Source organism: Populus trichocarpa, chromosome 2 (assembly GCF_000002775.5).
Source record: "Populus trichocarpa isolate Nisqually-1 chromosome 2, P.trichocarpa_v4.1, whole genome shotgun sequence".
NCBI lineage: Eukaryota > Viridiplantae > Streptophyta > Magnoliopsida > Malpighiales > Salicaceae > Populus > Populus trichocarpa.
Window position 1 is genome coordinate 7693308 of NC_037286.2, and position 288358 is coordinate 7981665.

The 288358-nt window shown below is 33.4% G+C and overlaps 21 protein-coding genes, 1 long non-coding RNA gene and 1 pseudogene across 53 annotated transcripts in view; 12 read left to right on the plus strand and 11 right to left on the minus strand.

Moving 5' to 3' along the window:
- Window positions 1-12348: 12348 nt before the first annotated feature.
- Window positions 12349-13739, minus strand: LOC7461818 (AT-hook motif nuclear-localized protein 17). Its single transcript, XM_002302303.4, has one exon. The coding sequence runs from the start codon at window positions 13455-13457 to the stop codon at window positions 12540-12542; it is 918 nt and encodes a 305-aa protein (XP_002302339.2). The 5' UTR covers window positions 13458-13739; the 3' UTR covers window positions 12349-12539.
- Window positions 13740-28424: 14685 nt separating this feature from the next.
- On the minus strand, window positions 28425-50218 carry LOC7461819 (AP-4 complex subunit mu). Of its 18 annotated transcripts, none has more exons than XM_052450517.1 (13): window positions 50052-50218; window positions 49595-49689; window positions 32682-32885; window positions 31944-32060; window positions 31714-31842; window positions 31247-31358; window positions 30713-30816; window positions 30497-30601; window positions 30140-30234; window positions 29432-29519; window positions 29270-29330; window positions 29113-29186; window positions 28425-28682 (listed from the first exon to the last, which is right to left on the minus strand). In XM_052450517.1, the coding sequence occupies exons 1-13, from the start codon at window positions 50107-50109 to the stop codon at window positions 28584-28586; spliced, it is 1341 nt and encodes a 446-aa protein (XP_052306477.1). In that variant the 5' UTR covers window positions 50110-50218; the 3' UTR covers window positions 28425-28583. The 18 variants fall into 18 exon arrangements, with proteins under 18 accessions (XP_052306477.1, XP_052306482.1, XP_052306491.1 ...); XM_052450522.1 differs by lacking the exon at window positions 32682-32885 and adding an exon at window positions 49218-49421; XM_052450531.1 differs by lacking the exons at window positions 31944-32060; window positions 32682-32885 and adding exons at window positions 48480-48596; window positions 49218-49421 and having other exon boundaries at window positions 31250-31358.
- An 11208-nt stretch (window positions 50219-61426) lies between these two features.
- LOC7461821 (transcription factor bHLH30) lies at window positions 61427-62851 on the minus strand. The gene is made up of 2 exons (XM_024595074.2): window positions 62346-62851; window positions 61427-62183 (listed from the first exon to the last, which is right to left on the minus strand). Exons 1-2 carry the CDS (start codon window positions 62577-62579, stop codon window positions 61689-61691), a joined length of 729 nt encoding a protein of 242 aa, XP_024450842.2. The 5' UTR covers window positions 62580-62851; the 3' UTR covers window positions 61427-61688.
- Window positions 62852-75437: 12586 nt separating this feature from the next.
- On the plus strand, window positions 75438-76444 carry LOC7461822 (uncharacterized protein At5g64816). Of its 3 annotated transcripts, none has more exons than XM_024595607.2 (2): window positions 75438-75596; window positions 75897-76444. In XM_024595607.2, the coding sequence occupies exon 2, from the start codon at window positions 75952-75954 to the stop codon at window positions 76333-76335; it is 384 nt and encodes a 127-aa protein (XP_024451375.1). In that variant the 5' UTR covers window positions 75438-75596; window positions 75897-75951; the 3' UTR covers window positions 76336-76444. The 3 variants fall into 3 exon arrangements, with proteins under 3 accessions (XP_024451375.1, XP_024451376.1, XP_024451377.1); XM_024595608.2 differs by having other exon boundaries at window positions 75443-75596; window positions 75884-76444; XM_024595609.2 differs by lacking the exon at window positions 75438-75596 and adding an exon at window positions 75632-75772.
- A 1007-nt stretch (window positions 76445-77451) lies between these two features.
- LOC7467198 (uncharacterized) lies at window positions 77452-80126 on the minus strand. 2 transcript variants are annotated; one of them, XM_024595606.2, is made up of 2 exons: window positions 78704-80126; window positions 77452-77623 (listed from the first exon to the last, which is right to left on the minus strand). In XM_024595606.2, the coding sequence occupies exon 1, from the start codon at window positions 79905-79907 to the stop codon at window positions 78825-78827; it is 1083 nt and encodes a 360-aa protein (XP_024451374.1). In that variant the 5' UTR covers window positions 79908-80126; the 3' UTR covers window positions 77452-77623; window positions 78704-78824. The 2 variants fall into 2 exon arrangements, with proteins under 2 accessions (XP_024451374.1, XP_024451373.1); XM_024595605.2 differs by lacking the exon at window positions 77452-77623 and adding an exon at window positions 78391-78530.
- Window positions 80127-94434: 14308 nt separating this feature from the next.
- Window positions 94435-105785, plus strand: LOC7461823 (MADS-box protein JOINTLESS). The gene is made up of 9 exons (XM_024596256.2): window positions 94435-94603; window positions 94856-95047; window positions 104057-104135; window positions 104303-104364; window positions 104459-104558; window positions 104638-104679; window positions 104920-104961; window positions 105046-105203; window positions 105462-105785. The coding sequence occupies exons 2-9, from the start codon at window positions 94866-94868 to the stop codon at window positions 105472-105474; spliced, it is 678 nt and encodes a 225-aa protein (XP_024452024.1). The 5' UTR covers window positions 94435-94603; window positions 94856-94865; the 3' UTR covers window positions 105475-105785.
- Window positions 105786-108594: 2809 nt separating this feature from the next.
- On the plus strand, window positions 108595-117027 carry LOC7467199 (probable ubiquitin-like-specific protease 2B). 3 transcript variants are annotated; one of them, XM_052450533.1, is made up of 17 exons: window positions 108596-108850; window positions 109154-109479; window positions 109572-109662; window positions 109781-109830; window positions 110457-110642; window positions 110722-110797; window positions 111112-111220; window positions 111635-111694; window positions 112459-112590; window positions 112848-113048; window positions 113137-113192; window positions 113266-113359; window positions 113845-113935; window positions 114617-114736; window positions 115115-115540; window positions 115695-116207; window positions 116442-117027. In XM_052450533.1, exons 1-17 carry the CDS (start codon window positions 108775-108777, stop codon window positions 116778-116780), a joined length of 2946 nt encoding a protein of 981 aa, XP_052306493.1. In that variant the 5' UTR covers window positions 108596-108774; the 3' UTR covers window positions 116781-117027. The 3 variants fall into 3 exon arrangements, with proteins under 3 accessions (XP_024452018.2, XP_052306493.1, XP_024452017.2); XM_024596250.2 differs by having other exon boundaries at window positions 108595-108850; window positions 115698-117027; XM_024596249.2 differs by having other exon boundaries at window positions 108597-108850; window positions 115695-117027.
- Window positions 117028-121040: 4013 nt separating this feature from the next.
- Window positions 121041-124842, plus strand: LOC7467200 (O-fucosyltransferase 31). 2 transcript variants are annotated; one of them, XM_024596255.2, is made up of 10 exons: window positions 121041-121334; window positions 121414-121476; window positions 121585-121666; window positions 121782-121852; window positions 121968-122067; window positions 122216-122354; window positions 122912-123182; window positions 123543-123770; window positions 123927-124124; window positions 124427-124842. In XM_024596255.2, the coding sequence occupies exons 1-10, from the start codon at window positions 121209-121211 to the stop codon at window positions 124634-124636; spliced, it is 1488 nt and encodes a 495-aa protein (XP_024452023.1). In that variant the 5' UTR covers window positions 121041-121208; the 3' UTR covers window positions 124637-124842. The 2 variants fall into 2 exon arrangements, with proteins under 2 accessions (XP_024452023.1, XP_002301095.3); XM_002301059.4 differs by having other exon boundaries at window positions 121042-121334; window positions 121968-122056; window positions 122151-122354.
- Window positions 124843-125023: 181 nt separating this feature from the next.
- Window positions 125024-131496, minus strand: LOC7467201 (mechanosensitive ion channel protein 2, chloroplastic). 2 transcript variants are annotated; one of them, XM_024596253.2, is made up of 13 exons: window positions 130880-131496; window positions 130715-130765; window positions 130344-130501; window positions 129898-130021; window positions 129676-129773; window positions 129484-129597; window positions 129078-129138; window positions 128273-128422; window positions 128014-128124; window positions 127614-127781; window positions 127383-127496; window positions 126710-126766; window positions 125024-126225 (listed from the first exon to the last, which is right to left on the minus strand). In XM_024596253.2, the coding sequence occupies exons 1-13, from the start codon at window positions 130955-130957 to the stop codon at window positions 125374-125376; spliced, it is 2136 nt and encodes a 711-aa protein (XP_024452021.2). In that variant the 5' UTR covers window positions 130958-131496; the 3' UTR covers window positions 125024-125373. The 2 variants fall into 2 exon arrangements, with proteins under 2 accessions (XP_024452021.2, XP_024452022.2); XM_024596254.2 differs by lacking the exon at window positions 130880-131496 and having other exon boundaries at window positions 129923-130021; window positions 130617-130737.
- On the plus strand, window positions 128006-128750 carry LOC127904998 (uncharacterized). Its single transcript, XR_008058540.1, has 3 exons — window positions 128006-128145; window positions 128233-128484; window positions 128606-128750. It is a non-coding gene; the product is annotated as an uncharacterized LOC127904998 (long non-coding RNA).
- A 12734-nt stretch (window positions 131497-144230) lies between the features above and the next one.
- Window positions 144231-152840, plus strand: LOC7461824 (kinesin-like protein KIN-4C). The gene is made up of 28 exons (XM_002301060.4): window positions 144231-144391; window positions 144537-144683; window positions 144812-144958; window positions 145054-145206; window positions 145285-145538; window positions 145791-145969; window positions 146113-146237; window positions 146539-146575; window positions 146673-146764; window positions 146853-146969; window positions 147052-147165; window positions 147250-147333; window positions 147419-147626; window positions 148033-148133; window positions 148515-148613; window positions 148705-148818; window positions 148889-149005; window positions 149096-149176; window positions 149465-149536; window positions 149611-149686; window positions 149770-149801; window positions 149928-150013; window positions 150257-150328; window positions 150436-150663; window positions 150830-150974; window positions 151309-151383; window positions 151501-152043; window positions 152153-152840. The coding sequence occupies exons 2-28, from the start codon at window positions 144573-144575 to the stop codon at window positions 152561-152563; spliced, it is 3873 nt and encodes a 1290-aa protein (XP_002301096.1). The 5' UTR covers window positions 144231-144391; window positions 144537-144572; the 3' UTR covers window positions 152564-152840.
- Window positions 152841-157002: 4162 nt separating this feature from the next.
- Window positions 157003-161213, plus strand: LOC7467202 (kinesin-like protein KIN-4C). Its single transcript, XM_024595504.2, has 12 exons — window positions 157003-157289; window positions 157600-157722; window positions 157790-157900; window positions 158015-158095; window positions 158222-158293; window positions 158466-158559; window positions 158651-158682; window positions 159246-159319; window positions 159547-159609; window positions 159723-159864; window positions 160040-160444; window positions 160695-161213. The coding sequence occupies exons 1-12, from the start codon at window positions 157146-157148 to the stop codon at window positions 160881-160883; spliced, it is 1530 nt and encodes a 509-aa protein (XP_024451272.2). The 5' UTR covers window positions 157003-157145; the 3' UTR covers window positions 160884-161213.
- Window positions 161214-161453: 240 nt separating this feature from the next.
- LOC7467203 (argininosuccinate lyase, chloroplastic) lies at window positions 161454-165473 on the minus strand. Its single transcript, XM_006386364.3, has 6 exons — window positions 165072-165473; window positions 164595-164975; window positions 164071-164219; window positions 163253-163544; window positions 162794-162958; window positions 161454-162035 (listed from the first exon to the last, which is right to left on the minus strand). Exons 1-6 carry the CDS (start codon window positions 165366-165368, stop codon window positions 161781-161783), a joined length of 1539 nt encoding a protein of 512 aa, XP_006386426.1. The 5' UTR covers window positions 165369-165473; the 3' UTR covers window positions 161454-161780.
- A 2555-nt stretch (window positions 165474-168028) lies between these two features.
- LOC7461825 (uncharacterized) lies at window positions 168029-171510 on the plus strand. Its single transcript, XM_002301062.4, has 3 exons — window positions 168029-168283; window positions 169025-169593; window positions 170909-171510. Exons 2-3 carry the CDS (start codon window positions 169143-169145, stop codon window positions 170956-170958), a joined length of 501 nt encoding a protein of 166 aa, XP_002301098.1. The 5' UTR covers window positions 168029-168283; window positions 169025-169142; the 3' UTR covers window positions 170959-171510.
- A 745-nt stretch (window positions 171511-172255) lies between these two features.
- LOC7467204 (protein NETWORKED 2A) lies at window positions 172256-176400 on the plus strand. Its single transcript, XM_024595697.2, has 2 exons — window positions 172256-172808; window positions 173381-176400. The coding sequence occupies exons 1-2, from the start codon at window positions 172715-172717 to the stop codon at window positions 176215-176217; spliced, it is 2931 nt and encodes a 976-aa protein (XP_024451465.1). The 5' UTR covers window positions 172256-172714; the 3' UTR covers window positions 176218-176400.
- Window positions 176401-177112: 712 nt separating this feature from the next.
- On the minus strand, window positions 177113-181827 carry LOC7467205 (uncharacterized). Of its 2 annotated transcripts, none has more exons than XM_024595527.2 (6): window positions 181442-181827; window positions 181171-181363; window positions 180990-181079; window positions 180101-180493; window positions 178610-178763; window positions 177113-178322 (listed from the first exon to the last, which is right to left on the minus strand). In XM_024595527.2, exons 1-6 carry the CDS (start codon window positions 181510-181512, stop codon window positions 177247-177249), a joined length of 1977 nt encoding a protein of 658 aa, XP_024451295.1. In that variant the 5' UTR covers window positions 181513-181827; the 3' UTR covers window positions 177113-177246. The 2 variants fall into 2 exon arrangements, with proteins under 2 accessions (XP_024451295.1, XP_002302346.1); XM_002302310.4 differs by having other exon boundaries at window positions 177113-178379; window positions 181442-181825.
- A 2429-nt stretch (window positions 181828-184256) lies between these two features.
- Window positions 184257-190741, minus strand: LOC18096245 (NADPH--cytochrome P450 reductase-like; annotated as a pseudogene).
- Window positions 190742-197483: 6742 nt separating this feature from the next.
- LOC18096247 (receptor-like protein kinase 7) lies at window positions 197484-201011 on the minus strand. The gene is made up of 2 exons (XM_006386367.3): window positions 198321-201011; window positions 197484-198131 (listed from the first exon to the last, which is right to left on the minus strand). The coding sequence occupies exons 1-2, from the start codon at window positions 200875-200877 to the stop codon at window positions 197728-197730; spliced, it is 2961 nt and encodes a 986-aa protein (XP_006386429.1). The 5' UTR covers window positions 200878-201011; the 3' UTR covers window positions 197484-197727.
- Window positions 201012-223425: 22414 nt separating this feature from the next.
- Window positions 223426-236354, plus strand: LOC18096251 (sucrose transport protein SUC4). Of its 2 annotated transcripts, none has more exons than XR_002980498.2 (6): window positions 223426-224365; window positions 226520-227265; window positions 227785-227848; window positions 227940-227983; window positions 232406-232805; window positions 234477-234637. XR_002980498.2 is itself a non-coding variant. In XM_024595682.2 (6 exons), the coding sequence occupies exons 1-5, from the start codon at window positions 223846-223848 to the stop codon at window positions 234633-234635; spliced, it is 1533 nt and encodes a 510-aa protein (XP_024451450.1). In that variant the 5' UTR covers window positions 223452-223845; the 3' UTR covers window position 234636; window positions 235583-236354. The 2 variants fall into 2 exon arrangements, 1 of the variants encoding a protein (XP_024451450.1); XM_024595682.2 differs by lacking the exon at window positions 232406-232805 and adding an exon at window positions 235583-236354 and having other exon boundaries at window positions 223452-224365; window positions 234477-234636.
- Window positions 236355-238412: 2058 nt separating this feature from the next.
- LOC7467206 (protein DETOXIFICATION 48) lies at window positions 238413-240575 on the plus strand. The gene is made up of 2 exons (XM_002301065.4): window positions 238413-238698; window positions 238839-240575. The coding sequence occupies exons 1-2, from the start codon at window positions 238555-238557 to the stop codon at window positions 240360-240362; spliced, it is 1668 nt and encodes a 555-aa protein (XP_002301101.2). The 5' UTR covers window positions 238413-238554; the 3' UTR covers window positions 240363-240575.
- An 18106-nt stretch (window positions 240576-258681) lies between these two features.
- Window positions 258682-261607, minus strand: LOC127905030 (protein DEHYDRATION-INDUCED 19 homolog 4-like). Its single transcript, XM_052450917.1, has 3 exons — window positions 261544-261607; window positions 259548-259681; window positions 258682-258873 (listed from the first exon to the last, which is right to left on the minus strand). Exons 1-3 carry the CDS (start codon window positions 261605-261607, stop codon window positions 258682-258684), a joined length of 390 nt encoding a protein of 129 aa, XP_052306877.1.
- A 5776-nt stretch (window positions 261608-267383) lies between these two features.
- LOC7467207 (probable beta-1,4-xylosyltransferase IRX9H) lies at window positions 267384-270816 on the plus strand. Of its 3 annotated transcripts, none has more exons than XR_008058541.1 (4): window positions 267384-268556; window positions 269507-269756; window positions 269861-270084; window positions 270433-270816. XR_008058541.1 is itself a non-coding variant. In XM_002301066.4 (4 exons), exons 1-3 carry the CDS (start codon window positions 267790-267792, stop codon window positions 270040-270042), a joined length of 1188 nt encoding a protein of 395 aa, XP_002301102.3. In that variant the 5' UTR covers window positions 267403-267789; the 3' UTR covers window positions 270043-270084; window positions 270417-270816. The 3 variants fall into 3 exon arrangements, 2 of the variants coding, with proteins under 2 accessions (XP_002301102.3, XP_006386437.2); XM_002301066.4 differs by having other exon boundaries at window positions 267403-268556; window positions 269872-270084; window positions 270417-270816; XM_006386375.3 differs by having other exon boundaries at window positions 267405-268556; window positions 269872-270084.
- Window positions 270817-272050: 1234 nt separating this feature from the next.
- Window positions 272051-288358, minus strand: part of LOC7467209 (uncharacterized) — a 19289-nt gene continuing 2981 nt past the window's right edge. For 2 of the 4 annotated variants that reach the window (XM_024595283.2, XM_052450535.1), the window contains 22 exons: window positions 284426-284594; window positions 283610-283738; window positions 282919-283500; window positions 282164-282793; window positions 281945-282013; window positions 281388-281501; window positions 281071-281316; window positions 280248-280295; window positions 279950-280093; window positions 279301-279465; window positions 279134-279196; window positions 278787-278897; window positions 278583-278666; window positions 278450-278497; window positions 277446-277520; window positions 276735-276830; window positions 276104-276184; window positions 275949-276020; window positions 273782-273826; window positions 273605-273688; window positions 273401-273504; window positions 272051-272715 (listed from right to left, as the gene is read on the minus strand). In XM_024595283.2, coding sequence (XP_024451051.2) covers window positions 272601-272715; window positions 273401-273504; window positions 273605-273688; window positions 273782-273826; window positions 275949-276020; window positions 276104-276184; window positions 276735-276830; window positions 277446-277520; window positions 278450-278497; window positions 278583-278666; window positions 278787-278897; window positions 279134-279196; window positions 279301-279465; window positions 279950-280093; window positions 280248-280295; window positions 281071-281316; window positions 281388-281501; window positions 281945-282013; window positions 282164-282793; window positions 282919-283500; window positions 283610-283738; window positions 284426-284594 — 3274 coding nt within the window. In that variant the 3' untranslated portion in view covers window positions 272051-272600. Of the gene's footprint in view, window positions 272716-273400; window positions 273505-273604; window positions 273689-273781; window positions 273827-275948; window positions 276021-276103; window positions 276185-276734; window positions 276831-277445; window positions 277521-278449; window positions 278498-278582; window positions 278667-278786; window positions 278898-279133; window positions 279197-279300; window positions 279466-279949; window positions 280094-280247; window positions 280296-281070; window positions 281317-281387; window positions 281502-281944; window positions 282014-282163; window positions 282794-282918; window positions 283501-283609; window positions 283739-284425; window positions 284595-287663; window positions 288053-288358 lie in introns of those variants that run through there. The other 2 variants (XM_024595284.2, XM_002302312.4) reach the window with 2 other exon arrangements.

The following is a 288358-nucleotide window of genomic DNA, read 5'->3' on the forward strand; positions in this document are numbered from 1 at the left end:
GAGTCAAGACAAAAGAAGTCAAGAACCTCTTAGAAAAACGATCCGATATCTCAAAACAAACTGATCGGTAAACGCTACTTTTTTATCATAAAGTCTCCCTTCCAATCCCGTCGCCGTATAGGGATTGAGTTCATAATGCCTTTTTCCTGAGTTACTGATATTCCGTGTATAAGCGGAAGCAATGACGTGTGCTGTATGCAATTTTCTTTGCAGTTCCAGGAAAAGCCATCCCTTTCTCTCTCCCTTTCCTCACCCTCTTTTCTCCAACGAAATAGTAAATGAAGTCTACAAAACCAATAAGAGGCATCATCATCATCCCATGCCCCATTCCCATCAGCACCAAACACGACGTATGGAGGAAGTCTAAAGACAGGAAAAGTATCCAACTTGCATGACAAGTGGCAGAAGGAAAGGACAACCACGTGGGGGTAAGAACACTGGTTCAACCACCGCTCACCAAACTCCTGCACCAGACGAACCCGTCCCTTGCGAGAACCCCGTAGAACTGGAGTAGAGGACCCATACACCTCTTCGGTCTCCAGTTTTCTCCTCCATGTATTTTTATGGCCCATCATACCGATAATGACTGGTATAAAAACGAAAGAAATGTTGATAGGTTATTTGATTGACTTCGCCCACTTGCCAGGCCACTGCATGTCGTTTGCAAGTTCTTACAAAAATAGCACAGTTGATTAAAAAAAAAATATCTAAATTAGCATAGCTTGAAAACTTATTTTTTCAAAATAGCTCAGTTTCATGAGACAAGCAGGTCTCCCCTCCGCGATCCATCTAGACACGCAAGTGCAACCTGCAGGACCCGTCCAATTCATTTTTCTTTTCCGGAGATCCATGCATGATTCCCATGCAAAATGATTCCCACATCCCAAAATCAACCTCCTTGTTTTACGAAGATCTAATGGCTACGAAAGAAACACAAAACAATCAAATGGCAGGACAAAAAAGTAAAGGGAGGATAGGAAAAAGAGAAAACCAGAAAAGAAAAGAAAAGAAAAGAAAAATTAAAAATCAAATACATGCCGGAGCTCAGATGACGATATCTTTAAAATATTAGAAATATCTAAATAAAATAAATTCATAAATACCAAATAAAATTAAATTTAAAGTTGGTGATATGAGTCACATGTACAACGATATACTTATTTATTGACATATATATAACTCGCACCTAACAATAAAATTTAAACTCGTTGGCATGTGTGTATAGCATGTCGTCAACAAAAATAAATAAATTAGGTAAATCATTTGAAATTTGCAAGTCTACACATGTGCTACCTATGCATACTCACGAAATTCTATTTTTAAAAATAAATTTTAAGCTGTGTTATATATCTTTAGTCATCGTGCTATTTCTGAAACAAAAAAACACTTTGTAGTTTGCTACGTCACCGAAGTTTCAACTTCAAGATCGAAGGGCTGTATATCATGGGCGGACACGGAAACCTTCTCTCAAGTGGAGTCTGCGTTGTCAATTTGCATCCCAGCCCTGCATGTAGACCCATGCTGTCTGAATTTGTAATTTTTCCCATTGCATGAAGAGGATGTGGAGTGACATTTTTTGTTTTCTTCTTCGTTTGGTTTTTTCAACTTCAAAAGGATGCATCGCTAGTGGACAGAAGAAATACTCAAGTCATGGGCTATAGAGGAGCTTTAAAAATTGAATTTCTTTTAACATAATCTCGACAACCACTTGTTGGACTATATTTTATTTTTTTGTCTCAAAGTCCTTGGATATAGACGGGATCATTTGACGTTTCAAAATCATTTTATGAGTCCAATTCATATGTAGGGCAACTGTTCATACCATTGACGTTTCAAAATTATATGAGCTTCATTGTTCATACCTTTTTTTTTTTCAATTTTTTTCCCTTTCAATTGAATCTTTCTATGCCATAATTAGATGAAATTAAGCTTGAAATTATGATAAACACACCAAATTAAAAGATAGAGAATTGTGATAAAACATGGAGAGAAAACTCATGCCTAGTCTCAAAATAATTACAGTTATTATTTTAGTTCAAAAATTTATTTTGTTTATTTTTCAGTTTATAACTTTGAAAGAGAAAAAAAAATCATCTGAAATGACGAGGAGAGAAAAAAATTATTGATTTGCTCACTTTTCGATGACAAGACTGTCTGTTTTTAGTGTCAAAAGGATTACATTTGATTAGAAGAGTTTGATGGTAACTATTTTTTTCACAGATTATCCCTCAAAAAGTTTGATTTTTTTAGATTGATTTGTTTTTTAGATGCTTTGAGGTTTAGAGGTGATTTAGGGAGATTTTTATAGTGTTTTAATTTAGAGGTGTTTGTAAGGTGAAAATGAGTTCTGCAACACCCTGCATTTTTAATGCAATTTTAATATTTTCATCCCTTCTCGACTCTTAGAGATGTTAAGGTATTTTACTTAATTACATGTAATAATATTATTTACATGACTTTGATAATCTTACAATCTCTTTTCGATAATAAAGTTAAAGTTACCATGAAAGTTTGAACTACGATATCAATTAGTCATTTTTCAGGCATATTAAATCTATATTAAATTTTCAATTCTTTGAATTCTCTCCAACAACTGATAAACTACCATTTGTTTTTTCATTATATACACATTAAACTATCCCCACCTTAGGTTTCTCATAATCTCATCCCCATGTGTCCAACAACTCCTTTTCAAATAGTTAAAACATGTGCTTAAATTCAATCACATCCCTTGATTTTTATATATAAAAAAGACATATAAGAGAAAATGTGAATATAAAGATGAAGAAGTTTAAAAGATTGTTTTTTTTTTAATTTTTTTTCATTAGATATTTGAATTGCTAACCAAGATTTATTTTTGCTTTTCCTTAAAGAAAAACTAATTGTACCAAACATACCTAATATATATGTGCAACCAAATTAATAATTAAGATGCATTCAAAATTTTAATTAATTATAATTATTTTTCCAAAAATAATGTTAAAATATAATAACCAACATATTCATCACATGAAATGCATTAGCCAAAGACTATTAAGACATCTTTTAATTAATTTTTACACTATCTTGACTAATTAAATAGTTTCAAGTAAATACAACAATTAAATTATAAATAATTCTTAATTCCATATTATTTAATAAATAATTAATTTAATTTTTTCCCATGCACGCTTGGGTTGTTTTTTTTTTCCGTCTCAATATTGGATTTTTTTTTTGTTTTTTTTAAATTCTATTCTTCTATACTTGTTTGATTTTAAATTGGTTTTAATATTTGTTCTATCATATAACTAATTTTTTTAAAAACAATTACTTAACCCAATAAAATCTGAATAATGAGTTCCACACAATAATGTGAGTTAATTTAGATTATTTTAATATATTATTATCTTAATATTTTTTTTAAAAATCATATTAAATCCTTTTATGTTTAAAAGTTTTTCATGTAATTGTGGCGCAGCATGGCTAGTCATCTAGAAAGACACTTGTAAATAAACAACAAACGTAAAATTCCAACATTTTCCCACATGGGATGTCCAGGTCCCTGCAATTGACTTCTGGCAGCGGTTTTACTTGAGTGAAAAGCAAAGGAAATGAAAAGGAAAACGGTGCATGGATAGCGTATCTCCTTTGCCGACAATATGCAGTCAGCTGTGACTGTATTCTGTCCACGAGAAAGTAGGTTTTGCAGATGCAATGCATTTGCCTGGCTTTTGTGACGTTTCTAACCTGCTTGGTAAGACTCCCGGAAGAATTTGATGATGTTCATCTCTAGGATTATTTGTCTTTTTTTACAACTATTCCACAAGAGGACAAAATTAATTGGCTTGCCTTATTATTATTATTTTTTTATTTAAATTATTTTTTATTTAGAAATATATTAAAATAATACCTTTTATTTTAAAAAAATTAAAAAAAAAATTAATTTTTAACTAGAAACACCTTTTAAATTATTAAAAAACACCGTTTTCAAACTGATCTCACACGTTTCCTTGATAATGAAACAAACTCTATTAATTAGCTAGGAGTCTAGCGATAGCTAGCTCTTTGGAATAGAAAAAAGTTTGCAAATGATGAAGTGACAATGAAATCCCCCACTGACAGGTAGAAATCTTGCTAATTTCTTCCCCCCATTTAATTAATTTTTAAAATATTTTTTTATAAAATATTAAAATAATATTTTTTATTTTTTAAAATTAAATTTTGATGACACTAAAATAAATTAATTTTTAAAAAATTCAAATCTTAATAAATAAATAAAAAAAACTCACTCACAAAGTGGTTTTGCATTGGGTAGCTTTGCCTGAGCCGTGAGACGGTAATAACACAAGCATGCATGAAAATAAGAAATCCACCGCCGCACCAAAGAATCCCTTACGTACCGGAGATGTCGAACAAAGCAGCAACAGACATGGCGTGGTGTTTACAAGTCATCCGTCCATGTCAAGAGGTTTAGTGTTGTTCTATTTGAAAAGTGAAGCACTCCCTCTTTTGACAAAGATTGAAGCTATTTTTTGAATTTTTTTGTATGGTTTGAATTAGTAGATGTTGCAGCTAATCAATAACTATATCTCAATGATAAGATATTAAAACAAAAGCGATAACTGGGCTAATTGTATACATCAATAATTGCTCACCAACAACAATTCTTCGCAGTATGTCGTGCTATTTTATGAAGGGATAAATTAACTGTCAACACTTCCCAGTACGTGACCACATAAATACATAATATCCGCCCACTGCAACTGATATGGAACGAAAGTTTAAAATCCATAAAGAGAACAAAAGAGATAAAAATTTTATTCACTCGATTGAGCGCTTGTGTTCTTATTTTAATCGATATTTAGGTATGCTTTGTCTAAATTAAGAAGAAGACTGCTCGATGAGAAAACGAAGTGGTTGGAAAATAGTGAAGAAGAGCAGTGGTTGAGATAAATTCTCAATTTTGAAGAAACTACTTTCCGCCCCTTCTACTACAATTCGTCGCTTAATGTTATGAAATAATTTGGATTTTCAATATATATATAGATGGTTGAAATTGGAAAGGGAATTGATTTAATTGACCCAAAGGGATTTTTATGCAAGCTGATTTAGCTTGTCCAAAGCTGACTAGGTCCTAAATATCAGGCAAGATTTTCTGGTTCAAACACATCCGTTCTCAGCATGGATAGGTCTCTGCGTACTTTAAGAGAGAGAAGAAAAGAGGAGCGAAGGTGCCCATTTGCAGCGAATGGTGGACAATATATAAAATTATCAAGGCGCCCATTTTCTTGACCTCAAACATTTCACAAGCGTTCAATTCTAACACGGCGACGAAAATCATCATATCCGGCACCATGTTAATTATTCAGCTTGCCATCTAAACAGAGAGCGATCTTAAACGCGGTTCGCCGCCGAGTCACGACTGGATTTTGGCTGGCCTGCTTTGAGAAATAGTTCTCTTCTTTCTTTGCAATGTGGCAGTTAATTAAACCTAATAATTTATATCTCGTGCTGTCCCTTCCTTGCCTTCCTGTCGGCTTTTTGTTTGTGTATCAACACATTTGACAATCCATGTATTGTCGACTTTACGTCTGTTTTATATATATATATATATATATATATATATATATATATATATATATATATATTCTCTGAGCACATTGGGTTTGGTCAATACCAAATATCTAATCCAATAAACAATAAGATTTAATCTAAGTTGATACACAAATTATTCTAATCAACAATACCTTTTATCATCAAATCCAAGAAGATTATATAATATAGTCATTCTTACGCATCCTAGAACTCAAGCCTCCCTTTTGCAACCCTAAGCATTTCAAGCGAGATCGAAGAAAAACGTGCATTTAATAAAAGAATGTGGAGGATTTCGATGCCAGACATGAAATAGATTCAAGGGGAGACCAATTAAAAGTGTCATACATTATGCATGTGCATGTTCTCACATAATCCTTTTCTGCTACACTATATTATAAAAATGAATAAAAATATTATGATCTAACTTCTGAACCATATAATATTACCTCTGATTTGTCATGAAAAGAGACTTAGTTCCATCCAAAATTAAAAATCAGTACATTAGCATATTATAATTTGAATCTTGATGAATAAGTTTTTATCAATATATCTTAAAAAAAAAACACCGGATCAAGAAATATTTACAGGTATAAATTTTCTGGAACACAAGCACGCCCTAATGGAGGCGAGCTGGGTCTCGCACTAGCCAGACCTAACCACGATTGTGCTTGACAGTCTATCAAGCCCCGAGCATGTTAGGCTTGCAATGTACCAAGCTCTAAGCACGCCCAAGAAAATAAGCATCCTTCCTGGTCGAATTGGAAGATGATAATGCTTTTACTAAAAGATGTGAACATATTTGTTTTGAATTCAATTATAGTGTTTAATTTGAATTCAAATGATAAATAAATTGAATTCACTTATTTACAAGTGAAAAAATTCAATTCATTTTGTTTTCAATATTGATTTCATTATCTTTATTCTATTTTTTTAAAAGTCTATTTTTTTTAAAAAAAAAGTCGAATGTGTATTTTTTTAAAAATTAGTTTTAATATTAATTTATTTTTAATTGTAAATTAGAGAAGTTTACCTTTGTAGTAATTTTAGAGGGTTCCAAAATATTTTTTTTTTAGAATTAAAGATATCCTCCTACCATCTTTTAGTTATGTACCTTTCATGTTTTTTATTACCACTTCAACACTTAGTGTATTAAATCACCATAAGGTAGTCACATAGAATTAAAAATATAGATAAAATTAATATGAGAAACTTAAATAAAAAACGAAGAAAAGATTTTATATTTGTAGTTTTCCAAATTTTTTATGCCATGAACTAAAAAAAAATTGTATAATTCATGGAAAATCATATACAAGTTGAAGATATCAGTTTGCTACGATATAAATCTCCTTGTTTTTACAAAGATAACCAGCGTAAATAATCTTTCAAGTGAAGTAATCAAGATATTCGAAGCAAATATCTTAATATCATCTTCAAGACATATTTACTCCTAAGAACCTCTCTTATACATATCACTTGGATCACATCAAGATGTATAATCCTTGATAAAAATATAAATTTCTTGAATATGAATGACTTATTCAAAATGACTATTTATTCTCTTTAAATGATATTTGAAGGCTCGCCAAAACGTCTCCTAAGTAAGGGATAAATGTAATCTCCTCGGTGCTATATGCTGTAATCTTCAAGGAATGGATGTGATTGGTCTTCCTAGTACAAATAAGTAAATAACAATATCATGTAATCACCACTTTTAGTGGGGGACTCTCATGCCCCGTAAAAAAGAAAGATTATAATGGCTACTCTTTAGTGGAGGGCTTTTAAGTCTCATGACAATGTTAGGAAAGCTACAGGTTCCCACTCACGAAGAACCTATAATCACTTAGAAGTTTCTAAGTAAAGATTCACCCTCATTGGGTTCCACATAACCACTTAGAAATTTGTATAGATGATAGGTATGATACCCTCAATCTTTTAGAAATTTTCTAAGTACAAATTCTTAGTGTTTTGTATATGAAATAATTTATTTTAGTCCAGATGTATATTTATCTATATTTTTTCCAAGCAAAACTCACTACTCTATCTGAACTGGAGGATTAATTAAAGCCTTTGCATATTATTATATTGCAAAGACTGGGGGCTATTGACGAACACTTAGAAGTTTCTAAGTAAAGATTCACCCTCATTGGGTTCCACATAATCACTTAGAAATTTGTATAGATGATAGGTATGATACCCTCAATTTTTTAGAAATTTTCTAAGTACAAATTCTTAGTGTTTTGTATATGAAATAATTTATTTTAGTCCAGATGCATATTTATCTATATTTTTCCCGAGCAAAACTCACTACTCTATCTGAACTGGAAGATTAATTAAAGCCTTTGTATATTATTATATTGCAAAGATAGGGGGCTATTGACGAACCAAGTTTTTATTAGTATATCTTTACAAAAGAAAATTCTGATCAAGAACGATTTACAGGTACATATTTTCTGGAACACAAGCACGCCCCAATGAAGGTGCGTTGGATCTAGCGCTAGCCATGATTGGGCTTAATAGTGTGTCAAGCTCCGGGTATGCCCAAAGGAACGAGCATCCTCCCTGGGTCGAATTGGGAGATAATGATGCTTTTACTAAAAGACGTGAACAATTTTATTTTGAATTCAATTATAGTATTTGATTTGAATTCAAATAATAAATAAATTGAATTTATTTATTTAGAGAAGAGATAAAATTCAATTCATTTTGTTTTTTATATTACATTTATCACCTTTATTCTATTTTTTAAGTCTTTTTTTTTAAAAAAAGAACCAAATGTGAATTATAAAAAAATTAATTTTAATATTATTTTTTTTATTGTAAATCAAAGGAGTTGAACTTTGTAGCAATTTTAAAGGGTTGATTTCATTTTAGAGCGTTCCAAAATGTTTGGTTTTTTTAGGATTAAGGATATCCTCCAACTATCTTTTAGTTATGCACCTTTCATGTTTTTTATTACCACATCAACTTAGGATTAAGGATATCCTCCAAATAATTTTTTTTAAATATAGATAAAACTAAATATGAGATACTTAAATAAAAAAAGAAGAAAAGATTGTATATTTGTAGTTTTCCAAAAAACATTTATCCACTGACTAAGTAAACCTGCTAATTGCGGGAATCAACTTGAGCATGTGCACGCGTTTGACCTATTGTCGCAGCTAGCCTTCAGTTTTTTACCTCCATTAGCTAGTGTGTACAAATTTAATTTTCGTCCATTCAAAGCACTTTCTGAAATGGGCATGTCAAAACAGAAGTGCTCACATCTTTCAGTAAAAGCATCACTTACATCCTGCGGTATGTAACCATCAGAATAATAAGTGGACAAAAAATTCGGACCAGAGACCCGCTGATAGTTGAAAAAAATAAATGTTTACCTCAAATGGGAATTAATTTTTCCAAGGAATTGGATCTTCATAATTTAAATGAAAAGGTGTCTCTCAATGAACGAGATGATGCCAATAAAAAACTAATAAAATAAGGATTCATCCATATAATTTCACCGATACATAAAAGGCATGCTTTACTTCACACAAACAAGCTAGACTCGTTTAATTATGCTTTCTTTATGGTTTTAGGTTTGAGCAATAACCACTAATATGATAACCATTTAAAGCTTATAAGATCGTTAATTTTATAATTCATAGAATTAGTCGAGATATACGCAAACTCGTTTGAACACCCATATTAATAATAATAAAAAAAAAATCATTCAGTTAAAACATGCTAGACAAGAAAGGCTATGCCTAAACTCATTTGTTTTCATTTATAGAAAGGAGAATATTTAAGAAAAGAGTTTAGAAGGATCAAGTGAAGTCCCTTCTAAATAAAACGGTGGTATATAAGGATTTTGCAATAACTTTGTTGGATCTTAAAGATAACACATCTCTCACATCAGTTAATTAAGAGCATCAGCTACGTTTTTTAATCAGGATTTGTACTCACTGTTGAGCGCTGATCATGAGTTTAATCCTTTGTTCTTAACTCTCAAGTCTCAAATAGCTGTTAAATATCCCATCTATCATCTCTCCAAGATAAAAGCAAGGGTAAGTTTTTAATATTTTTTATAAGCGCATAAATAATTAACAGTCTGCTATGCATTAATTACAAAACTCTCAATTTTCTCGAGATCGAAATTCAGAATCTTCAAATAAAGATTCCAGATTTTAAACCCTAAAATATTTCCCTACAACAATTTCCATCATATTTAAATAGTCTCCCTGTTTTCATCGGGAAGGGAGACGAACCGAAAATCCGAGCAGATTAACATTTGTAGTTTCACTAGACCTTGCTAGAGTTTTTGTTAAAGCTATGATTTGTATTTGAGAATCGAGGAAACTAACTTAATAGTTAAGCGCTCTCCTGTCCTGGTTATTGAAATTTAAATTTCAAATTAGGCTATTCTTCCACATAAATTTATATGTGAACGTCATTTCTGTAGAGTGTAATGTTAAATAACAAGTGGAGAAACCCCCAGCCCCCACAACGTAGTGTAATTCAGAAGCGTTTGATACCATTTCCTGTGTTTTTAAAACCAAAAACTATCTATTGTTTAGTTTTTTTAAAAATTGTTTACTTTTAAGAAGGCCATGCAGATTTTTTTTAATTCAAGAAAAATAAATAAATAAAATTAATTAAAATATAAAACTAATAATATCACATAGTAAAATGATATAATTAACAACGATTTAATAACTGTGATCGTGATAATGATTGATACGATGTTATTATCAAATTAATTTTTTTTATTAATAAATAATAATAATTATAGTAAGTGATTATAATATGATAGAGGCAATCACAATTTAACATTAATGACATAAATTTTAATAGTTGTGGTGGTGATATTAATGATGATAGTAAAAAGATTAAAATAAGAGGATGATTAGTGGTTAAGTTAATAATTACGGTGATAAGATTAAAATAAAAGGGTAATTAAGAAGTGATGATGAAAATTATATTTATAATGGTCATTATAGTGATAATAATAATAGTATTATGATGAAAACAATAGTCATTATTATGATATTACAATTATATTAATATTGATAAAGAGGTTAATGTGATAATATAGTTGTGATACTATTGATAGCTTAATATCCTACACATAAAAAATAAAAAAACAAGAAATAAAAAACTATTCTTTCTTATTTTTTTTAAAAACTGTTTTAAGAAAAATAACAACTAAATTTGTTTTTTTTTTAAAAAAAAAAACAAACAAAAAACTACAGTAAAAACAAACGCTAACGTATCAATTTGGGATTTTTTTTTCCATTTAGAATTTCTTAAATGGTTAAGATTTTCCTTTGTTTATAAGCTCAAGGGTGCAACAAAAGAAAATCATTCAAGTGACAAAATTATATCATAGCAAAACTGACAATAGGAGAAGAACTTAGAAACCACTGACATTTGCATTTCGAGCATGCAAATCCAACGGGTACAAGTCATTGTGCCGAAGGCATTGATTCCGAAAGAATCCATCGAGGTGTTTTCCAACTCAGGGAGCAATCTCTTCCCAGAAAAAACCTATTAACCCAAATTGTTTCAGGACCTCCAATTATTTCTCAATACCAGCCACAAAAGGTTGATCGCATGAGTCAAGACAGTCGCTGACATGTAATGATTTTACTGCCAGCATATTGATTTGCAGATCCCAGGCTATAACATCTCCTTTCTAACGTGATTTTAATCCCAATTGATTTATCAGAGCACAAATGGTCATAGAATTGAATTTAATCACGATAAATGACATGTTTTGAGTTAAAATCCCAATACAACAACGAACTGAACTGTGATGATGATCGCCTTCCTCGTGAAAAAAGTGAAGTTCCAAGCTAGATACCCCCCTTCTCTCTCTCCATATAACACGGCCATGACTTACTACTCTTGCAAACGACTGGTAATAATGATGCTATCCTCAATGTTTATCGCTATTCAATTAAAATACAACCATTCTGGGCTAAAAGTTGAAGCACAATTGTCTTTTATGGTGAGAAACAGCTAAAGGATCAAATATATAGGGCATCAAAATGGGAGAAAGATTGGATAGACCCGGGAGAGAGAGGGGCAACCCTTATCTTTGCTTTCATTACGTGTTTGTTCCTTTTTCCCGTCAAAGAAAGCCAGCGAAAGGAAAGAGACAAAACAAAGTACAGATGGATCAGACTTCAGAGGATGAATGGAAAAGAAAGAAATTAAAGTGGGTCATGGAAGAGAGCTTTCAAGAAGGTATTGAATAAAAGCATATGTCCCTTCTCTCACCACCCTCTCTCTATATCTGTGTCTTGTGTATGTGTGACTGCACTGAAAAGAAAACTGGCAAAACATAACACCAGCCACGTTCTCTACTGGCATACGCTTTATCCCAATCAAGAAGCTAAGCTAAGCATAGCAAAGCAAAGATACCCATCAAGAATCCAGAGCAGAGCCCTTATCTTTTACCCAGTGGTGCAGTTTCTTCAGAGCAGAAATCAATCAGCTCGCCCATATCCACTGCAGTAGATCGCAGAGATAAATGGCTTCACTATCTCAAACATGCCATCACTCCCTTCAATTTAAATCCTACCACTTAAAAATCCAACAAGATTACAGACGGAAATTACTGTTTTTGACATGTAAGACGCTTTTACAGTCGCATCCTACATTAAAAAAACTCCACCACCCCAGTCAAGTGTTTTCTATGCACTTTCCAGTCATCTAAGAAAAACAAATAAAATACTAACAAATTAATTGAATTAAAATCTAAATCTAGTATAGAAAAGAAAGAAAGAAAAAAGCTAAGAAAACTGAGAGCACTGCGCTCCTCTTTCATCTCCATGAAACTAAAATTTCTAATTAACAACATGATTAAACATAGATAAAGAAAAACTCGAAAATTAAAAGAGAACAAAAGGTGAATCTTCAAAAGCAAACTTCCTAAAAGCTAAAATAAAATTTTGATTGGTTGGTCTTCTCTACGATAATTCAACTTAATAGGGCGGTGGTGGTGGTGGCCTCGCAGCGGGCGCCCAAATGACATCATTAGGCATATGACAACTATACATAGCGATCCCGCAAGACTCTCCTCCTCCTCCACCACTCGCCGCGTGTCCACTTTCTCCACCACCTGCACCAGACACAGCCGGTGACTGCCCTTCCCCGCCACCGTCAGACCCAGAAGTCCTCCCTTCTTCCTCAAGCGGTAACCGGTGATAACTCGGATTATTAAACGACGCCGCTACAACAAAAACAGTACCAGCCGCCACCAAACTTCCCGCTACAATCCCTCCAACGATCTGCCCTTGCGGACCCGCAAGCGAAATGGTGAAACTATTAGGCACCGGATAGGATGCCGTTTGAGGCAAAAACGTCGCCGAAATTGACAAAATATCGAATCTTCCATGAAACGTAATGGTAGCTCCTGGTGTTGCCGATGGCTGACGCAGAGTGACGTTAGCTACCGTGCCGGATCCCGTTAGGACGCAGATTCCCATGTTTTTTCGGCGACAAAAACGGGATAGAGCCTCAACGACGTCGTTCCCACCTGGGACTTCTAGAATGTAAGGACTCATGGAGGGTTCAGATTCCCGGGTAATAATAACGGGTGGTTTGGGTTTGTTCTTAGAACCAGGTGGTCTGCCTCTGGGTCGACGAACCACTTCAATAGTGGCACCATCAGTGCCACCACTGCTGTTTGGCTCGTTGAGTTTCTGTTTTTGTGTGGTGGGTGTGAGATTGGGTGTGGCGGCTGCTCCAGTACTACGAGTATCTTCCTCCTCTGACTCCCGAGAAAATTGATATTGTTGAGAGAAGGGAAGGTGCTGATGATGACGAGGGTGGAGTTTGGAGAACATGTTTGGAGTATTTTCATGCTTCGACTGATGATGTTCTACATATTCACCTTTCATGTTTGTTTATCACTTCTAATTTGGGTTTTTTTTTGGACTAGTATGGCTTGTGATTGGCGGGGATTGGATTTGGATGTTTGCTTTGGCGATCAGAATATAATATAAGAGCAGATGGAAACAAGTTGGGACAGAAGACAAGGGAGAAGCAACAGAGTGGAGCGATGGAGAAAGAGCAAGAAGTGAATTGCTTGTTGCTTTGATTTGTTTATACCGTGATTAATACTGGAGGGAGGGAGAGAGAGAGAAGTGGGTGGTGCTTGGAAACCAAGTGAAGACCAATGGCGCCGCTGGTTGGGAGGTAAAAGTAGGGTCCATTAACAAATACACGCATGAGTTACGTAAGTGTCCGTTCCATGTTGTGATAGTTTTTATTTTTAGAAAATACTCTTAATAAAAATATATTAAAATACCTTTTTGTTTTTATATTTTCATACCAAACTAATGACAAATATTAAGAACTTATTAATTTTTCAAAAAAAAATCAATATTAATGCCATTTTATTTTTTATATAAGAAAAATTGAAATAATATCTTTCTTATTAATTAGATTAATCAGGATTAATTCATTCAAACTGTAAATGGGTTTTATAACTACACTACAGTGCTCGCAGGTGTTTAGGGTAGTGATGTTGTTTTTTATTGTTTAGCTCATTAGTTAAACCCTACATACGAAGGTTAGACAACACGCAACACCATGAAATGTTTGGTTTGGGTTTTTTCTTTGAACTCGAAGCTTTGCTTAGCTTCGAGCTTGCTAACGGAGCGGACTTTTGGAGCCTCCCGACCTTGGGGTTGATAATGACACCTTGATGTTCTACCTTTCTGGCCATGGGGGCATCGACTTTATGTATCTGGTGTTACTGTTCATAACTGATCTCTCTCTCTCTCTCTCTCTCTCATCATGGGCTTACGAATCTCTCTCCCTCTCTCTCTAGGATAGGTAATTGAGAGGGCATGTGATCTCTCGCAAGTTGGCCCTGGGCGGGGCAGATGTGCTCACTCCATTAAAGCTCAAACTCCTCGGCCAACTTACCTAGACAACGAGGGTTAATTTCAAGGATGACTTTTTTGAAGCTTCATTGGAAGAGAATTCAAGGTTATCATTTTTGCTTGGTGAGCACATTTTCGCTTGTGTTTGCCCTCATAAAAGACAAAGTCAGACACAAATTGCTACCACCTTCCCGGTTTGAACCAATCAAAATGTCTAAGGGTAAGTAAATATCTTGGTGGCCCCTCGTCCTTTTTCTACCTGCAATTAAAGACTATTTAATTTCTCAGTCTATCTCTCTTGTACTCTTGTTATATGATAAAATTGAGTACTCACCGTGGAACGTTGTTACATTATTTTGAAGTTGCTTTTTTTGTTTTAATTATGCTCTCCGTCTTTGGCTCTTTTTTTTTTTTTGGATATTTATAACATAAGCTAAAACACGGCCGTTTACAACTATAAATTTTAGATTGCATTTTGATCCTAAATTATTTTTTTGAAAATTTTCAATCCCTAAATAAGAAAGAAATATAGACTCGTCAAAAAAAAGGTTAAAGAAAGAAAATATTTAGTTGTCAACTAAAATTATGAAGTTCGGTGTTAAAATATTTTATTTAACAAGGAAAATTTGATAATGATGATTTTGGATTAAAAAAATTGTTATTACAGGTCGTCTTCGAGGTTCCTTTTGAATCAATGTGCTTGATTTTTTATTTTTTATTTTTTATTTATTTGTGTTAAAAAAAGTTAGTTTGACCCGGATAATAACCTATTTTTTTTTTTTTTTTTTTTTGGATTTACGTGGGGTGTCCGGGCCAGCTTACGCGCACCACGACTATTCCCCACGGCCCACTGGACATCCTGCAAGCCCAGGAGCAGGTAAGGCACCGCGGGGGTGACAGGCGTGCACATAGAGGGTCGAACCCGGGACGGGGGCGGAACAAGTCACACGATTGACCACAGCAGCTAGACCCTCAAGTGCACCTATTTTTATTTATACCACTACGTGCAGACATGGTTTTTAATAGCAGTTACTAATAGAGGTTGAGGTCACAGCATAGCATAACATGGTAGGTAACTAGGTATATATTAAGTAATGAGCACGTGTCGCATGCAATTTTTTTACAACCCAAATAATCATAACTGTATATGAAATTTAAAAAAAAATTATTAATAATGATATTTGTATTCAATTAATATAGAAACTACTATATATGAAAACATAGCCTGAATTAAAAAATTGCGAATAATATATAAAAATATATATAATAGATAAAAAAAATTTAAAATGAAATGACGCTAACGACCGTGGCAACTGCGAAATTTTCTGTCGTGCTTTAATATGAATCACAATACAATAAAAGGTCCAAACTCCATTGTATAACATCTATTATGCCACATGACAATTGTTTTTCAAAACCATGTCCATAGGGGATTTTTATTTCTTTGCCTGGAATACAAGAAAAACTTTATATATTATAACAGATCTTAAGTTGTGATTAATTCTTCTTACTTCCAATTTTTTTATATATATATATACTTAAAACACTACCAGAAAATCGATAAATACAAACAGAAATACCGAGAGAATATTTCTGTCGGTAAATTTTCAAGGGATTTTACCGACAAAAATATTTCCTCGGTATATACCGAGGGAATTACAGTGAGAAAAAAAATTAAAACAAAGCAAAAAAAAAAACGATGACGTGTCATTTTTACCAACGGAATTTATTCCGTCGGTAAAATCTTTGGTAAACTATGAACACTGTTCATCATGTCAATTATAAAGGGAATCACCGACGAAAAATTCCGTCGGTATTTTCCAGAGAGCTCCAGAACTGTCCACTTTCCAATTGCACTATTGATTGTTGTTCTTTACGGACAAAATCACCGACGGATTGAAAATTCATCGGTGCTATTTGGCGGTTTTCTAAAAATTTTTAATTAATTTAAAATTTTCATTTAAATATTACAGACGGAATCACCGACAGATTGAAAAATCGTCGGTGATTGTTGGCGGTTTCTGAAAACTTTTTATAAAATTAAAAATTTAAATTAAATATTACAAACATAATTACCGACAGAATAATTAAAAAATATTAATATTCAATTATCCGTCGGTAAAACCGTCGCTAACGCACCACAGTAAAAAGCCTGAATCCCTTTATTTCACAAGAGATAGACTCATTTCTTCTTCTTCTTTTTCCTTATATGTAAAAAACATTAATATCTATTTCTTTCTCTTCTCTTCTCTCCTCATCTCCTTCTCTTCTCCTCCATGCTTGGGTACGTCTTCTTCTTCTTTTTTATTTTATCCTCTTAGTTTTTTTTTTTTAATTAATATGCTTTACTTTCCATTGGTGATTTCGTTGGTAAATTAATTACCGGCGGAATATGTGTCTTAGACTGATAAAAAAATTTCATAAACAAAACTGTTAAATGTTGCAGTAAAACAAATATTTGTCAACAAAATAATTATGAGTAACTGGGACTAATTGTCAAAATTGTCAACAAAATAATTATGAGTAATTGGGACTAACTGCCAAAATTGTCATCAAAGACTAAATTGGATGCTTTAAAGACATTAGGGACCAAGTCAAGATGAAGACTAGCCAAACTTCAATCAACTGTAATGTTTTTTGAGACATTAAAGATTGTTCACACACAAAAAAAAAAAAAATTTCTTTTCTATTTTCAGTTTTTTTTAGTTTTATTTTTTCAATAAAAAATTATAAACATGTTCATTTGTTGAGGATGAAAACGTATGGATTTTTTCATAAAAAAAGGAAATATTTTAAGATTACAATTATTTTTCATAAACAAAATCAAAATCAAAATTTATAATATTATTTTTCTAGTAGAATATTAATTGTATTTCATTCAAAATAAAAAAATATCGTGAAAAAATTATAAACAAAAAATACTCATATTATATTTATAATAAAAAACACATTTATAATAAAAAAAACACATTTATAACATTAACTAAACGTAAAAATGTAAGAAAATAATAATTTAAATTTTCTAAATTGATAAAATTGTGTGTGTGTGTGTGTGTGTGTAACTGTATTGTTCATGTCTTTTTTTATATATATTTGAAAAATAATGAAAAGCTTATAAAGAAAAACTATGGAGAACCTTTCAAATATATTTTTCAAACTCCATATAAATTTGAAAAACTATAAAACTAGTTTTTTGAATGGATTAATATTGCATTTGATTAGAAAGTTCTATTTTTCTTCTTTTTTGACTCCAATTTTATAGAAAATTAGAGTATTACTCTATTTTTGAACACCTCTTAAGATGTTTTGGTATCCATTAAAAAATGTTACACGTGCACAATTCCTTAATTATCTTCAACATGATTATTATTTATCTTAAGAGTAATATTCTAATGAGATTTACATCCTAAATAATTTTGTTTATATTTTAAGTATGTTTAGAAATGGAGTCTATTTTTCTTCATAAATAGATAATCATGTTATTGTATTTGGCGTTACATGTGATTTTCACAAGTTTTTTTCATATTTTTTTCTATAAATTTTATTATTCTCTTATCACTTTTCTTAGCCTTTTGACTTCCAATATTTATCTTTATTCCTCTTGGTTTATTAGATTTTCTTGATCTAAGATCTTTAAATAATTTATTTTGATCTAATATCTTAATTAACGATCTGTTTTGATTCATTGAGTTGTCTTAAAACTCTAACATCTAAATGTTTTTAATTATAGATTTATTATTCTATTTCTGAAATCTGCATCTATCTCGATCACGAAGGAGCCATCATCTCTACATAGAATTTATCCTACGAGAAAAACACTTAATTGGCTACAATTTCTTACAACGTCGATGACATATTTTTTTATTTTTGAATATGAGGAAACTCCACCTTTCGGAAAGCACACTTTGTAGGCTCAGGTAAGCGAGTAAAATCCCGGCTGTCCCAGACTCTTACAAGAGGTGCACGTCCTGAGTTGAATTCGAGACCTGCTGTGCAGATCTCAAACCCTTTACCATCACGCTACGCCCTTGAAAACAAGATGACGCGTTGTGCTTGCCACTATAACAAAGATCTCACATGAAGAAAAATATGCCTTGCTCGTTTGAAAGAGCAACCTTTTTCTCTGTATCACGCCAGAAGGGCACCCAAATGATTCTATCGTGTCGGCTCCTGATTAAATTGCTCTAGGAGAGAAAGGGATTCACCAAAAAACATGCCTCAAAATAAGTCTCTCAATCTTCTCTTTAGCGCTTGTCTAGCATTAAAGGGAAAATGTACAGTACTGGAAGTGCCTTGGGCGACCGATTGGAGTAAAAATAGTATTGAACACTATTTTCTGTTGGGTTTAAAACAAAGCTCTACCGAAATAGGTAACTGAAAGGTTTTTCTAAAAAAAACAAAGGAGGAAGAAAAAAGATACGAACCTTAGGGCAACAGAAGCCCAAAGTGAGATCCTGCATGAAAGGGGAACTACTTAGATGTTATCCGCCCTTTTTCCACAGCTATAATATTAGACTTGGATGCGACGTCAAGTAAAGGTCAACATGCAAACAGTAGGTTCGAGGAGGGCACTTTGGTACCTCATCAATTCTCCCTCAATTTTTTTTGTTTTTTGAGAAATTAGCACATTTTAAAAAAGAGTATTGGCAAACTAGCATCGGTCAAAGTAAAAGTCACGGTTGAAAATAGTGATATTTAAAGTATTGTCATTAAAACTTTGATATATCTATAAGATTTTATTCTTTATTTTTTTCATTTTCTTTTCTCTTCTTTCCTTGAAATTTGTGAAAACCTATTTTGACTATTTATTTAAATATTGTTATTTCCTCCAAGAAAATTTGGTCCATGCTAGCATGCTAAAACATGTCTTGATGTGACTGAAATAAAAATCTAGAAACTTGTAATTAAATCAACTCTTCTTAAAGAAAACTAAGATCAAATTTGAAATTGAGTTTGACATAATTATAATATGTACCAAGACACCAAGAATATAAGTAACAACCCCCACCTAACGTTTATAATTGAGACACAGAATAAGAATTATAGAAAACACCACGAAACTTGATTTATTCTTTAATAAGTTAGAGTATTTTTATGAGGAACCAAGAAATATGAACAAAATCTCTCACACACAATAATAATTACTCAAATCAAAGTCTATCTCTAAAAAAACTAAATACAAGATAAATAATTATATTTAAAATAATTAAAAACATCATAAATAATGTTGAAAAATAATAAAAGTACTTTAAATAAAAAAAAATCTTAGATCAACCAGAAAACTAATACAATTCTCGCATAATAGCTTCTGGACCTTATCATAAGGCCTTTTTGATATATGATTTCCATGAAATTTTAACTCAATATAGAACAAGACCTATGAAAACTTCTAGTCAACTTTTAGCTTGATCCAATGGTTGGATAAAAATTATGCTTGTTAGAGTAAAACAGTGCATTAGAAAAAACAATCCTCTAATCACCAAAATTAATTAGCCCATGAAATATATGAATTAGACCCCTCTCGTGCGTGAATTAATCTTAACTAAGGTCCAATGTTCACTTGTTGATGTTGCGTTCTTGAAATCCATCTTGATTCAGATATTTTGAATAAGTCCATTGAATGCATATTTAGATACTTTGCCCTTGATCTTTTAATTTGCCCAATTGAAACTTGCAGTGGATCTTTTGGTGTGGTCTTGATCGTATCATCTCTTTTTTTCTTAAAAGGATTCATCCACAAATCATCACCTATATCAAACAAAGAGAGATAAAAATATATATATATATATATATATATATATATATATTAAAAGTAGCATTAACACCATACTTATTTGGTAAATCTCTCTAAAGAATAAATCTGTTATATTAGTTGCATCATCGATTTTATGACAAGATATGAAATGTATCAATTTAGAAAACATATTCATAATTATAAAAATATAATCCCTATCCCTTTCTGACCTAGAAAAACCTAACACGAAATCCATAGATATACCAACCCAAGTGATGCAAACCCCGTAATCACATGGTCATGTAAACCACACGTAAACGAAACAACTCCCAAAAAGCAAAAAAATCAGGTTTTAAAGTGTGACACAAATATTACCTTGAATCTAAGCACCAACACTATTGGAATTTGAAACCCCCACCCAATAAAAAAAAATCATGAATGAAAAGTATAAGATGATGCCATAAAGACAATTGTTCTTTGATAAGTCGAATTTGTTGTTTGTCCTAGCAAAGAAAACGCATTGCATCACACAAAACACAAGTTAATTTCATGAATCCATGGCTGTTGACAATCTCATTATACAAAATGTTATATAATAGTTCAACTATTAACCCTAATAGACCCAAAACTTGTGAGCAAATATTTATCCACCTAGAATAAACCTAAAGTATGTTAACTAAGTCCAAACATGAAAAAAATAATAAAAACAACAAATATAACACATAAACTAAAATTGTTGCACCTAATTAAAAAAATATCCTAAGATAGATAAATTTCATAGTTTAAATAATGTCATAAATGAAATTTTTATCCTAAAAACACTAAGATCTATGTTGCCACCTTTAAACTTTCAAAATAAGCTAGTAAATTGATTGGTGAAGTTGCCTCCCCTTTAGTTTCCTTATTTGTCTAGGATAATTAGTTGCAACTTTAAAGAATCATCTCAAAGTATGAAAATCCTTGTCGCAATTCTTTTACCTTCCTTGTAGAATTAGAAAACTCTCTAAAATAAGTTAACTAATTTGTCATTAAATATCACAAACCTTTATTTCGTTGTGTAGTTAGAGTGGATAGGTATCCTTACAAGAAAAGGATTTTGGAACATTAATGAATCCTTACCACTTGAAAATTTTAGAAAAAAAATGAATAGAGTCATGTTGGGTCAATTTGTCAAACCCGTAATCCGAGTTATGAGATTGAGATAACACCATAGAAAGCAAATAAAAAAAATTACGAGCTCAATTTCCAACGAACTCAATATTGAAGGGTAAAATTTAGATAAAAAAACACAAAACAAAACACTATTCTAATTAAATAATATATTATAAGTGTTGCTATAATGGTTTAGTATTTTGTGAGTGTGATTACAATGATTTAGTCACACCCTTTAATGTTTCGTTAAATATATTTATGCTTCCTAAGAGTCTTCTCGAGTTTCTGTCTTTCAATGCAATCTATAAATTCATCGGTTAGACATGTTCTATTGTAAATATCAAGATATTGAAAACAAAGGTTTATTCATTGGTTAAACTTTGAAGGTTAAAGCAGAATCGATTGATCAAAAACCAAAAGTTTCACGCCATGAAAAAAAAAATTCAGTCTCCATCTGGGATTGCAGCCTAAACAGAGGCCAGTTAAAATTCAAATGTTTTTTTATTTAAAATTATTTTTATTTTATATTTTCGGATCTTTTTGATATACTGATGCTAAAAAAAAAAAAAAAAATTAATATATATATTATTTTGATGTGTTTCTAAATAATTGTTTTTTTTTAAAAAAATCACTACTATACTTTGAAGCACCCTTCTATGCATTTCAAAAGAAAAAGTAAAAGCAAAAATTAATTTGTAAGGATCACATTTCCTTGGCTGCTACCACGATTAAAGAACTCTAAATTCTAGGCTATTACTTGTCATTAAGAAAGCTTTTGGATCAATTGTTGTAAAATGTATTAATTGAGTAAGCGACATTGAAAATGGCGCATTACAACACGCAACAATAAGAATGACAGACAAACCCTAAAATATATAATTTAATTGGTCAGTTCTAGATTTGTTTTTTAAAAATTACCAGTTTGAGTTGTTCAAACTTCAGGGTCATTGGAGGTTTATATAGTCATTAATTTTAGAACCTGTAAAATTAATCGAGATATGTGCAAACTAGCCGGAACATCCATATTAATAATAATAATAAAATAATGACAGACATGGCAGCACCTCGAGTTGGCTTTCACACCGTAAAGAGACGGCTAACTAGTTGCAACTTGAAAGTCACTGAACAAGAAATGCCTTGCCATTTAATTATTACGTGATAATGGATTTGGTCTTTCAGATACAAATGTTTTGGAATCAGGTCAACATTGTTATTTTTTTTTGTCTTCAATTGAATCCCTTCATTCTGACCAGTCATCGGATAATTCATACTCTTTCATGAAAACGACACCTTTTTGTAGGGAATATGATGGTTTCGGCTAAAAACGTGAGAAGGATTATGACAAAACTCTCATATTTAAGATTTTTTAATACTTAGGAAACCCAATTAATTTGGTGTTCATCCTTTTGGCAATTGGTATATATATTGGCCTTATGACCAAGTTTTCATTGATTTGCACTTTTCACTCTTCTTACGAGACACATAAAGAGAAGAGATAGCAACATGAATCTTGTATTAAGAAGACATTGATACCATGCTTGGTTTGTTTAGTGATGGATGAACATTCTTGGCACTTCTTGAAAAATAAATTTTCAGTCCAAGTCTTTATTTAAAAGGTTCAAAGATAGAATAATAATCCAATAATAGATAGGTTGTGCTTATATTTATAAGCTTGACAAAATATCAAACCTAAGTGATATGAATCTAACTCATTTCCAGGCCTAATGTTTTTAGACATGGCTACGAGCCAAGCCTAAGAGTGTGTTTGGTATTGCGGTTGCTGTTGTGGTTGTGGTTTGAAAAAAGTTATTTTATAAAAAGTACTTTTAGTTGAGGTTGGTTTGAAAAAATAGGTGTTTGGTTAAAACTGTGGTTGAAATTGAGGTTGAACAAAAAGTAATTTAATGTGTTTGGTTAAAAAAATGCTTTTCAAATTGAGGTTATAAAATAATTAAAAAATATTTTTAATTTAAATATTGAAGATTTAACTACTATTATTACATCATGAAATAAATAATATTGATATCAAATATTTTTTATTATTCCATTAAACTATATGCAATGTCATCACATACAAAATCTATCCAACAATGACTATATTTTTCATGGTTTCTTAAGCATGCAACAACAAAAACTGAATTTTTTGTTACGTCATCAAACGATATCCTTCTAATTTTTTGAATAAAACACAATTAAAATAAAAATAAAAACTGAATTTTTTTAACTGGGTCAGACCCGGCAAGAACATAATTGGAATTGCGATCAAATTTCACAAATGCTACGTCATCATGCGATATCCTTCTAATTTATGTAGTGTTATAAATAATATTAAATACTAGTTTTTCGAGTAAAACTCAATTTTTTTTAAAAAAATTTACAATTTCATTACGTACAAAATTCATTCAACAAGAATGATAGTTTTCATGATTTTTTGAGCGTGCAATAAATTTAGGTAAAATATTATCAGGAATAAAATTGAGATTACAATACGAATAAATTTAATTCACCTTAAACTATTTTTTTAACAAACAAAAAAAAAATATTGTTCACGTTCACGTGAATAGTGCGAGTGAAATCAATTAATTGCACTGATTTTTTTTTAAAAAAAAATTTCATGTGAACAGTGCGAGTGAATTAATTTAATTCACTTGCATTGTTTTTCAAAATTAAAAAAAAAATATTGTTCACGTTAGTACGTGAACAGTGCTGCAGTGGAGCATGGCTCCACTGTTCACTGAACAGTGGAGCCATGCTCCACTGTTGGTGTTAATGTCTAGACGAGAAGCAGCAAAATGCTGCTTCTCAAAAACCTGTGGCACACCACAGTTATCAGTGGGTCCCATGACAAAAAAACTGCTCTTTTAATTTTACCAAACACTAAAAGTTGTGGTTGCGGGTGAATCTCACCCGCAACCACAATAACAAACACCCATTAAGTGAGCATAGATTTGACAAGCTGTCAGATCCAACGCTTTTATACTTGACTACATACTGAGTCTAAGCGAATATAAATCTAACGTCGAATCCATTATCCTTAAACTTGTTAAAGTACCAAGCCCAAATAGGTATGTGTTTGAAACATTATCATTTAGAAATCTGGATCGAAAATATTTTCTTATTTAATTTTAGAATCACAGATGAAAGTTATTTAAACTTAGTACCTATAGCAATACCCTAATTATACTGATATAAGGAGATGTCCATGTGTTTTCTTCCTTTCTTTCTTGCTTTTCCCCCTAATTTTTAAGCTAAGGCAGGTTTTGCAGAGGCAAAAGCTGGTATCGAAAGCAATGCGTGTTTTCTTATAATCACAGTACTTTAAAATTAAGAGATTATTGACTTGTAAAAATATACCACAAGATAATGCAGTTTAACTCATTGCTCCGTGATTATAGTACAAAAATTACTTCAGTATCTAAAAAAAGAGGGGAGGGAATAGCAATATGCACTTCCGAATAAGTAACTGACCTAAGACATTAAAAGTAAAAACACTACGAACTAGAAATTATATAAATAAGTTCTTCACAATTGTGTTAGTCATAGATAATAAAATTATTCATAAAGAACTTCATCTCATTCCTCTGCGCAGCTTGAAGGTAAATTACTGTAAATTACAGCGACTGTACGGAAAGATTCATCGCCACAGGCCCGAGTTTATATCATAACTTTGTAAAATAGCATTACTAACTTAAAAAAGGGACAAAGCAGATTCAAGAGGCAAGTTGTTGCCTTTTCTCGATAGCGAAAGGGAAGCCCTCGGGACCAATTCTTGAGATCTTTTCATGCAGTATATCCATGGCTGGTGGACAATTGAATTCAATAATTCAGATCTTCAAGAAGATGACTCCTTTCAATTAATGTCATTGTCAGAATTTCGAGTTAAGCCCAAATCAACACGAGCAATTTAGAAATAATAAATCAACCATACAAAAGTTGTACACGTGTAAAGTTCCTGTAGATTGCTTCACTAGGTAGCTGACATGCAATGCAAGATACAAACTACAAAGCAACTTGGCAAGATCACAAATCGTTTTCGACTAGCCCATTGCCACCCGCAAAAAATATTAAGCACAAAAAAAAAAAGTCCGGGTGTTAATACCGGTGATAGGCATGTGTGGTCAAGATAACAAAGATAGATTATTGACAATAAAAAGTGAAATTACATTTTTTTTGTTTGAGTTAAATAAAAAAAAATAGATCATCAATGAAATTGTATTTTTTAAAAAAATTGGGAGACAAGAAAAACATTAAACAAAAAAATAAATGCTAAGAAATAACTTGTTAAATTTGCTCCACGGATAATAAATTTAATTGAATTCAATGATTTGTTTTATTAATTTTTTTAAAATCAAATATAAAATAGTAATATTAAAAAAAAAAAAAAGAACCCAGCCATGTATGCTGGGTATTTTAAAAAGAAACAGCCCAGCTCGCATGCCTGGCTTGTTCTATTTTTTTTTCCAGCAAAAAAAATGGTATTTAAAAGATGGCGGCGGCTGCAAGGACAGAGGCACTCATGAATTAATTTGACGATCTTAAAAAAAAAAAAAATTGTTGATTTGAAAACTCCACTCTCAAAAAATCAAAAAGGTTTACAGCATAACCTAAGATTTTTTGCCTCTGGAATTGAAAAACTCAAATGGGTCTTCTTCACCTCATGATTGATATCCATAAAAAATAAAATTTGATGCTGCCGTAGAGCTCGAAACCAAGAGTTGAACAATACTAAAGCAGACTAAACTACGAAACCATATGGCATAAGAATTCCTGTTTTGAATGGGCATCGACACATAAGAGAGGAGGGCAAGCACCAAGGACAGGGCATGAGAACAGTTTGGTGTTTGAGGGAGATAAACCTCAAGCCTAATTTTAATTTTTGTTTAACAAATTATTTAAAAAACATTAAGATGTTCTGTAGAAATCAACACGTGAACACTTCATGAAGAAAGCAACAGTCATAGAAATGCGAGCATCATTATGGACTGATGGTCTTCCGAGTAATAAAATGGGATGGTCGGGTGGTCGGAGCATTTGAAGGGGGGGGGGGTGATTGAAGCGGTAGGAGAAAATTTGGGAATTTAGGGTTAAGGTTAGTATGTATAAATTGAGTATGAGAGTTCGTGTTATATTGTGTTATATTATGTATGATGATAAATTTATTTTTTAGTTCAATTTAAATTTAAAAATTGTGTTGACTGAGAATAAAAATTATAATTAAAAAAATTGTGTTATCATTCTTTAGCTTTTTTTTTTTGTTTTGGATAATATTTTTTTTGTTTCAATTATATTAATGTTGTTGTTTTTGTTCTTTGTATTTTTCTTGATGAGTCTTGGGATGATTGCAAAACAAACGTCTAATTTATTAAGAAATTGTTGTGTAAAACCTTAATTGTTTACGCGAGGACACACCGTAATATGATTTATTTATTTATTTATTTTGTGAATGAACGGTGAGAATCTTTAGCTACGAACAATAAAATCAAGTATTCACGTCATGCATAAACGCCAAGGTTTTTTTACCATACATAAGAAACCCACATGAAATATTTGCTTAGATGGGTCCCGTGGCAATGATTTTGAGCTTTGATTGTTTGCATCACTCCATGAAAAATCATTGTGATTTTCATGGTACAAACAAAAACTGCTCGAGTTAAGAGATAGAATTGGTTTGGTTATGACTTGCATTAATTGTTTAATACTAGATTGAAAGAAGATGAGAGAGCAACGGTTGTCTCAAGTAATTAATTGAAAATCACATTGCTGATGATGCCTTAATATCTTAACATAAATTCAAATTCATCTCACTCATCTTATATGATGCATACAATCCTTATGATCAATTATTAAAAATGTATGATGTTTTGATTTCAAGTTAAACCATAACAAAACACAATAGAAATTGATTTTTTTTTGAAAAAAAATATCAATAACTCATAACTTATTAAACTAAATTCAATGTGTAATATTAAATAAATGATCTCCCCATAAAAAAAAATTAAGTAATAGTTGAACATTACTATCGAGTTAATATATTTACAGTTATCGTTGATCAACGATTACAAAAGCTAAATAATATATCTAATAAGCAGGTGACCAAGTTTCTTCTTATATTGAGCGCAACTTTAAATTATAAAAATACCTATAAATTATTTAGTATTGAAAATATCCTTTGAAAATATCCTAGCTCCGATTGTGGTGGACACCCTATATGTTTTGGTTTGTAGTATAATGTTCACAGGAAGTACGAAGTGGCATCTCTAAACGGAATAACTACTACAGTGGCCATAAAACATGACACGTATCGTCTACAGACCACAGAACGAATAAATTTTGAAAGCTATTGCCGGACATAATAGCTCAACTGCTTGAGGACTGATTGAGGGGGGAGGGGAAAGGAAGGCAGAGTTGTGTCCATGGACCATGATAGGCAATGCAGGCTCTGGTGGATGCTGGAAAGATGGCAGATCGTGCTGTTTTGGGTCTTTAGGCTTTTCGGGTTTTGCAATAGCTGGCACATGAGGATCAAATGGCAACTCAGGCTGGCTTCGGTAAAGGAGGCAATTCAGGTTTTGGCAACTCTGGTAACTGAGGGAGAGGGAATTCAAGCTCAGGAACAGGTGGTAATTCTTGTTTTGGAAAAGTTGGGATGGTGGGTGCTATTCTGGTTTGGGAAGTCAAGGGGACTTTGGCACATCTAAAAGGGCGAGAGGCGATTACATTGCTCCCACTAAAATGGTGACAAAGCAACGATGAATACAGGAAATATAACCGATGAGTGATGGTGATTAGCATACTTGGCAATTCAGAATTGATAGCTCTGAGAGCTGATAGCATCAATGGTTAGATATGAGAGGCTCATTATAATTGTGAGAACGGTTTGCATGAGGCCTGTTTCGAGTGTTTATAGCAGGGGGACGATCCACCTGGGGAAGTGGCAGTCAGAAAACCATGGCGGAGGATGCAAGCAAGGATGTATGCTGTTAGTTTTAACTGTTTCATCTATCACTTTTCACAAACATCAGACAGGTGGGTGTTTGTCCTTGAATGGAGTTCATCTACAGGAGGGCAAATTAAACACAGGACGACGTCCGTTGAGAATCGATCTAGATGGTCAATAAAACTCGCAAGTGCAAAGATCATCATCTAAAAGAGTTACAACAATACAAGGATCAATGGGCAAAAAAAGTTACACAAAAATACAGATGATAACATTAACAAAATGTGCAAGGAACAAAGGGGAGATTAGAGCATCATATACGGGCAACATAGGAATTGGCCTGTGTAACGTATCTCACCCATCGATATGGATTATATGTACTTGATTTCTTTGCTATCTGCAAGTATTTCACCTGCACCAGGTAACATGGTAGACTTGGCTGTAAGGAATAAAGGGAAAAACTGGCACACAATAAAAACTAAAAATCTTAAAATGGTAAAACTGTTCTTAAATGAGTAAAAGATAAGAGACGCATCACAGGTGTGCAAGCCTTTTACCTTGACATGAGAATATAGAAGGGGAGAGAAACAGGATCAAGATATATAGCACATCTACCCCTCTTAGTGATATTCTCACCCACTTCATATACAAATATCATTATATTCATATTTTTTATACAAGCAGCCTGGGCTAACCCATAAAACAATGCTGAGCAATTCTTCTACCACTACTATAGTAAGTATTATGGGTCATCTTACCTTCCACCAATTTGTTGCAGTTGTTTGGGTAATAAATTTGATAAACAAAAAATATTGTTGTAATGGCAACCAGTAATGGCTTACCTGAAGACGTGAAGCATTATACATCGGAATTGTGAATGTCATGCTAACTGGTCCAGCTTCCTTTGTGATATTCCCTGTATAAAGCAGCAAATATTTCATGAAACAACACATGAAAACATTGTAAATTTTCATGACCATTATGATTTATAATTCATACCATGCAACTCCTGTGAAAATGTCAGCTTTGCACGTAAGGTATGCTCTGATCCCCCAACAATCTGTTACGACACATTATTGACTTGTTTTATTTGCTAGTGCATGATCATTGCTTTGAAAGGAAAGAGGTTATGAAATCAAAGAGAAATTTAAGAAATGTTGCCTTCTTTAATCCCCATTCAAGCCTCCTATTTGCTTCCTTGAAATCTGTTGTTTGCCCAAGTGCTCCAGGTTCCAACTCAAAATTAACTCTGTCATAGAAAACTCATTATAAAAATGTTTGTGCTATAAAAATTGATATAATTTATAAATTATGTATAAACAGTATGATCTACCTTTGTGACTTGAAAAATCACTTATGAAGAGCAACTTTCTCAAACCCCATCTCTTAACTACATAATCACTATGCCTGATTTTATAAGGTCTATTGACCTGCTGCAAAGACAACTTTATAGCCTACCATGCTCTTGATAATTCCTCAGAAACTAGATTATTTTCTCAGTAAAATGCACTAAAGCATCAAAATACAAACAAGAGACTTCTATCCCCTTAAGATGAAATTCATAGCAAATATGCCTTTTACATCTTCAATCACAGTTTCTAATAATCATGATATTCTGGACTGCCATTCTATTTCTATCGGTGATCTTTTATTATTATTATTATTTTGACATGACAATCAAACTTGTCAATAGTTTCTATTTTCAGGATCCAGACACATAAGCTTGTTGAAATAGTGAAAGGGGGATCACAGCTGATAGGCTCATTTAAGCAACATGCTTAATTTATGAAAATCATGACATAATTTGCTGAGAACCTGGGATAACTCATTTGTTCCAAAAGACAAAATGTATTCTACATGAAAGAATACCTGGTGGTATATTTTGGCAGTGGCATCTGTACAATGATTGTGTTTGCGGTAATGCTTGAGGGAAATTCAGCAGATACTTTAAGAATCACTTCAGCCTATCAACATCAAACATAAAGAAAAGTGGAATGGTTATAAACTGTACATTAGAAGCAATAGTGAATGACTTTCTCCTGAATAAAATTTTCCATTTATTTAGTCAAAATTTGGTTCAAGTAACGTAGAGTCAAAACCGAAACTACAGAAATGGAAAACACGTCTCTTGACCAGTGCACAAGTTGTTATATCACTATGATTGGTTCTTTCAAGCCAAGTTATTTTCATTGTCAAGTAGAGTTCAGTATGGAAGATAATAATCACCTTAAGTGCACCTGCTTCTTCTATCAAAGTATTAATGCGAAAAGGAGGTTTAAATTCCTGAGTCATCCGATAATTCATGACAGGAAATTCACCATCTGGCGGTACCTGATATGTATTGGCAGGATAAAATGCTTATTAAGAAACTGGAAACATGTATATTGAACCTCTTCAATCTACATACACCTTTCAAGCTCATGTTGCTTTAGTTTCACTTACCAGAGTCAAAGTTCTATCCAGATCAAAATTATCTAGACGTACAGACTCATGGAAATTACAATCATCAAGTATCACTGAGCCTGACCCAAATGAACTTCTATAATCTGAAACAGCAAGCAGCAATATTGTAAGCGTGAGAGAGTTTTTTTTTTAAAACCATATTTAAAAGACAGCAGAAAGACACCTAGTAGATAATCATGGCTGACTATCACAAGGCACACAAGCATGCAAAAAGGATTGAATAGAAATAGAAAAAAAAAAATCCTCTCATTACGAACTTCAAAAACTAATTCAGCAAGGACCAAAAAAAAATATAAAAGCACAAACATATCGAATTATTAGCTGAAATTTATTACTAAAAGTAAACATGGCATCAAGAATATAAACCTAGATAAATGCACCATACTTGTTCATGCAAACATTCAACAAAGGAGCAACTCAGCTGTGAAATGTTAATGTTTAAGGCAATCATATGTAGGTATTATGCGGTCCAATAGCCAGTATTTCCTGAGGGTATATGAATTGATCTCTCACCACCTCTTCCTATGCTCAAGTCCTCGTTAAGGGCTAATCGGATTTCTGGATTTCCAGAAAGATAGCTCTTCATTTGAATGGTGCCATCAATTTCAGAAGTCAATATATATCCCTGTACAAAGAAATTTGCATAGATTAAAGAAAGATCGTGCATTGAGGAAACAAATAAAGCAGCTAATCAAGCAAAGATCATGAATGATTTTAGAGGAATAAGCACCATAAAAATTTAAAACAACATGAAGACAGTTCAGAGTGACTTCATGTATCCTCATCTAGTAAACCAATTCATTTACTTCATTCATTCCAAAAGAGGACAATAAAACATGCCAAGAACAGCGGCATGAGAAGGAGAAACCATTCTTAACAGACATCTGTTGCTCGTGCAGTTGGCTGTCAAATCATTACACCACATACACAGAAGCAATAAAATAATCCAAACTACAGATAATGAATGCATAAATGCTTACACTAGAGCTGAATGTCACACTGATTTTCTCAATTATATCCACAAAGATTTCCTCCCTCTTCCTACCCCCTGGCTCATTTGCAACAACAGACTTTGTGACAGCTGTACCTGGCATCCTTTTTGTCCCTTGCTGCATTCATCCAAATTCTTTAAGTTATTTGCATGGCATATGCAAACAAAATATTAAGCAATCCAAGTAATTTGAGCATGATCAGACAGATGATACCATACCATGAAAATGGCAGCAGGACTCAGAGGTTGCAAACGTGCAGCATCGACCACAAGTGGCTCATTGAATACATAGGACTTCAACAGTTCAGTGGACGTGGTTTGTACATAACCAAAATCCTGGTAGAAGAAGGCAACAAGTCACATGTTAAACTTTTTGGAAGAGCAATCAATAAACAATCAAACAATAGTTTAGCTTCGGCTAAGTAACATAACTTGTGCATGGACATGACATGTCTAATATTTCATGCAAAGCAAATGGTCAATGTACATTCTGCCAAAAATTCAGATGAACTGATGTTGTGTGCCCCATGATGCAAGAAATAAATACAAATCCACTCATGAGTCATTTTGAACTTTAAGGAACAAATGGATATGCTAGACAATACAAATGTCATTTGATAAAAAAAATTTGGTAACAAAGCGTCTTCTATACAATTTTGATCGTTTAGGATGTCTGATCATCCTATTTGCACAGCATTATTCTTTCTTTAAGTTTCTTTTGTACCAAAGAGAAAAGCAGGAAAGAAATAAAGGGCCTTCAACTCTTATGTCAGAGGTTCAAAATGTTGAAACCAAAGCACAATAAAATATAAAATTGAATAGCAAAGGATGAAGAAAGCAAACAAACAAGCGAGGGACCAGCAAAAATAAATAGCACACACGCCAACAAATAGAGCACCGGACATGAAGTCAAGAGCTATTGATAAAACAAAAAAGACAGCATGATAGAAAGCTTACAATGACTTCATCAAGCAACTCATACACGAGCACAAAGTTTTTCCGAAGAGAATCTTCATTGAGAACCCCAAGATAATCTTTGATAACACGAGCAATCCTTTGTAAAAGTTCCAAGACCAGAGAAGGTGACACATTTACTCTCGTGGTTGCAACAAATAATAATCCAACTACTTTCACATGAAAGTAGTTTACACCATCCACATTCTATTCATAGAAAAAAAAAGGAATCACAAAAAGAAGGGAAAGAAATCAGCACATTACTCTAAATATCTATTCACTAACCTAACGAAAAGAAAGACTCAGCAAATGTTCCAAATAATAAAAAAAAAAAAAAATAACGCCTGATATTATTATCATACAGAAAATAAGATACCTACAAAGACAGGGGGGGCCTCTTCTTCTCCGTCTTCCTTCCAAAACTTGACTTTGCGGAAAAATATTTCTGCACTTCCTTTTGGAACTTCACCGCGATCTTCAATTGACGAAATCATAATCAATCAATAGAATCCTATACTCTCTCTCTCTCTCTCTCATTCAGTAAAATAAAACAGATTTTATCATTACAAATAACAATTCAAACACTAAAAACCCTAGTAGGTCTGTTCGATAATTATATTAACACCACTAATTATACCTATTGAACAATTGAATTCAATTTAAATCAAATGGAATAGAAACACATGGCACTAGAAGACTGAATGCAGGGAGATTTTGAGCTGTCTTAGATTAGATTAGATCAATTGATTACCAGAAATAATTGAGATCTGTCAACAAAATAATTATGAGTAACTGGGACTAATTGTCAAAATTGTCAACAAAATAATTATGAGTAATTGGGACTAACTGCCAAAATTGTCATCAAAGACTAAATTGGATGCTTTAAAGACATTAGGGACCAAGTCAAGATGAAGACTAGCCAAACTTCAATCAACTGTAATGTTTTTTGAGACATTAAAGATTGTTCACACACAAAAAAAAAAAAAATTTCTTTTCTATTTTCAGTTTTTTTTAGTTTTATTTTTTCAATAAAAAATTATAAACATGTTCATTTGTTGAGGATGAAAACGTATGGATTTTTTCATAAAAAAAGGAAATATTTTAAGATTACAATTATTTTTCATAAACAAAATCAAAATCAAAATTTATAATATTATTTTTCTAGTAGAATATTAATTGTATTTCATTCAAAATAAAAAAATATCGTGAAAAAATTATAAACAAAAAATACTCATATTATATTTATAATAAAAAACACATTTATAATAAAAAAAACACATTTATAACATTAACTAAACGTAAAAATGTAAGAAAATAATAATTTAAATTTTCTAAATTGATAAAATTGTGTGTGTGTGTGTGTGTGTGTAACTGTATTGTTCATGTCTTTTTTTATATATATTTGAAAAATAATGAAAAGCTTATAAAGAAAAACTATGGAGAACCTTTCAAATATATTTTTCAAACTCCATATAAATTTGAAAAACTATAAAACTAGTTTTTTGAATGGATTAATATTGCATTTGATTAGAAAGTTCTATTTTTCTTCTTTTTTGACTCCAATTTTATAGAAAATTAGAGTATTACTCTATTTTTGAACACCTCTTAAGATGTTTTGGTATCCATTAAAAAATGTTACACGTGCACAATTCCTTAATTATCTTCAACATGATTATTATTTATCTTAAGAGTAATATTCTAATGAGATTTACATCCTAAATAATTTTGTTTATATTTTAAGTATGTTTAGAAATGGAGTCTATTTTTCTTCATAAATAGATAATCATGTTATTGTATTTGGCGTTACATGTGATTTTCACAAGTTTTTTTCATATTTTTTTCTATAAATTTTATTATTCTCTTATCACTTTTCTTAGCCTTTTGACTTCCAATATTTATCTTTATTCCTCTTGGTTTATTAGATTTTCTTGATCTAAGATCTTTAAATAATTTATTTTGATCTAATATCTTAATTAACGATCTGTTTTGATTCATTGAGTTGTCTTAAAACTCTAACATCTAAATGTTTTTAATTATAGATTTATTATTCTATTTCTGAAATCTGCATCTATCTCGATCACGAAGGAGCCATCATCTCTACATAGAATTTATCCTACGAGAAAAACACTTAATTGGCTACAATTTCTTACAACGTCGATGACATATTTTTTTATTTTTGAATATGAGGAAACTCCACCTTTCGGAAAGCACACTTTGTAGGCTCAGGTAAGCGAGTAAAATCCCGGCTGTCCCAGACTCTTACAAGAGGTGCACGTCCTGAGTTGAATTCGAGACCTGCTGTGCAGATCTCAAACCCTTTACCATCACGCTACGCCCTTGAAAACAAGATGACGCGTTGTGCTTGCCACTATAACAAAGATCTCACATGAAGAAAAATATGCCTTGCTCGTTTGAAAGAGCAACCTTTTTCTCTGTATCACGCCAGAAGGGCACCCAAATGATTCTATCGTGTCGGCTCCTGATTAAATTGCTCTAGGAGAGAAAGGGATTCACCAAAAAACATGCCTCAAAATAAGTCTCTCAATCTTCTCTTTAGCGCTTGTCTAGCATTAAAGGGAAAATGTACAGTACTGGAAGTGCCTTGGGCGACCGATTGGAGTAAAAATAGTATTGAACACTATTTTCTGTTGGGTTTAAAACAAAGCTCTACCGAAATAGGTAACTGAAAGGTTTTTCTAAAAAAAACAAAGGAGGAAGAAAAAAGATACGAACCTTAGGGCAACAGAAGCCCAAAGTGAGATCCTGCATGAAAGGGGAACTACTTAGATGTTATCCGCCCTTTTTCCACAGCTATAATATTAGACTTGGATGCGACGTCAAGTAAAGGTCAACATGCAAACAGTAGGTTCGAGGAGGGCACTTTGGTACCTCATCAATTCTCCCTCAATTTTTTTTGTTTTTTGAGAAATTAGCACATTTTAAAAAAGAGTATTGGCAAACTAGCATCGGTCAAAGTAAAAGTCACGGTTGAAAATAGTGATATTTAAAGTATTGTCATTAAAACTTTGATATATCTATAAGATTTTATTCTTTATTTTTTTCATTTTCTTTTCTCTTCTTTCCTTGAAATTTGTGAAAACCTATTTTGACTATTTATTTAAATATTGTTATTTCCTCCAAGAAAATTTGGTCCATGCTAGCATGCTAAAACATGTCTTGATGTGACTGAAATAAAAATCTAGAAACTTGTAATTAAATCAACTCTTCTTAAAGAAAACTAAGATCAAATTTGAAATTGAGTTTGACATAATTATAATATGTACCAAGACACCAAGAATATAAGTAACAACCCCCACCTAACGTTTATAATTGAGACACAGAATAAGAATTATAGAAAACACCACGAAACTTGATTTATTCTTTAATAAGTTAGAGTATTTTTATGAGGAACCAAGAAATATGAACAAAATCTCTCACACACAATAATAATTACTCAAATCAAAGTCTATCTCTAAAAAAACTAAATACAAGATAAATAATTATATTTAAAATAATTAAAAACATCATAAATAATGTTGAAAAATAATAAAAGTACTTTAAATAAAAAAAAATCTTAGATCAACCAGAAAACTAATACAATTCTCGCATAATAGCTTCTGGACCTTATCATAAGGCCTTTTTGATATATGATTTCCATGAAATTTTAACTCAATATAGAACAAGACCTATGAAAACTTCTAGTCAACTTTTAGCTTGATCCAATGGTTGGATAAAAATTATGCTTGTTAGAGTAAAACAGTGCATTAGAAAAAACAATCCTCTAATCACCAAAATTAATTAGCCCATGAAATATATGAATTAGACCCCTCTCGTGCGTGAATTAATCTTAACTAAGGTCCAATGTTCACTTGTTGATGTTGCGTTCTTGAAATCCATCTTGATTCAGATATTTTGAATAAGTCCATTGAATGCATATTTAGATACTTTGCCCTTGATCTTTTAATTTGCCCAATTGAAACTTGCAGTGGATCTTTTGGTGTGGTCTTGATCGTATCATCTCTTTTTTTCTTAAAAGGATTCATCCACAAATCATCACCTATATCAAACAAAGAGAGATAAAAATATATATATATATATATATATATATATATATTAAAAGTAGCATTAACACCATACTTATTTGGTAAATCTCTCTAAAGAATAAATCTGTTATATTAGTTGCATCATCGATTTTATGACAAGATATGAAATGTATCAATTTAGAAAACATATTCATAATTATAAAAATATAATCCCTATCCCTTTCTGACCTAGAAAAACCTAACACGAAATCCATAGATATACCAACCCAAGTGATGCAAACCCCGTAATCACATGGTCATGTAAACCACACGTAAACGAAACAACTCCCAAAAAGCAAAAAAATCAGGTTTTAAAGTGTGACACAAATATTACCTTGAATCTAAGCACCAACACTATTGGAATTTGAAACCCCCACCCAATAAAAAAAAATCATGAATGAAAAGTATAAGATGATGCCATAAAGACAATTGTTCTTTGATAAGTCGAATTTGTTGTTTGTCCTAGCAAAGAAAACGCATTGCATCACACAAAACACAAGTTAATTTCATGAATCCATGGCTGTTGACAATCTCATTATACAAAATGTTATATAATAGTTCAACTATTAACCCTAATAGACCCAAAACTTGTGAGCAAATATTTATCCACCTAGAATAAACCTAAAGTATGTTAACTAAGTCCAAACATGAAAAAAATAATAAAAACAACAAATATAACACATAAACTAAAATTGTTGCACCTAATTAAAAAAATATCCTAAGATAGATAAATTTCATAGTTTAAATAATGTCATAAATGAAATTTTTATCCTAAAAACACTAAGATCTATGTTGCCACCTTTAAACTTTCAAAATAAGCTAGTAAATTGATTGGTGAAGTTGCCTCCCCTTTAGTTTCCTTATTTGTCTAGGATAATTAGTTGCAACTTTAAAGAATCATCTCAAAGTATGAAAATCCTTGTCGCAATTCTTTTACCTTCCTTGTAGAATTAGAAAACTCTCTAAAATAAGTTAACTAATTTGTCATTAAATATCACAAACCTTTATTTCGTTGTGTAGTTAGAGTGGATAGGTATCCTTACAAGAAAAGGATTTTGGAACATTAATGAATCCTTACCACTTGAAAATTTTAGAAAAAAAATGAATAGAGTCATGTTGGGTCAATTTGTCAAACCCGTAATCCGAGTTATGAGATTGAGATAACACCATAGAAAGCAAATAAAAAAAATTACGAGCTCAATTTCCAACGAACTCAATATTGAAGGGTAAAATTTAGATAAAAAAACACAAAACAAAACACTATTCTAATTAAATAATATATTATAAGTGTTGCTATAATGGTTTAGTATTTTGTGAGTGTGATTACAATGATTTAGTCACACCCTTTAATGTTTCGTTAAATATATTTATGCTTCCTAAGAGTCTTCTCGAGTTTCTGTCTTTCAATGCAATCTATAAATTCATCGGTTAGACATGTTCTATTGTAAATATCAAGATATTGAAAACAAAGGTTTATTCATTGGTTAAACTTTGAAGGTTAAAGCAGAATCGATTGATCAAAAACCAAAAGTTTCACGCCATGAAAAAAAAAATTCAGTCTCCATCTGGGATTGCAGCCTAAACAGAGGCCAGTTAAAATTCAAATGTTTTTTTATTTAAAATTATTTTTATTTTATATTTTCGGATCTTTTTGATATACTGATGCTAAAAAAAAAAAAAAAAATTAATATATATATTATTTTGATGTGTTTCTAAATAATTGTTTTTTTTTAAAAAAATCACTACTATACTTTGAAGCACCCTTCTATGCATTTCAAAAGAAAAAGTAAAAGCAAAAATTAATTTGTAAGGATCACATTTCCTTGGCTGCTACCACGATTAAAGAACTCTAAATTCTAGGCTATTACTTGTCATTAAGAAAGCTTTTGGATCAATTGTTGTAAAATGTATTAATTGAGTAAGCGACATTGAAAATGGCGCATTACAACACGCAACAATAAGAATGACAGACAAACCCTAAAATATATAATTTAATTGGTCAGTTCTAGATTTGTTTTTTAAAAATTACCAGTTTGAGTTGTTCAAACTTCAGGGTCATTGGAGGTTTATATAGTCATTAATTTTAGAACCTGTAAAATTAATCGAGATATGTGCAAACTAGCCGGAACATCCATATTAATAATAATAATAAAATAATGACAGACATGGCAGCACCTCGAGTTGGCTTTCACACCGTAAAGAGACGGCTAACTAGTTGCAACTTGAAAGTCACTGAACAAGAAATGCCTTGCCATTTAATTATTACGTGATAATGGATTTGGTCTTTCAGATACAAATGTTTTGGAATCAGGTCAACATTGTTATTTTTTTTTGTCTTCAATTGAATCCCTTCATTCTGACCAGTCATCGGATAATTCATACTCTTTCATGAAAACGACACCTTTTTGTAGGGAATATGATGGTTTCGGCTAAAAACGTGAGAAGGATTATGACAAAACTCTCATATTTAAGATTTTTTAATACTTAGGAAACCCAATTAATTTGGTGTTCATCCTTTTGGCAATTGGTATATATATTGGCCTTATGACCAAGTTTTCATTGATTTGCACTTTTCACTCTTCTTACGAGACACATAAAGAGAAGAGATAGCAACATGAATCTTGTATTAAGAAGACATTGATACCATGCTTGGTTTGTTTAGTGATGGATGAACATTCTTGGCACTTCTTGAAAAATAAATTTTCAGTCCAAGTCTTTATTTAAAAGGTTCAAAGATAGAATAATAATCCAATAATAGATAGGTTGTGCTTATATTTATAAGCTTGACAAAATATCAAACCTAAGTGATATGAATCTAACTCATTTCCAGGCCTAATGTTTTTAGACATGGCTACGAGCCAAGCCTAAGAGTGTGTTTGGTATTGCGGTTGCTGTTGTGGTTGTGGTTTGAAAAAAGTTATTTTATAAAAAGTACTTTTAGTTGAGGTTGGTTTGAAAAAATAGGTGTTTGGTTAAAACTGTGGTTGAAATTGAGGTTGAACAAAAAGTAATTTAATGTGTTTGGTTAAAAAAATGCTTTTCAAATTGAGGTTATAAAATAATTAAAAAATATTTTTAATTTAAATATTGAAGATTTAACTACTATTATTACATCATGAAATAAATAATATTGATATCAAATATTTTTTATTATTCCATTAAACTATATGCAATGTCATCACATACAAAATCTATCCAACAATGACTATATTTTTCATGGTTTCTTAAGCATGCAACAACAAAAACTGAATTTTTTGTTACGTCATCAAACGATATCCTTCTAATTTTTTGAATAAAACACAATTAAAATAAAAATAAAAACTGAATTTTTTTAACTGGGTCAGACCCGGCAAGAACATAATTGGAATTGCGATCAAATTTCACAAATGCTACGTCATCATGCGATATCCTTCTAATTTATGTAGTGTTATAAATAATATTAAATACTAGTTTTTCGAGTAAAACTCAATTTTTTTAAAAAAATTTACAATTTCATTACGTACAAAATTCATTCAACAAGAATGATAGTTTTCATGATTTTTTGAGCGTGCAATAAATTTAGGTAAAATATTATCAGGAATAAAATTGAGATTACAATACGAATAAATTTAATTCACCTTAAACTATTTTTTTAACAAACAAAAAAAAAATATTGTTCACGTTCACGTGAATAGTGCGAGTGAAATCAATTAATTGCACTGATTTTTTTTTAAAAAAAAATTTCATGTGAACAGTGCGAGTGAATTAATTTAATTCACTTGCATTGTTTTTCAAAATTAAAAAAAAAATATTGTTCACGTTAGTACGTGAACAGTGCTGCAGTGGAGCATGGCTCCACTGTTCACTGAACAGTGGAGCCATGCTCCACTGTTGGTGTTAATGTCTAGACGAGAAGCAGCAAAATGCTGCTTCTCAAAAACCTGTGGCACACCACAGTTATCAGTGGGTCCCATGACAAAAAAACTGCTCTTTTAATTTTACCAAACACTAAAAGTTGTGGTTGCGGGTGAATCTCACCCGCAACCACAATAACAAACACCCATTAAGTGAGCATAGATTTGACAAGCTGTCAGATCCAACGCTTTTATACTTGACTACATACTGAGTCTAAGCGAATATAAATCTAACGTCGAATCCATTATCCTTAAACTTGTTAAAGTACCAAGCCCAAATAGGTATGTGTTTGAAACATTATCATTTAGAAATCTGGATCGAAAATATTTTCTTATTTAATTTTAGAATCACAGATGAAAGTTATTTAAACTTAGTACCTATAGCAATACCCTAATTATACTGATATAAGGAGATGTCCATGTGTTTTCTTCCTTTCTTTCTTGCTTTTCCCCCTAATTTTTAAGCTAAGGCAGGTTTTGCAGAGGCAAAAGCTGGTATCGAAAGCAATGCGTGTTTTCTTATAATCACAGTACTTTAAAATTAAGAGATTATTGACTTGTAAAAATATACCACAAGATAATGCAGTTTAACTCATTGCTCCGTGATTATAGTACAAAAATTACTTCAGTATCTAAAAAAAGAGGGGAGGGAATAGCAATATGCACTTCCGAATAAGTAACTGACCTAAGACATTAAAAGTAAAAACACTACGAACTAGAAATTATATAAATAAGTTCTTCACAATTGTGTTAGTCATAGATAATAAAATTATTCATAAAGAACTTCATCTCATTCCTCTGCGCAGCTTGAAGGTAAATTACTGTAAATTACAGCGACTGTACGGAAAGATTCATCGCCACAGGCCCGAGTTTATATCATAACTTTGTAAAATAGCATTACTAACTTAAAAAAGGGACAAAGCAGATTCAAGAGGCAAGTTGTTGCCTTTTCTCGATAGCGAAAGGGAAGCCCTCGGGACCAATTCTTGAGATCTTTTCATGCAGTATATCCATGGCTGGTGGACAATTGAATTCAATAATTCAGATCTTCAAGAAGATGACTCCTTTCAATTAATGTCATTGTCAGAATTTCGAGTTAAGCCCAAATCAACACGAGCAATTTAGAAATAATAAATCAACCATACAAAAGTTGTACACGTGTAAAGTTCCTGTAGATTGCTTCACTAGGTAGCTGACATGCAATGCAAGATACAAACTACAAAGCAACTTGGCAAGATCACAAATCGTTTTCGACTAGCCCATTGCCACCCGCAAAAAATATTAAGCACAAAAAAAAAAAGTCCGGGTGTTAATACCGGTGATAGGCATGTGTGGTCAAGATAACAAAGATAGATTATTGACAATAAAAAGTGAAATTACATTTTTTTTGTTTGAGTTAAATAAAAAAAAATAGATCATCAATGAAATTGTATTTTTTAAAAAAATTGGGAGACAAGAAAAACATTAAACAAAAAAATAAATGCTAAGAAATAACTTGTTAAATTTGCTCCACGGATAATAAATTTAATTGAATTCAATGATTTGTTTTATTAATTTTTTTAAAATCAAATATAAAATAGTAATATTAAAAAAAAAAAAAAGAACCCAGCCATGTATGCTGGGTATTTTAAAAAGAAACAGCCCAGCTCGCATGCCTGGCTTGTTCTATTTTTTTTTCCAGCAAAAAAAATGGTATTTAAAAGATGGCGGCGGCTGCAAGGACAGAGGCACTCATGAATTAATTTGACGATCTTAAAAAAAAAAAAAATTGTTGATTTGAAAACTCCACTCTCAAAAAATCAAAAAGGTTTACAGCATAACCTAAGATTTTTTGCCTCTGGAATTGAAAAACTCAAATGGGTCTTCTTCACCTCATGATTGATATCCATAAAAAATAAAATTTGATGCTGCCGTAGAGCTCGAAACCAAGAGTTGAACAATACTAAAGCAGACTAAACTACGAAACCATATGGCATAAGAATTCCTGTTTTGAATGGGCATCGACACATAAGAGAGGAGGGCAAGCACCAAGGACAGGGCATGAGAACAGTTTGGTGTTTGAGGGAGATAAACCTCAAGCCTAATTTTAATTTTTGTTTAACAAATTATTTAAAAAACATTAAGATGTTCTGTAGAAATCAACACGTGAACACTTCATGAAGAAAGCAACAGTCATAGAAATGCGAGCATCATTATGGACTGATGGTCTTCCGAGTAATAAAATGGGATGGTCGGGTGGTCGGAGCATTTGAAGGGGGGGGGGGTGATTGAAGCGGTAGGAGAAAATTTGGGAATTTAGGGTTAAGGTTAGTATGTATAAATTGAGTATGAGAGTTCGTGTTATATTGTGTTATATTATGTATGATGATAAATTTATTTTTTAGTTCAATTTAAATTTAAAAATTGTGTTGACTGAGAATAAAAATTATAATTAAAAAAATTGTGTTATCATTCTTTAGCTTTTTTTTTTTGTTTTGGATAATATTTTTTTTGTTTCAATTATATTAATGTTGTTGTTTTTGTTCTTTGTATTTTTCTTGATGAGTCTTGGGATGATTGCAAAACAAACGTCTAATTTATTAAGAAATTGTTGTGTAAAACCTTAATTGTTTACGCGAGGACACACCGTAATATGATTTATTTATTTATTTATTTTGTGAATGAACGGTGAGAATCTTTAGCTACGAACAATAAAATCAAGTATTCACGTCATGCATAAACGCCAAGGTTTTTTTACCATACATAAGAAACCCACATGAAATATTTGCTTAGATGGGTCCCGTGGCAATGATTTTGAGCTTTGATTGTTTGCATCACTCCATGAAAAATCATTGTGATTTTCATGGTACAAACAAAAACTGCTCGAGTTAAGAGATAGAATTGGTTTGGTTATGACTTGCATTAATTGTTTAATACTAGATTGAAAGAAGATGAGAGAGCAACGGTTGTCTCAAGTAATTAATTGAAAATCACATTGCTGATGATGCCTTAATATCTTAACATAAATTCAAATTCATCTCACTCATCTTATATGATGCATACAATCCTTATGATCAATTATTAAAAATGTATGATGTTTTGATTTCAAGTTAAACCATAACAAAACACAATAGAAATTGATTTTTTTTTGAAAAAAAATATCAATAACTCATAACTTATTAAACTAAATTCAATGTGTAATATTAAATAAATGATCTCCCCATAAAAAAAAATTAAGTAATAGTTGAACATTACTATCGAGTTAATATATTTACAGTTATCGTTGATCAACGATTACAAAAGCTAAATAATATATCTAATAAGCAGGTGACCAAGTTTCTTCTTATATTGAGCGCAACTTTAAATTATAAAAATACCTATAAATTATTTAGTATTGAAAATATCCTTTGAAAATATCCTAGCTCCGATTGTGGTGGACACCCTATATGTTTTGGTTTGTAGTATAATGTTCACAGGAAGTACGAAGTGGCATCTCTAAACGGAATAACTACTACAGTGGCCATAAAACATGACACGTATCGTCTACAGACCACAGAACGAATAAATTTTGAAAGCTATTGCCGGACATAATAGCTCAACTGCTTGAGGACTGATTGAGGGGGGAGGGGAAAGGAAGGCAGAGTTGTGTCCATGGACCATGATAGGCAATGCAGGCTCTGGTGGATGCTGGAAAGATGGCAGATCGTGCTGTTTTGGGTCTTTAGGCTTTTCGGGTTTTGCAATAGCTGGCACATGAGGATCAAATGGCAACTCAGGCTGGCTTCGGTAAAGGAGGCAATTCAGGTTTTGGCAACTCTGGTAACTGAGGGAGAGGGAATTCAAGCTCAGGAACAGGTGGTAATTCTTGTTTTGGAAAAGTTGGGATGGTGGGTGCTATTCTGGTTTGGGAAGTCAAGGGGACTTTGGCACATCTAAAAGGGCGAGAGGCGATTACATTGCTCCCACTAAAATGGTGACAAAGCAACGATGAATACAGGAAATATAACCGATGAGTGATGGTGATTAGCATACTTGGCAATTCAGAATTGATAGCTCTGAGAGCTGATAGCATCAATGGTTAGATATGAGAGGCTCATTATAATTGTGAGAACGGTTTGCATGAGGCCTGTTTCGAGTGTTTATAGCAGGGGGACGATCCACCTGGGGAAGTGGCAGTCAGAAAACCATGGCGGAGGATGCAAGCAAGGATGTATGCTGTTAGTTTTAACTGTTTCATCTATCACTTTTCACAAACATCAGACAGGTGGGTGTTTGTCCTTGAATGGAGTTCATCTACAGGAGGGCAAATTAAACACAGGACGACGTCCGTTGAGAATCGATCTAGATGGTCAATAAAACTCGCAAGTGCAAAGATCATCATCTAAAAGAGTTACAACAATACAAGGATCAATGGGCAAAAAAAGTTACACAAAAATACAGATGATAACATTAACAAAATGTGCAAGGAACAAAGGGGAGATTAGAGCATCATATACGGGCAACATAGGAATTGGCCTGTGTAACGTATCTCACCCATCGATATGGATTATATGTACTTGATTTCTTTGCTATCTGCAAGTATTTCACCTGCACCAGGTAACATGGTAGACTTGGCTGTAAGGAATAAAGGGAAAAACTGGCACACAATAAAAACTAAAAATCTTAAAATGGTAAAACTGTTCTTAAATGAGTAAAAGATAAGAGACGCATCACAGGTGTGCAAGCCTTTTACCTTGACATGAGAATATAGAAGGGGAGAGAAACAGGATCAAGATATATAGCACATCTACCCCTCTTAGTGATATTCTCACCCACTTCATATACAAATATCATTATATTCATATTTTTTATACAAGCAGCCTGGGCTAACCCATAAAACAATGCTGAGCAATTCTTCTACCACTACTATAGTAAGTATTATGGGTCATCTTACCTTCCACCAATTTGTTGCAGTTGTTTGGGTAATAAATTTGATAAACAAAAAATATTGTTGTAATGGCAACCAGTAATGGCTTACCTGAAGACGTGAAGCATTATACATCGGAATTGTGAATGTCATGCTAACTGGTCCAGCTTCCTTTGTGATATTCCCTGTATAAAGCAGCAAATATTTCATGAAACAACACATGAAAACATTGTAAATTTTCATGACCATTATGATTTATAATTCATACCATGCAACTCCTGTGAAAATGTCAGCTTTGCACGTAAGGTATGCTCTGATCCCCCAACAATCTGTTACGACACATTATTGACTTGTTTTATTTGCTAGTGCATGATCATTGCTTTGAAAGGAAAGAGGTTATGAAATCAAAGAGAAATTTAAGAAATGTTGCCTTCTTTAATCCCCATTCAAGCCTCCTATTTGCTTCCTTGAAATCTGTTGTTTGCCCAAGTGCTCCAGGTTCCAACTCAAAATTAACTCTGTCATAGAAAACTCATTATAAAAATGTTTGTGCTATAAAAATTGATATAATTTATAAATTATGTATAAACAGTATGATCTACCTTTGTGACTTGAAAAATCACTTATGAAGAGCAACTTTCTCAAACCCCATCTCTTAACTACATAATCACTATGCCTGATTTTATAAGGTCTATTGACCTGCTGCAAAGACAACTTTATAGCCTACCATGCTCTTGATAATTCCTCAGAAACTAGATTATTTTCTCAGTAAAATGCACTAAAGCATCAAAATACAAACAAGAGACTTCTATCCCCTTAAGATGAAATTCATAGCAAATATGCCTTTTACATCTTCAATCACAGTTTCTAATAATCATGATATTCTGGACTGCCATTCTATTTCTATCGGTGATCTTTTATTATTATTATTATTTTGACATGACAATCAAACTTGTCAATAGTTTCTATTTTCAGGATCCAGACACATAAGCTTGTTGAAATAGTGAAAGGGGGATCACAGCTGATAGGCTCATTTAAGCAACATGCTTAATTTATGAAAATCATGACATAATTTGCTGAGAACCTGGGATAACTCATTTGTTCCAAAAGACAAAATGTATTCTACATGAAAGAATACCTGGTGGTATATTTTGGCAGTGGCATCTGTACAATGATTGTGTTTGCGGTAATGCTTGAGGGAAATTCAGCAGATACTTTAAGAATCACTTCAGCCTATCAACATCAAACATAAAGAAAAGTGGAATGGTTATAAACTGTACATTAGAAGCAATAGTGAATGACTTTCTCCTGAATAAAATTTTCCATTTATTTAGTCAAAATTTGGTTCAAGTAACGTAGAGTCAAAACCGAAACTACAGAAATGGAAAACACGTCTCTTGACCAGTGCACAAGTTGTTATATCACTATGATTGGTTCTTTCAAGCCAAGTTATTTTCATTGTCAAGTAGAGTTCAGTATGGAAGATAATAATCACCTTAAGTGCACCTGCTTCTTCTATCAAAGTATTAATGCGAAAAGGAGGTTTAAATTCCTGAGTCATCCGATAATTCATGACAGGAAATTCACCATCTGGCGGTACCTGATATGTATTGGCAGGATAAAATGCTTATTAAGAAACTGGAAACATGTATATTGAACCTCTTCAATCTACATACACCTTTCAAGCTCATGTTGCTTTAGTTTCACTTACCAGAGTCAAAGTTCTATCCAGATCAAAATTATCTAGACGTACAGACTCATGGAAATTACAATCATCAAGTATCACTGAGCCTGACCCAAATGAACTTCTATAATCTGAAACAGCAAGCAGCAATATTGTAAGCGTGAGAGAGTTTTTTTTTTAAAACCATATTTAAAAGACAGCAGAAAGACACCTAGTAGATAATCATGGCTGACTATCACAAGGCACACAAGCATGCAAAAAGGATTGAATAGAAATAGAAAAAAAAAATCCTCTCATTACGAACTTCAAAAACTAATTCAGCAAGGACCAAAAAAAAATATAAAAGCACAAACATATCGAATTATTAGCTGAAATTTATTACTAAAAGTAAACATGGCATCAAGAATATAAACCTAGATAAATGCACCATACTTGTTCATGCAAACATTCAACAAAGGAGCAACTCAGCTGTGAAATGTTAATGTTTAAGGCAATCATATGTAGGTATTATGCGGTCCAATAGCCAGTATTTCCTGAGGGTATATGAATTGATCTCTCACCACCTCTTCCTATGCTCAAGTCCTCGTTAAGGGCTAATCGGATTTCTGGATTTCCAGAAAGATAGCTCTTCATTTGAATGGTGCCATCAATTTCAGAAGTCAATATATATCCCTGTACAAAGAAATTTGCATAGATTAAAGAAAGATCGTGCATTGAGGAAACAAATAAAGCAGCTAATCAAGCAAAGATCATGAATGATTTTAGAGGAATAAGCACCATAAAAATTTAAAACAACATGAAGACAGTTCAGAGTGACTTCATGTATCCTCATCTAGTAAACCAATTCATTTACTTCATTCATTCCAAAAGAGGACAATAAAACATGCCAAGAACAGCGGCATGAGAAGGAGAAACCATTCTTAACAGACATCTGTTGCTCGTGCAGTTGGCTGTCAAATCATTACACCACATACACAGAAGCAATAAAATAATCCAAACTACAGATAATGAATGCATAAATGCTTACACTAGAGCTGAATGTCACACTGATTTTCTCAATTATATCCACAAAGATTTCCTCCCTCTTCCTACCCCCTGGCTCATTTGCAACAACAGACTTTGTGACAGCTGTACCTGGCATCCTTTTTGTCCCTTGCTGCATTCATCCAAATTCTTTAAGTTATTTGCATGGCATATGCAAACAAAATATTAAGCAATCCAAGTAATTTGAGCATGATCAGACAGATGATACCATACCATGAAAATGGCAGCAGGACTCAGAGGTTGCAAACGTGCAGCATCGACCACAAGTGGCTCATTGAATACATAGGACTTCAACAGTTCAGTGGACGTGGTTTGTACATAACCAAAATCCTGGTAGAAGAAGGCAACAAGTCACATGTTAAACTTTTTGGAAGAGCAATCAATAAACAATCAAACAATAGTTTAGCTTCGGCTAAGTAACATAACTTGTGCATGGACATGACATGTCTAATATTTCATGCAAAGCAAATGGTCAATGTACATTCTGCCAAAAATTCAGATGAACTGATGTTGTGTGCCCCATGATGCAAGAAATAAATACAAATCCACTCATGAGTCATTTTGAACTTTAAGGAACAAATGGATATGCTAGACAATACAAATGTCATTTGATAAAAAAAATTTGGTAACAAAGCGTCTTCTATACAATTTTGATCGTTTAGGATGTCTGATCATCCTATTTGCACAGCATTATTCTTTCTTTAAGTTTCTTTTGTACCAAAGAGAAAAGCAGGAAAGAAATAAAGGGCCTTCAACTCTTATGTCAGAGGTTCAAAATGTTGAAACCAAAGCACAATAAAATATAAAATTGAATAGCAAAGGATGAAGAAAGCAAACAAACAAGCGAGGGACCAGCAAAAATAAATAGCACACACGCCAACAAATAGAGCACCGGACATGAAGTCAAGAGCTATTGATAAAACAAAAAAGACAGCATGATAGAAAGCTTACAATGACTTCATCAAGCAACTCATACACGAGCACAAAGTTTTTCCGAAGAGAATCTTCATTGAGAACCCCAAGATAATCTTTGATAACACGAGCAATCCTTTGTAAAAGTTCCAAGACCAGAGAAGGTGACACATTTACTCTCGTGGTTGCAACAAATAATAATCCAACTACTTTCACATGAAAGTAGTTTACACCATCCACATTCTATTCATAGAAAAAAAAAGGAATCACAAAAAGAAGGGAAAGAAATCAGCACATTACTCTAAATATCTATTCACTAACCTAACGAAAAGAAAGACTCAGCAAATGTTCCAAATAATAAAAAAAAAAAAAAATAACGCCTGATATTATTATCATACAGAAAATAAGATACCTACAAAGACAGGGGGGGCCTCTTCTTCTCCGTCTTCCTTCCAAAACTTGACTTTGCGGAAAAATATTTCTGCACTTCCTTTTGGAACTTCACCGCGATCTTCAATTGACGAAATCATAATCAATCAATAGAATCCTATACTCTCTCTCTCTCTCTCTCATTCAGTAAAATAAAACAGATTTTATCATTACAAATAACAATTCAAACACTAAAAACCCTAGTAGGTCTGTTCGATAATTATATTAACACCACTAATTATACCTATTGAACAATTGAATTCAATTTAAATCAAATGGAATAGAAACACATGGCACTAGAAGACTGAATGCAGGGAGATTTTGAGCTGTCTTAGATTAGATTAGATCAATTGATTACCAGAAATAATTGAGATCTGCCTGTCAAGTAAAAGGATCAGATCGGTAAACAATATCAGGGATAACAGAGAGATAGAGAGGACTTACAATCGCGAAAGACAATATTGTCGCCTCGCTGCGAGAGCACGAAGAATTGAGAGATCATGATTTCTTTCTTTTTTTTAGCTCGATCGATTTGTTTCTGCAGTCTTGCAAGCTAGTTCAAGTTGAGGCACCAATTTGCTTTTGTTGGCTTCGAGTGCTTGCGTCACATATTTCACTGCACGTTTTTCTTTGCCGTTCCACCTTTGTTATTACACTTTGGCCCCTACAGAATTTATGTAATGCCCGTTTGAACCAATGCACCTTCTGTAACTGGAACTGTTAAGAAATATACTAGGCTTCGATTTTATAAAAACCATATTTATTTAGAAAAAGAAAAACCCTAACTTTATTTTCAAATATAATATTTCTCCATTTTTTTCATTTTTTTAAATTTATACTGAGCTTATAAAATATATTTTTAGAGGTTATCTATAATTTTTCAATATAAATGTTTTATTTTTTCAAAATAAAAAAAATGAACAATACAATTTTTTTTCTTTTATATACAAGTGCTTTTAGCAATGTAAAATATTAAAAAAAATTATATATTTTTATATTTAATTATTTTCATAATTTTTTTATTATAAATTTAACATAAATATATTTTTTGTTAATAATATAACTTTTTATGATAATTATTAATTTAAATTAAACCATCATAAGTAAAAGAAAAATATTAAGATGACTATTATAAATTATGATTTTAATTTTTTTTATAAAAAATAGGTATAATCTTAATATATTTATTATTTTTCGGTGAAAATTTTTGTTTTCCAACAAATAAACTCGTTTTCGAACTTTTCATTAAACAATGAAAAGTACAAAAGAAAAGGAAGAAAAAAGAAAAATTGTTTTCAATTACTAAATAAACTCTTTCACTTAATCCAAACGCACTTCTTCTCATTCAAAAAACTTTTTTTTTCAAAAAAGAAAAAACGAGAACAAAAGCACTATTACATAGAAAAAACATAAATTCATCTTATTTGAATCTCCATGAAAAATATGTCGCATTAAGATTAAATTATAATTTTTTTATGAATTAGAGACTTTTCATAATATATTATAGTTCTCTGACAATTTTCTTGTACGTACTATAATTTTACTGCTTAAGAACCTTAATTTTTTCTCTATAATATGCATTTAAATTCAATCTTATACCATCGTGGAAGTGTCAACAAAACGAGCACTCATTCTCACACTGCATTGTTTTTTTTATATATATATATATATATATATATATAGATATCCGGACCTATAATAATATTTGTATTGTTGATCAAAACTAAAAAAATAATATTTTTTTTATTCTTAATTTTCCAACTTTTGCATTACCAACCTACCTCTCGATAAAACTACATGACACAAAAGTTGAACATTTGAAGAAAAATTCTCAAGATATATTAAAAAAAATGTTATAAACAATATAATTTGAGAAGTTATTTCAAAAAATTTCTTCTTGAAAAAACAATTTTTTTAAATTAAAATATTTTAATTTAATAATATTGAAATTTTACATTGAAACAACAAGATTTTCTTCTAGCATATTTATACAATAAACTATAATATAAGCAAGTACTCAACTAGTAAAGATTGTAGGCTCTCGCGTATAAGAGTTGGGTTGAGCAAGAGTAAAACCTTCATTTTTATCTTGCGTGCGATGTAATGTCTATATTTTTTAAACCTTTTATCTCCAATAATAATTTATTTTTTAACTCTTTTTTTAAAACTTCTGTAATTTATTTTCATAATAACTATATTTTTTCTTAATAGCTATTTATTTTCACTAACAACTATTTTTTTAGTAGCTATATCTTAAAGGCTGACAGTTTTCTTTTAATTCTCCATTTAATTTATTTATGGATTTTACATATTCTAATCCTATATATAAACAACTGCACTATCTTAAGAATATAAAGATTTCTGTACTTTTTTATTAAGCTAGAGATTAGCCGGGGATTTGAGTACCATGTTGGCATTTTGTGGAGGGAAGTGACCCCTCTGGAGCTGGACGTTGGCTGGAGTAGTTCTTGCCTGTTATGCCTCCTTAAGATGGTGCCTCCATCAGAGATAAGAATCTTTGACCGAAGATATTTTAAAGCGAGCTTTGGACTGTGGTTTTGTGAGGACGTCCGTAAGCTTATTGGATGTGGAGACATGTGCGACTCGGAGAGAGCCAATAAACTCCTTTTCCCATACAAAATGGAAATCAAGATCCAGATGTTTCATTCTTGAATGAAAAGTAGGAATTACGCATAGGTAAGTATCACCGATGATATCACAAAGTGGACGAGGTGGCTATAAAGGGGGAAGATGTAACTATTGGAGGAGATTGGTTAGCCATATGATTTCAACGGCGGCTGAGACAACAAAGTGATACTCTTCTTCTATAGAAGAACGAGTAAAAAAACATAAGCATATATGCATGGAGGTGAGTGAAATCATCGTGATTGCCTGCCCACTTAGCATCAGAGTAAGTTATCAATGTCAAGGGCTGTGAACGACAAAGAAGCAGAACATGGTTAAGTGTGTGCCAAGGTATCGAATCATAAGATGTTTCGCTGCAGTCCAGCTGTCCAGCGAGTTTGATTTGGAGATTACATGTATTGAGTTGATCTGTTCACGGCATGTGCAACATCTAGTCGTGAGAGACAAAGATATTGCATGCTACCAATCAAACTACATTACTGAGAGGCATCAACCTGTTGAGAGCATCGATGAGAGTGAGTCAAGTAGAGCAACTTAGAGGAGTTACTGATTCCTTGATTCCCTTCATATTAAAACGAACCAGGATATCACGAATGTGTTGCTGTTGAGAGATAAACATGCTTCAGGTGTGGAAATCACCTCAACACCAAGGAAACAGTGAAGGTGACTGAGGTTTTCGATGGAGAATCAATGGGAGAGTGCTGCAATACATGATGAATGAATATGGGAGAGTTGCCTAAGTAATAAGTCATCCACATCAATAAGAATAAATCAGAACAGTCTTGTTAGTGTAGATGAATAATGAATAATCAAATTGAGCTTTGTCCTTTGTTTGAATTGTTTTAGTTGCTTCATTTAATTGCTCATGAATTTGAATTTCGTTTCTTTGATGTACCTGTGTGTTTGTCAAATAAGAAATTGATGCTAGTATGTCTGATGTTGACTGTGGGAAGCTTGACAACAAAGTGAAGGAATCAAGAAAGGAAAGAAAAAGAAGATGGTGGTTGAAGCTCGACTATTACCATCCATGAACCAAGATGAGGTGGAGACAGATTCGCAACATTTCGAACCATAAAAGCTTCTCTCCAGGTTGAAATCCCAGGATGTTAGCTGGGCATTCTCTAGAGTCTACGCAAGCAATCACCAGGCTGATAGAAACAATTTTGTTTAAACCTTGGTGATTGAGCTTCAGAAAGAGTTTTGAAATGCTCCACTTCTCCCCTGTTCAACAGCGCAGGATGACAGAAGGATGAAGAAGCAAACGGAGTTTCTCAAAGCCATAATATTACTCTTTTGCTTGCTATCTGATACTAACAAGTACCTGTGCTTCTTGAAAATCAGAAACCTCTGCTTCGTTAATTTGATCAAAGAAGTCCGCCCCGCCATCTGTTTTGGACATTCAGTACTTCAAAGCTTGTGAGTTCTTGAGCAAGTCCTGTAGAAATGCTCGAAGCATTTAATCTCAGAGCTGAGTTCTCCCAGAAAATGAAGATAAGTGATCATTGAAATAGTGAAGTACGCGCCTCACATGTTACACTCCCAGTTTATCCTAGGAACTTGGAAGCATCACTAACTTTAGCATCACCAGCAAAAGTTACACTTGCTTGATCTGCTATCTGTAAACTGAAAGTGTCTTTACTCTCAAGTAGTAGATATTTTTTTTAAATGTCATAAAATTACTCTGGCCATGAATACCGTCAACATTGCATTATTGTTCCATAAAAAAAATCCATTTCAAAGCAGAAAAAAGGGAATCTATGACCTTGCGTGATCATAACCTCCGAGAATCAATGACGTCAACAGCCAGGGGGGGTTAATCCTACCGTTTGGTGGGGTAGAAGAGAAGCAAAAATGGAAAAAGAATTGTTTCGATATGTGATAGTGTGAAGCAGGACAAGAGGGTTTAAACCCTGGTTAAAGTTAACAAGTGAAACATGTAACAAAATAATTAGGATTCTGTACTGGCATTTGTAGAAAGCTGACAAGTTTTTTTTTTCCCTTTTTGGGTAAATGAAAACTGACAAGTTGTCTGCCAAAATCTAAACGCAAATAATTGAAGTAAAAAAAATAGAAAAGTCTTATTTAACCCCCATGTGAAACTTCAGAAGCTTGGTTTCTTTGCTAACAAGTTCATTAACAGGCCTGGTCATTGTTATGTTCCTTAACAGGAACAAGTTCATTCGAATTTCAGCAAATTTCCTGGTACACGCTGATAGGTATAGGTAAAACCAATATAGTAAACCCTTAATTAAACAGTGGATAATCAAAACATTAAATCAATAATACGTAAAAAAATAAAAAATAAAAAATCCTTGGTTTCTATCAATTACAATCCTGGATTATAAGTGCATGCATGAACTAACTTGAGTAAAGGTGATTACCGCAACAAAGTATCATCAACTCTCCCCAGTTTCTCCTGATGAAGGAGAAGTCAGAGAACAAGAAAGCTAGTATCCTTGGTCATCAAAGATTAGCGTATAAACAATCAGAATACAAGTAGAGGCTGAGAGAAAAGAGCTTGCTGTTTTCAAACTAGGCCAATTCCCGTGAAAGCCCGTGAATGAATTGATGATGACTGAAAAGGGTGAGCTGAAAGGGTTCCCCTTTGACTGAAAAAGGCCTAAAAGCAGCGAATGTTGCAATAATGGAACGAGTTTTTTAGCCTGTAATTTGAGAGCAGAGGACTTGCAAAGATTAGACATTTGGAAATCAGCATAGTAGTTTGGAAAACGCTACATGAATATGAATCTGTGCTTACGGATTCGCCAGACCATCTCGCTTCCCGCCCTTGTCCTAGGCAAGTCTCAACTTGCATGCTTATTATTTTTGTCTCTTAGACTTCGGTTGTCAACATTGGATTTTGATTCATGAATAAATAAATTATTTAGAGGTAAGGAAGGCACACAAGGCATTAAAACAAAAAGCCTAAAGGGGAAGGCAATTTCACCATAACTACAGACACTTTTTTCTATTCACCACATTAGTTAAATGACAATTTTGTTCATTCCAAAAAAATTCATATGCCTTTGTTTTAAGAGTATTTTTGTTTTTTAATACGGCGCATTGATTATTAAAATTTTGTTCGGATATAATTATATTTTACTTGTTTTTGTATAGTAAAATAATTTAATTATCTCCAAAATAAATAAAAAATTATAAACATGTTAGGGAGGGATAAATAAGTTTTTTTGTTTTTTAATATACACTAAATTGACAAGTATATCCTTAATACCAAAAAACTTTAACCATTGGGTCATGGGCCTTTAGATCTTTTTATGTTGGTATTTTGGTAATTATTGGGGTAATCAAGAGCATAAATATTTTTTTGTATTAATTAAATATTATTTAATTTTCAAAAATTGTTGGCATGTGTTGTGTAAGCGCCAGTGTGTGAGAGGAGCGCGCACAATTTAGACGATGTATGCAGCGCTTTCTAGTGACAAAAATGATATTTTACAATGTTGTTGGATGCGCCGCCGCATTCTCTTCCTCCTAGTGTGATACATGTCAATGACTGTTGGGCGGTTTCTCGTAGGCTGACCTTTTTTTCTTCTTCTTCTTTTTCTCTTAACCGAAAAATAAAGGTTGGTCCTTTTTGTTCTTGATATTTCAACTTTAGTCTTTATTCTTTTGATTTTTAACTTTTGTCATTGACTTTTTTGTTAAAGTTTTATTTATTTTCAATTTAATCCTCAATTCTAATTTAACATATATAATGTTTTTCAATATGGTCATTCTTTTTTTAATTTCTATTTTTTTTCTTTGCCACTTTCTCAAAGTTTTAGTGGTTTTCGATTTTATTATTTAATCTAAGTTTGTAGTGTTTTTTTTCTAATTAAGTTCTCATTCTTTTAATCTTTATTTTTCTTCATTATGTTAATATTTTTTCAATTAACCAACCAATCAAAAAAATATTTTCAATTTAATATAGCCCTCAAATTTATTTTTAATTTTTATTTTTACCCTCATTCTTTTAATTGCTATTTTTTTATTTGAGATCCTTTCATATAATTGATTTTTTTTCTCAATTTTATTTTTCAGCATTTAATTTGTTGAGGATTGAACTTCTCAGTTTTTTCATCCATGGTGCTTCCGGTCTAATCACATGTCTCAAGTCATGGTCGAGTAAGTTGACCCGATTAATCCAGGTCAACTCTTATTTTATAAAAATATAAAAAATATTATTTTGAATAAAAAAATAGAAAAAAGAAAAATATCAACGAGTTTTAACCGGGTTTTCCCAGAGATAACAAGGTTATAGGTTAACCCTGTTTTTTTATCGGAATATATCGGGTCAATTCTTCTTTATCTTTATGGAGACTCAACCCGACTTAAGCCCCAAATCACCTAGGTCACGGGTCAAACCACAGGGACGGGTTTTAAAAAAGTGATTTTTCATATTATTTCAATCTCATTATCTGGGTCATGGATTCTGCAGGTTAACCTGAGTTCGCTCACCTTTTATTACCTAAATTACATGTTTATCACGCAACCCCAAGTTTACTCGAGCATGTTTTTGTCTCTTTTTTATCCAATTACATACTTCTAGAGGTTTTTTCCTAAGTTATCGTGGTCATTTAAAAAAATTTATTTATTACCAATTTGTTTATCGTCTCGTTAAAATAAAATTGACTTATTTAACCCGATTGAGACTATAATCCATGTCATTTTATTTTTTTATTTCTTTAAAATGTACAGGTGACAGCTTAACATCGTTTTTATGCACACAAAAAAAAGTGCAACCATAGGTAGTTTTTATCCAAGTTGAATTGTTATTTAGCTATGCAACTTTAATGGTATATTGAAAAGCAAGCTAGGTTCCCTTTAGATGGGCCACAGAAAAGGCTTGGAAATTACTAAGGATGATCTATAAATTTATGTGCATCCATATCCATTATTTATTAAGAAAACTAAATGAGATTAATATTTTACTGTGAAGATACTCGCATTTCAGGATTTGCATAGTAAAATGATTGTTTTGTCCTTCATAATAAAACTCATAAAACTTTCTTCAAAGGGAAAAATAATTTTTTTTACAAGACTTATTTGTCATTACTAAATTGAATGAGAGTAGAATGGTCTTTTAACATTTTTTTTGCACAATGTAATCTATAAAATACTCTTAAAAGTATAATTTGATTAACTATTGACTAGGGGCTTTTTCATATTTTTCACATTAAAAAAACATTAGAATGACTAAATTACTCTTAGAAGCAAAAAAAAACTATAACTTGCATCAATGGGCTTTTGGGTCTTTTCATCCTAATCTTTTTGCTATTTGAAGTGGGGTAATGGCAATCTAGTCTTTTAATAAAAAAAATAAAAGATAAATTGTTGACACGTGCAGCGCACACGCTAGTGAGTGGGAAGAGCCTGCACCCTTCAAGCGACATGTGCAGGCTCCTCCAACATCAAAACACCATCTTCTGCAAAGGCGTTGGGAGAGGTGAATCAAGATCTTCACGGTGGCAGAGTGCATGTTAGCAGCGTGGTTCCGATAGACTTTTTTCTTCTACCCCCTTTCTTCTCTTTTTTTTTGTTGGCAAAATACAAAAGTGTCTTATCATTTTATTTTTATATTCAATTTTGTTTTCATTCTTTTGTTTGCTATTTGTTTTGTTTTTATTTTATCTTTTTTTGATTAATTTTTTTCTTCAATTTAATCCCTCATCATTTAGTTTCATTTAATTTTTTTATCAAATTTTATCATCATTCTTTTAAATGCTATTTATTTCTTTTTTTATCCTTTTTTTATTGAATTTCATTTTCAATTTCATCCCTTAGCATTTGATTTTAATTTATTTTTATGTCAAATTTAGTTCCCTTTCTTTTTATTGCTATTTGTTTTGTTTGAAAAAAAAATTTGATTGATTTTTTTCTCGATTTCATCACTCAATATTTTGTGATTGAAAATTTTATTTCGTTATTTTTTAGGATTTATCTTCCATGGTGTTAGTCTCGGGCTTATGGCAAGGGTCACAAGTTTCAGATATTAACACGAGTTGACTTCTGTCTTTTTTTTAGTTTCTTTTAAATTTGATTTTTTTTAATCTCATCCTTCATCATTGGATTTATGGAGAATCGATCTTCACTTTTTTTTTCACTTTTCTATCTACAGGGTTATCTCAATCCTATGTCTATGGTTGTGGGGCTAACAAGTTATCTCGGGTTGACTCAGGTTTTTTTTCATTGCTTTTTTAGAATTTATTTTTTACAGTTCTGCCCTTCAACATTGGATTGTTTAATAATTGAATTTTATTATTTTATTTATTTTTTTTGATGAGTTTACCCTAGTATTACGACCAGGTTGCATATTTGGTATGCTAAACCAAATGGACTCGGGTCGGGTTTTTTTATTGTCAATTTTTTTATCAGCTTATTTATTATTGTTGTATTTTTTAATTTATATTATTATAATTATACGAGATTATTAATCTTAGTCAATTAAATGATCATTGTCTCAGTTTTTTTCTCTTCTTTGAAAACACTTACATCATTGTAGCTTAACAAAAATATCATCGAAGACAAAAATACAATGATATATTATTAATACTATGGTTCCCCATGGAAAATCAACATGACTTAACAAAGAAATTTATTAAAGACAATAATATAAGAATATGTTATTAATGCTAAAAATCCATGAAAATCATAACGAGAGGTATTAAAATACAAAACATTCTTACTAAATTTTCCTTTTTAGGCATTAAAATGTAAAAACAATCTTACTAAATTTCTCATGTATTATTTCTCCACAATCTCTTCTATCTTACTAAAATCATTAACTTCATAATTAATGTCGAGATTTCAACCATCTTTTTTGAGCAATAGCATGAATAGTTTAGGTTAAATTTCTTGGTTATGTTCATCATTGGTGACAAAGTCTGAAACAAACTTAAAAGAATTATGGGTCTTTTCATAGTTGATTAATAGGCTTCCAAGATTAAAAACAAAAAAACTTAGACAACAACCCACAACTTTCTACAAACAAGTTTTATGTATAATATATGGAATCTTCCAATGCTAGAATTAGCTCAAATGCAGGGAGAATGTTGCCTTAAAAGTTATGCATAGCAAACAATAAATGAAAATGATAAATGCAAGAGAATGTTCATCTTCTTGTGTGTTTGTGATTAAATAAGCTTTTAAGAAACTTACCTAATGATTCATGGATGCTTATATATCCATAATCACGTAAACTTATATGAAATGGGGTCAATAGATTGTGTAAACTTATATATTCATAATCTATTTTGCGTAATAAATTATGTAAAATAATAGTCGTTGTTATAGCGGATGGTTATACCTTCACACTGTTATGTAGGTCTCGTTAGCATTAAATACAAGCACGAGTTGACACCATAATTGGATTTGAGCATGTCACCATGAGATTAACTATGACACCATAATTGGATTTGAGCATGTCACCATGAGATTAACTATGTAATTAAAGGAGGATAAGTTCTATGAAACCTAATCCTAGCCCCTAGTGGGCCAGGGTTAACCCAAACACACCATTCTGGTTTGGGTTCGAGTTAGGGGGACTCGGGCTCAGACCCCCAATTGGCTCTAAGTGGTGGGTCCCCTATAGCCAACCCAAGCCCAAACCACTAGGGTGTGAGTTCGGTATAGCCTAATCCAAACCCACTACTTTGTTGGTTTGGGTTCGGGTTGGTGAGTTCTACAGGGTCAGCCCAAACCACTAATATGGTGGGCTCAGTCTAACTTAACCCAAACTCATCAATTTAGTGGTTTGAATTCGAGTTAATAGGTTTCAGGCTTAGGATAGTAGATTACCCAGAATTATCCTAAGTTCAAATCACCAATATAACGGGCTTAAACTACCCTAACTTGAACTTACTAGTAAAAATGATTTAGATTTAAGCTTTCACATGCCATGTTTATCATTCGCATCTAGATTGGTGAATTCAAAATAGTTCACATCTCAAGTGCAATCTTTACTTCTCTTTAAATTTCATGGATAATTTTTTCTTGCAAGCTGAAGGACATGGATTATGTTTTTAAGAAAAAACAGCTACTTAAAAGCAAATATTACCTACAACATGACATATAAAACTAGCATTTTATCTCTAACAACACATTAACAAAATAACTAAAGGCATGAGGTTAGTTTAACTGTTTATATGATCAATAAACCAAGCTAATATATTATATTTGCTATTTATTAACAAATTTGTTTTATGGCTCACTTGGCTAACGTAACACCACAATATTTTTTCTTATGCGACGAAAGTCATGTCGCTATCACATAACTTTTTTTAAAAAACAAAAAAAGTAGATCAAGATAAAAAATAAAGGCATGACACATGAGCCTAAATACGGGTCATGTGCCTGGGTTGTTTTGTAACAATCCCATGACTTTTTTTAATTGGGTTTTTTTTTAATTACATTATTTAATGCTGAGTTTTTATTGAATTTTATCATTTATTATTGGTTTGATTGTGAATCAATTTTTTTCTTTTTTTTCAATTACATCATTTAATGCTGGGTTTTTATTGAATCTTATTATTCATTATTGGTTTGATTGTGAATCAGTATTCGTATTTTTTATCATATAATAAATTTTAAAAAATAATTTAACCCGGTAGATTCAGAAACCTAAATCACGAGTTTGACGAGTTGATTATGGTGAAACTTGCATGTTTTTTCCTTTGATTTTTATTTCTTTAGACATACCCAAACAACAAGGTCATGTCAGGAAAATTCCCACGCGATTTAACTTAAAACCTAGGGCAAGTAAGGAGTCGGATCAATATTTGTTTTGCTATTTGTTTTTGAAATTTTTATTTTTTTTTTCAATTTAATCTTTTAATATTGGGGTTTTATCATCCAGTATTGAGTTAATTATAAATCGGTATTCGTATTTTTTATGATAAAATGAAATAAAAAATTAATTTAACCCAATAGATTTTATAACCCGGGTCACGGGTTTGATGGGTTGACTAGAGTGAACCTGTCATGTTTTTTTTTTCTTTAATTTTTTTTTCTTTTGACCTACCCAGTCGATAAAATCATGTCAAGACGATTTAATTTAAAATTAGGGTTAAATAAAGAATTAGGTTGAAATTTTGTAAATTTAAACTGTTATACCAATGTCCAGAAATTTTTGATAATTTAAATATTATTTCCTATGTTCTAAAATAAATGATTCATGCCGCAACAACCTAGTTCATTACTTAATGATACTTGTAGACGAGGGGAAACAAATTAAATCAGGGAGGACGACTGCCCCTCATCCTGTCATCCACCCTGTAGCCCCGCCACTGCTAAAAAGACTAATTTAAACGAAAAAAACAAATGCATAAACAGAGTCCTTCATACGTAATCATCTAACTTATTTTTGGAGATATAAACATTTGACTGTATCCAAACTCACCGCTTCCATTTTTTTACTCGATTATGAAAATTCAACGGTCAATTTCTATCTCTATCAACATCACTAACCAGACCGAAGACTCTCGCCCTTTTATTCCCCTGGACCACTTGGCCGAACCCAGAACCCGAGGCCCGGTTCTCCACAACAGCGTTCAAAGCCCGTTTCAAAATCCCAACATCCTCCTCTCCACCACTGCCATTATCCCACCTCATCACTACCACACTCTTGGTCCGGCCAGCCACCGTCATCATCTCGGCCCGCACCGCCCTGGCCCTCACAGACTTAATCGCTCGAGTCAAATCCATATGCAGACCCGGTCTATCTTCACAACAAACACTCACTTTTATCATCTTCTCTTCATGACCACAGCAACTCAGCGTAGCCTCGTCTACTTCTCCAGGATATGGCCAGTTCTCTTCGGGCTCTAATCCGCTGCTACAGTTATTACTATACTGCCGTGCCGACCCAGCTGCCTTCATTTTTAGGTCTCTCACGTGATGCACTACTTGAGCCAGCAACGAGGCCTTGTCTGTCTGCGTTTATACACGAGAAACAAATTAACGTAGTTATTATCATATCACAACAACGTCCTACAAATTTGTTTAAATTTAGGTCTTAAAGTATTAGAAAGAGGATTTTATACATATACATACATACATATATATGTGCATGTATATGTATGTATGTAATATAACCTTGGTGGGGTTGGGAAGGAGAGTACGGAGGGTGGAGAGGTGGGCGTTGATACGTTGTCTGCGTCTCCTTTCTGTTTCTTTGTGGCTCTTGCATGATGACTCAGTTGATATTTTAGCTTCTGTTTTTGAAGCTGAGCTCAGGATTGATTCCCCACCGTCCATCATGTTGACTAAGCTTGGCTCTGGTATATGCCCATCTTGATTTAAATAGTAAAAGCTTTGAAAAGGATGCATCTCTTACGTTTTAGCTAGTATGTGTGAGTTAAACTGCTTGACGATACAAAAAGTAAGGTAAAGTAGTGTTTTTGCTGTGAAAATGAGGTTTGGTTTTTGGGTACGGGTAGAGCAGAGAGAGAGAGAGAGAGAGAGAGAGAGAGAAGTGTTTTATGGGTGCATAAAAGGAAGAGAAGAAGAGTGAAAGATAAATGAAAGTTGAAAGTTGAACTTTAGAAGGAGACTCGACTTTGGAGACTAAAAGAAGGAGAGAGAGAAGAGAAGACGGTACGTTTTTACAGCTGACTGTGAAGGAAGCGTTTAGAGGTGAATCGTCGTCATAGGAGGGTAGAAGTGTGTGACCGCATGCCTTACATGGCTCTCTGGGTTTGAGCGCGACCTTTTCATTTTACTTCAACTTTTAATTAGTGAGCGAGGGAAATGAAGTTTTATATTAAAATTGGATTTTCGATGATCAAGGGACCAATCATATATTAATTAAAAAAATTAAAATGAAAATTTTATTTGAAATTAAAAGTTGTTATATATTTTAACTGCCTTTTTTTTTTACTTTGGTTATTTGTATTTCAATTCAAACCTTTCCTTTTAAAAAAAAAAATTAATTGGATATTAATTTTAGGCAATTAAATAGAAGAAAAGTTGAGGATGAAAGTTAATTATTTTAAAATATATATATATATATATATGAGAGGGTGAATAAACAATGTTGAATAATAAAAATGTCACCCACCGTAACTTGTGTTTGTTTTCATGGTTAGCTGTGTGTTTTCAAAAAACTTATTATTTTTGTTTAATATTAATTTTTTTATGTTTTTTAATAATTTTAATGTGCTAATATTAAAAGTAAATAAAAAATAATATATTTTAAATAAAAGAATATTTTAAAAAATAATGGATACTTCACTAACAAACAATACTTTACTATTTTGGTTATCAATTGGATATATTAGAAATCGCGCTCTTTTACTCTTTCATGGAAGTAGAATTCATGGTGAATTTTATGTTTAAAATACAATAATGAATACACTCTATAATTTCTTATCGATATTATTGGAAATATTAAAGTTATAATAATCCATTTCTCGATTCTTTTTTTTTTTCTCTCGTTCTTTGGTCAATACCATTGGATCAAAGCTTAAACCTCAATGTAACCGTACTCGGAACTTGGAATTTTCCACCTACCAAACTTTACGAAGTTCTTAGTTCTTCGTCGTGTTCTTTAAATTAACCTTTTCCACCTAAGCCCACCCAAATTGTACTTGACCTAGCATGCATACCTAACAATGCCCATATGAGAAAGTGGTCCACCGTTGCTAGTCACTAGCACAGTGATCATTCTTTCGTTTTCGCCTTTCTTTTCTTTACCTAAATAGCATCTTTCTTATCATAGGGTTGTATAAATTATTATTTTAAATATTTTTTATTTTAAAAATTTATTATTAATATTAGCACATCAAAACAACATAAAAAAATTAAAGAAAAAAAATTCTTGATTTTTTTGCAAAAACACTTTGCAACCACAAAAAATAGAACCTAAAACTTCGTTTATTTGCTGAATCATGAAAAATAAGTTGGAAAATAAATTTTTTATTTCTTATTTTTTTTTCAATTTTAGTAAAAGAATAAGAACTAAATTTAATAGAAAAAAATTAAAAGATGATGAAATTAAAGAAAAAAATTGTAATTTCATAAATGATATCAAATAATAAATAATAATCAAAAGAATAGAAACTAAATCTAACATATAATAAAGTTAAAAGAGGATGAGATTGAAAAAGAATTTGAATTTCATAAATTATTTTAAATAAAATAAATAACAATAAAAATACATGGATCAAATCTGATAGATAAAAAACTTCAATTAAGAAAATGAGAAGAAAAAAAATAACAATTATAAGAATGAGGATCGAAGTTGATATAAAAATCAAATTCTAGAGAATGAAATTGAAAACAAATCAAAAAATCAAAACAAAATATATAATCAAAAGATTAATGATCAAATTTGATATAATCAACGAACAATAATATATTTTTAATGTTTTTGCAAATTTTAGAAAGCTTTTTTTTTGTCAAAATAAAAGAAAAACACTTTCATGAAAACCAAGTAAGTTTTTATTTGACCAAAAAATGTTTTTCATTGACGAACTTTTTCAATAATAAACAAATACATAAAAATTTCAAAATTAATTTATAAAAAATCATTTTCCATGTAACAAATACAATCTAAATGAAATTATGAAAATCTAATTTAAAAAAATATTTAGATAATTAAATATCGAATCAACACCATGAATTACTAAGTTAACAAAGATGAATTATTTTTATTAAAATAATATTTTGTATTTTAAAAAAAAAACTAATTTGATCTAGTCAAGTATAACCAGATAAAATAAATTATTAAGAACTTCGATGGAAGCAATCTAAGTTTGGTTAGATAATATATTTTTTATGTTGATTTAAAACTCAGTTGTTTCATTTTTCGAATAAACTAACCAAGCTGGACTAAATTTAACACTGTAGACCAAAGCATTCAAGGCTGGCGGGTTATGAGGGCGAAACGTGGCACATTCAAGGCCCAAGCATCTGCTGTATATACGTTAATCAATTTCAAGGCCCAAGCATCTGCTGTATATACGGCGGCGTCGACAGGCTTTTTTTTTTTTGAGCTTAAATTTGTAAGTGAATGAAAAGCGACAGTAGCGATAATGACCCGACAGCCTCTCTGGCACTTAAAAACTTTTCGTTCTCTTTCACACCCCCTCTGCATCAGCTCCTACCGGAGCTAACAACTCTGTTCACATTACCACGCTTTTGTGTAAATCTACATATTCCTCTACTGGTGCGCATCACTGTCATCATTGACTGTTTATTATACGTTTCCATTCCTATGATGTTTCTCTGTAAATACAACAACGAAAAAAACAATTATTAATTTGTAGGAAGATATTCACGATGGACTGTAATTTTGTGGCTGTGATTTTATTGAAAGTTTTTTAATTTCTTTTTTATTTTCGTATTCGACCACATGCAGAACCACCTTTAAAGAGGCAATTTATCTCCATGCACCATCCTTTGAGTTGCGTTTGCATGGTATTTTAATATATATATATATATATATATATATATATATATATATATACAGAAAAATACAATGTCTTTGATTCCAAGAAATAAATATAAAAATATAAAATAAATTTATATTTTAAATAGTTTTAGAGTGAATTTATGTATTTTTAAAGTTGAAATTACAATAAGATATGCACCTATTATTTACTTTTGTTTTGTTTGGAGAAAATAACAAAATAATACTATCTTGTTGATTAAATTATCATACATTTGTTTTATGCTATTATTGAATTATCATATTTTATAAGGATTTGAATGATGTTGAAAATTTATTAAAAGAACATGATTAATTGACATATTTGTGTCAAATTAAAATTGAGATCCACTTACCTTTTGGATTAAAACTTTGTTGGAATTTAATCTTCAACATATGCCTTTTAACATAGAACATTAACATAATTTAAATAAATTATGGGTGAATGATAAATTGATCTCAAAAAACCTTTGATTGATATGTTTCAATTAAACCTAAAACTCTTTAAAAGTTTCTATCATATTTGAAAAAAATACAAAACTTTCTTGTTGTTTACAAAGTGAAAAGTTAAAAGGTTAAGATTGGGCTCAAATGACACCAGAATTTTAGAGGGGAGAGATCATAAGCAAAGTGGATTGTGGGTTTAAAGCCACACACACACTGATTGACATAGCTTGGCTCGAGCTTTGGATCGGGATCTAGATTTGATTGTATTGTAAAATAATATTTTGGATCACAAAAGATTATTTTTTGTCAACTAAGATTTGAACTTAAGTCTGGTTCATGATACATTATTTTTTCTAGCCTGTTGTTTTGTCAAGTCCAACCCATAAATGTTAACAGTCTCTTTCATAAGCATTTTATGCAAATCTAAATAGTTTTTTTCAACTCAAAAAATTCAGATTTATAGTCATTATGTTCAGATTTTAATTATTGATTTACGGTGAAAATTAATTATGAATTGGTTCTTTAACCTTTTAGCTCCCAAAATTCACTATAAAAAAAGAATTGAAGAAAGAGTTTCAGATAATGTTTTTCAGATTTTCAAACACCCTTCCTCACCTTATTTTTAGTGTTTTTCTTCTCTTTTTTTATACCTTGGTTTTCCTCTCATATATAGAGTTTAGGTCCATCTTATTATGAGATATTTGAGTTATATAATATTTTTTTTGTTCAAATATCTTGTTTAGAAGTGCATTATATTATTATTTTATATATAAAGCTAAAACGTGTGATGTTTTTACTGTTCACCCTATCATATTTTACTATGGATTACAATAGTGCAATTTTTAAAAAATTTCAATTTGATTCTCAATTATTATTTTTTTGCACAATTAGGCCATTTCGAGACCCAATCAGAGTTCAATTGCATTATTTTGGTAAGGGATGGTTTAATTGAAAGAAAGATAATTGAAGTAACACAAGTAGCGGATTGGAAATTTAAGTCAAAATTTAATTTGAGTCCCCTATCTTTTTTATCTATTAGGTGATTCGTCTCTTGAATTTTACAAAATTCAATTCTAGTACCAAACTTCATTTTACTTATTTTTTGGTTGTAGGAGAGAGAGGAGGTCATTGGATTCATGTATAAGAGAGAAAATGTCTATTGGTGAGGAATCCTGCCACTAAAACGGTCATTTTTGTGTAAAATGGTTTCATATGATGAGAGAAGTTAACAAGGTCTCTAATGGTATTTCCTAGGTGTTTTGGGCCAAAAATAGGTTGAAAATGAGTTTTTTGAAAAAAAAAAAAAAAAGGGTCTTGTTTTTTCTGCCACCACAATAGCTGGATTTTAGAGATTAACAGACGATGCGTCAATTAAACTTAAAAAAATATATAGGCCTGTGCGCAGGCCATTGCTTGATTGGGTCAAACGCCAGGCCTGTTTTTTTTTTTAAATGATTTTTTTTTAAGTAATGCATTAGTTGATATTTGTTTTGAGATAAAAAAAAAAGCAAAGAAGGTTACTTTGTAATTTTTGGAGAAGAAAAGAGAAAAGAAGAAAAGAAGAAAGGCCCACAAGGACAAACCGTCCTATTGTCGCTGACATGTGCTATATCGAAAGAAAAAGGATGTGACGACGCTTCCAATAACATGGTGGAAAGGGTAGGTTTGACCATTGAAAGGCTCTACACGTGACGTCCAAAAGGCGCGGGCGCCTCCTATGCGTTGGCGCGTGGACTGCACGCTATATTAGCTTTTTAAATTTAAATAATAATTAATCATTATAAAAAGCCTTGATTTACATAGAATTAACAGGATAATTTTTAAAATTAGTTTTACTTAGTTATGTTATAATAAAAATAGATATCTATAAGAAAGATAATGATTTAAAATTTAAAAAATAAATGTTTTTTAGTAGATGGATTTTTTTTATTAATGCATTTTTTTATGAAAACAAATCTTTTTATTAATAATATTTTTTAAAATAAAAAACTAAAGCCCATTAAAATAAGTATTCATAAAACTCTCAACCATTTAAATTAAAAAGGGAAGAACAACCAAAACTCCCTCACTTGTTTGTTTATTTATTTCATTTTTCTTATGAAAATATATTATTTTACGATAATCATTGTTTTTAAATAGAAACTTACCATGAATTAAAAAGAAAAACTCAATAAAAAAAATCATGACTATAATTTATGCATGATAAAATAAAAAAATAAAAGAATAATTGATATAAAACATCATGTAAGAATTTTAAAACAAAAAAATAACAAAACTAATATTTTATTCTCCATCAATATTCATGAGCATATTTTGTTTTTATATATTTTGCATACTATATTCATAAATAATAATTTACAAATTAATTTTTAATATTACTATAAAAAAATATGATTTCATTTGAAAATTATAAAAAACTGGATAATATTTAATTAATATTTAATTATTTTATTCATACAATTTCTGATTAGGAAAAAAAATGGTAATATAAGAAGAAAAGGACATGCATACCGGTGCTTTCTTTGTTTTTTTTTTTAATTGTTTTATCACTTGCTTATTTATTTTTAAATAAAATGGATGATGCATTATCATTTAGAAACAAAATACCAAACACATACCATAAATTTGGTTCAAAAACAAAAAATTAGACCAGTTAAAAAAAACCATTATCTTGAATCTTCACTATTTAAGATGAAACCTCACATAAAAAATAATTTTTTTTATTGCTTGAATGTGAATGTTCAAATATTTTCTCTCTCCCCTTCCTGCTTTTTATGATTGTCTCTCCTCCCTCTCAATATACAATGATCAAAATACAAATAAAATAAAATTTAGGATCTAAATATAAAATACTCAACGATGGGTACCAAATATATACAAACTTGAAACTTTATGAATCAAACTATAATTTTCCACGTGTTTTTTTCTTGTCCTTTCAATTTTGTCCCAACAACAAATTATACTTTTTTTTCTTCAGAAAATAACATTTAATTCACAGACAGAACACTTCCAGAGACATTGTACACGTGATAAAATACAATTTTTTTTTTTTATATGGTCTCTCGCCATTAAATAGCTTACATGAACTAATGATGAGCCCGCGTTGAGTGTCTCTCGATCGAGTTGTTTTTAACTATTTTAATTTAAACATTCTCATTGCACGTTATCACGTGTGTTGAAATCTAGGGGAAAAGATACGAGAAAAACATTGAAAAAAGATGGGGAAATGGGAACTCTGTTAGATTTAATTAGATCTTTAAATATCGATGGGTCACATTGAAGCTTTTTAGAAACATCAAAGCAGTCAGTGACAAATTTTAAATGACAAGAGCCAAAATGAAATATTGCTTGCTGGATGTTCACCCATCAGCATTTCATGCATGTCGTGGCCGGACAAGTATCACTTGATCAAGGATTTTTTTGAAAAATAATATAGTTTGGTAAAGATTTTCCTAGAATGATATAGGTTGGAAAAATATTTGAAAAATAACACAATTTAAATATAACTATGTTTTTCAATATTACTTTTGTATACAGCTGTTATTGGAAATAATGGTTGAACACAACTGTATTTTTTAATATCAATTATATATACAATTGTGTGGTGATGTTTATTCTTTTGAAAAATAATTAACACTATCAAAAATCAACTCAAAATTTTTAAAAGATTCAATGGCTAAAAAGTAAGATTTAAGATCAAATGATTGAAGAGATAAAGTGTTACAACAAAAGAGAGAAACAAAGAAAAAAACATTAGAAAGAAAAAACAAGTTACCGATGATACACCGGAGATCCATTTTTGATATACTCGATACCGTTAAAAAAATCTCGACGAGACGATTATAACTGCACCTTAAAAAACTGAGGTCATAATTAACCTCAAACAAAATCCTAACAAATTATGATCATGATTGGTGGTCTTTTAAGGTGTGGTTAAAATCATTTCGTCGAGATCTTCCTTACTATGCTGTTTGTGTTGAAAACAGAGCTTCAATATGCCCCCGGTGACCTATTCTTTCTTAGCCATTAATCTTGAATTTTATTTTTTTGGCCATTGAATCTTTATGAAAATTTAAATTGAATTATATAAATATTAATTCATTTAATTAAAAAATAACTTTTAAAATAACTGTTATTTTTTAATAATAGTTGTTTTTAATCTCTAATTGAAAATTACAGTTATGTTTAAACTTTTAAATATTTTTCTGCAGAGGTTATTTTTTCAAAACTTTTATTAAGCTTTGTCAGGATTACAAAAGAGTGAAAGACACATTGATCAAATGGAAGATATCAAAGGTCAGACCGTCTGTAAAATGTGCATGTGAGTGTGTTGGGTGGACCCCCACAACAATCTGATAGCTATAGAAAGCTAAAGATCAACATCTGATGGCAGTACTCGATCTCCGGACAATAAAGGCAAGGGAATTCCTATTTCTTGGACTTTGAAGGTGACAGTGCGTCACAGCAATAAGCATGTTCGTCACTGCAATCAGCGTGTTTCCAGGCTCACACAATCGAGATATCCACAGTGCAATTGCATGCCTCCACATGGGCCCTCAAGTAGACGCTTGCTTTAACTCCATAGTCACAGACAGGCCATTGCGTTCACCTGTTGAGAGCCTCTTCTGTGAGTTTGGGAGATCTTCATGCTTCGACGAGAGTGCAGACTCTTATACGATTCAAGGCTCGAAATGAATGTATTATCAACGTGAAAAGAGAAACAGCGCTCTTGTTAAAACCTGGATTCCAACATCACAGTAGGAAAAAAACACTCAAACTTCGTATGGGAAGAGTGACAGATCTTAATTTATGCTTGAATAAATACTTTATTCGTGCAGTGATTGAATTTTGAATATTGCCTAAAATTAATGTCACCCTGGTCTCTATTTGCAGCCATGGTCTCGCAAGCCTTGACTGGTTTTGTTTGCTGGCCACTCCTAATCATCATGGCCTTTTTTCGTTTCAATATTTTTCCGTCTGATATATCCAATTCTCCGTCTGCACTCTTTTGTCCAACGGTGATCTAATGAACTTATTCTGTCTTGTATTTGTGAAAAAAAACTAAAGCACAAACAGCCGGTAATGAATAATCTACATGGCATGCATTATTGTTGGGTAGCAAATTATAAGCCATCACTTATGTCTGCAGGACACAACAGCTTAATCAGCATGAGAATGTAATAAAATTATTCTATAGCTCAATCTAACACCTCAGAATATTTGGAAGACTAGGTTTTTTTTATCTTCCACCATCAAAATTCGTGACCCAAGTAGCTAGCAGGATAGTAGTGTGTCACGAATTTCTAGTGTCAAGATAGTACGTATAATGTCACGAATTTTGATTTGCCATTCAGTTCTTATAATTAATTAAATTAGAATCCCATTTGTACAAGATAGTAGCACGCCATTTTGACTAATGATCGTTTACGGGAGATGGGGTGCGTGCTTATTTGACGAAAATATAACAATGATGATGATTAACTAATATAATATGTGTATATTATACTATTCACATAATATTTAACTTTAATAATTTTATTATTTAGTGCGTATATACATAGACCTTAAATATATATTATTATTTTTATTTTACGTTAAAGAATAAATATTATTTTGACAATAAATACTCAAAACATAAATATTTAAATATATTATTTAACAAATAAGAGAAAGTTGTCTAACAATAAAAACCTCGGTCTTTTGAAATCCATTACCAATACTTAAATTGATGAGATGAACGAAGACCTTGTATGTTTACGCGGGATGCTGATTTTTTTTAAAAAAAATTGAATTTATTTTTTAAATTTAAATTATTTTTTTATTTTTTAGATTGTTTTGATGTAATAATATTAAAAATAAATTTTAAAAAATATTATTTTAATATAATTACCGAAACCGCAAATGAGTGGAGTTCTCGCGGAACTGTTCAAAAGAATGCAATGTTTTACACACAAGAAAAAACCAAGGAAACCAAGACCATTTGGCACCGGATGGCTGATGTCATTTGTTCCATCGGAACGCAACTATGCAAGTGGTACCCACCTCAACAAATGGCCTGAGTCATGGATCACCCAGCCAGCACTCCCTGCTCTGTGCCGTGGAAGGCAAAAGGGCAAGGCAAACAGAGAAAGCGAAGAGACGGACAAGTCTTTGAGTTAGCAGCAAAATAGAGGATTACTCAAGAAGGGGGTTCTAATAGCAACAAACCACCCTTGCGGATGGTCCCAGCTGGTCTATGACCTAAAAAAAGCTGCCCCCACTGGCAAGTGTCAAGTATAATGTAATGCAAGGTAAGAAATTTTCTGAGTCAGTTACTGTGTGGGCACATTATTCACCGGTCAAGATATGTAAATAATCAAAATCACCTGTCGATCTCTGGCACAAAAGAAGCAAGCAGGAATGATCGAAAGGTACGCCATATATTACGATTACTGATTTGCAAATATACTACAAGGAATTAGAAGTTTATCAAAATTAGAAGAAATAGAACTAAAATGTAAAATACAATATGGCTACTTTCAAATATATGGTTTTTATTTTTGTCTAAAAGTTTATTTTTCTTTTTTATATTTGAAAAATAAAAAAAAATCATCAGAAAATGACTAAAAAGAGAGAAAGCTTTTGATTATCATGATTTTGGTAATCAAAACGATCAAACTTTGTGTGAAATGATTTCATTTAATAAGAGAAGTTCGATGATAATGATTTTTAGTCTTTTTAATCGATTATCATAAAAAGTAAATCGAACTTATAATTTTTATTATTATATCAGGTTGTTTTTGCCTTTTTAATCGATTTTTAGTTATTTTAAGGCCTCAAATGGGATTATTGAAATTTATAGGATATTTCTTATGTTTTCACGTGAAAAATTAGTTCAAACGAATTTTTTAGATTAAAAAATAAAAAAAACTTGATTTTCCGGCCACATGAGGTGCCTCGAAACTTGACAATAGGTGACGCGTTATCTAATGTTTTTAATAAAAAGAGGTGTACCCTTTATTACACAAAAAAATATACAAGCCCAAGCGCATGGCCCTAGGTTTCTAGACCCAAATATACCTACGCTCGAGTGTTGCCAGGCACGTGAGCCTCACCTCTCTTTCTCTTTGTTTTTTTTTCAAAATCATTAATTAATACCCTCACTTTTTTACATGTAATTTTTAATTTACATTTCATTTTAAATTAATATCCTTTGTCTTTTTTTAAAAAAAATTATTTATAATATAGCCAATTTTTATGTGAATGGATTTCATTTAACAAAAGGAGTTTGATGTTGATGATTTTAACTTTCATGGTTGTTTGACGTTGCGTTTCAACATGCGTTTGGCATGAAAAAATATTAAACTGATGTTTTTAGTGCTTTTTGATATTTTAATATGTTAATATAAAAAAATATTTTAATATATTTTCAAATAAAAATTATTTTTAACATTTTAAAAAATACTTTCCACCACAATATCAAATGGACGGTTCATCTTATCATAAAAACTTAAACTTGCGTCTGAGTTTTTTCCTTTTTGTAGTATGATCTAAATTTTGTTGAAAAAGTTTAATTAGCAGCATGATATACCATGTTAGGTGAATCTAAATAATTAATTTTTAAAATAATAATTTGAATTTTCTTATAAAAAAACTAACTATAAAATCTAACGAACTACTACTAATTAGATGAAATGAAATTTTAATCATTGAGATTCGCAATGGGTCGAAATGCTTCCTCCGCCTTCAGTTGGGTGCTTGTGGGTCCACAGAGCTCAACACAAGATGGGCCTCGTCAGGTCTTTCTGACTGTAGGGAGGCAGATCTGCTGGTAGTGGGCTTGGTGACAATCTTGTTCATGATTGACGTCCGCTGCTATTACTGAGGCTGTTAGATTGGGGTTCCAAGCCTTCGGCTAACTCTTCTCGGACTCCTCCCGTGCGTGTCACCTTTTGCCTGAACGACAAAGCAGCCGATATGGATAGTGGATCTTCGGAGTCAATTGCTGGTGGAATCTTCCATGAAACAAAAACAACCAGAGAAGGCAGTCCCTGATCAATAAAATAATTAACAATATTTTATGCGTAGGAGTTATTATTTTTCCATGAATATGCCTGCATGGATTTTCCCCGCACCAGGATTTTTCACGTAGAAATTTATATATTGTATCATGTATTTATTTAATTTTATAATTTAATTTTATTGATTGATTGATACTACTTTAATTGGATAAAGAGAGAAAAAAATTGAAATTTGTGAATTGTGAATTTGGTTATATTGGTCACTTTTTTCAACACATTCATTCTAATGCTTGACTTTAGGATTAAATTAATGTAATATTATGATTAATACAATAATAATAATATTTATAATATCATGTAATTATATTCTAGAATTTTACGTGTGTATTTCATTAACTAACCGCCAGCACATTTGAGATTTAACTAACATGTTTCGTGCAAATTTGTTACTTGGGCTACGTATATGAGTAGATAGAGAAATTACCACCTGCTATAACCACCCAACCTAGAACTAATAATAATAATTAAAAAAAACTCAATGTTTCGTGGAAAACTTATATAATATTATTATATAAGTTTATATCACTTCGTTTATCTCGTGGATTTTTTTTTTATAAATTCTGTTTGTTTTTGTATTTTAAAAATTTTTAAAAAAATTGAAAATTTTTTATCACTATATTCTATTCTATGTCATAAAAAATATTTTACAAAATGATATGCAAATTTTTCTTTCTTATAGTTTTTTTCTCACAAGTTCGTAAATGAGCTCACTTGTTTTTTAAAAAAAACTAGTTTTTTTTTTTTTGAAAAACAATGTTCTAGCTCATGAACATAATTAAAGAAGCTCATGAGCCATGGAAACTCGTTTGAAAATGAATTTTAAAAAAGTAGTTTTGTTAAAATGAGCTTGAGTAATGACTCGATTCATCTACTGCTATGACAAGCAGCAACCCTCACGAGACATGTTTTTGTTTAAAACAATATTAGAAATTAGTTTTTAAAATGTTTTTTAATTGAAAATGTATTAAAATAATTTTTTATATTTTTAGATTATTTTTTAAATCAAAACAATAAAAAAATTAATTTAAAATAATAAAAAAAGAATTAATTTTTTTAAAAAGCCGACTCTAAACATCCTAAAAAATGTTATGATTGATGGATTTTGAAGAGTTTAGTAACTCAGAATAAGAAAAAAGTAAACTAAAATAGAAACTTTTAGAAAAGTTCAGGTACTGAAATTATGATTATATCCGCCAAAATACATTCGCGTGACAAACACTGATCTAAAACCATGGTCCCACAAAACTAGAACAATCCTAAGCCGTTGGATGTAAAAACACGTGCCCGAGTCCGCGCATTGCCTTCTTTCCGAATTTTTCTCTTCCTCTCTCTCGAAACCCGTCTCTCTCTCTTTCTCCATCTAAAACTAAACCCTCTGTCCCTCGAGGATCCACCACCATTTCCAGCTCAGTAAGCTCTCCATCTCTCTCTTTATTGTACTTAAGTAACTGTTCTTTACTGGGCAGACAATTTCTGTTTGGTTGATCTTTATTAACTAATGTTTCATCCATAAAAAAAGGGGATAAAACTCTTTCAAGGGAAATTAGGTCAAATAAATCAACCAACTTATATCTTCTGAAAAGCACGCAAGAACCCTTTGGAAATTTCATTCCTGTTCGAATTTCTTTTAATTGGGATTTTTTTTTTCAATTTTATCTTATACCGATGTTACTTATTTTTGAATTTGATATCTCAAGTGTTTGTGCACAGGAGGAAATCTTCCTGGTGACAAATTCCAAGAGCTTGTGTGTTGAAGAGAAGAGCAATGGTGGACCCATGGTGGTCTCTATTAGGGGCAGCAATTCCAGCTATAATTGCAGGGCAAGCATTAAGGATGAAGAAAAGAAGAGCTGATGAGCAGAGGTTAAAGAGCGCCAGAGGCCGTGAAAAGAGCTCCGATGAAATATTTGTTTGCGAGAGGGTATGCACTTCGAAGAGGATGCTAAAGAAGGTTGGTGCATTATCTAAAGACCCAACTATTGATACTTGTGTTACCGTTTGCGGTGTTTCTGAGCTTGATGCTTGTGCTGATGCATGTGCGAGAACTGTTTGTGTCAATCAACACCAGGTGCCAAACTGGAATGATATTTGCCTTAGGAGGTGCCAAAGTGAGTGTCTTAGGCTATCCAACTCCTCTGCAACTTCCTGAGAGGCTCTTTTGCCGTGTCTGTTATTAGTCTTGGATTGTGTTTTTACATTTCCTTGAGAAATTTCATGGTATACTTTGTTCAAAATGGATTTCATATTTTCTTTGGTTTTGGACATGCTCATAAACTGTTCGACCAATGTCCACCTAGTTTTGCCTTTCCCATTCTGTTTCATGCGAGGAAAAATTAGGTCCATTCTTTTACCGTCTAGTGCTTCTCTTCTTTCTATCTTCTGTTAGTTTTCAAGCAACCCGTGTACTTTTAAAGGACCTTGCCTGTAAATGATATGCTCACTCGCATTGGGTCTATTCTGGAAGCTCAACATGGATAAAAAAACCAATCAACGACTCTTTCATCTACAGGCAAGGGTTTTGCCACCAGGCATGTTTGATGTGATGACCAACCGAACTTATCATCCTACCATGGTTGAACCACCAGACTCTTGTGCTTCAGTGAGCATCTCGGGTGGATTATAGGCAGTTTCTATGCATGCTTATTTGATGCTAGTTCCAATCAAAGAGGCATTGAGACTGAGATTTGGAGGCCTAGCTGGTTTTCCTTGCCTCCTGTGGTATGCAACAATTGGCTGGGAAATTGGCATTTGCGCCAATGGGAAAATAGCATGCAGCTGAATGGCGAATTATTGAAGTTAAAAGCATCACAATAAGCGTGTGTACTTAACCTGAAGACTATTTCGAGCTGATTGTGCCTATTGCAAATGTTCAGAAGTCTTCAAAAGATTTTGTTTAGATACCTTAAACCCCCACCATCAGGTCACTCTGAAATGTGGAAAGCTCGTATGAACATTGTCCAAAAGAAATCTAGGCCCGAGTGGAGAAATGGATTAGATTCGATTTCCATAAAGTCGCAAGCTCGGACTGATTGATGTTTTGCAAACTATAAATCGACATATATTGTAGAGGTCAATGGGGAGAAAGTGGAGACAGCTGCAGTCGAATTCAGTTACTTAGAATTGCCTGGGATGCTTTGCGTCACCCGTGGTCAAGTTTCACCATCCCCGTACTAAACTTGGTATCAAAGGCCCACGCTCGAGCAGAGCTCCAAGACTAGAGAATCGGTAGATTTCGGGGTCCTGTGGCTGTTTGGAAGAATACGTATGAACTCTAAGCCGATGTAAATCAATTAAGCCTATTACAATTAAATCAGAGGTATTTCCAGTTAATTATGCCTGCCACAATTGAATCGAAGCTAAAAGACCGCTCAATCCTCCACTGCCAAATTGCTCAATCAACCAAAGAACGCTCACCTGCAGAATTTCTTTACCTTACCCTACCAGAACAAAGCTATTTATATTAGATGCCTGTTGACAATAATTTTTTCAACTTTCTTCTTCTATTCAGCTTTGATCCAGCAACAAGAGATGACTATGAAGATAATAAAAACTTGCTTCAGCCAGAAAAGAAAATAAGGAAAAAACTAAAAGCTGGCCAAGTGGCTTAAGCCTATATTTCCACTTGAACTAAAAACAACTTTTTTTTTGTATGCAGATTTGGGTTTTTTACCAACAAATCAACCATCATGTTTGAAAAACACAGAATCGTGCATTTTAGTAGATTGACCTAAAAAACACGCCTTGCCCGGTTATGTGGACACGTATGCAATTCCCAGTGAACAGGTGAAGAGAATAGAGGAACTTATCCAACATAAACGGAAACAAGTTTAGAAACAAAACCTGGAATGGACTTCCCATTGCAGAGCCAGGACATCACAGGAATGACTACGAAACAAGGACAACACTACTTCTATTAATTGAATTAAACGACATTCCATTGAGCTGTCTGATGAAAGGAACTAGAAACGACTTCTAATGATATACATGCATTTGAACCAAAATTATGCTGAGGACCTTTCGAACTTCAAGAATCTAGCATATCATACCCCTAAAACTCCATTGACATAATGTTCAACAAAACAGATCATCTAATTTCTGCAGGGTGACTGAGATCACAATTTTTTAATTAACTTTCAGTAGTAAGGCTACTATGGAACTTGTCTAGCTAACAGGGAAAGTACTTACGCAGACATGGAGAGCAATATGTCAGAAAAAAACTATTACCTTGAACTTTCAAGTAACATTTACTCGCACATTTTAACATTGCAAATCAACAAGCTCGTTTACAATGCCTGCATTTCTTTTTGGTACTAAATGCCTAAAGTGTTCAACATAGGACTGATCCTACAAAATGAATATTTAATTAAAAGCAGAACAACTTGTACAAATCCGTAAACTATTGAAATGACATTGCTACGCATCATAAAATGTTACATATCAACCAACCCTGTCAGTTGCATTATAACATTTGAACTCTACAAAAAAAACTAAAAGCAAAAAGGTTACATCAACAATACCTGTGAAATCCCAGAACCAAGCCAGATGCAAAAAGACTCCCATCCTTCAGCCACCAACACCTTCACATCCCATTCCATTCCATCACACTGCACTTCCTGACTACACATCGGCCTTCAAAAACTACGCCTGCACAGGGTACTTCCTAGGCCTTCCTCTCTTCCTTGGCCCTGGCATCCCCATTGCATTCCCAGCCACGCCCGTTGCACTCCCACCAGAAACCTTCACCACTCTATCCCTGCTCTCCACACCAACCCTCACTGGTGTGGCAGCTGCACCATTACCACTAACACCACCACCACTACGGCCGCCACCGCTACCATTCTTATCATCCACATTTGCCGCTACATAGCCACCACCCTTATCACCTCCTTGCTGCTGCTCTGTCCCAAACATTGGCGGCATCCAATTAGGAAACCCTGAACCCACCCCACCACTTTTCCCTCCACTCCCTACGGTACCAGGTGTAAATCCCAAAGGGAAGAACCCCCAGCAGCAATAATAACACTCCTGCCCGGGAACCAAAGGAGGCAAAGAGGGTATTAAAACAGCATGAAACCCTCTTTGGCAATTTTGGCACCTCAAACAACAATTTTCATAAACCCTAGGATACTCGTACAAAATATAACAATACGGACACGCAGTCCAAAAGGAAGACAATTTCGCTTTCTGGGACCCTTCTTGTTGATTACTCACATTATTAACATTAATTTTCACACTTTCAGCCTTTTTATCATCAACCGATCTCTGGCTTCTCCTGACTGGTAATTTACCAGAAGCAGACAAATCAATCTTCGAAAACAAACTCAATTCATTATCGTACAAAGTTTTTTTAGCAGTATCAGACAAAACAGCCCCAGCATCAGCGACGAGCTTGAAGGCTTGGTCGGCGAAAGGGTACTTGTTCTTGTCTGGATGGAGGAGTAATGCAAGGCGACGATACTGCTTTTTTATGAGGAAGGAATCGTCAGTTTTCTGACTGATTTGCAAGATCGAGTACCAGTCGTGTTGATTGTTGACGCGTTTTTCAGCTGATAAAAGAACATCAGCAACGGCTAAGATCTGATCTGGGCCTTCCAAAAGGGGCTCCGTTTCCTGAGCTAAAACTGCGAAGTCTTTTGTGCCGCTGAGATCTCGTGATTGTAAGAGTTTCTCAGCGATTCCGAGGAGGCGTTCGGCTTCGGCCCTGTTGGGATCTTCGTTCATTTTGGTAGTTTTGGCTGTCGGGATTAATGGTGTTTTTGGTTTTTTCTGTTGTTTTGGGAGGTGAGGAAATTGTTTCCAGGGAGGAAATTGAAAAGCAGCTTGCTTGGATTCTTTTTTTCTGATGGACTGGATTGGGCTTCAGTTTGTGGAAAATGGTCTGGAGATGATGGTGCCCTTGGAAATGAGAAGTGGGTATTTTGATCTTTTGAAGCAGCAAAAAAAAAAATCAGGATGGATATATTTCTCATCCCATGATTTTATAAATTGACTAGATTAACCCTATTTTAATTTTTATGTTATCTCTTAGAAAAATACCTGAATCTTGAATTTTAATTAAATTATTAGATTTTAATCGGGTCATATCCCAGATCGACTCCATTCTCTTTTATAAAGTAAATTAATATTGTTTTTTTGTTAAAAAATAATTAATTAATAGATTGTAATTAAATTTTTTATTGAATTTTTCCAGATTAATATGAGGTTTTAATTGGTTTACACATGTTTTTATTTTTTTTTTAAATCTCATCCAATTCCAGCTCTAAATTAATCCATTAGGCTGACTGAATTATAAAACTATAGTCAATATAACTTTAAATAAGAAAAATTTATAAACTTGATCAAAAGAAAAATAAAGTTAGCATTAAGAAAATAAATTTAAATATAAAGAAGATTGGCTTTGTCACTCCACATAATAATTTAGCCACGCAAACAATTAATATCAGTCAACCAATCTAATATAATAAACACATTCGGGTCAGTTAGTCATGTCATAACGTTGGACTAACCAACAACGGCTAAATTTTTCTAAAGGTTTGATTGATCAATGTTTATCTTTTTACATTATTTAAAATTGTGGAGATGTTGTTTTTTTTAAAAAAAAAATTATTAAAAATATGTATTAAAATAATATTTTTTATATTTTAAAATTTATTTTTGATATTAAAATATTAAAATAATTTAAAAAATAAAAAAGATATTTTTAAATAAAAATTATTTTTTAACCCTCCTTAATTTGGATATGTTTGGGAACGTTGTTTGCACCGTGTTCTCTTCAATTTTGAATGTTTTTTTATTTAAAAAATATATATATATTTTTATATTGTTTTGATGTGTTAATATTAAAAATAATTTTAAAAATATTTAAAAAAAATTATTTTAATATATTTTTAAATAAAAAATATTTTAAACTACTATCACTATTATAACTTCAGTGACGCCATTAAACTGCAAAGTGCAAACCCAAACAGCGGCTTAATATAATGCGAGTAAAATCGACCCTCTATTTTCCCGTAAAAAATTATCTTGCTGTCTTGCCTTTGTAAATATATATGTTCATTGGTGCCAGCCGAGTACAATAAAATTTGGTTTGAGACTAGTCTTGAATACATGTTATGTTACAGTGCTTTTTTTAATTAAAAACAATGTTCAGTTAACGCAAATATATTTAAAAAAGAAAAACAATATACGAGTTAAAAACCCGACTGAATAAATTAAGTTTGTTTACTTCAATCAAATGATAAAAAAAAAAGTAATGATAGAAAATATACTAAATTAGAAAAATATGATAACTATGACCTAGAAAAGCATTTTTGTAAAAAGAGATAAACGATTTAACTTAATTTTCAATCCATTAAATATAAAAAAAAAAGAAATGGTTTAAAAAATAACAAAAAAAACCAATTCACGTCAATACGAGTTAGCATGACAAACTTGTAAATCGAGGAATAAGAAGTGAGTCAAACCAAGTTAACATGTCAAACTCGTAATCAATATCATAAAATCATGATAACCATGTAGAAAAAAAAAAGTAAAAAATCACAAAACTAAAAAGAAAATAAGTTAAAAAAACAATGTCAAACTGTATTAACTTTTCAAGCTCGTGACTCGGTGCATTAAACTGGAAGCACCCTATCTAAAAAAACTAGTAAACTCAATTCCCCACCAATTAAATATTGAATGATGAACTTGAAAAAAAAATATCAATTACATAAAATGATCCAAAATTAAAAATAAAAAATAGGGATCAAAATTGAAATACAAAAAAAAATGATTGAATGGTGAAATTGAAAAAAAAAAGATTAAAAAAAACAATAAAAGAATGAGGATCAAAATTGAAATAAAAAATAAAAACAATTTTTTGATTGAATGGTGAAATTGAAAATAACAACCAATTTAACAAAGTGTTCCAAAAAAACCATTTAAAAGAATGAGGATCAAGTTTGACAAAATAGTATATCACAAATTGAGATTGAATGATGTGATTGAAAAAAACTCAAAATTTTACAAAAGAACCAAGAATAAAAATTAGAAATAAAAAAAAAGGAATCGACGTTGACATCTCTGTAAATAAGAGGACAATTCTAGAACTTTTCATAGGTAGTGCATTTTTCAAGATAATGAGAGAGAAAAGTGGGAGGGGAAGAAATAAAGGCAACTAGCATCGCTCTACAAACCCAACACCACCACATGTCGCTCCAACAAGAAAAGGATAGCGCGACGCTTCTAATGACACGGTGAAAATTGATTTTTTGCTACTAGAAGACATTGCACACTCTGCTCAAAGAGCACGAGCACCAACTATTTTTTAGCGCATGTATTGCATGCGCCAACCATTTTTATTTTTTAAAAAATACATTTTACATTTATTTAAAGACCAAATTACCCTTTACCCAATCTAACTTCTACAAAAGAAAATGTGTGAAAGGATGAAAGTGTCATTGGACTCCATCTTTGAAAATCTTACATCAAAGGGTAAGTCATTTCACTGTGCAAGGAGCATCATGCCTCTAATAACCAGTTCAAGTTTTATTTTTACGGGAAGGACAAATCAACCATTCCACTATTAGAATGGATAGTGCTTACGAGTTTGCATGAACAATATTTTTTCAAGACTTATTAGTTTTTGTTAATTATCAAAAGTTACCCAAACAAGTTTTATGTAATGGTTATATGAATTTTGGTGAGGTTCATGACTTAGTTAAAGGCTCGAATTATGGATTGAGTGAATCCATTTGAACCAACCCGGGTTAATCTAAAATCACGTCGTTTAAAAAAAAATAAAGTTAAAGCCATGTTGTTTTGAAAAAAAAATTTAAGTCACGTTGGGTCTCATTCGAGATTTGATTTGGTCGAATGGGTCATTGACTAACTCACCAGGTCAACCAGGTTTGATTGAGTCAACTCTCATCTATTTAACATAAAAACTAGCCCAAACAAGATTTGGATCGACCTGTCAAGCCAAGATGGGTTTAATAACACTGGTTTATAACAATAAATCTTAGTCTTTTTTCCTTCTAATAATCATAGTTTTGAAACCTGACCTGACGGGTTGACCTGGGGCTAGAACCGGGCTGGGTTTAAGAAAAAATAAAGAAAGTCAAAATCAAGGGTGACCCGCGACCCAGCAAGACCCGGTCAAAAACCTGGTTGTAACCCGTTGACTTTTTTTTTTACTAAAACGATATTTTTTTGATTTTTTAAAAAAGATTGAAATTGACTTGGATGACCCGGTGACCAGGTCAAAACCTGGTGATCCGGTCAAAACCCGAACTCCGGGCCTTAAGCTGGGTCAACCACTGGACCAGGTTTAAAAACTCTGCTAATAACTTCACATGTATGTACTTCGAGACTCCTATCTAGGTTAGGTTTCCAATAACTTGTCCTCGTCCATATATAGAAGGATAAACTAGATATGCGGTTATTGCCACGCCACAAGAATGATTATCTTTTTATTTTAGAATTTCATTGTCATTAACAACTTTTTATCAATTTATTGGTTTATACATTTTAAGATTTGTTTTGTTTTGTTTAAATAACATCTTTAAATTTCTCAATTAAAAGAATTATAATATAATAAAATGAAATGCATTTGCAATATTGTCCTGTTTTTCTATCACGTTAAAAAATAATTTGAGATTTTACATGTTTTTATTATTGCATAGAATTCTCATTTTATTTTATTAAATGCAAGTATCGACTTTTCAATTTTCAGCTATATTTTTACTTAATGTCAGCAAATATGTAACAACACCTATATACTTATTTTGTTGTATTGGAAAAAAATTAGCTGACCTGCAAACGAGTGAAATAAATACAACAATATTTTTTTTTGTATTTATTAACACACATAGTCATCAATTTATTTAACTAAATAAAGACATAAGCTTTTCAATTACTGATTAATTTTTATAGTAAAAAAACATTAAAAAAGCCTATATATTATTTGTTTTACCAAAAACAATTGTCGAAGCATAAGTTATCTGGGATGGAATCTGTTTTGAGGATGCTTTACTTGAGAGCTGCACCATGGGCCCTCCCTCCATAGTCAGGTAAACAGTTCGAAACTAGACTCTTGGTCGCAGGAAGCAGAGAACCACTCGAAGTGCCTTGGATTTCTTCCAAGACCACCACTCTGGGTTGCATGGCCCCTTATGCTCCGACACCCTGCACCTTCAAGTTTTCTTTTCAAGGACGAGCAGGCTTTTTTCTTGGAGGTCTCGGATTTAACATTTTCGGTTATATTTTAATTTTACAGTACATGATTTAATCGAGTCTCTCAACAAAGAGAGAGACAGAGGAAATCTAATTGTATCCCGAAATATAATAATTAAATTGGAAAAATAAATTATTGCAAAAATAGGTGAATTACACTCGCGCGCGCGCGTATTCCACTAATGGTCCTTCTTTCTTATTATTTTATCATTTAGCCAATCCATCATAAAAATAAAAATAAAAAGGTATGATAATGCTGTCTTGAATGTTTTTGAAATGCAATTTTCTTCTTCTGCATGCAGAGAAGAGATAAAGAACCTAAATGTACACACAATACTGCTATATAAAAATAAATAAAAACTTTTCAGCGGACCAAGGAAGGAAAATTCTCTTGGAGACAGAAAATCACTACCCTCGAATTATTTTAAGAGAGTTGGCTCCCACGCATGCGCATGTGATGCTGACAGGTGGCCACTTAGTGATGGGAAATAGCCATCTTGGGATTTTGAGTCTGGAGACCGCTCCTGTTGATGATTGGGTGTTTCGATCTGCAAAAAGACTCCGGGAGAAAAATAAAAATGTTGCCGTACTAAAGCAGAGAGTAGAAAACTAATTATACTCTTTGTATCCACCTGGAGTGCCTTGGTCCGCTAAGAGATCGCTTGGGTGATGTAGACGCTTAGCACGAACTTCCTGCTTCCTAGTGTCTTGTGTGCTGATAGTTTATGAGCTGAGCTCCCTGCTCCCTGATTGATTCCTGAGAAACTTGAAGAGATATCGTGGATCGTAGTATCAGATTAATTGACCCAGCAAGAGATTTAGTAGGAAACGACGTGTACCACATGATTATTTAATCAATACTCACTGCCTGAACAGCAAGTGCAAGTGATGCTGGCCTAGGGTATGGCCATTGGCACCTCTCTCTTACCAAGGAAAATAGAGAGATGTGAAAGGAGAAGAAGGTGGTAGAATTTGATGGCAAAATGCTGGAAAGAAATCTCGATCATGACACGGAAAAGCTGAGGGTCAAACTAGTGTGTTCCACTTGCATCTTGGTTATAGAGCGTACTAACTGTGTTATTAATTTTCTTTTAAAAAAAAAAAGAAATAGAGGCATATAATTAATTAACCACGTGCAAAAGCCAAAATTAAAGCTGAAGCTGCATAAGTATTTGGTATGGTATGAAGTACTCGACATGGTTTTCAACTTTGGAATATGGATTTTTAGCGGTTATTGTGAGTGATTTCTCTCGGTTGCTCGTGTCTAAAACGTCATGTATTGTCACCATGGTTTCGAATAAAATATACTGTGGCAATTAAAAACTTACTAAGGTGTTTTTTTGCATAAGAAAAATATATATTTTTATGATTATTTTTTATAAAATATCTTACACAAAAAACATATACGCCACACATTAAAATTTATCTTATTGCATTGTGATTTTTTCAAATTTACCATGATGTAATTAACCTTTTCGATCCCTTAAAAGTTTTTCTCTTGGAATATTTTTCATAAAATAATTAGTTCTCAATTTTTTAAAAACATTTTTTATCAATTAAAAGTATTGATCACGTATTAATTATGAACTTTCCCCGCCGAGCATTAACCACAAGCCTTCATTCTGGGTGATCTTTAAATTGAATTCATTAAGAAAAAGGCGGCTTCAGTGATGTTTTAATTATCGATGTTATTGTTCTCGTATTTTTCTAGTTTATGAACCTAAAAATGAAATAATTAACTCCAAGTTGTATAAACATGTTAATATTAATTTAATGTTATGTTTAAACAGAATAAGATTATGGGGTTGATTTAGGGCAATTGTGTAAACTTTCATTTGTTTTCAATTTCATCATTTAATTAAAAATTTAATTTGTTATTTTTTTAATTTGGTGATCATTCTTTAAGTTCTTTTGCGGGGTCAATTTTTTTAAAAAACAATTAGTCCTCAAACCCAAAATTATTCATCCTCTCATTTATTTATTTTTTTAAGTTTGATTCATCATTCTAGTATTTGCTATTTTTTCTCCTGGATCTTTTTTTATTTATTTTGTTTTAATTTTATCATTTGACATTTGATTTATTAAAATTTGGGTTTTGTTGTTTTTTCAAGTTTGGTGCTTCCAATCAAATGGCCTAGGTCATAGATTTTATAAGCTAACACGAGTTCACATTAATTTTGTTTTACTTATTTTCTTTCTTGATTTCATTACTTGCCGTTGATTTTTAAAAATAATTAAAATTCATGGTTTTCTTTGTTTTTATTTTTATAAGGTTATTTCAATCTTATGATCTAGCCCATGTGTTTCGGGGGTTAGCCTAGGTGGGCTCATACCTTTTTTTTTTTTAACTATTATTTTCTTTTGGATCCTTTTATGTGATTGATCTTTTAAAAGACTTATCCTTCAATGTTTGATTTGTTAATAATTGATCTTTGTGGATTTTTCTTGTATTTAGTGCTTTCGATCAAATGACCCAGGACAAAATTTGAAAGTGTAAAAACGGTTATTTTTTAAATTATATTTTGCTCGGAAATGCATCAAAATAATAATTTTTTTATATTTTAAAAATTATTTTTCATATCAGCACATCAAAATGATCTAAAAATAAAAAATATTAATTTAAAGTAAAGAAAAAAATAAAAAAAATCTCAATTTTTTTCAGAAATACTTTTAAAACATAAAAACAAATACTATCTTAATCCTATTTTCTCATGATGCTTTCGAATCTTGGAACTGAGAACAGTATGAAAAGTCGAAACAAAAGTGAGAAAAGAATAGCGTGACAAGGAAAGAAGAGGTAATGTATTCTTTCTTCCATGTCACGATCAGAAACTGTAGCTAGAATATGGTTTCCAACATGTAATGAACATTTATTTTTTCAGATGAAGTTGTAATTATTTGGATGAATCTTGCTAAGCCCTTGTTGAACAGCAACAAGAAGAAAGTCCAGTTGGATTTGGGCTGGGATTCGGACGTTCCGAATTCAATATTTTCCACTTCTTAACGAAATCCATCAGAGTATATGTGTAACTGGAACGAAAAGGCAGCCATTTGGTAACTTTCTACTGTTATGTATGCAATATTCATCGTCTTCTATCACTTTCTTTTGTTTTCCTCGGAATATTACATTTGTGGCCCATCATCTACCTTCACGTGCGGAGGAATCCATTTTGTGGTTTAAAAATAGTCTGCAAGACCCAAGCGGGAAACGTGCAATATGCGCCATTGTTCCTGCTTTGTTACCTAGCTAGCTACTGGTCAGTTTCCTAGTGACATGTAACCTTAATGATTTATCAGTTCCTGGTTCTTTTATCGAGGAGCAACTCGTGGGTAAATTTAAATGGTGAATGTTTCTTGTGAGGATATTTGTTTTTATATTTTAAAAAGTTTTTAAAAAGAAATTATTTTTTTATTTTTTTTAATTAATTTTTTATATTTGTAGATCATTTTAATGTGTTGATATTAAAAATAATTTTTTTTTTAATTTTGATACATTTTCAAACAAAAATTTTTAAATTATTTTTTTATATTTTTAGATCATTTTAATGTGTTGATATTAAAAATAATTTTTTTTATTTTAATTTTGATACATTTTCAAACAAAAAAATACTTTAAAAAACAATCACCACCACACCCTAACAAGTAATAATTATACTACAAACTAAAATAATTGGGTATGACTCAATTACTTTTGTAACAGCCCGGTCCAACCTGCTGTGTATTGTCCATTTTGGGTATTCCGTCCTCACGATTTTGTTCGTGGTGACGCAAGCCCGTCACTGAGCCTGACGCCCCAAAATGCGTACAATAGATCAGCGACCAGCACTACTAATAAGGTCAGCAACTAACTCATCACCCGCCGACGTGAGATCTTACAACTTTATTATTTATATAAACATTGAATTAGGTGATCTTTTTTATTTTCTAACCTTTTTCTTTCCTTCAAACTATTTTATAGTCTAATCAAAAGAAATTAGGTTGCAAATTATAGTAAACATAAATAATTTAAATGTAGAAGATTAAAATGTAAAACACAGAGAATATTTAGCTACCTCATATTAACAATAATTTTTATTTTGCTCCAAATTTTTTTTATTATTATTTGCAGTCACTAAATTAGAAAGAGGAAAGAGAAACTCGCATGAAAACGATAATGAGAAAAGAAGTGGTTTGTTGACACCAATTTTGACCATAAAAAACGAACCATTAAGATGTTTTTTGGTCTTCATCTTACTTGAAATGGTAGATATGGATCCAAAAATCATCTCCCTTGATTTTTCATCCATCTATGTAGCAGCTAAATTATGGGAAGCAAACAAAATGTTATTCGTCGAAGCAGACGACCTATCATCTGCTTATTATTTAAAAAAAAATAAAATAAAAAGGGAAGATGACCTTATAAAAATAAAATAAAATAAAACAAGGCCTATGAGAGTGGGCTTGGCTGGGGAAGACTACACACTCGGGCTTTGTTTTTTTAGAGGCCCGGTCACACTAGACTAATAATGAAAATGGTCGATCTTAGTGTTTACAAGTTTCATTTTATGATAAGGAATGTTTTATGGTGTTCTTTGATCTTCATCTTGCTCAAGAAGGTGGACTTGGACTCAAAAGGTCTTTTGAATTTGGGTTGATTTTTTGTTTTTTAATCGATTTTGGATAATTTAAGACCATAAACGGGTTCATTTAGGTCTTTAAGGTAATTTTTAGGTGTTCTTAAGTTAAAATGGTTATAATTATTTTTTTTAAAAGCCAGATAATTGGAGACCCAACTTTTCAGACACCTAAGGTGGCTAGAAATAGAATAGGAAACAACATGTTTGTTTGGTTGTTTTGAAAGAAGTAGTTGGGTAAAGGATGCGCTATACGCCTAACTTGGCAAAAAAAATTAAATGAACCAGGTGCAAGGCCTGCTCTTTTAGGGTGGCATGCGCCTGCCTTTATTTTTTTGGCTTTGGAGCAGGTCAATCATGCCATTATTTTTTGAGCTCTTTTTTAAAGCTCCTTATTTTTAAAATATTTTTATTAAAATTCATTTAAATATAATAACTAAAATTATTATTTTGGAAGATTATTCCATTAAATGCCATTCAGCTCTAAATTTGTTTTAAAATAAAATTATGTTTATAACACATACACACATTAGTGAGAGCTCTTTTAATGCAACATTTCATAATTGAATAATGTTTACAGTTTTTCTTAATGGTGTAAAATGCATTGAACAAAAATGTTATACATAAGAAATTATAAAATTATTGTAAATATGAGATTCACATTGCACAAAAACATTGTTTTTAAATGTTTCTGGTTAATGTTTTATTAAGATTATATATTAATCAGAGCTATTAAAATTGATGCATATTATGTTTATTATTTTATTAAATGAAGCAGTTGCTCTAAAAAATTAAGGTATGAGAGATATCTGAAACTAATATGTAAGTGTTTGTTAGATGACATGTACACTGAACTGACCCGCAAAAGAATTCCATATTGAGAGATCATATATGTTTATAAAAAGACTTGTGTGCTAATTGTGTAAGTGATCCTTGGACTTAAGATCACTAAGTTATCTTATATGGAGAATTATATTTTGATTATGGTAATACGTTATCATAATAAATGGTAAAAAATAAGAAGATATTGGGTATAAAATAAACTATATAAAGATATTTAAGTAACTAAGAGATGATTCATCTATTTAGAAAAATGTAGAAAAGAGTATTGGTTATGAAATCTTTGGCCATAGTGGAATGAGTTTTGAAAAAAGTTTTAAAATCTTATTCAAATAATCAGTGATTATAATATTGAGAACTAATATGATTTAACAAAACAGACATACTCCGTGCTATAATGTCTAAATCGAAAGATTATTGATGAAGGGATAATAATTATACTAAAAAATTGGTAACTAAAAAGTTAAGTCAAATCACTTATTACTTATTTAATATTTAAGGGATCATGAGAGATTGCTAAATAGTGTACTTGATATATAAATATAAAATCAATCAATTATTGAATTAATAATAAATTATTAAAAAAATTATTTTATTATACTTTATTTAGGATTATGAATTTTATTTGGGCTAATTTATCAGGGAACCTAATGGTTCACGTATGTAAGAACCATTGATTATAAATTAAAATAGGATCATTAATCAGGTATGATTTGTTTGTAAATAAATTTTAAAAATTAAGGGTTAGAATGTAAATAATACAAATGATTGCAATTATAAATCTAGAAAAATCAAATTGGAACTTGATTGAATAAATTTTTTAAAAATTATCATTAAATAATATATGTGATATTATTTACGAGGAAATCGAAATTTAGACATTTATAGGGTATTTAGGTTTCCCTGTAAATAAAATGTCATGCCTCTTATTTTTTTAAGAAAAGTAGAGTACGATATAGAAACATCAAAACACAAAATAAAAAAGCCAGCACTCAAAGGTATAACAATCCCTATCTTATAAAATGATTTAGGAGATTTCTAACTGGTGGTTTGTATGGATTACCGTTAGAGTTAAGACACTTTGACGACTTGTGGTATGTGATAACTCAACCTTAAAGAAAGTATTCAAAGCCAAAATAAACATCTGATCTTCAGGCAATCTTCATATAAACCCTAACAACTATAGATCTATCTAACAGGACTATGGAGACTCCTAAAAAATTTTAAATTTATCGTTTTCGCTGCGTGTATATGTTTCGAGAAACCAATGATGGTATCAGAGCATTTGTTAGACAATTAGGGTTGTTGATTGTATATTTTAATTACTATCTGTGTTAATTACAAATTAATTTTATGTGAATAAACTATTTTTGTTATAAGTAATTTTTTCTCTCGTGATTTTTTTTTATAAAAGTTTTGGCTAGATTTTTCAGATTTGGTCGAAATCCACCATTGAAATTAAAAAAATGGTTTTAGGTGGTTGTAACAGCCACCATCGACAGTGTCAGTTTTGCTGGTACGCCTAACAGTGTTTCGCGGACAATCAGACGATTTGCGCGCATCACTATTTGGCGTACTGTGAAGGTTGCTGCCCTACGCTGCCACCAGGTGCAGTGACAACACTGCTTTCACTCCTAAAGGCTACCGTCGACATGGGCAGCCTATACTAGGGGTGAGTTAAAAAACAAAAAAACCGATTAAACCAAGAAAACCAGAAAAAAATAATCGAAAAAATCAAACCGCGAAAAAAACCTGATTAAACTGATTAGAATTTTAAAAAAACTGTCCGGTTCGGTTTTATAACCCAAACCGGAAAAAACCAAGCCAAACCAATTTTTTCCTCAAAATAATCGAACAAAAACCGGTCGGTTTGAACCGGTTTCGGTTCGGTTTCTACTTTTTTTTAAAAAACCTGTTTTGATTATTTTTTTTTATAAAAACCGAATCGAATCGAAAATGATTACCCCTAGCCCATACTTGCTATTACAACAAAGGATAAAGATAGGGGCATAATTACATTTTTTCCCCTGAGCTTAGTTTAAGGTTTTGAAGGGAAGAATTATGTTTGTACCCCTGCAATTAAAACCTAATGACATCTAGGGTATAATTGGGGTAGAATTATGATTTTGTCCCTCTATGTATAAAATACTAATTTTACATTTTAAAATTAAAACCAATAATTGTAAAATTATTTTTTCTAATTAGATTATGATTGAATTAAAATATTTAATTTAAAATTTTTGAGTTTTGCAACATCTTAACAGGATTAAATTTAATTAAAATGTTTAATTAAATAGTTTTTAGAAAAATAGTTTTTCTTTTAAGTAAATAGAGTTTTTAATTCAAAATATTTTTATTTAGAGGATAGTAAAATAGTTTAGGATATTAATAAGAATTTTAATATGATTAATTTTCTTATTAAATTTTTAAAATAGTTTGTCAATAAAAATGTTTATATTAAATAAATTTTATTAAGTTTGGGAAATATCAAATTGGATTTGATTTAATATTTATAATTGTTGAAAATTTTATTTTAAAAATTACATATAAAACCTACAATTAAAATTGAAGCATGCAATATATTAATTTATACATATTAATCTTTTATCATGCATAATGGATTGTTAAAGGCATTAAAGACCAATGTGATTGTGTTTTTATAGTTGAATGCTGTAATATTAAATAGTACATTTGTGTCCTGTCTTTTCTCTTTTTTTTTAATTGCTTTATATATATATATATATATATAATTTCATCCATGGGTTAATTTCTTATCAAATTTAATCTTTAATCTTTTTATTGTTGTTTTTTTTTTGTTTGACAAGTTTTTTAAATTAATATATTTTTTAGGGATTTCATCATTAAAAATTAAATTGGTTAAAATTAAATTGGTTAGGGATTAATCTTTTTTATTGGACCCGGATCAAAGATTTCACAGGTCATGAGTTTTAGAGATTAGACCAGGTTTTATCCCCTTTTAATTGATTTGTTTCAATTTTATCATTTACCATTTGATTTTTCAGAAATTCATCTTCAAGTTTTTTTTTCTTTTCTTTCTATTGGGTTATCCAAATTTTTTTAAATCAATTTTTTTTTTAGCTTTCTTCCTTCAACATTGGGTTGTTTAGTAATTATGCTTCATGATTTTATTTAATTTACTTCATACACGGTTACCTTGGTATCATAATTGGGTTTGAGATTTTGTATCTTGATCTTGGTGGGCTTAAATTGATTTTTTTTAATTATATTTTTTTCTTATTTTTCATCATTCAATATTTTATTTGTTTAAAATTGAGTTTAAGATTTTTTCTTTTTCTTTTTCTTTTTGTAAAGTTACGACGTTCTCATTTTATTTACTAGGAACTACTCTTTAGACATTTTTTTCATTTGTTTTCTACGAGATCATCTCAATCTTATATTTATGATCGCAAAGTTTGAGAGTTCTCTCATTTTAACCATTGTTTTTTTTATTGTTTTTTTTTTAATTTTACCTTTTAGTATTAGGTTGTTTAATAACCCAAATGGGTTCAGGTAGAGTTCTTTTTATTTTTTTCTTTGTTAATTATTTTTTTATTTTGTATTTATATTAGTTAAATTACTAATTAAACCAATAATTTGAATTTTGATTATTTTTCTTACATTCCTGTTTTACATGGAAAAAAATTCAACAACAACATCATACCGCGTGCCACAAATAACGTAGAAAAGGGGAAAGATTTCAAATGACGTTAGTCCCGTCCAAAAATCACAGCTGCTTGTATTTCGAAGAAACTGTGGCATCCCGTCTGAGAACAGTCAGCGTTTGCACTGTTACAACTAAACCTACTTGGATTAGAACAAGCTCAACATTTAAAACCTTACAACGGAAAAAAACCCCCCCCTAAAAGTAGATGCTTATGAGTTAATGAAGAACACTGTTGATCGATAATTAGCCCAATTTATCGCGATAAAATAAGAGGAATTTCGCAATACATGAAGGGAAAAAAGTAGAGTAATTAATTACACTAGCATTGATGTGATGGCAGTCTGGCCATATTTGTACGGAATGCGATTTGTCCACACAAAAAACCTGATTTTATATTACCTTAAATTTCGAGAAAGTAATTACCAGAAAAAATCTCATCTTCTTGTTTTCATTTTTAGATATTATTTTAGATATTATTTTTTAAAGTAATTTTTATTTAAAAATATATTAAAATAATATTTTTTTTTATTTTTAAAATTTGTTTTTAATAACAGTATATTAAAACAATAAAAAAATATTATAAAAATTAATTTAGAGATAAAAAACTAAATTTTTTTAAAAAACATAACTTTAGACTTCAAATTATTATATTATTGATAAAAAAATTATTTATTAAGCACTTAGAAACAAATCCAAGAGAAATTATCCAGGGTTTATACTCTAATTTTTTTAAAGGGAAATTGGGACAAAAAGGAATAGGATGGAGGGTTTTTTTTTTTTTTTTTTTAAGAAAAATCGATCTTTCTGTAAACATTTATAATTTAGTTTTATTTTGCCTCGTACAAGGATTATTTTATTTTAAAAGTAAATGCCACAAACCACAGATAAGAAAATGAGGATCCCTGTTTCGCTATAAAAGGGAAGACAACCTTTCCTTTCTTGAACACACAACACCCAAAGTTTTCCTTTTCCTTCTCTCTCTCTCTCTCCGGTGTTTGTTTTACTTTCGGTAACAGGAAGCTTTTGATTCCTCTGATCAGACCTAACTCAAGCCAGCTCCCAATAAGGTAAACAAGGGAAAGCTCATCAATTCATATCTCCTACTTCAGTTCTTTTGCATGTTCACGAGCCAAGATTGGCGTTTTCTTGGGGTGTTTTCTGCTTGGATCTGAACTGGGTCTTTCTAGCTAGGGTTTCTGCTAAATTTTTGTCTTAAATTAACAGAACCCCACTTTTCTGAGCTCCGTCTCCATGTCATTTCATGTGTCTGTTCTTTTTTGTACGGACAATGTAAACGTTGTGTGTTTTTTCTTTTTAAGGGAAAGTATAATGGCTAGAGAGAAGATCAAGATCAAGAAGATTGACAACGTGACTGCAAGACAAGTAACCTTCTCCAAGAGGAGGCGAGGGCTTTTCAAGAAAGCTGAAGAGCTTTCTGTTCTTTGTGATGCTGAGGTTGCTGTCATCATCTTCTCTGCTACCGGCAAGCTCTTTGAGTATTCCAGCTCCAGGTACTGCAGTTTTTTTTTTACCTTTAGTGCTGAAGATCTCTTTTATTCGATTAATGTATATGACTTCTCCTCGCGGACTCTCTATCCCTTATTTACTGTGTCTGTCTATATGCTGATGTGAGTATAATTATCAGTGAGTACTGTGTGTGTGTGAGTGAGTGAGTGAGTGAGAGAGAGATCACAGAGATAGAGGCATGGAGTTTTAGATTTCTACTCTTGTTTTAGGACTGTATGATCTTAGTGGAATATTTGTTAAAATTACAATCATGTCAATTTCCTATGGGTTTGAAGCCTCGTATCCAAACATAAATTTATATCCATGTACTTAATTTTATGGACTTTTAAAAGTCCAATAATTAGATAGAGGAAGAATCCAGATCCCTTGCAGTAAGTTTCATATAGTTTCTTATATCACTGATAATTAGGTAAGCTTACCTCCTTCAACGATTAAGCACATCCAACTTTTCATGTTTTAACCCAAATTCTATACTTCACTGCTCTTTGGAAAAGAGAGAGAGAGAAAGAAGAGAGAAGCACTTCATTTTTGGGATATTCTTTTCTTCTACATGAAATCCTCTTTCCTAAGTTGGGTTTTTGCTCTTTTCAGGATTTAGTTTCATTGTTGTAATCTAGCTGGGTTTATGTTCAAAGGTCTGGGTCGTTTTAGTAATTTATTGTCCTGCCTTATTCTTGTTTCGGAGGTGTGTAGCATGATGAAAAGGTTCTAAACTATTTAACTCCAAGTCTCTAATCTTGTTTTCTTAAAGATTTAACAACTGCATATGATAAGCTGATAAGCTAAAAAATCATGAACAACAAACAATTATTATTATTATTTGGGGTTGTTGAATGTGATCTGTGGTTAGCATGGGAGTTAATATTGTTTCCTTTTCAGACTAAAATATATATAGCTGAACTGATCCTCAACATATCTTGTAGTAGTTCCCTTTGAATTATGTCAGTATAAGTTTCAAACAACATTTAAGTGCTTCTATATGATATGCTAATTAAGTGACAACCACGGATGCATAGGACTAAAAAGTTACCTCGGTTTTTTTGGAAATGTGAAGATAGTTAATTTGGTAACATAGCTAGGCTTCGAGAATTTCGGAGGAAGATATTTTGTAGGGATTGGTTCCAAGCGAGATAATGGCTGGGGAGCTGTTACCATAAAATATTGATGATCTACAAGGTCTCTGACTGTGATTACTGATGATTACAAGGGCCTTCAGCAGCAGCAGGGCTAACAACGACACTGTGGATTGTACCAAAATGCAAATGCGAATTTCGTTCGAATAGTTGTTGTTTAATCGATCACTTTAATAGAAAACGAGCAGTTTTTATTCCCTTTTTTTTTTTTTGAAAAGTTTTCAGCAGTCATGGAGAGGTTCTTTGAATCTCGGATCACATAAGGAGGGCAAGCCTTACTTCTGTCCTGAATTCTCACTTCAATTACCTGTCTTAAAAAGTGAACTTGAGACTTTCAGGTTGGAAGTCCACAGACTCTTAAATAATATCCTCTTGGAGAGGAATAATAGGTTGGTTCCTGCATTCACGAAGACAACGTTGGAAAGAAATGTTTGAGCATAAGTGCCGGGATTCTTGGATACTTGAGTTGATAAGATCTGAGGAACTGCGTTAGTGGAGTGAAACAAAGATTGTTAAGATTCTCAGTGTGTGTCCAAAGAGTGTTTTATTGTTATTGAAGCAATACGAGCTCATATACAACCTGATTTTGGAAAATACTTATGGCATATCTTGTTTTCATATATGTTTCAAGAATGAAAAATGATTTGCAACCAAACTATTTATACAAAAAATTTTGAGACTCCCTGCAAACTAATTGATATTATGACAGATAATTGAAAATAGTTAAGCGATTGGTCTTTGCAAAAAAAATATCCGTCTTGTATTTTTATATGCATCTTCATCTTGTATGATTTGTTTGTTTGTACAGCATTGTTCCACAATGAAAAAACAGTCTCATATTATACTCTAAACGTAAAACTAAAGGGATTTTCATTTGAGTTTGGTTGGTTATTTTTTCAGTAGTAAAGTTGAGATAGAGTGGACGTACCCCTTTATATTTTTAGACGTATTTGTATTTTTAGTTATTTTTATTAAGTTTAGAAAAATAATTTTTCTTTATGGAGCTTTTATTTTTTCATATTTAGTTTAGAAAATCAAATGCTAAGCTTGATCATTTTACTTTTTTTTATTTAGTTTAGGAATCTTTATAACTCCTCCATAATTATTTATTAGAATTTTTTCTTTTCAAGTTAGATTTGAGAATAATATAAATAAGGTTGCTTGTCTTGGATTGCAAGAGAGTATTTAGTGATAAAATTTTGAATCAGGGTTTTTATGTGGTGACCCTATTCGACATTATTTTGTGTTTCTTGTGTTCCCTTTTGTGTTGGTATATACGAGTCCAATAATTTCTGATGGTTAGTTAGTGTGTTGTTGAATAATCATAGCTAGAAAAGATTTCCAAACAGGACGTGTAGGGGATTGGGAGGTTCCCCTTGGAAAACAGACATTTAGGAACTAGTGATAGAGAAATGTAGAGACATGTTACAAAATTATATCTTTAGTTGGTGGCGATGATCATTGATCTATGGTTAGCTTTGAAAACCTGTTTCAGTGGCAAGAGTATAGGTGGCAACCTCTTGATTGGTATTATCAAGCTAAGATTTTTTATGATTCTAGTTTTTTTGTGGGCTAGAATTAATCACCAATTTGTATTAGTTATTTTGATGATGATTATGATGTTAATTGTGACATAAACAAAGATAGTAATGGAAGCAATAATGTCAATAATGGTTTCCTCAGTATCAAGCTAGAGGTTGAGTAAGAGAGAATATGGAAGGTCTTCAACAAAATAAAGTTATTGATTTATTTATATTTGATTTCGAGATTTAACATCAAAAGACTAAATTGAAACCTAGAACTATAATGCGCTTGAAACAAAGAAAGAAGGGATTGGAGAGCCTTGATTGGACATCAGTGACATTGAGGCAATAATAATTTGATTTTGAGAATGAATTCTTTTCAACTCAGAAAACTGATGCAGGAGGATTAGTAAAAGAGATTTATGTTCTTAGTTATCTTTATTCTTACTTAATTTAGGAAAATATTTTTCCTTTTGCGGTGTTTTTATTTTTTCTATCAAGTCTAGGAAATCAAATATTGTGCTTCATAATTTTATTTTCTCTTTAGTGTAGGAATCCTTGTAATAATTTCATAAATATTCATTAGAATTTTTATTTTCTTTTCAAGATAAATTGAGGATTAAAATAAATAAGGTTGTTTAACTTGTATTTTAGGAGACTAATCGAAAATAAAATATTTAGCAATAAAATTTTGAATTGGGATTTTTGTATGGTAACTCTATATATTTAATAGAAATTCATGTTGTGTTGTCATATGTTTCTGCAAAGATAAAAATTTATTTTAAAATTATTTCAAAGATAAATTAAATTTATTTATTGGTTTGTATCAAAAACCAATGAAATAAGTGGATTTTGGGAGGTTGTCCTAATTTTTCGTGGCCGTCCAGTAACCGTTAAGTAAGAAATTGGGGACTGCCTCTCCTTCTCTCGTTTTTTCCCTACTTAATGATGCCCTGTCGTACTGGGGTTAGGAGTGTGCTTGACTTGCTGCTCAGGCACGTGGAACATAGCTTGCCCCTTCTTTTCTTTTTGTCTTGTCATTTTCGTTCTCTCAAATTCATTACAAAAAGAAGCAAAAAAACAGTTTATTTATTTATATTTTATTAAGTAATATTATTAAAAAAATTATGATATAAATGTTTATTTACAAAAATTTGAACCTATATAATTGTTAACAAACTAAAATCAAATCAAATGCATAAATTAAACTATTTTTTTAAAGAAATTGATAACCTTCTTGAACTAGTTTTTCAACAATACTTGAAAATACCATAATCAAAAATAGATTTTTACTTAGTAATAATAAAGATATAATGATATTTGCATTTGACCGTATAATGGTGTGTATTATTTAAAAATTATTGCACTAAAAATATTTGAAAATTATAAAATTCGAACGTCACTATCTTTGATGAATGAAGACAAAATAAATGCATGTGATATGTTCTCGAGGAAAAAAGATTGTCTTCTATAAAATAATGATTATGTCTTTTTAGGCTTGTAAATCACAAACTTTTGGTGAGATAATGGTTACAAATTTATAATTTAAAAATTATTCGACTCCTACAAAGTTGGCGTGGGAGTTCAGAAATATCAACAAAAGAAATTGTGAACACTTATGGCTGGACTCGATAATCTAATAGAGATTGATTCATGTGGAGGTTGCTGACAGGATTGTCGTCTCTGGCCTCCCCAATAAGAACCAACGTCGACTGTCAATTTGTGATTTAGTGAGAAACATCTATTATGGCATCTTCCGAGGTGTTATTGCCGGCGTCAGTTGACTGCCAATTGTCTTAAGAACTTTTTAAGTCGTTGAAATAACAAGGTGCAAGTGTGGTCTTGGTCTCTTTTTTTGTCTCTGCAAGTGGAAATGGAAAGTGATTGCTGTTTTTCTAGGGAAAGAAGAGTTGAAATCACAATGGCCCCATAAATTGGATAGAAGGAAGCTGGTCTATCTTTTCCCATCCGTGAATCATAAATTGGATAGAAGGAAGCTGGTCTATCATAACCCTAGCTTCAAGTAATATATTCAAGTAGAAAAAAAAAACTAGTACAAAATATAGGAACAAGAAAGGCTTTTAACCAAAAAAAATAATATGTTCTTAATAAATTTTAACACCTAACAAAATCATGTCGGGTTGTGGTTTCTTGTTCCTATGGAAAGAGCAATGGAAACAATTCTAATGAGATATTGAGATGAAATCACTGCTTAAATTTCAAGTATTATTACTAACCAAACTATATGAATTTCATGTCATAATGCTAATTGATATAATAAATTGTCAAGCATTTTTCTTCTTGTGCATGAACAATAAAATAATTTTAAGGATTGGATTAATAATAATAAATGACATAAAAATTAGTTCCATATACTTTATATATAGAAAGTTAGTTTGTTTCACCAAAAATATATTCAAATATAGCTTTATCTAGATTAGCTTAAACTTTTAGGTGAAGTTTCGAGTTATAATTTATATTATTTTCTAATTATGATATGATTTATATTATTTTCTAACAAAACGATATATATTTATCTTTTGCTTTTATGTACTAACAATTGTTTAAGCCATAAATAGAACAAGATCAAACAAAGCCTTGGTTGCATTATCGAATGAGGATGCTTAAAAGATCATTATTTTAATGTGGATTAGAAAAAACTTGTAATTATCTATTGATACATATTACTACAATTTATGTTATATATTATTAGAACTTCATTCATCTCGATAAGGGAGTGATGTGATTCACTTGTGAAGAATGTGATATCCCTGCTAGTAAATTTAAATATCAAAATCTTCATAAATATATTATATTAGGAATGAAATTAGGTATGGGATTAAGGGCACCATGCATGACAACCCCAAACTTTGAGAGTTTATTGGTTTTTAATTATATTTTTAAAGTTAAGATTTATTTACTAGAAAATATGTATTTGCATCCTAAAAAACTTATTTACTATCTCTATAGCATTTCATTAGCTAATTTATTTTCAAGTTTATCCCAAGTTTTCTCATACCTCCATTCTTTTAAGTTCTAGCTCCTCACTTGGTTCTCGATAATCACTCCTATCAAATAATTGTAACTAACTCATTTCAAATATGATTTCTTAGTTTGAGGTTGTTTGTTATTCAAATTTAGACTTTATCACTCCTATCAAATAATTGTAACTAACTCATTTCAAATATGATTTCTTAGTTTGAGGTTGTTTGTTATTCAAATTTAGACTTTATCACTCCTATCAAATAATTGTAACTAACTCATTTCAAATATGATTTCTTAGTTTGAGGTTGTTTGTTATTCAAATTTTAACTTTATTACAAATCTAGGATTTCTAGAAGTGTCACCTTGCTGAAAACTAATAAGAAAATTTTTGAAAACAAATACTAAAAGCATTGCTATAATTTCTCTCATTAATATCGGAAAATGATCCCTCTTTTTTGAGGAAAAGTTGTCTTTCGGAAATCTTAGGTAATTTATTTGTGAAATGTTTTTAGTTTATTAAAAAATAAAAAATAATTAACAACGCTTTTATTCATTTAAAACAATTACTTTTTTTATTTCTCTAATTATCTAGAAAAGTGGAAAACATCAAAAACTGTTTTCAAAGTTATTCAATATTATAATAAGGATAGATATATTTTTTTTTTCTTAAAAATTCAGATGTAAGCCAAATAAAACATCTGTTTTTTTTTAATTTTTTTAATAAAGAAGTATTTTGAGAATAAATAAAAATTCCAGAGAGGTAAACTACAAAACTAATTTTTGAATATGAACACGAGTTAGGAATACAAAAAAAAAAGATGTGAGGGAAAAGGAGGGGGAAATAATTTTTTTACTTTTCAAAACAATGGATTTTCGTCCAATTTGAGAGGAAATCAAAGGAAATAAAAAAAAAATGACAGAATCTTGGTCATAATATGCTCTAAAACGTCTTCCTTTTTTTTTTTGCCTGTCAATATATCCAAACAAATAAAAATTTATTTCCATCCCTTCTCTTAAATCAAACAACCAAAGAAAATTTTATTTTATTATTTTCCTTCTCGTAATCAGTTTAGTTTTCTCTTTATCCAAGTACCTTTTAGCTGTCACAAGACTCCAAATAAGGCCAGCATCTTAACGGTTTTGTGTTATAGGATAAAGAAACATTCCCGGACAACGAACACATTAGATCCATCTCTAGAGCGAGAAAGTTCTCACTTATATTTTTTACACGTTAGGAAACTTGGTACCACAGAGTGCAAAGAGCAAAAGCATACAGAACTACCAAATTTTACAAGTTCGGCTAGATCTGCTATGGGCAAAGATGCGAGGAGATTTCTCTGCCTATAGGAAATAGTACTGTGTAGAGATTTTGGAGAAACTCTCAACTCGGTAAACTCAACTTTAAGACGCCCAATGTTCTGACAGCTAGAGAAAACTAGGTACAACACATGAATATAATGCCCCTATCGGTAACGTATCGAAACAGCACAACTGTTGCTTGTGTGAGAAGGTATAGTAGCATTGAAGGCCTTGTTGTCAGATTCTTAAATTATATATTTGTTTAACCAAAAAATAAAATAAAATTATTTGAGTGTTTGAGGCGGATGGCTGAAAGGGAAGGGGGAACTAACACTCTAATTTTGATTGGGATTTATACCCAACGGAAAGGAAGGGACTGGAGGTTTGCATACCCGATCCTTTCTGTAGAAACAAAGTTAAAAAAATAATATTTGTTTTCTCTATGTGAGGCTCATTTTATTTTCATTAATTAAATTCTAATGTGTTAGAGAACAGTGTTTGAAAAAGAAACACAACTTCTGCTGGTTAATGGTTCCTTATTCTATATTTTTTTTAAGCAGCAGTTTTTCCAATTTCCTATTCAATGTTTCATTATGAATCTCAATTAGAAAAATGGGAAGAAAAGAAAATTCCACTATGATAAATACTACTAAAATCCAGTTTCCTCTTTGATGTATCCTTCCATTTCCACCTAAAACAGGTTCCCAGTAGTGTGTGTATATATAATATCATCACCTTGTTAATGTAAACAATGTCCTATTGGATGATTTTCAAAATTTACAAACTAGCTAATCTCAAGGTATTAATACGGTGCTTAAGGAGTTGTGTTTTATTTCTTGACTTTCTAGGTAAATCTTTGGGTCATTACTCATAAAATTGTATTGAATTCATTTGAATGCTCCGGATTGATGGGGATACATGTGTTTCTAATATCATTCAAAAAGAAGACTTAGATTCAGATTCAGCTGGCATGTAAATTGGTTTGAGAATATCCCTTACCATCATAACCAAAAAAAAAAAAAAAACTTGCTAGTCTGAGGTTTTTGTGAATGTGTTCTTGAATATTGATTATTATTCAATCATTCAACTGTACACACACGGACATGAATGAATCCAGTGCAAAGAAATTTGCGTAATCAATCATTCAACTCTTTTCACCACCTTTTGTTACCTCTATAATGCTGCAGAGAACACAAATGTCACATCAAATGATAATATTTAAATTTGAGGATTGGCTATCCAGATTAAAGTACAAACTCGCTATCAAATCTATTATGTTTTATGTCCATCATATTCAATTTGTTGAGGCATAGCTAGCTGGAAAAACAAAATTTAATCCATGACCTAGTATAATTATGTTTTTTAGGACATAATTTTTTTTTATTTGACAAATTTGAACCAGAAAGTTTCAAGTTATTATCTGTTTTAATTGTTACTGCAAGTAATAAGATATATTTCACCATAGAAGATAATATTTCATGGAGCATAGGCCCTGGGGGACTTGCAAAACGTTAAAGGGTCGAAACTCCCACTGATGATCTGCAGCATGTGTGTGATTTTTGCTGAAATCATCTTTCTTTGTTTTGAATTTCAGTTAGCAAGAGAAGAAATATACCAGGTATAACTCGGTTTCTGTGAGTAGAATTAGTGGGATCGATTTTTCAAGTCTAGCTGAATAAGTTTTTTGGACCATTCATAATGCCCCCCCCCCCCCCCCCCCCCCCCATGCCCCACTGTATCAAGGATGCTATCTGGTTTTACAATGGAAGCAGCTATGTATACTCGACCTTATGATCCAGTTGAATTTCAGCTTGGACTTTCTATAATGCTAGGGTTTTTTTTTTCTCTTCTTCTTTCTCATTTTAAATTTTGTGTCTATTTAGATAGCTCTCGACTTGGTGGATAACTTTTAGTCATTAAGATGCTTCGATGAATATCTAATTTATTAAAGAAAAAGAAAAAACAAAAAGCTCGTGTGGCAATGATCTCTATCGTTCATTTTCTCTGTCACAAGCTTTCAATATGATTTACTAACTGTATCATATCTGTGTAGTATGAAGGATGTGCTTGCAAGGTATAATCTGCACTCCAATAACCTCGACAAAATAAATCCGCCGTCTCTTGAGTTGCAGGTAATTCGTTTTACTATAATAATAGTTTTGCATGATGATTATCACCTCGACAGTAAGGAAAATATGTTTTCCTGTTTATTCATTTTGAGTGCATGGTCAAGGTGTTTTTCAAGCTCTGCGGGTTATAACTTCCTTAACCTGCAATTTCATTTTTGGCTATTTTATAGCTAGAAAACAGCAATCACATGCGATTGAGCAAGGAAGTTTCCGAGAAGAGTCATCAGCTAAGGTAAAACCTTTAGTAAGGAACTTGACAAGGTGTTAACTGCTCCATGACTGTAGTTCTAACTTCTAATGGGATGTATCCCTTCAATGGATGGCAGGCGGATGAGAGGTGAAGATCTTCACGGACTAAATATAGAAGAATTGCAGCAATTGGAAAAGGCGCTTGAAGTAGGACTTAGCCGCGTGCTTGAAACCAAGGTTGGTCTCCATTTACTACCTAACATAACCATGTATAGATGCTTATTTTGCAGTAACTTTTTTTTTTTATTATTTTCAGGGAGAACGAATTATGAATGAGATATCTACCCTTGAAAGGAAGGTTAGAATGTTACAGATTTCATGGTATACGAGACCTGCTGGTCATGACTTCGTCAAGATATGTCCTTGCATAAATAGAATTATGCAAGAGTCGTTCTTTGATAAGAAGAAAAAAAAAAGAAATATTCTGTGGAGTCGCCATCAATCATTAGTCTTGTTTTCATATTTCAATCATTGTTAAGATAAGCAAAGTCAATATGTCATCGATTCTTTGATTTCTTGGTTTAATCCAATAATGCAGGGAGTACAGCTTTTGGAAGAGAATAAGCAACTAAAACAGAAGGTAAGAATATGTAGCAAAGTTGCTTATAATTTTGTTTGTCAAGACTTGAATAGTGAGATAAAGCGAGATTGAATTTGAAAGCAGATCGCAACCATTTACAAGGGAAAAGGACCCGCCCTTGTCGATTTAGACACAGCAGTTCAGGAAGAAGGGATGTCATCGGAGTCTACAACCAATGTTTGCAGCTGCAGCAGTGGCCCTCCTGTGGAGGATGATAGCTCCGATACCTCTCTCAAATTAGGGTGAGCTTAATTATCTATAATATATTGATTAAATTGCATGCAATTGTCTTCTCCGTATCTCTTCTCATGTACCTTTTCTTCTTTCAGCCATTTAAGGATCCATGGATCATAAAATGAATGATTAAATCACTCATTAGTTCTCTATAACGCTCCATTGGGTGAAACTTTCTTTATATAAATGAGGCAACTATAGATAGTGTGTTATGTGCTCAAAGATTGAGTAATTGCTCAATTGCATCAACTTAAAACTGCTTTCAGGTTGGCCATCTGATGCTGAAAGCTGGAGGAAAATGAACTGATCCAGTAGAATCTTGCGAGGAACAGATCTGCTATCGCTGGAAGATCGACTTATCCCATGAGATACTGGTATTTATATATGTTTGAGTTGATGTGACAATGAAGCTGGATTCGCTTTCTTCACCTGAAGAACTACTGTATCATGCTATTTGTGATGTGTGTATGAAATTTAGAACTGAAAATATGTTCCCGGGACTTCAACATGGTCCTAAATAAATCAACTGTGAATTGATCAAGAACTGAAAGGCAGGAGAACCATTAATTAAGTATTATGACATTCAGACATGACAATGATATAGGGCCAAAAAAATCCTATGAATTATTGCACTCACCCTATGTTCATACGGAAAAACGAATGAAAAAAAAAAAAAAGATTGGGTGATTTTAGATTGTTGTAGTTTGTATTTTTGTGAAAAATAAATTTAAAAAATATTATTTTAATGCATAACTAAATAAAAATATTTTAAAAATCAATTATAATATTAAATACCATCCAAGTGTTTTGTTTTACAAGTTAATAGTGTGATTATTCACATCAATGTATAGTTTTACAGGTTGGTTGTATGGTCTCATGATGAAAGTAATTATTTTATATAATTGCCTCTATGAGTAAGGTACACATTATTATGTACGCAATTCTACTTTATATTGTTCAAGTTCATTTTATGTAGATGCATATTTTTACTCGCAACTACACAGAAAGGAACATTTTCCCATCATTTCATCCTATTTACGTTCTTTTTATATCATCCTTAACTTAAGCATTAAAGGGGGTTTTTTTAATCATGTTTAAGAGATTTATATGCAAGATATCATGAACCATAGCCTAAGCCATTTTTTGTTTTTATTCTTCAAAATCTGTTAAACTACTACAAAAATTCCACAACCCTTCAAGGTTTTCTCTAGCTTTGTCATCAAGTAACCCCAACAGAGTATTGATACAAACGATCATCAATCCCTGATGGACAGCAAAAGGAATTCATTCTTAAATGAAGCACATGATGACCCTATTTAGCCATCCAGTCCACTCGCTTGCTTCCCTCTTCAAGATTACATAAAACACATCACCATTCCTAGACCCGTCCCTACTAATATTGATGGAAAGCGATATTATCCTTTCTATTCACGTACTTGGACGAGAATCTATGGTTGGTTGAAGTCCCTGCATGATTAAATCAAAGGTTTCATAAAAAATAAATTATTTGTAGTACGGTTCAATTTATCTAATCTTACATAACGAGACAAGTAATCCTGGCTACACTAGGTTGGAGACTGACGTTTCACAACGGGTATTTTGGTGCACAAGATGACAGGAATCACGACAATTTTTCAAGGAAAATCTTGATGATAGGGGATTTCAGTGAGACGTTGCATGATTATGATCGAAGCAGTGGTTTTCTTAGGATTAATGAGGTATTGGAGATTGTGTAGTGTTTGTGTTTGCAGAATTGTGATGAAAAGGATGAAGAGAAGATGTTTGAACTGATCACCTCGTGGTTCATCAACATTTATAAAATCATATACCACACTAACTTGCATGGAAATAAAGTAGAGTGAGAAATCATTCGAGGTAATGTTGAGAGAAAAAGAACGTTGACCCGCGGGTCATCTGCTAATCAGGGACATCCTTGACTTGCGTTGTTTTATGGGCTCAGTTTATAACAAGAAGCATGAACGGTAATTGAAATATTTAGGGTCAGACATCTATTGCCTAGCCTTGGGTGCTCTTGCTATATGTATGTGTACAGGGTTATGTCTTTGCCCGGATGCATGACGTCACCCTGTTAGGTTTCGTGGAGACCCTTTACCCATTACAAAGACTAATTGTTTGTGTTCTAGCTGGGTCAATTGACATTCTTGAAAGTTGTGTAACTCAGTTGGATCCAGTTAAGCATAGGATCATGTAACATGCCCGAGGCAAAAGAACATTGGTTTGTATTTGAGCTTCCGAGTTTTTGGACTCGTTATCTAACCTATTAGTTTTTAGACTCGAGCGGAATCTTATGTTCAATATCTCAACCTTGATATTTCAAGTATAAATCTTGGATTCATAAATAAAATAAAAGGTTTCATGCTATAGTTTCTAAATTATGGTTTTCAAGACAATTTTTAAAACTATACTGAACAAGTTTTTCAAAAGTAAAAACTAAAAACAAAGCGAGAAGCATTGATTTGCTAAACATATTCTACTAAAGTCTAAAGCAGATCGTTTGTGTTTGGTGCCGAGTGCTCATGAAATTTTGAATTATTATTTTTATTTTAAATTAATTTTTTTATATTTTTATATTGTTTTGATATATATTAATTTTAAAAATAAATTTTAAAAAATTATATATATTTTTTTAAAAACACTTTGATAATCAAAATTTATTACCTTTGAAAACACCTTATTATTAGCTGAACCATCGTGTCATCATCGATTCTATGACCTGCGTCATCCTAGTTTTTTTTCCGGCCAGCCAGTTATAAAAGACAACAAACAATTTTTGGACATATAATTTGAATATTTGCAACATTAAACCATTTGTACAATCAAAGACTTTTAAAAATAAAAAAAAAACACTAGGCTTGTGGCTCAGTAGCATAAGCAAGGTTTCTTGCCTCTATCATTTGGGTTCGAGTCTCAGCGTGCACGCTTATCATCCTTGTGGTATCTTATCTGTCTACTGGGCTTGCAAGGTGTTCATTAAGTTCGGGGATTAGTTATGATGCGCGTAAGCTGGTTCAAACACCCCGGGTTACCAAAATAAAATTACTTGAAAAATAAAATAAAATTTAGGAATCGAACTGAACTGTATGCAGAAGAGCGAGCATTCCCCCCTTCTTTTCTTCTTTCTTCTTCTGACCAGTGTGTGCCAAATTATTTATTACTTCTTTATTACTTTTCAACAGAAAATCATTTTTTCACTTACCTAACACAACTCTCAAACAACACGCGCTATCAATAGCGTGGACCCCTTTGCCATCAGGATCCAGACATCAGATCCCAAAAAAAACAGAGCTCCCACGATCAACGCGTGCCTTTCATCCGCTGAATTGGAGCGTGAACTGCCAATCCAAATTCTAACAAATGACCTTTTATATTTTCTCCCAGCAAGTCGGTTGACGTTTCCCTTTAATTGGCTTTGCAAAATTTAGGTCTCTCTTTGTTACAATAAATTAAAAATCCGTAATAACGCCTCATAAGCGACTGGGTCTCGGAAAAATCTCTCTGATTAGCTGACTCCGGTATTGACTCACTCGCTATTGATAGCGATCTCTCCCGGCAGCGACGATGAAGAACGGACTCGAAGTCTTCGATTTCAAAGAAGAAAACGAGATAGCTGAATTAGCAGCTGGTAAAGTCTTAGGCAAGTTCAAAAACCCTAGTCTCGACAATCCCTTCATTTCCGAGTACCAGTTTCTCGAATGCTGTACTTGCAGCCACTTTTTATTTCCTTTTATGGAAAATTATAGTAAAAATCATGTAATTGAAGAAGAAATTAGTTATGCCGTAGTACTAATATTCTAAATTGGGAGTTCGAATTATTTTGATTATTTAGGGATATTTTTCTTTTCTGATTGAAGTAAAAGTAGAATTTGCGCGTGTTTATTGTTTTAGGAGATTAATTTTAGGTTTGATATTACTGATTTTTGTTAACCGTGTGTTCCAGTTGCCCAGGAATGTGATGTTCCTGGAAAGGAATCCGGCAGTTTAGTTTGTGTAGATGCTGATGCTATTGGCTGTGATAATGCTGATACTTGTGTTCAGCCCGGAACTGTTAGAGACGACTTAATCACTGAAGAAGGAAATTCTGGTTCTGATGCTGTTCCCCTACTCACTTCTTTAAGTCATGATCAAGGCTTTTGTTTTCGGGTCGATGATTTTGAGTCGAAAAGGCTTTTCAGTGAAGACGAGAGGATAATTTCATGCCATGAAGCACCTTTGCCTGGGGAAAGCCAATTAAACCGTGGTCATAGAGACTCTCCACCGTCCAGTGTATGTTGGCTTCTCCTATGGCTGACGAGTTATGTTTTCAATCATGAAATTGATTATGAAGTCTTGCTTTGCTTTGTTTGAAAATTCTACAGAGTGAGGCTGATGATGGGCAATTAGATGTTGATGACCACATGGAGGATTGTTCTCCATCAAGCCCCACTCCTGATATTACAGAGGCTAGCGGTATTTTCTCATGATATCATTTACTGGATATTGTGCTATCTGTGGGGGTTTTCTTTTTCTTTCTTTCTTTTCCTTCTCTTCTTTTTCTAACTTACTGTGGTTTTCTGCGTGATTACAGTTATTTTAAATGGCCCCACACCAACCAATTGTTTCAGCTACGCAGAAGTGGTACAAAATTTTCTCTGTCATGAATTAATTAAGTTTATATTGAATCAGGAACGAGACAGGTTTCTATTAAGTTTATCCTGTATTTGATATCCTGTATCATACTTGCTTTAAGGTGTTCGGTGACTTCAGTCACTTAGCAATTGCAGGTTTTCTGATTTTAGTCTGGCTTTCTAGGTTGTTATTCCTGTGTTATTTTCTTGAATTAGCTTATATGTTCTCCAACCTCATACCAAGACTCCTATTTGAGTGTTATTTGTTGCTTGAGTGTCTTGGACACTACAGGCTAATGCGTTTAGCTGCTGAAGGTTAACATTACAAAGCTTTTTCCATGGCAATTCCACCTTTTTGGTATTGCATCCAAGTTTTGTTTCTTCTTCTACTTGTTAAGCTATGCTAATTGCATTTTGTAAAAATGAATAACCAGTTAGTATTGAACCTCAGACATGTGCTTCATGTTTTAAAATCAATCAATCAATCCATTTCATATTTGGTTTGGTGGGGATTTTTTTCCCCACTCATTTTATGTATGCTGTTCAATGAGCAAATGGCTACTGGCTCAGTTTTATACATCTTTTCAGAAAGAATTTTCAAGATTAGTAATTATATGTTTTTTGTGTGATTTGCAGGGGGGGATTAATCTTCTTGTTGATTATGTTGTATACCGGGGTAAACATTGTTCTGGGTGTGTGATGACGTTTTCTTATGGTGGTGTTAAAATAAATGGTGCAACTGCACATGGAGACGAAGGAACCTTTGGCTTTGAAGCGGGAATTGAAGACATTGTTAGTATTGAGTCTCAGAATCTTCAAAGAGTAAGTTTTAGCTACCTTATGGGAATATAACTTGTGCTATTTTAGCATGCCTAATAAGTTGTATTTATTACGTGTTCAGTTTGGAACTGTAACAATTAAGCTCAACATACTTTCAAAGGATGCAGTACAAGCTGATACCACACATGGCATGTCAGGTTAGTAGCCTTGTAGTGGTTTGGTGCTTCATATTTTGTTTTCATGTATTCATGAGCTCAATATTGAGGCAATTCACGTGAGCAGCCAAAAGTATTTTAAAGTTCCCCAGCTAATTGCTATTCTAGCATTTCAGACACAATATATATGAACACAATATTGCAAATTTGTGAAATTGGTGACACATGTACAGTGGATTTGCCTCAATATTGAGTTCATTGATCTGATGAGTTGCAATTTTTTTTTTTGGTATGATTATATCATGCACAACTAAAGTTCCTTGCTCTTAATTTGCTAATTTTATTTGTCGGTGTAGGTGTGGAGGAGTTGGAGGTTGCAGTTGTTGAGCCAAATTGGTCCAGGAAATGGGAAGAGATTTCATCTTTAAACTTGAAGTACTCAGCTCTACTGAGCGTTATACATGAGTAAGTTTGCTGAATTGCTGCCATCTGAAGTTATTTGTTACAATTTAGCTTTCATCTAATTTTCTATGCTTCATGCTTAAATTACACTTGGAGGCTTGTGCCAATGCCTCCAATGAAGGTACTATTTTACCCATTAAATAACTTCTTTTGCTTTCCATGTAGTGCCAGTTTATACTGGCTAAAAACTTGCTTGTTGCTTGGCCACAACTTTTGAGTACTTATCCATCCTGTTGATATACTAAAAATTACTTAGCTCAAGGATAGAAAGATTTGTGTTTGCTAAATGTTGAGGAAGGCTGGCTTGGCAGTCTCTTCTCTCTCTCCGTGTTTTTTTTTTTTGGTGAATTTTTATTGCTGCCCTGTTATTATATCATTTTACTTTTCTTGCCTTTTCTTTTCTCCATTTGCTTGCAGTATGGATAGTGCAATGGATGGAGGAGTGGACTTACTTCAACAGAGGCGTTATTTCCCGAGGTGAGTAATAGCCCCCTTAGTGTTGGGCAATGAAATGTATTTCTTGGTTCTCTTGCCACCCTGCTTCAATTCATCTGTTGGTTCCAGATTCCTTTGTGGTTTCATGTCTCTATATTCTCCACTTTACTTATGGATCAAACTGCATTAAAATTATGCAAATTCAATCAATTACATCCTGGGGCTGTTTTTATTGTTTATAAAGGTAAATTAGGTATCATAGTTCTTGATCTTTCCTACCATCTTAAGATTCAGTCAAAACAAATTCATCTTTGGTTGTGTGGGATAGATTTTCTATCTATTGCTGATGAACATATTAGTGTTAATCATTAAAGCAGTAGGTGAGTGGCCCTTGGGCTCAAGTGTTCTTTCTTCCTTTCTTCCACCATGTAAACATTTATTATTGTCCCAGAAGATTTACATGCAAGCTCCCCCCTTAACCTCCAAATGAAGTGTGCTTTGAGATATATGTTAATATGAAAACTGTATAAGAAAAATTTGACAGAATTTTCCATCTGAGTTTCATCCGCTTTGCAGAATGTGCTTTTAGATGAAGGTTCTGGACTTCTATAATTTTGAAACCGATAATATTAGTTTTTATTCGTGTGCTTGTGCGCTGTGTGCATATTCCTTGATTTCTAATCCTCAGAGAAGATATTCTTTGTCTCCTTTGCACCAGTGGGATATGTAAATCTTTTGCTGTTAGTACAAACACATATGCTGTAGTTGTTATAGTAAGTTACTGAATAATCTTGGCACTTTCACAGTTTTGATGTGGAGTTTGAAGATGTTATCTATCCAAAAGGGGATTCAGATGCAGTTTCCATTAGCAAGAGAGATGTTGATCTATTACAACCAGAGACTTTCATCAATGATACAATTATTGACTTTTACATTAAGTAAGTCTATGTTATGCAACGTTTTCATTTAGTTGCAACCAATCCATTTCTAGTCCTTAGGATGTTAAGGTTGTGTCACATAACTTGTTTCTGGTGAGATAATTTTGAAAAGAACTGAGGATCGAGTTTTTACGTGCTTTTTTTAATTTATATATGCAACTCCATTACTATTTCATACTCCTACATCTGTTAGAATTTGCTATGGTTTTACAGTAATGTGCTTTTTTTATGAAAAAAAAAATATGATTGGGTCGCAGGTATTTGAAGAATCAGATTCCTCCTGAGGAAAAGCACAGATACCATTTTTTCAATAGTTTTTTCTTTAGGAAGCTTGCTGATCTAGACAAAGATCCATCCAGTGTGAAAGATGGCAGAGCTGCTTTTTTACGCGTTCATAAATGGACCAGAAAAGTGGATATATTTGGAAAAGATTACATTTTCATCCCTGTAAATTTCAAGTAAGAAAATAGTTAAAATAACACCTTTCTTTTACAATGTGATTTTATTCCTTTGCTAGTGTAATTTGTATGCATGTTTTAATTACAGTCTTCACTGGAGTTTATTAGTCATATGCCATCCTGGTGAAGTAGCTGGTGTGAAAGGTGAGTTCTTGGTGGAATGCATGATGTTGAGTGGTGATCAGCCTTGTGTTTATATGTTTGCATCAAATTTCAGATGAAGATACATCAAAATCTGTCATAGTACCATGTATTTTGCACTTGGATTCTATCAAAGGAACTCATGCAGGTCTCAAAAATCTAGTTCAAAGGTATTACCTTTTATACTTGTTTGTACCTTTTTGTTTGTCAACATATCTGTGCATGCATATTTCTGGACACACTAATGGGAAATGAAGAGGAACAACAATGGGAATTAGTATTTGATTATTTTGGAATTTCAATATAGTATGACTGCTAAAAAAATAGAGTAATCATACTATATTGAAACTCCTAACAATCAAATAGTGATTCCCATTGTTGTCCATCTTCACCCCCCATCACACTGAAGGTGACATGTCGCTTCAATTTGTCAATTTGCCTGTCACACATGGATAAACCATCATGTTTCCATGTTGATTATTTTTTCAACTGTCATCTTGCTCATGTATAACAATGCAAGTTTTATGGCACACACATCTCTCTCTCCCATTCGTTCTTTTTTATCCTTTTCCTTGAAAACCTTCATTTTATTGTATAATTTTCTGAAAGCAACCCCTTGTTATTTATATGTCACTTTCATTCACTGAAATGACAGTTATTTATGGGAAGAGTGGAAAGTGAGGCAGAAGGACACATCAGAAGACATGTCTTCAAAATTCTTGAATTTGCGGTTTGTCCCTCTTGAGGTATTTGCCTAGTCTTGGTTAATAAATTTAACTACTTCAGAGTGTATTACTGCAGAACAGTTCCAATAGAAGCTATCTTTTGTTATCTGGGCATATAGAGAAGGAAAAATGTGAAGGGAGTTTCAGGTCCTCTTTGCACATACATTATGGATCATGATCTCCCTTTAGTATGAATAGCTAAATCAGATGACCAACACTTTAAGCTTATGGAACTGTTTGTGTTATCTTAAATGGGATATGATATCTAGTAAATAGAGGAAAGTATTTTCATGGATTAAGTTTCATTCAGTTGAAGTTCTTTTCTAGCATTATATAAGGTGGCTTTTTTATGTTTAGAATCCACAATTCATATATAAATGAAAATATCATTATGTGCAAATATAATCTGACTGCAACATGTTTTGGGATTTGTTTGCTTGCTCCTCATTTTCAAGTAAATCAGATCTCGTTGAAAGTTGTTGCCTAACGATATATTATTACTATGATGCTTAAAAATTCATGAAGAAAAGGCAATTTTGTATTGCTTTTTGTGATAAGATAGTGTGTATTTGTGCAGTAATTTGCCGCATTGTTATGTTATAAGCTTCGGCCTGTATGTTTTTGTCTGATGCATGGTTTTATGATCTGTTTGGGGTTTGTGTACTGTGATTGTTCTTACATTTTGTTCATGTGTCTTATCAGCTGCCACAGCAAGAAAATTCATTTGATTGTGGCTTGTTCCTGCTTCACTATCTGGAACTGTTTTTGGTAGAGGCCCCTGTGAATTTTAGCCCATTCAGAATAAACGAGTTCAATAAGTTTGTAAGTTCACCCCATCAGATGTTTCTCTGAAAGATATTGCATTTCTATTTTTCCAAAGCCAAGGGTCTGAACATGGTAGAAAGTTGCATTTTGAATTCTGCAAGATAGTGAACAGAAATCATGGCAATACATGGGAGTGAATCCTGGCAATACATGGGAGTTATATTGCCCCTAATCCTTGAACTATGTTGATAATTAACCCTTTTTTTTGTTAATTTATGTAGCAAAGCACCCTGAAGGCCTGAACATTTTTATTTTAGACACAGACTGTTTTACTTGAATATTGATACTGTAATTGATTATTTGTTTGTTCAGCCTTTCATATGTTTAGTCGTACACAGTTACTCTACTTTTCTTGATTTTTCCTTGAATGAACAGCTTAATGGGGACTGGTTTCCTCCTGCTGAAGCTTCTCTCAAGCGTACTCTTATCCAGAGGCTAATTTCGGAGCTTCTTCAAAATCGTTCTCGGGAAGTTTCTTCTGGTGGTTGCAGCAATGAACCTCAGTCTGATTTTTCAGAAATGAATGGGAAAGAATCTGGATTGGGGCTTGTTTCAGAGAGATGCACACCTGCTGGAGCTTGTCATGTTAATTTATCAAGTTCTGATCCTGGCCAGGGCATTGAAATTACTCTATTGGAAGCATCTTCTGTGAGGAATTCTCATTGTGTTGATGATTCTGGCTTAGTTCTCAGGGAATTTTTTGAGCCAGGAGTTGCTGCTGGATCATTACTTACACACTGTCCATCCTTTGACCAGTCATCGTCTTATTACCACCTTAATGATACTATGTCACAGATAGAGGTATTGACCTTATCTATTATTCTAGCTAAATGGTTTCGTAGGCATGCAATTTACAGTGCTTTCTTTTTGTTAGTTGAAACTTGAAAGTGGTAAAAGAGGTCCGCCAACGGTCTCTTTTGAATTTTTATGCTTGACACTTTTTTTGGTTTTGCAGCAGGATGATACAGAAACTGGCGAGCAGTTTGTGTATTTCTCTTCTGGAGAGGCTGTTTTTCAGCAAATTGCAGGAATACCTCCTCAGGATGGTTCTATATCATGTTCTTTTAGAGGCTTTGGGGCTGATGATTCCTGGAATCCAGGGATTTCTTTGCAAGCAGATGACAATGGTTCATCTTCAGAAACATCAGACTGTGCCTCTGATGATTCAGATGTAGGAATCATTGAAAATTGTCCAGTTAAGGAAGATGTAGGTCTATGTCAGAAAGAGAAATCTGATCAACAAACATCTTCTTTGATGGAAAACATAGAGTGTTTGACAACAAGCCTTGCTGCTGCCTCTAGTGAGATGCTTGAGAATCCTGCCTTTGGAGATATACAAAACCTTGAAGGTAGTGAGGACACTCACAGGATTGACGATGGCAATGAGAATGTCAGTCTCGCCTCTTGTCAGGGAAATTTCTCAGCACCGCTGCAAGAGGACAACAACTTGGTAGAGAATGTGGCAGAGGTCACTCAGGATGATATGCAAACAATTGAAGGTATACATAACCTTGAAGGTATTGATGACACTGACAGGATTGGTCATGGCAATGAGAACAACAACTTGGTAGAGAATGTGGCAGAGGTCACTCAGGATGATATGCAAACAATTGAAGGTATACATAACCTTGAAGGTATTGATGACACTGACAGGATTGGTCATGGCAATGAGAACAACAACTTGGTAGAGAATGTGGCAGAGGTCACTCAGGATGATATGCAAACAATTGAAGGTATACATAACCTTGAAGGTATTGATGACACTGACAGGATTGGTCATGGCAATGAGAACGGTAACCTTGCCTCGTGTCAGGAAAATTTATCTGCATCATTGCAAGAAGACCATGCTTTGTTAGGGAATGGATTACATCAAGATTTGCAAAAGACGGAGGCCACAGAGAATGATATGCAAATGTTTGGTGATCATGTGATATTAGTAGAATCAGATGAACAGCAAGCTGCAAAGAGGCCCAGGCTTTTCCCTCCGCATGAAGTTGATGGAGAAATCACCAGAAGCCTGTCAAAGGATCTGAATTTGTAATTTAGACTGGAGATGGGAATTTCCCACTTATTTTGTTTACATATAATTGTTTCCCGGGATCTCACTAGATGTTGATGAATCAATCTGTGAATAGCGTGTCACGTCTCTGTATTGACAATAACTGGTGGACGGCTGTAGGAAAATTGTTTAGGTGCAGTTGCTGTCATGGTGATTAGTGATTGGTTGAAGTTCTATATTGAGGCCTGCCAAGCAAATATATAATCGAGCATATCTATATTTGCCGGCATTTGATTTGTTCTGCAATTTGTCTGGTATGCGTGGAATATTTGATTACTTAATTGCTTTGTCGTTTCGTTTCACTTCGCTCATAGAGCAAGTTTAAACCATATACAACTGGAAACTCTCTATGGAAAAGGGCTGCTTTTGTTACTAATTCTTGTAGCTTACGTGTTCTTGTAGCTTACCAGCAAGAGCAGTGATTGCATCGGAGGCATTTAGTTGCAGCAGGTTGCATCGGCAATGCTCAAAGCTTGAGGATTGAGGTCGCTGTTATCATGTCTCAAAAGTAATGCAGATCTCCACTCGAATGGGCCTAGCTAAATTAAGTAAATGGGCCGGATCGCATTAGGTTCAATGAAATGAGAACATATATATATATTCCTTATGTAAATAAATACATAGGTGTCTTGATTAAAAAACAATAGGGTTTCCTTTCCACGTTACCAGTCGTGTTTGAACCTAAATGTAGATTTTGAAAAACAAATTCCTCAGGATAATATGCTTTTAGTTGTTCTATGAGGGGAAAAAAACAAATCTTGATTAAACCCATGTTTGTAAAACGGATATAATCTGCTAAATGCCACCATAGAAATAATAATTCATTGTTTTTAACAATGGAGTCATATTCTTACATGGTATGTAAGCTCTCCATAACATTATAATTATAATTATAAGAAAAACTAAAAGGGGAATGTTGTTTTTCTATTCGTTTCACTTCATTGTAGCGCAGATTCAAGTGCAATGTAGATTGTTTCAGTGTATGGTTCCTTTTTTTTTTTTTCTTGAGCAAATATCCATTTCAATCACTTAACTTCTTTTTAATTTTATCATTTTATAGTATGTTCACATGGTTTTAAGTGAAATAATTCATTTTGGTTAACGTGTTTTTTCATATTCGTAGTATCAAAAAAATATCTTACTATTAAATTAATACTTGATTTTGATAAATAAAATTTGATTTTATCAATTAAAAAATTAAAAAGAAAAGGACCAAATTTAACAAAGAAACAAAAAAGTAACCTTTTTTTCATTTTTACTGTTCATTTGTTCATTTATGCAGAAAAGTATAGTTTACTTTCTAAAATATTATTTTTTTATTTTGGCCCTTGATTTTTAAGATTTCACATTTCATACTTGCCCAAGCTCATTCGTGTTTGTCCTTGTTTTAGATATTTTTTTTCTTTTTTCTTTTTATTTTTTATTAAAAAAATTCTCTTCAAATCAGTTTATTACAATAATATACAAGTTATTATTTAAATATGCAATTGTTTTTAAGAAGATCGGTTTTTTATAAGATGATATTATTGATTTTTATGAATAATTATGTGTTAGCCTAATATGTCAAAATTTTAAAATAATTTGTTCATTGGTATTTAAGGAGCATAAAATAATTATTTTTATATTTATTAATCAAGTTTCAAATCTAATTTTTTTAAAAAAAAATAGATTTGAAACTTGATTTTTTTTCATGTAGATGCATGAAAATGATCAATTCATGATTTTTTAGATTTTTATTTGAAGCTTGTTTTTGTGATCATAATAAGTTCTTGTTTAAAAAATAAAAATTTTGATAAAGAAATTATTTTGTCAGAATAAAAAATAAATGTGAGTAAGAAAACTAGGTTTTGATTAAAAGTATACTTTTTTTCTTTTTAAGTTCAAATAATTATAGTTTTTATGAATATTTTTTTTCTTATTACTGTTGTTTTTTATTCAATGAATTATGCTACTAACAAAAAAATAGTTTAATCATAAAAAAAATACATTAAACATAAGAGACGATTTCACGAGAGAGAAAAAAATATATTTTTCCTTCACAATTTTATTCATTGTTTTTTTTTCCCTGTGAATGTTTATTTTTACTATCGTATAATTAAATAAAAAATAGATTCTAAAGGGAAAAGTTATTAAATCTAACTAGAGTGATTGGTTAGGTGAGTTGATCTGTGTCTATCCAAAACATCACCATTTAAATATTAAAAAACATTAAAACTAGGTCAACCAGATCAACTCCTACATGATTTTATTTGGAACTAAGCTTGATCTCGGGGCCTGGTCAGCAGGTTGCCATGGTAACCAATTGGGTCAAGCTAAATTTAATAACATAACCAAAAAATTCCCTACAGGAATGCACATACAATCATGCTAATAAAAAAAAAAAACTGCTTAGTGTCTGCACTATGAAATGTGAGTAGTTTCATTATGGATTACGATAGTGAAGTGATGATTCTGTCTTTCACAAAAAAGAATAAATGAACTAGTCATCTGGGACAGTATGATCTTTTATAGGAGTTAGTTTGTCATTATAAAATTGATTGGGGTCATAAAGGTCTTTCTAAAATTACTTAATTACCCATAAAAACAAAAAATATTGACCTGGTGTCAAGAGACTATTTCATCATTTCGCTTTAATTTTACAAAGTAAAATGACTTAATTTCATATAAAATCAAAATTTTGTGAAGCTGGCTTTTAGGGGCATTCGTACATTCATCATTCTTTTTTTTTTGTTACAATGAGGGTGGTTAAGGGGTAGTTTGGTATTTTCATAGATATAGATTATTATTAAAAAAAACAAATTGGTTGGCGCGTGCAACGCGTGGCGTTGTCCAACAACCAAATGGTGGCATCCAGGGAGGCGTTCGAATCGTCTTAACATCCCCTCCATCACAACGCGACGCATGTGACCAACCTCCTTCTAGTTTGGCATCAACAACCTTTTTTTTTTCTCCTTTTTTTTTTCCTCGATTTTCATGTATGACCCTCTAAATTTTAAAAGGAACCCTTCAATTTGTTTTTCATTCGTATTTAATCCATGTTTTTTTATTACTATTTCTTTTATTTAAAATGATTTATAAAATTGTATTTTTTAAATTTCTTTATCCATAAGATTTGATCCTCATTCTTTTGATTGATATTTATTTTATTTGAGATTATTTTTAAAAATTATTTCTTTTGCAATTTCATTATTCTTAAGTTTTTTCCCTACCAGATTTGATTTTCTTTATTTTAACTGCTATTTTTATTGCCTTGAAGATTTTTTAAATTGATATATATAATTTTATACTTCAACATTGAATTAGTTGGAAATTGAATTTATTGATTGAGCTCAAGTCTAGAATTTTATGAATTGTGAGTTATTGAGATTAGTCGAGCTTTCTTTTGTTAGGGAAGGAATCGCTGCGCACCTGTCTTAATATCTAATAAAAGTACAGAGATTAGCCTATGTTCAAAAGATTTGCATGGTTTAGCTTGGTATTTTTTTCTTTTTCTTAAGTTTATTTTTTAAAAAATTTTACCCCTCAATATTTATTTAATAAAAAATTTCTCTGTTATTTTTTTTTTCTATAGGATTTTCATTAATTTTGAAAATAATCTGGGTTATCTCAGATCTTTTATTTGTCATTCTCTATTAAATTTAGTTTTTTTTTTATATAAATTTTATTTTGAATTAAATTAAATTATTTAATTAAATATAAACATAAAATGAAATTATATTTTATTTTTTATGGTTAATTACTGTTATTGTTTTTGCTTTGTTTACCATCGTTATTTTTTTAATCTTATTATTGAATTAATCAGGCTTGTTGAACTCAGTTAATAACCTAGGTTTTAAATTTTTCTTACTTTTCTTAAAGTACTAATTTTATGCGAATATCATTTTTTAACACTAGAAAAAATTTAATTCGGTATATCATAAAAGTAATAATTTGTGTTTCGAATTCACATAGCAATTATGGTCAATGACTTGTTAAGAATTATTCGAGACTCGTAAATTAATCTCTACTTTTATAATCTTAATATAATTCATTATAAATAATTAAAAATTACCATAAAATTGACACGTTTAACTAATATATTTTACTTTTATTTGCATACTGGATTTTTGTTAATTCGACTAAAAAAATATATTTGGGCCGAGAAATTCGTTAGCTAATCTATCATGATCAATGATGGGCCGTGGACGTGAATCTGAATCGTGGATTCACAATGAAGAAGACATGTCATTAAGTTCATAGACGACGCATCACTTGCAGCATCAATCCAGAACAAAAAACCAACCGCTTTCCCGTTTTCCCGCAAGCAAACAAAGAGTTACCAGTTGAGCATTCACCTGTGAAATCGAATCGGAGAATGAAATTAGCTTCAGATTTCCGAAACCGAATTTAGAAACTGGAATCGGGTAACTCATGAAGTACCATCACCAGAATCTGTCACAGCGAATGGCTTTTGCTGGGCTTTTCGTCCTTCTTCTACCCATTTTATCTCCTCATCTCTTCAGCCCGTTGAGCCGATCCTATCCTTCTCTCTTCTCCGTACGCTCTGCTTTCTATTCTCAACATTTTTCATATCTATCTGTGCCTGTACTAATCTGTAAATTAGTTGCATTTGCAGGAGTGGAATGCACCAAAACCCAGGCATTTGCCTCTACTGAAAGCTGCTTTAGATCGCCGTATTGTAAGTGTGTGCCCCCCTTTTCTTCTTTCTTAAAATTGGTCAAGAAATTCCAAGTTTGCAGTTTTCTACCTTTTCATTCAATCATTTTTTATTTCTTTATTTTGTTAGCCTGTTAGACAAAAGAATGAGCTGTGGTCTCCTTTGCCTTACCAAGGATGGAAGCCTTGCATTGAACCCACCACGATTCACAGTAAGCATTAACTGTTTAGCTAAAATAATAAACCAGATTCGTTGTCAATTAAATTAGGAAATAAATGAGAAAATACAATTTCTAACAAGGGTTCTTATATTTAATGTTATTCAAGCGTTGCCAACAAAGTCCCAAGGATATATCCAAGTGTTTCTTGATGGAGGGTTGAACCAACAAAGAATGGGAGTAAGTAACTGAATTGCCAAAATACATGTCTGTTTTTTCTTCTTTTCTTTTTTTAAATCCATTCTGTGAGAATTTGACTGATCCTTACAGTGATTTCTTGTTCTTGTTACTAAAGATATGTGATGCGGTCGCCGTTGCCAAAATACTGAATGCAACACTTGTGATCCCACACCTTGAAGTGAATGCTGTTTGGCAAGATACAAGGTACTTTGCGAGTAAGCTACCTTTGCAACCTCTCTTGCATTCTAGATTGCTGTAGAAACTCGAGACCTTAAAGTGAACATGTTCTTGCATGCAGTTCATTTGCGGATATATTTGATGTGGAACACTTTATTGATACCCTAAGTCATGATGTTGCAATAGTTAAAGAGCCACCCAGTGAGTACTGGTGGAGCACAAGAGAGTATTATGCTACAGGCATACGAGCTATGAGAATCAAAACAGCACCTGTCCATGGTTCAGCTGACTGGTATCTGGAAAATGTATTGCCTGTGTTGCAGAGGTTAGTAATTTTTTTATTAAATTGTTTTGAGGACCCCAATGATTTTATTGTCAGAGTTAAAAGAAAGCCATTCCTCGTGATTTATTGGATCTGTTGGGTAATTATTTCAAATTCTGCTATTTTTCTTTTATTAATTTATTTTCCTTTTATGGATTTTCTTTGGTATGTCCTCCTTGCACGTTGATAAGTCTACTTTCAGGCATTCTTTATTCGACTTGTATTCATTAAGGAAAATAATTGAAGAATAGCTAGGTTGGTGACCAAGGTGTGCTGTCAAAATGAAAAACAAATGGAGCAGTGTGGCTTGCTTTATGCATTGATTACTTGGCATCATTTGGTTTGAAGAGCCACATGACAATTAAAGCTATTGTGCTTTATTATAAGCTACCTCTGCTTTCAATTTCATCGTTGCATTTTAAGCTATTCTGCCAAAATTCACTTGAATTATCTTAGTTCATGATTTGAGCTGGAAAATATGTAAGGACCCCAATCAATATATCTTCAATTTACTGCACTGTGTTGATTCTTGCACTCATAATTGAACTTTAATGTTGCAGTTATGGAATTGCTGCCATTGCCCCATTTTCTCACCGCCTGGCTTTTGACAAATTGCCCCCAAATATCCAACGCCTACGTTGTAAAGTCAATTTTCACGCACTAACTTTCGTTCCTCATATCAGAGTGCTAGGAGATGCACTCGTAAATCGTCTCCGCCATCCGTTTGAGAAGTTTCATACCTCTGGAACTGGGTTCCTAAAGGAGAGGATGAATGATACCGAATCAGAGGGGTCTGGAAAGTTTGTCGTGTTACATCTTCGCTTTGATAAAGTATGTTCTTCAAATCTTTCAAATGATGGACAGAAACTTTTCATATTTGGATTTGGGAACTTTTTTGGACTATATTAAAGGAGTTAGTTGCAGAATTGGACACCTTTTTTTGGAAAGTATGAACTTTCTTGCACTTCATCGTTTGTAAATGTGCGTACCTCGATAGTCTTTAAGAAATCTAAAAATTGTTTGTTGATCATGCATTGTCAATTAAAACCTGCTTCTACAAATGCATTATAATCACCCATCTTGATGATTGCCTTTGATTACTATCACATACTATTTGTTTATCACTCTAGAGTTTCCTTTTAAAGCAAGCATGTTTTTCAATAGCTCTTACCCTAACCTGACCCCATTCAGGACATGGCTGCTCATTCATCATGTGATTTTGGTGGGGGTAAAGCTGAAAGACTTGCTCTAGCAAAATACCGTCAATTGCTTTGGCAGGGAAGAGTCTTAAACTCTCAGTTCACTGATGAGGCATTGAGAAAACAAGGGCGTTGTCCATTGACTCCTGAAGAGATTGGATTGCTGCTAGCAGCTTTGGGCTTCAGCAATAGCACCCGCCTCTACCTTGCATCACACAAGGTTAGTATCGTACCTTCTCTCTTGAAACTTGGGAAGCTTTACATTTATTTCAGGATTCACAATTTAGTATTGTATGTTGTTTGTCAATTGCCTTGCTGAAACAATAGACTTTGCTCTCCTGTGAGAATTTAACAGTTGGAGGGATGCCATTTTCAGGTTTATGGTGGAGAAGCAAGGATCTCTGCTTTAAAGAAATTATTCCCCCTTGTGGATCATAAAAAGAGCCTTGCCTCTGCAGAGGAACTGGCAAAGGTTGATGGCAAGGCTTCCTTGTTGGCTGCAGTTGACTATTATGTGAGTTTGCAGAGTGACATCTTTATCTCTGCTTCTCCTGGAAATATGCATAATGCTTTGGTAAGAAGAAAAGATCTCTGTTGATTTATATTTCTAAGCATTTGCTATTTGAATAAAACCAAAGTATTTCTTGAAGATCATAGATGGCATTAAGTACTATCCATATCATGAATTTTCATGGGCTATGTGAAAGGGTTGGATCCAATGCTCTCAGTCATATCTAATGTCTCTGGCGAAAGGAACTTTTGCAATACCACAAGTCGCATTTAACCATGATGCATAACTTTGGATTTTATGTGTGAATATTGTGGTGCAATATGAATTTTGTCGACCATAAGGTGACAGGGTACTTCTATTATCAGGTTGGACATAGAGCGTACCTAAACCTGAAGACCATAAGACCAAACATGGTGATGCTGGGCCCGCTTTTCCTGAACAAGAGCATGGAATGGCCAGAATTTCAGTATGCAGTTCTCAGTGGGCATAAAAGTAGACAAGGGCAGATCAGGCTGAGAAAGGAGAGGCAGTCGATATATACATATCCTATCCCTGACTGCTCGTGTCAGTCGTAACTGGGATGGGGACTAAATTTTGAGATTGCATTTTTGTAAGCATTGATGTCCTAGTAGTAAACTCTGTTTGTGGCTTGTACATTCTGATGTTTAGATGTAATTTAACTTCAGCTTCCGATAATGTTGCATTTAATAGTCACATTGTAAAAGAATGAGTGGTGATTTCAATTTAGCCACTTGGAAAAGCATCTTCTATTGTTGTTCCATTATGAAAGCCATTTTTTGAAATTCTGAAAATCAGGACAAATAATACAAATGCCAGGCGGCCATGTCCGAATGACATTGAACTCGAAATCTTGAGTCATTGTGGTAGATAGATGATATTTGTTTACCTTTAGAAACTGTGATTTGCTTGAGATAATTGGTCTGCAAGATACATCAATCCGATTTCCTAACTCAATCATCCATTATGAATATGATATCTCAGAAATTTAAATATAATTCCTTCAACTGAAACATCCGGCGAGTATCCACTGTAAACAGATTCTGTAGACCCTAATACATATTCCCTCCCTCGCCTCAATCCCCCCCCCCCCCCCCCAACCTTCTGATTAGCCCTAACTTTCAATTTGACAACAATTATTTACACATATAGGCTACTAATAATGACAATGAACTGCATGCAGCAAGGTTTAAAAACACAGCTGCCGTGTTCTTGCATAAATTTAATGGTTAAAGAGGCATAAACTACAACAAGCTTCTGATCACCTTCATCCTGCTAATCGCTTTGTGAGGTGCTAGGAACTGTCACGACTGTCTTTCTTATCCTTGCCAGAAGGAGATTGTCCTGCATTCTGGCTGGCAGCCAATTCCTTCGATTCTAAAGGGAAAGGAGATGAATCCATTTCTTCCTCAATTTCCTCAATTGGAAGAGTTCGTTTTGAGCCCTCCAAAGCAACACCAAGAACAATGTTCTCCTCCAATAAAGGTCTGGTCATTAATGGTGATGCAACAGATCTCTCAATATCCTGCTTACTCTGTGAAATGTCAGGACTCTCAGTTCTTTCACCGACAGATTCTGTGTTAGAAACTGAGGACCCCTCAGGCGTTGCTCCATTAGAGGTTATGCATTCAGAATTCGGTCCCAATGTCTCCTGCCATCTATCCCCCATATTTCCATTAGACTGCTGTGCTCCAGGACTGTTCTTAACTGAATTGTCAGGCGTTGAACTGATAAGTTGAGGATCAGATGCCGACACATCTGAGACCTTAGAATTTGTGCTGGAGTTGGAGGTAGATTTTGCAACGACCTTATCTCGTTTTGAATCAACAACTGGCATTGATCCAGCCTTGGCATCTGCTTTCAACTCAGATACCAGGGCTGCTTCAACCTTTGCATCTTTTTCCTCATTAGCACGAAGTGAACGATTTGAAGCTTTAACTTTATCTTCACTGTTAATTTTATAAGAGGGCTCGATCAGCAATAATGGATGGTTAGCAGTGGCTCCAGAACGTGTGAAAATGGAGTCAGAAAATGGCACATTCTCCAAATCAGCCTCACTGTATATTTTCTGTACTGTACGAATGGGCGTGGCAAGCCGAGCACAATGATGGCTGATAACTCTAAGAAGATCCAAGAGGACTGCTTCCTGTACCATTCCATTAACAATAACAGGTCAGTTTTGCTTCAAGTACTAAGATAGAGCAGATCAGCAGTCGCCCTATCCGATAAGGTTGATCTCTCTTCCATCAGATAAAACAATACATTGTCATTCCAAATGTTATTACATCAAGTAGATGACCAATAACTGATGGCTTATAGGAACCAAGTGGCTCTGCCATTATTTACTATTAATGGTCTCTCAGCATCCCAAACAATGCTGTCAGAATGCTTGGTTGGTGAGCAAAAGCTTTCTGGACAACAGTGAAATCTCTTTGCGAGTTTTGTTTCAGGTTTCTTTCATATATCCTTCAGTAATAGATGCATAATCACAGCATGGCTAGACTCTAACAGTTGCAACTCAGATACAATAGAGAAAATATTAACAACAGCAACGGAAATAAACTATTTGTCATCATAGCCTATAATATCTGGACAATCACATTTAAGTATTAATAAAAAATTAGTCTTACCTTTACGCACAGGTACTCTTCAAAATGTGAGGTTTTCACAAAGCATGAAACCAAAATCTGCATCAGAAAAACATTATGACATGGAGAAAAGGTTAATGTTGTGTTTCTAAATAAGAAACCCATAATAAAAACATTCGAAAAGCTCACACAGTTGAGATACCCAACAGAAAATGTCAGACAATTGGAAGATATGGCCATCCAGATGCCTTACAAAACATTACATGTGATTGTGCAGAAAAAGCAACCTCTACATGTAAGAGATCTAATAGATCTCTTTTTCTCGAAGAAAGAGAATTATATGTTTCAGTTGATTCATAATTGTGATCTGGGAAAGTTCAGGTTTGATTATTTTTCTGATGGTAGACATTCATTGATACTGTTCAACATTCATGAGCCAGTAAAAATATCATTTCAGAAAGATTGATGCAAACTGATGAAGTCAAGAAACTCAAGTCACCAGACACTTCATGTTGTTTGACACTATAAAATGTACAATCATGACAAATAAAGAAATTTCACTACCAAAGAGAAATTAATCAAAAATAAGGCCAAGGAAATGAATTCTCGTTATCTCTTTCCAGACGTCACTTCAACTTTCTTGTAAGGGCTTTCATTGTAAAAGCAGGTGAAAGAATCTCAACTCAGAAGAAGTATAATGCAATTAAAGCCTTACCATAAGAGCTTGATTCTCTGGATTGATATTATCCAGGAAAACTCTTCTGTGCAACCTTTGCTGCTCAATTTGCGGATTTTTGGCCAAAACTTTGCGCATATCAGCTACAATATTCTGCATGTAGAAAATGCAGCGCCTAACTTATATCCTCCTTTCAGGTCAAAGAAGCACCAAAAAGCACTAGATTGTTATAAAATATTTACAAGCAGGTGAACTGGTATTGCTCCTCACATTAATTTTTTTGACATCCAAGTGACTGATGGCAAGGTGGGTCTTGATGCGCCAATGAGTCTTCTGGCTAAGATTTCTCACAATACTCACACTGAACTTGTGGTTCGGAATGTGAACAGCTTCACGATCATCGCCTCTTATAATTGTTGGTGACCACCAGCCCACATGCTGGAACAGCATGAGAGTTTAATTAGATAAAGAACAATAAATGGTTAAAGCACCTAGAATTCAGTTTCTTCTCTCTTTTACAGAAAGGAATCATATCATTGATTCCTATTTCAGTTTAGATGAAGTTGACTGAAGAAAAAATAACATGCATATACATGATATGTTCTGAATAGTCTTATTCATACTCCCTATTTTCCTGCTTCACAATAAGATGAAGGAGAAAAGGACAAACCTCAACAGTACCAGAAACTTCATAACCTTCAATTTTTGTCTGAATCCATTCATTCAAAACAAATGGCCGTGTAGCATGGATCATTATACTTGAAAGGAAATTCGTAAATATCTGAATGCACAAACCAATCAGGTAAGTGAAGATCCATTTAAGGTCAACAAAAATCACATGATGTATCTTCAATATTAGAATCCACAATGAGTGATTCCAAAACTGCAGTGAGTTGTCGTAATGATATGCCTAGTAAGCCATAATTTACCTCTCGACCAGCAAGCGTGAGCAACACTGTACCAAGTCCTCCAGCTGTGAGCCACTTTTGTGTGGAGAAACCCAGCAATTCCATGAACAGAGATACAGCAGCAATCCAGACTGCAGTATAAACAGCTTTTCCAGCAAAACTAAAGCCCATCTGCCAAAGCAAGAAAAAACTACTTTATTCACGCGCTTAAATCACAAGCGACCTCTCTATAGGTAAATTTATAATCACGTGAGTCCTTGAGCAAAAACTTCCCAACAAAACAAATGAATCAAACACAACACTGATATGCTTCCTAAAACAAATAGAAATATGATGTGCTTTAAAACGTGATAGCTTTCAAGAGAATGGCAGGCGTTCCAACATTTGGAAATTATGGCATGATCGAAAAAAAAGAAGCAGCTTGCACTGGTTATTATGGGAACTCAGTAGAAGGTGAGCTGATGTATTGGCTTGAGAAACTTTGTCATCTGGCTACACATTGGATCTCATTGATTCCAAGAATTAAATTATAGACCACTTCAAGAAACACAGTGTCAAAGAACTATCTCAACCCAAAAGCTTAAACTATTAGGTGAGGTCCCAAGATATAATTTATATTATTCTCTAACATCCAACACATTTAATATGCATAAGACATTCCTAGCATTCTGTGCAGTCTCAGTGTTGGTCACCACATTTAATCAATTATTTCTTCCAAGTGTTCCATGATGAAAGTATGCACTTCTCCACTACAAGTTCCTGAGAACTGCAGCACTAGAAAGATGTTAAATATAGTAGAAAAATTTAAAAATCATGGAAAACATACATTTCTCGCATCACTGGATTCATTTGTCTCTGTGATGAATTTTTGTGCCTGTTGAATCAAGCTGTAAAGGGAAAAAAATGGTCATGTCTAAAAACATAGTTCCAAGTCCTCATATGAAATTGAAAACCAAAATACTAGGACAATCGACAACCTAGAACCTTGAAAGAATGGTATCATATCATCAACATCCAATGATAGCCAACAGCACTTGAAGCTTGAAAGTAAAAGTACAACCAATATGCGTAACCAGAAACCAACATAAAAATTGGGTTGCTACGTGATTAGTGGAAGTGAAAGAGCTAGCAGTGAACCCATCAACCAGCAATCAAGTATTTGACCATTTCTAAGAGTAACTATAAATGGATATAATTCCTAAAGACTAAGTGTGGGACCCAGGCAGACATACCTGGACAAACAATAGGCAAATGCCACCACGGTTGATAATGAACGAACAAAATTCAGAAGTCGTTGTTTCACAGCCTGGCTCACTTCTGATTGTAGAACTACTGGATCTAATGCTCTGAAATATACTGGCTATAGTTAGTGCTAAGTGAATGATGGGTACTGTATCTGGAAAAGAATTAACTCAACTTCTTACCTGCAGATGAGTGTTGCTCCAGTCCATAGCAGCAAAGGTTGAAGATAAGAGGTCATAACATAATGTGTGCTACTCTTTTTCCAACTATTATCAGATTTCTGCAGGAAATTGCCAGAAAGGAGTGGATCTGGAATTATATGATTGAGATAACAAAGCAGGATTAAGGGATCATTAGACCCCTGTTGAAGTAAAAGGCATGTAAGATGGTAATATAATCAATACATGGAGAAAAATAGTCCTTCCCAACCATATGAGTGGGCCAAGTCCCCATGCAGCAAAGGTAATGATACCAATAGCTGGGATCAATTTAAGCACCAGATTACTTCCACGAAGAGCATCATAGGACCTGCATGACACATCAAAAGTGTTAAGAAGACTTCTTTCTAGACGACACATTCCATAAGAGGGGGGAAAGGAAATGAAGTATTGCAGGAAATTGTCATGCAATTCACATTTAAGATGTGAAAATATTTTTGTGTTAAATACAGCTTGTGAACTCAAATACCAAATATAAACCAGAAATTAAGCTATAACCATAGAAAGGGGAAAAAATCTTAACAAAGCACTTGCATTGGTATGTGGATATGTGATACAAAATTCAGTCGCCCCATTTGAACAAATGCTCTGCAGGGATGGACACAAAAGATGTAAATGACATGTGAATATACCTTGTAAAGGCCAATGCTGCAGATTTCAGAACAGGAATCTCATTCCCTCCACCTGGAGTTAGAACAGATCGGCAGAGGAACACATTACATCTGGAAGGTACAGGACTCGGTGGCCCACGTGTGCTGTTTAGAAAATGAAGACCCCAAGGATCCAGTCGCTAAACATGCAACACAGAAATTCCTATGGTTTCAGACTCTTCTTACACAATAAATAAAAACTCATCATAAAAGAAATGTAACGCAGAGTGAGAATAAAACAGTAGCATCAATAACCTTCATGGACAGATTGAGATGAGAAATTTAAAACAAAAGACCACTAGTAATTGGGAGGGATTGCTTCTAAGTAACGTGTAATTCTTTTAAATCCATACCAAGAATTGAGAAGAGAGATTGGCATTAACCAGCTGCACTCTGCTCGCACTCTGTGAAAAAACAGGAAAATATAAACAGACCACGTAAATTTCAGTTTTGTATTCGCTTATTGGACTTCAATTCATATGAATTTAAAATAAAAATAAAAACGAAGAATTGCTTACAGTATATTGATTATTGCATCCATGACAATTGTGAACCCTTAGTTCATGAGACAATTTCATAGAACTAGCACTCGTCATACTCAAATTCAATGTTGAAGATGCTGTTGCTTGTTGCTCAATATTTCAAACTCACTTCACCTTAGAAACTCTAGCCTAAACTATGTTTAAAATCTGAGTGCACAGATCAAATACGTATATTAGTGTGCAGAACAAACAATTATTGAAACCTGCCAAGATCAAAGTTTCAGTGCATGAACCAAAACAGAAACTACATCAGCAATTAAGAACATGAATCTTGGAGCTAAAATATTGTAATATAACTTTCTTTTTAAGCCTAATGTAACAGGACTTTGACTTAATGCTAATTATTTTAGAAGAGGCTTCGATTTTCCTTCTCTCCACTACTTTCTCAACAACCAAACACAAAAAGAACTCCAGAACCTAATCAAAATCTAGACTGCAACTTTGAGTTCTTTTATCAGGAAACAAACGATGACATCTTCCGGGACAATTAGTGGGAAAATAAAGAGGGAAGGAGTAAAGAAATTGGATACCCTAAAGTTTCTGTTAACTTTCTTCGCACTTTCTACTGGGAAAAAAATAATGAACGGAGACTTCTTTTGTTAGGGAGAGTTTTGAAGTTGCCAAAATGGTTGCGATTTCGCTAACGTGCGCATGAGGTTGAATTTTGCTACTGCCCACGTGGTCCAATAGTATTACACAATTTCGGATTTTGTGTAATTCTTTATGGGATCCTTTGAATTTTTTAATCTTTTATAGCATACTATGCATATTTATGTGGCGCCTTGCCGGCTCTGGACTCATCCTTTGCTAACATGCGCGATACGCGTGTTGTTGTTGTTTGCAAGGCGACAACTCAACTAACATGCGCTTAGCGGTGAGGATAATTAAAAGAAAATTAATTTAAAAAAACCCAAAACAAAAAAATTAATCAAATAAATGAGGGTCAAAATTAAAATAAAAAAATAAAATTTATTTTTAATTTAAATTTAAAATTGAAAATAAAATTTAATTTAACAAAAGGATCCAAAAAAATTAAAACAGTCAAAAAAATAATGATCAAAATTAAAATAAAAAATAAAAATAATTTTTTTATTGAATGGTGAATTTGAAAAGAATGATTGATTTAACAAAAAAAATCCAAAAAAATCAAAATAATGAGAATCAAGTTAAAAGAAATAAAACATCACAAAATAAATTGAATTATGAAATTAAAAATAAATCAAAAATTCACAAAAGGACCGGTAACAAATTAAAAATTAAAAGAATAAGGACTAAAGTGAAAATTCTTATAAATCAAATGATAACTCTGAAATTTTGCATGAGCAATGTGAATTTTGAGGGCAGAATAGAAAAAAAAGGGGTAGAAAGCATTGCCAACGACAAATCACGCCGCAAAAAAAAAGAGGACTTCGTGGTGCTAATGACACAATGAAGAAGGATTTCGACTGCAAGGAGACGCTTTGCATACACCAACGTACCAACGTGTGCACTGCAAACGCCAAAAAGCCTTTTCTATTTAAATAATACTTAACATTTACTTAAAGACTAAATCACCCTTACTTTTCTTAGCAGTAACGGAAAAAATGGTGAAAAGACTGGAAAAACCTTGAACACAAGCTTTAAGTTTTTTGCTTTTCGGGATAAAATTATTATTTTACTGCATTTTAAAAGGTAAATGGATAAAAATATTTTTATAAGCCAACTTTAAAATTTTAATTTTCAAGGACAATGTAGTCATCTCGCTATGCATAAAAAAGTAAAAAAAAAACATATCTACCCCCAATTAATTTTTTTAATAATTAACATGTCATAATTTTAATGTTTTTAATAACTAGTGCGATTTTATGTAAGAACAGAAAATTCATTATTATACTATTCTAATAAATAATGCTTACGAGTTTATATAAATAATGTTTGCCCAAGCATAATTAACTTTGGATAATATAGAGAAAAGGAGAGGAGTACACTTTAAAATGTCAATAATTTCTCCTAATTCCTAGGATGTTTGGCATTTTTTATTATAATTGATGTGTATAAACAACTAAGAGTAAAAAAAATATTGAGTATAGACTTCTTTTTATATATAAGAAAAAAAAAACAAATATGTACAACTAAAAAACTTTTCATTAGATTTTCTAATTTATTTTATGAGAAAGTAAGTTCATTGATTAGATTAACTATAATAATATAATAAAAATATGATATGACGTTGAAGAGTTTATTTGGTATTATAATAATGGTTATTTTTTACAGTATTTTTGTAATGCATTGAAATAATTTTTTTTTATTTTTAAAATTAGTATATTAAAATAATATAAAAATACTAACAAAAATTAATTTATAAAAAAAATCAAACTTAAAAAAAATCCAGCGTAAAATCAAACATGCCAAATAATTATTTTGAAAGCTTTGAAAAAACAATTTCACGTGCCCAAAAGTTCCAAATCAAATTTTGTTGTTTTGTGAACGTGTTGGGTAAGGGGCAGTGTTGGACGTCGTGAAATTTTATGGAACAAATTTGAACAACACACGGCAATCCTTGTCAGCACTCATCCATGGACAGTGGCCATAGTTTCAAGAGAAATATAAACTTCGGCAAAAAACACGTGTGTGGTGCGTGGATATTCTTCGACGGCGTTTCTCGGGTGGACATTATTGCTTTTGTCACGTATGAAGACGAGTTTACGCTTCTTGTGGGCCTTCGCCAATGGACGATCAAATCACCTCCAGAGGGAAGGGTCCTTCCCTTTTTGGATTCGAACCCTGATTGTGGGCGAGGAGGGATTCGAACCCCTGACATCGTGGTTCGTAGCTATATACTCTAACCCTCTAAGCTAAAAGCCCCACCTCATCTCCACTGGATCTATTCCCTGAAATATCCTTAAAAAAAAAAACCTTTACTCTCTCCAGCCATTTCATTTCGGGTTAAGAAGATGCAAAAACACCTCTTTCTCTATAAGAACGGTGCGATCTGAGGCTTGAAGTGGGAGAGAGGGGCTAAGGGCTTCCACATCATCGTCACTGGGAAATTATGGGTATGTTTAGGAATGTGGTTACAGTTGTTTTTTAAAGTATTTTTTGTGCTGAAATACATTAAAATAATATTTTTTTATTTTTTTAAAAATTATTTTTGAGATCAGCGCATCAAAACATACAAAAAAAATTATTTTTTAGCAAAACAAAAAAAAATTGAATTTTTTGAAAACACGGGTTGCCCTGCGTTTCCAAACAGGTTCTATGTCACCGTTGCCAACAACGTCTGGAAACGCAGGCAAACCCGTGTTTTCAAAAAACTCAATTTTTTTTGCTAAAAAATAATTTTTTTTATGTTTTGGATCGTTTTGATGCGCTATCTCAAAAATAATTTTTAAAAAATAAAAAAAATATTATTTTAATGTATTTCAAAATAAAAACAAACTTTGAAAAACAACTGCAACCCCACTCCACACTCCCAAACAGCTAGGTTTGACATTTTAGAAATCAATGATTAAATTTCACAGAAATCAGAATCTAAAAATACTAAATTTTAATAGAAAATTGTCTTCCATTAAAAATTTATCAAATTTATTTTACTGAATAAATTAAAAATATATATATAAGGCTAAATTGAGCTTCTTATAATTTACTCATTTTTTTTATTTGAGCTTTTTTTTTTTTTACTTGCTTTTGTTTTTTCAGAAATTACTTTATATTCTATATCAAATGAATTTCTCAATTCAAATAAAAAATCAAACTATGCTCATATAATATATCATAAATTTCCACAAACAATAAATCATAATCTCCGTATACATGATTTCTCTCTCCTCGTGGTGATCTAAATCCAAATCAAGATGCTAATCTAGTGTTTTTATTTAAATTCTTTCTCTTTTCTCGTTTTGAACTAACAAAATCCTTGTAGTTTTTCAGCAGGCAAAGCATAAAAGCATGGCAGCCCATCAAATATAATGGAAGTTTGTGAGTTTTAGGGTTTGAATTATTGGATTTAAGGTTGAATTTTCGGTTTTATCATTTAAATTATTATAAAAAAGGATCTTATAATGTATAACAAAAGAGAAATAAGATCTTACATGGATTTTCCAGACATTTTAATATTTTTTCTTATCTTTATGTAAAAACGAATCATCCAACAGCTTGAGATGGCACTATCCCATTGGAAACTTGAAAGTTGAAGCATGTTCACCCTATAGGCTATAACACAAATTAAGCCGACAAGGTATTTCAACTTTCAATGAATAGCACATATTCACTTGACTCTGTTTAAGATTGAAAATCAAATAGCACATATTTTGAAAAAAAAAATGTATGCAATTGAAAATGATAAAAGAAATTATCAATCCGAGTTAATTTTTCAAACTTGTAATCTAGATGATTATATTAGAAACATCAAATTACGAAACTCAATTCTCAATTAATTAAATGTTGAATATGAAATTGAAAAAAAATATTAATTATATATAAAAAATAAAAATAAAAAATAAAAATTGAAGTAACGAAGATTAAATTTCAAAAATAAAATAAAATTTATTTTTTATTGAATAGTAAAATTCAAAAAAATAATTCAAAAAAGAACAAAAAAAACTGTAAAGGCCCTAAACATAGTTTGCAGGGGCAAAATTGTAATTCTACCCTACATTTTTTTTTTTTGGTAGCCAGCAGCGGGCACACTATCCATCACCAGCTGCAAGCATAGCATCGATAACCAACGTTGCCGTTGCAAGCAGCAACACGAGCCTGTGGCCTTGCACATCGACATCCCTTACTAGCCTGTGTCAGGCCAAACGCTCTAGCAACTAGCATTGTCGCATGTGGAGATGCAGCCACCCCGAAACCATTTGTTTTTTTAGAAAATTACCTTCGTCAATTTGTAGTTTGATCTTTATTTGACTCTGCAACTAGTTTTTTAAAATTTACATTTTATACCCTGAATTTTAAAGATAGGTAGCACTTTACATCATCGGTAGTTGGCGCAAAAAAAATCAACAAAAAATATCTCTATTATATTTTAAATAATGAATGAAGACCAATGAGGCCTCAAAAAAAAAAAAAAACCCACTAAGTGACCCTTTTTTTCTGAAAAAAAAACATTTTTCAATGTTTCAATAATAACAAAAATACCATAAATTTTAGTTTTCAACAAGATCTCCACTTTCCCCCACCACTTCCGTCCACAAGCAGCCATTATTTACCAAGAAAAGAATCCAACAACCTCCCCATCTTCAATTCTCTCAAGCTCTTCAATGCTAGTGGTATTGTCAACCCCTTGATCCTCAATTTTCTCATTCTTTTATGAAGTTGTCTTTACTCCATCTTGTCTATCATGCCCTTTAAGTGATATTTCAAGCAACTTTTTTTACCAAATTTGAAAACATCCTTTACTTTTTTATTTTGGGTATTTTTACATGTAAAAAATAAATATGATGGATGGAAAATTAGTTATTCTTATAAATTAAATATTTATTAATGAAAATAAAAAAATTACTCTAAAGAATAAAAATTTAATTATTTTTATGGTAAAACTACTTTACATCAATTGTTTCTCAAAATAACAATCTATTTAATATTTTTTTTAATTTATGACTGGAGTTTATTTTATGAAACTAAATAAGATATTACAAAACGATTTATTTCTAACATGAATAATTTTTTTTATTTGTCGCTTGACATTAAATTACTTATTTTTACGAGTTGAACACTATTTAAAAGGAAAATTTGAGGTGCTGGAATATCATATGGTCATCAGATAATTCATGCAAAATGTCTACTAAAGATTCATTTTCAATCACTATTAGAGAAATTTGAGTTTTGTTAATTAGAGGGGTGATGAGATTGAGAGCTAGTTGAGTCCCCATACCAAAAAATATTAAGGGACTGTTCAGAAAAAAAATCTAATTTTCTAAAAAAATAGAATAAGAAAAGGAAAAAAACTAGAATCTTTTGTTCAAAACCAATATTTTTATTTTATGATTTTCAAAATTTGTATTAAGTTTTAAAAATAATCTTTCTGTTTTTTCACAAACTTAAATAAGAAAACAAGTGCTTTCTACTAAAACGACAAGCAATACGATATTTCTCTTTTTGAATATAATCACTTTTATCAACACAAAACACTATAAATATTTATTTTACAATTTCAAATATATTTGTTTGATGTTATAAATTTTTATTTTACTATAAATATAGCAAGAATTGTTTTTTGAGCTTACAAGTAGCATGCAACTTTTCCAGGATAATTTTTTATATGAATAGAACAAAAGTAATAAATTTAATTAGATTATCACATAAACAAGATATTGAGATGAGTATTGTGAATTATAATTTTGGTTTTATAAAAACAGTAATAATTTAGGATTACTTTTATTTATTTTTATATTGTAAAATCTTCTTCTTCTTTATTGTCGAGCATGCCCCTATATTCCAAAGAAAAAAGTGTTTTTGTTTTCCAGTAAAATATCAAATTCTTAAAATATTATATTTTAAAAAAATCAAGAATGTGATTCTTTTTTTAAAAACAAGAAAATCGTATTGGTTTTTTTATTTTATTTTTGATGATTGATACATCATTAACTTGAGACTGAATTATCTTTTCAAATGATATGACAAGTGTCCTTTAATGCTGGTTTGGTGTATTTAGGAGAATAAATTATTCCATGTATTTAATTCTGGTATAACTCAGGTATAAATTTATTTTTAAAAATAATCAATTCAAGTTTTATAACTCTCAGGATCATTGAAGATTTACATGATTATTAACTTTAGAACCCGTATAATTAATCGAGATACGCGTAAATTAGCCCGAACAGTCGCATTAAAAAAAAAAAAACTCTTCATGAGTTCACAAGGATGAAACAGACATAGTAAAGGCACATCATTGAGAATTTTATATTTTTAACCATACACAAATAATCATATCCTCAATAATCAATTTCCCCTGGCATCTATAATAATATGCGTAACAAACACCCTCAAAGGTTCTGTCAACGAACTCGGCTTCTCCTTTGTTGTAGATGTGTTCATAACCAGTTTTGCTTTTGTCGAATTCTTAAACGCCTCTGGTCTGAAGCTGGAAGATGTTCTTTTGGAAAATCTGCCTTAGGCCTGGCCCATTAATACAGGTAACGGTTTCCCCCCGTTAATACGTATAAATGAATGGAATTGAGCGGAGTCGAATGTACAAATGAAGCTTGTGTTTCGTAGTTGAATCATATGTTTGACAAACTTTATAAATAATATTTTAAAATCTCATGATTTAAGTTTTTTAATTAAAATTATATTATAATATGGTATCAAAATTTTATTGATCAGATAATCATGAATTCAAATCTTTTTATCCTGTTTTATTTGATAAAATCTAACACAAGATATTGTAAATTTTAAAAAATAATATAAATTATATCTCGAAGTCTCACATGTTAATTTAAGTTTTTGGTTAAGATGTTTTTTGATAAATTACAATGATATATACAGAACAAATTAAATTGATCTTTATAAATAACATACTTACACACACATGGTATTTTCAAATAGCACAAACTCTAGTTTTATACGATGTGATATTTATTATAATCCATCAGCTTATACATCATAGTGAATTTAAAGTGAAAGAAATGTATAATAATATTAACATATTAATTACCATCCTTAGAATAATTTTTATTGTCACTAATAAGGGTTCTATTTGAGTGAAAGAGTCAATTGGAGCATTCTATTTATCTAGACTTTCATTTTTAACTCATATTTTCTTTTTAGACTTAATGCATCCTACCCGAGTCCATGCTTTGCTATGGGATGGATCAAAATCCAGTTACTGCATTATTAAAAATGCAAGTGTCGCTATTTTTTGTACATATGATAAAATATTTGAAATAAAAAATAAAAACATGATTAGTATATCAAATCAAATTAATTAACCACCATATACATTAATAAATAAATAAATAAATAGGTGTGGCTTTTTTTGACCTAACTGGTCAAGAGCAAATTGATCACCCCGCCCAAATAGCAATCTGGTTATAAAAAGAAATTTCACGCGGTTGTTGTTTTCACCTATGCCTAACCCTAGCTCAAATGTAAAACAATAAAATGTTAAATGGTTAAATCGCAAAAAAAATCCAAGGAGTGAAATGAAAAGATGGTGATACGTTGTATTGACCCTTGAAATTGACGACCATAGTTTATAGACACGATCACAATGACTTCACTCAGTTGGACAATCTGTCTTTTTCTTTTTCCTTCACTTATCCTCCTTATGGTTAGGCTTTGATCGGGTATCAATTGACACTGGGTTTGATTAAAGAATGAGGATGGAATTTAAAAAATAAATAAATATTAAATGATAGGATTGAAAAAACATTAACTTAAAATAACACAAACAAACCCGGATAAATCTTCTAAACCTTGGTCGATATCTCAAATTCACAACTCGTGAAATCTTAAATTTAAATTCAATTAAGAAGCTTAATTTCCAACTAATTTAATGTTGAAAGATGAAATCGTAAAAAATAAATTTTCCAAAGAAATAAGAATTGCAATAAAAAGAATAAGGATCAAGTCACGTAAGAAAAAAATTTGAAGGAGGATGAAATTGTAAAAAAAAATCCAATTCAGAAAACCATTCGAAACAAAACAAATAGCAATCAAAATAATATAGACTAAATCTGATAAATAAAAAATTAAAATGGGATGACATTAAAAAACAAATAAATATTGAAGGATAAAACTAAATAAAAAAACATTAGCTCAAAAAAAGAGAAAAAAAAACCAAGCAAACCCGGGTCCCCTAAACATGAGTTAATCTTTTAAACTTGTAACCCGTGGAATCCTAGATTCAGGTTTAATCAATAAGCTTAATTCCCAACTAATTTAACTTTGGAGGATGAAATCACAAAAAATAAACTAAATTACAAAAAAAAAATTTAAAAAGAATTCCAGTAAAAAGAATAAGGATCAAATCACATAGCAAAAAAGAATAAAGGAGGATGAAAATTGTAAAAAAACATCAATCCTGAAATTTATTTAAACCAAAATAAATAGCAATAAAAAGAATATGAATCAGATATGACAGATAAAAAATTCAAGGAGGAAATTCAAGGAGGATGAAAATGAAAAATAAAAAAATATTGAATGATAAAACTAAAAAAATAGTTTAAAAATGAAAAAAAGAAGAAGCAAATTTGGATGAATCTCCTAAACTTGGATTAATCTTCCAAACTTGCAACCCATGTAATTCTAAATTCAGGTTCAATAAAGAAGCTCAATTCTCAGCCAATTTAATTTTGGAGGATGAAATCGCAAAAAATAAATTAAATTAAAAATAAATTTTTTAAAAAAAAGAATTGCAATTAAAAAAATGAGGATCAAATCACATAGGAAAAAAAAATAAAGGATGACAATTGTAAAAAACATCAACCCTGAAAATTATTTAAACCAAAACAAATAAGGATCAAATCTGACAGATAAAAAATTAAAGGAGGATGAAATTGAAAAAATTTCAATTTTAAAAACCATTTCAAATAAAAAGTATTAATCAAAAGAATATGGATTAAATTCGAAGAAAAAAAAATTGAATGACTATTTTGAAAATCTAGAGTGACATGCACGAAAATCGAGGTGGAGAGGGAAAAGAAAAAAAAAAGTCAACAAGGAAGCCCATTATTGATCGCAGAACGCCACTACACGCGTTACCTAAAAACAACGGAGTGTCTGAAGCAGTAGCTCATGCATTGCACGTGCTAGTCGGTTTTTTTTTATTAATATTTTATATTTATTAAAGGACTAAATTTTTCCAGACTCAATATAATTATAACAAAACAAACAAGGGTGAAAAGACAAAATAACCCCTAGAAGTCAATTTATTAATTTTTGCTTTCTAACGGTATTTTTGTCATTGAAATGTGCTAATCATAAGGAAAAGATGAAAATGACCCTGGATGATAATTTTTTATTTTTTATTTTTTAAGAGTGATTTAATAATTGCATTGTGTTGAAGAAAAGTAAAAAGACTTATTTCTTCATAATAACTAATGGCCAACAATAAGGCCACTGAATTTTTTTTTTTTTTTGCGTGTGAAGAGCAAAATGATAATTATATAGTTTTCAATGAACAGTGAAGTGTGTCCAAGTCTACAATAATTTTTCCTTCCTTTTTAGTTTTTAATTCGTGTCTAAAGTCTAAACAAAAAACAATGCAATGGTTTCACCATACATTATTTCATCGTAAAAGTGATTTCAAGATGCATTTAAGTCAGGAAATAAGTAAATTCGTCCTACTAGCTAGATCATATGACCGAAATAATCATTGATTAAGAAAATTCTGCTTTATTGTATATTTGTACGGAATTAATATCCCATTAATATCGTCATGCGGTGGTGAATCCGAGTGGCTATCAGCTGGCCTGCAATCGAACACATCATAGTTAATATCAAAAATTTTGGAGCCCAATAACAAAATAGGGATTTCTCAAAAGGTTGAGATTTTCAGAGACTTGAACCATATTCGTTACGAGAAATCAATTTCTTTCTTGATATTTTTTTTTTGTTTGACTGCTACACTGCCTATCTACTTTCTCCTTTTACCTTTCGATACAAATTTTGCAATGATGATTCCAAAAGCGAGCACAAACAAGAAAGTAAACTGGTCAAGTGAAAAATAAAAAATGGTTAGCCGTTGAAGTAGTTGAGAACTTGAGATCTTATTTCGAAAAATCTAGCCGCCACTTCTTTTGAAGAGGCCCTTCAGAATGTGCTTTTTTTATATTATTATTATTATTATTATTATTATTATTATTTTATCCAATAAAGATTTTTGGGGGTAATGATAATCCAAGGCTGCTATTGCTTGGAGGGTAAAGAGGTCAAAAGTTTTTAAAAATCATTTTTTCTGGTTTTGAAAATTTTTAACAACAACTTGCTGGTTTTTTTAAAAAAACCACGGACTATTGAATTCAATGTGTATAAAAAATAAATAAATTTAAGAGTTATATTATAATACCAAAAGGATTGGATCAAAGTAAAAAGAGTTTAAAAGTTTGAGGATAAAAGTGTGGAGGATGAAATTTCAAACTTTATTCCCGAACATATCCAAACAAGCCACGACATGAGTCAGCAGGAGCTCCCAGCTGCCATGTGAATATATCCTTTCTCTCCCTACAACTTGACATCATATATATATATATATATATATAGACACACATTATATTACATTATATTTTTAATGTCATATACATATATCTATACATACATATATCTATACATACATACATATATACATATATATATATATATATGTATGTATGTGAATAAGATACAAGGTTATTCAAAAATATTTTGCTTCACATGACATTAAAAATATAATATAAATTTAGATTGCAAAATTATAAAATTATAAATAATTTTTTTAATTAATTATATATTGATGAAAGTTTAGGAAGAATTTTAATTCATGATGTTAGTGGACCAAAGAAAATTAAACGAAGAAATAAAAAACAATTTCATTTCATTTTGAATCTTAGAGCGAACCAGTTATAACTTTTTTATATGAAGTTTCAATGTTCAAGTTACTTATAAATTTATGATGTGAATTTGGTAATTGATTTTAGAAAACTCAAGAATGCTGAACAAAAGAATAAAAGGAGATTGTGTTTTGTTTTCATCAATCTCGTGTGAACAAAAAACAACCCTCTTGTTTATAGTTTTCAAACCCGGCCTGGGTTTTGAGTCACCAGATCAATCAGGTCACACCAAGTTTTTTTTTTTTTTCAACCCGGTTCGGTTGCATCCCCGGATCGGGCCGGGTTTCAAAACTATGCTCTTGTTCAAGGTTTTTTTTTGAAGAATATATGATACTATTTATTTTATGCTTGGTATTGCAAGGGATCTCATGGAATAATATCAAAAACCATACTCAATTTATTTGAAATACTTTAGTGACTAATATGATTCTATTCACTTAATAGGAAAAAAAAAAATCTATATGGTTATTTATGTGCTAAGATCAACTACTTCGCTCCGGTTAATCTTTGAGTCAACTTTCCAGTTACTATCCTTCTACCCCAAATCAAAACCTAGTAACCTGCTTGGTATCCTCAGAACAATAATGAAATCTCATGCCATACCTCCAAAGTGCCATTATTTGTTGCAACTTTCGGGCTTGCCCTGGAGGTTTTTAGAGGGGTGAAAAAAAAACTAAAAAATTGAGAAAATTAGAAAAAAAGACAATTGAAAAAACCAAACTGTGAAAAAAAAACCGATTAAAATTTTAAAAAAACTGGCCGGTTCGGTTTTATAAGCCTAGAACCAAAAAAACCGGAAAAAACCGAGCCACAACCGGTGTGAACCGGTTTTTGTCCAAAAAAATTGAACTGAAACCGGTCGGTTTGAACTGGTTTCGGTTTTTTTTAAAAAAATCAGTTTGGTTATATTTTTTTTATAAAAACCAAACCGAACAAAAAATAATCATCCGTTTCCACCGTGTAATTTATGGAGCTCTAGCAGGTTTAGTGAAAGTGCAAAAATAGAGTTTTTGGAGAAAGATAATGGTGAAATTGTGAATAGAGTTGTAGAATTTAGAAGTCAGTGATGATATTTATATTTTCTATAAACTTGTAAACTCGAGTATATTTATATTTTTTATAAACTTGTAAACTCGAGGGAAAAATCTTGATTTTCTATAAATTTGATTTAGTTTATCGATTTTACATGAGTGAAGTTCAATTTTATTAATTTTCAAAGTTTTAATCTAAGTTTATATGTATTGACTCCTAAAATTATATATTTATATTAGTCAAACTCATAATTTTAACAATAATGACAAGAAGGCACAACAATTTTATTAGTTCGTTCAAATAACCATAAATGTTGTCTTCATGTTATTTGTTAAAGGGTATTTTTAGAGGGGTTTATAAAAAGTAATCTGTGTCATAAATTTAAAATCAACAAAACACAATTCTAAAAAAAGAAGAAAAAGATAAAAATCAATAATACATAAAATTCGAAGATTATAGATTTGCTTTCCTTTTTAAGAAGGGATAAATTTAGAAAGTTTGATAAAATAACTTCTATAAAAAAAATTCTGAAAGTTATAAATAATATATATATAAATTTGACTTGATGAATAAAAAATGGTTTTGCAGTCCATACAAGCTAGTTATTTTGAATTGATACTGGTTGTATTTTTCCAAAACAAACCTAGGAAGGAGGCGAGGCTGTCCGGATCGGATGGTTTGAAAATACAACTCGAAAGACCGCAATGTGCCGTTGCCAATCACCACATCCCCCCCACGTGACTTACCCTCACTAAACATTTGAATTCGGACTTGAAGCGCCTTTTCCTTAATTCCACTTCAATAATCTTAATCAATTCCATCCCCCCACACACCCTTTCAAAAAAACACAACCCCACTCTCTCCTTTCCTTCATTCATGTCTTTCTCTCTGATAATCTAACCCTCAACAATAATAAAAAAAATCCTAATTTCTCCGTCTCCCTCAGGTAGCTCACAGATCTCTGTTTCGTCAATTCATGCTTTACCAGAAATGTTAGCGTGGATTTAAATCTCTCCTTCTCTTGTTTCTCTAACGTCATTGTGCATTTGATTTTAATCTGGCTTGTGGTTTCAATACTGGACATGGTTTAGGTTTTCGTGCCCGAATCGATTTTGAAAAAAACAGAGATGGAGAACTCGGAGTGCGTGAGAGTTGCAGTTAATATTCGGCCGTTGATCACACCAGAGCTTCTCAATGGTTGTACAGACATCATCACCGTTGTTCCTGGAGAGCCGCAGGTATCGTATCGCCCTTCACTCCTTTTCAAATCTCATTGTCTTACATTTTCCAGGTTTCAATAATTAATACCGTTAAATATCTGATTTTATTTGTTAAATTGACTGTTTGCTTAAAAAAAAAAATTCAGGTTCAGATCGGCTCGCATTCGTTCACTTACGATTACGTGTATAAGAGCACGGCGTCACCTTCTTCAGATATTTTCAACGATTGTGTTGCTCCACTGGTAGAGGCACTTTTAAATGGCTACAATGCCACCGTCCTTGCATATGGCCAGGTCTAACGTCTAATTTGTTTGGTGAATTTCTTTTGTTTGCTAGTCTGTGTATATTTATGATTTTAACACGGGGTGTCTTGTTTGTTAAAAATTAGACTGGTTCGGGGAAAACGTATACTATGGGGACTAGCTACACTGGAGAAGGAAGTAATAGTGGGATTATACCGAAAGTAATGGATAGTATATTTAAGAGAGTGGAGACTGCTCAAGAATCGACAGAGTTTTTGATACGGGTTTCATTTATTGAGGTAAAATGTGCTTCAATGCAATAACTCTGTGTACCTGTTGTAAAGCCATGTGCTAATTTTCTGATGGTAAATGAACAGATATTTAAGGAAGAGGTGTTCGATTTGCTCGATCCCAATTCGGCAGTTTTCTCTAAAGCCGAAGGGGTGAATTCTGCAAAGCCTGCGGTGCCTGCTAGAGTACCAATTCAGATAAGAGAAACAGTAAATGGAGGGATCACGCTTGCTGGTGTCACTGAAGCAGAAGTTAGAAATAAAGAGGAGATGGCATCTTACTTGTCGCATGGGTCTCTATGTCGTGCAACTGGCAGCACTAACATGAACAGTCAATCGAGGTGTGGATTTCACCATGTCATTACTCTAACTTAGTTTTTGTCATTGTTCTGTCATAAGGTTGGTTTCAAAGAGCTCATGGTTTCAAACGGTTGATGAATAAGCCTTTTCTGACCTGTTTTTACTTGAAGTTGTCTAATCCCACCAAAAGAACTTAACATGTGTAATGCAATTGTTGTTATCTCTTTGCACTTTTCTTTGTTAATTTTCTCATCTAAATTTACTATTTTAAAGACTTGTTGCATTGTTTCCAGTCGCTCGCATGCTATATTTACAATTACCATGGAGCAAAAGAAAATTTCTTCCTGTCCAAGCGGAGTAAATAATGATGAATTCGGTGATGACATGTTATGTGCAAAACTACACTTGGTTGACCTTGCTGGATCAGAACGTGCAAAAAGAACAGGAGCAGATGGCATGCGTTTCAAGGAAGGTAGTCCCATTGTTTGTTATAATGCTGAGAATGAGAATTCCTGATATGATTCAACAGGAATGCTTAAAGTGCAATGGTGGCCTGCAATGTTTGTTTTATTTTGTTTATCTTGTTAAAAAATTTGATGATTTTTCATGTTTTAGGCATCCATATCAATAAGGGTTTGCTGGCCCTTGGAAATGTGATAAGTGCATTGGGTGACGAGAAGAAAAGGAAAGAAGGGGGCCATATTCCTTATCGCGACAGCAAGTTGACACGCTTGTTACAGGTAAAGGAGTTAGTTAATGTTGATCTAAGCCTCTAATATCAATACAAAATCTTGTAACTTTTGTGGTTCATGATCAAATGATTTCTTAAATATATGGGTTAATTCTTTATTAAAAAAGGCAAGAAAACATAAATAAAAGCTATATTGATGGATCGTTTGCAATATTGCGAAATAGTTCAGGGAGATTTCATTGACTGCAGTGAAAATGTAAGCTCTACATGGTGATTGCTTTTGGTTTAAAGTATGAATTCTCTCATGATAGAAGCTTGCTTATTGCTGTCACTGGAATTTGAATTTCTAGGATTCTTTGGGAGGAAACAGCAAAACGGTGATGATTGGTATGCCATTTATTATCTTTATGCATCGCAATCCTTGAAGTTTACTTTTGCATTTTAGATTTCTCCCTTCAACAGTTTGATTGTCGTATTATTATAGCATGTGTTAGCCCTGCTGACACAAATGCGGAGGAGACCTTGAATACTTTGAAATACGCAAATCGTGCTCGCAATATTCAAAACAAAGCAGTGGTAATTTTGCCTTCTTCACTTGTTTGTTGTGTTGTGTTTTGTCATGCCTTTCTTTTCATGTTCGTGACATTTCCCCCCTTGTTCTTAGGTCAATCGTGATCCAATGTCTGCTCAAATGCAGCGAATGAGAAGCCAAATTGAGCAATTGCAGGCTGAACTGTTATTTTATCGTGGTGATGCAACCATCCCATTTGACGAGCTTCAGGTACATCAATTTGTGATAAATAATACCCACATCTGCTCCTTGTCTTCTAAATTCAACTACTTAATGATATGTGTTCTTTTAGATACTCAAACACAAAGTATCGTTGCTTGAAGGGAGTAATGCTGAACTAAAACGAGAGCTTCATGAAAGACAACTCACCTGCGAACATTTGAATCAACGTGCTGTCGAAGCTCAGGTTATTAAGTTTGTGTGTTACTTTAATTATTATCTTTCTTGTAATGTTTATTTTGTATTGATTACAACTGAGTCAATATTTCAGGTTGAAAAGGACAAATTGATAATGCAAATTGAATCAGCTCGAAATGGTAAATCATGGGATGAGATTGACTCCAGTACAAGTCAGGTTAGTGTGAATTGATTGATGCAGTCTTATTGTAGCTTTCGAGATAAAATTCTTTTATGACACAAAGTTTTAAAGCATCTTTCAGGATTATGATTTAGTGAAAAAGTATGTATCAAAAATTCAAGAGTTAGAAGGAGAGCTGCTGCATTTGAAAAACTTGTCCAACTCGAAGTGTATTCAATTTGTTGATTATATCAACTCAGATGATGAGAGGTTTGGCTCAAAAAATGCTTTGTTACAATCTCTAAATGAGTTTTCATCCAATTCTGACACAAAAGCAGCAGACATTTCAGGTAACATATAAGAAATTCTAACTCATTTTGTTGTGCGATTGTTAGTTTTCTTATTTTATATTATTGAAAAGTCTTTCCCCCATTTTTGTATTTCATTTCATGATGAACACTCCAATTGAATTACTTGGTAAATTTGTTGTTTGGTTGTTGAATATTTAATCTTTAATGTTGGTAATGCTGGTCTCATGGGCGACAAAACCATGCATATTTTTTTAAATCTGGCAGCTTTATGGGTAGGTCACACAAAATCATTAGTTAGAGAAGCTATGCCTTCGATAACTATTGATGCTCAGCATCGTTTTATTTGCTGTTTCTGTTTTTTCTATTCAACTTTGCATTTTATTTTCACCAGTGAGATGTAGCTGTATAAAATTGTTGAAATCATTTTCCTTTGATTCAACTACAGATGAAGTTGAAGATGATGAAAAAGAGCTAGAACATTCTTCTCTTCAAGAAAAATTGGACTGGGAGCTGAAAGAATTGGACAGAAAACTTGAACAAAAGGAGGTAAAGGCAGCTCAACTATTTTTTGTATAATTTATCCTTTCCACTCCTGTGCTGTCAAAATTAGATGTAATATCTACCGCTAACTACTTTTTGGCTGCTGCTGCTGTTTTCTGCTCAATAAACGACCTGCCGTTTCATGAGGTGGAAGAAGATTTTGAACCACAGAAGTCTCTCATTCATGAGCAACCGCATACAAAAGTTTCTAATTAAGCCACAAAAGAAACTCTTACTAGTTCTGACATAAATAAAATATAGGAATAGTAGGTGTATGTGATTCTTTATGTTTTGACTGTCTAGGACCTGCAGTTCCTTATTTTTATTCTACAATTTGTTGGCATTTTGAGCACTGCCCTTCATTCCCTTTTCCTTTAATTTTTGAAGGCTGAAATGAAGCGTTTTACAAGTGTGGATACTTCAGTTCTTAAGCAACATTATGAGAAGAAAGTTCACGATTTAGAACAAGAAAAGAAGGTTTTGCAGGTCAGTGCTTTTGTAATACTAGACATGTTATGTTTCCAGTCTTTCAAGGTTCATCTTTGTATATTAATCCGTCTTTGTTGTCAATGCACAGAAAGAGATTGGGGAATTGAGATGCAATCTTGTCAATATATCATCTACTTCTGATGACGGTGCTAAAAAATTAAAGGATGAGTATCTTCAAAAGTTGACAGTCCTTGAGGCACAGGTGAGTGTGAGTCTGCACAGACTTATACTGTCAGTTGCAATTATTCTCGGATTCATATTCTGCTTTGCAGGTTGCAGAGTTGAAGAAGAAACAAGATGCTCAAGCTCAATTATTGAGACAAAAACAAAAGAGTGATGAGGCTGCAAGACGACTGCATGAGGAGATTCAGAGAATCAAGACTCAAAAGGTGCGATTTTGTTAGACAAAAGGTTTGTTTATAGTTATTTTAAGTTACAATTCCTTTTATCACAGTATTAACGTGCCTATTTGTTTCCAGGTCCAACTTCAACATAAGATCAAGCAAGAATCTGAGCAATTCAGGTTATGGAAGGCATCGAGGGAAAAAGAAGTTCTTCAGGTGCATAAAGGAAAAAAATTGTCTGTCCTTAAATATTTAATGTATGATTTTATCAAATTTTGTGCGATCATAATTTACAAAGCTTAAGATAAATATTTTTCTTATAAAGAGGATTGTATTTATCACAGATGTAAAAAAGCAAGTATAAAACAATATTTTCCTTAGAAATGTTATTATTAAAGGAAATTGTATTTATCCTAGATCCTCGATGTTGCTTTCATGCCTCCGTAGATTCTAAATGACACGGAAATTAATTCTCTTTGGATCACATTTTTTATTCATTACCAGCTTAAGAAAGAAGGCAGGAGAAATGAGTACGAGATGCACAAGTTGTTAGCTTTGAATCAAAGGCAGAAAATGGTAATTGATGTGCATTAAGAACGCTATTTCTAATTTACAGAAGTATTCTACTGACTTTTGGTATTTCGAAACAGGTGCTACAAAGAAAGACAGAAGAAGCTTCTATGGCTACAAAAAGGCTAAAAGAGCTTTTAGAATCAAGAAAGATTGGTCGGTGGATTTACTACTTCCTGCCCTCCCTTTTGTTTTCTGTAAACAATATTTTGTTGAAAATTTACTTTCCTATACTACAGGTGTTGGAAATGGCAATGGCCCTGGAATTCAGGTACTACTTTTAGTCTTAAGACAGAATTATGCATTTTGAATGTGCATAAATAAATAATTGTTATTAGGCTTTGGTTTGTTATTTTTCTGAGACTTGCTCCTAACACAATTTATTTTCAATGTGAAGGCTCTGATGCAGGCAATTGAGCATGAGCTTGAAGTCACATTACGCATACATGAAGTACGTTCTGAGTATGAGCGTCAACTGCAAGAGTGAGTCACTGATTTTGCATCTTAACTTCATGCATATTCTGTAAAAATCTTCAATTCATTTCCTTTTAAACTTATTTCTTTGTGAGAATATTTGTATCTTCATCAGTATACAGTGAGAGGATGCGCTTGATTTGTTACCTTGATTAGTTTGCTATTTATTATCCAAATGAAGGACATCTTTGAGGCTGCCTATCAGTGCTCTTCCACGCTAGCTAATTCAAGTAAATCCTCTTGTTATTTCAGGAGAGCTAGAATGGCCAACGAAGTTGCAAAGTTGAAGGAAGAAGCAGAGATACTTAAACAAACTAATTCAAGGTGATTCGTTTTCTCCATCTTGATTTCCCTTCATGGCCTCTTATGACTTTATATTAACATTAAGTTTGAGGAAGTTAACAATTAGATAATTGGCTTTAACAATGCAGTGATTGCTCGCCAGCGATGTCTCCTGGGGCTAGAAATTCAAGGATTTTTGCTCTTGAAAACATGCTTGCTGCTTCTTCTAGCACCTTGGTTTCGATGGCATCACAATTGTCAGAAGCAGAAGAGCATGGACGGGGCTTTAGTGGAAGAGGACGTTGGAATCAAGTTCGGTCACTTGCTGATGCAAAAAACGTGATGAGTTATTTGTTCAATATAGCATCCTCCACCAGGTGATGACCTTCTTCAGTTTTATTTTTCTGAGTTTCTTAAGTCAAAATATTTGATCAGAGCTTTATTATCTGGATTGGCTAGCTTCTTTTCAATGTAACGTGAACAGGGCTATGGTTTTACATGTTGCGTGTAATTGATTTATCCGGATTACTCCTATGTTTTTAGGTGCTTGTTGCGAGATAAAGAAGTTGACTGGAGAGAAAAGGATACTGAAATAAGAGATTTGAAGGAAAAAGTGGTGAAACTGACTACTCTGGCCAGGCATCTTGAAATGCAGAAGGCAGAACTCTTTCATCAAGTGAAGTTACAGGTTAGCTGTTTATCAATTACTTGTTCCTAATCTGGTTTGGAGTCACACAGCAGATTTAAAAAGAAAAGTTGAATATTAGTCTTGCTTATGGTCCTTAGTATGCATTATATCGTTTACTTGTTCCTTAGTATGCAGTATAAATATAGATTTTTGTAGTTTTTTTTTATATTGAATATTTCTTGTTTGAATCTCGTGAATTGCGTTTGTCACCTTGGATTTTGTAAAATTAGGTAGATGTTTTTAACTTGGAAAATTCTGTCTTCATCTTCCTATTTCTATTTTGTTTGAACAATTTCTCAATTTATCAAATACTGATTGCATGATCTATTAACAGAGTTCAGCATTGAAAAAATACTCCACCAAAAGTGAGGCCGATTCTGAAGGATGCAAGCTCGACATGCATAGACAGGTATATTTATAGATATATAAGCTTGTATTGCTGGATAGTCTTACAAATGAATTCTTCGCTATTCCCTAATCCCATAGCCTTTTCTTTATTTATCGGTTTGTTTGTTTGTTTGTTCAGGCACAACAAAGCACCCCTATCATATTGGATGATATGGATACATCTGAATCAGAACATTCAGATAATGATTTGATGGATGATGAATGGGTACAATCAGAGAAAGAGGCGACTGATGATGAATGGGTAATGTCAGGGAAGCGGCAGAGAAAGAAAATAAATTTAAAAAACAAAGCCCGTTCCAGTACAGGAGATATCCATGATCCTGAAAACTCCAAGTCAGATTGTTCTGGTGAGGCAGCCACTGCTGTTCCAGTATGTTGTGCTTGTAGTAAATACTCATTATGCAAGACATCCAAGTGCCAGTGTCGAGCATCTGGGGGTTGTTGTGGGATATCGTGTGGCTGCATGCCAAATAAATGTTCTAATAGAGGAGCTACTACAATTCCAGATTCGGAACTTGGATCTAATGAAACAGAAAACAATCAGGTCCTTGCTTCTCATGGTGCAATGTTGCTAGAAAGTGCCCTAGTTGAGAAGCCTAGAGAAACAAGTGATGATAGTGTGGTGGGAAGGAAGCCTCTGTCCGATATAGGCAACACGATGGTATGCTCGTTTCGAAGCAATCAATTAGTGATTCTTTTTTTTGCAAATTGGTTTTCCTCTTTTTTTTTTTTTTTTATCGTTATTATCTTCTAATTCGTATCTCCTGCAGGCCAAATCCAATGCACCAAACGCAAACCAGAGAAAGAAATGGCGCAAATCAGTAATTCAGCTTGTTCCTGTTCCTCCACCCACCACAAAATCAGAAAACACTGAAGCTGCCCCCCAAAAGGCTGATGATAATGGTGCAAGCGAAGCAGACATTCCTTTGAAGTTACCTAGGGCTATGCGATCGGCTGCACCAAACACTGTAAGTGAAACAGATAATGGTGCAAGCGAGGCGGAAATTCCTTTGAGGCTACCGAGGGCTATGAGATCAGCTTCACATGGTGGCATCTTTCTGAGAGACAGGAATGCTGATCAAGCAGAAGAATCAATAAATAAGGAGACCGGTGTGCTTCCTACCAGAAGCCCTGCCCGACCGAAAAGAACATCCGATGAGAAGGAGAACTACGGCGGTTAACATGTATACCAGTACCGCTAAGATTATTTTTTGGATGGATTTGTTTGGAAAAAATGAAGGTGGACATGGAGCTCTATTGGTACCTTGATTGATTGTGTACTCCGCTGTGCTGGGTAATTGTGTAATTGATTTCTTTCTAGAAATCAAACAAGACAGATTTAGATTAGGAATTCATGTCTGTCTCTCCGATGTGATGCTTTGCTCTCCTATTATTTTGTATGAATTCTTTGTTAATGTCGATACAGATTCATATTTCATTGGTCCATTGAAAAGTTCACCTCTCTTCTCTGAACATTTGATGCCATGGATAGAAATTTAAGCGCATTTTAACAAATGGTAAAAAAATTGAAGTTGTGCGGTATCATTTTCTACTTTCAAACAAAATAGGAAAAAACAAGAAGACCATTTTATTTGGTTAATTTTTTTAACAATGAATTGTTGGCTTTATATATTTTTTATAACATTGGTTTTTAAATTGGTTTTTAAAAACAAAAAACTGAAAACACGACAATAAACCACCTCAACTTCCTGCCGTTCTTTTTTCACAATCTATTTAAATCATATAATTCAAAACAATTAGTGAGACTGACAACACAAATCGGTCATACTATCCTTTTTAAAAAATATTTTTATTAATTGGAAAATGATTTTCCTAATTTATTTCTTGATTTAGTTCTTAAAACCATTTTTTTTAGTGTTCAAAGTTTGCAATGAGATAAAGAATCCTAGTTTTGTTACACATGCTTTATTCTATGTATGAATTTATAAATTTTACAAATTTCTCATGTTTCATGTAATTCCAATATATATATATATATATATTTCTCATGCAGATACGAATCCGTGAAAACTTCCAAAATGGATTGGGTTTTTCATGATTATTATTGGTTTTTCATGATTATTATGAGTCTTTCATTGCTACAATACAATGACATTTTTACCCTTCATTATATAATTAATTAATTAGTTAATTAATAAAAAAACCTAAACCCTATTAGTTTTTATTGTGGGTTAGATTCTTTGTATTGTAAATTGCTACAATACAATGATATTTTACCCTTCATTACAAAAATCAAATGGCTTTTTTATGAGGTAAAATGGTATTTTCAAGGGGACTTATTTGATATTATAGAAATAATTGGAGGAATAATGTTCTATTAACTTTTTCTTGCACAATTAAATGACATAAATGTCTTAAAAAAGTAAACAAAAAATTAAAAGATGAGAGGGGTTTTTGTGTCTTTCCTATTTTAAAATAGTAAAATTACTCTATTTTCCTTTGAGTAAAAAATATAAAAAATAGATAAATGAATATTTTAGTATTTTCATCATGTTTTTTTTTATAATCTATTTGAATTATGGGCAAATCAATCTTTTAATAATAATAAAAAAAAGTAATTGGTATGTGCGTAGCACGTGCCAACGAGTTGACATCGCTCGCACCCTTTGAGAGACGCATGCTTTGGAGGCCAAAAAGATCCAACTTTTTATTTTTTTTCTCTCATTTACTTGAAATTGCTCTGAGTCAACCAAAACTCACAATTGTCCTGCCATTTAGTTTTTCTTGCAATTGTAGTTCTTCTTTTTTTGATTAGTCTTTATTTGTTTTAGATTTTTTTTTTCAATTTCGTCCATTTCTATTTGGTTTTATTTATTTTTATATCAATTATGGTACTTATTCTTTTGATTACTTTTTTCTTTTATCCTTTTCTTAATTTATTTATTTTTTCAATTTTATCCCTCAACACTTTCTTTCATTGATTTTTTTTATCCAATTTTGGTCCCCATTATTGTAATTGTTATTCTTTCATCCTTTTCTTAGTTTGTTTTTTATTTTATTTTTTCCCTCAATATTTTATTTCATTTTTTTTTTCTGATTTTGGTCCTCAATTTTTTAATTGTTTTTTTTTCATTTTCTTATTTTATAGGGTTATTCTGAGTCGCGGGTTAGTCAAGTTAACCCGGGTTTTTTAGATTTCTTTTTCAATGATTTTTTTTTTGCATTTTTGTCCTTTGATATTAGACTATTGAGTCTTGAGTTTTTTTTTTTTATGGGGTCGAGTTATTCAAGTTAGTCATAAATGACTTTTTTTTTCAATGTTTTTTTACTTAACTTTGATAATTTTTTCTAGATCTTTTTTAAAAAATAAATGTTTTAATCATGATTTCATGTCATGAATGGCAGGTTAGTAGAGTTAACCTGAGTTAACTTAATTTTTTTCTTAAACACTTTTTTTTATAAGTTAATTTTTTTTTATCAATTTCATCATTTGAGATTAAGTTAGTGGAACTTGAGTTTTATGATTTTTTTAATTTTACATTCTATAAGATATATAAATTTCATATCTCATGTGTTCATCAAGTTAACTCAAACTAATTCAAATCATTATTATTTGAACATATATTTGTATATAAAGAATATTTTGAATAACACAAACAAAAATAATATATATATAAAACAACTCCATCTTGGAGCGCAAACATGGCAGTAAATAGTAATTGAGACGCAAAATGGTAAAATACAATAGTAGAATTTTTTTATAGAGAGAAACGTGGTGGCATCCAAGTAAAGAGTGAGAGTACATTTTAGTTTTACATTTTTAATAAAACTAGCTATTTAAATCATGTTTTTTCATGAGTTAAATATTTTTTTACGTAAAAAAATTATATATACAAATTATCTTGACATGTTTTTGTAATTAAAAAACTTTTAAGTGCAAATAAAAAATATTATTCATACATATAATTAAATAAATCAAAAACTATATTTTTTAATAAATAAAAAAAATCATTAATAATAACTAAAAATAAAATTAAAAAGATCAAAAGATAAACATAGATCAAGATATTTAATCTCGCAAGATAAAATATTTATCGGGTTGTGTTTTCAATTTTTTTTATTAAAATAACTTTTTTATTCAATCAAATAATAAAAGAGATAGACACACATATTAAATTGATTGAATAAAATAAAAGAGAATAAACAATATTATGCAATATTGCATATATTAGAAATATTATATGAAAATAAAAAAATTATTTTCAAAAATAAAATTCATCTATACAAAAGATTAAAAAACAATTATGAATGTATAGAAAAATATCTTCAAAAATTAAATACATACAATATTTTTTAAAAAAATCTTTATCCAAAAATGTTAAATAAGTAAAAAACAAATCACAAATGAGTGGTATTAATTGAAATATAAATTTGAAAATTATTTTCAAAAGAAATTAAAAATAGATCTCAACTAAAAAAAGATAAATTAGAAAAAAATAGACTGAGTTTTGTGACTTAACTTGTCAAACTTGTGATTTGAGTTATTAACTCAACCGGATTAAATAATGTTTTCTCTTAAATCTATACTTCACCTAAATATATATAAATAAAAAAAAAAACAAAAGAGGGTTTGGGCCATTGCAAGAAAAAGCCTAGGTATATGGTTGGGCCTTCAAGTTCAGGCTCGCACGTATAGGCTTGGTTTATGCTTTTTTATATTTTTTAAAAGAACAAACGACTTATCATCCACCTTTATTTTTTGAAACACAAATAAGCATGTGACATGTCAGATGCGAGCCCAGATTCTGACCACCACTATGGTACTCAGGAAAATAGGACAATGACTTTTTGGCCTTAAAAATTCAATTTTTAAATCATTTCAACCCAAAAAGCCTCGGCAACATCCTTGAAACAACTATAAACCAACCTAAAAAACCTGAAAAATGTCCAAAAACCTGAAATCAAACCGAGTTAGATTTATCTTTCTCAACTTAAATATGTTTTTTAAACAATATTAAGGCTTTAAATCATCACCATCAAACCTATTTTATCGCATGAAACCTATGGAAACAAAAAAAAATCTATTTTAGTGGTCGAAAATAGCTTGAATAACAAACTTCTTTCTCATCGCTAGAATTCGGTGACCTCTCTCTCTAACAATGGATTGAAAAATAATACAAATAAAATTTTGTATCAAAAATAATTTTTTTGAAATTTAAAGGGACCTAAATTGTATAAATCGTGCTATTTTTTTAGATTAAGAATCTAAGTGTATTTTTCATGAAATCTAACACGTCATCCATGTTTGACGTCCTTTTCATTTCAATCCCTATTCTTTCAATTCCACCCCTACCTAAGAAATCAAAAGTTGATTTTCAATTAGGATCAAATCTTCAAAAATAAAATTTTGAGGAGCAAAATGAATTATTAAATAATGAAGAGTAAGTCTATAGTATTTTCACTATTTTGTATGTGTCTGAGCAGTATCCCTTTACAAAAAAAAAAAAAAATCAACATCTTTTTAGGTAGTTTTTTTTTTTTTTTAAATTTATTTTTAATATTAGTATATCAAATAATTAAAAAGTATAAAAATAATTTAATTTAAAAAAAAATTAGTGTGTGTCCGTAAAGATAAAGAGGCTCTTAGTGTTTTTATAACATAATAATATAAGTGGAAGAGGGAAACCAAATCAAATTCAAAAATAAAGACGCTCTTCTGAATCCTCGCAGCTTCACTTGCCAATAATCAGCCGTCGAGAGAGAGACGATTACATCAATTCGATCAGATAATCGGCGCTTAAAATGAAGAAGGGAAATCGCAGATCGAAGCGATCAAGCATTGCCGATTCCTCTTCTCCATCTAAAGACGAAAGTGACCAACCACAACAGAACCAGGATTGCGACAAGAGAGTTCACGACTTGGAGAAAGAAAACGAAGCTCTTAAGGTAACCCTCGGTTTCAAAAAACTAACACTACGTGCTTCTGATGTGTCGATTTTGCAGACATTTACTTTACAGTTTTTGTTTTTTTTTTAAAAAAATTTAAATCTGTTTGTCTCCTTAGAAGTTGTAGGAAACGAAAAGATATTAGAATCTTGTAAATCTTTTTTCAAATAAGGAAGTTGGAAATTTGAAATTTCAAACTAAGGGAATTTACTATTGCCTGTGGTCTTATTAGTATTTTTCTCAATTGATCCAGTGGAAACAGGAAAAATTAAGGGTTAAAGTTTTTTTTTTTTTGCTCACGAATCGGCAGAGGGAGATTGAGGAATTGAAGGAAAAAGATGGTGCTAAAATTTCGTCACCGATTTCCGTTGGTGGCAGTGTTGGAAAAAGGAAACAAGATGACATCCAGAAGTTACGAAACCTTGAAGAACAGGTGGGTTTTAAGTCACATTATGATATTCGCACTAGCGTATCTGTAACAAATATTGTGCCATTTTCAGGTCATGGAATTGAAGAAGAAACTAAATGCACATTCTCAGTTATCAAAGCTAAAACAAAAGAATGGTGAATCAGGGAGACCGGATGAGATTCAGAGATTAAAGGCTCAGAAGGTGATATTTTGTTGTTGCTATATATGGAGCATGCCTTGGCAAATTAATTTGTCAGGATGTAAAACTTGCTTGTTTCACTAAATTTGCTTCTTTTGTTTTTCCTCACTGCACAAGGTTCAACTCCTATGTAAGATGAAGTTAGACTCCGTGCAATTCAGGCTATCAAAAGCTTCACTGGAAAGAGAAGTTCTTCAGGTTTGTGGTTACTGTAAGGGAGCCATTCTTGCATTTAATTAGTTTGTAGAATCTTGTAGCTTGGGAATGTAAACTTTTGTGTTTAGGGAGGTCTGGCATTAATGTATTGAGTTTCCATATCAACAGATGAAGAAAGAGCAAAGAAGGAACCAGTACGAAATGCGTAAGCTGTTGGCTTTGAACCAGAGACAAAAGCTGGTAATTTCATTCTTCTTTCAAAGTTTCTATGTTCCCCAAAACACTTTTTTTTAATTAATAATATTTATACTCCTTAATGAAGATCTGTTAGAATCATTCTGGTCCATTTATCTTTTTTCCATGAATAACTTCTAGAGAGTCATTTTTCTTGATTCTTATGCTTCAACACTAGGTATTGCAACGAAAGACAGAGGAAGCTTCAATGGCAGCTAAACGGCTGAAGGGTCTATTAGAATCTCGAAAGGCTTTGTCTCAAAAAAATTCTGGTAAGTGGTTCCAGTGCTTCATACAATTCACGTTTGATTTGTTTAATAGTATAATTCATTGACTTTTTGTTTATTCCCAAATCTTGTACAGGCGTTAAAGCTGGCAACAATGCAGGAAGCCAGGTACTGATGATGAGCATGACTAGATTGTGTGTGCCTGTGCCTCTGTGAACATGCTGATCTGTAAATGATGAGGCGCTCTACAGAATGTGTATTTATGTGCATGTTAAGTGGTGGTGTTTGGGATGACACTTGCACATAGATTTATTCTCATGGGTGAATTCCTTCTAGCCCAATGATGTCATGGTGACTGTCTGGACATACCTCTGGTGAATAACACCTTTTAAGTCTATGAATTGATAGAACTGAAATAATTCTTATTTCATATTCTAAATGCCAACAATTGATTGATATCACTCATTGAAGCTATCTAATTTCTGCTCATACATACCTTTTGCTATCGTGGTTTGATTTGAAAGGTCGTACTGAAGTATATGGTCTGCACTCTGGGTTAAACTCTGCTATAGTTTTTTCATTTCCAGCAGTGAATTAAGGGACAAAAATCGTTATTATTTGTTACTGCACCTTTTTGATATGAGTGAGCTTTTGTTTGTGCTGAAAATTGGGTCATTCATTTATGCTTTGGCTTTTTTAATTTATATCTCTCTTGAGATGCTATCGTGTAGGGTATTGAGCTTGAGCTTAAAGTTGCGGCACGGGTGGAGGAAATACGTTCTGAATATGAACGTCAAATGGAAGAGTAAGTCCTCGTACTCTATTCAATCCTAAATGGCTCGTCCTTTCATCCTCATACCTTTTTTTTGTGTCAATGTTTGTAAATTTTTTACTTTGTGGTTTTCTAACAAAGTTTTTATTGTTCTACCTGATATTGATCTTCATGTTATCTTATTAGTTTCAAACTTAGTGTTGATTTCTTCCATTCTCATCCATCAATTGATACAAAGTGGTTCCATCAAATTTCTTTAGGATGGATTATGAGGTCAGAAAGTTTGAGGAAGAAGCAGAGAAGCTAAGGCTTGAAAATTTCAGGTGTGTTTAGTTGCTGAACTTGTTTTCCCTCGATTTACAGTTTTCTTTCCTCCGTACTCGTACATGTGATCAGTATGCCTTTTATTGAACTTGTTCTTTCTGTGTTCTTTAAGGTGCCTGTTGCAGGATAAGGAAGTTGAATGCACAGTGAGGGATAGCGAGTTAAGGGACTTGAAAGAAGAAGTTACCAGGTTAAGTAGTTTGGTCAGTCGACTGGGAATGGCCAAGGCACAAGTTAATTCAAGGAACCCACAGGTAAGCATCTGGCTGGCTGGCTGGTTCCATGTCCTGCTTTTACTTGATCTTTTGAGCTTGAATTGTACAAAGGAAGCTTTGATTAGTTAGAATCTTTCTCAGCGAAAAGCAAATTAGTCTATGCAGAAAGGCCAGAAAATTTGGATCTAATGCAGAGGTGGCATTTTTTGATCAGGTAGGTGTGGTTCAGTCCTCTTTTTCAGTCGGAAGTAGTATTGAGCTATTAGGAACGGATACATATGAATCAGAAGGTTCAGGAGGAAATACTGCTGTCATGGGGAAATCTGCATCAGGTGTTTGCTGCTCGTGCAGCAAGAAATCCCTCTGCAAGACAACAAAATGTGAATGTCGGGCTGCTGGAGGAAGCTGTGGGACATGTTGTGGGTGTGCAGCATTGAAGTGCACCAATAGAAAAGTCTCAATCAAGGCGGATGACTCCCAGCAATCAGAGGTAGCTCAAAAGTTGCACGTATCCAGTTCATCCGAGACAGGAAAAGATGTTATCATGTCTCAATCTACTGACTTGAATAATGATCTTCAACCTCTAAGGAAACCTTTGCATGAAATTGGGAATGCGCGGGTATGCTTCACTTTAACATTTAACTGTTATTGTTTTTGAGCCAACCTTTTCCATTTGATATTTTTTCAGTATTGGTAACAGTAATGTTTTGAAAGTTGAAGTCGGCAATTATTTTTCTTTCACAGTCACTTCCCCTTCAATGTTCTTAATATTTTGTCATAAGATTCGAAGTGTAATCAGCTGTATCAGTACTTTACTGTTAGTTTTGTCCTTTTCCATTGCTTTTTAACAAAAATTTGAATCCCTACAGATGAATTCAAGCCCTATAAAACCTGTCAAGAAAACAAGAAAGCAGAAATCAGCCCTGCAGCTCGACACCACTTCTCAATCTTGCTCGCTGCCAGAAAATGCTGAAGGCCCGAGGAAAATGGAAAAATTTGCCCTAGCAGATATCCCTTTGAAGTTAACAAGAGGGGCAAAGCGGTCAGCAGCCAGATGAATTTTTATTAAGATACCTTGTGTTCTACTCCAAGGACAGGGAACCTCGACTTTACAATTTATACATGAATAATGGGGGGCGCGTTCAAATCTGAAAGTGGAGTCTATTGAATTTTGTGGCCACAGGATGAACTCAATTTTTGCTAGTGTGGGTTGAGGAACCCCTCCCTTATGCTTTGAGATAGGCAGATGTGTGCCTAACTTCTATTGATTGTAATGATGTTTTCCAGCTGCATTTGTATTTGAACTGGAGGCGAACCATGCTTTGAGAGATTGCATTTTGGATCAATGAAAGCTAATAGCTGAAGTTCACAGCTGCAGATAGCAGATACATCATTGATCAATGTAAAAACAAATTTGGCCTGTCCATTAGCGTACATTATTAAACATAGCCAAACCATCAAAGGCGGGGAGTTTCTTAAGAGGCCGCCTGCACTGATTCATCCACCAGTCATGGAACCAGCATCCACAACCGGATTACTTTATTTGTGTGTGCCTGAAGAGCATGCTAGCAATTGGCGGGACTGTTCCTTATCTGGTGACATTTTGATGCCTCAAAAGACCTACTATCTAATGAAAGTTTCAGTTGATCAAACTTTATTAACAAATTTAGAAGCGGTTAAAAACTGATATACTACAACGGGAAAACCACATCAATTCATGCCATGTACTCGAGTTCTTCTAATACAACATGCAACGGGTTGGACAAAATTGTAATGCAAAAGTAACAAAATTTAGCCTAATGGTATTTTCCCACTTCTTGTTGGCATCATAAACGGATTTATAATTGCTAAACTCTGATGCCCACTGCATGACAATATTCCTGGTCCTGAAAATTGGCTTCAATTATCCTGCGAAGTACCCCATTTAGGATCTGCTGCAACGTTCATTATCAAGGTCAGATTTTGCTAATCTCGAGTTTAGTAACCCAATAATCTAGCTGACTTGCAACGCAAGCTGACCCGGTGGAACCATATGAGCAGAATTTATTAACTGCATTTTCTACTCCAAGATACTCGTATACATCTTGGTGAAAGGCGGGGTTTATACGTTTCAGATCATCAAGAGTTAGATCTTCAAGCCGCAAGTTCCTTGAAACACATAAATGAACACATGTTCCAACTATTTCATGGGCTGTTCTGAAAGGCAGTCCCTACAAAAAAGAAAAAGAAGACATATAAGGCAGTTGAAAATTTTAACAGTTTGAGCGAAAAGGTTTGGAATGAATAGAAAAAAATGTGAATGGAGAATTGTCAAAACAACTAGGAACCACCACACTTCTGGTATTGAACCAAGAATTAAATATGATGCAGAAGAAAAAATTCAGAGACTCTAGGAATTTAGAAGCCTAGAAATAAATTGGAAACATAATAGGAACACAAAAACAATGCCAGTTTATTACATGGATACACTCAGTTTAGCCCTCAGAAGTGATTGGTGTTATTACTGCTCATGTCTTAAACTGTTTGGCATTACTGTTCATGCCAGTATGATTTTCCATTCAGGATCATCTGTTACCAATTTGTCCCTCCTTATTCTCTCCTTGAGTAAGAATTATCCAGGTATTTTTAGCAAGGCAGTCCTTCTCCTTCCCCTTGTTAATATTCACCGCTTAACTCACTTGACTTTACAATAAGTAGGAAAAAGAATTCGCATCCACAACCTACAGAAACTCATTTCTATAGTATTCTGGATTAGTAATTTACTGAAATAATTCCTTTGTTGAAATGGATACTAGGAAAACCGATGTCCATGGGTGATGGACACAAGCTCTCAGTTCGGTTTTTGATTGTCCCCGGAACTATTATTAGGTAGCTGCATTCCTCATAATCATAATGAAAACTTGGAAGTAGAAGAAATCCAAGCTTATTTTTAATGACAAAAGGAAGTCAATCAATAACAATAACTTGCCTTATTGACAAGATAATCAGCAAGTGTTGTGGCATCAAGATGGCCGGCTGGCAGAGACTTTTGAATTCTCTCCTTATTAAAAGTGATGTTCTGCGCAAACTCTGCTGACACATCGAGCATCCCTACAACTGTCTTAACACTGTCAAATACAGGTTCCTTGTCTTCCTGTCTCATGAAAATCAAAAATATTCAAAATCCGAATAATGGTAAAATATCACTGGAAGAGAAGGGAAGGATGAATAGCAGGATAAGTATGGAAGCATGCATCCGCATAACTAATATAAATCAAACAATGATAAGTGTGCACAATTCCAAAGGTAAACTTGATCTCAACTTCAAGAGCAAAAAGGCTAAATTTCTCTCTACAACTGCGGATGGTCTGGTATCCCACGACATAATAAAGAGGCACCCCGAAACTTTTATCATACCGATAGCAGATAAATCTATAAAAGAGCCTACCTGCAAATCACGATTATAAGCGAGTGGAAGCCCTTTGCACAATGTGAGAAGAGTGACCAGGTCTCCTATGACCCTAGCAGATTTTCCTCGGACAAGTTCCATGGGATCTGGGTTTTTCTTTTGAGGCATAATACTACTTCCAGTTGAAACAGAATCACTTGGTGTTAAAAATCCAAACTCCTCCGAGGCCCACAACACCCATTCTTCACCCAATCGAGAAAGATGAATTGCTGTGATGGAATTAGCAGAAAGAAACTCCATGACAAAATCTCGGTCTGAAACTGCATCAATGCTATATAAAAAAATGAAACATAACCAACTACTCAAGGAAGCCAGGTATCAAGAAGGGAGGGAAATTCAAAAGCAAATAAGAGATAAAAGAGTAGATAAGAACACACACAGATGGTCCCACATGCCCCATTTTCAGGAGCCAACAATTGACATCTTACCTAGAGCAGAAAGCATGAAAGTGCTGCTTCAAAAAAGGAGTTATCCACACAGCATAATACTAATATTACAGTAATTAAGAAAGAATCTAGAAATAAAATTGAAAAAGGTTCCAATGTTTGGCAAAATCTTGCAATTTGTCATCACGAAGATAAGCCAGGGAATACATCACACAGCCATCAATAAACAGAAAAAGATATAATTCATAATGTATGAGAAAGAAATAATGACCAGATTCTTGAATGGGACAGTCAAAAACCAATATAAATGGCCTTGACGCCAACTAATTAGTCAGCAGACAAACCCCATCTTTCTCAGATTCCCAATTGACACCCCAGAGTATAAAAAATATCAAAGAAATATGTGCTTACCTATTCCTCATGGGAGCAGTGAATCCTAAAGCTTCAGAAGTCATAAACCTATCGATTGGTAAACCGGTGCCAGCCAATGCACATGCACCCAGGGGGCAGAAGTTCATCCTAAGTTTACAATCAAGCAAGCGACCAGCATCACGTTCAAGCTACAAGAAAAAATTTTAGTCAGTGTTCACTCTTATGAAGACACCAAGACTGATTTACAGGGAAAAGGAAAAAAAAGAAGAAAAAAGAAGGCTGTTTTGGTCAGTAATAACACCATCTCTGACCATTGCCAGAGAAACCAATCATTTAACATGTCCAAAAATCACCTAAAATTCTCAACCAACCATCAAATCAATATTTAATGTAACTACTAAAGTTTCCAATTGAAGCTTTTTAATACTAGACAAATCAAGCATGCAAGTCTCAATGTTCTCGTCAGTTAACACAGTAAGCACCCCACAAGTGAGTTCTGGTTCTTATAGACATAAAGATTCTAAAATGTTCCCCACCAACCAACAGCAACAAGGCAATCAAACCTGTTCGACATAGGCTAAGAGCAGATGCGGCAACAAAACAGGCTGCGCTCTTTGCAAATGTGTGTAACCAGGAACAATGAGCCCTTCATTATTCAAAGCCAATTTCACCAATGCAACCTGTAAATGTTTTATAGATGCAGCGATTCTATCAATAGCATCACGACACCACAGTTTAAAATCAGTCAAAACTTGATCATTCCTACTCCTCGCTGTATGCAGTTTCTTGGCAGGTTCACCAATCATCTCAGTAAGCGTTGCCTCAATATTCATATGCACATCTTCCCTGTCTTCCCTCCACTCAAACTCACCAGCCTCAATCTTTCGTTGTATCTCATCGAGCCCTTTCAAAATACTGTCTTTATCACTCTCGCTCATCAACCCCTGCAAAACACAAAGCAACATAACAAGCTTAATAGCCCAATTCACTTGCTTAAGGAAAGAAATCAAGAAACTGTCAATGCAAGAGCAAGAAGGGACCTGTTTTGCAAGCATGGAGGCATGAGCTTTGCTGCCCATAATGTCATGCTTGTACAACTCCTTGTCAAACGAGATTGACTCGGTGAATTTCTCTACTTTATCAGTCACGGTCTGTTCGAATCTACCTCCCCACAACTTGTTCTCTTTCTCCATGAGTTTAGCCTGGATCGCTAGTTTTCTTTTGGGCGCAAGGGAAGAAAAGTTTGGGTTTCTGTGTGTGGTTTTGTTGGAGAAGAGGGTCTTTGGTGAGGGGAAGTGGAAAGTAGATGGTGAAGTGGAGAGTAGTTGTGATTCCATTGCAGAGACGGCTAAGTGAATTGAGGTATTGAGGAATCGCAACTCTTCTCTGTGCGTGCGTGCGTTTTTGCCCGTTTTGGGGGTTTAGGTGGAGAGGACTAGGAAGAGGAGGAATTGGGCCTAATAGACTAGTGAAATCGGTTAATATGGGCCCTCTAAATCCTACCTCACCCTGGGCTTATCGGAGAGCTGTACTGAGGTGACAGCTGCAAAGTCCGACCAATCCTGGTCTAGGCTAATGAGAAAGTCAGACCGGCTTCACCCAAAAGGCTGGCTCTTACTGCTAGGCCGACAGTCTAATAATTGGAGTTCTTGTTTGTATTCCTCTCTTACATAAAGTCAAGGTATAATACATGAGCGGAGCATGCAGATAAAAAAAATATAATAGCTCTTTTTTTTTTTTTTAATGAATTCGAAGTGCTAACTTGTTTCAAATGACATGAGACTTGGTTTCTTTTCTTTGAAGGAAGAAAAGAAAAAACCCAACACTTGTCAAGGTGTGTATACATGTAAAGTGAAAGCAAACATAGAGGCGTAGCAATTTCTTGAGTGAACGTTGGGTGCAAAGTGCCAAAATGTTTCAAGTGATTCTAACAACAAAATTGCAAAACGATCTCTTAACTATCATGGATTTATCCTCTTCGACCGACACGCCTTATCAAAGTCTCCGAACCATCAATTTCGTTGATTCTTGGCACAGTCGCCAGCCAATGCATCGAAGATTAACCAAAGACTACTATATTATTATTATTATTGTTATTATTATTATTATTATTTGTGTGTGTGTGGAGCCAAGACCAAGAAGTAATTAATTATCAGATCCCACAATAATTGAGTGCCAAAAACAAAGGGGTTCGGTAGCTGGTAGGCCCTCCTCCAGGCTGATTAGAGATGGATACAGATGCCCTCTGCCTTCTGTGTATGTTTTGCAAATGCAGCACGAAAAAATCGTAGCATAATAAGATGATCAGTGACTAGCTTCTGGAAATTGCATGGTCTTTGTCACGACGACAAACCGCCATGTGTGCCAGTTGTTGGTTGATCGATATAGCATGCAAGTCCTTCTCAGGTTGATTAAACCAAGAGGGTGAATGGAAACAAGTCATGATCACAAGAACATGTGGTTCCGGCGAGAGAATCTGTGGACCTCCCCCTTGCAGCTGGTTGAAGGAGGAGAGACCACCATTCGTGGGTTTTTCCCTTATCTTCAGGGTTGTGGATGAACTATATGAGGATAGCTACACTTGATACCCTTTTGAAGCCCATGGCCATCATGATCTTGCTTTAGCGGCTAGGAAAAACCAAGGAAATATGAGAACATGTAGAGTTGCGCATTATTGATACCTTTTCTGTACCATCTTTTTGCTTTTGTTGCATCGTCCAACCAGGTTTTTAAATATTTTTATTTTTTTTTATAGTTTTAAATTAGTTTTTTTAGGTGTTTTTATATTGTTTTAATATCCTATATTAAAAATAAACTTTTAAAAATATATTAAAATATTATTTTAATATATTTCTAAATAAAAAAAACACAAAAATATAAATCCTCTAAGACTGCAAAAAGGAAAGGAAGAAGGTCCTCCACAGCTTTAATTGACTGAGTGGTGCTAACTGCTAATGATGAGTAAATAAAGAAATTACACTATGAATTTCATCAAGCACCCCCACACCGCTAGAGACAGAAAGAAAAAAGAAACCACAAAGATTTGGCCTTAAATTCTTCCGTCCAACCATTAGAATCCAAACTTTCAAGGAGTCCATGTGCAATTTAAAACTTACAAGGCATATAGTTTATTCTTTAATTAACTACTCACGAATTAGAGGTTGATTTTTTACTTAAATATATTAAAATAATATTTTTTATTTTTAAATTTTTTTAGAATATTAATATATCAAAACAATATAAAAAAATTAATATGTTTTTTTTTAAAATTAAATTTTAGCCAATCTGCTAGCTGGCCGGGGCTTGATTGATGACCATTTATTATATTTGTATTGTACAGCCACAGCTACAGTTTCTAGCACACACCGGTTACTTGAGCCACAAAGACACGCAAATCCATGGTCATTTCCCATGCCACGTCATTGCTTATTTCCTTTACCTTTCCTCTAGCCTTCCTTCCCGGCAGCCACCCCCACCAGCACCACAATGCTGACCAGACCAATTAATTAGCCCTGCTCTCCTGCACCCGTATCCACACTAACACTCAACCTCCCCTCACCTAATCATCGTTTATCCTCCTCCTCGTTTTTCCTTCAACAATATTTTTATTCTCCATCAAAAAATAATTTTTGTGTTCCAAGATTTATTTATTTATTATTTTTTGTTAATTCCTATAGAATCTCAGCTAGGTTACTTATCCATGTGAAATATATATATATTTGTAAATCATACCCATCACTCAATTACTATTTACAATTTTTTTTTTTAATTTATGTGGATGTCTGGGCTAGCACGACTAATTACACGGCCCATTGAATACCCTGCAAACCCAGTAAGCATGTAAAGCACCACGAGAATGACAGACATGCACATAAAAACTCAACCCTAGAAACAGCAGAAGGACACAAACCCTTCCCACCACCAAGCCAAGACCCTCAGTGCTACTATTTACAAATCTTAATCCTATAGGTGGTCCAACTAAAAGCCCGATGTTCGCACGTTTAAGACAAAGCTCATGTGATATAGTAAACCCGGTTCCAGAGAACAACAAATCAAGTTAGTTTTGTTTTGTAAGTTGCTCATAACTTTCCAATTAGAACCAAAACTCAAATCTCCCAATCTCTTCTTTCTTTAATTTTTTTGTTCTTTCTCTTAATCTAAAAAAGAGGAGACAAATCTATCGAAACTAGGGTTTCTCATTCATCTGTTCGGATACAAGCTCGAAACACAATCACAACTCCTTGTTTTTAAGGTATCCGCATTACATTACGCTTGTAATCTGATCTTGATTTTTTGAACCTATAGCCTTCTTTTAGCAATTGATTGGTTTCTTGATCCTGAGATTGATTCAGCCAAGAACGCGAAAGAAAGTGAATATTTTGATTTTTCAAATTTCTTATTTATTTAGTAATAATATTGAGTTCACGTGCATCTGGTGAGCTTGAGAAATCTGTTTTCTGCTCGCTTTGTATGGATTGGGAGAGATCTATTTTTGGTGCAATTACGTCCTTTTCTATTTTAGATTTTCTTTTGGATGATTCTTTATTTTGATATTAAATTCTTTATTTTTCATATGTGAATTTATTGTATAGACTAGTGGCAGTTCATTGAACCCGTACCTTTTAATTTTTCTTTTCTTATTCATTAAATTTATGTAAATTCATTGTATTTATCAGTGATAGTTCATCGAACCTGTGCCTTGTGATTTTTCTTTTCTTATTCTTTGATTTTTTTTTTTATTTGATGTTAAATTTTGGATGGAACCAAAAATGTGAAAAAAAATCCAACCTTTTCGAAGTTGTTTCATCATGAAAGTGAAAATCATAAGGAAAACATGAAGGGCAATTTTTGTTTTTCTTTTTTTTTTTGTTTCATTTAAAGCTAGTTGGTTTTGTTGCTGCATATAAGGTTGCTGTCTTCTTTTTGGTTGTCAACATCAGTTACTCTATTTTTGTGTGTTAACACTGTGTTTATTGTTGATTCCTTTTTACAGGGGTAAAGTACTCGTTGTCTTGCCTATTTCCGCTCTTCAATCATCAGACCTTGGATTAATTGCAGTTTGTTGAGTTTTTCTGTGATCAATTTGCTAGGTTGACTTTTTTGTTGATTTAATGGCTGTGGCATTTACCAATCTTTCATGGTGGTTATGGAGTGGAAAGCATCAGGAACCCAGAATTTCAAATGGGTCTTCTTTAAACGCAAGACCTGACTCAGATTTGTGGGAATCGTCGGATACTCTGAAATTTCCTTTGGTTCAGACTAATGTGGCATCCTCCTCTAGAAGGGTTAAGAGAAAATGGCACAGCCGGGAAGAGCGGAAAATTGATAGGGAATATGATGTTGTTCTTGTGCCATCTGATGGTGGCTGTGTTTCAGGGTCAGAGTCTGATGATTCGGATTATTCCATTGGGTGGTTAGAGCCTCATGGACCTGAATTTCAGAGTGATGATGATACGGACAACAGTTTTGCTGTGCTGGTCCCATGTTATGGCCGTGTTCAAGATAATGCATTTGAGGATAAAAAGAACAATCTGTTTGGTGCTATTGTTAACATTCCAGATGGTAAGAGCCATTGCTCTTCCAGAGTTCTTTTTATATTTTGGTTGCTTCTACAAAATCTTCTATTTGCCTCTTCCACTGTTAGTGTAGGTTTCCTTATGCTGTGTTGATTAATAGTTCACTAGGTAGATTATCACGCCATTAGTATTGCAATAACCATGGTGTAAAGGATGGTGAAGTCTTTAGAACTGTTTCTGCTACCTGACTTGTCAGCTCTCCTTTCAATGATAAATGAACAGGCTATTATGAAATCATTTAAAACAAAAAATGATTACTGTGATGTGGCAAGGAAAGCCATTCAACGTCTTCTGTACTCAGGCAATCTTAACTGAGTTACACAAAGAATGCGATTGCCTAAGAGAGCCTTTACTTCTACATTGGAATGCAATTTGCTATAGTTATTTACAATAGTCTTTTTGGCATGGGCTATAATCTAGCCATAATTTATTAGACATTAAGAGGTTTAAAAAGGAGAAACATCTAACATATTTTCTAGGTTTGAGAGCCTTGAACAGCAATCTGAATTATTTCACACTAGTGTTTCATTTTGTCCCTTACTGGTTGGTTACTTTGGTAGTCAGCTAATTGAGCAGTTGCTTGTCACTGCATAAAAGGATGGTTGTTTGAATTCCATACATAATCAATGCACAAAAATATCTCCTACATTATTAGGTGTTTAGGAGTTGCCTTCTATTTCCCTTTTCCTCTTTCCAACAAGGTTCAGAAGAGGAAAATTGTTCCGCGTCTTGCATATATATATATATATTGTGATTATGTATCTGGATATCTACTCTACTTGATGGATTTTATGTTATGAATTGTTGTTCCTGGTCAGCTTTTAGAAGCAGGATGCTTGTTGATTGGATTCTTTGTGGGAAACTGTATTTCTGTAATTGCTTTCACTTGCCTCATGTCAACAAGACTCTGAACCCTACCTCCTGAACTACCCTTGCTTTGCCCTTCCCGCCCTTCATATAGTTTTGCCATATCTCGGCACTCATCCCAATATTTACATTTATCTTTCTTTGAGAAATGTTTTGCAATTTGCATAGGCTGAACTATTGAATGATCACAATTTGAGCGCAGCTGATGAAATTTAAGAAAAAGAAACGAGTACTGAACTCCACTCCTATTTCTTGTTTATCTATGCTTATTGGCTTTTTGCTGTTTAATACCTTTTGTGATGTCATATTGATTGCAAATATATTCATCGAAGTGGTTGGTGGAAGCAAAATGTATTTTTTCTCTTTCAACCTGTCTTAAAATGTGATTGTTTCTCTGTGCTGAGTTCTTAACTTTATTTAACTTCAATGTGCAGAGAGCAAGAAATACATGGAACAGTGGCTTTCTTCCGTCCAGAACATCTGACATTTAGTGCTGCTAATGATTTCACTTTACTGTTCATTGTGTTATACTTCTGTAACTGCCGGGTCTTCTGGCAGAACCCATCCTTCTGTTTAACGTAGAAAATATTGTACATAGATATGGGGAGGACTTGAAAGAAAAAGAAAAAAAAAGGCGAAAAGAAAAAAAAGAAGAAAAAAAGAGTGTAGCTGGTCGGGTTTATTGCTTGCCAGTAGAAGAAGATTGCTGATGTTCTTCTTATCCTAGCTAGTACTAATATATGCTGAAAGTGGGGGGTTTTTTGGCTTCTAATCATTTCTTGACCGTGAAGGAGTTTTCCCCTGCAGCTGCCCTCCCTCGTCACTGTCCACGATTGAGGAGATTAATGTGTGATGGCAGATACCTCAGCGAGATAAAATTAAGAGACGACAGAGAGAGAGCGTTTTGTTGCGCGTGCTTTTAATTCTTTGATGTAAATATGGCTGCGCATTCAGAAGCAGGTTCATGCTTCATATTATACTGTAAAAACTATGTAAATAATTGCAGGAATTGTGTACATATTGTATAGTGATCGAATCCTCTCTCGCTATCTCTCGAAACTTGTGTCCTCTTAAACTGTTGGGATTCGTCATTTGTACGGTGATAGCTTGTGGCACATTTCCCATTATCCGTGTTAATTGTCACCTAGTCCCTGTGGAGTTCATATCAAACCAATCAATTTCTTCAATAATAAAAATTTACTGACTTTTAGTATAAAAACATATCTTTCCTCTATTATCAGATCTCTCCCCCCTCTTCTATTTCTTAAATAATAAAAACAAAACAACATGAAATGGAAAAATATTTAGAAATATAGAGATCATATATAATATAATTTTCGGGACCGATTGATTTGTTTTTCTAAACTACAGGCAGTAAATTATACTTAACTCCCCACTTCTATTTCTTTGTTACTGGAAAAACAACAGACAGCAAGTCACGTCCTAAGTGGTACTACGCCTATAGTCTGTCTGCCTCTGCAAGTGCCACATGGTAAATTACAGAAAGAGATCGTGTTTTGGACCGAAACATATCTTAACCTTATTTTGTTTTAAAAACATAACAATACCGCACCAAAGGTTTATTTTATTGGCCGACAGAATTGATTTATACTTGTTTTTCTATTTTCATTTTTGGAGTAAATGCTGAAACAACAGAAACCGGTTCGTAATTTTAACCGGAAAAACAGAGTGGCACTGTGTGTGTCAACTTTCGGTTGATTGAAAGAAGATGGGCATTTTGCCAAAAATAGAAGAAGAAGATAAGCACAAACAGTTTGTTCAGTTTTAACAAATTGAAGAGCCACTACTTTTTATAAATAGTCGAACTTCTTGAAAAAAATAAGATGAGAGTCCATTTCTAAGCCTAACAGACCATGCCATGATTGCCCATGTAACAAAACAACGAAAATAAGCAGCAAAAATCCTGTCAAGCAACTAGCAATCAAAGAAAGGGAACATACCCCCCCTTTATTCTAGGAAACTAACCTGCCAAATCAAGGATCCTTCAACATGGCCGCATCCATCGAAGAGTCCCTATCGATGTTGAGGCTGTCAAAGGCACAAAATTTGGCCGTAAATATCCTCCCCCGCTGCTCATTAGAGACCCTCTAGGCAAAAGCTGTGTTTATCTATCGGCAAAATCTTCTTTCTCGTCTTCTTTGACAATTAGTATCATCAATTTCTGATCCCGAATGCGTTGAATCTCTTTTGCATTTTGAGGGAGGGAAAAGGCAGGTACAATGCTGCAGAGAGCAGCAAGCAATGCATATTCATGGTGGTGGGCAAGCCACATCAGGACAAAACATTCAAAATGGCTGGAAGAAAACCTCCAAGGTGGGTACTTTTGTCTTCTTTTATTCATCTGTATATGTTTCTAAGAATTAATGGTCTTCTATATGGTCTCTTTCGGTGATCTAGAATCTAGATTGGTGCATAACTAGTCCTGTCTTCTTATTGGTCAATTGTCCGCAACAACATGCCAGGTTCCTTTAAGTTTTCCGTTTGGAGATTTGCTAGGTTACACAAGGGAAAGGCTTCATTCAGTCAGAATATATATGTGTGTGTGTGTGTTATGTTCTTGATTATTTTACATGCTCAATGGCAACTAACTAACTCTATGTTTATTATACAAACGAAGAGATCGAAATCAATTCTGCTTCCGATGATCCCACATTGTTTAAGATTAATCGTGCATTTGGTTACCAATTCTCCGTTTTTTTCACAAAACATGTGAAGAAAATTATAAAAAAGCAAGAAACCAGGAAAATGACAGAGATAACATTTTCAAATATGTCAAGCTTAGACTATGGTTGTATAAGAATATTCAAGTCTGTTATATATTGACATATATGGCTCTTCTTTCTTTTGTTTTTGATTTTTAGTTTAACACACTTTTGATATGACAGATATGGAGGAAAAGGTTAATAACATGCTCAAAATCATTGAAAATTCGGGGGACACCTTCGCTCAAAGAGCTGAGATGTACTACAGAAGGAGGCCAGAACTTATAAACCATGTGGAAGACTCTTACCGGGCATATCGAGCATTGGCAGAGAGATTCGATCATCTGTCAAAAGAGCTGCAAAGTGCCAACCGCACCATTGCCACTGTCTTCCCAGAACAAGTTCAGTTTGCCATGGATGATGATGATTTTGAAGAAAGTGACCCCACAATATTCGAATCTGATGATCCCAACGAAGCACACAAGGTCTCTAAAGCAAATATTCCAAAGGTACCCAGCATGCCAAAGAAAGATTTCAGAAACCAAACAATGTTATTGTCCAGAAAGGGACAGCAGCTAAATAGAACTGCTAGCTCTGCTAAAGCCAATGTGCCTCCAAGTTCAGGCCTTAGCCGAGAAGAGGCTGCAGAGAAAACTGATAAGCTTCAGAAAGAAATTTTGGCACTACAAACGGAGAAGGAGTTTGTACAAAGCGTATCTGAACGATGCCAAGCTAAGTGCGGGGGAATTGAAAATCAGATAACTGAAATGCAAGTGACAATCAGCGGCTTACAAGATGAGTTCGGTATCAGCAATGTTATTGATGATAATGAAGCCCGAACTTTGATGGCTGCCACTGCTCTAAAATCATGCAAGGATACTTTGGTTAAGTTGCAAGAGAAACGGGAGCTATCAGCTGAAGAGGCTAAGGTAGAGAACCGAAGGATTAAGGAAGTCCAGCAGAAGTACGTAGCCCTTAAAGGTGAGTTTCTTTCTGACCAATCAGATCTGCTGGAGCCTGCTGATGAACAGGAGGCTGAATCAGAAGATATAGATCCAAATGATACGAATTTGTTGCGAGAGAAGATTAAAGGTGAGCTGGAAGCAGATTTAAAATCATCCCACACCGTGATGCAACTGGCCGAGAGAATTGATGAACTAGTTGAGAAGGTTGTGAATTTGGAAACTGCAGTCTCTTCTCAAGATGCTCTGGTAAACAGACTAAAATCTGATTCAGATGGGCTCCAGACACACATCAAGACTCTAGAAGAGGATAAGGCGACTCTGATGGAAAATTCAGAGAAAATGAGCAACAAGCTAAGAGAGTTGGAAGAGGAGTTTCGTAGAGTGAAATGCCTCAACGAAAACATCAAAGATCAAAACAAAAACCTTCTAACACGTTTAACTGAAGCAAGTTGTGCCATTGATCATTTGTCAGTGAAGTTACAAACAGTGAAACCAGACAAGGAAGTTGAGAAAGAAGAATCAATCCAAGAATCAGGAGCTGCTGTTGATGTCAAAGCAGGCAGGGGGGTCGAAGAACAAGAAGAACATCTGGCTTCTTTCAATGATGCATTTGTATCGAAGGCCATGGAAATGGAAAAGGAAGGGAGGAAAGATGATGTTCCTGCTGTCAATAGTTCTATCAAAGCAGAGGAATCTGGACCAAACCAAAAGCTCACTGCCATAACTGATGATCATGTCCCAACACATGATCAGCGAGATTTGCATGAGGAAGAAAATGATCTTGCTGCTCGGCTAGAGGAACTGGGAATAGATGAAGAGGATCAACCCAACTGGAGGCAGTTGTTGGCGAGTGGGTCAGATGACAGGGAAAAGCTTCTGCTGGAAGAGTATACTTTGGTCCTCCGGAATTATACTGAAGTAAGAAAGAAGCTCGGTGACGTTGAGAAGAAAAATCGGGACGGTTTCTTTGAATTGGCATTGCAGATTAGGGAATTAAAGAATGCTCTTGCCCTGAGGGATGAAGAGATCCAATCTTTGCGTGAAATGAGCTCTCACCAACAAAATCTCAATGAAAATAATGATGGTGATTCGACAAAATATAAGTACTCACATGCAGAAGGTTCTCCCGACCTTATGACACAAGCAGCTAGCTTCCTGGATTCAAATCTTTCATCTCTAAGTTCACCTCCGCGGCCAGTTTTTGACTCAGAGCACGAACATCATGTAGAAGCCAGAGGAAGAATTGGTGAATTAGCTGTATCTGGAGGTAATAGAAGGTACTCTGCGAAAGAGGTTAGCAATGTGATCAAGATGAAACGTGCAGATTCACCCCATGTTCCTTCAGCTGTAGAAGAAAAGATCCGTTCAGATATTGATGGACTGCTGGAGGAAAATCTGGAGTTCTGGTTGAGGTTTAGCACCACGTTGCATCAGATACGAAAGTTTCAAACTTCAGTCCATGACTTAAAGGTGGAGCTATCAAAAGTAAGAGATAAAACAAGGCGAGAAGGAAATGATAAGAGTCAATATATCATCTCAGAGACTCGGCCAATATTCACACATTTGAGAGAAATACAAACTGAACTAACATTATGGCTGGAGAACAATTCGGTAATGAAAGATGAAATTCATGCTAGATATGCATCTTTATGCAATATTCAAGATGAGCTGTTGAGAGTTTCCAATCCACGTTCCAAAGAAGAAGAGGCTGAGCTAAGTGAATATCAAGCAGCTAAGTTTCAAGGTGAGATTCTCAACATGAAACAGGAAAGCAACAAGGTTGCAGATGAGCTGCAAACCGGTCTGGATCGTGTGAGAGGACTCAAGGTTGAAGTTGAAAGGTTACTCACAAAACTGGACGAGGAGCTCGGGATTTCAGCATCTAAAAATAGGAGTTCATCACACAAAGCTAGAATCCCCTTGCGCTCTTTCTTGTTTGGTGTCAAATTAAAGAAACTTAAGGGACAAAAGCAGTCAATCTTCTCATGCGCAAGCCCTGCACTGCAGAAACAATATAGTATGTTCGAGGATGGAAAACCCCCACAACACCACTGAAGATTGGATTGTTCCTTTTCCATTTTCCTTTCGTTTTTCGTTTTTCCTTTTTTCATTTGGCTTGCCTGTCGTAGTATTAGATACTTCAAATAGAACTTGAAGCAACACTACGAGTTCCTTGTTAATTTTTCTGACCCACTGGGTAAAATTTAAGTAACTAATCAAAATATTTTTACTAAGCAACACTACGGATCCTCTCTTTACCTCAGCCCTATATTGTTGACCATTGTTTGAATTTCTCTAGATCAAGACAGTGAAAAAAGGATCAGCAGAAGCTAAATCCACCCCAACTTATCAATTAAGATTTTTAATTTATCCAATTGCCATGCCTTCCAACCACAGGAGGTTTTCATCTGACATCGGTTTTGCAGAAAATGCAGATCACACTGCATTTCTGGCTGCAACAATCCAACTAGCATGTAAGGCCCAAAAGCGCTGTTGAAAAAATTTGAAATTTTTGATGTGTTGATATTAAAAATAATTTTTAAAAAATTAAAAAATACTATTTTGATGTATTTCCGAATAAAAAATACTTTGAAAAACAACCATAACCACACTCCAAATAGACACATTCGCACAGAAAAATATCTTTCTTATTAGTTACTCTCTAACTCCACATGAACAAACAGACAAATACAAAATAAATAAATAAATAAATAAAATTCATACCTCATAAAGTCTTTATCTAAAATTTCTTAATTGTATCTGTTTTTTTTTTTAAATAAATTTATAAAATAATTATTAAAATATGACTAGTTACTTCTTAAACACTGTAAATATTTTCATCTTTAAGAATCTGATTTTTTATTTTTCATTTTTTTGTCAGTGACATTAGTGTTCAAATGCATCTACGGCAACATGATCTATCGAACCAGGCGAGCATGAAGAAATTACATCATGAAAAAGACGGACTGAGTCATTACTTTCCACAACTGTAATCAATTTACACAATTTCTATCTCGTTTAAAATACAAATAGAGAGACCAAACAGAAAAGGAAAGTGTCTTCTGCTACTTCGCATTCAAGACCCTATCCGTCCATCATTCCATCGCTGGCTTCTGTTTTGCTTATACTATCCACTTTTATGCAGGATTCATTGCTTACTGAGCTTGGCAAATCTGCTTGCCTCTCACTTACACTTTGATTCTCATCATTCTCCTGAACTGCAGATTGATTTTCAGCTTCCTTGATAGGTGAACAAGTCATCTTATTATCATCTGCATTTTGACTTCCGTCGACCTGGTTGCCAGTGACATTTACCAGGCCACTTTCATTCATTATCAATTTTGGTGAACCATTAGAACTCTCCAAAGCAGCTACTTGACTTTTCAACTCTGCTTCTTGGTTTGTCAAAGCTGCTTTAACTTCTTGAACATGCTCACTTGAGACATGAGCTCCATCCCTTTGAACTTGGCCATTTGCCACTTCTTGCGACCCAAAAGCTTTTGTATCCTTAATGGTTACAATGCCTTGCTTTGGCGAACTTTCAGCATTAGTTTGTTCAGATGGCGTACTCGATGTGATAGGGGTGGATAGTGTATTCTGAGTTGTCATTGAAGAAGCTTTCATCTGAGGTGGCAGTACAGTGGCTTTGGCCAAAACAGAATTAGTCTGTTCAGATTGCGCATTGAATGATGTGACAGGGGTGGATTGTGTATGCTGAGCTGTTGATGAAGAAGCTTTCATCTGAGGGGGTGGTGAAGTAGCTTTGGGCAAACCAGGGCATGGACCACTTGCAGGTGGACGTGTGGTAGTTGGTGCAGTTGCCATGCCACTGGAGATAAATCGAGTATTGGGATTGACATCTAAGTGCGTAGAAATACCACCAGTCATGGATGATTTGATTGAAGAACTGCCTGTGGGCATGATATGGACAGCATTCTTTGCCTGAGCAGCCTTTAACAGTGAAGCAGCATCTGATTGGGTAGCAATGCGAGCCCCAGCAGCAACTGCAGCAGCTCTCACAGGATCAGAACTCAGAATAGATTTTTCTGATGCTTTTGCCAACATTACTTGAGATTTTGCTGCAGGTCCCACTGGCCATATTGAAGATGATTTTGTCATCATGGTACGTTGTTGAGATTGATGTTGGGCAGGAGAAGCTTCTGCAGTGATGGTAGGAGAGGCACAATTATTGGGGGTTTTGGTAGAAGTTGTCCCAGCTGCTCCAAGTTAAAAGAATAATTGTAAGAATCTCACACACGCAAGTGCTGAAACCTATGTGAACTACACGCATAGAGAGCAAACTACAAACTACCATTGTGCTTTAAAGGCAGTTGAGCTGTTTAATACATTTAGACAAATTAATAATTCAGACTGCATTTTTAAAGATTGTCTACTAGAACACACCTAAATAATTTAAAAACAGTATGAGATGGAAAGGATAATTTACCAGAACTTGCAATTAAACTTTTGGCTGCTGGATGAGGATCGAGGGCCATTTTCACTGCATCGCGTGCTGCACGCTGTGTCTCAGAGAGTTGAGGGGCACTGGAAACGGTTCCCACATTCAAGTTCCCGTGCCGCTTCCGAATAATGGCCCACCTCTGCTTGTATAAGCTATGGTAATTAGGAGGAGAAAGGCAAAGGGAAAAAAATTCTATGTGGAACACTAACAGTTAAAAAACAAACCAGCAATTCATGGAATCCACATCCACACGAACATAGCAGAACAATAGACAAGGAAAGAACAGTGGCCAAAAATGAGAACAGATCGGAATTTATTGAAAAAATAAAGAAATCCGTTGCCGGGATTTGAACCCGGGAAAAACTGGGAGAACCCAGACATCCTGACCGGACTAGATGACAACGGATTGCTCTCCACGGCAGTAATTAAATAACAATGCTTAATGAAAGTTCAAGGACTGGGTTTACCAATGGAACCAAATCTCGATCATACGGCTAAAAAAATTGCTTGAGGTTCTGTTCAGACATAGAAGTGCACTGCCAATGTTGAGAAAGGACTCTGGATGAATACTAATCCTACATGGAGTCCTCATTGTATTTGCGAAAATTCAAGATAGCAAATACTAATCCTACATGTGGTCCTCATTGTATTTGCGAAAAATCCAGATAGCAAATACTAATCCTACATGCAGTAAATCAAGATAGCAAAACTAATCAGGATTAGCTATATCCTCCCTTAATTCTCACTTATTCATGTTATTTACATTTTCAACAATATATTTCCATTTTGATGATATGGTTAACAAATTGCTCCAGTGTTTGTGAAAAAAGAAAAAAAAAACTAACTCCAAAGTCATCAGAGAAGTGCACACTACATATGTTGAAATGGAAATTTAGATGCATGCTAATCCTATATGAAGTTCTTATTGTATTTGCAAAGAATCAAGATATCAGAACTAATCAAGTCTAGCCATGTTCTCCTTTAATTCTCAGTGATTTTTCTTTACATTTTCAACAATATGTTTCAATGTTTTATAATCTTAAAACATTTTTATGAAGAATACATCTGTGTTTGTGGACAAGCCATGGTTAATAGCACTTGCAACAATATCTGAAGGGATGACCCTCATAGCACTACCAACAAATATATGTGCCATTGCAAATGAACTGTTAACAACTAGATCCCTTAGAGTCCATAATAAGAAATGATATACAACAACCATTTCCATGAACGATCAAGCCATGACCTAAGTAAAGCAACCTCCAAAGCAATGATTTGACCACGTCATACATAGCAATTGAAACCAAAATATTGCAGGGGTAGAATGGAACATCAAAAGCAAAGAGAGTTTAGATGACTAAGCATCAACCCTATGTGTTTCTTACTGACCTATGAAAGCCTGAAGAATCTAATTACAGTAAGCATGAAAAGGAATGAGAAAGGATGATAATTTAATAGCACTTCATGGAAAACAACCTGAGACAGCTGGGAAGCAGTTCTATCACCCTTGAATTCACCTCTTACAATGCTTGCCCAATTCCCCTCGCCCAATTTTTGCACAGCAGCAATCAGTTCCATGTCCTCAGCTTCTGACCAGGGTTTCCTTTTCCTTCTTGGAGGAAATGTGCCACTACCTGATCCATTTGCATCATATACTTCAGAAGCAGGACAAGACATCACTGCAGGCAGGGACAGTTTCTGCACAGAAACTGGAACTCTAATGTTCACCCCCCGCATCACATCAGATTGTGAATTTTCTGATGTAGCTCTAAGCGACCGGCCATTAGGTATGTTTATAGTTAAGGGAGCCTCAACTGTTGTGTTGTTTGGGTGAGTTGAATCACTTGGTAAACCAGATGCTATTAATACCTAACCAAAACAACCATTCTCATCAATAAGGTAACTGGACATAGAAAATGAAGAGGAATCAAATAAAACAAATTATTCAAGCATGTTTTGCCTTCTTGGAATATCTCAAAGAGAAGGAGTCCGTTAAATGATTAATACATAAAAAATTTGCACCTCAAGCTCTATCATGTGGTCACAGTAGTTTCCTGGAAACCATCTTGTTTTTACAATGCCCTTGCCCCTTTGAACATCATTACATTTGTTTGGAAACTATAATTAACTTGACACGTTTCAACCCTTTATCTGTATGCGAGTAGTTGACAACGGAAAATTTAAAACTAATTCGTCCTTTTTCTTTTTGACACATTCAACTCTTGAAATGAGTTTCTGAACTAGAAATCTTACATAAAATCTCCAAAACTCGAAATTTATACAAGGATTAAACAAACAACAACAGATTGTATCACACATAGTATATAGAAACAATCACTATCATAGTAATGGGATAGAAGCCCACCTTAACACAAGCTGCAGCCTCGGTCGAAGCTTCACTAGTAACACTAGGAAAAGCTTCCAGTTCAGATTCTAAATCACTATCATCATCATCCTGGAAAAAAAAAATTCAAATCCAAATAAAAGAAGAAAAAAAAAGAAGAAGAGGCGGCATTGAGTTTTTCAGGCAAAGAGGCAGAGCAAACCAGAGGGTGAGCTCCATCATCGAATTTCTCAGGTAAAACGTGTCGATATGCTAAATGTCTCCATAGCATTTGATACTCCCTTGCATTAGAAATTCCAGTGCTGGTCTTTTTAACTAACGCATTCCAATCAATTTTCGCTCCATCAAATTGAGCCACTTCTTGCAGCAACGCTAGGAGTGTCGTCGCTGTATACCTGAAGACAAAAAAAAACCCAATTTTAATTACCCAAAAATAAAAAGTAAATAAAAACAGAAAAGAAAAAGGTTCGTACCTTTGTAAGAGAGTGGAAACATCTTCTTCACTGATCACTCCCTTTTTGTTCTTCTTGGATTTCTCAATCATTATGTGTTGTTATATTTCAATTACATATGAAGGAACTGGAGAGATTCAATTCCATTAAGCCGAATTTTATTAAAACCCTAACTTAGGGTTTCAGAGAGAAAGAGGATGTCAAAAAAGACAGAACACGTAGATGGGAAAAACGGAGAAAACAAAGAAGGAGGAGGGGCAAGGAGGAGGAGGAGGAGGAGGAGGAGAGAGCGAGTCGTTGAGAGCGTGGAGACACGCACTGGACGGGGGGTTTTTTTGGGGAAAGAGAGAAGGTTGCACAGTGGAGGTTAGGGGCTGAAAGGGCGTTTTGAGGTTCTTAATGACGACAGTGCCCTCGGGAAGTCTACGTCGGTGATTATTCACAGAGGTAATTAAAGATTCAGAGTCCGTATTTATGTCAAAGTACCTTTCTTTTTCTTTTTATTTGATTGTTTGTATCTTTATTTTTGTCTCAATTTGTGTTTTATTTAGTTTATAGATTCGCGCTACATAACTGGTGGATCAAAAAATTTGCAAATCTATAAAAAGAAAATATATTTAGTCTTTATGAAAGTGTTAGACAATATTATAAATTTTATTTTTCAAGATAAATTTTTTTATTAAAATATATTTTGTTTATTTTAGCAAACTCTATATTTTTAATTAGAATCATGAATTCTCTTTAAAATAAATTATAATTGTTGAAGTAAGTTAAAAATTATTAAAATAATATATCCATATTTTATGTACGAGTGAAAGTTTAAAAAATCATAAATATAATAAAATTATATTAAAAATTTTAGGAATAAAAAAAATATTTTGAATCGAATTTTCATGAACAATTTGTTATTAATATTATAATTTTCATTTTAAATGCATAATAATTAAAAAATATTAAAATTCAAATAAAAAATTATAATATTTTTTAAGAACCAAGTCAAAATCAAATAGTAAAGTGAATCTTGAATATATTTTTTCACATAAAATAGGTAAAAAAACAAAGAAAATGGTCAAGCCCAACCCCTGACCTGGTATTTATTTTTCATTAAGGCAACGAATGACATGTCATAATCATATTATAATTAATGCGCATCAAGGTTTCATTGTAGACTCATTGCCCTATGAATTGAGATAATGTAATGATTAATTTGTCATTCCCAAACAAAATCATTTAACGATGTATTGGGGTAATACAGTTTTTCACAAGTTTTATTAGTTATTATCAGATTGATCGATGACATTTAAATCTTTTTACATTTTTAAAGCGTAAAAAATGGCTAAATATATCTTTTAAAAAAAAACTATTTAAGTGATGAGGGTTTTTTTTATATTTTCATTTTTTAAAAGTACAATAAAATAACTCATTTATCCTTAGAAGTAAAAATACTTTAATTGATGTCCAAGGGCTTTTCATATTTTCACTATTTTTTCCGGTTATAATCAAGTTAATTAATGAATAATTTGGTATTTTAATAAATATAAAATATAATTTTAAAAAATAGATAGCGCATGCAAATCAAGCGTCAACGGGTGGAAGATGCCTGCACTTTTCGGGTGGCGCGTGTGGTATCTCCCGGAGACCAAACACCACCTTTTGCGATGTTGAAATTGTTTTGGTGGCCCTTCCATCCTAAGGTAGCGTGTGTGACTTATTGACCTCAAGTTTGACATTAATGAACTTTTATTCTTTTTATTTTCTCTTTTCTCCTCAATTATCATGTTTGACTCTATAAATTTTCAAAGCAACACTTTAATTTTATTTCCTTTTAAAATTGGTTCATGTTATTCGATTACTATTTGTTTTATTATAAATTATTTATAATATTATAAATTATTTTTCAATTTCATCCTCCTTTAATTTTTTTTATTTGTCAGTCTTGGTCCTTGTTTTTTATTTATATTTATTTTATTCAATATATTTTTTAAAATTATTTTAAAAAAATTCATCCTTCATTTTTTTCTTCCTTTCAGATTTGATTCTCGTTCTTTTTTATTACTATTTTTTTACTTCGATAAATTTTTTAAATTGATATTCTCTTTTCGATTTCATCATCCAACATTAAATTAGTTGATAATTAAGTTTATGTTTAGGATTTCACACGTTGCAAATTTGAGAGATTAACCCATGTTTAGAATATTCGTTCGGGTTTGCTTGTTTTTTTTTTTTTTTCTAAACTCATGTTTTTTTAGTTTCGTCCTTCAATATTTATTTAATTGAAGATTGACCCCTATTGTTTTTTTTATTTGCTTTCTATAGGATTTTTATTGATTTTAAAAATGACTCGGGTTATCTCGAGTTTTTTATTTATCATTCTTTGTTAAATTTAGTTTTTTTACAAGAAATTTTGTTTTTGAATAAAATTAAATTAATTGATTAAATATAAACATGAGATGCTCATTCCATGATATCGCGTGCAACCTCCTTATACATTATTGTGTAGCTTTTCATGTTGATGTTAGAACTATCTCAATGAATTTTTTTTAGTGGTGGGCGGTGTTCACAACAAAATGACAACAAATTTTCGAAAGATATTTCTTTTTTTTTTCAAAATATGATATTAATCAATTATTTTTTATAGTTAATTATTGCTTTTTTAATTCATTGTGTTAATATTTTTTTAATTATATCATTAAATTAATCAAGTTTATTAAAAAAAAAAAGCCAGCCTCAGTTACTCCATTTTACTTCAAGATGGACGGTTAGCTCAGCAATCAGAAAATGTTCGAAAGATATCTCATTGATTCACACAAATAAATAAATTTGTGACCGCTTTCAGTTTCAAAATCGCAAGTTCAGCTTTATTTCCACCTTGTAACCTTTTTACTTTACCACAATGGTTCATGCACAAACCATCACTAACATTCTTTATGCCCCTTTTGACATCTTGCAGCTAACTACATGCTATTCCCTGCCTGGGGATCTCTCATCAAGGAGACAGTAGAGACTAACAGGATCCTATTCAAACCAAAAAAGTAGAAAATGAAATGTGATAAAGGGACGGCCAGAGAACAACAGAGTCTAAATTTCTAGGGTAATCAACTTCCAGATTCTCCCCCATCCTTATCCAACCCTGCTGGGACTCCAGAGTCCAGAAGAAGCTGGAATAGTAGATGAATAAATTCAATGCTGTACTTGGTGAGGTTACGGCAATCAAAGGCAGATTCAATGTGAAAATGCTGTTATCACCAGACATCTCTTAGATACCGGCCTTCCATTTGGAGTTTCTTCACCATAGACTCGGTTTTCGATGAGTCCAAGCCTCCCTGAAACACAAAAGCACAAGGATTTCATATGCTCGATGTTCCTCGGTATATACTATATAAAAAACATGTAACATTGGGGAAGAACACAGTAAATTCAAACAGAGTGACCAAGTTGAATCGACAACAAAAGTTCTAGACATGAAACACTTGCATAATATGTGCTTTCCACTTAACAGAGAAAGGGTAAAACTGCATGCATGGGCACGAATTTCTTAGTGCTGTGCTTTGTAAGAGAAGTGGCATGAGAAAAAATAGTGCAACAAAGAGAACATTAGCACAAGCAACAAGTACCTGCTCTTGTACAATAGTGTGCAAAGTCCGATGAACATCTCTAGCCATACCCTTGGCATCACCACACACATAAAGATAACCCCCTTGAGAAATTATACTCCATATCTCTGCTGCCTGCAAATGGTATTGAAATTAATCTAACATGTATAAAGCATTTAACTCGTCAACAACCACCTAATTTTGCAGTCTACAAATACTTACTTTATCTACCATCTTATGTTGAACATATTCCTTCTGTGGCCCCTCCCTTGAGAATGCAACTAATAACTCGGATATCACACCTTGCGCCACAAAATTATTGAGCTCATCCTCATATATGAAATCCTGCAAACAATAGAAATTGGAAATCAATGGGAACAGATTCATTGAGCATCAATAAATGTCAAATTAGGAAATTTGCATAGTCAAGGTCCAAACCATTTGGCGATTTCTGCATCCAAAGAAAAGCAGGGCTGGACCAAGCTGTGTACCATCCTCTTTCAGGGCCATTCTTTCCTGGAGGAATCAACTAATTAATTTTCTTCTGTTCACACCACAAAAAGAAAAAAAAAACACATAAGAAAGCAAATCCATCCACACCTGTAGAAATCCTCTGAAAGGTGCCAGTCCAGTACCAGGTCCCACCATAATAATTGGAGTTGAAGGATTGGCTGGTAACTTGAAATTTGATGTTCTGATGAAAATGGAAGCCCAACTACAGTCATGCCTTTTCTCTAGAGGAACTGCATTCTGTTTTATATATATATATATATATATATAGTTTTTGAGTGTGGGGAGGGGGGTCACAGCCAGATGTTAGATTCTCCAAGATGCCGAGCCGAGATGCACAATGCCGAGATGATCTCAAACATTAAGGGTGGTACAGAAAGTGAGAGAGTGTGGTTCTTTGAAATATATTGGAGGTTGTGTCAATACCTTCATCCAAGTTGAACACACCCCTTTGTGAATTCTACCAGTGGGACTGGGACCATATACTAAAGCACAGGTCACATGCACTCTATTGGGAGCATATCTGCAGAATACATATCAGGAAACTATGTTTTTATAATTCCATCAAGAAGATACAATCACATTTCAAAGAAATAGATCACCTAGGAGAGGATGAGATAGAATAGTAACGAGGCTGTAGGCGAGGAGCCACTGCAGCAAAAAAGATACCAAGGGGAGGTTTGGCAGATGGGAACTCAGCCATTACCTCAAGAAGACTTCTCTGACTAGCCATAACCCATTGAGAGTACTCATCCTGGATTTTTTTTTTTAAGGAAAAAAAAAAACATTTTAGACGAACAAGAATGTACAGATGACATGTATCAACAAAACAGAACAAACAAATATCAACAAAAAGTATGGATCACCCACTGACCTTGCTGTGATGATAAAAACCTGAGTCTCTCTGCCTCACTAGGTTCCCTGGCATGAGCAGCCAAAGCAAGCAAAGCAGCCTTAAAGCATAATTCACAGCCAAGAATAAAGAAAATATATCATTACACAGAAGAACCAGAAAATAAACGTGAACAAACAAACATGTGAAAATATCACCTTTTTAGGAGGGCTCAAGAGATCTGCATAGCATGCCAATGCAGTGTGAAGGGTGCATGGACCTAGGAAAGGAGGAGGCAACGAGCTTCCAATAGCTGTTCCATCCTCATTATCAGCATGAATAGAAAACAACAAATCTAAAGGTTGACCCAACAACTTCCCTGCTTCTTCAACAATTTCATTACTGTTCTCAGCATACACCCCCACATGGTCTCCAGTTTCATATCTGAGGAAAGAAATCAGAGATGAGACTGTTATTAGCACTACTGTATTAGACCTAATGCAAATAAACAAAATGCTTTTTTAAAAGGAAAAAAAAACAAAAAAAGAGGAAAAGAGGAACCAATATGGTAATAAATGAATATTACACACCAGAAAACTGCAGAAAAGAGCACTCTACAGAATTAAAAAGCACATTAAGAAACCAGCACGAATACCCCACCCAAAATATAGTGAAAAGGTACGTAGAGAAGAAAAGAATGAATACTAGAGCTTTGTGACACCACAGATCTCAAACCAAGAAGACAGCTCCTGAAGGATATCTGCTTCCTGGGAATACCAGCTTTACAATACAGAAACAGATAAATAAAGCAATGAGGGGCTAACACAAAGAAGTACAGAGTCATCCCAAACAAAGAAAAGATTTGAAACAGATATTATGGTTAATTTCCAAATGTCCCAAGCTTGAGGAAAATTTTTCAAACAAAAAAAATTCAGGATTTTTGTAGGTATACAGGAGAATAATAAGCCTCTGGGATTTGGCTTTAGTGTCAAAGGGTAGGGTGGGTCAAGTTGAAACAGGTCTGGGACCAAAGGTAAGTTAGAAAAGGAATATATAAAGGAATATAAAGTATTAGATAAAACAAACATTAACGGTATAGTGATGAACTTACATAATGCCAGTCCCTGTTATGTCAAACTCCAGATGTATGCAAGACCGGTCAGACTCAGCTTTGTGAAGCTCTTTTTGGACAGCAACATCGACTCTTCAAGAAAGAGAAAAAACATCAATTTCAGCAGTAACAAATCAGTGATGACTAACACATGCACTATACCTAGTTGCTTACCTGCATGGATGGTGAATATCAAAAGAAACATTCCCTTTTGCCAAGTTTCAGAATTTATCCTTGACAGATGCAATTGAAGGATCATGAATCACCGATCGATATTCAGGTATAGCAGCTGTGTAAGGAGTAGATGGAGAGTTCACATCATCTTCATCTCTGAGCAACTGGTCTAACTCGGGCCACAATAATTCTTTCCTAAAAAAGAAAACAAAAAAGGACCCCAATTGGGTAACTTCCACCAAGGAAACTCCATCAATCCAAAGATGAAAAAAAAGAAGGCCAGTCTCAGTTAAGACAACTGCTGCAAGACAGTCAATTCACTGAAATTCAGGATGAAATGTTCAAACATGACCATGTTGCATACCAAGCAGAAAAATCATCTTCTATGCATTGATAATCATCGCCAAGACCAACAGGAACAAGACGCTTTCCTCCTATATCAATCACACGGGAAAATTCCACCATATTTGAAATATTACATAACATAAAAAAAATGGAAAAGAACATAATGAAATCATACCAATCAGCAACCATTGCAAGACACAAAGTTAGACATGCATGCCTATCTATGGGACATACAACTAAATCAATATCCAAAACCAGCGTGAGAACAGAATCTGAAAGCAATGTCATGTACAACTTGCAACCCTGGGTATCCTGAGTTGCAAACTGTGGAATTGGCACAGCATTTAGTTATTTTTTTCCTTAACATATCCTCGCAAAAAATGTGAAAACTTGATATGCTGCCACATCGCAATGAAAAAGATTCAAAATAAATGCAGCACATACACTAGGGAGAACCATATGGACTCAATAACACTAAGTCAACAAATGGAAACATACCTTGTTCGCAGAGCAGGTCGTCAAGCTCATTTGCTATCTGTTTAGCAACAGCATGTTGTCAGATATTGCTTTTATAATATTAAGTTTCCAAGAGAGGCAGAGGGGGGGAGAGAGAACATGCCCTGCTGGTTTTACCTTATTAAAATGTTCATATTGACGGTTACCAAGGCCAAAAATGCCATAGGAAAGCTGTTGAAGCCAGATTCCCCTTTCATTTCCCTGAAATCAGAACACCATCATTGCAGGATATCTATAGTTAGAAATTCTAGTAAAACAAAGCTGAAGACATTAAACTAGCGTTGGCATTGTAATAAAGTCACCAACCTCAGTAAACCACTTATAAAATCTAGCAGAATTATCAGTTGGCTCTCCATCTCCATAACTACAATGTCAGGCTCAAAAACATCCAATGCCAGAGTTTTCAAAAAATCCAAATACATGATCAACGTACAGAAATGTATGATCAAGAATAAAATTTATCTTACGTGGCAACCATGAGCAATGCCAAAGTCTCTTTCTTCAATTTTTCTTCATATTGATCATCCTCCACAGCATAATCATCCTAATTCAAACCACAAACAACATGAAGACATGCTATAAAATTCTTAAAAAGCCAATTCTCTCAAGCGATGCTGCAACCAATGTCATTTGCAAAAAAAGTCCATCCAACTTACCAGGTCAACAACTTTAACAGCTGCTTTCTCATATCTTGCTTTGACCTCTTCAGCTAAAGCCTATGGCAATTAGCAGAAATGAGTAGAAAACTACAATAAATAAAAGTACAGCAATGCAAAGTAACATATTAAATAAACCAAATCAAAATAAAGATAGAATGCTAAAGCAGGAGGCTATACAAATGATCCTATAGTTTGAGAGTTGTATATTTCAGATCAAATAATAGATACGTACAAAGACAGAGAAGTATGTCTATCTCTGCGTGAAATCATATAGTACAGTAACTTAGCAGGAGCCGCATGACAGGACTCCCCTATGACAAAACATGAACAATAGGAGTAGCAATGTAGCATTCTATTTGGGCACTCTCTTGCAACCACCACTGTAGATGAGATGTGAGGCTCCAGCATCTCATGGAGCTAAGCCCTGAAGTTTCTCATGGGGTCATTATCAGCCAAGAACCTAGCACATGATCTGGAATGCACAAGCACCAGCTGTTCCACCATTGTCCCGATTGAAATGTCAAACATCAGCCAATAACTTAACAGTCCATCTACCATTATTGCATACAGTAAACAGTGAAGCTTTGCTAAAACTATGAAAATGCCACAGTTGGCACCACAAGACAGCCAGGATGTAAGAAACTTGTAAGCACAAATGTGAACGTATCACCAAAATCAATCAATCAAAAACTACAAATAATTCCAATAGATCAAGCTCAGTACCAAATATAAGCTCAGAAATAGTACAGCTACTCTCTAATCCACATCTAAAATTAACTTACTGCTGTTTAAAGCAAATATCAGGACAACATTTCAGCAGGGAGTATAGTAAAATAAAAATCGACTTTAACACAGCTAGTCAAACAAAATGCATAAAAGTGAGACCAGCGAGTAGGATTGCAGAAAAAACAACGAGATTGATTATCGACATTTTTTTGGTTGTTTTTTAAGAGTAAACGCGATTATTATAGTTTCAAATACTTTCAATTATGATTATGCTGTAGGCCCATTTATTTACCTTAGCAAAACCCTCTGCTGTCCCGGTCTGAGTCCCGTAAAAAATAGTAACCTTAGTTTTCCCAGCCAGAGCCTCGGACTCGTCTTCTTCATCCTTAACTGACAGTGACTTAGGAACCACCAACGGCTTCACGACTTTGCTCCGATCTGATGATCTCTTCGATATAAACGCCACCAATCCAAATACAACCGCAAAAGACGTTGTAATTATCACGACCACAGAGTCAGACACTGAGTCACCAAAAGACACCCCCAGCACTGATTCAACGAACCTAACCAAATCAGAACCACCAGAACTCATCCTTGATTAAGATATGTATAATCGCATTTTCTGTTCTGATTTTATTAAGTTTGATTTGGTTTGGTTGTCTTAAAAATGCTGCCAAGATTGGGGGGGACAGGAAACACAGAGAAACGGATACACTGTATATTATGTGAGACCACCTCTGGGCTTGCAAAGTGATTTGAGGAATTAAAGAATTAAGAACATAGAAAAAGAAAGAGTGTTTGTCGTGTCCCAACAGAAATGGCTGGAGAGTAAAGGCGTTTGACTACAAGTGCATGGCCTTCTTTTCCTTTTCTTACATTGCATTTTGGGGTTTTGCCTTTTGGCGCCTTTTCCTTTTTCTTCGGGTCATAAAAAAAGGTTAAGAATTCATTCGCTCTGCTCGTGGAGCGGAATACCGGAAAAAGAAAAATCATGAAATAGGAATTGCCTACCCGCTTTCCTTTCGGTCAGCTGCCCCGTGACCAGCCTCACAGGTCCCACTCAATCTTTTACACCGATGTATCGTCCTCCCTCGACCAGGTCATTATAAGAAAGCAAAGACTTCTCCATCAAAGTGGCTCTTCATTCCTTACCAAGCCCCTGACTACGACTATCCGACCATGATCTACTAAGGTAAGGGTCGATAGGTACATCCCAGCTCCTCTTGTGTGTTGTGTTCAAACTTCCGGGAGGCCAAGTTTGACTCGAGTGAAGTTGGCCCAGTGTAAGTGGCGGTAAAGCCATATGAAGAGAAGACTGAGGGAAGTTCTGATTCAAAAGGGAAAATCGAAGTAAAATTACATGAATTGAAATCCAACCCTGGAAAGCTTTTACAGCTCCTTGAAAAGTTGCCAACTGGTGTTGGCTTTTGGTTTTCGGAGCTGGCTGCAAAGCCCTTACTTACAAGGGTAGCGGCAGATTCTTTAGCACTCGTACCTTCATTATGGCAGCACGCGTAGCGGCTTCAGTAGCTTATCCTGGATACCTCCAGTGGTGGAGGCGGCAAAGCACCAGTGGTAGCATCAGTACCGGCATAGCCTCTCTTCTTTTTACAATAAAGAAAGGACTCGACTGGTACTGAACTTGTAGATACGGACCATACGGTTGAGTCAATTGTTGATCCAGAAGCGGTAGACGTGGTAGTTGCCCTTGAAAGGCTTCATGCGACTATTGACGCCATTCGTCGCTGGCGTCTGGCCAAGAGTGAAGTGCGTTGAACCCTTCTTTTGCTAGATTTACGAGTTTCATTCATTTAACCGCCTGCCTTGAAGCCACGGTCCAGTAGCCTCTGTCAATATTTTAGTAAGAAGAATCCCCATACCAGAGCCTGACATCTGGTCTTATCGAACCATACTGATAGATAAAGGGAGGCAGTTGTTCGTAAAACCAAAAATGCGGTAATCCCTTGGCCACTCTTCTGGGATAAGTTCAGCGAACTGTTTGATTCATGATTTATGTTTCATCTTTCGTTTGTTTATTTCAAGACATAGCGATCAATTCTAATTTTTTTCTTTTTCCATTGATTCTTTTCCGATTAAGATTAATGGCTCCATCTAGTCGAAGTGTTTATATAAATATAAATCATGATCATGGATTAACGAAATGTGCAAAAACTTTATTTGCTTCTGCCATTTTCTGAGTCTTTTTTCTTTTTGCTTATGGCATCGCCACTTCCAAACTCATTAGTTTACCTCCATTTATATGAATGATGGGTCTCAATTCGGGAGGAAGAACTAGTAATAGACATAAAACCATCCATTCTAACTCTATATTTGCTCGAATAAAATACTTAGCTAATTCCACTTGTCTAACTAAAAAATCCTTTCTTCTTTCAACTTTTCTATGATCTTCCCGTTCATTCCCTCAGGCCATGGCAGTAAAGTATGCATCCAGCGTTATATTGCATTACGTCTCTATGAATTATTCTCTCGCACTCTTCATGCAGATAAATAAGAGCAAAACTCCAAGAACTATGCTACTACTTACTTTGCTTCCACGTGAGGCAACTCGGAGAACATCTACTATTATTAAATAGTTTTTTTAATTAACATATTTAATTAAAAATATTAGTGAACTGGTATAATTATAAAAATTGATGAACAAATAGTGATTATAAAACATAACTTTTATAGCTTTTTAATATTTAAAATAGCAAATATTAAATAGATAGGAGAGAGGAGAGAGAAGAAAATAAATAAATTCAGGGACATACCTAATTTTTTATTATAATATCACTGATATCATTAAAAAAATCTAATTTAACGATATCAACAAAGACCATCAATGATAATCCGAGTGGACCACATTTATTATTCAAAATGAAAAGATAGAAGAAAAAAAAAAGGTTGTATCATACTAAGGAGAGTTCACTATAAGAAAATAATATTTTATAATCATTAAAGAGAGAGAGAAAAAAAAAAGGACTTAACTAAGTAGAGTTTGTAAGGAAGCTGGCGAAAAAAACTAATTTTTTATTTGAGAGTGTGGTTGCGATTACTTTTTAAAGTGTTTTTCATGCTGAAATGTATCGAAATGATATTTTTTTATTTTTAAAAAATTATTTTTGAGATTAGCGCATCAAAACGATCCAAAATATAAAAAATAATTTTTAGCAAAAAAAGATTAAATTTTTTAGAAATGCAGGTTGGTGATATAACAATTATCTTGTGAAATATAAAATTATTAGAGGATTCATCATTAAGTAGGTGATTAAGTATTCTTGAAGGTTGTTATATGAAAGAATATACTAAAACAAAAGTTAATACCAAGATTTATCGATCCCTTTGAAGTTAAAAAAAATAATCAAACTAGTGGCCTGTCATTAGCATTTTCATCCTATCCATCAATCTTATATTTCTATTTTGAAAAGATGAATAGAAATATAACTAATGGTTAGGGTGAAATAACTTGTGGGATATTTAAGCTAGTGGTATTATTGTAAATAGATGAACATTAATTAGCCTTCTCTTCTCTTTATTAAGCCGACGAATTTCCAATTAAGTAATGTAAAAACTTGGATGAAATAAAAAAATATTGGTATACCAAAAAAAGGCCGACAGTTAGAGATTTTACAGAAATAACAATTGAGACATTAAATTATTGGCATTTTGGTAAATTGAAGGAAAAACCGTTCTCTCGTATGATAAAGAGGCTAACGACATTTTAAAGAAGGGGAGAGCATGGAAAAATCTCTCCTTCTCATTCATTTCTTTATTTTCTCTCAAATCAAATGGCATGAAAAGTGAAAATTGAGTGATTCCTATAAAGAAACTAAACCAAAGTAGAAAAATTATGGAGTGAGAGGTTGGGAATTAGAGGATTAGAGAGAGGATGTTTGTGAAGTGGAAGGGGAGAAAGGGAATTCTTATAAAGTAATGCAAAAAGCATTATTAAATTGGATTAATTAGTACTGGTAAGGTGTTCTTTTGTAATTAAATCCATATTTCTTATTGTTTTTATTAGAGGGGTTTAAAATCTCTAAAAATAGATTTTTAGGGTTTATGTGAATTATTTAAAGAAATTTTGCTAGTTATATTTCAAATGGCATATTATAATTAAATACAACTCAAATATATATCAAATTGTGCCAGTTAAAACTTAATATGAATAGTGAACCAAGTTGATATTTTTTTTTGTTTTTTTAATTACATTCTTTAATGTCGGGTTTTTTTTAGTTTTATCAATAATCAGTTTTCATATTTTTTATCTTTGGCATTTTTAGCATATAGTAAAATAAAATAAATTTAATTCAACTAAATGGAGTCCAAAACTTGTGTTATGAGTTTGATAGGTTGATTAGGATGAACCTGGGTTTTTTTCTCCTTTTGACCTATCTAGTCGACAAAGTCATGTTTGGATAATTTTCACACAATTTAATTTAAATTATAAGCTAATCAAGTAATTATGTCAGAATTTTTCAAGTTTAAACTATTGTACCAAGTTTAATAACAATACTAAAACAAATTATAATGATCTAGATATTATTTTTATGTTCTGAAAAATTTGGGCATAACTCACATCTAAATAGCTGGCGATAAACAAATTTTCTTCTAAATTATATTGAAGAAGTTACGGTTTAAAATATAAACTAAAATTTAGTTTAAAATCTTAAAAATTTATGATTTTTTTTATCGAATTTAAAAGATTTTTTAGATTATGTTCAGCAGAAGGAGAAGGATAACAAGATTTAAAATCACCACTGTACCATTTATGAGTGCTGAGTTGGTATATAAAAATGGTCGATTTAAGAGGAGTGCTCAATATTTTCTAAATTGAGTGTTTTGAATGGTAAATTAATTTTTTTATCCTTCATATACTTCAAATAAAATATATCTCTCTCTCTTATAACAAACACCACCTAATAGTCGAGAGAGATGTAGATATCTAGATATAAGAAATTGACATTTCCATTGATTCATGGTGAAACCCGAATATAAATACTAATTGTGAAGAACTGGAAAGTTGTCCATTGCTGACGACGAAATCTTTAATTAAGAAGGATTAGGTTGCGAGGTTGGACAAATTTTAAATTTTATTTTTATTTTAAATTATTTTTTTTATATTTTCGTATCGTTTTTTATTTATTAATACTAAAAATATTTTTTTATAAAAATAAAATTTAAAATAAAAAATATATTGAAAAATAAAAATTTTCAAATTCTCAAACATTATGTGAAATGTTTGTCAAAAGTTCTTGGAAGGTCAACTTAACCAAAGAGATAGAACGAAACCGTCTTGAACCACCGAGATGGACCACTTTCTAGACAGTCGTAATGAGCTTTCAGACGAGAGATTGTAAGGTTGTTAATTTCATTTTGTTTGTTTAATTGGAATGAAATATTTCAGTTTTAGAATGTTTCGGCGTGACGTTTCGAAGTTGTACTGTTTATATATATATATATATATATTCAACAAACATAATTCAAATTCAAGATAAATTAATTATAAATTATTCAATACAAACACAATACCAAACAAATATAATTTCAAAATTTAAAATATTTTTAAATAGTCAAGATTAAATAGATCTTTAACTTAAAGTAATTCAACTTAAACAAAATATCAAAATATTATGAAAGTAAAATGTTTTAACATAAATATTTTAAATATAAAGTTAGGTCAATGTTATCAAGGCTAATGGAATCTAAAGCATCCCTTGTTTTGCTCAAATTCCTACAAAATATAAACATGAAAAAAACAACATGAATATAAACCATATATATTAGTGATAAATCTAATTTTAAAAAATTAATATCATTGTTAATGAAAATAGAATTATAATTTTCAATATTATTATTAATATCATTGTTATTGAAAATAGTCATGAAAAAAAGCTTTTTATAATTGGATGATTTAATTAATTAAATTGAACAAGGTTCAATTTGATTCAATGGCTTTTCAAGAGCGGAACGGAACATGTGGAATGAAACCGGAACGTTCCGGGCGGAATTTAGCTGAAAAAACCGGAACGTTCCGGGCGGAATTTAGCCGAAAAATCCGGAACGGACCGAGATTTAAAATGAGATAAAATTTGTTTCGTTTTGTTTTATTTTTTAAATTAATATAAAATATTTCAGTCATTTCAAATAAAACGGAATTGAATTGACAATCTTGAGATCATCAAGTATCAGGAACAAGGTTACGGCTACGGGATCGCCAATGCCATTTTGGGGCTAGGTGCATGCCCACCTTTTTGGTGCCCATATTAGTGTTTATGGCTTCTTTGCCTTCTATTTCCATGAGCCCAACTTCTACAGCGATGACGAGTCTTTTTCGTCACAAGAGAGGTCCGGAGCCCAGATTTTTTGAAAGGAAAGAGCCTGCCAAGTGTAAACACTATTTGAGCTATATACTCGTGGCCACGAAAATGATAGTAATTTAAAAAATAAATGATTTAAAAATATATTTTTTATATTTAATATTAGTATATAAAAATAATTTGAAAATATCAAAAAAATTACTTTGAAGAAAAAAATAAATAAATTTTTTTTTTCAAAAAAACTATTAAAATACAAAAACAAAGAATTTAGACCTGTTTATTTTTTGTTTTAAAAGTGTTTTTCAAAATTTTTTACTTTAAATTAATAGTTTTTTGGTATTATCATATTATTTTGAGGTGTTGATGTTAAAAATATTTTTTTAAAAAATAAAAAATATATTCTTTTAATGTATTTTCAAATAAAAAAATACTTTAAAAAATAATTATTACCACATTAAAATAACACCCAAAACTATTAATAATTTTTTTTGTTGTTGTTAATATTTCCTTCTTTTATTTTTAATAACAGGGGGTACATGTGTGCACAATGTATATGGACACAGAAGGAACTAGAGTCAAAGCTAGAAGCCAGGACCATCATCACCCAACTCACTTATTTCATGCCTCATACCAAGAACACCTTTAAAAATAGTAGTGGTATGGAAATATTTTGGTTTGCGGAGAGTTGAAAATTTTTTAAAGTATTTTTTATTTAAAATTATATAAATATAATGTTTTTTTATTTTTTTAAAATTATTTTTTATATGAAAATTATCTGAAAATAAAAAAAATTAAAATTAAAAAATTAAATTTTTGCAAAAAACTTTTCAAATACAAAACCAAATATATCGTATTCAATGGATGGGGCTCGGTTGGTGTGTGTGGGGGACCTCTAGACTGTAGTGTATATGGACTTTCTACATAACTAGTTCTGATTTAATAAAATATTAAATGAAGAGATAACGTCAAATTATTTGTGATTCGGTTCGATTCTTGCTTGATTGATAAGGTACGATAGCAGCTTCGTGCACAGTACCCCTTTGGATAGCTGTTGACCCAACAATTGGTTCCAGGTTTTCAAGTATACGCGACCATGGCTGTCTCTTTATTTTATTTTCCCCTGAAGATTGAAATCCTTGTCCTACCTTTTTCTTTCCTTGTTTTTTTCCCTCTTGGCATGGAAGTTTTTGGGTGATGAACTAAAAGATCTGATCCACGCTGCTTTTGACAACCAAAAAGAAAATAAAAAAGGGCCTTGGTTAAGTCGACCAAGCTGGGCATTTGACAACAAAATGGTCCATCTGTTTATTGATTTTAGCATCTTCGTCACCCTTACGAGTACCAAAAAGAGTAGAGAGGAAGGAGCCTCGGGTCTAGGCTAATTTTGCAGATTACACACACAAGAACTACAGACACTAGCTAATAATTATACAAGCAATTATATGATACATGTTAAAGACCAGCATACGGAAATTCTTTCGAAGATGTTCGAACTAGACTGACGCAATCGGGAAGAGAAGTCAATTACTGATCTGGGTTGTACTTCTCCGTATCTCTCACTTCCTTTCTCATGTTAAGAGCACCATCTTTACTGATCGCAATGCTCACCAGCTTGCACGGCTCAGCTGCTTCCAACATTTGGACTACACTTCTCATGGCTGGTCTCATTGCTGGAAGCCTTGCAGTGCAGAGAATTGCAATTCTCAACACGTTGACAGCGTCTTCCTTGAAAGCTTCTGGAATTCTTGAGTCCACTATACTCAACACATTCTGTTTAGTCTTCAATTTGCTGCTGACCCAATCTACTATGTCGTTGTTATCTCCATATTCTGGCTCTATTGCCCTCTTTCCACTCACCAGCTCCATTAACACCACGCCAAAGCTATAAACATCACTCTTCTCGTTCACTTTGTATGTATACCCATATTCTGGAAAATCAAAACGTATATATGTTAAATTAACTGGACTTGAAGCTAAAATGAAATGCCAAACAAGCCACAATTCCATGATGCTTCAATTAGCCACTTGACACGGGGAGTATAAAGAGATAATACCTACATATCTTCCCATGAACAAAACTACGAAAAAAATCGAAGTAAAGAGCATAATTTACTTACCAGGAGCTATATAACCATGGGTTCCTGCAATGACTTGGGTGGAGTCCTTGCCACCATTGGCTTGAATCATCTTAGCAAGTCCAAAATCAGCAATTCTAGGCTTGAATAACTCATCCAATAAAATGTTGCTAGACTTCACATCGCGGTGAATTATGGGTCTATCACACCCATGATGTAGATACTCCAAACCCTTAGCTGCCCCCACAGCAATCTCGTACCTCGTCTGCCAATCAAGCTCCATCTTCCTTGATGCATGCAATCGGTCCCATAAGCTCCCATTTGGCATATACTCATAGACCAAAAGGCTTGAATCCTCACTGGTAATGCTGCAATACAACTTCACCACGTTGACATGCCTAATTGAGCTCAAGGTCTCCACCTCTGCATCAAATTCCTTAGATTTTCTTGCCTCTTTTCCCAAAATTGGTGTAGTGCTCCTGCTCTTCTTAGTGCTAGTAGAATTTGCAGTCCAAATATGCTTCACTGCTAGTTCTTTGCCATTGGCGAGGGCCACTCTGTACACGTTGCCGGACCCTCCTTTTCCTACCAGATTCTCTTGTTTAATTGAATCAAGAATCTCATCCTCGGTGAAGGTTAACACATGGAAAGATTTCAAGTCCCAAGATTCTTCCTTCAACGAGCGGTCATGATACTTTTCTCTCTTCTTCAAGTGGAAGAAGCATGCGAGTGAAGCAAGCAAAATCATTGAACCCACAGAAAAGCAAAGGATGAGCGTACGGACCTCCTTGGAGATACTGGATTTAGGGTAGCATCGCTGAAAAGAGCTAATTGTCCGGCTACAGAGACCAGGATTTCCAGTGAAGCTACCATTGTAAGCTTCAATTGATAAAGATTGAGGTATTGGACCAGATAATCTATTGTGGGATAGATCAAGAAGACTTAGTCTCAAAGATGACAAGCTTCCTGGAATATGACCTGAAATCTCATTCTCCGACAAATTTAGAGAATTCAAAGTTGGTAGATGCCCCAAAGTGGATGGGATTTCACCAGAAAGCGAATTATGAGCCATGCTCACGTCAGTGAGAGAATAACATGAGCCTAATGAATCCGGTATTGAACCAGAGAACATATTGTTTTCCAAATGAAGACTGCTCAACTGCTTGAGTTCACCAATTTTATTTGGAATTTTTCCCGAAAACAGATTGTCATTTAACTGGACTGTAACCAATGACGTAGCTTTCGAAATCTCTTCTGGTAATTCACCAGATAAGCGATTGTTTCCGAGCAACAATTGACCGAGAGCTTTAGCGTTTCCAATATCAGTGGTCACTGGACCTTCGAATTGATTCATCTCGATGTCAATTATATTCGCCTCGGGCAATCCCCAAATTCCAGCAGGAACCTTGCCAGAAAGTCGGTTGTTGCTGACTCTGAACCTCAATAACGTTTTACAGTTTGCATAGCCAGCCGGAATTTCGCCAGTCAAGTTGTTTTGAAGCACGAGAAGCCGAGTCATAGTCCCCTTCTTGCACATATCTGGCGGAATTGAGCCGGTCAACTGATTCTCGGACACATCAATAAAATCAAAATCAGTCCAAGAACCAAGCTTTGGAGGAAGAGGACCTGTTAACTGGTTCTGGTACAACGAAACATTCACAAGTTTCTTGAATTCACCGAACTCTGCTGGAATTTCACCAGAAAGCTCGTTCGTATATAGCTGCAGAGAGACCAAATTGGTCAAAAATCTCAATTCAGACAAATCACCTTCTAAATTGTTCGTCGACGCATCAAATTTTTCCAGCTTTGTCAAGTTTCCAAACCCGACCGGCAACTTTCCCGTCAAGCTGTTGTTGAAGAGCTCGAGCTGCCAGAGATTTCGTAGCTTTACTATCTGAGAAGGAATCTCTCCGGATAGATAATTGCTACTAAGCTCCAAGTTTGTGAGCTCGATAAGATTTCCAATTTCTTCAGGAATTGTGCCTTCGATGCTGCAATTCGTCATGTAAAGCCAATTCAGTTTTGTTAGCTTGACAACTTCATTTGGAAACGGAGCTCGATCAAATGTATTGTCCCCGATACTTAGAGTAACGAGACCTGTCATGTTTTGCAGCGACTTCCATGGAAAACCGCCATTGAACCTACTCTGGTTCAAATACAGGTGCTGTAATTGACTGAGAGATGATATGTCAGGGAATGGCCCAGTGAACAAATTGTTGCCAAGATCGAGATATTGCAACTTTGTGCAGTTGTTCAAGTAATTCGTGATGGTACCGTGCAAGAAGTTGTAACCAAAAGAAAGCTTATCCAAAGACTGGAGCTGGCATATTGAATCAAGAGGAAGGACACCCTCTAAGTTCTGTCCCGAAAGCTCGATTTCTTTGACTGACTTATCTGAATTACAGGTAATTCCTGTGAATTCACATATGGGTTTATTTGAATCCCAAGAATCAAATACATGAGTATTTGATTTCTTAAGTGAAGTTTTAAGGTTTAGTAGTATTTGAAGTTCATCGGATTTGATCTTGGAGAAGAGAAGGAGAAAACAGATAAGAAGCAGAGAAGGGAAGTGTTGCATGGAAGAATAGGCCGTTGACATTTCGGCCGGTGAAACGGATACGATGGTCTGTTTTTGGGGGGACGGGGGGTTTTGGAATCAGAGAAGAAGGATGGAATATGCAGAGGGTGATGGTGCCATTTTAACTTTGATGGCGGGCGTTCACGTATTGATAGATTTACTGTGTTGTGGTTACAGGGATATTTAAAAAAAAAAAAAAACTGAAAGAGGTAGCGGATTTACTGTACATAAAACATTTTACTGTAGATACGAACAGTAAATTCATATCTTCTTTCCATTTAAAAGAAGAACTTTAGGCTAAAGGTTGATGATAAGTTTTCTTTGCAAAAAGGGTATTTTGATATTTTTAAATTCATTGAGATGGATATTTTTTTTAAAAAAAATTGCATAGTAAATTATCATAAATATATTATCGGGTGTCATGGAAGGTATTTTGAAGAAAGAAGACAGACTGTTCTGCTGCCTCCTCTTCTTTCTTTCTCTCGGTTTTTCTCTGCTCTCTCGTTCAAATTTTTGCTACTGCCTCTACAGTGGCAGTTTCATTTTAAATGAAAGAGGCAGCCAGCTGCCTCCTTAATTAATGTGGTGGTCCCCCCATCACATGGTGCGGGACCACACACAACAAATCTCTCCCTCACGCACCATGTGAGGAATTCGCCATACTGGCGATCAACATGTAAGCTTCAATTTAGGAGGCTCTGACAAGCCTGCCTCCCTTCTGCAAAACTCAAACTTCTCTCTTGGTAGAGGTTTGGTCATCATGTCTGACACGTTGTTATCGGTATGAATCTTCTCAACAACAAATGACTTCATCTCCATAGCATCTCGAATCCATTGATATCTAACCTCAATGTGCTTTGATCGAGAGTGAAAAGTAGGATGCTTACTGAGATGGATTGCACTTTGACTATCACAGTGCAACACAAAGTTCTCTTGAACTAGGCCAAGTTCATGTAAGAACTTCTTCATCCATAACAACTCTTTGCCCCCTTCAGTAAGAGCAATATATTCAGCCTCTGTAGTGGATAATGCCACACATTTTTGCAACCTTGATTGCCATGAGACTGCTCCCCCTGCAAACTTCATCAAGTATCCTGATGTGGACTTTCTAGAATCAACATCACCAGCCATGTCTGCATCTGTGTATCCATCCAACACAGGTTTATTATTACCAAAACATAGGCTGAAACTAGAAGTACCTTTGAGATACCTGAGTATCCATTTCACTGCTGACCAGTGTTCTTTACTAGGATTGGAGAGGAATCGACTAACCACACCAACTGCATGAGCTATATCCGGCCTTGTGCAAACCATGGCATACATCAAGCTACCAACTACGGATGCATAAGGAACCTTTTTCATCTCATCTCTTTCTTCATCACTTGAAGGACACTGCTTAGAACTTAGTTTAAAGTGGCTTGCAAGTGGAGAACAAACCGGTTTGGAGTTGCTCATGTTGAATCTCTCAAGTACCTTTTGAACATATCTCTCCTGAGATAGCCAAAGTTTCTCGTTCTTCCTGTCACGTGTGATCTTCATGCCAAGAATCTGTTTTGCTGGTCCTAAGTCTTTCATTGCAAAAGACTTGCTTAACTCTTCCTTCAACATCTGAATCTTCTTAGCATCATGGCCAACAATCAACATATCATCCACATACAACAAGAGAATAATAAAGTTTCCATCTGGAAACCTTTTCATAAATACACAATGATCAGAAGTGGTCCTGTCATAACCATGATCAACCATGAAAGAATCAAACTTCTTGTACCATTGTCTTGGAGCTTGCTTTAACCCATATAGACTCGTTTTCAACTTGCAAACTAACTGCTCTTTACCTTTTGCTTCAAACCCTTCAGGTTGTTCCATGTAGATTTCCTCATCTAAATCACCATGGAGAAAGGCAGTTTTCACATCAAGTTGTTCAACTTCAAGATTCAAACTAGCCGTTAAGCCAAGCACAACTCGGATTGAAGACATCTTGACCACTGGTGAAAAGATTTCTTCAAAATCAATACCCTTCTTCTGACCGAAGCCTTTCACAACCAATCTTGCCTTGTACCTTGGCTGTGAGCAATGTTCATCAATTTTCAACCTGAACACCCATTTGTTCTTGAGTGCTCTCTTACCTTTAGGAAGCTTCACTAACTCAAAAGTATGGTTTTCATGCAAGGATTTCATCTCTTCTTGCATTGCTTTCAACCACTCACTTTTCTTCTCATGTGACATAGCTTCATCAAAGCATTCTGGCTCTCCCCCGTCAGTAACCAGCACATACTCATGAGGAGAATATTTGGTGGAAGGTTGGCGAGGTCTGGTTGACCTCCTCAATTGTGGCTCATCTGGAGCTTCCTGCATAACCTGTTCAGGAATAACATCAATATCATCATTAGCTGATTCAGAATCACCAACTAATGGCTCAACAAGAAAACCACCATTATCATCATTTTGCAAATCTCCCCCATGATTAGCAGGCATCAAAGGTAACTGTGGAGTAGGTCTTGGATTTGAATTAGATGGAATAAAAGTTGTAGACTCTGTTTTCTCCTTCAGTTCAAAGTCTTCAATGGTTTGATCTTCAAAGAAGATAACATCTCTGCTTCTTACAATTTTCTTCTCCTTTGGATCCCACAACCTATAGCCAAACTCATCATCTTCAGAGCCCAAGAAAATACACTGCTTTGTCTTGCTGTCAAGCTTAGACCTTTCATCCCTTGGAACATGTACAAATGCTCTGCATCCAAACACTCTCAAGTGTGCATAGGAAACATCCTTTCCTTTCCAAACTCTATCTGGAACATCAAACTCAAGAGGAACTGATGGAGAAAGGTTGATCATGGCAACTGCAGTCTTCATTGCCTCACCCCAAAAGGACTTAGGCAGCTTTGCATGAGAGAGCATACATCTAATTCTTTCAACAATGGTTCTGTTCATTCTCTCAGCCACTCCATTCTGCTGTGGAGTCTTAGGAACGGTCTTCTCCAACTTGATACCATGTTCCCTGCAGTACTTCTCAAAAGGACCCCTGTATTCACCACCATTGTCAGCTCGAATACATTTAAGCTTTCTGCCAGTTTCTCTTTCAACTCTGGCATGGAAATCCTTGAAGACATCAAGCACCTGATCTTTGGATTTCAAACAAGTGGCCCAAATCTTCCTGGAGTGATCATCAATAAAACTAACAAAGTACAATGCACCTCCAAGAGACTTATCAATCATAGAGCAAACATCAGTATGAACTAAATCAAGAACATGTGACCTTCTATGTGAAGGTGATCTTTGAAATGCAACTCTATGTTGTTTACCAACTAAACAATGAGTACATGTGTTCAAGTTCATACCTTTCAATGGAAGGTAGTTCTTCTTGGCAAGGATGCCAAGGCCTTTCTCACTCAAATGTCCAAGCCGCTTATGCCATAGATCAGTAGAGCAATCTTCAATTGCATTCACCTCCCCTTTGATCACCTTGGCTTGTGACATGTAGAGACCCATCTTCTTCCCTTTAGCAACAATTAGGGAATTTCTGGAGAGCTTCCATTTACCATCTCCAAAGTAACTGTGATAGCCTTCTTCATCAAGAGTACCTGTAGAGATTAAATGTAGGCGCATATCAGGCACATGCCTAACATCTTTGAGTAGCAACTTGCACCCAGTATTGGTTTCCAACCAAATATCTCCAATGCCCACAACACTAGCCATCCCTTGATTTCCCATCCTAACTTGACCAAAGTCACCAGCAGTGTAGGATGTGTAAAAATCATGTCGGGGTGTAACATGGTAAGAAGCTGCTGAATCTGCAACCCAGGTGGTATCTTGACATGCAAGATTAACACAGCCATCATCACACACAATGGCAACATCACCATCAGATACAACTGCAGCTGTACCATTCTCTTCATTCTTGTCTTCATCTCTACCCTTTTTATCTCTTTTATACTTTCTGCAATCTTTTTGCATATGCCCAGGCTTGTCACAATAATAACATTTAAAACCCTTCCTTGATTGAGATCTTCCTCTTGGCTTCCATTTGCCTTTTCTATTGCTGGATTCTCCATCTTGCTTGCCGTGAGAGAACCTGCTTTGACTTCTCCCTCGACTTTCTGTAACAAGTGCATGAGACTCGGAAGTGCTTGTCCCTTTCCTCCTCTTCTCTTCATTGAGGATACAATCCTTCACTGTTTTCAAAGTGAGCTTTCCATTCGGAGTAGAATTGCTAAGTGACACTACCAAAGTCTCCCAACTATCCGGCAATGAACTCAATAGGATTAATGCTTGCATTTCATCGGCTAACTCAAGGTTCATCAATGACAGCTGATTCAAGAACCCTTGGAATACATTTATATGCATTGAAGCATCTTCACCATCTCTATACTTCAAATTCACAAGGTCTCTAATTACAAAAACCTTGTTTTGTGCACTCTCCTTGGCAAAGGTTTCTTCCAACAGCTTCCACACTGTATAGCAGTCATGTTCTTGAGAAATGTGATTAATGGACTTAGAAGATACCCATTTTCTAACATTAGCGGTAGCCTTTCTATTTAGTCCATTCCATTTTGCATAATCCATATCATCAGGCTTTATTCCTTTACATTCAATCGGCAAAGCCAAATCATTGCAATATAAGTGATCTTCCATCATTGTTTTCCATAGAAAATAATTTGAGGAAGTGAGCTTTATCATGCCCGAATCTTCCTTTTCCATTTTAACTGCACAAGAATTCAATCTACACAACCAAATGCTCTGATACCACTTTGTTGGGAAAACTAGAGACAACTAACCGGATCAATTCAGCGGAATACAATTCACAATTCACAAGTCCCAATCCTTTTTCCCTCTTTGTGCAGTAAAAACAGAATCAAACAATGAACAAATATAATGCAACAATCACACAAATCAACGCCAAGATTTTTACGTGGAAAACCCGATGCGGGAAAAACCATGGGACCGGAGTCCACCTAAAAACTTTCACTATCACAAATAATAGGTTCACAATTGTTCTTCCTCAGATTCAACTAAGGGCTACAACATATATATATCATCAAGAACAACTTATTCTCGGATTACAACAAGATTAAAGAGAGTAATGTTAGAGAAAAGCTCACAACACTGACAGCCCCGTTTTCTGTCAAAACGACCAGCTTCCACACGACCAATCTTCAATCCAACCGTTCAGAATGAAGAGTAACGTGTCTAGAAGCTGCTGTCCAAATCTCAGCCCGATCCAACGGTGAACGAACTGGAAATCAAAGAAAGAAGACAGACTGCTCTGCTGCCTCCTCTTCTTTCTTTCTCTCGGTTTTTCTCTGCTCTCTCGTTCAAATTTTTGCTACTGCCTCTACAGTGGCAGTTTCATTTTAAATGAAAGAGGCAGCCAGCTGCCTCCTTAATTAATGTGGTGGTCCCCCCATCACATGATGCGGGACCACACACAACAAGATGTCTTTACTAAGTCGTTTCCTACCGCTTTTTTTACTGCTTTTCGATTCAAGTTTCAAGTTAATCCTTCATCCTCAGCTTTAGAGGACATATTATAGAATGTATATATATATATAGGAAATATTATAGGACTACTTTAGTGTTGTAATCCTTATATTAACTATTATATATTGCTCTATATATATAAATACAAAAGATTGATTAAATAATAGGTTAAGCTTTCTATTTCTCTTCAACTAAGAATAATAAAATAGTATTAACAGCACCATCTAAATTGAAATACAAGACGTCAATATATACTACCAGCCATCACCCTGAAGCCTGAAAGTTACTATGAAGACATTTTATTAATTTCCAAAGTCCCGTCTTTGTATAAATAGATAGTGACAAATCTTTTACTTCTCCATAAATTAGCTCGACTTATGATGACCCAGTATGTCATCAAAGGCAGGAAGTTGCCGAGAAATGTAGGATTTTCATGTAATGGTCGAGAGTTTGAGAGGATAGACTTTTAAAATGTATTTTATTTGAAAATATATTAAAATAATTTTATTTTTATTTTTAATATCAGCACATTAAAATAATTTTAAAAAATAAAAAAATATTTTTTTAAAAAATAAAATTTACTAAAATTCCGATGAAAATACCATTCATTGAAAGAAAAACATGACAGGGGTGAACTTTTGTATCTAAAATGGTGCGAAGATCGAACAAGGGGAAGAAACCAAGTGAACGTTTTACGCTTGACGAGATGAATTTTGTGGAGTCAAGGCAACAACTTAAGATATCGATATATAATGGCAATTATTGAATCATTTAGTAGATAATCTAGTAATAAAAGCTTGGAATTAAAGTCTTTCTTTTTTCTTTTTCCTGTGATTGCTAATATAATAGTCATTGGAAACTTATATAGTCGTTAACTTTAAGACCTGTGAGATTAATCGAGATACGCGCAAGCTGATCCGAACACCCATATTAATTAAAAAAAAAAAGATAATGGCAATCATTGACTAAAATTACAAATATAATCAGGCAAGAAGGTGGCCCTTAATCAGAGCACATTCTTGTTAGGTTGAATTAATTAAAAAATAGTAAGAATAATGTTGCCATTTGCCAACAACCATACTGTATAATGTACCTTTCGAAATCCATTAATTAGAAAATATATATATTAAGAAGGCGATTTTTTTACTTTAAAGAAGAGGTCGGCATCCCTCGGGAAGCTAGTTTCAATCCATCCCTCTCTAAAATGAAAGGAAACATGAAGGAAAGACCAAACTTTCTAGATGTAGAGAAATAGACGGGCGTCTAATGAACCCTAGGTCACCGACTAGAGACATCAAATATCATTTTCGAGCCTAACTTTATTTCATGTCGGGTATTTATTTTAAATAATTTATAATAATATTTGATATTACGATAATAACGCTAAGAAAACCATGTTCGCACACTTGCCAAATCTTTTAAATTGTGCTTTTATATATATATATATATAAATTTTTTTTATCTAAATTTTTATATTTAAAAATTTATTGAACCCTAATTAATCTGGCCGAACTGAAATAACTCACTAAAAAGTAAAGTTTTTTCAATAATATTATATTTGATTCATAAGACTCGATTTTGAAATCTTGTTTAAAAAACAAGAGCACCGAATAACTTGAACAAGTACATTGGTAAATTTCTGTTAAGTCTGTGAACTATTTTAATAACTCGGAAAAGTCTTGCTACCCTTCAAGTTAAAACTGTGAGTGTCGTTTATTTTATTTATTTGGTAGAGTGGTGAAGCACGGAAGCGTCAAGCCGCCGAGGTTGACTTTAATACCTCACTCAATAGTCTAGAAAACACGTGGATAATGTTATATGATCACAGAAAAGGCATCTAAAACCAAGACTCTCCTCCTGTGCGCGTAAATGCACAGCCCTTCGCTTTCCAGTGGTGATCAGAGCAGAGAGTGGTCCACGCGCCTCAATGATGATTACTTGATTGTTGCGGTGTTAGTGGGCTGCTCGATGGAGTTCTTTTTGTACCTTTGCGAGGAAGTGAAGGTATGGTGGAAAACAATTGGCTCATCTCTCTAATCATTTAATCTCAAGGGCCACGATGGACCAAGACAAAAGTGTTGGCTGCTCGAATCATCAACGACATTCTTTTTATTTTCTCACTGGAAGCCCTATAAATTATTCTCTTCTTCACACTCAGGTAGTAATGCGCTGGAATTTATGATACCTTAATTACGGGTACTTATTAATTCCTAATTGTTTTTAAAATATTTTTCCATCAAATCGTATTTTATTTTTCATGATTATCATAACTATTTATAATTATCTCAATTATAATTATTTAAATTAAAAAAATATACATTTATATGCGTGCATAATTTTCAATTTATTACCATACAAACTAACAAATCTCGTAGAAAACATTTTAACAGCAGAAAATACTCTCTTAATATTCCATGATTTATATAAACCCCTTGAGTTTTTGTATCTGAGATTTATTTTTCCCGTCGAGGAAATGATAATCTCATCTTTTGGCGATGTAAATTTTGTTGATCTGATTTTTTTAAAAAAAAAATTGTGATTCGTTTAATTATTTTTATTGTTTACTATGGTCTTTCATTTCATTCAATGCGGTGAATAGCAAAGATGCATGCATGTCTGATTAACTGGTTGTTTTAATTCTCTATTATAATTTAATTTAATTATAGTATTTAATTTAATTATAGTATTTAATTTAAATTTAATAAATAAAATTATATATTTTAATAAAATAAAATTCAATATATTTTATTTTTATACTATTCTCATCATCTTTATCTTATTTTTTCAAATATATCTAAAAACAAAAAGATGGGTAGATGATTATTTAAAAAAAAAACTAGCTTTAATATTAATGTTTTTAAAAAAATTATAAATTAAAGAGATTTATCTCTAATTTGTTTTTGTAATATTTTTAAAGATTGAGTTCTATTTAGAATTCAATTATTGAAGCTAAAAATAATTTCAAACAAGAAATTTTATTAAAACTTTTAAATTGCTATCGACATATCAAAATCATTAAAAATACTTAGAAAAATCATTTTAAAATATTTTTAGAGAAAAAATAATTAAAAAAATACTTTGAAAATTACAACAATACCAATTAAACATATAGTTCTCAAATGCATATGTAAATTTATATAGATTACATGTGTGTCACTTCTACGAAAAGAACCTTTTGTAAATGGATGGAAAAAAAAAACACTGACTGTAACAACATATTCACAAAGGTACTTCTCGACCTACCTAAAACCCGACCCAGAAAAAAAAACTTTATTACAAGATAACGTTTTGTGTCCAATTTTATCATTTCAAAACTAACTTTTCTCTTTTCAAAGCTATCACTTTCTTGCTTTGTTGTTTTGCTTCTACAGAGAAGAATAAGAAACAGCAAAAACAAAAAAAAAAACCCATAATAAAAACACAAAGAAAAAAACCAAAATAACACACTTCAAAAACCCTAAAACAATCTTTCTTCTATTCTCTTCTCTTCTCTTCAGTTTCAGGAAAAATCTCACACATTCTCAACACCTAAACAAGCGTTCCAAGAAAGTGAAGATGTTTTCTTTGATAATGGTTAACTTCCTCTTCAATTGTAGTGCTTGATCTCCTATTGGTAGATATTGAAGTAGCTTCGAGTTTTGAGAAATAAATTATTGCAAAATAATGTTTTGAGAAAGCACTTCCACACTCTAGATCCAGCAGCAGCTCCACCGCCAACAGTAGCAAATTAAGCCCTTTGTTTTTAGTTTTTTTCTTTTTTAATGCACACGTTGCAGTTTATAAGTAAAATAATGATAATTGAATAAATGACAATGAACAAAATAAGACTCCATAAAAGTAACCCAAGAAAGTGAATAAAAGTTGATTTTATCTTGTATAGTTTAATTATTTTTTATTTATCATGTTGCTTTATTATAATTTTTAATTTTTGCTTATTGTGGACCCGAGGCATTTATCTATTAATATTATTAGCTATTGTTTTTTATAGATTATATTATGTTTTCTACTTTTCTTACTCTAGATCTGATTGTGTCAATCAATATTGCTTTGGAAAGCACTACTTTTCTAATGAGGATTTCATCATCACCTTCTTGTATGGTGAGAAATCTAAAAAAATTTAATGGATTGAATTTTAAAAGGTGACAACAAAAGATGTTATTTTATTTGAACATCTTAAACTTGGCAAGGTATTGACTGAGAAAGAGCCAAAATCATCAAAAAATAAATCTACTCTACTATTGTGGTGGCTGTGTGGATACACAAAATCATATTAATTTTGTATGCAACAACTACATCTTGAATTGGATGGACAATACACTATATGATATGTCAATAAATAGTGCAAAAGTATTATGAAAAGTTTTAGATAAAAAGTACAAAGCTGAAGATATCGATATGAAGAAATTCATAGTTGGTAAATTTCTATATTTCAAGATGATTGATTCAAGGACTGTAATAAGTCAAGTTCAAGAGTTTTCTTTGAAGACAATAAAAATAGTACTCAAGTATTTAAGGTAAATCTTGGACTATAGGCTACACTATATTGGTTATCCAGTAATAGTATAAGAGTATATTGATTTTAATTTGATATCCAATACTAATTATTTAAAATCCACGAGTAGATATGTTTTCACACTTAGTTGGAGTAGCTATATCATGAAAATCTTCCAAACAAACATGTATCGCTAGATCCACGATGATATCAAAGTTTATTGTTTCTGATAAAGTTGGAAAGGAAGTCGTATAAAAAATTGGAAGGGCATAAAAAAATTTGTAATGGAAAGTTTAGATATATACTTTGTAGATATAATATCGTTAAATAATTACTCTATAATATAATTATTTCTATTGATTATGTAAAGTCAAATAAAAATACTAAAGATCCGCTAATCAAATGTTTGTCAAAAAAACTTATATATAATTCATCGAGAGAAATACACTTAAAATCTTTGAAAGATAAAAGAGTGTAATGATGATAATAATACCTAGTTGAATGAAGATCCTATGATCTAAGTTCAAATGAAAAACTAAGTCACATAATATTCTTGGTAGTACTAGAAAATTATTATTTTCTATTTTTCTTATGATAAAATAACTGCTAGCTGCAACGTGATAAAGAGTGAGTTGAACTTTTAATGATTCTCATATCTTGATACACCAAGTGAAGTATAGTAGAATACTCTTAATGAAAGATCACTTATATGAGTGGTGAAGAACCAAATGAAATCTTCAGGTAAAAAACTATATGAATAATATTGTCTTAGTTTACATAAAAGATTGAATGGTTCAAGACATAACGTTTATTATTTAGCTGACTAAATTCGATAATATTTCACTAAGAAATATTCAAAATCAAAGGCTACGTGTCCTAATGTACTAATCCACCAAATCGGTATTTCTCAGCAAATATTTTAGTAATTTTTAAATTTGTGAGATAATTTTCATTCATGTAGGGGATTGTTGGAAATTTATTTTAATTAACATGATTTAAATAAATCATGGGTGAATGAAGAATTAATCTCAAAGAACTCTTGATTTTCCTACTAAAAAAAATTCTTGGTTTTTCTAGATTTAATTTTTAATTTATGATAGCTAATTAGAAGTTGATAATGGTGGGAATTAATTATTGGAGATTAATAAATTAGATATCTTGCACAATAATTTGAAAAGAAAATACGAATAATAATTCTGTATATGCAAATTAACAGGGAGTCAGGCACTGAGGTCACATCAGGATCGTTGGCTAAGTAGAAAACAAAGAACCGCTAACCTTAGACGGCAATATTTGTAAACTTGTTGATGACGATATCATGGTAGGTCTTAAGAATAAGAAAAACATGACAACGCAAAAATAATTGCTTTCTTCCTCTCTAAAATTCTTTATGGTAATCAAAGTATGAGTTTAATATATTGTTTATTTAGAAACATGGGACCCACACCTATGTGCTACCCTCTTGTTCATCCCTGATTTTCTTTTTTAAAAATGTAGCCATACATTGACTGATACTATATTAGTCATCTCGGCAAGACCATCTAGATGGATCGAGTGGTCTATTTTTTTTATTTTTTTTTTGATGGATCGAGTGGTCTATTTGATTGACTTGTACGTTGTAATTAGGTATTTTATGTCTCGCTGTTTGCCAATTGTTTTTAGATATTCAGCAGATTTGCGGTCCGTGACTCTGCCAGCCGAATAATTTTTTTTAATATAAAACAATATTAAAATATTATTATTGTTACTAAAGAAGTAAAAAAAAATATAAGATTTAAATTATTAATTTAACCGGGTTCAATAAATTTATTCATTAAATAATATGATTTAAAAAAAACATCAAAAACAATGTAAACAAAAAAATACAATAATTAATCATATTCAGAAGGAGAATAAAGAAAAGTCCTTCGAAGATCTATCTTTGCTTCATCATGGACACTGCTCAACCACTAGAAATAGCTTATTAAGACGGTTCAAACATTATTACAAAAGGCTTCATGTTGTCAGTAAGAGAGACTGCATACACCGACAATCAGAGCAACGATCCAGAAAGCAAACAAATTAAAATATAATCAGATGAGCATATAATATTTATATTTAATCAATTAATTTAATTTAAAAACAAAGTTTCTAAAAAAAAAGAGCTAAATTGAATAGAGAACAAATAAAAAAAAAACTTGAGATAACCCAGGTCATTATCAATATTAGTGAAAATTCTTATAGAAAGAAAATAAAAAAAGGAGTTCAATCCCTAATTAAATAAATGTTGAGGAATGAAACTGAAAAAATATGTGTTTAAAAAAATTAAAAAAATAAAGAAAATCCAGACGAATTTCCTAAACTCAGATTAACATCCTAAACTCACAACCCGTGGAATCACATACCTGAGCTCAATCAAGAAATAACAAATTGAAGGGTTTTTATTTTTTATTTTTTATGGGTTCAACACTAAAAACAAGGTGGAGAAATGATAAAAAAAAAAAGACCACACGTGCCAAACCAATGTCTATTTGGAACACAAACTATACCTAGATAAAGGGGAAGCTAAGATGAATTGAACATCCCGGAAGCCATTGTATGATCACCACATGGCATCCCACACACTATCAAAAAAGTGGACGGTTCATACACTAGCACGGCTGTTGCATGCGCCGATGAATTTTTTTTATTAATATTTATTCGAACTCAATTACTAAAGAGCCTTTTAACAATCTAATTATTACAAAACAAAAAAAAAAACCCAAAATAAAAGATGCAGAAAAATTTTCACTTTAAAGGCAAATGCATCATTTAACTTGTAAAAAAAAGATGAGAGGGTGATAAAGAGCCTAAAGCCAGGGCTTAGAAAATTTTGTTTTTATGGACTTTTTTTACTGTGCTGAAGACATGCGTAAAAACCTTCTTCTCTCGATTCAATTCGTACATGATTTTTTTGACAATTTGAAAAGGATCATTTTACCCCATGCAAGGCCCGGTAATCTTGTAGCAGTGAAGGGCAAAATTGTTAATTCATTATTATAATCCACATTTATTTATAGTCCACATCACCTCACATGCTATCAGCACAGTCCTTATAGTTTTCTTTTAATTAGAACGGAATGAATTAAAGGATAATATAATCACTATCCTTGATTTTATAGCAGAATATGAATAGGATCAGCATTAAGGCCAACCAAGTATGTCTTCCGTAGCAGATTTAAAGTGAATGGAGATCTTATGCAAAACTATATATATAAAAAAATAAGAAATATTTTTATTTTTATTTTTATATATATGTTTAACAAGTGGAGCCTTGATTAATCTTCATTTTATATTCTATACTTGGTGTCTTTTGTTAAGTGGAGTCACCTTTCATTCTATAAAACATAATTAATAAATATACTTTATTTAATCTTGGATTTTTTTATTAAATAAAAACCTTAAATTACTGTCGAAGGAGCCATTAAACTCAATTCCGAAATGATATCCGACAACAATAAGCTACTCTACAATCCATACGAAAGCTTGTTTGGCCCGTGCAACTTCTTCCGAGACTGATGATGCCATTTGTAAGCAATGGGCTCGTCAATTATTTGCTCGTTTATTAAAGGACATCATTGATTTATTTATTTATTTATTTATTTTGGAAAGCAGACATGCTCTTTAGAATCCAGATAATCAGACATATATTACCGCTGTTGATGGATGGAATATTTATGTAGAGGATAGGGGCAATGGAAATGCTTAGTGTACAACAACCGAGAACCCTGACAGGAAAACTTTGGCAAGCACATGATCTCTTTGATATTTGTCAATAATTCCCACGGGAGTAGCCATAAATATACCCAACAACGGACAAAAAGCAACACATCATAGTGAGTTCTTCCCTTCAAACATTATCATGATATAAAGAAGGGGAAAGGGGAAAAGCACTAGAAACAAAGATGATCAGTCTGGAGATTTGGCCAATAATTGAGCACTTGCCGCTTCGAAGAGGAACGTGAACACTCATAAATCCACTAATAAGGTCTTTGGTCTTCCACCCACTCGTTCACATTTTCTCGCACACCCTCAACGGTCACCTGCCTCTTACAACTAAAACCCTCAATCTCTCTCGCTCTCTACCGACTGTAGAAAAGAAAATGTGCTTCCTCGGCGTTGAACATAAGGCTTTTATCGGGCCCATTCCCGCAAGGGACACCATCTATTATTACCCATAAAAAATCGTCTAGTGCAGGGTGCGTCACTGCCCATTGGCATCACTGACCAGCTTTTGTCGATGACATATCCACTCACGATCTAACTAGTCCGACTTCATCCAACAACTTTGACCACATTATCAGTGAGCTTTCCAACTTTGAATATACCTTTTCTTCTTTCAATCCACTTTCTTTCTGTCAAAACATGGTGCCTGTAACCTGTTTCAAGTGATCAAATTAAAATAAAATACCCACTGCTTCTTAAACAATTCACGAGGCCCCTCAACCTTTAAACCCAGTTAACTGATCTGTGTTGGATTCTATACATGGGATTTGATTGCTGCGTGTGTATATATCTTGATAGCAAGTCATTGGCCCCCGTCATTACAAGAGGATGCTGCCCAACTTGCCATCTCCCCCCGAGGACAAGGGCATTCGAGAATCAAATATGGTCGTCTGAGTAAAAATAAAGTAGGTTTCCACGTAGCATGAGAGGGAGGTTTGGGGCGGGGCCGCGGTTGTTTTGAGTTTTGATTGCGGGTTTTTGCCCTGTTAATTAGCATAAGCTAGAGAACATGTAGTTCATTGTCTGAAAACGAATATTGAAGAAACATTTGTCTGGTCATTGATAATTGCTGGAGGTTGGGTGCTACAGATGAAATGCTCAAGTCATAATTTTCATCAAACGGAGCTAAATGTTTTTTTTATTTGGCTTTTTGTTTCAAAAATATTTTTAAAAAAATTTAATTTTTTTTATTTTAAATTAATATATTTTTAATATATTGATTTGAGAAATATTTTGATGGAATGATTTCAACAATAATTTTTTAAAAATAAAATAAAATATTATTTTAATGTGTTTTGAAATAAAAATTACTTTCAAAAGCAACCACAACCACACTCTCAAACACACTCACATGAAAATCACATTTTTAAAGTAAAAATCTTATATTAATGTGTCAACATTAAGCAGGATTTTTTATAATCTAGATATTATTTTCATGTTAAATTTTTGTATACGGTAGCAAACGAAGTTTGTGCGAATAAACTACTTATTCTCTGGACATAAACTAATATAAATGGTAAGACTAAAAAATAACGTGCAGTCGGTTTATTTATTTATTCGCTTAATCATTCATTCAGTTTTGGAATTTAGTCCGGAAGTTTGATGTCATGCTGCGATACGGAGCCTTTTAAGCTTGTTAAGCTAGTTACTTCATATAAACCAAGGTTTTATATGTATCTTCAGAGGCTGGTGTCATGACCAGTTACCTATGCAACGTTTAATCAAAAGATTTCGTGATTAAGTGTATTGTCAACAGGTATGATTTAGATGCTCAATTTCATATATAATCAATTATTTAAATTTCATTAAATTATTATAATACTGTTTATTTGTTTTAATAATAATAATAATAAAGTGTTGTTGTTATGGTAGTATTGGTGGTGTTTAAACAACAGTGGTAATATATTTTATATACGTGAAAAAAAAATTAAACCAAGATTTATATATTTTTTATATCATTTTAATAATAATAATAAAGTGTAACGTTTAATCTCGGTGTGGATTGATAAAATATAAAATATAATTTTCTTGATTATTTTTATTTTTTTGCTTTCACATCTCACCAAACATCTTAAACTAAAACTTATGATAGTAAAAATAATTTACAATAAATATATGCTAATAAATTATGAATTTAAAGTTTTTAGTTTGAGTTTTTTCTCATGATTTTTTCTTTTAAAAATTTAATATCAATGTTTTGATATTTTTTATTTGCATATACAGTAAGAGGGACCTAATTCGTGTTAGATTCTTATTGGAGGATAGAGTTTTGTTGATATTTTTTAGATGCAGTGACACATAAACAATCCCTATATCTTATCATAGCATATTTTTAGAATTGCATTCATTTTATCATTATATATTAGTTTAATATATTGAGAAGGATGGAATAGGGCAGATCTATCCATTCAAAACTTGAAGTCAGCCTCATGTCGAAAGTTAAAACACCAGTCTCCTTAGTTACAAATTTCTTTTTTAATAAATAAAGACTATTCTTTTTTTATATATATAAATAAAAATATTTAAAAAGACGAATTCGCCCCCGTCGACCACATAGGAAGAAAATATATTGGACACTCTCTAAAATTGAAGCTACTACTTAGGTCAGTCTCCACTATCCAGATTCTACCTTATATTATTATCCCAAGCTATCGACGATGATCATTCATTAACACAGTGTCTATCGTCATTAGTATCTGAACTTGGGCCAGAAGTTTCACTTGAAATTGGGCTCGTCTCAGATTTGGGGTCCATCATTTTGCATCCGTCAACATGGGCTTTGCTCTGATGGACGCCCGGATAGCTCGCTTGAGCAACCGTATGCGAATTATATCCGGAAAGAAAAGATTGGGACCATAATGTGCACCGGTATATGAAATTAATGTTGTTTTGTGTTTTAAATGTATTTTTTAAAAATTTAATTTGTTGCTTTTTTTTAATTATTTTTTTTGTGTATTTAGATTATTTTAAGATACCGATGTTAAAAATAAATTTTTAAAAATAAAAAATATTTTGATATATTTTTAAATAAAAAACACTCTAAAAAATAATCATTACCGCGATATCAAATTAACTTTTAAATATAGATAATAAATTGATATTTATGAATTGGATATCCTACTATTTATACTTAAATTTAAAATTATTATTAAAATCAAAATAAATTTTTGATACCCTAACCTAACACACGTAAACATTAAAAAAACACTCGAGAATCATTCAACTAGTTTTATAATTAAAAAAAAAGAGTTTTCAAAGTGCACGGTAACCGGATCTTCTCAGCAGAAAACCTGTGCTCAACTAATCCCAATGGTCCAGGCTGCTTCTGCTAATCACCATTTCCATCTTTTGTTAGAACTCTGTGTGTGTGTGTGTATATATCCTATGTTCTGAAACTAGTTTTTATACAAAATTAAGCCCTGTAGTCCATGATCCAAAGAAATTTAATGCTAGTGAGATTCGAATTTGAAATTTCCTTTTTTTGTGTGTGTGTATGTATATACTGTATGTATTTATTAGTATAAATTTCAAACTTTTAGGTTATTAATGCATTTTAATTTGGTTTCAGTTTGGATTTTAGATATAGTAGTATCTAAAATTGACTTTTTACCTTAAACTCGAGTAGGTCAAAAAATTTATTACCCATTAGGTTCGGGTAAAATTATCATCTTCAATTTTGAGTTCATGTTCTTTTATTAATTTTATAAATGTAATATATTTACATCTAAATGTTCGATAAATGAGATTTTATGAAAAAAAAAATGTTTTTTAGCTATCTCTATTTTTTATTTAGTTTATAGTTTTTTTATATATTTAGAGGGAATTATTTTTTTAATTTTTATGTTCGGTATTATTAGGTTTTTTTTGTTTTTTATTTTATTTTTCTTATTTAATATTATTAGAGTTTTCTAGTTTTAGTACATAAAAGAATGTAATAACCTTTTTGCAAACAAAACTTAAATTAATAAAAAACATTAAGTATTTTAAAAGTTTTCGTGTTCTTAATTTTAAAAAATCTTGACTTGTAACAAACTTTATGGACTTTTAAGGTTTTAACCTGTAATAAAGACCATTAATCTTTGAATATTTTAACTTATAATCTTACAGTTTTACTTGTATAGATATCCTGGGATTTTATATTTACATGGCTACAAAACAAGGCCTCGAGTTTGAAAATCATGCGTGTTATTAGGGACATAATAGTTTATTATCATCGGCGACAATTCGTTTGAGTCGACTCATAGCTTAGAGTTATTATTGCGGTGAGTATTAATATTAATAATAAAAATAACTTAAAGTCATGAGATAAAAAATATTATTTTAATATATTCAGAAATAAAAAAAAACTTTAAAAAATAACGGTTATTATATTCTCAACAAAAAGCAAGAGATTATCAAAAAGCAAGAGACCATATGTCTATTGGAGAGTGAGGTGCCTGTGTGTGTTTTGCCATTACAAAAGGAAAAAAAAAAAAAAAACACTTGTGTTGTCTGTTTTTGAGTTTCTTACTGTTGAATTTCCTCAGCTCTAAAGGAATGCCTTGTAAAATTTAGTGAAAACTCATGGTTTCTGCTTACAAAAATAAATGGTTATAGGGCTGATATTTGAACGCCTCGGAAGAACGAAGGAGACAAGAAGCTTGGAGAGATGTTACTTTTTTTTAAAATAAAAATTAGCTTAGAAATGTATTAAGATAATATATTTTTTATTTTTTAAAAATTATTTTTAATACAAATATATCAAAATAATTTAAAAATATAATAATAATAATAATAATAATTTTTTTTTTTATAAAAAAAACACCTCTCACACTGTCACACATACTATACCGGAAGGATAGGCCTCGAGAGCGTTAATGATAAAATCCACCGCCAACTGGATTTTGTGGCTAGAGGACCGACACGGCCCGTTCGCGTAGAATGAAATCTGTGTTTCTTGTCTCGACGTCGTATGTTGTAAGCCCACGGTGTATTTATAACGGTACAGTTCAATAGAATAAGCTGTTGGGGTCATTTGAGGGTGCTCCATTGGTGAATGGTTGAAGAGGGTTAAAGGGCCTGTTCATGACGGGCTTAAGAAGCCCTTCTTGTGTATGAAGGCCCATCATCCTTCATCCTGGCATTTTGAGAATTTTCCTTTTTATTTCCCAGGTTGAGTGGCTTTTTTTTTCTTCTTTCCAATAAATAAATAATAAGGTTCTATCCATAAGATATTTTTGAGGCGAGGTTAGAGGATCAAATCATAGATTCAGGCCCAGAATTATTATATATACGAGCCTGCAAAAACACAAACTTAGCTGTCAAATATTTGTCATAATACAGACAAAATCATAATAATGTGTTAATATTTAAATTAATGTCACTGTCGGTGACTAAACCATATATTTAGTTAACGTAAGAGACATGTCTGATGGTTGGGAGTTTGTTTGGTATTCTTATATGATATTACGCTCTGAATGTTGTATTGAAAGACAAAAACAGAGTTTGATAATTGATTATTTATGTGCTTAAAAATATTTAAAATAGTACCTGATTAAATTATATGACCAACAAAAACCCTGCCATGTTAAGAATATTACAACATAGATATTTTATTTATATTAAAAGATTTATAACATCTTGGTCTTCCTGTAACATGAGTGCATGCATATATGAGTATTTTTTGTTAGAGTAGTTACTAATTTCAAGAATCCAAGAAAGAAAGTTAAATACTATAATAACAAACTAATCTTCTTAACATATGTCTTGTTTGTTTTTGCATTTCAAATGTTATTGAAAAAATTTAAATTTTTTTATTTTTTTTTATTTTAAATTAATATTTTTTTTTGTATGTTTAGATCATTTTGATGTGCTCATATAAAAAAAATTAAAAATAAAAAAAATATTATTTTGATATATTTATGAGTTTTGAAAAACAACCACAACCACACTCCAACCATTATTATAACTCCAACCATTATTATAATCAATGATATTGAGAGAAAAAAGCTTTGAATTAAGTCATGTAAAATACTTGCATATCTGATATTCATGTAATTTGTTAAAACAAATAATGAAGAAATTTAGCATTTTAAATAGAAAAAAAATATCATCGCAACAAAAAGCTCTGTTTTTGGTAAAAGGCAGGGGACACTATACTTTGTTCTGGAAGCAATCAATTTTTTTTTTTGAATGACAACTACTTGTTTCCTAAGCAAATCGGATGCTGATCAGAGCAAAACGGGTGTTGACTAAACATTTTATTTTTTTAAAGTAGCAGTCGTGCATGAAAAGCATAGCACAACCGACACATGCACCAGATTGCTGTTCCCTCCTTTAGCTTTCCGAGTTCATACCTTGAGATCGAGAATATGTTTCTCCTAAATGCATCAAAATAAGAGGGCCTCAGTATTATGAGTTTCAAACCTTAAACATCAATGTTTTGGGAATTTTCCAGATTGGTGTCTTCGCAATGCTGCAGATCAAATCAAATCAAATCATGTTTATAAAGCAATAAAAGAAATTTGATCACTGATTTAAATAATGATTAACTCGAGAGGGTAAACAGAGTGCAAACAGAGACGCACTGTAACATAAACAAACGCGAGATAATGGGTAAATCACCACCAGTAAGCACGAAACTGCAGTTAATTAATTGCATGGGTTCATCCAAATCGTCAAGCAATGCCCACTATCAGGGGCGGAGGTATGTCAAGGGCTAGGGTGGGTTTTAGCCCAGGTTAAGATTTTATCAATATTTTTTGACTAGTTTTATGTAAAACAATTTTGTAATTCTCGATTGAATTATCCAAAAATTCTGAAAATTTGCGTGAAGCCTTCTAATATGATGCTTTAGCTCGGGTTAAAATTTCAGAATTTTTTTGAGAAATTCAGAAATTTGATGAAAAATCACAATTTGACTAGTTTTACGTTATTGGACGTAATTTTCAATCCGACTATCAGATTGAGCTGAAATTTTATGAGGGATCTTAAAATATATTGAATAAAATCTATTTAAAATTTTAGGATGAACGGAGTTTGGTAGTGCTAACAAAAAAAAACCGTCAAATAAAAGCAAAATGACTCATTAAGAATAAAATGGTTATTTACTATTAAAAAATAAAACAAATCAGTTCTTCTTTTCTTTTATATGTTGCCTACTAGGTGGAAGCAGAATAGGAAAAGAAAGAAAAGAAAAGGTTAGAGAGCAAGAAAAAAAAAAGTGAGAGAATAACTTTGTAAACTTACAAAGTCCAACTTATAAAACACTAATATAAGAAAGAATCAAGTGAAGGAAGGAGGAATTGAGAGAGGGAAAAAATTTAATTATTTTATTTTCTAGTTGACATGGGATTGTTATTTTATCTCGGTTGAGGGGTCGTTACAATATCGATTCAGATTCGATTATAAATGAATTATATTCCATAAAATATCGAATGATGTAACTTTAATAGTGAATTTATTTTTACTTTCACTTCAATTTTATGTATTTTTAAATTTATTTTTTAATATTTTAGGTAGTGTATTTGAATTAAAATTTTGTTGTTAACTTTAAAAATCTATATATATAAATTAATAATTAAATTTAAAAAATATTTATATATTTATTTAATAGTCCAGTGCAGGAAAAATTCCTGGCCTTGCCCACTATCATGTAGAATTTGCATCGTACGCGACGATCCTCCAAGTAGAAACTTTATGCGAATATTGAAAAAAAAAAGATTGGTGACAATGAAAAGATGGAAAAGCAACAGCGATTTGCATGCAAGCACAGGCGGCGGCTAGAATAGAAGATATTGGGGAGTTTTAGTGGCTGGAAAAAATTTGACGAATTGTTTTTTCTTGACATCGTCATAAATATCAATAGAGTTTCACGTGTTACTGTGGAGGGGGGGGGGGGATGGCAAACAGATTTGCAGTCCTTTGCTCGGTTGTTTGCTCCTTTCCATTTCCTGATTTTACTGCATATATTTCTCATGTCGAAACAGAAAAATGTAGAGAAATAGAAATAAAGACCCAGGAATTTCGACACGTGGACAAACAGAGTCCTGGTGGCTATAGTCCAAAGTTTTTAAACTCGGCCCCATGGCCGGCCCGGTCCAAGGACCGGGTTCCGGGTTTTGACCGGGTCACCGGGTTTTGATCGGGTCGGCCGGGTCAATTTCTATTTTAAAAAAAATTCAAAACGGCGTCTTTTTAGTTAAAAAAAAAACAAAAGTCAACGGGTTGCAACCAGGTTTTTTATCGGGTTTTGCCGGGTCAACCCGCCGGGTCATGGCTTATGCAATTTTTTCATCAACCCGGCCCGGTTCCAGCCCCGGGTCGACCCGCCGGGCCGGGCCGGGTTTCACAACACTGCTATAGTCCCCTCTTTCCTTTCTCTTTATCCCTTACCGACAAAAATAACGCAACAAGGCTGTGGTAGTAACCTCATTCCAAACAGTGTTTTATTAAAATTTATTTATATTAATATAAAAAATAATTTTTAAAAATAAAAAAAATATTGTTTTAATATTGAAATGACAGCCTTAACAACCCTTTCTCGAAGCCATTCTTGCATAATGACGAGGTAAGAAGCTATTGGATGAGATCAAATGCAACACTTAAACGAAGCCTTGACATTTTTGATTGCTGGGGCAGCACAAGTAATCATTTGACATAATTGATCAAGGGTCGCATGTGAAGCACCTTGACAGCCAAAAAGCAAACTACTATAAACAAGATATTTGTTCGAGCCAGGCCGAAAACGTTAGCAACATCAATGGGCCCCGGTGGGCCATGTCAGCCGACCTCGGACACTTGAACCTCCCTGGTCCAAACATCGATCAATCACTTACGTGTCCTTCGCACCAAAAGCGCTTTCTACTAATAATTATAACCCCATTTTAGCTGTATCTTTTATTTATTTATACGGTAATTCCTGTTATTTCAAACCCGCCCGACCACACTCTCTCCAAAATCCTCGTTCAAATATAACCATATATCAACTACTTACCCTCGTCTTAAGCCATGATTTACTGAAATAGACCCTCCCCCAATTATCCGCTTCTATCCTGATCCGTTCCGCACGTAAGTTGCTCAACACCGATAAGGGTAGTTTCGTAATTATATCTATCAACAGAAACCGCCATTTTCCACTCTCCCTTTCGCCTCTTCAATCAACCTTACAGGAGCTAAAAATACAGTTTTGGAGAAAGAAGAGAAGGGAAAGCAAAACTAAACACACAACGCATAAGAGCGGGCTCGAGCGCGCGGTATTGCGTCCGCTTACCATTTCTACAAAATAAACAGCCACCATGTCAGTCGCTAACCCAGAGCCACATCGAGCCAGCAGGTCTCGACAAACGAACCGACCCCCGTCAACTCGACACCAACAACAACAATCAAGTAGAGTCCCGTTACGCCAACTCCTCCGAGTGACATCAATCGCTGGTGGGATACAATTCGGCTGGGCGTTACAGCTCTCTCTCTTAACACCCTACGTGCAGGAGCTAGGAATCCCTCACAAATGGGCCAGTATAATCTGGTTGTGCGGCCCATTATCGGGATTGTTTGTGCAACCTCTTGTTGGCGTCATGAGCGATCGGTGCACCAGCCGGTTTGGAAGACGCAGACCGTTTATTGTTGCGGGTTCGCTTTTGATTGCGATATCGGTTTTGATTATCGGTCATTCCGCTGACATTGGGTGGTGGTTAGGCGATAGAGGAGGTGTTAGACCAAGAGCAATTGGCGCTTTTGTGTTTGGGTTTTGGATTCTCGATGTTGCTAATAATATGACCCAGGGTCCTTGTCGTGCTCTTCTCGCTGATCTTACTGGTAACTATTATAATTCATTTTAAAGCTGTTCATTGCTTTGATTTGATTTTATGCGAATTAGATTAATTTAGTTGAAATGAGATCAAACCCTAATTGAGAATATGATTTTGCTACGATTCCTTTTCGTTTTCGTTTTCCTTGAACTTTTTATGTGGTGGTGTGAGATGTCCTATCTGACTTACGTTTGGCATCTTATTTTTATTTATTTTTTAAATGATTAATCATTAGAGGGGTTTTTGATGATTTTTAATTATTTAAGTTTTCATTATTGGTGCTGCTTTATCTTTTTAAGATTCCGTTGTTGTCTGACGAGTGCTAAACGGAACTACTTTTGATCATTTTACGGACGATAATGTCCATGGCACATGATTTCGGATTGCTACACGGCGTTTAGAATTTTTGGTGGGGTCAGATCGGTTGGCGGGGCCGGACTGGTTGGTGAGCAATTGGAGTCTCTGTTGTGGTGGGTATTGGCCAATGTGGGTTTGGCCTAGTATGTATGGTTGATTGTGTTGATCGTCTAATAGCATGATTAAAGATGTATCAATTCTAGGTGGGATCCGCATACTCCATGTTGTGTGATCTGAGTTTGCTTCTTTGTTTCTGTCTTGTCTTCTTCTTCTTCTTCTTCTTTATTTTTCCTTCCATTTAAATAGATATGGAGATGGGGGCAACTAAAAGCAGTTTATAAAATATTCACTTTCTCCATGTCGACCGGGGAAATTGGACAGTTGAATCTCATTCTGATTAAAAAACTATTTTCTTGAGTATAATTCCTTAAATAGTAGGTTTCCGTAATTAGTATGGAATTTCAAATGAAACAATTTTACAATTTGAAAGTCATATTGGACGTGGTTCAGGCAGAGGAGCTTTCATAATTAAATCTTCTTCGAGATTAGCAACAGTAACAAGTGTTCATTTTGCATTTTGAAGTCATTTTCTGGAATTTGGGATTTGTGGACAAATGCTGTACGACGCACATGGGAAGATAGTGGAAGAAATGGGTGGTGAATGAGCATTTTCTATCCAGCTCATTTGTAGCTTTGAAAGATATACTTTACATGTGTGCCTGTTTGATCAATTTGCTATCTTCTGTTTTGGAACATGGGGAGCCGAAGCTTCAAGCTTACCTTAGGGGCTATTAAAGCTTCCCGAAAGGAACAGAATCTCATTGATGTACTCTTAACAGGGAGAATGGCCTGTTTCTTGTCAGTGGCTTGTTTCTTCTCAGTGAATCGAAATATATCTACTCCAATGATGCAATGTAAAGTGGGTCATAATCAATGTTTAACACCAGTGCTTTCTTTTGGTATTGCCGTGACTGTTTTGTGAAGCAGGAACTGATTAAGTACTGGATCAAACTGATTAAATGAACCTCCTCACTGCTCTACTGACTGTCAGATTTCCTTGTTGTAATGCAAAGTACCTTGCACAGCCTTTTTATAAGAAATGATTCTTATCTGCTCATGTGTTCACTGTTCCTATGTTTTACCCAAAGTTCATTCATATGGATACTGAGTATTTGTAATGGTATGCATCTCTGAATCTTTGGTATTTGAAGTTTGTCTATTGCTCCCAAACCTGTCAATTTTTATTTGTTTATTCAATGTGTTTGTCCCAAGGAGAAGTTCTTTTGCTATGTGAATTGGACTTGAGGTCATAATGTGGTTAATTCTTGGATACTACCTGGAACAAAGCCTTTATGAATTGTGCTGTGTTTGGCATGTATCTCTGACAACAATAGTCAAAAAAAGGTTTAATGCCATGATCGTGTAAGGCAGAGGGATCTATATACTGGGTTGCAGCAGTGTTTAATCCTTCTGCTATTTTTCTTTGAGGCTCAAAACACTACTATTTATTTAATTAAACAAAAATACCTTCAACAACAAGGAGTGGAGAGAGTTACGAATTGCTGGTGTTATTTTTGTGGTTCTCAACTGAAAACCTAGCAAGGATATGGGCAATCATCTTCTTATATGTTTTCCCTAAGAAAAGAGATGTCCTATAGATAATATGACTACGTGCATGCGTCATGCTTCTTTCTTCTGGCAAAGCACAAGATCCATATGCTTGTACATGCTATGTATAAAAAGATCAAACAAGGAAAAATACGCAGCAATTTGATTTTTGTCTGTTGGTGATTTGGCATTGTAGGAAAAGATCATCGAAGAACTAGAGTCGCAAATGCTTATTTCTCACTTTTCATGGCTATTGGTAATATTCTTGGTTTTGCCACTGGATCATATAATGGGTGGTACAAGGTTTTTCCTTTTACTGTTACTTCTGCATGCAATATTGACTGTGCGAATCTCAAGTCTGCCTTTTATCTCGATGTTGTTTTCATGGCAATTACTGCCTGCATAAGCATCTCAGCAGCTCAAGAATCACCTCTAGATTTGCCGGCCAGATCTATGCTTGCTGATGAGGAAATGCCAGGCCAGTCAAACTCTGAACAAGAGGCTTTCCTCTGGGAGCTATTTGGGACTTTTAGATGTTTCCCATCAACTGTATGGATAATATTGCTTGTTACTGCTCTGAATTGGATTGGTTGGTTTCCATTTCTGCTCTTTGACACTGACTGGATGGGTCGAGAAATTTATGGTGGCAAGCCAAATGAAGGACAGAATTATAACACTGGAGTCAGAATGGGTGCATTTGGTCTGATGTTCAATTCAGTAATTCTTGGAGTGACATCTGTGCTCATGGAGAAGCTCTGCAGCAAGTGGGGAGCAGGTTTCTTATGGGGCCTTTCGAACATCTTAATGGCTCTCTGCTTTCTTTCAATGCTTGTACTCTCCTATGTGGCAAGCCATATTGGCTACATGGGACATAATCTACCACCAGATAGCATTGTGGTAATTGCACTAGTGATTTTTGCAGTGCTTGGCATGCCATTGGCGGTAAGTTGCAAAACTCCTAATAAAGGATCTTTAGATTTTCTGCTAAATATTCTAGTCAAATGTTTTGTCAGCAGTCAAGAATAAAGTAAACAATAGCATTTTTCTATGGGTTCTGCGTCCTCTGTATGTTGTGGGTTCTGCTTGCTGAGGGTAACTCCCTCCATGTAGTTCATATCAAGTTGTTGATTTTTTAGGTTGAAAGGCTAAAGTACGAACTTTCTTCTTATATGACACCTGAAACATGTGATTTATGATGATAGTCCTTTTATTATTAATGTTTTTACTATTATGATGGGAGTCATAAAAGAGAAGGAACAAAAGAAAAGAAGGGAATTGAGAATTACTGTTTACATTTACATTTATTGAAGTTCTATGCCAGAATAGGGCCAATGTGCTGGGAATTGACCATACTCTATTGATAAGGAAATATAGATTTGTTTGCTGTGCTTGCTTCCTGATCGAAGTATTCTTCTGTGGCTTATTCCAGAAGAAAATTGATGTCATTATATTTGATTGCAGATCACTTACAGTGTTCCATATGCTATGGTTTCCTCACGTATTGAATCCTTGGGACTTGGACAAGGTGGGCACTACTCCTTTGTGCCTGTATTTACAAAATTATGTTTTGGTGATATGGCCAAGTAATCACTTCAATCGATAATTGGTTCTTACAGGGTTGTCAATGGGTGTTCTCAATCTGGCAATTGTGCTTCCACAGGTTTCTCTTTCCTCTCACTTATTTAGTCTCTTGTCTTCCTGCCTGCTGAAAATAGGAAAAATAGTAAAGAAAGTTTTTCTTCTTCCTTTAAAAAAAATAAAATTGCCGTTGAAGAAAATAATCTGTAAATTTTGTTTCTGACCCTGAATGTGATGCTGACTTGTTCACTGTTATGCCTTTTGATGGCAGTCAAAATACACCAATAACAACTAATTAGAAATAAATTAAATCACCTTTAGTTACTTTCACCTGAAGACACAAACTAAATATAATCTTCTAAAGACATAAACTAAGTTCTTCCTGCTGGAGTATGTTCCTCATATAATAATAGGTCCTGCTGCTGCGATTTCCATGTACTTGTCAGACCCCAGTGATACTTAGAACCATGCAGAGTCTCCTTCTGCCTTCTGACTAATGATTCCTCAATTTTTGTTTTATTTTATAATTTGCCTCTTGTTTTGACCACATGAACGAGTTCAGTAATTTATACACATGATAATCAGATTAAGTCATGAAAAAATGGAGCGAAAGGTGACTTCATGAAATACCCTTGACTTCAGCTTCGTTGTTAGTTATAGATCTTAGAATTTGGCAGTTTGGTAAATATGGCAGCAGCCCTGAAAATTCATTCTCTTTGGCTTCTATTAGTAGTAAATCTGATTATTATGTGCTGTTTAACCTACATCTAACAATGTGATGAAGGAAATATAAATCCGAATTAACTCCCAAATCCTCTTAATGAAACACAATTTTAGCTAATTGCTTGAGATATCCCAATAAATTACTTTCTGGTTAGACTCTACTGCATTGTTTTGTATTGTTTTGCATGCATGCATTCCTTCCCCACTTTCCCTTCTGTTACTTTCTTTGAAATTTTCTTCTTGTAGATAAAAATCAAAACTGACTCCCAAATCCTCGTATTGAAACACAATGTTAGCTAATTGCTTGACATATCCAATAAATTACTTTCTGCTTAGACTTTAATATAATATTTTATATTGATTTGCATGCAATCCTGACTAACGATTACAGTTTTTCCACTTTTTCCACGATGGGATGAAAACATTGTTAACTTTCATAAACGAAAATATAAAGAAAGTGAATTTATTTTTTAATTTCCAAATCACGAGACGAAGTTATTATCAACTTTTCTTCATTGAAAATTGACAAAATGCTGGTAGGTTTGCAATCTCTTAAGAAAAATTTGAAAATTCTTTTAATTGAAGAATAAAATTAGGTTGAATGATTTTTATTTATATTACTAAGGGATATTTATACAAGATACATATCAATCATTTAGGTAAGTCAACTATATAATTGAATAGGCTACAATCTAGGAGCTAAAAGTTAGGCTACAAATTAGCTAATTAATTGACAAGAATCAGCTAGCTAATTGGCATTTGTATACAAATAATATACATTAACCCTCCCTTGGATCACACATGCCTAACTTGGATAGCGACATATGGAAGTGATCGGTAGTAATAACATGAGTCAATATATCAGTCGGTTGATCTGCACTTTTAATACAAGGAATTTCAACCACACCAAAGTCTAGATTGTCTTTGATGTAGTTCTTAATAACTTGGTCCGATTATGCTGAATCGGATTGTTGGCAATCATAATAACTGCTGTGTTGTCACAAAAGAGCAGTGCCTGTTTTTTTGGAACATGCCCAAGTTCACTCAAGAGAATTTTGAGCCAACTAAGCAACATGACTGTATCATCAACTCTTCAACGTGAAAAATTTCCATAAGCTCTATAATCACATGGAGGGTATGGTGCTCTATAATTGAACTAGATAGTGATACCACATTCTATTTTTTTCTCCTTCAAGTTACTAAGTTACCTTAAACAAATGACACATACCTTGATGTAGATTTTCTATCTAATTTGGATTTAGCAAAATTAGAATCAATACATTCCACGATATCCAATATTCAGGTGGTTATGTTGGGAGAACATAACATCTTTACTTAGAGGATTTCAAGTAAGCCAAGATTCATTGTATTCATGTGTCGGTTACTTGGATTATGCATGAATTGGTTGTGGCTCACAACACCAATTGAATGTAACATGTCTACCAACCTTTGATACCTCTTTTTACTTGTTAGAACCTGATCTGATAAAAGCAAGACCATGATTCATCTCAATAGGATTTACCAATTTTGGTTAGGAGACCAGATATGTATTTTTTTTAAGAGAGAAAAAGTCCTTGCTTGGATTGAAATACTCCAATGCTCAACAAATATTTTAAAGTACCCATGTCCTTCATCTTAAAATCCTTGGCCAAGTAGTTTTGAAGCTTCTCTATTTCACTTATGTTGTTGTGTACATGTCATCAACATAAACAATAAGCAATAAAATACTATCACCTTTCATTTTATAGAACATTGTATGATCTAACAAAGCTTGCTTAAAACCATACTTATTCATTGATTGACTCAACTGGCCAAATCAAAAGCTTGACGATTGTTTCAGTCCATACAGTGCCTTTTTCAACTTGCATGCTTTACAAGTATACCTTTTGGAATACAATGAATCTTGGCTTACCTGAAATCGTTAAGAGAGGTACTGGAATCAAAAGGAGGTGAAGGCTTCACAATTACATTATTGTTCCTCCTTGTATGACCCTTTTGGAACAACTAAGTGGGCCTTTCATCCCTACCCTCTTCATATTTGGATACTTCTTCTTTTACAAGATCAAAGGATATCTCCTCACCAAAGCAGCTAAATCCTCCCTCTTGCTTGAATTCCACAATCTCTTTTTTGCCAATCATAAATGTCCTTCCTTATTACGAATCACCCCTAGAAGAGGGACAAAAGACACATCCTTGGAAAAATAACACTTTTTTTTCACGTAACCAAACATCTATGGATATATAGTATTTATCTTTAGGGGGTGAAAACACTTGTATCTTTTTTGGGAATTAGTGTAACTATCGAAGGGCATGAGGATCAAGCTTATCCCTATGAAGAGAGTGAATATGGTCATAATTGGCACAACCAAAAGTCTTAGGAAAAAGATCGAGAGTAGAAGGAATAAAGTGAAACCTTAATAACATCCTGAAAAGGGTTTGATTGTCAATAATATTGGCTGACATCCTATTAATAAGGAAGACAATAGTCATGACAACATTAGTCTAGGAATGGTTAGAAACATGCGTAATAAAACATAATGGCAGGGCTACTTCTAGGAGATGTTGGTTCTTACATTCTACTATGCTGTTTTATTGTGGTGTGTAGGCACATGTTTGGTGGAGTATGTCATGGTTTTGAAGAAATCAACATGGGATTGATTCACAAACTCACGACCATTGTCAGAATGAAAGACCTATGAAATTGTGTGACAATCATTTTGTAAAATTAAGGAATAACATGGATAATATCACTCTTTAGATTTTATAGTAAATATACCTAGCTTATCCTAGTGAAATCATCATAAAAAAAAATGTATTTGAGACCTAAAGCAGAAAGGGTAGAAAAAGGACTCAAAACATCAAGTATAAATGTCATATAAAAGGATTTGAACTTTCATTGAAAAGGAACAAGATGATTTTAGCATAAACGCATTTCTCACATCGTAAGCTAGAAACAAAATATCACAAAATAACTTGGGAAATAAATGTTCTAAATAGGCAAATGAAGGATGACCCGACCAACAATGTCATAATAGAATTTTTTTCCTTAACATCTTCTCTACTTGAAGACATTGGCTGAACTTGCTCTAGCTTCCTCCAAGTAGTAAAGACCTCCTCTCTCCTTACCAATGCTAATCAATCTCTTTGTGAGATTGTCCTGAAACACATAATGGGTAGAATAAAATATTACAAAATAGTTAAGATGTTTGGCAATATAGCTAATGTAGAGAAGATTATTAAAAAGAGTAGGAGCAAGTAAAGCAAAGATATGAAGAGTGGGTGATAGTGAGGCATTCCCAGCTTCAATAATTAGCATAGGAGCCCCATTAGCAACCTGAATAGATTTGACATACGAAGACATTAGTGAATCAAATAAGGAAGAATTGCTAGTCATGTGATCAATAGCTCCTAAGTCAATAATCCATATGTTATTAGCAAAAGAAGTAATGACGCAGGAGATTTTTGGAAATATAAATACTTTCCTAGGTTATTTTTGTTTTTTCTTAATCAATTTAAGAATTTTATTTTTTTTCCTATTCAATATTATTAGGTTTTTCTATTTAAAGGTAATAATTTTTGTATTTTATTTTTCATATTTAAAATTGTTAGGATTTTCAAAAATCTCGATAGAAAAGGTTGTGTTAGCCTTTTGACAAGTAGACTTGGATGAATAAAAAATAAATATTTCGGGTGTTTCCCTATAGCTACGGTATTCTTAGTCTTTGGAGGTTTTGACTTATAACAAACTCTGTTATTTTTTGTTTTCGATTGTGTCAACAAGAGCTAAACTAGAATTACCTCTTCAAGAAGACTTGCGATACACGGGAAGCAAAAGATTGAGATGTGTCAACAACAATATGGGAGGACTTCTTGTTTTTTCTCTTAGCTTGCTTAAGCTTAAACCACAATGGATTACCATGCTTCTATCTTCCAGCAAGTATCTATTATGTGTTTGGTGCTATGTGATGAATATGTGAAGAATAAGGAGGGACTGAATGGTAACTATTCTTCTAGATGGCAAGGGCTGAAGCCTCAATATGATCTTTAGTTCTCATGATAACCAATCTTTGCACATCTCGACAAACTACGGAGTGTGCTTCTTCCGAACTGGGTAAAGGAGAGGTAGCTAGGACACAACTGCTGACTTGATCCAAATTGTGATCAAGACCTGCAACAAACATGTAAACTTAATCCTCAGTCATCTTTTTCTCTGTTTCTCCACATTGTCTTAGCAACTTTATCATTAGGCATTCGATAGTAAAGTTTCATAAAAATGGAATTTAGTTCATTATGGTATTTAGTGAGGGGTCTGCCACCCTGAAGTAATTGAAAGGTTTTCTTCATTAGTTTATAAACCTGGGAAGAGTCAGACGCATCAAGATAACTCCTCTAACAAAGTGTGACATAAGATTAGGAGTCATAGAGTTGATAAGCCATGGCTCAACTAGAACATCCTGTTTTTCCCATTCATCATAATATGGATCATTTTCAATGGGTGCAACCTTTCCCCCCATAATATTATTCTTCATCCCATCAACAATATGCATTTCCAGAATTTTAGACCAAACATGATAATTTGTACCATCCAGTTAATATGGATATGAGAAGAATGCAATAATATCTTGATTTCTGAATCTACAAAAACTCTGTCACTGTTGGACATAGTTGATTGCTCATCAAACATAGAAGACTAGGGTTGATTGAAGTGGTTGTAAGAAAAACAGCATGAAAGTGTCATTAAAAGTTGTCAAGTGTCATTAAATCTTGTCAAGAAATCAAGTTAGGTTAGCCTAAAACCCTGATACGAAATTGAAAAATGGAATTAGACTGAATTATTTTTATCCATATCATTAAGTGGTATTTATACAAGATACATATCAATCATTTAGGTAAGTCAACTATACAATTAAATGAGTTAAAATCTAAGAGCTAAAAGTTAGGTTAAAAATCAGCTAACCAATTGACAACTATATATAACTAACATATGTTAACTCTTTATGTGCCTTTTAATAAAAAAAATATTGTTTTTACATTAATGCATAATTAATTTATATCACGAAAATGAAAATATTGATACTCCACTTCTCCGCCAAAAAGTGAGTTTCTACTCGGATAATTTGTATGTTGTTGCATAAAATTATTGTTGAAAAGTGTTCTGGCCCACTTAACTCTTGTATTTTTCGGTCTGATGAAATAAGTTCTGCCCTTGTGAAGCAACATTATCCTTTCTGAATCAATTATTGCAATTAAGAACCTTGTGTACTTTTGGTTCTCTTAAAAGAAGAAGCCGTGTCCTCTATCAAATATGGAAAGCTCTCCTGAATGGTGGGCACCTTAAATCATAATTGCCAATTTCTTGCTGAAACTTTTGAGAAGATGTGAAAATTTCTCTCTTTTGCATTTTATTATTCACATGTCAGTTTTATCCCATTGGAGAATTGGCAATGTTGTAAACTAGTTTGTCACCATGATTATGATAGATAGATACATGGCCTGGCATGAACTGGTGCAATATTGCCTTTGTCATCTGTAAATTTAGCAAACTAGATAAAATAAATCAAAAGCTGGTTCAATCCATGCCAGGCGGAATTCTAGATTATATGTTTATGCTGATGCAATGTGTCAAAAATTGCGAAGAAAATTTCCAGGTGGCGGGTAGATGCTTTCAGTTAATGCGAGTACTTGTGCAGTACACAACCTTTTTTCCAGCAGATTGTACTTCCGATGATTTCTTATGCCTTTACATAGTGAATTCCCTACGATTTTTGTGATAAAAATTTTCTGCAGGAAAACATCATGTTAGGATTTTCTTATGTTGTCATTTATTTGTTAAAATCTGATGTCAAAAACAGGTGGTGGTTTCTCTGGGAAGTGGACCATGGGATCAAATATTTGGTGGTGGAAACTCCCCAGCCATTGCTATTGGAGCACTCGCTGCTTTTGCTGCTGGAATTATAGCCATCTTGGGTATTCCTCGATCAGGAGTTCAAAAGCCCATGGTCTTCTCATGAGGTATTCTTTTTTTGCCTATTTTTTGGATGTTGATAAAACTCAAAATGTTAACGGGCAGCAAAAATTTGTTGTCTACCAGTTTCCTCTGTAACATATTGCTTTCCCATAATGCAATTTAAAGGGCCTTTTTTTTGTGGCAATTTCATCTGATCAGTTGTCAGCATAGTCCATGAGGTGGATCTGAGAGAAGGTGCTCTCAATATGCATATTGCGAGTCCGAGTTTCTTTGAAACAGGAAATTTCATGGACGATTTGAATCTTTGGGTAGTTTTTAAGAATTTTTCTTAGCCAACTACAGATCTCTTCTACTTAAAAAATGCAAAAGACTCGGTGGATAGGCGTGTCTGTTTACAATACATTCAACATGTATTAGGAACGGTGGAAAACATGCATATGTAAAGCAATGGTCACACGAAATGGCAACTCACAACATGAAATTGCAACTCACAAGTAGGGAAACAGATATTATAGCTGTTAGTGAATGATGGGTGAGACAAGCCATCTAAATTTGGGGAAGAATTTCTCCAAATGAAAAAAAGTTCTCCTTTTTCCATGGGAAAGAAAGTAAAACCCTGGATTGCTCCCAATACTACTCCCTCACCAACTAAGATAAGTTGCTGCTGATTGGGATTTATTCCTGATGGAAAAATATTCATTTTCCAAAGGTTACACTGATTGGCTTTTGGTGGTCCTAGCATGATGTATTCCAATCGCATGCATTTTGTGCCTGAGTTTTCCATGTGAATGTGGTGAGTTGTGCTTGGTGGCGAACAGTTAGTATGTGAGTTGTGCTGATTGAAACCCTGATGGGGACATGTCTCTTATGCTCTGATATTTTGAAATGCTTCATTGATTTTTATGGACGATCTAGTTTGTGATAATAATTAATTATTTCTTGTCATTGGTTGTGTCTGAACCTTGGAATAAATTCTTGTGTTTATTGCAGTTATCAGTATCTATGAAAGCCTGTTTTGCTTTCAATGCCTCCATACAATGCTTTCTCATAAGGCCTTGGAATCATTTAAAAGACCTGCCTCAGGTAAAAATTGTTTGAGCTAATTACTGTTAACTAGTAAATGAAGACATGGCAGAAGACTTGGAAAAGTTTGCATGGCAGTAGTATTACTATATCATCATTGGACTTATTTGCTCTGAAATACATGAGAATAGTTTTGGAAATACTTGACCTGTGCTTCAGACACTAGAATGCGTGCATGTGCATGTTAAAAAATCTAGGCGGGCGCTTTGAGAAAAAAGTGCTGGGAGTGTAACACATCATGGGGACAATGTAGCTTACCTGTGCAAAGATCAGCAATGCATACAAAAATGGCATCCGGATAAAAACTGATTTTCATGTTGACATGTGTGGTTTTTGTTAATCAACACAAATCGCATCCAGCTAAGAACAGATTAGCATGCTGACATGGTGGTTAGAGGCAGAGATTTCTTGGTATCTCCTACCAGTGACTAATTCTGAAATTAAGCATCAACCTTTTTTCAGGAAAGAAAGAGGCAGGGTGAGGAGGATGGAATCTGTGAATTTGTTCGAGTTTCTAGAGGAGTATAATCTTTATTAAATGTCAAATCCTGGAAGGTCGTGTCGCTGTTGCCTATCCTTTTCCTCCACATTGAAACTTGCATTTGGCGTTGTATTTGGTTTTTCTTTTTTATTACTATTACTATTACTATTATAATCCCAAGAAAAAATTCTGTTTGAATTCCCACTATGACAACAACTTGGTGTAAAATGATAAATGTGAAAGGCGTTGGCATCGCCATGTGATCCTAAATAATGTCAATTTCTATGTCCACAATCCGGGGGGGGACATTTTTTTAAAACCCCACTTTAGGATTCTAAATAGGTTTTCGTTCAGATTATCACACGCTAATTTTTGTCCACTGGTACAATCTTATGACACGTTGCTCTCATCTACAGCAATTTATTGAGCTGGAGACACATGGAATCTGACATGGGTGGGTATGGATTTCAGAGAACTAATATCTTATGCAGGGAAACCGAGGGAAACTGATTCTTGAAGCAGGTCAGTCTGTGGAAAAGGCAAAAAAAGTTGAACTCTATTTGTTTGGGAGGGTGATGATGGTAGGGCTGCTGCTTCTGTTGCCTCACAGACACAGCCAAGGCTCTCTCCTACAGAGAGACAGTCTCGTTTCTGTTGTGGGAAAAGGGATACAAATTAAATGGTTGCAATTGGAGCACGTAATTGTCTCTCAATGTTCCCTTTCTTCCATCTGCCGGTTCTCTATACAGCCATCTACTGTCATCTCCATTAATCTCGTGGTCCCATTTATGACACTATATCCACCTCCACATATCGTGAAGAAGATAACCTTTTTAAAAGAAAACAAATTATATTTGTTAAAGACAGAGCAAACTATTATATCCACTGGATTTGACTTAATCCCTTGGAAGCCCCTCCCAAAACCCACCTCTTTGTTCATCGGTTAAATCCCAAGTTATCTCCACAAGCATGGCATGCTTGTGTCCCCTTAATTCCATCACATGGCTGGTGTCTCAAGCCCAGTGCCTCTCTCTCAATTCCAGCGATGTCCTCGATCATCCAACGCTGTTACCTGGACGGTGCAAGGACGATCCCTCACTCCTAAAGACAACTTGAAAATTACATGATTTTGTGGAGTTAGGAGGATCTCTACAGATCTCTTGGAAATTTGATTTTGTGGGGTTAGGATCTCTATAAATCTCTTGGTATACAGAGATTGACCGTCTATTTAACCGTCTATTTAAGAATAGATTAGAACGCTCCTGGGAGGATTAGGATCTCTTCAAAATCTGTTTCGACACAGATCTCAGCCCATCTCTTTCCCACTTTCCTAAGAGCGAAACTCCCACCACAAGTTGGTATTATTTTATTATACCTCCCCACAACGCCTTCCCTCCTCCACCGATCTCAACTCATGAGCCCAAATGAAACAAGAGAGAAGAGAGAAATCCAGAAAAGATGGGGCCTGAGGTAGAGTTTGCATTAGCGTGTCACCTCCCCACTTGGGCAAATAGCCAAGCGATGTTTTCATGTTCAAGTGTTTGCAGACAACAGAGATCATGGTCCGAGTGAATTTTACCACATGGGGTGTGCAAACTGCAACGACTGGATCATGCCATCGATGGATGCCTTAGAACATGCAAGCATTTCTCTGCCCACAGGAGAAATATACCATTATGCCCCCGTCACTTCAGAAAATAGGCGTATTTGCTCCTCCATCCAGTACCCCGTCCACTTGGCAGCGCAAGATAAAGTCCTTTATTATCCCTTTCATGTAAAGAATAAAAAACACTAAATGGATGAAGGGTTTAAAAAGAATATTATCCGCTTAAAGCAAAAAGGTCTGATCAGCAAAAACAAAGTCCACCATAACAAAAGGTAGTCCCCCATTATCACTTAGCAAACAAACATCCATGGACAAACGGGTTGTGGCGGTTAAAAACAAATTAATCCACCAATCACCACCCATTTGACCATCTTAATCACGATAAGACCTCCTAAGCCAGAGTTGTTTGCTTCCCCTAATCCTCGAAAGCGGAATTTTATTTTATTAACAACTAATTAAACCTCAACTGTGCCGTGAGAGAGGCTTTAAAAGAGTAAAGAGTCGGCCCCCACTAGCACTCAAGAATCCAGTATCGCTTTTTAACAGCATTTTCTCTTCAAAATGTTGACACGTTCCTTCCCAGCAAACAGTAGGACCCAAGCCCCTCGAGTATATATAGAGCCACAATTCTTCCAAGCAGTATTCATATTCAAACCCCCACAAAGCAAACAACAAAGCCTGCAGCACTTGGGAAGTTGTAGGACTCCCCCCCCCCCCCCCCCCCCAGCCGAGCTTGCTTGCTTGCTCATTAACATTTGCTCTTGAGGTTTTTTCTTTTTTTGTCAGAGAAATATGTGCAATCCAACCCCAGCTAAACCATCCTCATTTCTCTGTCCCAAGAAACCTCAGTTCGGTAATAAACCAAACAAAACTATGGATCCTTACACCGATGATGATCAGGAAGAACAGTTACATGGATGGCCAACTCCTTCTGAGGTAACAATAATAATCTATTTTCATTTGCTATCTAACTACATGAACATATAAGCAAAGATGTACCGATGATCTTTCAAGAAACAAGACAACAGCACACATCATTTCTCATTTCCTTTTTGTTTTTGTTTGCTTAATTTCAGGCCTTGCAAGAAATCAAAGAAATAGCGAAGATATCTGGCCCAACAGCAATGACTGGTCTTGTTCTGTATTCAAGAGCGATGATCTCCATGCTTTTTCTTGGCTATCTTGGGGAGCTTGAACTTGCTGGTGGCTCACTCTCTATAGGTTTCGCCAACATCACTGGCTACTCTGTGCTCTCTGGTTTAGCTATGGGAATGGAACCCATCTGTGGACAAGCTTATGGAGCAAAACACTGGAAGATACTTGGCTTGACTCTTCAAAGAACTGTTCTCCTCCTCCTCTCCACCTCTGTTCCAATATCCTTCATGTGGCTAAACATGAAGAGCATCCTTTTATGGTGTGGTCAAGACAAAGAAATATCTTCAGTGGCCCATACTTTCATTCTTTTTTCCATTCCTGATCTCTTCCTTCTTTCACTTCTTCACCCGCTAAGAATCTATCTCAGGACGCAAAGCATTACATTACCGATAACTTACTGTTCAGCCATCTCTGTTCTTCTCCATGTCCCTTTGAATTTCCTTCTTGTTGTCCATTTCAAAATGGGAATTGCAGGAGTGGCGATAGCCATGGTTTGGACCAATCTCAATCTCTTTCTCTCACTCGCTTCTTTCATTTACTTCTCTGGTGTATATAAAGATTCATGGGTTTCTCCGAGCATGGATTGCCTTAGAGGATGGTCATCTTTGCTAACTCTTGCTGTGCCCACTTGTGTTTCTGTTTGCCTTGAGTGGTGGTGGTATGAGTTCATGATAATGCTATGCGGACTACTTATTAACCCAAAAGCGACAGTAGCGTCAATGGGAATTCTTATCCAGACAACGTCGTTAGTCTATGTTTTTCCATCATCTCTAAGCCTTGGAGTCTCAACAAGAGTTGGAAATGAGCTAGGGGCCAACCGCCCGGCAAAAGCCCGCATTTCCATGATTGTTTCCCTCGTATGTGCGGTCGCTTTGGGCCTTATGGCCATGCTATTCACAACATTGATGAGGCATCAATGGGGCAGATTTTTCACTAATGATGCTGAAATCCTAGAGCTAACATCAATAGCATTGCCAATTGCTGGGCTTTGCGAGCTTGGAAATTGCCCCCAGACAACTGGTTGTGGGGTTTTAAGAGGGAGTGCTAGGCCTACCATTGGAGCAAATATCAATTTAGGTTCATTTTACTTGGTGGGTATGCCAGTTGCAATGTTTCTGGGGTTTGTGGCTAAAATGGGGTTTGCAGGACTCTGGCTCGGATTGCTTGCAGCTCAAGCTTCTTGTGCCTTGTTGATGCTGTATGCTCTATGCACAACAGACTGGATGGTTCAAGTAGAGAGAGCAAGATTGCTCACACAAACATCTGGAGCGTGTACTACTCCAATATTACCAATATCATCATCCAAGCTAGAAGTTATGACCACTAAGGAAGCTAACAGTAACAAGGCTAATCTTGAAGACATATTGTGCATTAATGATGATCTTGTGAAGTCAGCTTCACTCGAAACGGACCCACTGATATCCACAACACAAACCGTGCATTAATTAGACTTCCACACTTGAATTCCTCATTTTTGCCCCACTCTTCAGCAGCTTATGTGAATTTTATTTATTAGACTTCCCATTGATTTCCCACTTGTACTGTAGAACCAACTTTCTTTTCTTATCTTTCATCTCCTTTTTCTATTTTTCTTTTTTCTTCTCCATGATGTATTATTAATAACATGGTAGAATAGAGTACTACATACTTTGAAATTATTTAAGCTCTCCACATTGTCAAGTTGAGAGGAAAAGGAGAGATAGAGAGAGAGAGAGAGAGAGAGAGAGAGGAAGAAAAAAGGTTTAATCTGTCGGTTGTTTTCGAAGCGTGGAGGGGAGAGAGAGAGAGAGAGAGGATCTTGCTTAACTTTCTTGCTGTTGCCTTCCATATAAGGTAACACCCTAGGCTGCCTAAAATGGAAAAATTAGCGTAATACCCTCTAAGTTTTGTCCAAAGCACGCACACTCTATAGATGTATATATCTTAATTCAAGTCCTTATGTAGAACTCTCTCTCTCTCTCTCTCTCTCTCTCTCTCTCTCTCTCTCTCTCTATATATATATATATATATATATATATATGAACATATTCCACCTTTCTTATCATCAATATTTCATAATCAATTCAAGTGTGGAATAATTAATATTCGGTGGTGTAATCTTTTTCATTTTAGTTTCTAACAACCTTCCCCTTAATTTAATTAGATACAAAAAATTACAGATGCCGCAGAATTTTACCTTTCCTTTTCAGAAGAAGATGTCACGTGGTTGATGGGTTCATCGATAAGGGCTGTACTTTGCACCTTTTTATTTCATTATCTCTCCGTTATATGCCCGACAATGGCAATGTATGTTATCCACATTTCCCCCCTTTTTTTTCCTTGGTAATTCACATCTTTTGACAGGAAAATATCGGGGGTGCAGCACTCCTCATCCCTTTCCATCCTCTAAAATATTCTGCAAGTTGGATTCATGAGGAGGATCCCTCTCACCATTTAAAGGGAAATGCTTCTTTTTTTCATGTACCCTAAGGTGTTGTTGTTGTCGAAAACTATTGCTTGCTAATGCATGTAACTATCAATGTGCACAGTGCTGTGGTAAAATATACCAGCAATCGTTCCTTTTTCGTTCTATACTCTCCTTTGGTGCTTCAAACGCATCACTTTTGTATGTATTTTGACAGCACTCTGGTAATTAGTAATTCCTTCATCTGCTCTGTTCATGATGTAATGTACGTATGTCATTAGATCTTACATAAGTGCACGTATTTATATATGGAATCAATGATTTTTTAATTTATCATATCGTGGATTTGTACTTGTAAAGTTGTAATTAATATATTGCTGGTTTCGCTTGTACTGTCAAGTTGCCCCTCGCAGTATGAAATAATTGCAACACACAGTCACAGATGAAGAGAGAGGAGTTAACACGCGCCCACACATTTATCTGCATTCTGCAGTTGTGGACAAAGGAGGCAGTGAAGAATGATGATTATGGGCAGCAGTATCAGAGAAGTATCCACAGAAGAAGGCCTTGGATGGGGCGTGAGGGGGGGCCTGCTTCAAACTGAAGAAACAAAATCCAGCTATTATTGCCTCTGTCTACTTCTCAGATGACAAAAATACGAGCAGTGCCTCTGCGTTGCCCAGTTCCCCACCTCCCCCCACCCCCACCATCCCAGGCTCCATTTTGTTCTGCTTCTGCGTATAACTAGCTCACCTCCCGCAAGGCCACAGCATGGATTTAACATGCATTTCTTCATTATATATATGGATTCAAAACGCATACTATCTATAATAGCAACAAGAAGAAAACAAGTTATATATATATATATATATAGCATGTGAATTCAAATCACACTATAAATTTATATTTACGTGTATGTAAACAGACCCATAAAAGAGGATGATAACATGGGGGATGGCCCATTTCATTGCTGTTCATGAGTGGTACAGGTTAGACTCTCTTTCTTTTTTGTTACTTGTGTTTTTTTTTAAATTTAATGTGTATATGCTGTGTGTGTTCTTGTGTGCAGGTAGTCCTACAAGCTAGGCCACTTCTCACTTTTCCCTATCTTCTACTTTCTTTTCCTCAATTTATTTTTATACGTCTCCCGTCTCCATCTAGATAGTTATCCTCGTATGACTCCATAACCTTGTAATTAATTGTGGCAAGTAATTGTAATGTTTGTTTCTGTATTTTAAAAATATTTTTTTATTTACTTCATTATTATTTTTTAATATTTTCAATTTATTAATTTTGATATACTAATATTAAAAATAAAATTTTAAAAATAATCGTTATATATTAAACTTCTAAAATCAATTGCATGGCGTGATATGCTATGGCGTGAGCATTAATTAGATCATCTTGTCCACGGAGCTGAGACCATGACTTGTGTGGACCAATCGCCTTGTACAGTTTTATTGCAAGCTAGCTTCACGATTTGTTATTCTACTGTTTTCGTCCATGATGTCTTGTCTTTTCTCATTAAAAGCATTATGAAAATACAAACAAAACAATATATCACAAGTAACATTAAATTAATTTTTGGATGAGAAAGGTGTGATCCCCCCAAGATATTAATTTTTAGTTGAAAAACAGTATTAAATTAAACCAATAAATATAAAATAAACCCTTCAAAATATATATATATATATATATATATATGAAGAAATTAACTACATGAGTAAATGCATGCTAGGAACTAGCCAGCGATCGAGGAGTCATATATAGGGTTCCGGTTATAAACAAGGGCAATGAGAAGAAAATCAGCAGAGGTTAAAATTAAATTGTGGAGAAAAAAAACTAAACATTAATATTTATCTTACTTAGATAGTACTTTGAATTTTCCTCCCATCTGGACCTTTCAACAACATCAAATCAAAAATATATTGTCATGACTATCATCATTGGAGTGTTATATATATATATATATATGTGCATATTCTGACCCTTTTGGACGTTTGTGATCCACGGTGCGTGCGTGAACCCTAATTCCGACTCTCATTTACAATTTATTTTTTAATGAACAATTATTTTTTACAAATAATGTAGGGTTGAATTCATCATTTCGCTTTTTATGCATGCAAATTTAATCTTTGAATGAAAAATATAATGCATATTATTCATGGATGTTTTGCTCTTTTTATTTTTCTTAAATAGTGTAAGTATTTTGATTCCTTTAGAGATAAAATCAACTTTTTTATTATTTTATATTGATTATATTGTAAATTTGATGATTGCTTGATGAAGTTCTTGTATTTGATAGGTATAAAATATAAAAAAACTGATGATGCATGTGTGACACTCACTACTATGTGGAGAATCTTCTACGTTGTTCGGGTGGTGGGTTTATGGTTTTCCGATAACTAAACACAATCTTTCAAGACAACATTTGAAATAAGGTCTAGGCGTTCCTGATCTTGTGAAGCGGTGCGTGTTCCAAGATTCACGGTTGTTTGGTACCTGCATTCATTTTTTCGCCTCTTCTTCTCTTTCTTTCTCTCTGTCGTCTAGATTTTCACGTCAACCTCTTAAAAATTCAAGAACTACCATTTAATTTGTTGAATCTTCATATTTGTTTCTTTTTTCATTATGATTTTTTTATCTTGAATCATTTATAAAATTGATATGCCTTTTCAATTTCATCCTTCTTGTTTTTTTAATCTTTCAAATTTGATAATCATTCTTTTTATTGTTGTTTTTTGTTCGAAATTATTTTTAGAAATTATTTTATGATTTTGACCTCCTTTTGTTATTTTTTTCCGATCAAATTTAATCTCTATTCTTTTCATTGATAATTATTTTTCTTTGACAAGTTTTAAAAATTGATATTTTAAAATTATTTCATAATAAACTTCTTGATTTCACTTAGATCCAGGGTTTCACGGCTTGTGGATTTTTAAGATCTGATTAGGTTTCTCGGGTTTTTTTTTTGTTTGTTTAAGCTATTTTCTTTTCCCATTTCATCCTTCAGTGTCTATTTAATTGAAGGCCGAGTATCTCTTTTTTTATATTGCTTTCTGTGGAATTTTTTGTTGGTCTTGAAAATGACGCAATTATCTAAGGTCTTTTTATTTATCGTTCTTTGTTGGGTTTTTTTTCTTTCTAATTTTTTAATTTATATTTTTATGCCCGACCTCTTCTTTCAATGTTTGAATTTTTTTAACAATTTGTAAGGTTATAATTGTTTTTCTATTTCATCCCCTTTTATTTTATTTTTCTTTCAAATTTACTTCTCATTCTTTTGATTGCTATTTGTTTTATTTGAGATAATCTATTTAAATTATTTTTATTTGTTTGTTTTCTTTAGGATCTTCCACTGATTTCAAAAATACCCCGAGTTTTCTTGGGTTTTTTTAATCGTTGCTTTTTTGTTGGATTTACTTTGGTTAATCCACGTTAAAATGATTAGAAATTGAGCCTTTTGATTCAGTTTTGGTCTAGAATTTAATGGGTTACGAGTTTGAGATCTTTGCCCAGGTTTAGAAGGTTCGCTCAAGTTTTCTAGGTTTTTTTTTAAAGCTGATGTTTTTTTTTAAAAAAAAAATTATCATTCAACATTTATATCATTGGTGATTAGACTTTGTTTTTTTTTTAATCTTTTTTCCACGTGATTTTTTTAACCGTGTATTCTTGCTCTTTTCCCATCCTTTTGGTCTGTCCATATATCAACTTTTTTTTTTCTTTGTTGCGTCTATGTCGCAGGTCATATTAAAAAAAAACAAAATTTAAAATCGCTTACGTCATAAAATTATAAATATTTTTTAATTTCATCATTTTTTAATTTTTGTTCTTTCAGGTTCGGTCCCAATTTTTTTATATAGTTATTTGTTTTATTTTGGATCATTTTTTAGGTTTTTTTTACAATTTCATCATCTATGAGTTTTTTATATCAAATTTGATCCTCATTCTTTTTATTGCTATCTTTTTTGCTTTAGTAGGTTTTTAAATTTGATATTTTCTTTTCACGATTTTATTCTTCAAAATTAAATTGGTTAGGAATTAAACTTCTTGATCAAGCTCGGGTCCAGGATTTCATGGGTTACGGGTTTTAGAGATTTGACAAAGCTTAGGAGGTTTGCTCGGGTTTTCTTAATTTTTTTTAAGCTGATTTTTTTTTAAACTTTTTTCTTAAAGTTTTGCATTGTTATTTTTTTCGGTTTGACTTCTATAGGTTTAGGCTTCATGACTAGAATCACTGGTTTTAAAGGTTAACAAGAGTTGATTTTAGTTTTTTTTTTATTTTTAAATCTATTTATTTTAATTTCATCATTCAAATGTATTAAAAATTAATCTTTGTGCTTTTTTTTCATTTTCTTTCAAGTGGTCCTTTTCTAGTTATTTGTTTTTTGTGATGTTATCCCAATCTTATATTTATTGCAACGGAGTTTGTGTGTCAACCTAGTTTAATTTGATTTTTTTTATTTTTTTTTGTATCTTTCAGTTTTATATTGGGTTTTTTATACTCCAGATACGGTGTATTTTTGTTAATTTTTATTTTTATTATATTTTTATACATATTATATTATTTAAATCATTGCCAATTTGAGAGGACACTGTTTTGGTCAGTCCGTGCACATCGGTACTGATGTATCTCGGTTTTTGTTAAATGGGGTGCCCCCCCCCCCCCCCCCCCTCTCCATTGAAAGTACCACAGCATAATATTATTGTGCTCTCTAGAGTCTATCATAAAGTCTAATTTGGCTGTCCCATAGCCGCATATCCAGTTCGGCTCCCGTTAATGTATGATTTAATTAGAGGTGTATTACTACTATTAACAGAAACTTGAAAGGTTTGGTAACTTTACTGTACCTGTATTGTGCCACGTGAGGGAAAATACTTTGAATTGTAATAATTGCTTTTCTCCTCCTCTTCTTCTACCTTTTCTTTTCTTGTAATGAGACTTTTTTTTTTCTTTTTTCTTTTATCATTTTACATTGTATTGACCTATTTTTTGATGGTTGAAAACTCAGCTTGCAAATGATGTGATGTTTAATTTTTTTTAATGCTGTTTTCCATTTGGCATGTAAAAAAAATTAAAAAGTTTTACTTGAATTTATATTTAAAATTATTTAAAATAAATTAATTAGAATATATATTTGGAGTATTATTTTATTAAATAGCTTTTATGTCTTTTCTTAAACTTTATTTGGCTGTTTTCTTGTAGATTTTTATCTTTAGTTTTGTATACTTAAATAAAAGAATATATTCTTAAAAAAGAACTTTAAATCTGTAACTTGGATAGTAGGTTTCACGGGTTAAAATAGATTTAACTCGGTTGATTCAAAATAAAAATATCATTATCTGAATAATTTTTTAAGAAAATAAGTTTAAACAAGATTGTATTTTTTTTTCAATTTAAATTATAATTTATTAAAAATAAGTAAATATAATTTATATTTGGGATATTTTACTTATCCCCTCCAACGAGCATTATAATAATTTTTTAAAAAATTGATTAACGTCAGAATCATCGAAACATCTTTCGTTCTGTTAAGACTTTCTTTCAGGCTTTTATTAGCAAAACAACTATTTTGACAAATAAATATAAAGATAAGGAACGCATTAAATTTGTATTTGTTTATTCTAATTGCTTTCAATTTTATTTTATTTTTTTATATCCTACTCTCAGCAGAATAATATAGCACCCTGGCTATAGTCTGAGTTTATCCCTTGCATATTTTGCTTTTTTTTTCTTTTTTCTTTTTGTGATGGGGTGAATCTAATTCCAGTACTCTAGAAGAGGCTCGACCATCCACTCAATTATATCCATCCTAATGACGAAGACTCCCTAGCTAGCTAGCTAGCTAGGAGAAGACATCTTGCTCTGATCTCGTACGTTGAGTACGAATGTGCAGAGTATTTTCAGGGTTTAATCTCCTCTGTATGTAATTTCATTTTGGAAACGTTTTCGAAAATAATTTAAATAATTATTTTTTTAATTTTAAATTAATATTTTTTTAATATTTTCATATCATTTTAATGTGTTAATATTAAAAATAATTTTTTAAAAATAAAAAAAATTTATTTTAATATATTTTAAAATAAAAAACATTTTAAAATACAATTATTATCCCAAGTCTATACACAGTGTTAATCTGCCCCCGTGATATTTGGAATGCTTAAGCGTCAATACTCTATCAAGAAAATCCCAAGAAAAAAAAATAATACCCACTAATCACGTAAAATCATAATTCTATCGGATCTCCCCCCACCCCCCCGGCGTCGGCATCATTAGAATTCTGAAATTAATTATGTGGGTGTGTAAATCAATCAAGCACATGCTTGTATGTATGCCCCCATGGGGTGCACAATGAACAAAGATGTGTGTCTCTAGTAAATTAACTTTGAAAATAATAATAATATATACGGTGATCCTTGAGTCGTGAATGCCCATCATGGGATATATGTATATATCAACCCAGCATATGCTGTTAGCTTTGAATCGAATAAGTTTGGGCCACGTGTCGTGGAGAATTCTTTTCCAATCTTTTTATTCGGTTTCTGGCTGCTGAGGATGTGACACGTGTCTGGCATCTCCATCCCACTACCCCCTCTTCCTTTAGTGGTCCACCGATCGTGTCATATATTTTGTATTGGTGCCAATAACACATTTCCCATATATTTATATATATAAAAATATATATAGATTTTGAACCCGAAGGTTCAAGACACACACATATATATATATATATATAAGATTAACGAGATGGACATGCCATTGTTTTATTTTATTTTTAAGAGACGAGAGACCTGAGACGAGCTAGCTAGGCACAAGATTTGTGTATCCAAGACTCTTGGATTCAACAGGTGGGAGTCAATCCCTTGAAAAAAAGAAAGAAAAAAACATTCATAATTAATTACCAAGGAAAGCAGCAAAACAAAAAACATACGTGCACCACAATCGACCGCCCCATTCAGCCCCCATTGGTGGAGAGACACCAGAAGAGATCACCAAGGAAAGCAGCAAAGAACACGACAAATTAAAAGAAGGCGATGCAAGTTTAATTATATATATAATCCGATGCAGAAACACAAGTTAATTATTTCATATCGGATTCTAGAGTAAAGCTCGCCTAAATATGGAAAAGGTACATTCCCTTTTCTTTCCTTATCCGAACGTCTTTTCAAAAACCACCCCTCCATAGAGATCAAAGTAAGTGGCTCCTTAACTATCTGTCTCCTCCATGGTCAGGAGGCTGTGGCCACTGGCCACTATGTGTTTTTCCATAACAAGTGCTGGAGGACCTTCTCGTCTTGGTAAAAGACGAAGGAATGTGTCAAAAGTGCCCATTTCTTATATGGATTCCTTTCCATAGCCGAAAGTTACGCCCTCTTCTTCTTCCTGGTATTATTATCGCAATTATATATATATATATATATATATATATATATATATATATATATATATATATATATATATATAATAGGGCTATACATGAAGGCTTAGCCTACTACTGTATAAAATTTTGAGTTACACGGATCCTCCTGTTCCCCGCTCAGTGACCCCACATTTGATGCCTGCCTAAAAGTAAATTCCAAAAGGGCTCGATTTTCCAGGTCCAAAATTATTGTCTACTTAGTGCAATATTGTACGATCCATCCACCATATTTCCCGCAGCCATTGCCCCCCTTGACATTCATGCATCACGGTGTCTTCCATTCACAGTACACAGGCATGCAGCTTCACAAGATGATAGATCATTATCAGCATATTCCTAATTACAGTTGGATTGTTAAAAGGTTGTATATATTCATCCTCAGTTAAAATATATATATTCTCTGTTTATGAATCTCGGTTAAATGTTTTCAAGATCTTTGTTGATCCGAGCCACTACAAACATACAGAACTGGATCTTGATCAAATGCATGCAGCAAAAAGTGGTTCATATATATCATCCAGTAGAGTTCTTACTCTTGCGCCTCATTTTCCCTCTTGATTTATAAAGAAAAAAGAAAGAAATCGCCAGGCAGGGAGAGAAGAGAGGAAAAGCTTGTAGTATAGTTCTGACATGGAATGTGGGTTTCTGATGTATGACCAGGCTAGCATGCCGTGCTGACCTGGCGTGTGAAGGCATATATACAAAGAATTGGAACCCTAGCTATCGAAGCCAAATTAGTGGGATCGTGCATGTGTGTACCATTCAAAGATGCCAATCGTGTGGCATTAGCATAGTCTAACACACATGAATAGGGACTGTCAGTTCCGTATTGGCTTTCTGTAAGGTAAAGGGTCCCCTTGATGTTGCACGGTGCAAATGTTGGACCATTTTTCTGTTTTATCAACGGCACATGCGCTTAGGGGCCGACACGGTCTTTAACTTTAGTTTGGGTGTCACCTAGTGGGGGCATGGGTACCACATTAGAGGGAACAATGTTGTCATTCGAAGGACGGAGGTTAATAGGTTTGTTTTTGGGTTTTTAATAATTTGATAAATTGACGATAATTTTTGTCTCTTTAGAAACCTGGCTAGCTTATATTCGTGTAAAATGAGAGCCCCATTACTACTTACCGAGGCATAAATACTGCCATTGCTCGATTCCCAGAAACTAAGAAGAATTTAATTTCCTCCAATTAGCAGGAGACTCTTCATTGCTTGGAAAGTTCTGTCCAAGTCTCGAAGAAACTCTTAACCAATAATTTGGCCCACTTCGTGTTATTCTCACTCGCCCAGCAACTCTATTCTTTATTACTTTGAGCTAAAAGTCAATCCTTTTTATGCACTTTCCTTTTGCTATATAACAACAGAGATTCAGAGAAGGTCAATCTACGTAGCCATGATAGCCACCCTCGATGATAGAAGATGAGCCACGCCTTTTGCCACTAGTGAAAAGAAGCTGAGAGATAAACGTTTTGTTTATTGGAAAGAAAATAGAGACACAAATACTAACAGCGGCCTTTTTATGCATAACACGTGGATGATAGAGAGCTACAAAGGGTTGCAAAACCATGTTTTCATCCTGGATCAGCCGCTCTTATCTTTGCTTAATTTGAAGTGAAAGCGAAGCAAATAAAAGATGCCACCTAAGTGGCGTGTTGACCATTTTTTGTTTGTTTATATGATATTATTCTCAGTGTTTGACTCGTTTCCATTGTTATATGGTTTGGCCATAAATGTGTGTGGCTTCAAACTGTGGATTTCCACGTTCTTAAGAGGACAGCCAACTAATCATTTCATTGAACAACCAATCAAAGACAACATGACTTTAGACTTTTCGCCAAGCCGTCCAAGAAGCTATTTTAGCTCTAGTGAATACAAGAAGAAGATCCCAGAATCTCGTGTTCCAGATAAAGATCAAATTACTCGATCGATGCTTGATGGTGATCACAGCCGTTGTATAGCCACCAAGTCGTTCAATCAAAAGATTTTTTCTTTGTGTGCGTGTGAATGTGATCAGAAATCGTGAGCATAATATACGTGGGAGAGCATAGAAACAAAAGCTAGCCATTCAGTGGGTTAACAGAAGCATTGTGCAAAAACATTAACGACAAAGTTGGACAAGGACAAAGTCTCAAGAAACCAGGATCGGCAGCAATTCATCATACGGAAGCTAGCGTGCTTGTTGTGATTATCACTACTCATTGTTAGTGCAAGAGTCCAACTTCCAAGTCCAACCTATTTCTATAGCGACAAATCAAGAATGACAAGAGGAATTCTATGAAGGAAAGGATCATAGATAGATATGTGCATGTATGATATGATCCATAATTCATCGCCTTTTGTACATTTCTTTAAGTAATTAATGGTTGCGTTGGCTAACATTGGCCTTGAGCATTAGTCTTAGCAATGAGTAACAAAGAAGCACGCATGCTTGTCAATTTGATCTACACTACTTGTTGTTTGCAGCATTACAAATCCAATTTCGTGCGTAGAAGGCAAGAATCTGGATTGTCAATAATTCGCAAGCAATGACACTAGCTAGATGACCGGTCTATTAATTAGCAATAAATTATAATTAATCCCATTCCTGTCACACTGAAAACATATAAAAGAGATAAAATGTATAATGCTCACTAGCGGATGAGACTATGGCTCAATCGACCTCTATATATATATATATATATATATCACATTATAAGACTTTATTATTTAAAAGGTACGTATATTATAAATATATTTCTTAACATAAAACAAGAAAAATATCTCCCATGTTGGATTAATCAGTTTTAATATTCCAAAGTTATTTAAACTCTTATTTTTTATATAGAAGTTAAATTATATTTCATTCACGTTTTATTTTTTTTTCAAATAAAGTCCTTTTTATATTAAAATATTAAGTAATGTGATATAAAATGTAGTAAATGTTGTTTTTTTTTTTTTCAAAAATGAAGCACAATTAGACTTTTTTTTAATAAATATGCATTGACTATAAAGAATATTTTTATAAATTTTTTTTATTTATACTGATGTTAATTTTTTCATTCAGTTTTAATTGATGAAAAAATATATAGAAAGTTACATAGATTAATTAGATAGATATGTTAAGATTAGATAAATGCAAAGATATAAAACATATTTAGTATACATAAAAAAATAATTTAAATTATAAATAATTTTGTGAAAGTCTGGAATTAATTTAGAGTTAATTGTATTGAGATTTTAATAAATTATTTTTAATTGGTATGAGACCCAATACTATTTTATCTCCCCTCTTCTCTCTCACACAACCAACAACTACCACACAACCGAGAACAACGACAACATAGATACATTTAATTTCTTTGTAGGTAATGGGTCAAAAAGCACCAAAAAAAAATAGATAGAGTTATCTATATTAATTAGCATAATTAATAAAAGAAATCATATTATTTAGCATAATAGATAGATTATGTATAGTATAAAATAAAATATTATTATAATCAAATTAAGTTTATATATAAATAAATGATAAAAAATAGACCACCCCGTAATATGAGTGGTCCACGTCTGATAGCTGCAATCCCATACTATATACTATGTATATGCTGCTACCACATTTTTGGATCATTCTCTAATGAGGAGGGATTTTTTTGAATCACAGCATGCAAAATAACAATACGTACATTAATAGAAAACAATACATTAATAATAGGAAGAACCGGGAAAAATAAGAAATAAGGAACACAAGATTTACATGGTTTAGTCAACTTTGACTGCGTCCATGGACAAATGTAAAAGGATTGCAATGAAAAATTATGGGAATTATAGTGTCTTTTAAACCTTTTTGGGATTGCTTTCACCTTTACACTCATTTTTTCATGGAATGCAATCTATTTATAGGCTAAGCACTCCTCCCTTTTCATCAATTTAGCACCAAATTAGCGCTTACAATCCTCTTTCTTCATCAATTTGGTACCAAATTGGCGCCTCCAATTTATTCATTGTATCGGTGCCTGCAATTTAGGCACAATAATAGACATTAGGCTCCACATTCTTCTCCTTCGAAAACTTTAATAATTTAATCATGTATTCACACATAATAATCTTTATTATTCTTTTGTCCTTTATACAGTACTTGTCATTTTTATGTTGCTTACATTTTTGCTAAGTCACAAAAAGATCTACATTATATGTAGTACTTGTTAGTATTGACTGGTTTGGTCAAAATATTTGTTATGTTTTTCTTAATGTGAGTTTTCTTTAAATCCATAATTTTATTTTTCATCACTTCTCGAATAAAATAATACTAAAAATTTAATGGCATTAAACTTTTGAATCATCTTTTCTTAAAATTACCTTTATTAATATCTTTCATAAAGAGAAATTAATGGCATTAAACTTTTGAATCTTATAATTATTTTGTTCACCATAATTTATCAATTATCATTGGCATAATCTTGTGCTTACAAATTATAATGTATACTAAAATAGCATCACATGAATGATACTTTTACTAAATACCTAGAAAAGATTGAAAGGCTTACAAATGGTTATATTTAAAATCCAATCTTCTTAAACAGAGTTTCTTAGTTCATATATCTCCATCATATTGAATTTCTATACATGTGAGCAGTATCTATCTATATATATATATAAAAAAAAAAAACAATAATTTATACATGAATAATGTCATATATATGAACAATATATGTATGAACAAAAATATTCCACCAAAAAGCTCTAATGTCACTTGTTAGATCATAGCAAGCAAAACAATCATACATAACTAGAAAGAACAAGGTAAAATGACAAATAAAGCACATAAAATTTATATAGTTTATCCAACTTTGATTTTATCTACGACAAGTATAGAAGCGCGTGTGTGTATATATATATATATAAAAACGGATGGTAAAATATTTTTCCAAATATATTATGAATAGAACCAATCAGTTGCAATTTAGGCCTTGCAAATTTCTACCAATCGTCACTATTATTTGCTAATATTTAGCAAAAGCTATTTTTGGTTTGGTAATTTTAGCAACCTCGTGAGAAGCGATTGGTAATATTACCGACCGTGCCATGCATGGTTGCCAATAATGGCAGGGAGCTGTATGATCGTCGTGGATAATTTACCAACCACGATATGAGTTGCAATATTTTTTTAATTATTGTTCGGCAACTTTTTTTTAAGTTTTAGCTAATTCCAAATTTTGTTAGATGAAAAAGTTCATCCGATCTTTTTTTTCAGGGTGTGCCTGTCTTTTTTCTCTAAATTTTATATAAATCATTATCAAAAAATTATTAAATAGATTTCTAGCAGTTTTGTGTTGTTTTCGAATAGGATAGATGCTATGAAGGCATTTATTAGTATGTCAAATATAATTGCAGGAAATGTAATTATTGGGTATGTAATATTCGTGTTTGACTACAAAAGTGTGTTTGTTGTGTTTGGTTCATGCAAAGGGATTGATTGCAACTGTGTTCTAAACAGTGTTTTTGTAAATTTTGAAGAAGAAAAAAATATTTAAAATTAATTTATATATATATTTTTAGATCGTTTTGATGTAATATTGATATAAAAAATAATTTTATAAAAATAAAAATAAAATATATATTATAAAAATTTATTTCAAAGTAAAAAGTACTTTGAAAAATTATCGTCACTATTCTCTCAAATACTATAAAAATTTATAACAATTATATTAAAATTAATAAAAATTAGGGTATGTTGGCTCACTTAAATTAAATGATATATACAATAAACTAGCTTTTCCAATCACTTGAAGAATGTTAGATTCCCTCATTTATGAAGAAAATCACATTTCCTATTCTTGAGAGAATGTTTATATCCAGGAAATGTTACATTCCTTGCTAGGAGTAGTAACGTCTACCCTGTCACACTCGAGATTCTATTGCTCTTTAGGGCTGAGCTCCTTGCCTGGCCATGGGTGCGTGGGCCCGTCGCCCATGGGAACTGATGCGGAGGCTTTGTGCTCTCGAATATTTATAAATAAAAAAGAAAGTGGTTCGACTATTTCAACTTTTGAAGGAAAACAAATCCTGGCTGTTCGATTCTTCTTGAGTTAATTTGAAGAAAACAAATTAACTCTTTTATTTTATTTTTTTTAATTGATCTATAAACTCGATAGATTTTAAAGCGATTGCTATATTTATTTAAAACTACCTACAATTTAATAATAAAAAAAAACCGGTCCGACTTTCACTTAATTTGGTCAGCTTGATTCCGATTTTTGAAAGTTCAGGATTTTCTTATCCGAACTAATGAATTGGGCATTTTTTTTAACGTAAACATTCGAATGCTCGTCCTTAAAAGTTTTTGGTCGAAATCATGCATCACGCCTTTCGGGTCCAAATTAGTCTGTGGAATATAAGTATTGTTCTCGAGTCCATGTACGTATAACGTAGAGTTCTTTTTTTTCGATCACTCGGAAATTTAATTTAACATGACTAATTAGTTGCCACTAAAAAAACAAAATGGTTAAAATAATTCTCAGCGTTGAAGGGCACAAGTCATCTCCGAGCTCAAAAAACTTGACCCTAGGCCCTAGCAATAGCTACTGATCGATCAAATTATTTGCCCACCAGCATAGATTGGACAGGTTCCATCCAAGATAAAATGCCGATGGAACACTTCAAACCATGCCCACGATGTAAGACCACACACACTCTTGTTGATGACCCAAACAGCCACCAATTCACATGTACAAATGGCTTGCGAGCTTGACTCGACCCGGGCCTATAAAGAAAGTCTACATGGTAGATACAAGGCCTAGTATAGATCACTTTTTTTTTTTTTCATACTATTTTTTATTCAAAAATAATAATTTTTTTATTTTTTAAAATTTATATTAACATCGTCATGTTGATCTAAAAACTAAATTTTCAACTTTTGGCAAAAATAGGTGGCTGGGTATATTAACCGTGCCTAAGGGCCGAATGTATAATTGGAAGAACGGGCCCAGAATGCTTGGACTCGGGCCTACATGAATAAATGGACCTAAATTATTACGAAGGAATGGCCCATCGACGTAGCTCAGGTGCTTCGTGAAGAAATGACCATGTTTTTTTCCTTCGTCATTGTTATCCACCTTTAAAAAATCAATCATTAGTATTAGGTTTTAAGAAGAAAAAAAATGTTTCGCCGGGATCATGTATTCTGTGTATTCACCTGGAGTAAATAGAATATTAAAGAAAGCCCGTGAGCTTATCCTCACATTTACAATTTGGACTGAGCTTCGCCTAATTTAAGTATATCCCAAGGTTGATGATTGATCTGAAGCGTGGAAGATTACATTAAAATTAAAAAGAAAGACATTGAGGGGTGTTTGTTTGACGGAGGGTGGTTTTCTGGAAATCACTTTTCAAACTTTTCTATGTTTGTTTGTCATTAGGAAAGTTGATCAATGAAAAACACTTTCCAGTCAAAGAAAAATTTGGCTTGGTTTTCAGGAAATTGTTTTCCTTTTATTTTGAGCGGAAAACACTTTCCGGAAGATGTGAAAAATTTAAAAATATCATATTATTTGCTGATTATATCAAATTTGGTCCTCAAACTTTTGATTGTTATATATATATATTTTTTTTGAATATTTTTTTTTCAATTTCATCCCTTAGAATTTAATTTTTATATTAACTTTGGTTCTTATTTTTATAATTTTTATTTGCTTTTTTATTATCATTTTTTAATTGAATTTTTTTATTTATCAAACTTGGTCCTCATTCTTGTTATTGTTACTTATTTTATTTGAAATAATTTATGAAATTGTAATTATTATTATTTTAATTTCTTCTTCTCTTCAATTTTTTTATTTGTTAGATTTAATCTCTATTATTTTTATTATTATTTATTTTATTTGAGACAATTTATGAAACTATATTTTTTTTCAATTTCATTCTCATTCAACTTTTTAATTTATAAGATTTGTTTCTCGTTATTTTAATAAACTTGAAAAAAAATAAAACATTAATAAGTTATTTTTCAGCTCATTTTACATGATACAACCAAACACTGAAAAATATTTCCCAACTTATTTTTCATTATACTACCAGGCATCGGAAAATAATTCACTTTTCCGGAATTCACTTTTCAAAAAGAAACTACTTTCCACCAAATAAACGGGGCCGAGTGAGAAAGAGGATTTACTGTATCATAGACTCATAACACTATTTATTCTAATAGTGTTAGGACAAAATTATCTTGGTGCCGTAAAAAAAATAAATTAAGGGTAGAGGATATTATGATCTTTTTATTGAGAGTCTTTTCATTATGATATAATTGTTATTTTTTTTTCCTTCTTGATTTTCATGCTCTCCATTTTAAAATTTCAAAGAATCTCTTCAATTTATTTACCTTCATGTTTAGTCTATCTTTTTTATTATTATTTATTTTAGGGTCTTTATTTTTATTTTTATATTATTTTCATTCTGTCTTTTCGTATTATATTGTTTTAGAACCAAGCTTCGTAATTTTTCTTGATTTGTTTTAGGTTATCTCATTCGCATGGTCTAAGTTACAGATTTTAATTGGCTTTCCTAGTTTGCTAGGTTTTTTTTATTATTGATCTCTTTTCAATTTCATTCTTCTATGTTGGATTTGCTTGGAATTGGACTTTTACTTTTTTTTTGTTTAAATTAGTCTATTTATTGTCGTTACATGTTTTTTTATTATATGTTTAAATTATACTAGCTTTTTTTGCTCAGTCTGGTCTATGCCTTGATTTGTGTTTTTTTTTAACTTATTTAAAACATGTTTGCATTTTCAAGGCGTCTTTTTTTACCAAAAAAGTTATTTCGGCTTGCGGAGTAGCATAGGCCCACAAATATAGTAAATCGCTAAACTTGAAGATTATGAACACCTATAAAAACAAGTTTTCATATTGAACTTCAAAGATCTTCTGATGTTTAAGTTAATAAAGTTATTAGACGAATGAAACCTTTAAGAATGGATGGGATATGTAATTGTAAAAATATAATGAAGAAGATGATAATAGTATGAACTAATAAATCTCAAAATTAAAACTTATGAAATTAGAATCTTGTCTTACTCGGGTGTTCATTAATGTTTATATAGCTATAAACCATGTCAACCTATATACAGACAAGGATAAAGTGGGGAAAGAATTGTTATATCTAAATTAATTATAATTATTTAGGATAATAACCTTTAATGATTGATGGTTCACTGTTGAGTGAAAAAAAATAATGTCATATGAATTATTCACTAGGTATAAGCACTAATAACATCATTATCAAACTCAGTTATGATAGGAAGACTTGAGAGCATTTAATTCTTTATACCAATTATACAAAGGATGCGTGGAGTAGCTTAGAACCTAGCTATTCTTGTCAGGGTTTATGTCTTCAAGGTTACTTATATTCGAGCTAGTGCCTTTGGGCAGGTCCATTCCTCTACCTAGGAGTGTAGCCTTATTAGATTATGTTAGTACCATAGGTTCAAGGTTGTCAAAAACGCTTTTTTAACACGACACGGAACATACAATATTAACTCGAATCGTAAACTCGAATCGTAAAATCGTAAGTAAAATTTTTTAACTAAAAATCGTAAAATCACAGTTTAATAAATGAAAAGTATGCATGTTAAATATGCAATGCATGTTATATCCTGCAGTTCAATACACTTGAACACAAATTAATCAGACATGCTAATTGTGCAAGGACAAGAAATTTAATAAATGTTAAGGCTGCCAACAACACCACAATACAATCAACAACTAAATTTCTCAATTTTAATAAAAACTTTTTGGTTACAAATCTAGGTAACAATTGACTTGCCTAAATGGGCATGTGAAATTTCCATGGAAACTAGGTTACAGTACAACTCTTTTCACTATAAAAATATAAAAAAACTGAACTAGTGTAAAGATTGACGGAAAAGGAAAACATAAACATCATACCACAAGAAGTTGAACCTTAGTTTTAAGTTTTCCAATTCTGCAAAACTATGACAAGAAATATGAAAGGTGAAAGCAATGGATCAGGTTCTGTATTGGAGGACGAAACAGAGCACGAAGATCCACCAAGAAGGGATTGTAAACTTCCTTCTCGCAGCTCTTTTCTCAGTATAGAAAATGCTGAGTTAGCTCCCCCCTTCTGCAGTCTCCTCTTACGCTGCACGTAATCTCCAGTCAAACTTCAACAGAGAAGTCAATACAAACTAATAGTTTGGACACCGTTAACCGGTAACTAACAAGATAAGAGATTCTCAAGCACCCCTTTGATGTTGAAAGTTTCTCATGAGCCTAGAGATTCACTAGACAAATTTTCAGTTACCAACATTACCTAGGTCACTTTTCCATATAATTAACATTTGAACTACATAAACATGCATGTTTGGTTGTGTGTAAACCAATCCAGATTATGCAAAAAAAACCAGAACCAAAATGTTAAATGTTAAGAGTCAAATTTTGAGATAAAAGGATATACTAAAAAAGTTCTCATGCTGCCCAGTAATGTGAGTAACAATGTTCATCCCCACCCTTTTAGCATAAACTGGACATACATGAAAACAAACAATTCCAATATCATTCCAGTAACAGTCTCTAGACAAAAAAAAAAAACTAGGAAAGTGTAATTAATAGTGTTCCAGAAAGAAAATGACCAATTTATATGCTCTAGGATAAAATAAAAAATCCTCAAAAACAAGGCGACAAACTCACACAGTTAACCAAATTATCTCATTTAAAATCAAACCCCATAAAACCCTTTACCAGAAGCAATTTAACACTAAAGAACTAAACTTTTTAATTTACATCCATCAATAGAACTCGATAAGAATATGATACCCCATTCTTGGCTTCAGCAGGATGCTCTTCATCGATGTGGCAAAAGAGACCAACAACATCAAAATCCTCGCTGCAAAACGGACACAAATACTCTGCTTTCAAATCCTCTTCTGTTTTAGTCTCATCATACAGATCTAGCACCACAAACCAACAAAAAATCCAAAAAAAAAAGCAGCTTTCAGACACCATCTCTTACTAAACTAAGGACATTGCAAAAGAATGAAAGATTTTAAACAAACCAGATCCTAGTTCTTTCGTTCTTGGTTGGATGGTTCTTGCTTCTGCGCATTTAGAAAGGGAGGGAGAGAGATAGAGATGGTGAATCCTTTATCCTTTCATAAAAACCAGAGTCATTAGGTGGACAGCAAAGGTCCCCTTAACATGGTGGTATTGGGTTCAATTCATGCTCCCTCAGCTCTCTCTCCACTCCAAATGATGATCGTTTCTTCTTCAGATAATAAGAGCCTAGTTCTTGGAAGATGAAGAACCATAGCCTTTGGTTCTAGTGTTGTCGTACTGGTTTCCTTACTCAACTTGCACAATCCCAATTCGTGTCGATCGCGCGTGGGGTGGGGATTGGGAAAAAGGGGTGCTGAGTCAGCACAAGGCACAGGTTTTACATTTCACGTGAAATCGTGAAATCGGACCGGTTTTTACGTTTTTTACGGGTTGACCCGATTTTATGCGAGTTTGACCGGGTTTGACCGATTTTACCGGTTTTCGAGTTTTAAACCCGATTTTACACGTTTTATGCATTTTGACTCGTAAAATCGCCGATTTTACGAGTCAAAACTCGTTTTTAACAACCATGCACTAGTTCATTACTGGTCAATTGGGTTAACAAGGCTTTTTTGAAAGCTACGTCACTCATCCTTGGTCCAAATGAGTATTAGGTCACATGGCGTGCAAGCCCAAATATGTGTAATTTGTAGTCGGGCCATGGATCTTTAAGTACATTTCATAACCCGTTTGCTTTTTAAAATCATGCCACCTTCGACTTTGTGTCACGGATTTAGTGATCAAATATGTAAATCTCATATCCATCATTACTATTAATAGAACTGAGTTTTCAAAATACAGAGGGCCCAAAATGTTATCATTTAAAAAATAAGAGGACCAAAGTGAACTTTTGGCCTTTGAAACCGCCACCTAATTTATTCTTTTTTATACTCTGGTCCCCTTGTTCCAATTATGACCCTTCTTAATATTTTTTGATGGAGTGGCAATTGCATTGGACATAAAGAAAGTAATTGGAGAGATATTGTGCATGCAGTCCACTGCTGAAAAGGGAATTTTTGACTTGGGTTTTATTCAATGAATTTGATCGTTGAGATTTGATTTAGAATTGCATTAGAAACTTCTTGTTGGCAATTTGTCCGGATTTTATGGATGTAAAAATTGCAGTATATCCATGTTTACGATTATATATATATATATATATTGAAAATTAAAAAAATAATTTTCTTTTTCTTTGTGTTTTATTTACTTTAAATGGACAGATATCATACTATTAACATGATTAACACAGTAACAAATCTTATTGACATTGTTTGTGATAGATTGGAGGTCCTGATTGTAAAGAAAAAAAAGAAGAGGGATTCTATTAATTTAATTAGTAATAGGAGGATCTAATTAATCAATTTTTTCTCAATAATGATGAACCAAGTTGATGGAAATTTTAACACACCACCACATTTTTTTATAACTTTTCTCTAAAAGTTCTAAATTACATTTTTGTTTGTCATATATGCACAGGCATCTAACTAGCTGGGCCCGGCCCGGCCTGGAATGTAAAACTACATGTTTGTTATTGCCATCACGTAATGTTTAGGAAAACTAATGTTATTTTTTAAAATATTTTTATTTTAAGATATATAAAAAATATATTTTTTATTTTTTAAATTTATTTTTTATATTAATACATAAAAAAAATTAAAAATATTCAAAAATATTAATTTAAAATAAAAAATTAAATTTTTTTAAAAAACTTAATGACGCTCCCAAACACCAATTAGGATTCTTTTTGGGCGGGTCTTCTCCGGCTTAGACCGGACTGCCATCCCTGCTTTCGACCCAACACACAAGCTCTGGTTTCTTGTGGCTACTGGGGTCAGTGGCAGAGAGCCAGAGCACTCTGCTCCATGCCCACTTCAAGTCCACAACTAGACCATCATCTTTTTTTGCTAAAATATTTTCTGTTTACCTAACCCGCGAAACTCCCCATTTCAACAGCAAGATTTACTACCATTGCATCTAGGAGATGGGATATTTGATCATGGTGTGGAGATGAGAAAACGTACACCTGCAAAAATGAAGGTTGTTGTTGATGAACGTTTCATTCCAATAAAGCAGGATACCAAGAAGGGAAGACTTCGTTATTACCCGTAAGTTCTGTTCTTTTTGCTTGTGCTTTTTTTTTTTTCCAAATTATTTCACATCTCTTTGTGCCATTTGCATTGTGGTAGTGCTGATTATTGTATGGAATAGAAAAGTGTCTTATTTGCTCCCATGAGCCATATGATCGTGAACAACGTTGGATTTGGCTGTTTTAGATTGTAATACTTGTATGTAGAAGGAAGATCGAATGATAGTTGAATTTTGTTCAGGAGGTATGCATGTTTAAACTACAGGTTGAGAATCAGACCCTTCAAGAGCTTGTTTGAGCTGTAGGTTGAGCGTGAATGTTTTTTTCTTTTTTTTGACCTTTAAGTACTTGGGGTCATGACCATTCATGGATACATTAAATTTTTTGGATAGAAAACTCTATTGTAGTAGTTATGATTGTTCATAAACTATAAATTGAAGTGTTGGGAATACTTGTAAATATATCTTCTTCTAGAAAAAATATCTTTCTTTTTAAGTTCTAACAGAAATCTTGAAAGGTACCATCCTAGATTTTCTGGTGGCTTTGATGAGTGCTGGAGTGTGTTTGCTTTGAAACCTATAACAAACTACATTTATAATGATAGCAAATACCACTTTAAAGAGAGAGAATATTTGTTTATTGATTCAAAGTCATTTATTCATCCTTAAATCCCCAAATATCAACAAACTCCACTTTGATTTCTGGTATTAACATAATATAATACATTAATATATGTTTGAGAATAATAAGAATTATATCCTGAGATATCTCTTAATAATTTAAGTTATTAGGTTGAGATACATAGTATTAGAATCTTATTGATTAAAGAATCATGAGTTCGAATTTCACCACTCCATTCTAATTAATAACTTAGTATTAGATACATAGTATTAGAATCTAAGCTATTGGATTGAGATGATTTTTTAAAATGATATCAGAGCCTTACTAACCAAATATTCACGAGTTTGAATCTCACCATTCTTGTGCTAGTATAAACTTATGCAAATTTCAAGTCTAAAAGGTTTTCGCTTGAGAAAATATATTAAAAAATAATATAAATTATATTTTAAAATCTATATATAATTTTAAATTAAAATGGTTATTTAACATAGTCTACTCTTAAAAAATACAGCTTAATTAATCATAGAGAATAGAGCTATGCGTCCTATATGCGTGCAACTTGGAACTGCTGGTTCATTTGTTTTATTGACATTTGATGCTCTTTTGGAAGGAAAAAAAAAACACTAGATCATGTTGTAATTTTTTTTTAGTGTTTTATGTTTCATCAATTAATGACTTAGTAAAAACTGATGTTGCTTACATTCAGCAAAAATTCACAGAACACAGTTGCTTTTCATGCCATCACATTCAATGACACAAGAATTGCAAAACAATTCCAAGCATTCAAGAGCTTCTCTTGAATGCCCCAGTCGCATCATCTTCTTCTGTGTTTTAATGCCAACACTTACCTAACGAGTAGCATGGATACTTCTACAGTTTATGAGTGCCTTAGAGGCATATAGAATCGTTTTATTTTGGTGAACAATGAGAAATGGTTCATTAAATGTAATCCAGAACCAAATAATTCCCTTCCTTGTGATGTTCCCGCAGAATCCTTTCAACATTTACATTCAGGCACGGTAGTCGCCTGGTCTCCAAATTTCATTTTGAATGAATACATATCGATGATTTTCTTGCAATGGTGTTGCTTAGTTTTTCCTTGACTTGTGAGTTTCACTGGTGCAAACTCACTTCAAACTGCTGATCTGAACCCTGCTGCCGTTTCTAGTTGATAAAGCATCATCACCTGCTCTTGTTTTGTTTCTCTGCGAGAAGAGGGTTCAGCAAAAACATGATGATTTCGACCACAATACCATTATTTCCTTGTAATACACTCTCCCTGTCTCTTTTCTGAAATTCAGGAGAGCGTTTTACCATTACGAACTTTAACTTTACTTCTAACTGTGCTCTTATATTCATTTTTAGGTTATGCCTCTTAACCAATTCTTGCTATACGTTTTCCGCGCATAGGAGATTCTTTTTCTATGGCCGCCTGGCGTACTGCATGCAGACTCAGTTTATGTAAATGAAAGCAGTCAAATTATCTTGCTTCTTGCCTTGATTAATTGACCAATTTGATTGATCTTAGTATGCTACAAGGATTGAGTCTTCTATGAGAGGCTGAGGCGGCTTCAATGACAGAAGCTTTTAAAGAGGCCGGGCCTCTTAAAGTCATCTGTAGACGGTCATTACGGGTAAATCATGGTCTTCCCTTAAACAATAGGTGTAGAGAGCCTCCATTGTTGACATGGAGACCAGACCCAGTAGATCTGCGGCGGTTACCATGCACACTGTTTAGCCCACTGGATTACGTATTATCTCTCTTAATCATAATTATTAATCTAGTGACCCGACCCTGTATTACAAATGGAATCTCGGTGCTCCGAGGTGGGCGCACGGCGCACGCTGTGTTTTACAAATTAAAACCACTGTTTTGAAACCCCAACCAGCAGTTGACCTGTGATTTAGGTCAAAAACTATATTGACTTTTGATTCAGTTAATTTGAGGAAAATTCAGTTAAAAATCATTGATTTTTTTATTTTTTTAAATATTATTTTTTTATTTTTTTATAAAATAAAAAAAAATTGACATAAATTAAGCTGGATTAACTTACCTAATTAATAACCCGGAACTTGAGTTGAATTCAAATCAGTTTTACAAACTATAATTAAATCATCACTAGCCCTGCAAAATCATCTATTTGCCAAAGAATTTATTTATTATATTATATTATATTATACCATGGCAAATAGTTAAATCAAATTCCAAAAACTTATGTGTTGCTATCTCATTATATCAAATCAGTTTCAAAGAAAGAAACACAAAAAAAAAATATAGCAGTAGATTCTAATTAATAAGCATGACAACATATCCTAAACAATGGAAACTTATAGTTATAACTAGTTTTTGTCACCCGTATTGGTAAAATTTCAAATTAATTTTGAATATAATAAAAATATATATCTATGTTACAGATGTATTTTACATGAACACAAAGATTTTATTTACACTTAATGAAATAAATTTAAAAAATATATATGAATCGATAAATAAATAGTAAAAGAATTGTTAATACTTAATACTAATTAAATATTTAAATGGAAAGTAAATCTTTCTTCTAAAAGCAAAAAAAACAACAAAGTATGCAGATATTTAACCCTAATTTTTCTTTTTAATTTATGCAATTTTTTTTTTTTTAATCTAAAAGGTTGTTTTTTCTTACCGAAGAAAAATGATTTTCATTTTTATAAATGAATTATGCAAAAAACATTTATTTATATCAAATATAAAAAAATTAAAGATAAATTATAATAATATTTTGAAAACATCATAAAAATACAAAATATTTTTTTAAAAAATAATCACAATTTTTTTTGAAAATGAACTAAGTTTTAAAAATTAGAGAGAGGGGTATTAATTGATATTTATATAAAAATAAGAATGTAAAGTAAAAAATATATAAAAATAGAGAGGGTATTAATTAAATTATTTAAGAAATAATTAAAATAAAAAAGTATCAGGCATTAATGGGCTAAGCCTACATATATGGTTTTAAAAAAACACTCAGGCCCTTGTTGAAGTTTTTTTTTCTCAATTCACTTATTTTTTCTTTTTTAAAAAAAATTAAGGTGACATGTTGTTGAGAATTTGACCATCTAGGTAGTGAAAGAATTGATGATGACATTTTAGGTACAGAAAGAGCTAGAAGAGTTGACGAGGTTGGTGATGAATATACAAAATATAAGGAAGATGATGATGATAAGGAAGATGATTATTATATTTCTTCTGATGAAAAGGGATTTGAATTTGTTAACAAAGTAGAACACGAATGGATTGATGTTTAGAAGATGATTTATGTTTTAATAAAAGTTTGGATAATGGTTTAGAATCAAAGAATGATTAGAAGATAAGTTCCGACGAGAATGATTTTGATGTCAAGGTAGTGCAAAATTAAATAGTAGTTGTGAGGAAGTTGAAGATGGAAGTGAACGAGTTTAAATGTAAGATATTAAAATGAAAGTTGATAAATCAATAAAGTTTAAAGAATGTCAATCATTTCAGGAATTTGTTGATAATATAAAGTATAACATGAACATCATGTGAAGAGATACATTAATGATAAAAAAAAAGTTAGAGCTACTGGTACTGGTTGTGAGTGGAAGATTTATGCTTCTTTTGTTCCCGATAGCAAGATTTTCATGGCAAAGACTTTGAATCTAATTCTAATACCTTGACAATTATTATTTTTCCATATTTCATGCACTTTTTATACTTGAACTTTTAGCACATCCAAGATGTTGCAAGTTTATAGGCTATTATTAGGTTTTGATGAATATGAAAGCATGTACTCAACTTTGTGTGCTATAAATTTTAGGTTATTGCTGATTGTGAAGGAGTTTGGGCTATTATTAGCTATGAATGAGATGGATTTTGTGTTGACAGTGCGTGTAGAGGATTTTGGGTGTTAGATTGGACAAATATAATGGTGAGTTTTGTACAATAACATAGTGAAGATTTGTTGAAAACATTTGTTTTATTAGAGATTTTAAAGGACAAGAGAGATCATTTGTGAATAGTTGTGTTCACCGGAAAATGTCGAGAGAAAAGGGATTGAATTTGTTATAAACATGAAGTTGGTGATATTTTGTAAATCCAAGTCCATGTCTAACAACTATTTTTTCACAAAAATTGACAACGATCATGTAGTTATGACAAGGTCATGTAGTGGCAATTTTTATTTTTATTTTTAAGAAACAAGAACTCTTCAATCATTAATTGAAAATAACAACAAACTTGTAAATATTGCAATATTTTTTAAACTTTTTTTGCATGAGAGGATGTGAAGTTTTATAAAATTATTAAAGTTAAGGAAATAAAATATATTTTTTCAAAAATTTAAAATAAAGTAAAAAATCGATCAAATTATAAAATTCTCAATGTAAGTATCCCGAAATAAAAAGAGGTTATTTTTGTTTTTAGTATCAAATATTATCCTTAACTTGTTTTAAGTAATAAAATCTTATTTTATTTTTTTTCAAATCAAGTATTAATTCCCAGCAAGTTATCAAAATAAATTTTCAGGTTTAAAAAGACAGGATTGACAAAACAATTAGGTGATTATAATAGAAAATGCTTCAAAGATTAAAAGAAAAGGAAAGTGAAAGAAATACAGTGCAAATCCATAATTAACACTGAATTAATTTTATAATAATTAAAAAGTAATTATTTGCATCTTTTTATTTAAGATAAATTTAATAGAAAAACTAATAAAATATTATTAATTAATTACTGACACACCAAAAAATCTTCCATGAAATGTGATTTGATCCACAGTATTTTCATGAACTGAATTAGCATTTGTTTTTTTTTCAAGTAATTGTAAAGAGTCCATGTGTGCGACTGAGATATACGGGAAGAGACGCGTAGACTTTCCAAGTACAAGCAACCACTTGTCGTTCGTTAAATGGAACACCACCGCGTAATTTAGCGCTCAATCAACCCCTCTCTCCAGCTGGGCCGTACTCCGCCCCCAGCTATCCCTGCAACGATCTCCTCTTCCCCTCTCCGCGCTAGAAATATTAAAAAAAGGGGGCACCAGATCTTAGCCTTCCATCTCTGAAATCCACTACCATCGCCTCTAAAAGCATCCGAACAAAATCTTGAAATCTAAAATCCATTTTCACTCTATAATTTTTTTAAAAAAACTGAAAATCATAAATTCCATTTAACTTCATTTTAGGGTTTTTTCATGTGGATTAGTCTCCATCGTCCATCAAATCTTGATTTGATAATGTAAGCTGCTCGAAACCAATCAAATGGCATCAATCCGTCGAACACTCTCACAGGTTTACCAAGACCGCAGCTACCAAAACGGCGTCGCTTCAGCACAAGCTCACAAGCTCTTCAGCACTAACAACAACAGCGGCAAGTATTCTTCCTTGACCTCCACCTCCGCCGTCGCAGCAGCTTCCGTCTATCTCCGCCGCAAAGGATTTCGCAGATCCTTTTATAGGTGCACGATATTCTTCATCCTAGGGCTTTTACTTGGTATCTTCCCGTTTGGTCAAGTGGATAACGATATCAATAAGCATGATTTCTCCTTCGAAATGAAGCCGCCACATGTCAATGTCCAATTGGACACCAAAGATAATTTCGCTCTCGCTGCCGTGTCCTTCGGCGTCGAGAAAACGACACCGCAATTGGATCGATTTTCAAGGTTTGATTATGTAGAGCGAAAGCAAGTGATAGTGATAACACCGACATATAATCGAGCATTACAAGCCTACTTCTTGAATAGATTAGGTCAGGTGTTGAGGTTAGTGCAGCCGCCGTTGTTGTGGATTGTGGTGGAGATGACGTCAGCATCGGCGGAGACAGCGGAGATATTGAGGAAAACCGGGGTGATGTATAGGCATTTGGTTTGTGTTAATAAGAATAACACGAATGTGAAGGACAGAGGAGTGCATCAGAGGAATGCGGGATTGGAGCATATAGAAAGGCATAGACTTGATGGGATTGTGTATTTTGCTGATGATGATAATGTATATTCGCTTCAATTGTTTGAGAGCTTGAGAAATATCAGGTGAATTTTCGTTGTTTTTTTTCGTTAATTAATTTTGCTAAGTGTCTTTTATGCCTGTCTGTGTGTTGCAATGCTAACTTGTGGTATTCTGATTTTTTGTAAGCAGTGATGTGTGTGTTAGTTAGGGGATTAAGTTTGTGTGTCTCTGGTTGCTCTAAGAAATTAGGTTTAATTTTGTTTGGTTGCTAATGGGGAAATGCTCTTTAGTAGCCACCTTTTCTATTGGTTATTTGATGGTATCTTAAATAAGGAGGCATTTGGCTGGTTACATTTTTTGGTTGTTGGTACTGCTTGCTTACCAGATTAGGTCCATATGTTTCTGCTTGATTTACCATTTTTGTTTATCTATTCATTTGATTCAGCAGATTGATCGACTTCCTGTTTACAGCAAATCTTTTGTGTTGATGGGTTTTCTGTATTTTAAGTTTTTAAGCTGTGAAGAGGTTGTTAGTAAGATAACTCAAGACACGAGGGGGTTATTATTATTTGTTTTCTTGTGCTTTATTCGCCACCTAGTCCTGCCATCTTTCTTTTTCTGATTTGTTTGTTTACTCGGGTTATATACTTTTAGCTGCTTAAGAAATGTTATGTCATCACTTGTCATGAGACTTTCTTGATGGGAAACTTGATAAACTCCCTGATTTTTTGTATTATCTCCAATGGGAAAAAAGAAACAAGAAGGAATTGATGAGAACTTGCAAATCTAGCCACTTAATTTTCAAGCCATTTTTTTTGCAAAGGAAACTGAGGATAACTTTACCTGTCTCTAGTAAAGATACTGGTTTTGTTCAGCTGATATAGCTAGATTTTCTTGTTGTTGCGATGGTGTGGATTTCGCATACATGTTGTTCACAGACCTTTTAACTTTGAAGCTCAATTGTTATGGAGTTTGGTGCTCTTTGCCTATGCTTTCATTCACAAATTTCTCGTATTGCATGCTTGTTTTGTAGTCATTTTGGCACTTGGCCTGTTGCAATGCTTGCACAAAGCAAAAACAAAGCAATTGTGGAAGGTCCGGTATGCAATGCCAGTCAAGTAATTGGATGGCACACAAATGAGAAAAGTAAAAGACTCCGCAGGTTTCATGTTGATATGTCTGGATTTGCTTTCAACAGCACCATCTTGTGGGACCCAAAGAGATGGAACCGCCCCTTTTCAAATCCAATTCGACAGTTAGATACAGTGAAGGAGGGTTTTCAAGTATGCATCATGCCAATCGCATTTTGTGGATGTTCCTGATATTGCTTAAAATATGTCATATACTATATTTGATATTCAATCCCCTCTATTGCCTGATTTTTTAGCTTTTTCACAGGAGACCACATTCATTGAGCAAGTGGTAGAAGATGAAAGTCAAATGGAAAGTGTACCACCCAGCTGTTCAAGGATACTGAACTGGCATCTTCATTTAGATGCTCATGGTCTTGTCTATCCCAGAGGCTGGCTGCTCCAGAAGAACCTAGAAGTTGTTCAGCCCATCAAGTGATTGAGCTTCAAAGTGCAATTTTGATGGTAAAGATCAAGAGAGGTATGCTGTCAAACTTTTCACGAGTAGTGCTGTTATGCCTTTTGGATTATAGACATTCATTTCAACCTTTGTTGTTGTGATCCAAACAACAAGAACAAAACAAAGTGTTAGGAAAGATTGACCTCCCTCAAAAGAAAAACAAGGGAGAAATATCCCGACCAAAAAGAAATTCCCCTCCACTCAAATGGTGGTTCTATTTTATTTTCCACTTGTAATACTCTCTATGGATTATCAATTTTATGCTTTTTCAAAGAAAAAAAACAAAAGGAAAGGAAAAGAAAAAAGAAAGGTTATCTTGCATTTTTTTTTAACATTTATTTTCACACTCGCAGTTCTTGTTTCATGCAGTGGCTCGTCATCCCCAACCATTTTTTTGCTTCATTTGTGACATCTTCATCGAGCAGCCTCCATAGATACTCAGCAGCCTATGACAAAGAAACAGGAGTTTTTGTTTTCGCATAATTTCTTAGAATGATATTCTTTGCCAGAAACAAGAATGCCCTTTTTGTTGTAGAGTTCTGGTGCTTGATTCTTGTGGGGATTTATTGCTTAATTTCTTAAGATTTGCCCCCCGGCATCTAAAAACAGATGTTATGTGCGTTTGAGGACAGCCAGGACGGCTGTCGTGGATCCATTCTTTTGTATTTGAGTGGTAGGCCTTTCAAAAGAATCAAGAAAATTGCAAGTTGTAAAATTCAGTTGTTATAAAAGTTGTCTCAATGTTTCTGGCGATGCCCTTGCCTTTTTTTATCTTTGTCCATCCAAGTTTTAATTCCACGTTGATTGCATAAAAAATTAAAAACAGCTCTCTGCCTGAGCGGCCGTTGCACGAAATGAACTCATGCTCGGTATTATTTTTTGTTCAGATTCCTTGCATCTTGGCTAACCATCGCGTGGTAATATAATTTTCACAATTGAGAGGTACAAGCTCTTTCCTTTTCTTGGCATGAATATATTACCATCCAGTATCCGCTTACGAAAAGAATCCAAATTGGACATCGAATCATTTTTTCTTGTCACAGCATGGAAGCATAGCCAACAGTCTTTCATCGCCTGAGCAGCTGCTAAACTACTATGAACCATTCACATTGAACGAGTCAAACTGTTCAATATACACTAGGGTTGCATATGGTTAGTATTCAAAAACAGATGCATGTTTGGTTAAGTAAAAAGACAGACACTTGTCTCTGGGATACTTTTAAAATGAATTTTTATACTTGCAGAGTAAAAATTACAGGAAAACATTTTTTTTTTTTATCCTCACTGTCTTCATCTTACCTATACAGTGAGTGATTCGATGACCCCTTTACCATGGCTAAATGCAAGTGTCTGAACAACGGCGAGGATAAGATATGCTTTAAGGCATTCTAGCTTATGCGAGTATTAAACAAAGGAGGATTTACCTTGGCCCAGAACAAGTTCAAAACAATAAAAATCTAGAAGAAATAATTTAGATTGCTTTTACTTTTAAAAAACAGTACTTTTTTTGTATCTTTAATTTTTTTTTAAAAAAAAAGGCTTTTCATGAAAAACTAAGAAAATATGTTACTAAGCACAAATTATCTAAAATGGAAAACAAAAACCTTATTTGAATTAAATTGACAAAAATAGACAAGAGATGATGAGAAAACATTATACGCCCCAAACAAAAAACAGTAGAATTTGAAAGACAACTAATTGATTTTTTAAATTTTATAAAAAGATTAAAGAAAAATCTTAATTACTTAAAAAAAATCCGGAAAACTGAAATTTCCCACTAGTGACTTATTATCATCATTTTAAAAGGAAGGAAATACTTTAAGTGCTAGTTAGGTTATTTAAATCGAATATGGGTTAAAAGCCCTACTCAAAGGCCCAACTCCTAGCAGTTGATGAGATTCTCGTTGATGGAATTTTGGCAACAGCTTGAATAAACCGAAAGATACTGCCATCCTGTCATGACTAAAGTCCCTGAATTATAGACGAGTTTGGCCACGCAGTTCGATGCTCTATACTAAAAAATACCATGTTATACAGCCTTCATACCCATTCTTTCTTTCAAGTTACTGTGTTCCTGTGGCCGAAGCAGAAGCACCATCTGAAATCATAGCCCCCCAACTTTTTAGCATGGATACCGACTAACATTACACATGTTCACTAAACATTATCTGGATTACAGAGGGATTGAAGAACAAAATTTTCAAAGAATAAATTGCAGAAATTTTTTTTCTTAAAAACGGGGTTACAATTATGGCACAAGGGGGAGGGAGGGGATGGCAGGGAAAGGAGCGGGAGGTGTTTCTTTGAAGGCAATTCCTAGCCAACAACACCATTCCACATCACCAGGCTGACTTCTCTTAAATCTTCATATTCAAGTTTGCCAGAAGCATCTGAACTTAGCAGTCACTTTATTAGCCAGCCAATTTGTATCTCCCTTCCTAGCAAATTGACCTACTGGATGGGACACCATCATCCAGATTGGTCCCATGATGCTCTGCCGTGCACTTGGTCAATCTTGACTCCCGACAAGCTAATTATCACGCGGTGTTCGCTCCATGAGCTGAAGAACTTGTGCTTGAAGGGTGCAAAGATGAAATTGGTAGCTGCTGCATGTGCCGTTCATTTACAAGACCAAGAATTGCAAGCGTTGATCTGCAAAATGCAGTGCAATGAAGTAAATGAAACCCTTATCTGCAACATATAGTGCAACAAAATTGACTCATAAAAAAAGTCATGGGTCGGTCATCAAAACATGTAAGCAAGCAACCTCGTCGTCGATCATCCAAAAACAAACCTTTTGAGGTGCTTTTTCATTGATTTACAAGCACCTCAGCATAAAGAAACTTTAAAGGCAAGAACAGCTCTTAACACCTCTCACCCTTGATGTGTATAACCAGTGAAACAAATGTTACGATTTCATAAAGGTGATTCTAACAATATAGCGTGTATTCAATTTATGGTAGCAAAGATGTGTTCCTGGCAACTCAATATAATTAACTCATAAATTGTCACTTCAAATTATCATTTATTTTCCAACCATCAATACACGAGACATTGCTAGGAATCAGAAAGGATAATTTCCAAAAACTGAAAATCCACAAAAGCCTTGGGCAATGAAAGGGCAGTGACTGGAATATGCCAAGAAATGTTTGAAACTGATAGGGATTATCCAAGACTTTAAGATGCTCATTTCACTTGGGAGATCATAAATTTCTTAATTCAGTAAAACAGCAGCATTACAAAAGGCAAACTGAAAAAAATAACAGCACTATGAAAAAGGAGCCTACTAGATTCTCTGATCAAACTGGGTGATAGATTGGGTCCTTTAGAATTGTACCTAGGTAGAGAAGTTTTTGTACTTGGTTGGCTGGCATAAGTAGCCAAGGGGCCTCTGAGGTTAGCATGCTTGTTCAGAGCACTTTCAAGCTGCGGGGGAGGTAGCTGCAAGCAAGTATAAAAAGAAAAGCTGCAGTTTGAGAATGAACAGAAAAGTAAAGAAAAACAAGGAGAAATTCTCCATTTTCAAGAAATATAATAATACCTGCAACAAAACCTGAAAAGAATGTGGCCTTGTTTGAGAGACACATTTCAAGAAGCCAACCCACAACTTTGGCATTTTCCACACCTAAACACATAGTATGCACAAGAGGCAAGTTGTCTCATAATCAGGAACAGATCAAGTATAATCGTTATTTCCATTCAAGTACAGTCAACATACCTGTCTGCTCACGAGTTTGGAGAGTATTTCCATAACAAAATCAACCTGGAGAGCAAGCATTATTGTTATATATTAAAAGTAAATTATTGAAATGAAATCATAAGAATATCCAGACCACAAAAAGTGTCCATGCATTAAATAACACAACAATGTAGAATGTCTCTAGGAGCTGCAAATTTAGGATTTAAGTTGAAGTCTATTAGCATAAGTATTTCTCCATCTTTTTCTTTCCCTGGTATGTGCTTGTACCATTATCTGGGATTCAACTGCAGTACAAAGTCAACAACATGTTCCCTCCCTCCATCTTTTTCTTTCCATGAAATGTAATTGTGTCATTATCCGAATTCAACTCCAATAAAAAGTCACAGTACCCTTCCCCCTTCGCTCCCTACCGTCCCACACACACACACACACAGTATTGGTAGTGTTGTTGCAGCAGCATTCTAGGTCCAAACTTCTGCATACATAAAGTATTCCTTGAAGCCGGTGTATGAGATGATTTGTATACAAGCTGTTTGGAACCCTGTGAATTGAATTCAATTCACAGGGTTAAATCAATCATTATGTTTGGAATCCTTGTGAGACTATTAATTTGAATTCCAAATCATAAAAAATGTGCAAAAGTTAATCAGATGGAAGACCCTCTGATTTGCCACAGTAATTCCAGATGAAAAATAATATTTCAAAAATATCCCTTTCTTTTCTCCCAAAAATTGAAATCTTCTTTATGAAGAAGAAAAAATTGTGAACTGAGAAAGTAATTGACAAAAATTGCTATGTATTCTTTTAAGTTACTATGTATCAAACATGAAAACAGGTCTCCACTGTCAGGTTCAGATTCCCCAAGGAAGGCAAAGCTAAACGATGCACCTGTAGCATCAGAGAAGAAAGAATATCTTGTTGATCCATCTCTCCCAGATATCAAAAACAGCATCTATTCAACTGATGAATTCCAAATGTAATCATTCAAGGTAAGACCTAGTTCACGTGTCTATTCCCATGATTGGACTGAGCGTGAAGGGATAACAAAGATGGTGTTTTTCCCTTCATCTCTTGGAAGGGATTTAATGCTGCTGTTAAATTCTTTTAAATTACTATGCGTCAGTAAATTAGAGAAATTTGTGCCGTGAATGTTAGGGAGAGGGACTGTGAGATAGAGGTGAACTTTTTTTTTTTTTTTGAAGGGGGGGGGGGGGGGGGTTAATCATTCATTGTTCTAAATATGGGAGACACAGTTAGAGAGAACTGAATTTCCCGGGATTTGAAAGGAGTGTTTGTCACTTTGTCTGATATTCAGTGCGGTTGGATATTCTTAAGTCTTAATTTTATTCTCCAATGCACTGTATAGAAGTATGTCATATTCTCCTAGTTGTAATGATTCATTCTGTTTTCATGAATATTATAATCTTCAATACAAAGAGGAAAAAAGAAACAAAGAATAACTGATAAATAAGGTGCTTTTCATATCATCTTTTAGAAGGGAGTTAATGTTGCAGCTAAACTCTCTAAATTACAATGAAATAGTAAATTTTGGAAATCTGTCTATGAATGATGGCAGACAACCTATGGTTTTGAATTTTTGTGTTTTGACCAGGTAATCCCCATGAGAGTTGACAATTGTAACTGGGGTTCCCAATTCAGGCAAGAGTGAGTGGATTGATGATCTTTTATGCAATCTTAATGAAAGTGTTGGAACAATGTAAGCTAGTTCCTTTTTGGTTATGTTTTGATATTTCTAGAATAAGTTTTTTTAACAAATATATATTTTTTGAATTTTTTTCAATAAATGTTTGATAACCAATTAATATGAGATAAGTCTATTTATATCTTTTTAAAAATACTTATATTTTGTGTCATTTTAAATAAATATAATGGTCCTTGTAACAAAAAAAAATGATTTTTATAACAAAAATGGTTTCTAAATTAAGGACAAGATAGTCAAGATTGTCAATTCAATTCACTTCCACATGTATTCCAAACAGCATAATTGAATTCAATTCTATGGTTTAGTATTTTATTTCAAACATACGAATTGTAATAGGTTATGAATTGAATTCAAATTTACTTATGAATTCAATTCAATTCAGCATACGATTTGGTTACAAACAGGATGATAAAGCTTAAATGGCAATGTGGCAAATAAATTAGATAAAACATGAAGGTTTACCAATGAAGGAAAAGCATCAATTGCCTGAATAACTGTTCTCATGAAGAGTAGAGGAAGAGGAGTTTGATCGACCTGTCACATAAATACAGTTACTACAAGTATCCAAGTAAATATAACATTCATCATCCAGAGAGCGAAGGATGTTCTTTATATACCATCTGATTAAGTGCCTTGGCCAGGACCTGCTGTGTGAAAACTGTCCGTTGCTCAAAACAAGCTGAACAGGCATCTGTTATCTGTATACATAGAACAGAAGAATTAAGAGCATGGAGAACAATATACTGAAAGGAACATCTACTTTAAAACCCGGAAACCTTCAGCAAATAGCAAAGTAAGTTCAGCATAGCAATTAAGTAATTAAGTTAGCATAATTTGAGCCACGGTTTAATGAATCATCGATGAGGGATACAATTAGCTAAGTTGTAAGAGTTTAAACATGGTTTTGTTGAGTTGGAGCAGTCTAGGACAAGTAACGGTTGCACAAGAATATCTTGGACCACAGAAAAATCTTAGATGCATTGAAAAGTGTTGATGTCAAATCCCAATTAAAGGGTAAGTCTAGGTTGATACATTGGTAAAAACTATGACTAGATTGATGCCTCACCAATTCAACATGCTCAAGAAACTGAATAAAAAGGTTTTGGTACAAAAGATGCATGAGTAGCATCCATATCAGTTGACATTACAGCAAACATAAGAATTCACAGTTCATCATAGCTTACCAGGTGAAAAAAATTGAATGTTTTCTTATGATGAAAACTATTAATTCAGAAACTTAGGAATTACCTTTTTGAGTGGAAGCCCATCTTTATTAGGATTAATATCATGGATGGCAACCAACACTTCTGCTGGCGTTAAAGCTGGACCTGTATGAGCTGAACCCTGTATGAACAGTTATTTAAAGTAAGCAATTTTCTTGCCTTCATAAAGGAAAAGGTGAGAAAAGGTATAATCAGATCATTGTAAGCACAAGCAGTTGGTGTGAAGAACAAAAGCTCAGGCAAGTCATCCATACTATTTGTGTGCATATTAGCCAAGCCTTCCAAGATCGACAGAGTTCAAAATTCTTCAAAATGAAATTGTTAAAACTTAATGGGTTCCGCAGCTGAATCATTTACAGTTCTGGATCATTTATATTTATCCTTTTTGGAAAAAACTGACATTATCCAACATTGGTTAAGTATAAAAATTCAATGGCCATATGTTGTGAACGTGCCACTCCCACAATCCACTTAGGCTTTATAGCAAATGATTTTCGAGAAATTACATAAAAATCATTTTCCCACAAAGAATGATAGGACAATTGAAGCCCAGTGACATATACCATTTCAGTCTCCAAACATCCAAAGAAGCCTATAAATAAAGGAGATTAGTGTGACCAACAAGGGTGAAAATTAGTTTCTCCATGATAAGTTGTTTTTAAGGAAAAACATGCAACAGTAAAGCATGATATATAGTTCACGAAAAATAAAATCACATATAAAGTTTCACAAGAACCTGTAAAATATGAGCAAGTGCCATCTGGAATTTTTCTATAGGAAGTCCAACAAGCCGAGGGAAAATTGGCAAAACCTGCCATCATAAAATGAGTAACATCCAAACATTTAATAAAAACCTACAAGAATTTGACAGTAGCATTTAAGCCAGACTTTGCAAAACAAGAAGGATGTGAGCATTACTAAAAGTGACCATCTAGAATGTCATGCAAAAAGAGAACAACACTAACTGAACTGAGGTTTGCACACATTTGCCTTCTTGTAGTCGAGAAAGTAATCCTATATATGAGGGTCAATGCATTTAACCCTTTTAACTGATCTGACATTTGGAATGATTGGAAGCTATTTTTCCTTCTTAATTTCATTTGTCTTCAGTTTACTATGGATCCAGTCGGAAATTCTGGTGTCAATAATCAATAAATGACATGCCGACAAAAGTCCACACAATGATCAATACAAATGAAAGAACAAGTCACCAAGTGACTGTTTTACAAACAGTGTGTGTTAATCCGTACAGATTTGGTAGAGAAGCCTGTGCATACCAACTCTAAAACCATTTAGATAATTGCAAATATTCTTTCTAGTAATGTTACTCAACAAATTGAACCACAAAATTTAAGAACATCAATCCACATGCCCCAGAAACTAATTCTAACAGTGAAAAAAATGAGGATAACTGGAGGGAAATGAATATGTATAAAATTTGAAATATAAAAATTAAAAGTTAAACTCAGTTATACAAGAAGCCAATTCGATAAAACACTTAATCCTCCATTTTTCCTAAAAAAGATAAAGAATCTTTTTAACTCATTTATAGGGCACAAAAAGATGGCTATTATATAGGTGTCACAGCAGCATAAAAGTTACAGTGGATGATTTCTATGTTTCTAAGTCCACACTTCTGTCCACAACTTCATCTTTCTGAATTTAATTGACACATACAAACATGCAGGGGCTTGATAAAATAATCTAGATATAAGCAAAGATAAAAACAATGGAGCTAACCTCATTCTTCGAAAGTGAAGATAAAATTGGAATAAGAATCGTGGCATCCTGCAGGAGGAAGCTTAGCAGAGTTAAGGACCAACATGACAGTTATTTAAAGCTGGAAATTGTAAGAGCTTGGTCTCAAAGTAACCTCTAACTTAGTTTCATATAAATGTTTGACCGTGGTTATCAGATTAGCAGAAGGTGTTGTTTCTTGAGTCAATATTTGCAGCACCTAGCCAGGAAAAAAAAAAAACAACAATCAGCACCAGTCATGAATAGAAAATCTGAAAATAGAAGCAAAAGAGTAAAAAATGGAACAGGATTTCATAAAAAATCTCCAAAAGAAAGTTACCAGCATCAAAAGATTTTCACATCCTTCTGGTGGATCAGATATTATTCGAAGCAGCTCAGAATAAGATGAGCCTAGGGCCCTTATTAGAACAGGAATATGGCGATGAACAGCCTGCGTTCCAAAAGGCAAGTTAAAATTGTACAGAACAAATAATGGCTTGAGCAGTAACATTTACTCTGTCAGCCAGGAAAGAAAGAAGAAGGAAGAGGTAACTTGATCATATATATTCAAAAAAGAGAGAAGAAATCACTTGGGAAGTCTATCCTCTACATGACAATAGCCACGTGTCACCACATCATTACAAGCTATTAAAATTACAAAAATTAATTAAACGAACAAAGAGAGACCTGTTTTACAGTTTTTGGTGCTTGTCCATAGATATCAAATACAATTTGAAGGAGACCAGGGTTCTGAAAGATAAGAGAGATTGGTCAGCATCGTGAAAAACCTCAAATTAAAAGACTATTTTAAATTAACTGTGGAAGGTCACAGAAATGGTGCAAGATAGACAAACCTTTGTACATAAAGCAAAAAATAAAGAAATATGTCTTTGCACTTCAGGAAATGACATGGTCGAAACACTTTGGACTAATGGTTGTGCACCCTTCATGGAGTCATTTTCACAATTTCCAGTCTCTGAGACTTGAGAACCACTTACAGACACTTCCTGGCTTACCACCTACAAAGAATTTTCATCAGAAAAAATGTTTTGGTTTTAGAATCACTTTTGATGAAAGATCCCCTTCTTCCCCAAGTTCTCAACAGTCCTAAACAGGGGTATATTATCTTCAAGTACCAAAAGAACTATTTTGTGGCCATGTTAAACAGATTAGAAACTGTTTAAGGAGAGAAATATTGTTGAGGTATATACAACTCTCCTGGTCTGTCATAGGTGCAACTAGCACGCAACTGTAGAATTGTTCAAGGGCATAGAAGGAGCATAACTATATACCTCTGATCATGGTACATGCCTTCAATCTGGAGGAATAATCCATCCATCCAGTCAGGGTGTATAGCTCACATTTGAAGGCCCAATAGAAGCAAAATACAACATTCATATCCCTCCAGACGCCCCATAGGATTAATGAAGTCTCCACATTTAAGATAGCATTGACCTCAATAAATAAAATATGAATATGTCAAAAAACGTATATGTTCCATACCTCTCCTTCCCTTTGATCAGTGGATACTGACTGTGAAGGCTTGATATCTGAAGCATGCTGTTCCACAACAGAGAGCAGCATATTTGTTGCAAATTGCTCAATATTTTGTGATATGTAGTTTAGCTGATAGAGTTTGTTTGCCACCTGCCCAGAACAAAATAGATGTAGAACAAATGATCCAGTTTCAGTCACTGTAGGTAGAAGTGAAATTCAGTTTGACATGAAAATTCAAGCCAACAGCTTCTGAAGTCCATTAGCAGAATGTTAACAGTTTTGAAGGCCAAAAAGGAAAGCATACCAGCCGGATAGCTTTCGATCGAATGTCATCTTGTGAATGAACAGCACACTGCCATCAAGATATAAATGCATCAGTAATAAATGTTATTTATAGTTACATAGGAGTACTTTCTACATATGGCTGCTAAAATGCCTTCTAGTGGGGCTTCACCAATTCTTTTTTCATATTAGATTAAAAAAAGCATCGGTAAGGGACTTTTTGTGTAAAATGACAGGTAAATTAGTATAAAAGTTGGACTAATTTAACCAAACCAACTTGCAAAAATAAAATACTTATACAAGATTGATCTGCCATAATTCATAAATGCATCAGACAGGGTGAAAGAAAACAGTGATGACACTATGCCAAAAAAACAGCTTTCACTGAAAAACAGTGAATAACATAACCAGATTCATGTCACTATTGTTGGCATCAGTCACCAGCTTTATTATCTCATATTTGCAATAGGTTTCACTTTTCTTGTTCATAATAATTGACAACCAACAGAAAAAGAGTAATGAAATCCATATCAGGTAAGGAAACCCATAAAAGTTTCCAATCTGCATTAACACCTCCCTCGCACTGGGAAGGTCTCCTTCTTTTAGAATTAGTTTGCCTTTAGATAATCCAAAATTAGGCTATCTGGATTTTAAATACAAAGAACACCTGAGGGTTTTAGGAACCAAATGGAGAACGTTTTGGAATTCCTATAAAATGTCCACATCAAATCACTCTCCTCCAATATCACACAAAGAGAATAACTGACTCAAAGTGAAGCTTCATAAGCATGAATTTAAACATACAAATCAAACTCAATGCCAACAGATTAGCATAGCCAAGTTACCTTCAAAGCTATATCTAAGAATGCCTGCCGGTTGTTTGGACGCCCCAAAATCAAACCCCATACAGCACCTAGCCCCTGAGTTACTCGCTCACCATCACGAACTTCTTTTCCATGTGAATCAAAAATATCACAGTGGCAGAGATCGTCTAACAATTTGAAGGCAGACTCGGGCAAGAAAGGAACTTCACCGAGAAGTTTACTAAAAGACTTGTCTGAAGCTGGAAAAGCATCCAACAAAGATCTGGCCTGTATTGAGAGATTAAATTATTATTTGTAAACATGTCATTTAAGACAAACCGCTGAAGAAAAATCCATACCACTACCAAAAGGAATTTCTCATATAGAACAGCAGCATATGAAGCACTTCCAACAGAATCTAAAATCGTTAGAGAGTGTAGATGGTACAAAAAATGCAACACAAGTTCTTGTCCCTGACAAAAAAAAAAAAAAAGTTAGATCACAGAAAATTAAGGCGCAAAATAATAAACAGAAGACAATAAGCTTATTGACTCCAATAATGAAAAATGTACTCGTAGCAACAAATTTGTAAGAAAGTACATTTCATTGATCATAAACTTACTCACAAAACACTACTAAATGTTGTATTATTTCTCTTGAAAATAGTGTAGGTGCAATTTCTAGATTTTTATAAGATTTAACATCACAAACATTTTGCAGCACCAACTTTGATGATTATCAGCTCACACTCACAGAGAGATTGTTAGATAGAGAGAGTTACAAATTTTCATGCATGTCATAAAAGATATCACAGTGGATGAATTCTACTCTGAGACAAATTTCAAAGCATCCAGACACGAAGCGATAGAAGATACATCAAAACAAGTTGAAACAGCTAGTTCAAGAGAGGAAATACCTTATGTTGTCGATAATCCACTAAAACATGTTTTTGCAGCATCACAACAACATCATCATCTGCATCAATCTGGAAGAAAACAACACTACGATTTTGAAAAACCAACTATATATAGGATAGCAGGTTTGCATCGAACAGTGCTTATAATCTTTAACTCCTGATCTGGCTTATACTAATCTATTATTCTGCACACTACATGCAGGCCAACATTGGCCATACCTGAGCAACTAATCGGGCGAGTAATGCCATGCGTGTCTGGCTGCATTCAGTCCCAGAGAGATGCTTGTAAGATTCAATAATCCGTTCAACTGCTAACAGTCTCACAGTTTTCTGCTGTTCTTCAGTGAGTTCAACGTATGGGGGAAGCTGAGGTAAATCAACTTGACAGATCTCTTCAGGCACAGATATGTTTGAGACATCTGGGGAAAGCTGCTCAGGTTCCATCACAGATAACGTGTCAGCACCAGATGCCACTTCAAAATCTGACAACTTCAATACAACATCACCCTCCTCAGAAGTGTGAGGAGGAGAAAATGCTTGATCTGAAGAGGCTTTGGCCTCTAAAATGGGGACAATTTCCTCAGGTCTACAGATAACCTCCTCGCTCATGCTTACTTGATCAGTTTTAGAAACCAGTAGACCTTCTAAACTCTTGTCCTCAATTTTGCTGTTTGAAATATAAGGTTCCGGAGGATTCTCAACTGATGTCACCACAGGAAGAGGAGAAGCCTTGCTTAAAGAAACAGAGCTGTCCATTTCAGGTTGCATTCCACCATGGTCATCCACAATGGCAACGGATGGTACTCCAACTGATGTAGCAGTACGACGTGGATCCAGGCGACGTGGATCCTGAGAAAGCAACTAGCAAGTTATTTGAAAATAAAGGATAATTCAATATAACTAGCAACAAGTGACTCGGATAGACTGAGCATACCGGAACATGCAAAAAAATAATTATAGGCTAGTGAGCATACCCTTCTTGGATCACGTTTCGAATCTACAGGGAAATTATTGACAATGGGTGCATCAGACAATGATAAATTGCCTGCAGTAACCACTGGAATGGGTCCTTGTGCAGAGGAAACTGGAGCCGATGGTGCCACTGCCTGTGCTGGACTACTTGAAGAGCAATTTTGCAGTGTTACTGGCAAGCTGCCAAGCCTTGTTAAAGGAGGGGAGGACTTAGGCAAATGCTTCATATTAGTAATGACAATATCAGCAAGCAGATCAGGATGAATATTTGAAATAAGAAGTTCAAGTGATTCAGCACCCCTCTCTCCTTCAGCAAGCAATGCACCAATCATAGCAATCATTTGTTCTGCAGGAGTCAAATCACTATCTGATAGATGAACATTAGCAGAGACGCCATTATCAAATACAGAATCCGGTCCAGATTCATTGATTTGGATTGGTGTCGTTGACAGAATGTTAGGACCATATCGACTCCGCTTTTGAGCCATTTCATGACCATTAGCTTGCTCTTCATTATCCATAGGCACAGATCTTTTCCGGAGCTGATCTCCTGAAACAGGCAGTTGGCTTGTCGGCTGATCATCCTAAGGAGGATCACAAACAAGGCAATCAAAATTCAGTGAAAGATTATAATTCCAACAATAACAAGAGCGACTACAGCTGTGGTGGACAGTGTTTTGAAAGGGTAATTACCCTGCTAAACCTGACTTCACGAGAAGTGCGCTCCTTATTTTTAATCATTTTATCAACTTGCCGGATGGCTTGCTCAGCAGCATCCCCAGCATTCATTGCACGTAAAGCCCTTAACAATTTATCCCTTGACTGAAAATGAAATAAAAACCGAATTGTCAGTGTGAAGATAAATAAAAGAATTCTGATACCACTTCCCTTAATTATTGGTTTCTTCATTCTAGTTTCAAAGCAGGGTAACATTTTATTTGTGTTGCTGTTTCATCCTTAAAGACCACATATGGACAGTACTATGTTTGTAATCTAGAACCTCTCATCAAATAATCTTTCATGTGCAGTGTACACATGCTTGTGATATAGAATACCTGTGGCCCAGGATGATAGGAGCTAAAAGATTTTGCATTTGGCAAGTGGTACCAATATTAGCAGCAGATTCTGGTTAAAACATAGAATTGATAGGCAGAGCTATAACTGCCATAAAACCAGCAGTAGGGAAGGGAGAGACTGAAATAGTTATTTATAAACTCCACAACAAAGAATTTAATGATTTGGTAGTTTTCTTAACTTTCAAATTCCTTTAATTTTATTGGGATACAATTGGTGATTTCAAAATTTAATGAACTTATTTTTTTCAAATAAAGCATATGTATATTCTTCAAATAAAGCATGTATATTCAAAATTAAGGAACAAAAAATATGAAGATAAAGGGTTTTTACCTGTAAATTAGTATACAATTACCTATTGAATAATGGCATGCAATGCAAAGTGAGAAGGATTTTTTTTTATCAAAAAGAGGTTAAAATGTCAAGCAACTTCACCTCCAAGATGGTTGGATAAGTACACCGCAGGAATCCCAAAAAAGCAGTTCTTAAAGAGTACTGGATACTAGCAGCATGACATCCCTTCTCAACTTTTGGATCAAAATCAAGCAAGGCAGATAGAATAGTCTCATAATGAAGCGGCCTCTTCCGCGCTACAGCTGCAAGACTGTCAAACAGATAAGTAGGTCATCAGATACAGAAGAATCTAATATAATACCATGCACAAAATAATTTGAGATAAATCTAAGAAAGAAACAAAATAAGGACCTAAATGATGTCAAGAATAATAATGAACGAAGCATAAAAACTCATTGAGACTTGAGATGAAAGTACTTAAGAAAAATGGAAACCAAAAAATAGAAACCAAGGATAATTAAAAGAAACATAATCTGAAAACATTGCTAGGAAGGGAAGCTATTGCTTAGACAAATGAAAAGGGTGCATCACAACTCTACCCCACAAATATATTAGAGTTTAAAGAAAAATTTGATACTAAAGACCACAAGGAAATGCTTGAACAACACATGTAGAGCATATAAAGCAGGTAAAAGATCGAAGATGACAGTCATTTGAAGGCCAAGTGCACAGAAAACCCACACCTTTCCCAGTTCTCAATCATTAAGCTCACTATAATCCTCAAATGCACAGAGATATACAACCATTGCAGAAAAAAGGAAATTTTATTCAAATAGGAAAGGAACAAGATTCCAGAAATCAGAATAAGACATCCTCCATATGAAAAGGTAGATAGATTCACATTAGCTGGATTTAATAAGGTCAACACTCTTAAGAGTTTATAGGGCAACCAGGAAATTGAAAATTGACTGGGCAGTAAATGGACATCCTAGAACAATAACATAGACCAACAATAATGTTGTATACCCAGTATGAATTTTTCAAAAAAAAAAAATCCAAAACTCAAACTGGCTTGTAATACCATATTAACAATTAACATTGACAATGAATTACTAACTCCATGTGAGAATCGAGTCCAAATAAACATTAATCTGTTTTATGCTGTCATAAACAGTGAAAAGGGTTAATGCATGCTAGTCCTTAAGCTCTCCCCTTTTGGGTTCATTCAACTTTTCTCAAGACTTGTCATAAAGGCTTATGAAGGTAATCCATATTCCATATTACATATTCTATGACATTTGGAGAATCAAATGATGAAATATTTATCACCCATTGCAATGCATAAGTATGCTACAGTATCTCTAAATCTCCTGTCACTGAATCTTCTGAACTTTTTCATTGGCATCAGCCACCAACAAAATCTAACAACTTTTCTTTTCCTTTATAGTCAAAAAAGATAGGTTCCCTTTAGAGCTACTCATGTTTAGCTTTTGAAATTGTGTGCTTGTCTCCAACAAGAACTAATGGACAACTATAAACACTATCTTTAAAGGTCATGAAGAATTTAGAATTGGGATGGTCCACATTAACCAATGAACATTCCACAGCATTACAACATGATGAACACTAAAGGAATGGATGCTATAAATGATGAAATCTCATAGACAAAGAAGTCTATTTTTAGAGCTCCTGCTTACTGCTGCACATAATCAACTGAGATATCTACTAATGGGAGAATCCAAGAAAATAACATAAAGTACTTAATTAGTCTGGTTAACTCTACCTGCTCTTCTGAAAATAAGAAAAGACAACAGTGTATAGCATGTGGAGTTGCAATCACGCATCCAAACATCCAATCCCATTGTCTACAACAAACTATGACCACCATAACAACTAGAAGAAAGCAGCATAAGAGTAATGAATTCAATTCATCAAAACAAACCCTCAATCAAAGTTTTCATAACATCAATATTATTGCAAAACCATGTTCTATGACAAAATGTCATGCTATGGCCCTTGTGAATTTTTCTACATCATGTGAAAGCTTTTCAGTAATCCAGCATACGAAGTATCAATGCTACCACATAAAATCTTTAGATATAAGTTACATTTATTTTTATCATCTAATATACAGCCATGTATCTAAAGGGGGGAACACCATTGCTTTCATTAGTATATTTCATCAAAAACATTACATTATTCCTCACATTTTGAGAACATATTTGAAAGAAGAGGCGGCTGTCCATTCGAACAGCTTATCTTTGTTCAACATTGAAGATAACCTCATTTTAAGAGGAAACGAGTTTGTTTTGATAAATTCATGGAGTTCAACTGGGAATGTGTCTGCCATTCTTCAGTGCAGTTCCACGTATTTCTTTTCCCTTTTATCATTATATCCCTGCCACACAATACTTCTTTGGGCTTTAATATACCCTATAACAACAATTAAGGACCTCATTCTCATACCAACATAATAAAATAGCTTCTGCCTGTGCATTCATAATGTATGTAAACCTGGTCACCAAGTACAAATACTGCAATTTGAAGAAATAAACTCAGCAAAACAGTCATCTGTATAAACAATATTTAGCAGCTGCAGATCATCAAAGAAAATGACACCATAGAAACAGAGACTAAGCATTTGCAACCCTTAAACAACAACATCATCATCACCGAGATATTTGCATGTGACAGCAAGAAGCAAAACTCCAAGCATGCTTTTTAAGTACAGATACATTGCAAAAATCTTTTTGTGCTGTTTTTGATTTCCCATCTCTTTTGATGGTTAAATATAAAATTCCAAGCATATTTGCTTTATTTGCTTCAGTTACAATCCACAAGAACAGAAACAAAATAAAACTTCCATCCATGTGAATACTTCAAGGATAATGAAAAATCAGTAGTATTGATGCATCCTTTCACCCACTCTTTCCAGAAGCTTTTAGAAACATAACAAATTAAGAATCATTCACTGACTTTGGAGAAAAGTATTCAAGCAAAAAAAGTTCCATAGTTGTGATGTCTTCCTTTCTGCATATAGTCCTGCTGGATGGCAAAGGCCCATTTGCAAACTTCTAATATTTTATAAAGAATGATTGGTTCCAGAGTCAAGGCTAAGCTGATGCACGTATTGCACAATACAATTTCAAAGAAAAAATTCAACACCCAACTCAAAAGCCATCAGAACATAGATAATACATTTGACATTATGGACAATGACCTAACAGACAGAACTCGATTATATAAGTTGAGTTACTATTACTGACAATAAAACCAGCAGATATACATAAACCTCATGCAAAAAATGCAGTGCAGCTAAAACAGTTCATAGAAATTTGGAACCGTGATAATTGAATAGCAAGTTTGGCAGGGTAATCCCTAGTTAAAAAATAATTTCGATTAATTAAGGTGTTGAATTGTGCATTAACTGTAACAAAACAATAGGTACATTTTCAAATATCTAGAACATTGTCAAAAAAATTGTAAAGCATATTGTCTCTCTAACAGTTTACAAAGCATAAACTGCGTAGCTTGACTACCCAGTCTTTCTCAGCACCTGGGGAGATCATTTACCATCAGTTAACCATTCCTATCACTTGGCAAATGGTGCTTGAAAGTATCCAAAAAACATAGACATTGTCTAGCCCTGTAACTCCCATTGTCTGAACCACCAATGCAGCAGTATCCAGGCCCAATAATTCCTCATAAGAGAGTTGGTCAGCATGCTGCAATCATACCGCAAACAAGCAGTTGAACTTGTACTACAACCTGTTTCCAAATTTTGGTTATCCCTCCAAAATTTTGAAGATAATGTAACTCAAGGCAAAATGCAGTTTACTACCTACATCTATAAAAAATTCAAGGCTTTCGAATTGGAAGATACCCAACAGATCAGAACTGGTAAATTCATGGTTGAATTACTATAATTGAAATCAAATGTTCACGTTCATGTGGCATACTAATGGCTACTTAAACTGCCAGCTGGGATAAGGAAAAAAATTCAATGACGCAGCAAAAAAGCCTGCAAAAGTTTTTGGAAGAGTAAAGGGCACAGTGAAACTGAAAATGAGCCCA

Coding starts and splice junctions, on each gene's coding strand:
- LOC7461824 (XM_002301060.4), top strand. CDS start 144,573: ATGGAGAACTCGGAGTGCGTGAGAGTTGCAGTTAATATTCGGCCGTTG. Junction 146,238..146,538: donor AGTTGACACGCTTGTTACAG/GTAAAGGAGTTA, acceptor TTGAATTTCTAG/GATTCTTTGGGAGGAAACAG. Junction 148,614..148,704: donor AAGAAAAGAAGGTTTTGCAG/GTCAGTGCTTTT, acceptor GTCAATGCACAG/AAAGAGATTGGGGAATTGAG.
- LOC7461818 (XM_002302303.4), bottom strand. CDS start 13,457: ATGAAAGGTGAATATGTAGAACATCATCAGTCGAAGCATGAAAATACT.
- LOC7467203 (XM_006386364.3), bottom strand. CDS start 165,368: ATGGAATCACAACTACTCTCCACTTCACCATCTACTTTCCACTTCCCC. Junction 163,545..164,070: donor ACTGCTCCCATGAGGAATAG/GTAAGCACATAT, acceptor TTTTTTATATAG/CATTGATGCAGTTTCAGACC. Junction 162,036..162,793: donor CTGATTATCTTGTCAATAAG/GCAAGTTATTGT, acceptor TCTTTTTTGTAG/GGACTGCCTTTCAGAACAGC.
- LOC7467199 (XM_024596249.2), top strand. CDS start 108,775: ATGAAGAACGGACTCGAAGTCTTCGATTTCAAAGAAGAAAACGAGATA. Junction 108,851..109,153: donor AGCAGCTGGTAAAGTCTTAG/GCAAGTTCAAAA, acceptor CGTGTGTTCCAG/TTGCCCAGGAATGTGATGTT. Junction 111,695..112,458: donor CAGAGGCGTTATTTCCCGAG/GTGAGTAATAGC, acceptor GCACTTTCACAG/TTTTGATGTGGAGTTTGAAG.
- LOC7461819 (XM_052450517.1), bottom strand. CDS start 50,109: ATGATCTCTCAATTCTTCGTGCTCTCGCAGCGAGGCGACAATATTGTC. Junction 49,690..50,051: donor CAATATTGTCTTTCGCGATT/GTAAGTCCTCTC, acceptor CGTCAATTGAAG/ATCGCGGTGAAGTTCCAAAA. Junction 29,187..29,269: donor ATTTTCACAGGAGTTGCATG/GTATGAATTATA, acceptor TGCTTTATACAG/GGAATATCACAAAGGAAGCT.
- LOC7467200 (XM_002301059.4), top strand. CDS start 121,209: ATGAAGTACCATCACCAGAATCTGTCACAGCGAATGGCTTTTGCTGGG. Junction 121,667..121,781: donor TGAACCCACCACGATTCACA/GTAAGCATTAAC, acceptor ATGTTATTCAAG/CGTTGCCAACAAAGTCCCAA. Junction 122,057..122,150: donor GCTGTTTGGCAAGATACAAG/GTACTTTGCGAG, acceptor TCTTGCATGCAG/TTCATTTGCGGATATATTTG.
- LOC18096247 (XM_006386367.3), bottom strand. CDS start 200,877: ATGTCAACGGCCTATTCTTCCATGCAACACTTCCCTTCTCTGCTTCTT. Junction 198,132..198,320: donor CCATGGTTATATAGCTCCTG/GTAAGTAAATTA, acceptor TTGATTTTCCAG/AATATGGGTATACATACAAA.
- LOC7467205 (XM_002302310.4), bottom strand. CDS start 181,512: ATGATTGAGAAATCCAAGAAGAACAAAAAGGGAGTGATCAGTGAAGAA. Junction 181,364..181,441: donor GTTTCCACTCTCTTACAAAG/GTACGAACCTTT, acceptor TTTTGTCTTCAG/GTATACAGCGACGACACTCC. Junction 180,494..180,989: donor AGGCTGCAGCTTGTGTTAAG/GTGGGCTTCTAT, acceptor TGTTTTGGTTAG/GTATTAATAGCATCTGGTTT.
- LOC18096251 (XM_024595682.2), top strand. CDS start 223,846: ATGTCAGTCGCTAACCCAGAGCCACATCGAGCCAGCAGGTCTCGACAA. Junction 224,366..226,519: donor TCTTCTCGCTGATCTTACTG/GTAACTATTATA, acceptor TTGGCATTGTAG/GAAAAGATCATCGAAGAACT. Junction 227,266..227,784: donor TGCTTGGCATGCCATTGGCG/GTAAGTTGCAAA, acceptor ATTTGATTGCAG/ATCACTTACAGTGTTCCATA.
- LOC7467206 (XM_002301065.4), top strand. CDS start 238,555: ATGTGCAATCCAACCCCAGCTAAACCATCCTCATTTCTCTGTCCCAAG. Junction 238,699..238,838: donor GATGGCCAACTCCTTCTGAG/GTAACAATAATA, acceptor GCTTAATTTCAG/GCCTTGCAAGAAATCAAAGA.
- LOC7461821 (XM_024595074.2), bottom strand. CDS start 62,579: ATGCATCCTTTTCAAAGCTTTTACTATTTAAATCAAGATGGGCATATA. Junction 62,184..62,345: donor TCCTTCCCAACCCCACCAAG/GTTATATTACAT, acceptor GTATAAACGCAG/ACAGACAAGGCCTCGTTGCT.
- LOC7467201 (XM_024596253.2), bottom strand. CDS start 130,957: ATGACGAGTGCTAGTTCTATGAAATTGTCTCATGAACTAAGGGTTCAC. Junction 130,766..130,879: donor GATGCAATAATCAATATACT/GTAAGCAATTCT, acceptor GTTTTTTCACAG/AGTGCGAGCAGAGTGCAGCT. Junction 129,139..129,483: donor TTTGCCTATTGTTTGTCCAG/GTATGTCTGCCT, acceptor TTCCCTTTACAG/CTTGATTCAACAGGCACAAA.
- LOC7467204 (XM_024595697.2), top strand. CDS start 172,715: ATGCTGCAGAGAGCAGCAAGCAATGCATATTCATGGTGGTGGGCAAGC. Junction 172,809..173,380: donor GCTGGAAGAAAACCTCCAAG/GTGGGTACTTTT, acceptor TTGATATGACAG/ATATGGAGGAAAAGGTTAAT.
- LOC7467202 (XM_024595504.2), top strand. CDS start 157,146: ATGAAGAAGGGAAATCGCAGATCGAAGCGATCAAGCATTGCCGATTCC. Junction 157,901..158,014: donor AGAGATTAAAGGCTCAGAAG/GTGATATTTTGT, acceptor TCACTGCACAAG/GTTCAACTCCTATGTAAGAT. Junction 159,320..159,546: donor TATGAACGTCAAATGGAAGA/GTAAGTCCTCGT, acceptor AAATTTCTTTAG/GATGGATTATGAGGTCAGAA.
- LOC7467207 (XM_002301066.4), top strand. CDS start 267,790: ATGGCATCAATCCGTCGAACACTCTCACAGGTTTACCAAGACCGCAGC. Junction 268,557..269,506: donor GAGAGCTTGAGAAATATCAG/GTGAATTTTCGT, acceptor CTTGTTTTGTAG/TCATTTTGGCACTTGGCCTG. Junction 269,757..269,871: donor CAGTGAAGGAGGGTTTTCAA/GTATGCATCATG, acceptor GCTTTTTCACAG/GAGACCACATTCATTGAGCA.
- LOC7467198 (XM_024595606.2), bottom strand. CDS start 79,907: ATGAACGAAGATCCCAACAGGGCCGAAGCCGAACGCCTCCTCGGAATC.
- LOC7461822 (XM_024595607.2), top strand. CDS start 75,952: ATGGTGGACCCATGGTGGTCTCTATTAGGGGCAGCAATTCCAGCTATA.
- LOC7461825 (XM_002301062.4), top strand. CDS start 169,143: ATGGCTGTGGCATTTACCAATCTTTCATGGTGGTTATGGAGTGGAAAG. Junction 169,594..170,908: donor TATTGTTAACATTCCAGATG/GTAAGAGCCATT, acceptor TTCAATGTGCAG/AGAGCAAGAAATACATGGAA.
- LOC7461823 (XM_024596256.2), top strand. CDS start 94,866: ATGGCTAGAGAGAAGATCAAGATCAAGAAGATTGACAACGTGACTGCA. Junction 104,365..104,458: donor GAGAAGAGTCATCAGCTAAG/GTAAAACCTTTA, acceptor AATGGATGGCAG/GCGGATGAGAGGTGAAGATC. Junction 104,962..105,045: donor ATAAGCAACTAAAACAGAAG/GTAAGAATATGT, acceptor ATTTGAAAGCAG/ATCGCAACCATTTACAAGGG.
- LOC127905030 (XM_052450917.1), bottom strand. CDS start 261,607: ATGGCAGTCCGGTCTAAGCCGGAGAAGACCCGCCCAAAAAGAATCCTA. Junction 259,682..261,543: donor CCTAATTGGTGTTTGGGAGC/GTCATTAAGTTT, acceptor TTGTGGTGCTAG/ATCTGTATGATGAGACTAAA. Junction 258,874..259,547: donor CTGCTGAAGCCAAGAATGGG/GTATCATATTCT, acceptor GATTACGTGCAG/CGTAAGAGGAGACTGCAGAA.